The sequence below is a fragment of the Lissotriton helveticus genome, chromosome 9, assembly GCF_964261635.1.
Source record: "Lissotriton helveticus chromosome 9, aLisHel1.1, whole genome shotgun sequence".
NCBI classification, from domain to species: domain Eukaryota; kingdom Metazoa; phylum Chordata; class Amphibia; order Caudata; family Salamandridae; genus Lissotriton; species Lissotriton helveticus.
Window position 1 is genome coordinate 91,389,887 of NC_136070.1, and position 288,358 is coordinate 91,678,244.

Sequence of the window (288,358 nt, forward strand, 5' to 3'; positions counted from 1 at the left end):
AAATAAAACCTTCTTTACGAGCATTATTTCCGGACTCTGTCTCGGTTGTTACCACTCCCCCTGACCCTGACCCTTTACAAACACTTACCTTAGCGTTCTTCTGCTCCCTCGTCCTCATGTCGTGCAGCGCCTCGCTGCTCTTGGAACTACAATCCCCTGGAGCACAGGCTTCCAGATCCCACCCAATCTCAGCGCTTCTCTCAGGATGAGAGAAGTGCTGGGATTGGGCAGAGTGGGACAGTTAAATAGTCCATGGGGACTGGGAGCCTGTGCCTTGAGCACTGATTATATCTACGAGGCACAGCCTGGAGATATTAAAATGGCATATAGGTTTGGCCGGCCTTGGATGGCCTTGGATGGAGTGCTTACTACCACTCCCCCCACAGCTGATGTGGAGACATGGCCCCACCCTGCCCCATACTCGCATCTTGGACTAGAAGTAAAAAATTAAATGACAATAAAATGTTTATTGTCATTTTATTCTTCCTCTTTGTGCGCGCATTTCACTAGTGGGGCGATGCTCCCCAGCCATAGCGGAGGAGGCGCCCATGGTTCCTGCCCTCTCTTCCTCCTGATAAATATGCCACATTGCCACTTACTTTATAATTGCAATCTGGTATATCAGAGTATGGACAGTATTTTTTCAAATAAAGATGGCAACCCAGTGTAGTTATTAGGTCTCGCCTGCGATAGAGCATGCACTGCATGTGTTCTCGCTTGCGAGAGATAATTTATACAGCAAGGGACTTGCAGTTCACCCATTGTCCACCCATTGCTTAAAATGTTTGGGCTTCATTGTCGCTCTTATTTGTTGTCCTCTAATTGGCCAGGGTATTTCAACTTCACTTCCTCTTCTTACGACAGGAGCATGGACCAAATAATGATCGCCTAAGCTTGGTTGCTGGTCGGGCTGTGATTGAGGCACTACTTTTACTTTTTTCTTCTTCCCTGTCATACTTATTGAACCTCTTACCATTGTAGTGACGAAACAAGGTTTTGTATGTCTCAGTCTCTGGGTATAATCATTAAATAACCCACGCCAGTGGATGTATGAACCTTTGATTGTCGAGAAGAGAAATGAGGAACAATCATCTACATAAATAAGACATTGTTAAAATATATTATATGAATAAAGAGACTTAGTGTGACTTAAAGGGTTTCATTTTCAGAACTTTTAAGTTTCTATCTATTTATTTATTAGAAATTAATCTTTAGATTTCAGCATTAGAAGTTAATATAATCCATTGATCAATATTTGATTATAAAATAGAACAGAATGTTCGTCAAAATCACAGTCAAAATAGTTATAATCAACAAGCATTTCTAAATGATATTTGAGTTAAGAGAGGAAAGGTGTCAGTTCAGAAACCTATAAAGAGTGCTGATGAGAGAAAGATTATTGCGTGAGCATAAAGCCTTTGCATATAGCTGGAAAGTATTCTCAGCTCAAAATATTAGCTGGCAATTCATGGAATAATTTAAGTGAGCAGCCTCACATGAAGAAAGGCATTTGAGGTTCAAAAAGCCAGTCTCTGATCAGAGAGTCGGTGAAGGAGTCCATACGTTCTGCCCCTCGGGGTCTGAGGTCTATGCAGGGACAGCTCCTCCATTGGAGCAGAGGTGCGTCACCCCACTTAAGTGCTCTCCAAAGCCCCAGAGATGAAAAATAAAATGGTCATTTATTACCTTTTTAATTTTCATCGTCCCATCGTGAACCAAGTGTCAGGATGGGGTGGGGCCTGCTGAGCGACAGCAGGGAGGAGTGACGGGCGGAGGGCTGCCTTTGCACGTGTTCAAAGTGCCCATTTAAAAAGAAGATATGGGCTAAAACAAATTACATGACAGAAAACAGGCATTTCCCGAATTTATCCTGAGCCGGCCGCAGGCCAACACGAAGAATTATAGGACATGTACCTTGTATGCATGCCGATTGCCTACAATCTAGATAATGCGCTAGAGGGTGTGGGAGAACTAAATAATTAAGCACATAACAGTATAGAAACAATTACCAAGTAAACATGAAGGAGAAGAGTAGTGACTTATCTTGTGGCCTCCGAGCAGTACTGAAAGAGAGGAAGGACTATGGGATCAACACACCTTCAAGGATTCTCTGGGGCCTGATTGGTACATTATAATGTGATGTCATAAGATGTGTTCATGGGAAATTATGCTTTTTAGGGCTCGGCCTACATCCCACGAAGTGGGTGTGGCTTCAGAGTCCTTTAGAGAGGACTTCGAAAATCTAACCTACGAATTCCAGAGAAGCACGTGAATTCTGTTCGTTATTTATGGCAGCTGCATGGCAATTGGCCCTCGCATGGCTGTGTTTTTACAAGGCAGCACGCAATAGGCCATAGTCTGTAGAGTTTCTCCACTTCCTGCATATTCCGTGCGGAGACGCGCAGCAGAAGGCTATAATTCATCAATTACCAGCTGTCAGGGGCCGCGGTAATTGAAGCCAGATGCTGGGCGCGCGTGCACCATTCTTTGCTGTCTGCTCTCTGAAGCCTCGGAACTGTATTTGCCATTCCTGGAGTGTGTGCATTTAGTGTCAGGACTGGATGATGCTGGGCGCGCGTGCACTCCAGCCTCTCCTCCTGGGCCTCGGCTCGGCAGAGGTGCGTGCCTCGAAGGCTGCTCGGGAGTCTGCCGGGTCAGGCACAATATGTTTTTTGTTGAAATCTGCAAGTTATGCAACAGGTTGCGGTTTGCGTGCAAGTACATTAACGGAAAGCGCCACTGGCGCGTGAGCACAAAACAATGATGTGTCCATGAACATAAGTGAAAACAGAGCAGTAAATAATGAGGCAGTGACTTAGTTGCTAGAAAGCAAAATCACTTGTTAGCAGTGCTTAATTTGTGCCATAATAAGTGCCAGGGCCCAAGATGTTTCTGAGGAGGCCACTGCTGCTTGCCCTACTTCAGGCCACTGCCAGTGATGCCAAATACGAGAACCAACGGCACCTACTATCCAGTGTAGGACTTAAAAAAACAAGTGTGTATACCCAGTCATGCATCTGCTCATTGCTAGGCTTAGGAGAACTACTTTTCTGTTTCAAGGAACACTTTCACCAATGGGCTGCGGTTTCGCGAAACACGGATGAAAACTAAAAAACTGTCAACGGTATACCATGAAACGAGCCAACTAAAAAGAATGAAACGCAAAAATGATCACCAAACTTCCTCGATTTGACATACCACGAACGGGCCTCGATCGCGAAACGCCGCGGAAATCTGGTCCAAGCGCGAAATTTCCCACGATGGCTGATTTTGCGCGTTTCATGTCATAGTGGAATGCTTTGCCCACACAAGTCTTCACACTGGTTGACGTGATGATAGGCTGAGGTGCACTGCGTAGAGGTAGCGTGAGCACTAGTGATAGCTATGGCAGTGCATTGTCTCACTGCATGAAACTGCATTTCACACTGCATATCATATCCTAAGTATAGCGGACTTTTCGTAGAATTGAATGTTCCACTGTTGTGAATTTTTGCAGAGTGTGAGTGCAGAGTGTGAGTGCAGAGTAGTGAGTGCAGATTAGTGAGTGCAGAGTACTGAGTGCAGAGCAGTGAGTGCAGAGTGCAGAGTAGTGAGTGAAGAGTGCAGAGTAGTGAGTGCAGAGTAGTGAGTGCAGAGTAGTGAGTGCAGAGTAGTGAGAGCAGAGTGTGAGTGCAGAGTAGTGAGTGCAGAGTGCAGAGCAGTGAGTGCAGAGTAGTGAGTGCAGAGTAGTGAGTGCAGAGTAGTGAGTGCAGAGTAGTGCAGAGTACAGAGTAGTGAGTGCAGAGTAGTGAGTGCAGAGTAGTGAGTGCAGAGTGTGAGTGCAGAGTGTGAGTGCAGAGTGTGAGTGCAGAGTGCAGAGTAGAGTAGTGAGTGCAGAGTGTGAGTGCAGAGTGTGAGTGCAGAGTGTGAGTGCAGAGTGTAAGTGCAGAGTGTGAGTGCAGAGTGTGAGTGCAGAGTAGTGAGTGCAGAGTAGTGAGTGCAGAGTAGTGAATGCAGAGTGTGAGTGCAGAGTGTGAGTGCAGAGTAGTGAGTGCAGAGTGCAGAGTAGTGAGTGCAGAGTGTGAGTGCAGAGTACAGAGTAGTGAGTGCAGAGTGCAGAGTGTGAGTGCAGAGTGTGAGTGCAGAGTGTGAGTGCAGAGTGCAGAGTAGTGAGTGCAGAGTGTGAGTGCAGAGTGTGAGTGCAGAGTGTGAGTGCAGAGTGTGAGTGCAGAGTGTAAGTGCAGAGTGTGAGTGCAGAGTGTGAGTGCAGAGTAGTGAGTGCAGAGTAGTGAGTGCAGAGTAGTGAATGCAGAGTGTGAGTGCAGAGTGTGAGTGCAGAGTAGTGAGTGCAGAGTGCAGAGTAGTGAGTGCAGAGTGTGAGTGCAGAGTACAGAGTAGTGAGTGCAGAGTGTGAGTGCAGAGTGAGTGTGCAGAGTGCAGAGTTGTGAGTGCAGAGTGAGTGTGTAGAGTGAGTGTGCAGAGTGAGTGTGTAGAGTTGTGAGTGCAGAGTGCAGAGTGGTGAGTGCAGAGTTGTGAGTGCAGAGTGGTGAGTGCAGAGTGGTGAGTGCCGAGTGCCTGTTCCAGAGAGAGCAGGGTATGCTTGTGCGCTTACACGGTGCACTGACACACAGGAGCTAAAACAAAGAACAGTTGAACACGTGGGAGCTTCATTGAGGCAGCCGGCCCTCTGTGAAGGGAGCAGCAAGGAGGGGATGCCTCAACCAATCAAGGGCAGCTACTCACAACCTACTGTACGATTACAACACAGGCCAAAGGGCAGAGCTAGGTCTTTTCGCATTATGCAGGGTGAGCAGTGTGTGAGTGTGTAGGGTAAGCAGTGTGTGAGCGTGCAGGGTGCACCTCCACAAAACTCACGCTATATACGGCTGAAAAATAGCACTAGGCAAGGATAATGAAATTCAACAGTACTGCGAAAGCATGGCTTACATTACAAACAAAGTCTTGCAGTTGCCCATTGTAAATGACAATGCCATTTATTTAACGATTAAGCTATTGGCAATGTAAATGGCAATGCCATTTATTTATGATTTAAAGAAATGTCATGAGCAATGCCAATAGCTCTACCTTTAATGATGCCGAGACCATTGCATTGTAAATGCTTGTTCGTTATGAAATGGTTGTTTTTTATTGGCTTTTTTGTTTCACAGTAAAGGAAAAGAAAGCATAATCTGATTCCTCTGGTCCTGACACAGAACAGAAAGTGTTCTAGCATATGCAACAAGAAATTTAGGTTCTAATAAGAACACAAAGGTAAGGATTATGCTTTCTCCATCTTTACTACTCCAAATAGCAGCCAATCCAAAAACAGTAAGAACACACATGTAAACAACATATCCAAGGAGCTTTGAACCATGCCTCCTCAACAGTACATACATAAAGTACAAAACAGCGAGGCACCGTTCTGACTGACTTTGTCTTTGCGTTACTTAAAGTCCAACTCATAGCCAAAACAAGAAGTCCATAACAGGAACGAACCACAGCACCAAGAATCCATTGATCACAGATTTACAGAACTTCAGAAGAAAAACGGACACCCAGAGGGAAATGGAGCTCCAAATCGCCTCAGCATTGTTTCTGTTCGGAGCCTGAAAGAAAAGGGAGATATGAACCCAGATTCATAACACTGAGATAATCACAACAGTGGGCAAAAGAGAACATGGACATTCATGATACAGTACTTAGACATCAACAAAGTGTTATCACAACAGCTTATCTGTCCCACCAGCTGGGGTAATCAATGCCATCATGTCCTTGGTAGAATCTAAAATGTTTGTTGCATATGCAGGAAAATGTTTAATTCTATGGCGGGACCGGAGGCTCCGATTATGCTGGTTCAAAGCTGACATACCATAACAAAAGATGCAGGCACAATAGGTTTATAATAAAAGTTCTTAAACACAGAATCAGATGACCAAACATCTTCCAATATGGAAACGAGCACAAACTCTTTGGAGGCCATAGCTCCCTGAACAGAATGCACCTTATAAACAGACACATCAATGCCAGCCTCTGTATTGATCCAAAGGACCCGATGAGCCAACGTCATGGCAGATACCGGTTTAAAGGGTTTCCGAAGTGTCAACAACAAAGGGCCCAGGGGATCAGCCCTACAAGCAAATGTGCATTCCTCATATACTTTCAAACATTAAACCACACATAACTTTGCATTATGAGGAAAACCTGGGTAATCAATTGCCCGGGACATAGTCTTTGTCCTTTTCGAAATAATAAAGGAAACACCATCAGGCAAATGTAAATGTGGGATACTTGTAAAGCGCACTGTTACTCCACCCGAGTGTCCTGGCGCTGTAGACCGCTGTGGAACCCATCCTGGTTTTCCCTGTGAGATGGTCCCTTTCTGGGTATCTCCAGGGTGAAACCAGGCATCCCCGGCATCTGTGGGGGGCCGTTGTAGAGATGAGGCAAGCTTAATGCCCAGGGTTACCGAGTGTGTTCCCTGGTTAGAGTAGGCACTGAGGCGAGAATTATCAAGTCTGTTGACCCTGGTCCAAGACCCTGCCGCATCAGGAATTGAACCCTGGTCCCGGGCCGTTCTCTGGTTACAGGTCTGCCGCCTCTAACCAGTGAGCCACACCTCTCCACAGGCAAAAACAACCTACCTTCTAAGCCAAGAGCTCTGACATCAGACACCCTTCGACACAAAACCAAACAGAAAAGCATGGTCAGTTTAGCTGAAATCTGTCTCATAGACAAATCAGAATTATCGGGAGAGGATTCAAAAAGAAAGAAAACACTATTCACATACCACAATTGTATATATCTAGGCTTCAAATGGTTTGCCACCCTGATACCTTTCAGCAGTTTACACAGCGGAGGGTGCATACTCACCGGCTTGCCATCAATGAGATCAGGTCCAACAGATAAAGCTGACCTGGAATTATTACTAACCCAGATTCAGCACACTCAGAGAGAACCTCCTTTAGCTCGGATCCAGGGATCTACATCCTATTAAAGGCACCAACCCACCACTTCTTCCATGCAGACGAATATCGCTTGTGGGTGCAAGGAGTCCAAGCTTGTCGTATAAAAGCGGCAGCCACCTTTGAAATACCTCCAACTTGTCCATGTCTACTGATATTTTCCAGGCCATGAGAACTAACTGGCCTTGAAGGAGAAAACGGTGGAGAGAGCCCACCGGATCTAAGAGAAGATGTGGGAAGACAGGAAGAAGAATAGGAAGGGCCACAGACATCTCCAGAAGGGCAGGAAACCATGTGTCAGGATTCCTCCTACAGCTCACCTCTCTTGACTATCACGATATACTGGCATGATAATTCCTCCCAACACTTATGAATGAACAAACATCTTGTACCCTGACTTTCGATCATATTACTTGCTGTTGTTAGTAGCTAGCTGCAGCTGGTGTTCCCTGGTTTGTTTGAAAAGGCTTAATAGCTTTTACAAATGTTTTGCCATGCATATGCAAGGTCAGGTTTCAGGCGCCATGGAAACATCCAGAAAATCCACCAGAAGAAACATCAAACATATTATTTTTTTATTTTATGTCATTTGTAAAGCGCCTGAATCACCCCAAATGGGGTTCTCCGCGCTGAAGGCATAAAGAGATAGTACATGCAGTGTTTAGAAAAGCAGAGTTTTTAATTTTTCCTGAAGCCTAGGTAGTTATTGGAGAGGCGGATATCCAGGGGTAAATGGTTCCAGAGTTTGGGTGCAAGGTAAGAAAATGATTTACCTCCCAGTCTGGTTTGTCTGATACGAGGTGTGACAAAAAGGCCTTTCCCTTCTGAGCGAAGGGTGCGCGATGGTGTGTATTTGATCAATTTGTCGGCCAGATAGACAGGACCCATCTGGTTTAGGCCTTTGAATACTATGCAGCAGATTTTGAAGTGGATTCTTTTACGAATAGGTAGCCAGTGGAGTTTACGTAGGAGTGGAAGAGAGTGGGCACGGTAGGGAGCACTGGTTACCAATGGCAGAAGATCCGATTTCAGGTGTGTCTCCATTATGCAGTATCATTTATGCAAAGTCCTGTTCTTAAAAAATGTATTACATTTTCCAAGTTGCCTTCTTCCAGAAGTAATTCTCCAAGTAACGTAGATATAAACTGTGTACTGCACCACCTGTAGACTATGTAAGGCAGAGTCCTTGGCGGAGATCAGCAGAGCATTGCTGAAATCCAGGCGGCTGAGTACTAAGGCATGAATGGGTCTTGCGTGTTGAAGAGGGGAGAAAGTGGAAGACTTTACGGAGCAGGCTGAGGGCATGAAAGCAAGCGCGTTTGGTTGCTGCTATGTGCTCATCCAGATTCAAATTGTTATCGATAAGGACTCCTACATTTTTAACTACTGGCTTAGGAGATGGAGCCGAGCCAAGTTCCTCTGGCCACCAGCTGGGGGACCAGCCGGTGACTGCGTCTTTGAAAAGCATTATTTCTGTTTTTCCTGCGTTTAGCTGCAGGAAATTGCTGCTCATCCATGATGTTATTGCTTTCATGCCATCCGGGAATATTTTTTGAATGTTGGGGGTATCTTTATCATAGGAAAGAAGGAGTTGTGTGTTGTCTGCGTAGAAAATCGGGTTAAACCCGATGTTCCTGAGGAGTGCAGCAATAGGGGCAACGTACAGATTGAAAAGGGTGGGACTGAGACAGGAGCCCTGGGGTACCCCTTTGGTTACTGAGGTGGTCTTGGATTTAAAAGATCTGAGGTTCACTGTCTGGGTTCTGTCTTTGAGGAAGTCCCTCAACCATTCTAAGGCTGTGCCATGAATGCCTACTGAGTGCAGTCTGTCCAGCAGAATCTGGTGTGAGATGGTGTCGAATGTGGCGGACAAGTCGAGCAGTATGAGAATTACTGCTCGGCCAGCGTCCGCCTGCATTCGAATGTCATCTGTCACATTAACCAGGGCTAATTCGGTGCTATGCCGGGGACGGAATCCTGCCTGGGAGTGATCAAGACAGTTGGAGGACTTGACAAATGCCGAGAGATGTTTGTTAATGTGTTTTTCCAACAGTTTACTGTATAGGGGAAGCAGTGAGATGGGACGGTAGTTGGTTATGACATTGGGAGACAGTTTGAGGTTTTTCCTGATAGGCATGATCTGAGCATCTTTCCATTCTTTAGGGAGTTTATCTTGTTTAATTGAGCTGTTAAGAATGGAACAGAGGGGCTCGGCCAGTTCAGCTGTGCGTCTTTTGGCAGTTTCAGCAGGATTTAGGTCTTTGGGAGAGCCTGACTTGGCAGATTTTAATAAGGATTCTGTGTCCTGTGTGGTAAGCAAAGGAAATTTTTTCAGTGTGAACAGTCTAGGTGGGTGGGAAATGTCATTAGTCAGGTTGTGCCTGAAGTTGGCACTGAGAGTAGTTATCTTGTTGTAAATGTCCTCAATTTTATGTATGAAATGATCAGCTATGTTGTCGCATAGCAATTGGAATGGTTCTTCATCAGGATTACATGCTTTGGGATTAATAAGAGTGTTAAGAATGTGAAACAGAGTTTTAGAAGTGTTATCTGATTGCTCGAGTTGGATGGCTATGTGCTTTTTCCGAGCATTTCTTAGATTTTTGTGGTATATATCTAGGGCCGATTTATACTTTTCCTTGTCGATCGGGTCTTTGATTCGGCGCCATTGGCGTTGAAGCTTTTTGTATTTGCCTTTCTCTGATCTAAGATCCGACGAGTACCAGGTGGTCTGGGCACGGGTGGAGGCCACGGACGACTTTTTCACGGGGATCAGAGTATCTATGGTGTGTCTGATGGAGTCTTGGAAAGCCGTCAGGCATTCCTCAACTGTGTCCACAGGTGGCGGATAGAGAGGGATAAATGCTTCCCGAAAAAGTGTTGGTGTTAGTTTGTGCCATTGTCTGTAACTGCGAGTTACTGAAACTTTGTCAGATACGTGTTCGCCCGGGCCCACCAGGTCAAATGAGATTATCGAGCGGTCTGACCATGTCAGTGAGTTAGTAGATTCATAGATTGTATCAGAAGAGTTGAAGAGGACCTGGTCCAGAGTGTGACATGCAATGTGTGAGGGGGCATCATTCTTTTTTATGAGGCCTAAGGCTGACATTTCCTTCAGAAAAGTAGCGGCCTCCGGGTCCAGGGAGTCCTCACTATGGACATAGAAGTCACCCAGGAGAAGAAATGTGTTGGAAGAAATCACATGGGGAGCAATCATGTCCAGAAGATGTGTAATGGAATTGGAGAGAGGCGGGGTGGTAAACGAGGGCGCCCTTCCAACTCAGCTGTGAGTGGAGGTCTAACCTAAATATGAGAATTTCTATTTTATCACTAATATATTGGTCTAATATTGTGGCTTGTATATAACAGCCGTCCCACCGCCCGCCTTGCATGGGGTATCAAGTTTTAAAATGTTGTAGCCATCTGGTAGGGCTATAGCGATGGCTGGGGTGGAAGGGTTTTAGCAATGTTTCCGTCAGTAATCCAATATCAGGGAGAGATGAGGAGAGTAAATCCCAAATATCGATGGCATGTTTGGGGAGTGAACGAACATTGGCCAGGAAGCAGTCCCAACTGGCTTTGATTGAGTTATAGCTAGCCGCGTGGGAAATAGTGTAGGATCATTGATTTGTGGTGGAATACTTTGAAACCCACAATAGATACACGATAGAGGGCCTTCCAAAGTGAAAGGAAATTGGTAAGTGCATGAGTGAGTTCCAATGCCAGAGATAGGGGCGGGTGTGAGATCCCTAATAAGTAGCAGTTCCTGCTTGGAGTAAGTAGCCCTCATCTTAGGGTCTATGGCTTGACCAGTGGAGAAACCGGCAGAGTTTTTGGCTCCTGGCGACGGTCTGGCGCGGACTGGCGCAGACGGGCTTGCCTTTGGCGAGCCCGTTGCGCGTCTGGCAGGGCATGGGATTTCAACGTTCTCGGCAGAGGCCAGCTGATCTGGTCCCTGACGTCACTTCTGGTGGCGCGGCACTCCCTCCACACAAGAGGAACTTTCTGTGGTGGAACGGGGAGGCGCCTTACATTCAGCACATTCAGGTAAGTACAAAGAGTTAGCGACAAGTGTGCAATGTGTGATTCCTTAAAAACAAGTGCAATCTGTGATTAAAAATACAGAGGCTTTGTTACAAACAGCGCGGCCTCAATAGCGCTTAAAGTGGTGTGGCAATAGCGAGCGTGCAAGCATCAGAGGGGAAGAGTCAGGAGGGACCTGCATCAGTGATCCCTTTCTCAACACTGACAACTAACCTCTAGCGCGTCCGCTGCGCGTCGGCCAGGGCATGGGATTTTAACGTTCTCGGCAGAGGCCAGCTGATCTAGTCCCTGACGTCACTTCCGGTGGCGTGACACTCCCTCCACACAGGCGGAACTTTCCGTGGTGGAACGGGGAGGCGCCTTACATTCAGCACATTCAGGCAAGTACAAAGAGTTAGTGACGAGTGTGCAATGTGTGATTCCTTAAAAACATGCGCAATCTGTGATTAAAAATACAGAGGCTTTGTTACAAACAGCACAGTCTCAATAGCGCTTAAAGTGGTGTGGCAATAACGAGCGTGCGAGCATCAGAGGGGGAGAGTCAGGAGAGACCTACGTCAGAGTTCCCTTTCTCAACACTGACAACTAACCTCTAGCGCGTCCGCTGCGCGTCGCCCAGATCATGAGATTTTAACGTTCTTGGAAGAGGCCAGATGATCTGGTCGCTGACGTCACTTCCGGTGGCGCGACACTCCCTCCACACAAGAGGAACTTTCTGTGGTGGAACGGGGAGGCGCCTTACATTCAGCACATTCAGGTAAGTACAAAGAGTTAGCGACGAGTGTGCAATGTGTGATTCCTTAAAAACAAGTGCAATCTGTGATTAAAAATACAGCGGCTTTGTTACAAACAGCGCGGTCTCAATAGCGCTTAAAGTGGTATAGCAATAGCGAGCGTTCAAGCATCAGAGGGGAAGAGTCAGGAAGGACCTACGTCAGCGTTCCCTTTCTCAACACTGACAACTAACCTCTAGCGCGTCCACTGCGCGTCGGCCAGGGCATGAGATTTTCACGTTCTTGGAAGAGGCCAGCTGATCTGGTCCCTGACGTCACTTCCCGTGGCGCGACACTCCCTTCACACAAGCGGAACTTTCCGTGGTGGAACGGGGAGGCGCCTTACTTTCAGCACATTCAGGCAAGTACAAAGAGTTAGCGACGAGTGTGCAATGTGTGATTCTTTAAAAACATGTGCAATCTGTGATTAAAAATACAGAGGCTTTGTTACAAACAGCACAGTCTCAATAGCGCTTAAAGTGGTGTGGCAATAGTGAGCGTGCGAGCATCAGAGGGGGAGAGTCAGGAGAGACCTACGTCAGAGTTCCCTTTCTCAACACTGACAACTAACCTCTAGCGCGTCCGCTGCGCGTCGGCCAGATCATGAGATTTTAACGTTCTTGGAAGAGGCCAGCTGATCGGGTCCCTGACGTCACTTCCGGTGGAGCGACACTCCCTCCACACAAGCGGAACTTTCTGTGGTGGAACGGGGAGGCGCCTTATATTCAGCACATTCAAGTAAGTACAAAGAGTTAGCGACGAGTGTGCAATGTGTGATTCCTTAAAAACAAGTGCAATCTGTGATTAAAAATACAGAGGCTTTGTTACAAACAGTGCGGTCTCAATAGCGCTTAAAGTGGTGTGGCAATAGCGAGCGTGCAAGCATCAGAGGGGGAGAGTCAGGAGGGACCTACATCAGTCATCCCTTTCTCAACACTGACAACTAACCTCTAGCGCGTCCGCTGCGCGTCGGCCAGGGCATGGGATTTTAACGTTCTCGGCAGAGGTCAGCTGATCTGGTCCCTGACGTCACTTTCGGTGGCGCGACACTCCCTCCACACAGGCGGAACTTTCCGTGGTGGAACGGGGAGGCGCCTTACATTCAGCACATTCAGGCAAGTACAAAGAGTTAAAACAAGTGTGCAATGTCTGATTCCTTAAAAACAAGTACAATCTGTGATTAGAAATACAGAGGCTTTGTTACAAACAGCACGGTCTCAATAGCGCTTAAAGTGGTGTGGCAATAGCGAGCGTGCGAGCATCAGAGGGGGAGAGTCAGGAGGGACCTACGTCAGCGTTCCCTTTCTCAACACTGACAACTAACCTCTAGCGCGTCCGTGCAGAAAATCCACCAGAATAAGCATCAAGCAACCGGCAGAGATTACCTCAACGTGAATCATCCAGAAGCCACCCTCATCAAATGATTCCCCTGCGCCTGTTCCTTGCTATAAGCACTAAGAACTAACCTTAGGCTGTGAACTCTGCTCCGCTCGTAGAGTTTACGGAGTTTTCCGCTCTCTGCGTTACACGGAGCCCGCAGAGTTCTGAAAAACTGGGACGAAGTTTTTTGTGAGATTTTTCCTTGTTTGCGAAGATTTTTCCTTGTTCGCGATCATCAACGTCAATTTGGCGAGTGTGAGCGTGGATAATCAACCTCCCGGCGAGATGTCTCAACGTGAGCAGTCGGATTTCTCAATGTGAGTGGTCGCGTATGCTTGCGACCGCTCGCGTTGAGAAACCATCCATTCACATTGAGAAAGCTGCCGCTCAAGTAAAAAATTTACTCGAGTGGCAGAAAGGAAGCAGTGCTCGCTTGCGCTGTGCATGGTGCTGTTCACAAAAAATTGAACAGTACGGACAAACTCTTGATGCTGAAATTCAACGCTAGCAGCATTTATCTGATGCACTCCGCCACTTGAGGGGCTCCACGTAGCGGGCGGAGGTTTTTTTTGCACTTCGCACGGCGGAACTCCACCCAGGCTTAATTAGAACGCGACCTTTGAGAACATTCTAAAACACATTTTAGAAGACAGCCTCATCAAATTAATTATCTGCACCTGTTCCTTGCTATAAACAATTAGAACACGACCTTTGGGAACATTCTAAATCGCCTTCTAGAAGACAGCCTCATCAAATTAATCATCTGCATTTGTTCCTTGCTATAAGGAAAATTCTGAAGCACCTTCTAGAAGGCAGCCTCATCAAGTTAATTATCTGCATCTGTTCCTTGTTGCAAACAATTAGAATGTGACCTTTATGAATGTTCTAAAGCTGACCTATTTAAAGACTGTCTTGCCAGCTTCCTTGATCTTCCCGCTTTGACCTCAACACAAAGAATGTCACGTATTAGACTTGCACCTGGATGGAAAAAAGAACAAGAAGAAAAGGAGAGACACATTTACAGACTATATTTTTCTTGCACTGTGTTATTTGCAACATCGTGCTGCAAACAATGGTAACCAGTGTTTTTGTTCAAATAGTATATACTGTTTGCAGGGCTCTGCCAGAGAGGACTTGGGTAAATTTAGCCCTGTTCAAATGTGCTTGTGGGTTTGATGCTGAAATCATACTCACTACAGTTTTGAGAACTTTGATGAAGGAGCCTCTATGGACAATGTAACTCAAAACAACAACACTAAAGGTTGGCTGAGATTTGAAAAGCTTTTGTGAGGTGATACCTCAAGAGATGGAGTTAATACTATACTAAAGCCTTATTATGTGTTTGCTTATAGGTACCATATCTGCCAGTATCATTCATAAGACTGGTGTGAATGCCTGCTGCAGTATTGCTGCTGAGAAGATGAGCCACAGCATCTTTGATTCTGCACCCTCTTTCCATCTCAACCCCCTTCCCCCTGAGATTTTTCAACCGGAGCAGTGTCTTCTCCTGTAAACCGAGGGCAAGTCTCGGGACGATTCATGAACTAGTGTTGCTACCCCATTGAAATCCTCTGTGGGGGAGGAGCCAAGCTCGCGAGCGTAATGGTCGCCTTTTAGCTCGGCTCCCGCAGCTCTCCGGCCTGATCATGTATCCTGTATAATATCCTGTCCGGAGACGACACATTATCAAACAATCGGAAACGGAACACCTCGCTTGTACTCACCATTTGGCCTGGAGGTTTCGACGTGTAGCGGCTCCGAAGTTGTGCCCTCCGCAAGACCGGGGCCTCCGTGGAACCTAGACCGGGACCTAGCCTGTGGGGTCCGACGACTGTCGGCCCCGGTCGAGAGAGTGAACCAATGATGAGAGCCGTTGTGCGAAAATCCCGGCGATCCTGATCCGGGCCTGCCCTGGAGACCGCGCGGCTGATGTGGGTGAGATGCACCGGGGACTGATTCGGTGAAGGGGTCCTCCCCCCGCCGCTGCTTTGACCGGCGGCCCTGGACCTCTGCGCCCGGACTCTGCTTGTTGGGGGCGCCGGTGCTGGTGTAGGCGGAGACCCGCATTGGGCGGACATCCTTTCGGCACCAAGGCTGCCATTGCTGGGAACCCCCCGGAGCTCTGTGAAGTCCTACATTTTTGAACTGTTTTTTGGGGGTCGCGGAGGGCGGCGACTGGGCTGACTTCGCGAAATGGCGGCCGACCCTCTGAAACATGAATCGCCTTGTGGCGGCGGGCTTGGGTTGCCTAATTGCGCGGGGGTCCGGTCTGGTGAGCGTGAGCTTACGGTCAGAGATATCCTGGAAGCTCTGAGATCCCTGCGCGCATCCCTGGCCCCCGATGTCCCTGTGAGTCCGCCACGATCTGCCGCCATTTTGAGCAGCCGTTTCTTCTTGCCACCCTCTTGTTTCAGTGACTCCATTGCCTCGCCCCCCTCGATAGCTGCAAGTGCTGCTGCCGCTGATCGAAGATCATTTTGTGTGCCGGTGACTTTGGAGCTCCCTGTTTTTCGAGGTGCTGACCCCGGGGACTTGGACATTGTGCCGCGGCCCTGTTCGGCTCGGATGCCTAGAAATATTGGTGGACTGCCGCCTGCACCTGCTCCGATGGCTTCGCCTTTGTTTACTACAGAGACCCCCTCGCCTTCCCAAGCGGCGAAACTGAACTCCTGTTCTTCATCACCCGTGCTGCGATTGCTGATGCATTTAAACTCTCTGCTCGGACTTTTGCTCACTTGCGGACCGATTTACCCCCCATGTCTACATGGTAGTCAACATTTTTTTCGATTGTGTGCTGGTCTTGTATTGAATATCTCATTTTACACTGTCATGTGGTGGGTGGGATTTGTGGTTCGGAAGGGATGGGGGTGATATGCACGACTCCTGGTTGATTATTGGTATACGACTTAGTGGCGCATTTGTTTGTACCCATAGAGCGGTGGGTGGTCCCCTCCTCTGTAAGTTTTATGGCGCTTGATGGGGTGTCGTCCTGGTCTGTTTTTGCTGCGATTGTCTGATTGGGCGGAGGGTGGCGGCCGACCATATTGATTTCTGTTCTTATGCTCCTCCCTCCTGTTTTCTTTATTTCTGTTTCCGTTTCTTTTTGTCTCGTTCTTCTCTCTTTCTTTCTTGCTATATTTCGGGTTCTGGTTTAGGGTGACAGGCACGCTGTCTGAAGGGTAGGCCATAGCCTTCTACAGGGGTGCAGGGTGGGATGGGTGGGTTGGGTTCTATTTGTTGTTTGTTTTATGGTTCTATGGCCCTTTTGTATCTCTTTATAGTAATGCCGCGTCTGTCCCTGCCTCCCGTGGTGTGTTCGGGGTGGGGTGTGTGGCGTCGTTAACCCTCCTTTTATGGTTCGGTTGCATTTCTTCTCGATTGCTGTACCCTCACTGGTGCTGATACTCCTGTTTTCTCCTGTACTCCCGCCACGGGACGCCTGTGTCGGCGTGTCTTCTTTCTTTCGTTTTTGTATTTCATTTCTTTTTCTTATTGTTCCGTCTTGTCCTCCTCCCCTCCTCCTCTTTCCCCCCTCTTCCCCCTCTTTTCCTCGCCCCCGTCCCCCTCCCTCCATTTTCCTAGAGGTCACTATGACGGGTTAGTTTTGATGTAATGTTTCTCCGATCCCTCTGTTCTGGCTTAGCTGTGGTTTGGGTGGTGGGCATGTAACGATGATAATGTTCAAGTGTCGATTATGTCTAAATTATCCCGATCTTCCTGTGTGAATTGTGTTGCCTCTCCTGTATTGCGGCCCCATACCCCCTTATTGTCGCTGAGGCTGGTTCTGGGACTTCGGACGTCTCTGTATTGAAAGTGAGCCTGTCATACGCCTTATCCCCATATTATAAAATTAACCTTTTTTGCTCCTGTGTCTTGGCCCTCTGGTTCCTAGGTATATTCTCCCTTTTTACGATTGTATTGCCTCTGCTTCTTGCTGCTTGACTCTGTAATGTTTGCCTTGGAACTTCTGATTGCTTTACGTATTGAGGCCGGCCGATTTGGTTGTAGGTCTAGACTTGTATATCCTTTTGACGCTAATGAAGGTTTTAAAAAAAATTTAAAAAAAATTTAAAAAAAAGAAATCCTCTGTGATCCAGGTAGGTTGCTTATGACACCGTGGATGTGTCTTCCAAACAGGAGTTATCAGAATCAAGGACATCAACTGTCGTCGGGCCTGAGCTGCGACTCTTGGAATCATGGCAAAAGGCAGGAACATGTAGTTCAACTGGCCAGCCCAATTCTTAAGAAATGCATTTGTGGCAAGAGCCACCGATCCGGTCTCCAACTGTTAAAATCTTTCTATTGAGCGTTCAGTCTGGATGCAAAGAGATTCTTCTGACATGGAAGCAGGGAGCATAAACCTGTCTGGAAAATTCGGTGATGGAGCTTCTAGTTGCTGTAGTCCACCAGAAACCTGGAGTTCCAATCTGCTACATGGTTGTCTTTGCTAGGAAGACATTCCCTAGCACCATAACCTTCTACTGAGGCAGAAGGGCCAAAATTCCCTGGTGATGTTCGCTAGAAGGTAAGACCTGGTACCCTCCAATCAGTTGCTGTAGCGAATAGCTGACACATTATTCATCCGAAGGAGGATGCAGCAGTTGCTCTTCATGAGGTAGAGGGACTTTATAGCAAATTAACCCCCAGACGTAGTTTATATGAAGTCCGAGCTCTTCTGATAACCAGCGGCTGCAGGTTGAAAAATCCCCGCACCTTGCATCCCAGCCCCAACGGCTGGCGTTAGATTCTATGATGACATTGGGAACTGCCTTGAAAATTGCTCTTCCATTTCACCCCTCCATTTGAAGAAGTCACCACTGGAGTTCTTCTTGAGCCTTGGGAAATAATGGAACTTGACAATTGTAGGTCAAACTTTTTGGGAGGTAGTGGATTTTTAAGCTTTGAAGGGCTCTTTAGTGTAACTCACCAGGGAAAATCGCTCGAATAGAAAAAGCTTTCAGACCCACAATCCGAACTAGGGATATCAAAAACTCCAACTGTTTGGAGAGAGTCGTATTCTGCTCCTGTTTGATGGATTTCACCTTTGGAGGTGGAAGAAGTAATTGGGTTAGACTGAGTCTACCTGAAACATAAGAATTCTGTCTGTTGTGAAGGAACCATCGTGGATTTTTTTTATTGATTACAAACTCCAAGTCTCGCAGCAGGGACCTCTGTGTCATGAGCAGATCCTTGTTTTGTGCCATCAGAATCATGTCGTCTAGGTGGACGATCATGCAAACACCCATCTCTCTCAAACGTTTCACCACTGGTTTCATTGGTTTTTTCATTAGTTTCGTGAATGCCCAAGAGGCTGACTAGAGCCCGAAGGGGAGGGAGATGTACTTGTACCACTGATTTCGCCACTGGAATTGAAGATAATGCCTGTCTGGGGCGAAATTAGGAAGGGAGATTTAGGCATTTTTGAGATCGAGACACTATCCAATCCTGCTCCTGAAGCACTGAAGGGTTGAACTCTTTGGGATTGAGTACCAGGTTCTGACTGCCACCTTTTTTCTGAAACAGAAACACATTGCTGCAAAAACCCCTGGGGTGGGGAAATGCTGGTGCAATAGCCTGTTTCATCAAAATGTTCCTGATTCTCAGAGTCTAAGAAATGTATGTCTTGTTGGGAAAAGGGGAAGGGGGGAGGAGAGATCTGAACAGGTACCCGAGGAAGTTCTATATGGTAACAATCTGCCAAAATCTTGGCCCAAATGTATGCACACTGTATCAGTCAGTCCTCCCAAAGGAAAAATGTGAAAGAGGAGTAGGAGGAATCGTTACCTGTAGATTGATTGTTGGAGGCTTAATTACCTCTGATGAGGCCTTTATTTTAGCATCCTCGGAAGCCCTTGGATCTGGAGGGGAAGAAGCCCGTCTGGGAGGTGTCTGCCAGTAGTCTCTGTATCTATAGATGAGGCCTCATTGAGAAGCTTGAGAGTTAAAACGGACAGCCAAATGTTCTCTCCCACTGCTGGCCCAAAAAGTGGTTTAATACCTTCTTCAGAGAAGATTGGGCCTTGTCTAATGAGGTCCCAAACAGTTGCTCCTCAGTTAAGGGACCGGGTTCAGCTGTAGCCAATTAGACCAACTGGGGGTCAATCCTCATTAGTACAGATTTACATCTCTGAAAGGCCAGGGCACAGATGGCTTTGTCCATCAGACAGAGTGCACGCTGGGTCCACCATGCTTAAACATCCAGATTGATAGGTGCACATGTGTCATGTGTGTGGGGGGCCAAATCCAGAATGTTTGTTAAGGGGCCGGAAACATCTAGCAATTTATCCTGACACACCCTAATGGCTCTTTCTATACCTTTATGGGATCTCTGGCATACTTCTTCAGGAAAGTAAACATATTGGTGTCAATATCAGGAGTTTGCGCTGTCTTCTGAGGTAGGTCTGGCCTAGGGCACTATGCTGGAGTCTGCACCCAACCTTCTTTTAAAATCTCTTGCGGAGGTGATGTTGCATGTATTTCACAACTGCGGGCTGGAACCCAGACAGAGGACCTGGGGTGAATAATGTCAGATGGCTCAAAAGAAAACGGATTTGGGAAGGGAACTAGGACGGGAAGAGGAGGAAAGCTTATGTTTCTTGGGATGTTTGTTGGCTTGGGACCGGTGAGAGGCAGAAGCAGTATCAGGATCTGTGTCAGTGTCTGGGATGTCAGAGGGCAGGAGAGCTCAAGCATTTTTGGGTACTTTAGGTATGTACACCTAAAACCCCTTAGGACAACTTGTTATAGGCATCAGAATGTGGCCAAGTGGAAACTGAGCTAGGGTCAGAAGTGACCTTGGAAGATCCCAATGATGAGGTTATGGATGGGGCAGCAGAGCGGCTAGAGAGTTTGTCAATGTGCTTGGGAATGGGTTGAAGGGCTGAAGGAAGGGCTTTATCAAGTGAGCGTTGGACTGAATGATCAATCACTTCCACTAGCCCACTGTCATGGTAGTAGTCTTCATCTTCATTAGGCCCATAAACCTCAAGGTGCTGCTTAAATGGCTTGTAATTAGACATGGCCAAACGGTTGGCTAAGCCTCGCAATCTTAGGGTCCTGAGAGCGAAGCATGGGTCAAGAGTGTGTGAATAAGGGGGGAAAAGGAGATCCTCAAAATAATTATTACAGCCCTGGAAGACTCTGCTAAGCAGAGCATCAGTGGAGCAAGAAGCTGGTAGCTGGCCACAAACCAGAATTTAATTAGCAGTCCCAAAAATGATCATATAAAACCGAGGGAAAAAACACTCCAAATCGTAAATTCTCAGAATATTATGAGAAAATACCCAAAAGTCTATTCTCTGCTGCAGATCTTCACCCCTGTTATTGCATCCCAGGGAGTAGGCACCAGTGCGATGTTCCAGTGAAGTTGCCGAGTGTGAGAGAAAGATGTGTCTGCAAACTTGCCAGAGGAATGCATGTGTTCGCCAATTGGGCTACACACGCGTCCTCGCTACCAGGACGGGCTGCTGCCCAATTAGCGACTGCCCATAAGCTCACTTGGTGTCTAGGTCACAGGGCCAACTGGGGGCAAGAAACACCAAAAATAAGGCACAGACTGCAAACTAAGGCGCAGCACGCACCACAAGAGGGAAGGTAGAAGCGGATCGAGAAGTGGCCATGTAGTTAACGGCGAGTGTGGAGCGCTCAGGAAAACCTGTAACATACATGCCAACATTTCAGAAGAGCAAATAGGGAGATTTTTTTTAAAAAATCGGGAGAATGGGGCCTTGAATCGGGTTACTGTCATGTGTGGGCTTTGGAAGTGTGCTGCTGCAGGATTGGACATTTGAAACACAAATGCACGTTTTTCTTTACCTTTCCGAAGCATGCAGCGCAATGGCAGGCAGAGAGAGGGTGATGCAAGTGTTGTGCACTGGCCTGGCAGGTTGCTGGCAGTGCATGCTCCCCCCTCCCTCCCCGCCGCCGCCCCCCCTCACCGAGTGACAGCCCGGGCTGAAGCAGCTTCCTGTGCACACACACAGCCGCCCCCCCCCTACTTCACAGGTCTTTAAAAGACCATTCCCTTGCTAATGATGCTCTGTTGATTTTTCACCCCTTCTAGAGCCCCTGCATGGTCACTGACTATTGCTGGAAGAATTGGCACTTTACACAATACCAAGCGCTGTCAGCTGAAACTCAGAGGAATCGGGTTTTTGCTTGCAGAAATCGGGAGGCGGGAGACTAGCCCTGAAATCGTTAGTCTCACGCCTGAATCGGGAGTGTTGGCATGTCTACTGTAAAACAAAGGTTAAAGAGACAGCAATACAGCGAGCGCAACTAGTGCAGTAGTAAGTATAATACAAAGCCAAATGACCGTAAAACACATATACTGAAAGGAAAGGCAATTATCTTGACCTAAAACACATATACTGAAAGGAAAGGCAATTATCTTGACCGCAGAGTAGCAAAGAAAAAGGCAGGAAAGAGTGTGCCTTGCTGTTTTGTACAGTATGTCTATACACTATTGGTGGACTGTTGAGAAGGCGTGGTTCAAGCCTCTTGCAATATGTAGTTTACATGTGTATTTTTACTCTTTTTGATTGTCTGCTATTTGGAGTAGTAAATATGGAGAAAGCATAATCGGAGCCTCGGTCCTGCCATAGAATCCAGAGTCACCCACAGTTCTGTCACTTAGTAGGCAGCATCAGTACAACATGGCCGACACGTAAACACGACTAGCAAAGGGCGTGTTCCATTTTCGCCAAAAAGAAAGTAGCAAAGACGATTTTTAACGGGCTGTACGTTGGCATGCTGGCCATGTTGCAAAAGGAGTGCATCCTATCTTTTCACGAGAGTTTTATAACAAAGAATACTTTGTTTAATATATAAAAAGAATATAGTCATTCATCTACATGTTCAAAAATGTAAAGCTCCGCAATAGAGATCAATAATACAATTTTGACGAAATACACACTTTAAAGTTTTACAAATTAATGCTTATTTTTATGCATTAAAATATCTAAACACATTGGTGTACTTTCGTTGTATCTCCATCGCTGGGTTTGCTAAAAAACACCTAATCTTCAACAAAAACAAGCGCCTTGCACTATGCAAAGATGGCGCTTATAGTTTTTCGAGATACGCGCAACCTATTTTCTTTGTCTTTCTTTTCTGTCTACTCACATCTTGACACGTTTGACCCGCCGGCGTCTCGTGTGGTTGGTTTCGGTGGACGGCGGTGAAGGGTCGTCGCGCATGCGCAGTTCTTTCTCTTCCTTTGCACGCTGATGAAACAGAGGCCGGTGTGGTTTCTGAGAAGAGCTGCGATCAGCGCAGGAACACTGGCCTGACATTGTTAATTAACTCCTGAGCTAGCCCAGACTGCCGACGTTGAATCTAGGCCACATTAGGACCGCCGAGTCGCCAGGTGAGAGCCGATCTAGGAGACAGAAAAAGAGAACCTTGTACTGTGACAGATGGAGCTGTGGCAGGGGCTAGAGAGCTGTGCTCATCTCCAGGGATGCGTTGTGTGGGCTCTAGTGGATATGAAGCAAGAGGGAGATAATTTGAGTTGATATATAGGCATCATCAATACCTGCCATCCACTTGACTTAGAATGGGGGTGAAGTCAGTCTTTTAAGAGGGTGATTCTATCAAACTGATTGGGGAATTAACACTTTTTTGAGAGGGTGATAAAGTTTGAAAAGCAAGTGAATCCATTAAAGTATTTGACAGCTTTTTGAATGAAAAACGTGGATGACACTCTAAATGTGGGTGAATTGCGGTGTGTGCATGGTCCTGGTAAAGCTGGTAGGCAATTGTGGATCATAAGCTATCTTGTGATCCCATTTTGAGGCGGAGTCCTTTTGTCACTTCTTTGCATGCTAGGACATGTAGATCAATATCTGAAGGAGGAATAACCACATTTGCATTCCCCCAATGTCAAGTGCTGCGTCCTTGCACGTGTGTCGACTGTGTAGCTCATGCTGCTGTCTACTGCATGACAGAACTGTGGGAGACTTGATAACTTGTTACTAAGCCACTTTTCTGCCCAAGTGCTTACGTTTTACAAGTTATCATTGCTTTTTGCATCTGGACTTTGAAGTCTTGGTTTATCTTAACCTTAGCAAGTACAATAACTAGACATGGTGGCAATGAATTGTAAAAAGAAAGTATTGACAGAACAGTATCCTAATGACTCAACCCATCTACTTCTCTTAATGCGGATCCACTGATACTGGGCCAAATAGAAATTTCCTCTGAATGCAGCACTCTGCCGAAATGTTTAGGGTCACTGCTAGAAACTTTTTTTACACTAAAAACAAGGTCATGTGTGAGCTGAAGATATCACATCTGTACACACTGATTTGACCTGCAAAGAGGGCAGAGATTCTTTTTTAACATTGTGATCTGATGGGAGGCTGTGGCTAGGTGCAACCATCAAATACCAGCTCCGGGATTGCGCTTGGCCATGGAAACATGCCTAAACCCTGCCTCTACACCAGATATTGCCTCAACCATCCCTGCCGGCTACAAGATTGCAAGGCAAGGCTGTCCGCACAAGCCCGGAAGGGAAGTTGTATTAATTGTACTCCAAGACGCCATCAGATGCAATGGCACCAAGTATGGAGACCCACCACCTATATGGAACACCTCATGTTCAAGATAACCATCGCTGCCAACTTCTCCTTCGACGAAACCTTCGTATACAGACCACCAGGCCCTGTACCCACTTCACCAGCAACATCAGAGTTCCTTGCGCTCCTCTTCAATGCCAGCACCTTCATCTTCCTCAGATGTTATTGAACCCACCCTCACCGCCGGACACCTATTGGACACAATTTCCTCCTTCATTAGCAATCACACGGTTGTCAAGCCAGCAACAATAACTTGGACAGATCACACCATTGTCTGTTTTACATACCCACCAGCACCATCACAGACCTATTACTATTGGGACTTGCAGGTTGCAGCTGGAAAAGCATCACAGAAGACGACTGGGCTTCCGCTCTCTCTGCACACTTGCCTGAGCATACCAGCAACTTGCTAAAAAATATCCATATATCCTAAACAGCCGGATCTCTGCATTCACCGTCACCATGGTTCTATTCAAGTGCAACCGATCGGCAAAAGCCTTACCGGAGGCCAGGTTGGTACAGAGAGGTATTCAGGCTGATGAAACAGCACTCCAAGCAACTGGAGCGCAAATGGAAACCATATAAAAAACACCTCAAGTAAAGACCTCTTTAAATCTGCTCTAAGACACTACCACCAGTAGATATGGAAAACCAAATGCACATCTCTTAAAAACTGCGTTGACGCTGGCACAACAGCATCAAGGAAATCCTCATCAGCATCAATGATTTTACCACTTCTCTGGCCGCTTCCAGCAACATTACCCCCTTGCTAGACCATTGCAACACCTCTCTGAATTCTTCGGTTACAAAATCACCTACTTATACGTCAAATTTGATGCTTAACCGGACACGTCTCGTCTCAGCTTCCTATCATGGCCGAAAAACAAACCCTGACCTCATGGTCCGCCTTCACCACTGTCGAAACTGGCACTACCTTGAAATCTCATAAACTCCACTGTGGAGTGCCATAAGGTTCATCGCTTAGACCCACCCTTTTCAACACATGCATGATCCCTCTGGTCAGCATCATCTGTGCACACAATATCAACATCCTCTTCTACGCTGACCACGTGCAGCTTATACTCTCTCGGACAAGACCCTTTATACAAGAAACTAGTTCACCTCTTGCAAGACTGAATTCGCTAACTGGATGAAAGCCAGCTATCTCAGCACTTTTTTTTAACAGTGATTGGAAATGATGAGGCTACTGGACAGGATAGCTTGAGTTATTTGTTTGAAAAATGCAACCTCCAGAAATCTTAAGCTGATTCTGTGGTATAAACTCTGTTGCAGTTCTGTGTTACTTTTAAAGAATCCTATAGGGGCAAGACTTTAGCAAATTCATTTTTCGTCCTCTTCATGAGAGAAAGGAGTCTCATGGTCTCTCAAAAGCTTTTCTTTGAGGACATTTTAATAAGCTGTTGAACAGACCAGAAGCGCCATAGAAATCTGTAGGATGGTGTTTATATTTTCTTTAGGGGGCAGTCCATTTCAGCTTAAGTGATTTGCACATCCTATGTGAAGCAGGAACAAGTTGTATTTCATCAGCCTTCTGTTTTAGTATCTAGCTTAAACATGAATATTTCATATTCGGCTAAAAAGACACATGTTCATCTTCGTAGATCCATGGGCTGAAATGGTAAATTGAAAATTTATAATGAGTGGCTTGATGTTATACTGCCCTTCACGATTCCTGTTTTCCTGTGACAAAATTATGTTTTTGTAAATTTGGTTGGCGTGCTCTTACTTGCTGTTGTACTTCTGTATGCACAAAGGCAATAAAGGAAAGACTATCAAATGAGCCATAGACATCTTTAGCTATTGCATGCTGCCTAACCTGGATCCAGAATTAATAAAAGTGTAGTGGGTGGAATTCAGAAGCACCCAGAAGTGTCTGATTTTGTAGGCATGTCATGACGTTGCAGACCTGAAACTGGTTGGGTGTGGTGTTCTGGAGCCCTGAAGATAAATGCCCTTAATTAGCAGTGAAGGTTTTTCTCATGTGATACCTGAATGTGCAGGGCAGTGTGTGAAGCAGCAAGTTTGAGTATTTTGCTGTGGGCCAGGCAGGAGCATAGCCTGTGTGAGGGAAGCCAGTTGGTGTGCGTCTAATGTCTGTGTGGCCCTAGTGTTCTCGCAAGACAGTGGAATGTATCTCTTCTGCAGAGTTGTGGAATTAATGCACACTTTCCTCAAGCCATATCACCTTTATCCTGCTAATAAGTCCTACACATACAAGCGTGATACATAGATATTCATGGAGAATGCCTAGCATATTCTCTTATTAACTTGAGTCCTATTTCTGATCATCTAAGGTCCTTAACATACGATGCTGAGCCCACTCAGGACTGATACATTTTGCTCTTTGTCAATTGAATTTAACCCCACCCTTATTGCAATGGTCTTCAAACATTTTCATGCTGTACCCAATCTCAGTGGGGCCTCTTCGAAATGACCATTATGTTCTCAAAATTGTTTTATTAATTTGGCAGCACTGAGCACATTTAGCAATTCAAACTTTACACTTGTTTAGTTATCCCTTTTGAAAATGTGTCAAATATATAGTTTCTATTGTAACACAAGAAGGGTACAAAGTTCCCCAAATAAGATCAAGGTACGGAGAGGAATGCGTCTAGCGAAAAAGGAAGGTGGAAGGGAAAATTCCCTTTTTGGAACTAAAACCCTCACACACCTAGCAAGCTAGGTGTCATGCTTCATCATATGGGTTCTGCTCCTCGTCAGACTGGCGCTCCGGCTGCACCCAGTACTGACCCAACGCTGTGGGGGTAGGTGTCGACGGTGTTACAGCGCACGAAAGAGGTACCTAATCCTATGGTGCCGGTTCCACATGAGCAGCCTGTTGGGGCACCCTAGGGTCGCAACACTAAGAGCAGGACCAACTGGCCTCCAGAGACAAGGTTGAATATTGTCACTAATTGTGTGTAGTACAGTCCCACTTAGGTCCTGAAGAATTGCATAGAACACATGAAACATGTTGACCTGAATTGAAGGTAGTAGATTCTCTACTGTATCCTTGCACCAGTACGGATCTCCCCTCTCACTAATTTTAATCAAGGTAGTCAACCACTCGAATAAAGTCCACAGTGGATTGCCTAACCTTTTTTAATTCACTCACCTCACGACTACACCACCACTTGCAACCACTTCTACCCTCTCACCCGCATGCACAATATGGCTGGAACAAAAGATCTCTGTTAAAGAGCTCCTTCGCGGGTGCCCGTCAGACATTGCAGCGCCAGTCTGACAAGGAGCAGAACCCATATGATGAAGCATGACACCTAGCTTGCTAGGTGTGTGAGGGTTTTAGTTCCAAAAAGGGAATTTTCGCTTCCACCTTCCTTTTTCGCTAGACGCACTCCTCTCCGTACCTTGATCTTATTTGGGGAACTTTGTATGCTTCTTGTGTTACATTTCGTCTGGGCTTGTACACTGGACCTCGTTAAAAATAGCCCTATCACGGTTTCCCCTCTTTGTTGATAAATATATAGTTTCTAACATGATAGTGCCAGACTGGACTGCCAACAAGTGTAATAGTATGTAGTGTGGGATCCTTTGATCAAAAATTGAGATGTGTAGAAACTTTAAGGTTTATTTGAAGCCCCCCACCCTCAGTTTGACACCAATCTCTAGCCAGGACTGCAGTGGAAAAAGCCATTACTGATAACTCATTACAAAGTGGCTCACTGCCACTCTCCTTTATTTATTTAAAATATAGCACTGCTCCAAGTATGATTTTTTACTCTGTTTATTAGGATCATAATAAATGTCTCTTGTTCAGAACCTGCTCCTCCAACCTCCCCTTAGATCAACTTGACCCCCTCTCCTTTTGAAGTCCTCTGCTGCTTCCAGAGTCTCTGCTGTTATAATGGATCATTCAACACTGGAATCTACTGTAGCTCAGATTCCTGATGGTGTCAAGAATCTTTGACAGAACTTTGTCCTCAATGTTCAAAGGGCCGAAATCGTTGCTTCCCAAAATCCATTGAATCAAAAATCTCACCCTCCTGCAATATCACTGCGATCAAAGAGCTACATGGAAACACATAGGGCAAATGGTCTTACAATAATAATAATAATAATAATAGTGAAATAGACTTTCAGAGGTCACTGACATGACATGCAGCCTTTGAAGTTCGTCAAGCCCAGAACATGCAAACTCGTGACTGGGAAGTAATCCTGCTGTTTGAATGGTTACACAACTCGAAGATATATTGACAGAGGTCAGCAACATTTTAACAAAGGGTTTCCGTTCTCAAAAAGTAAACAGCATATAAACTCACCATAGTGTAGCAACCGTAGCTTCACAGCAATAACAGAACTGACGTCTTGTGATGGTTTGCAGATAGATAATTGAAATCTTCAACAGTGCAGCCTGGGGCAGTTAAGGGCCTCATATCATTCAAACTAACTGCAGGCAAATAATGATATTGAAGTTGTAAAAACTGAGCAAAAGAAAAAAGATTAGCTAAGGTCAGACTAGTTCACCAGCAACATCTACACAAAGTCTTGTGAACTGGAGGCAGGGGAGAATGCATCATGCAAACGGCAGTATATGAGAGATGATATAGAGCTGAATACTAAGCTGTTTTATTGTCCTTTGTCAAAGTTGAAAATACGATGATTGGGAATCTCAGATCGTAAAGCTTCACACAGGTATCTCAGTGAAGCAATTGCAGCTCATATTAATTGTTTATTTATCAGTTCTCTTCTAAAGTGCGAGCTCTACCCAAATGTTTCAGCACCATACATAGAGGATGTGAAACATGTTTTGACTGGTAGCATATGGTAGATTCTTGCATAATGACTATTTGTTTTCAATATGCAAAGAAGACTGATAGTGCTGAGAATGTAGGTGCAAGTGGTGAGAGAAATAAAATGCCAGCGCACTACAGTACAATTTCAGCAACAACAGTTAGTCTTTCGAATGCAGCAACTAAAGACACAATTGTAGCAGAGATCACACATTCAACTTGGGAACCAGCACTGATAGAGCAGGCAAGACTGCATGAAAGTTGGAAAAACTTGGGCTGCAGGCTGCACTGAGAAAGTGAAAGTAATAGATAAGTGTACTAGGTTCAGCCGCAGCATGTTGGTCTTGGAAGGCGAGTTCTAGAGTTAGTGAGGAGAAACTGTAGTCTACAAAAGAAACAAACAGTATGGATCATGGGCTTAGACTGTCTAGGTGCAGGTGTTTTTCTTAAGGGGCACATTCCTGAGAAGGGGCCATGCTCTGTTTTTAAATGTGAAAAGGAAGGGCATTTCGGGTTCTTGCAGGGTTGTTGGAAAATGATTTTCAGAGCAAATACAGAAAGCTCACTCTTAAGTCAAACTTAGGAGTGCAAATTTCTGGACACAAGACTGCTAGGCATTCCCAAAAGTTGACTTAACAATCGTAAATCCAGTTACTTTGTGTATTATTTCCTCATGACAGTGTGGCATTACACACGGAGTAACTCCCCTACAATATTTGGGGGGTGGGAGTGGCTCAAGACATATTTAACCTTGACAGTTTGTGGACATCCTCAAACACATCAGTTTGTGGCCCCCTCTGACAGTTTTCTGTCCTGGAAATGGTCACATTTACTAATAGTAAGGGCTAGCATAATATCCCTTTTCCCAACATGTGAAATCTTTAAACCACTTGCCTAAAGGACAGAAAGCTTCAGAAATCAACTTGTCCTGTGAAAAAAATGACTTGACTCTTCCAGTGCCATACATTGAAGAGGGCAATTCTGCAGCATTCTCGTTGAATCAGAGCTGTGATAATAGCCTTCCTGACTAAGCCACAGCACAAATAATATCATGGTTTGAATTCTAGAAAGGCTCTAATGTTGCCACCTACATGCAATGGCTGAAAGAAGACTGGTAGTAGTAGTTGCAGGATTGGAACACCCTACGAGTCGGTGTACACTCACAAACGTATTTGTTTAAGGGTACCCTCCTACTCCTCTCCAATCTCTTCCCACACTTAACGGTTGGAAATGTTCTCCTGATAAGAGGAGTGAAACTCTTTCCAGGAGAGGTTATGAGAGCGCAGGGAAAGTGAATTTGCATTTGCCCAGTAGATGGTAGCGTGAGCAGCTGTACCAGTGTATATTTGCTTACCTCAAAATGGAATTCAAAAAACATTGCTAGGAGTACTGCTTCCAGCTCTACGTCTGTAAACTCTTGTGAATTATTAAAAGAAAAAAATCTGCAGCAATGCAAGGACATGTACATGTGTGTGCACTTTTGTGCCATTGGTCAACAATTGGGCGCCTAACTTATTTTCGTGTTTCCCGTAACGGTTTTGCATATTCTCCATTATTATTTTATATGAATATTTACATGCATCATACGTTTTACTAAATGATGCCTCATTGAAATGGTATCTACAATTGCACTAAAGTTTTGAAGTTGCACGTTTTTGTGTGCATGTTTATATTGAAAGCAAATAATCACTGTTCTTGCTATTAAACTTGTGCATGTTTCTGCAAATAAACATGAAGCACTTTAGAAGCTTTATAAAGTAGCCTGAAATTGTTACATTTTGCAAGCATACATGCTTTTATACTGTAACCACTGTCACTAATGCAAGCTGAGATTACAGGGAGTGTGCATTTCTTTATAGCACTCCCTCTAATAATAAAGACTTCGTGTGAATGAACCTCATGTTTTTGAACAATTTATAAATATCGATACATTCTTGCCTTAGTGACGGACAGTCCTCCCTCATAAATCCGTACTGTGGTACTGAACTTGGCAGCCAAAGGGTTTGTGCTGCACTGGGTTACATGTCCAGTAGACTAGATAAACCTAAAAACTTGTCCTTGACCCCTGGTAATTAATATATCCGGGGCATTCAGCAAAAGGAATTCAGCACCCTTGTTTTTCAGGGTTGGTACTGAAAATGAACACTCCCAAACCATGTGGGATTTAGGCAAAAGGACTTCTCCACAAGGAAAGGATTTTCTCGTTGCAAAAACAGTCCCTTGGGATTACTACTTTACCCAAGCGCTGCAGGTATGGGAATGTAATAAAGGGGTGCTCTGGGAGCATTAGCAATTTCCACGTGCATGCAACATTGAGCATCTTGTACGTTTGGTTGAGATCTTGCTTTAGCGCAAGAGGATAAATTTTTGTCGAAACCAAATCGTGGCACTGTTACCTAGTAGCCAATGGGCTGCATAAGGGTAGAGCAGGCTTCTCCAAAGAGTAGCTTTAAGTTACTGTAGCTCTCAATCTACCATATAAAGTAGCTCTCCTGCATGCAGCCGAGTTTACTAAATTAGACGTGTTGGTTAGCTAAATTAACTTATGATGCCAAAATTGAAAAACATACATTTGTGAATTTTCAGAACTCATAAGCTGATGTTTGCAGAAAAATGGTTGAATTTCCAAAATATATTTAAAGCAGATATTTGTGTGATACATCATGCAGTGTTGGGGAGACCTATCATTAATATTACCTTGGCGCCAGGGGCATTGCTGATATGACTTCTATATCACTTATTTACAGACCTTTTACATTGAGAAATCCATTTGTACATTACTGCTGGCACCCGTTCTTTATGAACAGAGGTGATTACTGTTGTAATGTTGCATATGGTGAGCATTAGTTTAATCTAGTCTGATGTGGTCATTATTATAACCCTACTCCACAAGGGTAGAGTGTACTTGTCCAATTAACAAACTAGACACTAAGTCTAAAATTCTCAATGAAAGAATTGGTTTGGCAGGTGCTACAATTCAAAACTTGTAAACGCGTATTATGCCTACTCGAATGGTTTTTCACAAAATCCATATCATTTCATGACAGTCAAGAAAAGGGCTAGTGACAGAGAGTAGGGGCACCAATGTTCCTACCGTAGAAGAAGCAATTTTGTTAAGGGCAGCTGGTGAGTTCAAGTGACGACCAGCAAAGTGTACCTGTTGGTGTAATGTAGAGCAAGTTCCTGCATTAAGGACTGGCATAAGGGACTAGGTAGTAATGGATGTAGGTAATATAATCTTTCAAGAAAGAACACTATATCCACACCTTAAAGTCTCATTTTGATGACTACAAGTGGAGCTCAGATGAGTAGAAACCAAACAATGAAGATTCCCGGAAGACACTTTTTCAATTCTGTCATCTTAACTGCTGCAAAAATGTAGGTTGAATGAAGTATTTATAAGTGCTGCCCAAGTCAGTTTGCTGGCACTGATTTTCAATGACCAACAATAGCAATAGGTTTGAGTGGTATTCAGTTAAAATAATAACTAAAACATACAGTTTGTGAACGGTGAGGTAAATAGATGGTGTTCCATAGAATACGACGTTCTTAAATTAAAAAATTCCATTAATTGCATGGTGCAAAGAAACCTTAATTAATTGCTCTTGCTCTTTGTTGCAGTATTGTATTGACTTTCGTTTTTCAGCTTAAACTACTGAGTTTATATATGAGAGTCAGCATTTCTTAAAACTCTTAAAGCATATTTTCTGTAGCTTCATGAGGTGAGAGATTTTTGCCAAACTGATTTTTGGTTGTCTTCTAGCTGTTTGAATTGTGGATCTATTGTAGAAATATACAAGTACGTTAAGAGGGATTCTATATTGTTCTAATGACAATAGTACATTTTTTGAGGATTATTGTGGGTTCACTTGCGGGAGCGATGCTCATTTGTCCATAATAGTGGAGTATGCATGTTCTTTGGTGTGCATACACTGATATTGCACTTTGAATGGCACCAGATACAGTTTAAATCTGAGTCTTTTTGATGGATAGTCTCTGATGTAGACTGATCGTTACCTGCATGTTCGTTGGCTTAAATAGCGCGTATTCTCGGCCTGCTTATGGAGTTGTCTTAGGTGCAGGGCCTGCATGTTCACAAGTCTTTGGCACAGTCTAAGCTAAGCCCATATCAACTGTTGTTCTTAAGACCAAGATGAACCTGCACATTCAGTTGTCTCGGGTGTGCATAACACTGTGCCAGTATGTTCAGTGTGCTAGAGTACAGTTAGTGGATGGACTGTGCTTTTGCCTTATTCCCGTACACTTTTAGAGTAATATGGCTGTAGCATGTAAAATTTGGGGTCATGGTCCAAAGTTATGCATGGTGTCAAAGTTAGATTCACATGAAAGGATGCAATTCAGTTCTACTAGAAGTGAAAATAATAAAACAATGAGAGAAGTTGGGGCACTAGTTTCCAGCAATTTATTTTTCTGGATTTTTGGCACAAAACATACACATCCCTAAAGAGCAAACAGCTTTGCGCCCTCACACTTATGATGCCCATGAATGTTGCTTTAAAAGTTGAATTCAGGCATTTTTAACAACATTTTTATTAAGATTTACATGTGCATAAGAAAAAGAACATATATAACCTTCAAAGGAAGGGCATAGGCATATATTAGCACAGAAATGTTAGTACCTGTCAACGTGCATCAACAGTAGTTGAGACTTGGTCATAATTTCCTAGAATTGTGGTGAAGAAGAATATGAAAAATATCAAACATGCAGAGTCAAGTCCTTAAAACAATTAGGCCATATCCCACAAGCAAGCATCTCTAGCTAAGGGAGCAACCATGTATGTCAGGGTCCCAAATTACATTTTGGCATCTTCACAATAAGAATGTAGTGGTAGGTATACCCAATAAGGCACCTACATATTTCAAGGCCTAGATTTAGGTGGTGTCCCAGGTCAAGGGAACCCTCCAAGGTAGCGTCGAGTATGGCGGTACTAACTGAGGGCGCCGAAGGAACGATAGAGCCAGAGTCTTTAAGTAATGATTTTAGGGAAGGTTTTATTTTAGTGTAACAACGTCTTTGTCTACTCGTTATCCGCTCTCTTGCGAAGGCGGCGGGGTCAAAGGGCAGTCTCCGCGGTGGCTCCAGGTTGCCTCACCGGATCCACGGGACAGCTTGCGGCTCTTCTTTTCCAGTCGCTCCAGTTGCCCCAAAACAAAGTAGAAACGGGAGTCAGGCATCCATATATACAAAGCTTTGATAGGGCCGGGGGTGAGGGACACAACAGGTGAAGGTGCACTTTGCTACCCGCAGTGAGGGAGTGTTTGTGTCGGGAGGGTAAGGCTGAGGGTTATTTACACGGGTCTGTGCAAGCTAGGGAGGCGGAGATACGTGCTGAGCCACCCAACCCACTACCCGGCCCGTACCTGTTGCAGCCACGCCCCTCCCTTGGGTGCGTGGCAGGGCGACTCGTGGGTCCGTTGGCCTCCGGGCTTCGTCTCTGCTACTCCGCTCCAGTCCTCCCGTCTTCGGTCTTCGTTACTGATCTCTTCTCGGCTGTCGGCTCCGGATCCTCCTCGCTCCTCCAGGGATACGCCGTGCGTCTTCTCCAGGACTGCCCTTCCTTTTCCTGGTTCCGGCCCGGTGTGGGGCGGGGCGTCGTGAGCCCAGGCTGCGGAATTAAAGGGCCCGCCGTCCTCCTTCTCGATCGGCCATCCTGAATCTTGTTCGTCTGTCCAGGAGAGAGCCGGCAGCTGTTGGGAACCAAAGGCAGGAGGTGAAAGGGCGGTGGCGTCCCACCAATTATATAATAGTTCAGTGTTCGTTATGTCTTGCTCAGGGACCCCGTCACATACCTCCCCCCCTGGCTTCTCCCGTTCGGGGAGAGGAAAGACACGGGACAGAAAGTCAGCGTTACCGTTCTCACGTCCCTTCCGATGCTGGACGGTGAATGAGTAGGGTTGTAACGACAGGATCCATCTCAGGACCCTAGCGTTCTTGCTGCTGTTCTGGTACATCCATTTCAATGGGGCATGATCGGTATGCAAGATGAATGGTTTCCCCTCTAGATAATAGCGCAGTTTCTCCACCGCCCACTTAATCGCAAGGCCCTCCTTTTCTTTGGTGGAATATCGACATTCCCTAGGAAACAGCTTCCTCTTGAGGAACATAAGGGGATGTTCTTGCCCATCCTCTCCGGTTTGGGATAGTACAGCCCTGATGCCAACATTGGAGGCGTCGGTTGCCACTATGAAAGGTTTTCTGAAGTCGGGAGACATAAGAACGGGGGCTGTGGTCATGTTTTCCTTCAGCTGTTGGAATGCTTGTATAGCTGCGGGTGAGGGGTGTACTATCTCTCTGATTTTGGTTTCCTTCCCTAACAGATCAGTTAAAGGGGCTGCCTTTTCAGCGAAATTGGGGACGAAACGCCGGTAATAACCTATGAGCCCCAAGAAGGCTCTGAGGTCTCTTTTGGTTTTAGGGAAGGGAACCTCGGCTATGGCTTTCACCTTCTCACTTTGGGGAGCTATGGTGCCCTTTCCCAACAGGTACCCCAGATACCGGACGCTAGTGAACGCTGCTCTTGATTTTTTGGAGTTGATGTGCAATCCCGACTGTCGCAAGGCTTCAAAAATGAGTCGTAGGTGTTCCAGATGGGTATCCCAGTCTTTGCTGTGGACCACTATGTCGTCCAAATAGGCCGAGCTGAAAGCGGAATAAGGCTGCAGGATCGAGTTCATGAGTCTTTGGAACGTCGCCGGAGCTCCATGAAGGCCAAAGGGAAGCACGGTAAACTCATAAAGACCGCTGTCGGTGACGAAGGCCGTTTTCTTGCGGTCTTCCTCACGAAGCGGCACCTGCCAGTACCCCTTCGTGAGGTCGATGGTCGTGATGTACTGTGACTCACCGATTTTCTCAATCATCTCATCCACCCGGGGTATCGGATAGGTGTCGAAAGTAGAGATGGCGTTCAAGGCTCGGAAATCCATACAAAAAGGTTTGGATCCGTCCGGTTTGGGTATCATAACAATCGGGGAGGACCATGGACTTGTAGAAGGGCGTATCACCCCCAATCGTAGCATGTCCTGTACCTCTTTTTGCACTGCTTCTCTTCGAGCCGCTGGGATTCTGTAGGGTCTTTGTTTTATCGTTTTTCCTGCTGAAGTATCTATACAATGTTCTATTCTGGTGGTCCTTCCAGGGCGATCTGAGTAAGGCGTGAGGACCGCCTTTAGGTCTTTCTGCATCTCTGGTGTTAGTTCCGGATTTACTACCAGCTGATCCACCGTGGATGCGTCCTGCAGGAAAGCGGCTCCTATCCAATGGGATTCCCGGGGTATGGGCCCCAACCACTCTTTCAATAAATTGATGTGATAGTTCTGTGTTTTGTTGGCGGAAATCCGTAACCGGTAGGTGGTCTGGCCTATGCGGTCTATGATCTGGAAAGGTCCTTTCCATTCATTCTTTGCGTTGCTGCTGATGGAGGGGAGAAGTACCAGCGCCCACTTCCTTACGGCAATAGTTCTTAGTCTTTTTCCTTTGTCGTAATTTTTCTTGTGACGATTTTGGTGGTGTTCTAGACTGGTATGTGCCAGGTTCTGTAGTTTTCCCAGCCTGGACCGCAGCTGGGTGGTGTACTCCAGCATGTCTTTTTGTTCTTGGAGTTCTTCGTTTTCCCACAGATCTCTGGTCATTTCCAAGAGGGACCTGGGTAAACGTCCGTACAATAACTCGAAGGATGAACACCCCAGACTACTTTGTTTCTGTGATCTTATCACGTAAAGAGTCAGAGGTAGTAATCGGTCCCAGTTCGTGCCTTCAGAGGATAACATCTTTTTCAGCGTGTTTTTCAATGTTTGGTTATACCTCTCTACGAGCCCATCGGTCTGAGGGTGGTACACCGATGTCTTCAGATGTTTGATATCTAGGGACTTGCATACTTCCCTCATGAGTTTGGACGTAAAAGGGGTACCCTGGTCCGTCAAGACTTCCTTCGGGAAACCAACACGAGCAAACTGTTCCACGAATCTTTCGGCAATGGCAGCGGTGGTAGTGGTCTTCAAGGGGAACGCCTCCACAAACCTAGTGGCGTAATCCACAATGACCAGAGCGTACATATTTCCTTTCGTGGATCGGGGTAGGGGCCCTATGAGGTCCATGCCTACGCGCTCAAAAGGAACCCCTATTATAGGCAAGGGTTGTAGCGGGGCTGCTCCGGGTCGATGGGTGTTTTTCCTTTGGCACACCTCGCACCTGGCACAATAGTCTTGCACATCTTTATATACCCCAGGCCAGAAGAAATGGCGCGTTATGCTCTCGGTAGTTTTCTCTTTCCCAGCATGTCCTGCAGTGAGGTGGGTGTGGGCGAAAAACAACACTTGTTCCCTGAAAGAAGTAGGTACCAAGAGTTGGCAGCCGCTGGTTTCTGTGGCCTGTCTATAGAGCAGGTCTTTTTTAATCAGGAATCTGGGGTACGAGTGGGAGGGAGTGTCCTGAGTGTGGTGGGCACTGTCCCACGCATTCATGAGAGTTCTATCTTCGCCCTGCGCGAACCGAAAACTCCTGTCTATCACCCAAGGATCGGGAGTTAGCAATGCGGGGTACGGAGCTATCCCTTTTGGAGGTACTCCATTTTAATTTCTCTTTGAAAAAGGATAGGAACTCAGGGTTATCAGTACCCAATATCATCTCCTCTGGTAGGCTGTCCACCACTCCTACCCTTACCCTACTCCTTACCCCGTTTGGGAGTTCCACAGGGATGGAAGCCACGGGGTAGGGTTTCACATCTCCGTGGACACAACGGATGTACACCTGGGTTTCTTGTAGGTACTGGTCGGGCCGGACAAATCGCACCTGGACTACTGACTGCTTACACCCAGAATCAAGGAGGGCTTTAGTTCGGAAACCATTCATCCCCATACTCACGTGGAATGAGCTGCCCAACTCAGCAGAATACATCACGGTCTTTGGGAGGTATCCCACCTCCATCGGTTCCTCCATTGGTCTTTTGCGGGGACACATCCGGGCTATGTGTCCCCACTCTCCGCATTCGTAACACTGGGGTCCCTTAAACATGGGGGCGGGGGGGTAATCCGCCGGGCCGTGGTCTGGGCACTTCTATCGGCGGCCTTGATTTCTTTTCGTTCTTTGGTGGGGGGAGACCTTTGCTACATTTCTCTGCCTCTCCGATACCGAAGCGGGGCTGTTCCCGGGCATACTGCGCCGCCATCTCAATTGCTTGGTCTACCTCCAGTCCTACGTGTTGGCGTAACCACCTTTGAGTAGCATATGGCAAAGCGTCCATAAATTGTTCCAAATAAATTTTGTTGAGGATTTCCTCCTTAGTACAGGTCTCCGGTTTGAGCCATTTGTTGGCAGCCATCCGCAACCGGAAGAACAGCGTTTTAGGGTTTTCGCCGGGAAGGCTTCTTTCTTTCCTGAATTTCACTCGATAGGCTTCGGGGTCTAGACCTAGATGGTCGAGAATGACTTCCTTCACCACCGCATACGGAGTATTTCCAAGAGCATTCGCCGCTTGGTAGGCCGATTGTGCTTCCCCAGTGAGGAGGGGGGCAACAAAGAACGGCCATTTGTCCTCCGGCCATCCCAGGGCCCTTGCTGCGCGCTCGAAGTTCAACAGGAAAGCATCAGGGTCTTCCCCTGTAAGGTATTTTTGTAGGGAAATACCAGATGGATGCGGAGGGTGAGGGCGTGCATCTCCGGTGAACAATGTAGGAGGAGGTGGCACACTCTTTAGCCCTTCTATCTGGGCAGTTAATGATGATTTGAATAATTCTCGATCTGCCTGCGCGGCGGATAACTGCTGCTCCACTGCCCACTCTAGTTTTTGTTGGCCCTTGATGATGTGCTCGATTAGGGTATCCATCTTAGTTTCACAGATGGGGGATGTAACTGATCCCACTTCTGACACCACGTGTCCCAGGTCAAGGGAACCCTCCAAGGTAGCGTCGAGTATGGCGGTACTAACTGAGGGCGCCGAAGGAACGACAGAGCCAGAGTCTTTAAGTAATGATTTTAGGGAAGGTTTTATTTTAGTGTAACAACGTCTTTGTCTACTCGTTATCCGCTCTCTTGCGAAGGCAGCGGGGTCAAAGGGCGGTCTCCGCGGTGGCTCCAGGTTGCCTCACCGGATCCACGGGACAGCTTGCGGCTCTTCTTTTCCAGTCGCTCCAGTTGCCCCAAAACAAAGTAGAAACGGGAGTCAGGCATCCATATATACAAAGCTTTGATAGGGCCGGGGGTGAGGGACACAACAGGTGAAGGTGCACTTTGCTACCCGCAGTGAGGGAGTGTTTGTGTCGGGAGGGTAAGGCTGAGGGTTATTTACACGGGTCTGTGCAAGCTAGGGAGGCGGAGGCGGAGATACGTGCTGAGCCACCCAACCCGCTACCCGGCCCCGTACCTGTTGCAGCCACGCCCCTCCCTTGGGTGCGTGGCAGGGCGACTAGTGGGTCCGTTGGCCTCCGGGCTTCGTCTCTGCTACTCCACTCCAGTCCTCCCGTCTTCGTTACTGATCTCTTCTCGGCTGTCGGCTCCGGATCCTCCTCGCTCCTCCAGGGATACGCCGTGCGTGTTCTCCAGGACTGCCCTTCCTTTTCCTGGTTCCGGCCGGGTGTGGGGCGGGGCGTCGTGAGCCCAGGCTGCGGAATTAAAGGGCCCGCCGTCCTCCTTCTCGATCGGCCACCCTGAATCTTGTTCGTCTGTCCAGGAGAGAGCCGGCAGCTGTTGGGAACCAAAGGCAGGAGGTAAAAGGGCGGTGGCGTCCCACCAATTATATAATAGTTCAGTGTTCGTTATGTCTTGCTCAGGGACCCCGTCACAGGTGGCCACAAAGTTTTGATGCAGCATTACAGAACGTGAAGTTGTGTCGCAGAGGATTGGTTTGTTGTGTATGTGAAAAATAAGAATGAGTTCCAAGCATGCCTATTACATGTGAACGGTACTGAACTGTTTTGTGGTGAACTGTGTTCTACCCAGGAAATATGTACTTAAAGCTAAAAATCAACAGCACATAAATATTATGAACTCTGTTGTGAAAATCTATTAATTTAGAGTAGACTACCATTTACAGTGATTTGCTGTGATATTCTTGCACACTGTGCAGAGCAATGGCAAACAAATTCAAATGAAGTCCATGTGACCACTTTTTCAACGCAAAGCAGTCAGCATGATGTTGGCCAAATGACTAGATGGGCTAATGGACTCATTTAAGCAGTATGAGAAGTGGGTCAGGGATTGATAAACCACCACCCTTTTTAGGTCTCGCATAGCCACCGCATGTGCTGCTCTGCGAGACTTTTAGTTTGTGGCTCCAGAAAATGCTACCACACGCTTTTGCTTGTGGCAGCCGCCATCTGCTCGTCATGGCTCATTAACTCTCTCTCATCCACACACACAGCCCGCCGACCCGGTCTTATTAGATCACTTTCGCGGCCGCGTCACTTTCACGGCCACGCGGCCAAATGCTTGTTAAAATAGCATCATTGAATTTTACTGCACTAAAGCCACTAAGCTACTAATAAGTTTCTTTTAATTTACCTGCTCCCGCTGACTTTCTGGTCTGCCAGGGCTAGCCAACTGAGTTTAGAAAGTCACCGAAAACACCCTCCATTCCACTTGTAAGCCGTCAATGGGTGGTTAGTGGTATAGTTTCGGCGCACCTCTATTATAAAAACAGATAAAATGCCGGACGCGCAGCGATCAATCCAGGTAGGCTCCTGCACTGAAATGCTTTTTATGGAGTATTAGCAGGACTGTTTCACTTTTTAAAATAGCGTGATTTAATTTTACTGCACTAAAGGCCTTAATCTACTGTTTAATTTTTTTTTTACTTACCTGCTCCCACTGACTTCCTGGTCCGCCACGGGCTAGTCGATTGAGTGGAGGAAGTCGCTGCAAACACCCTCACTTCCGCCGCACCTCCACTATCAAAACGGCCGGACACTCAGCGGACGCGCACAGTGGGTGTGTTATGCTATGTTAAATTATTTTTGTATAGCGCAAATCACCAACCGGTCTCTAAGCGCTTCTAGAGAGAAGTGAGCAAGTCACTGGTAACAGAAATATCTGGCAGCAGCGGATGCAGAGGTTACGCATTTGTTCATGCCTCTCTAAATTGAAAAGTCTTTAAGAGCTTCCTGAAGATGAGCAAGGCCGATTCCTTCCGCAAGTACTCCGGCAGATCATTCCAGACCTGCGGGAGGAGGACTGAAAACGCTCTACCCCCTTTGGATTTAGAGGTGTACCTGGGTAGGGCTAGCCTACAAGCCTCAGATGATCGTAGAGCCCAACCGGGAACGTACTTCATCAGGCGATCTTTTATATATTTGGGTGCTTCACCATAAATTGCCTTGTGGGTGGACACTTAAACTGCACTCTCTGTTTAATAGGCAGTCTGTGCAATTTATGTAGCAGAGGGGTGGCTCGAGTCTCCCTGGGGAGTCTAAAAATGAGCCTAGCCGCATCGTTCCGTACAACTTGCAGTGTCCTGAGGAGCCTCTGGGGAAGGCCGAGGTAAAGTGCATTCCCATAGTCCAGCCTGGAGATGACAGTGGCGGAAACGACTGACTGCAGTGAGGATATTGATAGGAGAGGAACAAGTTTCTGTAGCTGCCTAAGTACACCAGTACAGGTTCCCACAACCGTGGGAACCTGACAAGACATGAAAAGCTCGGAATCGATTTTCAGCTGCAGGCTTTTTACCACCGGGACTGGTGCTGGGACTACTCCTAATTCTGGGGGCCAAGAAAGATCACACCATGGGTTATTACTTGTTGGAATGACAAGCACTTCTGTTTTATCTGGATTTATTTTCAAAGAATTGGCCGTCATCCAATTTACGGTGAACCTGAGCAGGTTTTTTACTGACTCCTGAGCCTGACAGGAATTATTAAGCCGGACAAGAAGTTGAGTGTCATCGGCATGATTAAAGACCTGACAATCCATATGGGTCAATGTCTCCACCAAGGGTTGCAAGTAGATGTTAAACAGGTGTGCCAGGTTAACCCACCTGTGCCAGTCTGCAGACGGATCAGGAATAGCTCTAGCCCTACTGTCCGTTTCTTGCCAGACCACACAAGTAGGATAGTGTATTCCAAGAACAAACTTATATTATTGCAGCCAGCCGATAAGTTTGAAATTAGCATCACTCTCAATCCAGGATTAGAGATATAAAGCACTGTATGTCTGACTTGCCTCTTTACCCCAAATCCCCACATGAATAAAAGCAGGTTACTATCTCCCACTGCTAATAATCAACTGATAGCACATCCCATTAAGTGTGCCCTCGTCAATTCAAGATCATTAGAAAAAATTGCTTTGAAATATGATATTTTATCGAGCAACACAAGATCGATGCTATACAGATACTTGGTCCAATGCTTCCTAGGAACCTGAACTAATTATAGCTACCCCTTCCCGGTTACACAACCTTCACCCACGACCGCATAGATCACATAGGAGGTGGGATTGCAATTATTTCAAGGGAAAATCTCAAAGTTTCCTGTGATCCACTTTCGCAAAATTCTGTTTTTAAAATAAATTTAGATGGAAAAAAAACTTTAATGGAATATTACTGTACCAACCTCCCATTACAAAGTCTCACTTCCTAGAAGTATTAGGCTCCTACTTCGAAACTCGATTTAAGACCACAAATTTCACTATTCTTGGTGACTTCAGTTATCACCTAAAAAATTCAAATGACTCAGTGGTCAATAATCTAGTAGATTACATGTCTTCTTTTGGGCTTAAGCAAATAGTTATATCTCACATGAGGCTGTACACACTCTTGACGGAATCTTTACAGATCAACTCTCCCTCTGTTTCCAGAAGGCTTTACCACTAATATGGTATGACCACCACGCCATACTATTCAATCTTCCCTCCAATAACCTGGCCAGCTCTACTACCTTTCCTTCACCGCCATGTACAACGTGGCCCTGGCACAAAAATGACTCTGCCAGGTTAATGAACTCTCCATCTGCTTTTGACTCCATTCGGATAACGGGCATTGAAATGATGGCAGAAAATTACCCCTCTTGACTATCTAAAGCCATAAATAATCTAGCCCCAGTGGCCACAACCTTTGGGATCTCACCTTTGTGACCTTATAACTGTTTAGTTATCCAGCACAATATCCTTGGTGCAACATCATCAACTGTTGCATGGCTAAACACTTCTAAGGTCCCAAAGGCAAAACCTATTGGCTATGCCAATGCTTGTTGATATGGGGAGCAGGGAAGAGGGTGCATCCTGCTGCTTTTCCTTGTTTTTAGTTCTGGCGTAGGCCAATACCTTTTTGATTTTTTTTAAAATGACATGCACAATATACTTATAGGGCTGCTGGAATTATGTTATTGTGTGGCCGCTGCAGTTTTTGCATGAATATTGATTTGTCCATTTGCCACATAATCATCTGTTGCATAAACTGCAGATTTTAACAAAAAATTGTTTGTTTCTACCTCAAATTGTTCAAAAGTTACTACAAATGCATCGATATGTGTTGCTGTGCTGTGTAAGGCCGTTTGTAATGGTTGACTGGTCACCTTTATGGTGCTTATTGCAATATGTGGGTGCTAAACCGGTACTAATGAGGCGCAGTCTATGGCCAGACAGTGTTAACAAGCATAAAAAGTGAGAAAATAACAACGTTTTACCAACACAGAATGTGCAGCATAACGCTGCATAATTTGCTTTTTCTTGCTGCGTAATTTATTTAACCATTCTGCACAATTTGGCCCTCACCTTCCATATAATTACAGTGGCTCTGCACATAGGAGCTTTCAGTCCGTGCTGGTCGTTCATGAGTCTGTTGGTTTGTCATTCACTTTTTTTCGACCCACTACAGCATTTAGCATGAGACAGCAGTGCATTGGCTAAATTCACTGTGAGTGATGGTGTTTTGCTCTTTCACAAGGAGAACTTTCTCACACAAAATAGCTCCCTTCAGTGCAAGAGACTATAATGGCAATGTGTGCTTTTTGAGACCAAAAGAATTTTGATTTTGGCCTATTTAAAAAAGTTTTTGACAAGGATCCAGCAGACCCCTCCTCCCAAAAAAGCAAGCATTGGCATAACCAATAGGTCTCGCTTTTGGGACCTTATATGTGTTTAGTTATGCGGCACAATATCCTTGGTGCAACATCAACTGTTGCATGGCTAAACACTTATACAGTCCCAAAGGCGAGACCAATTGGCTATGCCAATGCTTGTTCTAGGTGGCTTACGTGCCATAGCCTCTGTTAATATTTTTTGCTGTTTGTCATTCTTTGCAGGCATTTATTCGTTATAAAATGCCTACTTTTATGAGCATTTTCTCAACATTAGCTAGTTGCTGGAGGTTTGCAGACATGTTCTGATGTGTATTTGGTTCTGATGTGTATCCAAAGGTGGGGTACTTCATTTCAACTAAAACATTTAAAAACTACAGTGCATAATCAAATCCTAGCCTGAGCATAGCTTTCGCAACCCTGTTGACCGCATTTTGAGGAATGAATATATAAAATTGGACGTTCTCATTTTTTTTAACCACGCATTTTATTGATTTTTAACAATTCAGTGTACAGCGATCAGCGTATAGCATATTGTGAATTAAGGTTCTTTTTATTTCATACATGGTTTCTGTATAATTTATGACCCGTTCTGTGAGAATGATTCCACCATATACCCCACACTTGCTGATATTTTTGCAGGCATTCCCGTGACTTGTCCACAACTTCCTTCACCATGACACACCAGTCCAGTCCCAGAGTCTATTCCACTAGAGAGGGGGCTTCGATCACCGGCCAATATAAAAGTTTTGTAGCCTTATCCCCTAATTCATATATTTTATGTTGCTTTGTTGCATATGCCAGAGACGCTGCGCAGCTTCTTCCTAAGTGAGAGCCTTAACCATTCTAGATGATGATATATCAGCTCTTTGGGGGATCTATCTGTTCCATCCCTAGCTCTATGTTGGTATTCAGATTGCTAAAATCTCTATCCCTTCGCTTTTTGGCCTCTGTCTGATAAGAGATGGCCTATCTGTGCAGATCTGTTTTTAAATTCCTCACAAAATGTGGATGATGACACACTTTTACCCAATTTAATTAGAAGTAATCCACTATCTGTTGTCTGAAGTGTTCTCCAAAGTCAACATCACTGAGCCGTTAGATGCTCAAACTCCATAACCCACTCTGCCTTCTTCCGATCTGTCTAACAGTAATTAGCAGTGGCGTGTGATCAGTCAAGGTGCATGGTAATATGTGAGCCATAACTATACATTTTGTGTCAGCAGGTGGAAGTTGAAGCAAATCAATCAAGCAAGCAAGGCCCACAGTTGCTTCCCGTACCTCTGTGCAAGCCTGTAATGACACCAGCGGGAGAGAGAGTTAGAACAGTGCTCAGCAGTGATCCTCTATTTTAAGTTAGAGATGTACACCAAGTCTGCATGCTAGCGAATTGGCACTGTGTGATGAGGGGAAAGAGACCAGTGTTCCTGCACATGCCACCCCTTAATTACGGCTGGCCCTGCTTTTTTCCCCCCATCATACTGGCTCACATTTGTTCTTTTGGGTGTCCCTGTTCACCTTCTTTTGTTTTGGTGAGGCAACGTAAGCTAGGCTTGGGTTTCTCTACTACACCCTACCACTAGGGTCGCAGCAGCTCCAGCCCAGTGTTTAGAAAAGAAGATCCACTTCTCGGGTCAGTCTTTCTGCAGGCTTACAAGGAAGGGACATCTCTTTGCTTTCTGTGCTAACTGTGGTGTTGCACCAGTCATCAGTGCCCTCCTGCATTGGGGGTCTACTTTGACACTCCGGCTTTTGTACTGCCCTGGTGGGTTTAAGCAGATCCTTCCGACCACTTTTTCAATGTGGTTCCTCACCCCACAACTGCTCACGTGCCCTACCCCATCTGCGTGTCGGCTCTTCTGCGTTTGGTCCACCCTGCAACTCCGCCACCTCGGGTCGCTCCATTTGTCCTAAGGAGCCTACCAGAATAAGATGCGGCTGGTCCACTTTCCCCTCTTCATGGGCCTTGTGTCGGCTCTGGATGCCTTCGCCATGATAGCTCCTCACCCTGGTCTCTACTGGATCCTGTTTATAAATGCAGTGGCAATTGAAGGGGTTGAGTCCTGTCATAGGGAGGCTTTATTTCAAGTAATAATCGCACTCTGGGTTGGCGGGATCATTTAGAATGTCAAGCACGCCTTGCCACAACCTGGCACGTTTTGGACTCCCTTGTTTTTTAGTTTAAATCGTAATTCTTTTTTTTTTTCTTCAAATCTTTATTTGGTACTTGGTTGTGCACAGATTAATATTGTTTGAAACTGCTCACAAGGCTACATTCCATTTTTAGCAAACACTTTAGGGACATTAGGAAATACAACTGAAATCAGAACAATACAGCTTTGATACTTCATGCCTCCTCAAGGGCCAGGAGAATAAGTCTGTACCATGGTTTATCAAATAAGATTGCAGACAAAGTCATTCCTTGGAAGTTGATGCTCCTGGGAAGGAACTTGGCTTGCAAAGCCCTAATTTAGGCAACACGAAGAGGCATGTGGTCGGTCCTCCATGATTACACCTACCACTTCAATGTGTTCTAAACTAAACGCATGTTCTTTTCAAATGTATTTATTCTGTCCTGTATGGTCACTCTTAGCTTTTCCATTACACAGATGGACTACAACTTTGATGGCCATGTAGTCAATTGGGGGTAGTGAGAGCGTTCATTTCCAGGGGTGTGTAGTGGTGAGCCTAGCTGGCAATGGCATGTCTGTGTGGAGTCTACCCGTTAGGGAGGTAAGTGGATTCTCAGTCATCTCCAGTATCTTAAAATAGTAGAACCAGCGGATCAAGGTTTAATTTGGTGTTACATCCTGTGTTTGGGGCAGTATTTCGTTCATAGAAATGTGTACAGTGTTGCCTGGTAACCGCGTGCACCATAGTGCCCCTTTCCCCTCATCTCTGCCAACATTCTTTCGATGAACCAAACATTGCATGAAGACTCTTGGGCGTGAGATAAAACTACATCAAAGGTCTAAAACTATTTTTCTTTGTCCTGGGAACGTAGCCAGGTGGTAGCTTCCCTAGGCCAAATATTTAACCAGGAGTCGTCAGTGATTTTATTTGTCTAGATCAGTTTCCGAGCTCAATTCTATGAAGACTTGGCGGGTGTATTGCAAGCTACCCAGGACTCTATACAATTTGGCCAAAGAGCTGTTATCTATTCTCTGGCTATTCTTTATGAATACTGTTTGCACTGGGTGCATTCTTTTTTGCCACACATGTTCGAGGCATGTGATCTGTATTAGTGCATACATTTTGATGTAATTATAAAGAAATTCAATTGCCTTCTACAAGCCGTAGGCTTCAGCTTCTGTGTTTGTCATGGTTCCAAGAAATAAATTGGTGAGAACTGTTTTTTACATGTTGGATTTTCACCTATATCACCTACAACCTCCACAAAACGGGGTCTCTAAATAGAATGTGCTGTGTGTACCACTGGTAGGGTGAATGTGGTCTGACAGGTTGGAAGCTGATTTTACTAGAATTGACTAGTTGGATTTTCGGTTGGTGTATACAAGAAAAACATCTATCATCGATGAAGACCTGTATGCGTTAAAGTAAAATGCATGATATCTTGTATCTGGATATGAGCCTTTGTACACACCCACCGAGGCTAGGTGGTCAAACCCCATTTAGTTAAATGGGGACAGCAAAGAGGCCACGGAGGCCAGTCTATTCATTGAAGTCTCTGCCCACCATGAGATCGCCCCTTGTGAAGTTTACAGTCAAAGGCATTCGGGCCGCATTGTGCCCCAGTTAGCTTCCTTCCCAGTGGCACTGCCCATGTTTCAGGTGGTAGAAAGTTTTTTGAAGAACCCTTATCCCTGCAAACTGATCACGCGGCTATACACTGAAATGCAGTGTACAGCGCTGATATGCGTCCCTAAGGCACGTCAGGAATGGGACATCCAGATGGGTATATCTGTTTTGGAGAAAAAATGGGCATTCTGCTGTGCGCAGGCTCGAGAACTGTTCACTAACTGTAGGCTGTGTCTAATCAATGTAAAACTTTTTTGTGGATTATATTGGATACCAGAATGGTTACACACTGTAGGCCTTATTAAAGATGCGCGATGTCTGAGATGCCTTGCCCCTAGCCTGCCTTTCCTGCTCCGGTCCTGGGATTGCCCCAAACTTTAGTCACTATTGAGGGGATATCTTTGATGCAATGATAGATCTGCACCTAGAACGCTCCCCCTTGACTGCTTTGTAGGATATGTTGGAACGTCCCCGCAGACAACGGGAAATTAATTTCAATGCTTTTGCTGCTTGCTAAACGACACATAGTGATGTGCTGGGGTCACCGTCTGATTCCTTCGTGGAGGACTGGCTCCGAGGCGCAGCGTTTTGCCAAGGTCAGTTGTTAGCCTACTGGGACCATATGCCTGTCCAAACATGTCCCAGAGATATTTGGGACCCGTTACAGACTTACCTGAAGCAGAGTGCCTACGATGAGAGTGGGCCTCCTTCCTCTGCCCCTCTCGCTGCTGAACAGATCTGAGGAAAAGGGACCAGATTGATGGCAGTTTGGGAACGTAATGACTGCATGGCACAGCATGAGACGGTCCTCCCCCCTTTTTCCTTACCCTCTCTGATTTTTTTAGGGCTCGGCTGAAACGCGCGGAAGCGCGTCTCCGCCGAGAACTTATTGTGGCCGTGTCTCCTTCCCAGGAGACAATCCTGGCCGCGCGCATCGCCTTGGAGGCGATTCCAAACTGACACGCGCACGCGAACGAGCGCTGCGGCCAGGGGCTGTCTCCTGGGAAGGAGACACGCATGCGATAGCCTCACAGCCAGACATGCACATTGGGTAAACCCGCGGCTCGTGCTTTCATTAATTGGATCTGAGAGTTTCTCCTTACTCTGCCGAGTGAGGGGCGAGAATGGATTTCACCCACTAATCGGGTTCCCGAAATGCTTCTAATCGGTAAGAAAGGCGCACGCGGATTTTCATTTGAAGTTGGAGCTCACTCTACCCCCATTGCCATGTACAGTACTTTGAACCCCTCTTGCGAAGCGCTTTATAATAACATTACTATCATTATGTTTTCGCTTTCTGAACAAGTTAAATATACGTTGCGGATTCGGTATAAATTGCCCCATGATGTAAGGTGAATTGTATCAGGGTTGGACGATAATTATTGGTTGAAATCTGATGGCAAGAAAGAGTTAACAAAAACAGAATACATTGCCTTAAATCAGTGTCCTCAAGGTTAAGATCTTAGCCACGGAAAATGTCACTTTCTGTATTTATCTAGCGATTTGATGTTAGTGTTGCCATGCCATTGGACTACTATATTTTCTTTCAACACACTTACTTATTTTCGCTGCGGTTATTAATAATGCCATTATTTTTTATTTGTTTTTTTATTATTGTTTCTATGAATATTACAATTAATAACAAAATGCGTGACCATTGCAGCACGTTGCACTTGATGCTTAAAGAGGGCGCAAACGCATTTGCCATCCCCTAGTACGGGTCTCACCACCTATACTTTTTCAGTGGGGTCCGACTGCTCCCGACTTTCATGTAGCCACATAACAGAAGCAGCACTAATCTGAACTTGCGTTCTCTGTGGTCCAAGCGGAGGGGGAAAACGCCTAGTAGACTGGGGGAGGGACGTTTAGTATTTCAACATCCATTCATCTTCACCACAGCCCATAACCAACCGGCACCAACCATGTGCCCTTGGCCCAGACTGCGCGCACTGCCAACCTTCCGAGACAGCTGGCTGGCTCTAGCAAATGTATGTATGCGCCGTCTCCACAGAGCACGTGCATCGTCCCAGAGTGAGTACACTCTTCAGGAAGAGTTTGCACCCTCCTCACACCGACTGTGCACTTTCTGCCGCATGAGCATCCTCCCAATAATGAATGCGCCCTCTGAAGTTCGCTTGAGCAGTCAGTCTGCTGAACATGGAAACCCTAAAGTCAGCCAGTGTCACCTACTTTTCAAAAGCTTTAAGAACGTCTAGTGTAGAAAAAGACTGCTCCAGATTTCATCTGTTTTAGAATGATGAAATCCCAAGTAGGCCCTGCCGCAATCGGAACCTGTTTTCTTCCTTCAGACTGTCTGCTGATCTTAGCATCAGCCAGCGATTAATACTGCTTGCGTGGTTATTTAAAAGGGCGTTAGCCTTGCACGCAAGCACTTGAAAGAGCAAACATATAAAACCATTCAAACCAAGATCAAGGCACGTAACTGCGGGTGAAAAGGCACCCCCTGCTTGTGATGGAGCATTATCGGCAGGAGTCCTCGGGCACAGAAATAGCTTTCTGTACTATTTTAAACTACACTTCCTCAGATCCAGGCACAGAAGCCCTTTAGTGGTTTTTCTGACACCACTATCAGAAGAACACGCTCCACTTGTGAACAGCATCCTGGCTTGTATTTTCTGTCATGGATCCGTAGGCAATAGAAAGCTGCACTTTCAGTTCTCCCTACCCACTAAAACAGAGTTTACACGCACTACATGCTTGGTAGCCAGTTTCGGGGATCCCTGTTTGTGGGCTACGCTTTGCTCATGTTCTTAAAAACTGACTCTTCGACCTGCTACTGCGTTTGGAAGGGGAACTGTGGAACCCTTTTTGAGGAGAACGCATCATACATTCTATTAGAAAAAAACCAAATAATCAGTCAGTCAAACTTCCCCTATCGGTATCTCAGGCATAAGTAGGCAATCTGTTAGACACATGCAACTTCTGGGCTCACTCCTGCATAGAAGGTCAATTAATTCATTTTACTTTTAGGTATTTGAATTAGTACATACCTGCCTCAAGAGGCAGCAGAGAGGCTGTCAGAGAATAATCTTACTGCATAAACATCACAAATCTAAGGTGCGCTAAACGGAGCATGGGGGCAGATTTACAAGCCCCTTGCGCCACTTTTCCATCACTTTTTAGCGCTAGGGGCTTGTAAATAAGCCCCATGGTGTTTATAGATCTTGTAGAAGTGTTTTCAGAAACTCAGATAAATTGTATTTTGCTATTTTGGCACTCCCTTTCGCTTAGGAACGAGGCGATTTTTAAACCTTTAGTTGTAATCAGGGCCTTCCTTGTGCCCACCTTATCAACCATAACATTAATGCTGTAATGCTTATTTGTATGCCCATTATGCTGCAATAATCTACTAGTTATCCGTTTCTTAGCATTTTATATGTAGCTTTTCTGTGGTGAGCCCTATAGTTTGCTTTGTTAATAGCATTTTGACTATAAAGTTGCCTCACCCTTCAGTTTTCCCTCTTTTTAAATACATCGAGACAGTCAATGTGGCGCGTCCAGCTAGCGCCATATTGGTGATTTATTTCCCTTTACTAGCGCTTCAGTAACATTTGTATATAAAGTTGCCTTTAACCCTTTTGCTCTATATGTTAGGAGCATGTTGTGCTAAATTGCTAGCACAGCATACGTCTGGTATTAAAAAACACATGTGCGTAATGTGCACGCAGTTCATTTGCCGTTATCACACCATATTAAAAAACACGTGTGTAATGTGCACACAGTTCATTTGCCGTTACTAGTGCATTATAAAACTATGAAAATAAATGCCGTACTGCTTATTTGTATACCCAATATGACGCAATGATATACTAATCCAGCCCTGACGCTGAGCCACATTTCAAATTTGTTACCTTCGTGGTAACACGTCACGCACAATAATAGTTAGCCTGCGCCTATTGCTATAGAAGAAGTGCTTTTATGGCTCCACACCACCGCTCAACTCCACACCACCGCTCAACTCCACACCACCGCTCAACTCCACCCCCCCGCTCAACTCCACCCCCCCGCTCAACTCCACCCCCCCGCTCAACTCCACCCCCCCGCTCAACTCCACCCCCCCGCTCAACTCCACACCCCCGCTCAACTCCACACCCCCGCTCAACTCCACATCCCCGCTCCATCCATCCATCCATCCCCGCCCTACACTCCATCCCTCCCCGCCCCACACGCCATCCCTCGCCCACACGCCATCCCTCGCCCACACTCCATCCATCGCCCTTTTGCCCTGCCTCTATCTATCTTTCGCCCTCCCTCTATCTATCTATCTTTCGCCCTCCCTCTATCTATCTATCTTTCGCCCTCCCTCTATCTATCTATCTTTCGCCCTCCCTCTATCTTTCGCCCTCCCTCTATCTTTCGCCCTCCCTCTATCTATCTTTCGCCCTCCCTCTATCTATCTTTCGCCCTCCCTCTATCTATATTTCGCCCTCTATCTATCTTTCGCCCTCACTATCCATCGCATCACCACAGCATCACTCAGGGGCACCACAATATCACTATGCGCTACCAGAGCATCACTGAACGCCACAGCATCACTCAGAGCCACCACAGCATCAATCTGTGCAACCATTCAACAACAACTGATTCAAATATGTTCTCTCAATGTTTCAAACTTTATTACAAATGTCACAAACATTTTTTAATATTTCACTTCTGTTCTTGTATTTTCATCACAATAAAATAAACTAAACATAATCTTCCAAAAAGTTATTTGCGAAAGTTTAAGCTAATGCCATTATGAATTACAATAACTTTTATTTAAGTATTAAATATTGAAAAAAATACAACCCATTGTTATTTTTAATATTAATACATCTAAGTCATGTAAATACAACACATAGTGCATTACAAATGCTATAGGTGTCACGTTTGCAAAAGTTAACACTATTGGCATTGTAAATGACAAAGTTATTAATTTAGCTATTTTCAAAACAAAAACATAAATAAAAAACTTGTCATTTACAATACTAATACCTCTAACTTTACTAATGCGAGCCCTATTGCATTGCAAATGCTTGTTCTACTTGATGTTCTCTGAGGTATAAACCTGAAACTCTGACATGACGGTGATGGACTTCTGAACTAGAAGACGTTCTGAACAGGCTGTATGAAGCCCATGCTCCTCTCTTAATGTGAATTTGAGGATGCTCTGCTGTAATATCTTGATTGTTCCACAGATATTTTTGATAAACAGAATTGAAAAAAATGCAGTAGGGTAGCGAATAACTCTGTAATCAGAGAATATTTGTTAATCCGGGTCACCAGTCTATCCTTCATGCTTACTTATAGCCAAGATGTAGCCCTCTCAATCTTGGTGGGTGTCCTCCACACTCAGTCATAAAGACCCCATATGTTGTGGAGGCAGCCGTGGAGTGAAATTGTAAGGGGTTAAGTGGCGACCTTAACCTGCGATTGTCCTCTGCAGCAAATGAGTTCCTTGTAAGAAAATAATTGGCGTCTTTTCGAGTCTTGTCATTTCAGAAGTTGCTTTTGTTTTATTGGGGAATTCATTCACACGTATTAAGGGCAAGGAGTTTAATTAGAGCCATCATACACAACTGAGAGAACCTGCATCACCGTTCGCAGCGTAGAAAACAGATTTTTTTTGTAATAGGGCCCTGCGTAAACACCAGATTTTTCTCAACTGCATAAGTTATAGGGCAGCATTACCTCAAACAAGTGAAAGTAGCAGTAGCGCATGACAGATGATAATTCTAAGAAATTAGCCTCTACCACTGTAAGTGGAAACGAGGTTTACAAGTACAATATTTAAGAACTATCAAAGGGCTACAATAAAAACACATTTTAAAACAGTAGGGGCAACCACTTGGGATTCATATATGAAAACTGGAGAAGGAGGGAATTTGGCAAAGTGATATTAATTTGTATGCATATTGCCTATAAAACGACCAATGTAATTGGTGGAGGCACATAAAAGCATAGAGACAATGCCTGGGCGATATATACTGGACAAAGGTACCAAGTAGGTAGCAATTTTAATGCCCAGTAAAATTTAATGAGATGCACCAGTTAGTAGTCTCACAGTTGTTCAGCTTGTCTTGGTGCGATTGTTAATACTGTTCCAATAACTGTGTTCGAGAGAGTGTCATGGTCTGGAGCTATTAAGTCATTGCCTGCTGCTGGTAATCCACCTGGGTTTGCACTTTTTGAAGAGAGTGGTCCAGTTATGAAATTAAGTGTGCTACATCTCTGTGCAAGGAAGTTGTATCCTGTCTGAGCAACTGAATGTTAGCTTTTGTTGCAGGGGACTGCATGTCACAAGACATGATTGCCAAGACCGGTACATCACCAGGTGGGCTCGGAGCAGACTTAGTGCCTCTTTGGTTTGACCTGAGTGAGAAGAAGGCTTCCTTAAGTGAGGGTGTCTCTCGAGCTTTGGGGTTTGTTGGTAGGCATTAGAGATCGATTTTGATCGCTAGGTAAATAGCTCCCTGTCCAGCAGTAAGCAAGCAAATGGTGTGTGTGTATATATAGTACTTTCTATTTTGTTCTCAGGGGTATTTAGTCCAGTGCTACTGCAAAATGTGCAGAACGCCGTAAGATTGCAATGTGCAGGATCGGTTTGGTGAGGTAGAGGTGGGCTCTCCGCCATTCGTTGTTTTCACATTAAATAGCGAGTGAGCACTACTGCTAATTGTCGCATTCACTCCTTCAGCTCATCGTTCCCTCGTTAGATATTTTTTATGTTGTGGGGATGGTGGGAGGATAACTGTGGGATTTGTAGCACATTCCTCATTGCCTCAGTGCAGTTGGTAGTGTCTGTGCTTCATATCTCATGTGCCCGAGTGTAGGCTCTACTGGGTTTGGGAGTAGGGAGGCTATGTCCCCTCCTAACGCAAGATGTTGCCACTCTGAGTTCAGTTAAGGGGTGCTTCTGATTATCAACAATTACCCCTCTCTCCCACACAAAGCTCTCTGCAGCGTGGTCACCAACTCCTGCTGCTCCTTGTGCCCCTCCTTGTATTGAACAAGCACTGTTTGTAACCTTTACTCTGTTCTCATCTCTATTCTTACCAGAGCAACCAGTAGTTTTCTGCCACCCTTGGCATGCCCTGGGTGCGTGACCCAGACAGTCTCTAGCACCTGTAGCCCAACAACAGAGATTGCTTGTTTAATTTGCCAAGGCTCGCCCCTTGATGGTCACTGTGGCCCTCTGGATTTCCCCACTGTGAATGGGGAGGCATGCTTTACGTGGAAAATACCAGGTCAGACCACTATGTCTTCAGGTGTCATGTGTATAGCTTCAGGTGTTTACCACCACCACCACCCTACCATAAACACAACCATCCCCAACCTAAATACCACCACCCCCAACCCACTGCCTTAACCACCACCACGGCCCTAACAACCATCACCGTTCTAACCAGTACTACTACCCTACCCATCACCACTGTATGCATCACCTGCACCACTACAAACTTTGCCACTACCTTAACCACCATCAATCTAACCACCACTACCACCCTAACCTCCACAACCTCCCCTACCACCATGCCCTATTCTCATCCTAACCACCACCAGAACATAACATCCTTTACCACCAGACCCTAACCACCACCACCACCATTCCACCACGCTCCGCATCACCACAATCCTACCACCATCCCAATCCGTACTACTAATCTAACCACCACCCTATGCATCACCTTCACCACTACCACTTTCGCCACCACCTTAACCACTATCAACCTAACACCACTACCACCCTAGCCATCCCGCCTCCCCACTACCACCACCACCACCACCACCACCTTACTCAGCCCCACCACCTTACCCTATCCTGACACTAACCACCACCACCAGAACATACCCACCGCCACCACCACCACCACACTCCCCACACTCCCCACCATACCAGCACGCTAAGCATCACCACGACCCTACTCCCTCCCTAACCAGTCTACCACCATTCGACCCGAAAACCACCATCACTAACCTACCACCACATACTCTAACCACCACCCTAGCCTTCACCACCCTACAACCAACACACCTACCACATGTCCACCACCACCATAGCCACTACAACCCAACCATAACTACCACCAACCTATTCTCCATCACCTACGCAGCCTCCGTGCCCTGTAACCCCTACCACCACCCTAACCATCACCACCCTACCCTAAACATCACCACCCTATCCTAACCACTTCCACCTTAACCCCCACCACAATGCTGACCCCCCCCATTAAAATAAGTCATATCAAAGATTTTGAAACCTTTACACATAGGGGTCTCCAGCCAATAGATTGTGAGTCACTGTAGTTCACCAGCTACCTTTAAGTAGCTCACCTGTGTGTAGCCCAGCTTATTAAATTAGAAAGTTTTTGCTTGGTTGAATTAATATACATCTAATAAAATTGAAATTAACCAACACTAATAATAATAATAGCAGTTCTCAATGCGTTTGATTGAACATAAATAGCTCTCAGTACAGAAAACGTTGAAGACCGATATACTATCAACCTGTCGGCCTTGAATATGGAAATAAATATGTGAACGTTGAGAGGGAACTCTATGATAGTATGCTGCTGTGCACCCGAGGGCGAATGCTCACTGGGCAGATTCACATTTGCATAAACATCATGTTTGATTGCCTTGAACTTTTTAATTGATGTGCAGTGGGAATTCGAAACTTAGTGTTAATCGCCTTGCGTGGCATTCTTTTAACCCCTTGGCCGCGGCGGTAATTCCGCCGCGGCGCTAGGCGGGGCCACGCGGCGCTGCCATGCTTGTGACGGAACCTTCCGTCACGAGGCGTTGTGCTTGTGACGGAATGGTTCCGTCACGGCCCCGCCCGCCTAATAGAACGCTCAGTGCAGGCGCGGCGGCCGGGCCTTGACTGAACCATTCCGTCACCAGCACAGCACCACCGTGGCTCGTGACGGAATGGTTCCTTCATGAGCATGCAAGGGGTTAATAAACAACCTACAAATGCAGACAGTCCTGCTTCAAAAACTGATGGCCTTTCTTCTCTTCTTGTGTTTGTTCACTCTTGTAGCATGCCCTCATTACTTATGTCCTTCTAACTGCTTACTTTTCAGAAACTTTTTTCTTTTTGGTTAAGCACTCCATGAGAGTTCATTTGTTTTCCAGCGGTCTCCCTCGTGTTCTTATCTATGCCCTGCTACTGCAGACCATGTTACTTTCAACCTGTGTGCTTCTCTCCTACTCCCCACTGTGTTGTGCTTGTCCTGTGTGCTCCTCCTCATGCATTGCTAGCTTGCCCATCTGCTTTTCCCACATGCCATGCTGGACTCTCTTGCCATGTGATTTTGCCCTCCCGCACTTCACGTTGCTTTCTCTCGCCCGTGTTGTGCATTTCTTTTGCCCTATGTGTTTATTCCAACCCTGTCCTATGTCCTCGTTCCCCACCAACCTGACCCTGGGTGTTACTTCACCCTTGCTGTCCTTTTTGATTTAAAAAAAAAAATAAACCTATGACATTACTTAAAAAGATTATTTATTTACCAATCCAACCTGTATAAGTACATTAAAAGGAAAAAAGGGCCTCACACATTTTGTAGGCACATGCATACATCATACACATGCCTACAAAATGTCATGGCCACTGTGGCTGCATTATAGCAACGTTTTTGATCTGCTTTTTAGCCTTGCTGCATAGCGTAGCTTAAAAACCATTGGTAAAGCCAATCGTTCCCAAAAGTGAGACCTTATTGGCTTTGCCAATGCTTATTTGAAGGTATTATTAAGCTCTTGTGCAAAAAAACCTCACTAGGGAAACTTTTTCAGCTTAAATGCTATATTGTGTCTTCTAAGCATGTTTCCCTTCCCTTTCTCCTCCAGCATGCCTGCCCTTGGCTGTCGGTTCTACCAACACAAGTTTCCAGAGGTGGAGGATGTAGTCATGGTCAATGTCCGCTCCATTGCTGAGATGGGGGCGTACGTCAGCCTCCTGGAGTACAACAACATTGAGGGGATGATCCTGCTCAGCGAGCTGTCCAGGAGGCGCATCCGATCCATCAACAAGCTCATCCGAATCGGCAGGAATGAATGTGTTGTTGTCATCCGAGTCGACAAAGACAAAGGTAGAATCAAAAAGCTTTTTGGAAATAGCTTTTTATACAAAAGGATGAGTGCTTAATGAATGCATTAAATTGTGAAAATTAATTCTGTAGCCCCATTTCTTTTACTCATGGTTTTAATGAAGCAAAGTGCATTATCTTTTTTTTAAATAATGCCTTGCACATCTCCAAACGTGCTTCAACATTCTGGACCTGGGCCTAGTTCTCCATTGTGTTGAAGGATACTGTGTATGCATGATTATTGGTTAGACTGCAATGCGCTTGTACATTGGTAGAAAAACTGTGAAATCTCAGCAAGTCAGGGTCGCAGGTTTTATAGAGCATCTAGAGCTAATAAGGTGATCTGATGTTGCGTCTTTCACACTAGTTAATGAGCAAATTGTATCCTGTAGGGAACTCACACCTGAGACCAAAAATTAAAGGAGGCGCCAGGAAGCTGGATGGGTAGTGGTGCAGGCTAGGGATTGGTCCAAGGAGGCACCATTTTAGCAGCAGGCATCACTTTTAACCAGAACAATTCTTGAATACTTTGGTTGTGAACCCATTGTTCCTACCCTGCTGCTGTTTGCCTTTTCTAGAGCTCTTTTGTGCACTGGAGTTTCCAAGCGGATGTCTGTTGATTGGGAGAGTTGTTGGCATTCTTAGCTGAGGGGCCACAGACCAATGTTCGTGGAGACCAACTTTCACCCTTGTGATGTGTAATGTACATGCATTGTTTAAAGCACAGTGAAAGCTTGCTCTGCCATTGTAGTGGCTGTACTCGGTTATTAGTGAAATGGACATGTTCTCTTTAGACCAAAAAATATTATTTTGTTTTGTAAAAGTAAGGCACAACGTGGGGAGATGCTACATTTTGCTCCGTCATCATTGTATTGTATTGTAATTGCATTTATATAGCGCTTACTACCCCTGACGAGGCGTAGAAGTGCTTTTTCGGCGGGTAGCACACTACTCCAGGACCCATAGAGGATTAGTATTGAATTAGTATAGTGAAACATGAAAGTACATTTTGAGTGGTGGAAAGGTTAGTCAGTTATTTGGATTTCAAATGATAGCAGAAGGATAGAGGAGGGAAAAAAAGGTTTGTATTTATATAGCGCTTGTTACCCCTGATGGGGTGTTGAAACATGTTATTCAGGAAGCCCATAAAGGATTAGTGGTGAATTAATATGGTGAAATCTGAAAGTAATTTCAGTGGTGGATATTAGTCAGTTATTTGGAGTAAGAAGGATAGTGGAGGGATAAAAGGGGAAGAAAGGTTTGCATTCATATAACACTTGTTACCCCTGATGGATGTTGAAGCTCTTTTTTGGCGAGTAGCACGCCACTCCGGAACTCATAAAGGATTAGTGTTAAAAATTAGTATAGTAAAATATGAAGTAATTTGAGTAGTGGATATGTTATTCAGTTTTTTGGGTAGAGAAGGGTAGGTGGCGGGATAGTGAAGGGAAAGAGGTTTGTATTTCTATAGCGCTTGTTACATCTGATGGGGTTTTGAAGCGCAAGTAGTATGCTACTCTGGAACCCTTCAGGATTAGTGTTGAATTAGTATGGTGAAACATGAAAGTAATTTTAGTGGTTGATATGTTAGTCAGTTATTTGGATTGAGAAGGGTTGGGGAGGGGTAGAAAAGAGGGAAGAGTTTAGAAAGGTTTGTTTTGGGGGATCGGTATAGTAAAAGAGGTGTAAGATGAGGCAAGGAGGGGTAGAGTAGGAGAGGGTCTAGAAAGGGATATTTTGGGGATCATAGTAGTGGTATGGGGTTTAGGGTTAAATGAGAGAGTGGATGTAGAGGATATATTGAGCGAAATATAGGCTGAGAAATGGGGAAGTGTATTGGAAATGCTAAATTAGAAGAAAGTGATAAATATATAGATCCATAAGTATATTGAAAGTATATAGATGCATAATGGAGGTATGTATATTGGGCAGCATTTCTGGCCCTGGTCCTGACCAGTCTCGAACAGGCTCGAACAGGCAACTGCCCTTGTCCTCTCCGCCCTTAACAGGCTCAAACAGGCAACTGCCCTTGTCCTCTCCGCCCTTGTCCTCTCCACCTTCGTCCTCTCCGCCCAGGCTGAGACGCCCTTAGCCTGGCCTTTTATAGCCCTAGTAATCAGGTGACCCCGTCAGCCAATGGGAACCCTAGCCCTAACACTATCCAATAACAACAGTCCTAAAAATCTAGAACCAATAGGAGACCAGGACCTTAGAGCCAATCTTAGCCCTAGTCCAAGCACCCAATCAGTTCAAAAACCCTAATCTCTACGTACAATAGAGGCCATAGCCCTACCAGTAGTCCCACCCCAAGTCCAAGCAACCAATAGCACAGGAAGCCCTTGTCCCCACTTCCAATAGAAAGCCTAACCCTACTCTTAGTCCCACAACCAGTAAAGCAACCAATCACACCAGAAGCCCTAATCGCTACTTCCAATTAAAAGTCTGACCCTAGCCCCACCCTAGTCCCAACAACCAATAACACAGGAAACCCTAGTCCCTACTTCCAATATAAATCCTAACCCTAGCCCTAGTCCCAACCCTACATTGATTGAATCACAGACCCAGAAACCAATCAGAACACTCAAATACCCAACCAATGAGGACACTAACCCTTATCCAGTAGAAACATCAGATACAACCTCTAATCAGTGTACACATGTACCAAACAATATCAGAACATATGAGGTCCCAGCGACCTCAGACAAGGTTTGCTGGCCAGGGAGTTGGAAGCTTCTTTTCCTGTTCAGAATCTCCTAGGAGACAGACAGGCTCAATCCACACTTTGGACTTCTGCAGGTAAAGGCCTCACTAACTTGAAATCTAACAATACTGTTTGAATAAAACTTTACTCCCTCTACTGGCCAAAAAACAAAGTGCACAGTCCCTAATAAAGACAGTTTAAATAGCTCACAGAAGCACCCTCTGATGTAGAATATCCCAGTTACTGGGGAGGGGGAGGCAGGGAGGCTGGTTTCACTGGCTTGTGAACACAAAATGGTGGCTGGGGGTGCAGGTCTTCGCACAGAGCAAAGGAGAAATTTGGAGTGAAAACTGAAAGTCATCAGCAAAGTTAGGGAAAAACTACAGAGTTTGGACTGCAAATCCCACAATTCAACACGTTAAATGGAAGCAATCATGGGCAGGAAAAAACACAAAACAGGTGACAAAATATCCAATCAGAGGCAGGTTAAAACTACAATGTTTAAACTGTAACAACCACAGGCCAAGACAGAAATCACAGAAAGGGAAAATCGTTTTTTTAACTTTTGTTTTGGGGAGGAGACAGCACTAGTCTGCCTCCTTACCACTTCCTGGATTCTGCTCGCTGCAGTCTGGGGCACAGGGAGGCTGCAACTCGCAAGATGGAGGAGAATGATTTGGGGTGCACCCAGCAAGGCCTTAAGGAGCCTGGGCTAGTTTTAGTGGACGGCTCAGAGTTGCCTGGTAGTTGAATAGCCAATCCCCAGTCCTGGGTCTCCTGGCCTGGGGGGGGATCAGGGGGAGAGTGCTTAATTACTGCAGTTAACAATCGATCGTACTTGATTTAGTACCTTTGAATTGCTGAAATTTCGAGTTTGCCTGTGAGCATTCAATCCTGTGGCCTGCAGATCCCACCATATGCCACTAGAGAGCTCCCAATCTTTTCAGCATCCTGCCAGCTGAAAGTCTGTGGGTTTATTTAGCTGTGTGATGTTGCAGTGTCTTGTTTCGGATGACTGTGGTTTGAGACAGTGCAGCTGAACTGAACTTGCATGATACCCGGAGGCTGAACGTTTTTGCATTTTCTTCCCACTTCAGGTTACATTGATTTGTCAAAAAGAAGAGTTTCTCCCGAGGAGGCTCTCAAATGTGAAGACAAATTCACCAAATCGAAAACAGTAAGTGATTGTAAAATCTTTGTCAGCAGAAGCTGTGTAAGTGTAAGCTTTTTTGCATGGTTTGTCGAGTACTTAATGCACGTCTGAGCCGCCTTACAGCACTGGTAAAGCTTTCTCTAACATAATTACCTGTATTTTAGAGAATTTACTCACCCGAGAAAAATACTCTGATAAAATCCTGCATGTGCTTTTGTTTTTAGGTTTCGACCTGGCGATCTGCGCAAGCAGTTCGCGCAGGCGAAATCTATTGTTTACAATATTGGCTCTAGGAACGTCACCCGGCTCCCATTGGCTAGCTCCATAAATGGAGGCTAGCCATTGGAAGCCGGATCTGTCCATCAAGGCCGGACCAGATTCGGGGGCGTTCCCGCGATTTTTCCCCTCTCCGCCTCTGCGATGCCGTCATCGCGGCGGTGGGCGGAGTTTCGTTTTTTTTTTTTAGGGTTTGTTTTTGTCATTCCATGCCGACCACGGCCGCCGGAGGAAGCCCAGGTGAGTGCTTGTTTTTAAATCTTGCCTTCCCGCCCCCTCCTCCCGCTGTCCGTGTGTCTAATGACTCGATGTTAGAAGCAACTGCTTCCGCTCATTGAAGCCCCTCCCCAGGCCCCGACTGCCCGTTTTTTCTCGCCGGGAATTTCCCCAGTGGGCTCGAGTTGATGGAATCCTGTTTTTAGGGAAGGGTTCCTTTGTTGTCGCCTTTTTGACACTTTCTCCAGCAGACACAGCGGGGGAAAGAGCGATAAGGGAGGCAGGCGGAGCCGAGGCTGGTTTGAATTTTTTCCCTGGGTTACTTCTGGTTTCCAGTCCGGCTCCCCCGCCCTGCGAGAGCTTTTCACGGCCCGCCATTTTTGGAGACATCCCCGCTGACCCCTTTTAGTAAACTTGTATTTTCTGTGTGTGATTTTAAATATTATTTCGCCCAAACAGCCTTTCCTTAATGTGAAACTTGCTCGTCGCCTCGTGCCCTCTTTTCTTGCCCCCACGCCGCATCTCTCCTTACTCATCTCCACCTCTTTTGCGCTTCCCAACATCACGGCGCCTTAGTTACGAAAGGCAAAACCCTCCTGTTAACGACGTGGGAAATACATTTGATGTCAGCAACATGTCTTGTCCACCCTTGCTAGCTTTCTGTCATTACAATACCAGTAAATTATGTTTTCGTTAAAAAAAAACAAATCTGATACCCCCCCTCACACACAGCTTGCGTGTATGTACTTCACCGCCTCTGTGCAGCGCTTAGAATCCCCGGGTGGTGCATGAGTGAGGCGCACGCACGAGGGCGGGCTTACGTGTGTGTGCAGCGGGTGGGTGTGTGCGCTCTGGGCTGTGCCTGGGAGGGAGCTGTCAGGGAGCGACACGTTGAGCCTGTCTGTCTCCTCCCCGCTGCCTGTATTTATATCAGGGTCTCGGGTCACTGTGTGCCTGTGCTCTGCACACCTCACCGCTAAAGCATGTCTCGCTGCACGCGCCGGGCCCGGCCCCTGGAAGGGGGTGGGCGAATATGTATATTTAACATAGAGGGGGAGGGGGCGGGGGCGGGGCAGGTCCAGCTGGCGTTACAGGGGTGTGTCTGGCTAATCTATTTATATTGTTTTCTGTAGCGCAAACCCATTCTACACCACCCGTTTTATTTATATGTATGTTTTCTATAGCACAGACTCCACCACCAGATTGAGTGTGTCTGTGAAATAACAAGGGCGTCGAAGCGTGCGGTGATAGTTACAGAGCATGTTGACACCACTGTAATAACAGAAGGAGAAGCCATTGACCTGAGTCAGTGAGCGGGATAACATTAGCATAATCGGAAATAATAGTTGTTTTAGTCTGACCCAGCGGAGGTCTAATAGCAAGAGCAGCACGCACATCATTAAGCAGTTTCAGAGTGCTGTACAAAGCATCTCCAGATGTAAGCTCGCAAAGCACTGCGTGGAACAATTTTAGAGTGCCGGGAACGGGCTTTTGGAACAACTGGAGTAAACGATACATCAGTGGGACATTATCTTGAGGCGTGGAGTGCAGAGCGATTATAGTTTCTGCACGGTAGACACGGATCAAGGCACAGTTGTCACATAAGAAGCACTCAGATGTGCGACATTGTTTGCCACGCCCCCTTTAAAGCACTGACGCTACTGTTTAACTCCAGCCCGACTGATCGACCCCCCCGCCCCCGTGCTCCTCTCTGCTTCCTGTATGAATGGTTATACCGTTTCTCGCCTGACTTCGCTTCCCAGATGACCCCAGGCTGCCATGCCCAAGTTCTGGGCTCTCCGTTTACTGACCACTGTGATTTTGTAGCTTAGTCAAATTAGTTTCACTGATGGGCAACACGGTAATAAGCACCAGCATGTATTATGAAGTTGTACCTATGGATGGTTTCGTGGTATGTCTGTAGAACTAAACCAGGCAAAATGTAGGGGGGCAGTGTACAGGGTCAAACAAAGGAAAGATTAACAGTCAGAAGGTGCTAAGACAGGAGTCTGTGTTCTGATAGGTATGCCTGTGATATTTTTATATTGTGTAAATCTAGCCTAGAAGAAGCGGGGCTACTGGAATGTTGTATCCTTGGTAACCTAGATAGGAATGTTAACTTTAGTTTGGGAACTATTCCATCTATTTCCTGTCTAGGATTTCTGTGTTTCATCCAATCTACTTTCTGTCTGGGGTTCAATCCATCTACTTCTGTGTGAGGTTTTATCCTGCCTTTCTATCTCGCAGGCGGGCGTCATTCTATCTGCTTCTTATCTGGGATTCTTCCCATCTGTGGGCTCCCGCTGCATTGTCACTGGGATTTGGGCCTCTTAAGCCTCCCCAATGGGGTTCAGCCCCTTATGCGTCCTGCCCACCTGAGATCCGTCATTTCCTTGTCAAGTCTGAAATTCACCCCTTCCACTTTTTCCCCATTTGGGATTATTCTAATTTGTGGGCCCATCTGAAATTAGCCCTTTTTTTTTTTATTTTTATTTTTTAAAACCTTTATTGTACAAAGAAAGCTCACAAATACGGGCCTACAACCCACGAGGGCTGGCCACCACATGGTAGATAACGTAATAAACGAAAAAAACAAATTCTCAACAGGATATGTCACCAGGAGCACAGGAGAAACAACAAAAGGCATCGAGCAATCAGCAAGAACAGGACAATAAGAGGTTAATTTTCTAATGCGGGGCGGGGGAACAGAAGAACCATGGGCCGTGCAAAAAACAACCAGGGAGGGGCCGCGGCAAGCCGCCATCTTATGATCACAGAATGACAAAAGAGGCCACACAAACATAGCTATCAAAGAGTATAAACATAATCGGAATATAAAGAAACGACAATGGCATCAATCAAACCGCACCTACCCGTCGCCGCCCCCACCCAAATTGAGGAGACATGATCAAAAAGGCCCACATAATAAAAAACAATACGATACGCACCCCAACAAAGATAAAAGGACCCCCATAAAGGAGGAAAAAGGGGAGAGGGAAAAAAGGGAACGAAAGAAGGGACTCCCACCAAACCACGCACCCCCAGGAGTGAAAGCAGGATAATAGAGTCCGGCAAGCGACGTAGCAAAAAATCGATACCGAATTACCCAGCGAACCACAATCAGATACACACCGGATTACGAAAGTCACAGAAACTCCCCAGGGGGATACAGGAGGAGACGGAGTCCCGAAAAAAGTGAACACACAAGAGCCATAGAACAGAAAAAGAGGAAATAAGGGAGGAAAAAGACCCCCCAATACGGACAGACCCCCCCAACCCACCCCTAAAGCCCACCCTGCACCCCTGCAGAAGGCTACGGCCTACCCCCCCGCAGCGTGCCTGTCGCCCTAATTAGAACCCGAAATATAGCGGAGCAAAGTTAAGTCGGAAACAAAAGACAAAAATGGGAAGGGAAGAGAAGGAAACGAGGGATGGGAAACACACACAGACATACACGGGGGAGGGCCGGGAGACAGGAGTAAACGCACCCAGCCACCCGCCTGAGTCGAGGAGCCAAGTCCCCGGGAAGCCAAAGAACATCGGGTTAAAGTCCAGGGGCACCAGTCAGTCACACAGAACCATACCGGGACAGGTTGACCATCCAAACCAGTGCAAGACTACCGCACACAGATGCCAGTATACATCAGCCCTGTCCTTGTTTGTCCAAAGTGGAAACGGTCCGATCCAGCGAGGACCAGGCTACGAAGAACAGGAGACAGACAGCAGGAAGATCCAACGGCAGTCCGGAAAAGGCACGTAAAGTGGAACACGGAAGATCCAGGAAAGTCACGAAGTGTAGCAAACGATGCAGGCACAAGTCCAAGGATATGTCCAGAAAAACCGACCCATCTGGGCCAGCACAGGAGACATCGCCGGGCAGCAGCGACCGAAAGGAAGCGGGAGAGTCATGAAGGCCAGGCCAAGCAAAATCCAGCTCCCGGGCCTGAGAAAAAGAAGGTAGCGCAGGAGGAGGAGGCGCCATCAAGTTCCGTACATCAGCAGACACGGTCGGAGCCGGGGCCAATTCCGCCAGGATAATTCCAGCCGCACCCCGCGGCGGCACTATCACATCTGGCCGTGGGGGCCCCGGAGGCCCGCCGTGAGGAACCATCTCCGAAGCTAGGACAGGCGCGGTCACACAGAGCCGCCAGGAGAGCAGGGTGGTCCAGTACCTCCTTAAGTGTAGGAAAACCTTTACAGTATCCGGCACCCGGGCCATGCGGCGGGCCTCCAGCGCTCGCCCAGGCCCGGTCAAGACACCCGGGGTCGGTCGCCATTTTGAGAGTCCGACAAGGCAGCGCGGCTGTAAATCTCCGCCGGGGCGGCAGCAAGGCAAACAAAGTCCCGCCGACCGGCAACAGAGCACCCCGGGCAGGAAGGGGGGCCACCAGAAGAGAGGGACTCGCCGGCCACCCAATGCCGCCGGTCCCGTTCTCCGAGTCCGGGCGGCAAAATCAAAATGGCCGGACCGGAGAACAAAGGGAGAGCAAGCCGGACACACGAGGAGCTCCGACCACGGAAGGCAGCGCCTCCACCATAGGCCTCCTCCCCACGGGAATCGGCCAGGAAGGACCTCCGGCCCACACGAACAACGGCCTTCCGACCACCTCCTCCGCGCCCCGGAGGGTAGATCCGCTGGCTCCGTCCGGCCCGGGAGCCGGCAAGAAGATCCAGGCCAGTCCGCCTCCGACACCCCAATACAATCGGGGGCACTGCACCGGATCCACAGCAGCCAGGATAACCGGAACAAGAGGTAAGTGCCTGCAAGGCGTCGTAGCACTACCACACAGCAAACAGGGCTTCCCGGGGCAGGATTACAGCAGGATAAATGTGAAAACACAGGCGGGCGAACGGAGCCGAGCTAAAGCGCGGCCATCTCGGTCGCGAGCTAGGCTCCTCCCCCAAATTAGCCCTTTTTAAGTTTCGACCTGGCGATCTGCGCAAGCAGTTCGCGCAGGCGAAATCTATTGTTTACAATATTGGCTCTAGGAACGTCCCCCGGCTCCCATTGGCTAGCTCCATAAATGGAGGCTAGCCATTGGAAGCCGGATCTGTCCGTCAAGGCCGGACCAGATTCGGGGGCGTTCCCGCGAATTTTCCCCTCTCCGCCTCTGCGATGTCGTCATCGCGGCGGTGGGCAGAGTTTTTTTTTTTTTTTTTTTGGGTTTGTTTTTGTCATTCCATGCCGACCACGGCCGCCGGAGGAAGCCCAGGTGAGTGCTTGTTTTTAAATCTTGCCTTCCCGCCCCCTCCTCCCGCTGTCCGTGTGTCTGTTCCGCCCCCCTCCCCGTGTGTCCGTTCCGCCCCCCTCCCCGTGTGTCCGTTCCGCCCCCCTCCCCGTGTGCCCGTTCCCGCCCCCCCTCCCCTTTCACTCTCCGTTGCTTGTTTTTAGCATACCATAGTTACACAGACGTGTGCACAAACGTTTGTGAGTAGTGCATCGGTTAGTCGATTTTTGTACTATAGTATGCCCAGATGTGTGCCCAAACTGCTTGTATTACAGTTATTTAGATTGCACATCACCGATAATGTCTTATGTCTGGAATATCTTGTCTTCCCACTCACAAAAGATGCTGATTAGCAGACTTGGATGGGCTGCAAAATGGAGTGGCATGCCTCGAGAGGAGCGCCTTACATTTGAGCATCAGGGACAATTTCTTAATTCTTGCCTTCCCGCCCCCCCCCCCCCCCGCTGTCCGTGTGTCTGTTCCGCCCCCCTCCCCGTGTGTCCGTTCCGCCCCCCTCCCTGTGTGCCCGTTCCCGCCCCCCTCCCCTTTCACTCTCCGTTGCTTGTTTTTAGCATACCATAGTTACACAGACGTGTGCACAAATGTTTGTGAGTAGTGCATCGGTTAGTCGTTTTTTAGGTTTTGGCTGGCGATGCGCTTTGCGCATGCGCCAAAAAACCTCTTGAGTTGTGTGTGTGGGTCGGGATACGCCCCCTCCTCCGATTGGCTAGCTCCATAAATGGAGGCTAGCCATTGGGAGAGGGGTCCGTCCGTCAATCTCGGACCAGATTCGGGGGCGTTCCCGAGAATTTTTGGCTTTTGGCGACGTCACGCTACGTCAGCCAAAAGCCGAGAACGCCCCCGAATCTGGTCCGGCATGGTCACCCTGCCTGACGCTGATCCAGAAGCCCCCCGCTGTGGCTGAAGATAGTGGCCCTCCTCACACGGAGGGATCTGTTGTTGTTTACTGCATGACTGTTGCATGCTTTACTTGCTACAATTCAAACGAGATCCGCATGTGTGTCTCTGACATAAAGGGGAGAGAATGGCATTATTTTGAGCCGGCAGAACGTCCCCAGCGGGTGAGTTATGCTCTCTAAGTTTAGTCGCCTTTCGTTGCTTTTTCGCACTTTTTTTTTTTTTTTTTAAGAGGGGATAAGGGAAATAAGTTTCCCTTCAGAACCCACGTGCGTGTGGACGCCCTGCTTGTTGTGCTGCTTACAGGCTTTTGGTGATATTTGCATAAGTCTGGGCTGCCGGTATCTTGTACTCCGGGCTGCTCCTTCTCCGCCCGGCTCTCTGTCGGTCAGGTTCCTGTCTTGTGTCCGTCTGGCCTTTGGCGCGTTCTCGATTCGTGTCAGTGTGTCACGGGGAGGGGTAGGGGAGTGGCCAATGTAGAAGGAAACAAACGACCATGGGTGGGGGGGAAGAAGTGACTCGTGAAATCAATGCGTGATGAAGGCGACTGCCGGAAAGCCCCAGAGGGCAGCAGCGTGCCATTCCACGCAAAGCCGCGGAGAGCAGCCGAACGTGCGGACGTCACTCCCAAAGAGTGACAACTTTCAATAGGACTGCAGAGATTAACGTCTAAAACGGCCAACCTTGAAGCTGGGGAACCAGGTTCGAGTCTGGCGGGAGGCTCAGGCACCCTGTGATTCACTTAATATCCCTGTGCTAAAAAAAAAATCCAAAGAAAAAATAAAATACTAATGTGTCCGGCTGTGATGCAACTGGTGCTCTTGTAAAGCGCTCCGATACCTTCGGGTCGAGTTGGTGCTATATGAAAGTGCAACAACAAAAAACAAATCTGACTGTCTGGTTGAATGAATGCAGGAGCGTACAGCGCAGATACTTGGTTGCACTTCTCTAAATCCAATCTCCCTTTTCAAAACTTGCGAGCGCACAGATACGTGCACCCTATCCCTACTCACCCACATGATAAATAGTCGTCACTGACTCCTAATTGGAACTTACTTGACGGCGGCGAGTTCGAAAAAAAAACATTATGATCCAACATGTGTTACTCTACTATCTTCTTAACTGTTTTATTCATCACTGGCAAGCACGTTCTACCCCCCACCACAATGACCATCCTTCCCACTGCTTGTCGTCACCCTTGCTCCCCCAGCCACAAGTGCCAGCTATTGTTGACCCCAACAATTTAAACAACAAAATCTACAAGTTCCAGAATGCCTCGTGGTGCTGGATGTACATAGCACAGTCGGTAACTGCACCAAAAGGGGCAGATGGTGAGACAGGGAGGTGGGGGTAGGTAGATGGGGGTGGGTTGGGACAGATGGGTGGGGTGAGGGGGAGGGTAAGACGGGGGGGGATCTTCACCTTCTTGTGCTGGTCTGGGTTTGGAGGTCATGGATCTCTGCCAGAGTGGGGCTGGGAGGAGGAAGGCAGATTCATGCAAGCTAAAGGGGAACGTGGGAAGAGCACGCAGTCCTTTGTGCTGTCTCCAGTGCATGTAGTGCTTTCGCTCAGACTCCCACCATCTCCATACATAATCCCCTCCATACCATCTCCATATACAGTCCCCTCCATACCATTCTCCATATACATAGTCCTCTCCACACTGTCTTCATATAGATAGTCCCCTCCATATCTGTGAATAAAGCTGGATGGGGCAGCGCTCTGGAAGGTACACCGCGCACACAAAGTGGTGCATACCGCTGCACGGAGTGCTGTCGTACTCCAAAGTGCGTTGCAAATCAATAACCTATTCTAAAATATCACAAATCAACAAGCACGCAACAGGCTTACACACCAGTGATGAAACTTCGCTAGCTGGGACAAGGCAGCTGCTGAGAGATGACCAGATGTCAAACTGTGGGTGCCTGTGTATAGGAGGTGCCGAGCTGCTCTTCCTTTCATTCAGTGGGATTCCATTACTCATGCGCTGCTCATACGGGGTGCACTGTAAATGATAGCGGCGACTGCTGGAGCCTAGTCTCTCTCCGCTTCTTAGTCCAGCTCACAAAGTGCTTGCTCTTTTTGGGAATGCCCCGTCCCTCGGACGGAAGTACCCGGCGCTAGGACCCCGCGGCTCTCCCTCCCGGTCATCGGCCCGGGCTCAGCAGCTCTAGCGCAGCGCTGTCCCCAGCATTTCAGAGGCTCTGGTGTATTTTGCTATCTTTCTTCGTGCACAGACAAATCGATTTTAGGGAGACGTATGGCTGCACTTGCAGTTAGAAAACGTTTTTAACACGCAGAAAAAAGGTGAGGTTGATCTCATCTACACACATTATTCACGCCTTGCTATATTGTGTATTTTGGGGAGGGTTTGTGTGGTTCCTTCTGCTCACAGCACTTTTCACCTACCTTTACGTTGAAGTCAGCCGGGGGCTCAGTGGACTAAGGTGCGCACGAGTTTATCCTTTCCTCATAGATTTCTCTCGCAGCCGAGCGCAGCCTTTCATCTTCATGAGGTCGATCAAACCGCAACATTTGAAGCAAACATAGAATCTGTTATTAGTGCTGAAGGCCCACTTTAATAACTCTGCTGTGCAATAACTTGATGCTGTGGCTTGTAACTGTACGCATATATACAAGACCAATATTTGAACAGAGGTCTGTATCCTGTTACTGGGTGAGGAGGGACTTGAGGTGGTTGGAAGATGGAAGGGAATGGTTTTGGGAGGTGGGTGGTCAGAAACAAAGTCCATCCCAGGTGCGCCTTTGGATTTCATTAATTTCCCATCCTCCTGCCCGATTTTGAACCTGTAAATAGTTGCTATAAAAATCAAAACAAAATCTGTCCAATCTTGGGTTTTGAGTTACAGAGGCCTGCCATAAAGGTATCTGTACATGTGGACTCTCTGTGGGGCTCCCAGTGGACAGCAGCAAACTCAACAGGAGCGGCAAACGCTGGGAAAGGTATCTGCACTATAAAACAGCTCATGTGGTTCATGTGCTAGCTGCAGATGTGTGTGCAGGTTATGTGTTTGGAGTGACCAGAGTGCCTGCTGTAAAGGACTGTGTATGTTTTAGGAAGTGTGATCTATGTGTAAACTGCAAATTATAGTGTTAGGCACTGCAGCCTTAGGGTATTTGCTTTAATGTGTATACATCTTGCAGGGACCGAAGGGGTGCGACCATGGTGACAGAGCACAGACACTTAGTGAGCTTGTTGGAAAAACCTATGTGTAAACTACAAGTTACAGGTTTGATTACTTGCTGTTAATGGAGTGGCTTCATGTGCCATCTGTGAAGATCTGTGTATTTATCCCGCAGGACAAGAGATTGAACCGAGAAAGATAGCATGGTGGTTGGGGTGCCTGTTGTAATCATCTGAGTACACAGATTGGGGGTTCGCTCTGACTGCTTCCATGGCCAATGCAGCCTGGAACGCCTGTCGCCACTACACCTGGCTCTGGTGCTTTGCAGCAGTTTAAATATTTTAGAGTTTCTGGTTGCTCAAATGGGTGTATTTTCTGATATTTATATGTTCCTCTCGTATTTATTGCTTGATTTTGCTTGTGAGAAAGTGTCACTCATAGTCGTTGAATGTCACTCATAATTACACTGAGATTATGAAAATGTCACACAAAAGCAATCTGAAACATTGGCAGCTATGCCCAGCATCGGGGAGCCCTCCAGCGGGCAGAGGCAGACGGAGCTCCGGGGGGTCACTCCCACCCCCGCTGACACCAGGCACCTCAACATCATCTCCTACGCGGATGACACTCAACTGATCCTATCACTCACCAATGACCCTAGCACCGCCAAAACGAACCTACACGAAGGAATGAAAGAAGTAGCCGAATGGATGAAACACAGCCGTCTGAAACTGAACTCAGATAAAACAGAAGTCCTCATCTTAGGTACCTCCCCCTCCGCATGGGACGACTCTTGGTGGCCAGAAGCCCTTGGAAAAGCACCCATCCCGACAGACCATGCACGGAACCTGGGCGTCATCCTGGATTCCTCACTTTCAATGAACAGACAAGTCAACGCCGTCTCCTCATCCTGCTTCAACATTCTTCGCATGCTCAAAAAAACATTTCGTTGGATCCCCACCGAAACTAGGAAAACGGTCACCCACGCTCTGGTCACGAGCCGACTGGACTATGGAAACACCCTCTACGCCGGGACTACCGCTAAACTCCAGAAAAAACTCCAACGAATCCAAAACGCCTCAGCCAGGCTCATATTAGACATCCCGCGTAAAGAACATATCTCTGGTCACCTGAAAAACCTCCACTGGCTTCCCGTCAATAAGAGAATCACTTTCCGGCTCCTTACCCACGCACACAAAGCACTCTACGAAATCGGACCAGAATGCCTCAACACACGACTGTCCTTCTACGCCCCCTCCCGCCAGCTTCGATCTTCCAACCAAGCCCTTGCCAATGTACCTCGCATCAACAAGACCACCATGGGAGGTAGATCCTTCTCCTACCTGGCAGCTAAAACCTGGAACTCACTTCCCTCCTACCTTCGCCTTACCCAGAACCACCTAGCATTCAGAAAGCAACTTAAAACGTGGATATTTGACAAGTGATTCCCTACCCCTCCTTAAGCGCCTTGAGACCCTCTGGGTATGTAGTGCGCTATATAAATTCTCTGACTTGACTTGACCGCAGCCGGGCCGGCCGCTCGCACCCGCAGCCACATCCTGCTGGGGTGTCAGGGGATGCGCCGGGAGCAGCCCCACAAAGGGAGCGGCTGACACACGGAGAGGGTGGGACAGCCCCCAGGGGGCCGGCAGGATGGCTCTGACCAAGAAGCACATCTACACGCGGGTGAGTGGGGGCCGGGGGGCCGTGCACATACAATCTGTCTGCACATCTGGCTGTTTTAAATGTGTGTTATCAATGTACACGTATATGTGGGTTTGGGTTCATGATATGTGTTCACAGATGTGCATGTATCTATGTGCCTGTACATTGCACATGCGCATAAATATATATGTAGATATGTATACATACATACGTGTATCTTTTTAAAGGTCTTATAATGTCACGAGGCCTCCTGTGACAAGCCATGAAGCCGAGGGCCTCGTGGCTTGCGACGCCCCCACACCCACGAGATTGCTTTGTTGGACCATTACACACAGATTACCCTCTATGTGCTCCCATCCACCACCTTTTAGGTTGGAGCACAGATGGTGCCTGGAGCTCACTTCCCAGTGCCAGGTGGGCTCATTTTCCGAGTCAGCCTGTTCCCGAGTCCACCCCCGGGTGCTGGTCCTGTGAGTGGCAGGTCTGCGGGGGCCTCCGGGAAGTGACGCTGCCCTCCCCCCTGCCCTCCCCCTGCCCCTTCCCATTGTGTGTTTCCTTCATCTCTGCACTTCTCACCTCGTCGCTGGTAGCCCTGTGCGGGGTCAGTGGTGGGCGGTGGTGTGTGTCTGTGTGTCTGTCCCTTTCTATTGTGGATTACAGGTCGCCGGTTTCTTACGTCATTCTTTCTTTGGTGGATGAGAGATTCAGCGATACACATTGGCCTTGCTTGGTCCTTTCCTTGAAGGGGTAACATGTCTTGTCTTCATTCCGCTGAACAGATGGGCCGTACTCCCACAGGGGCTCCTAGAAAGTCCTGATGCTGCAGATGTTTCTACTGGAAACTATTTATACCAGGTCGTCCGAAAGTGCCACTGAAGTTGCCTTTCACGTCTTCTGGTGGCAAGGCCAAAGAACTCTGTGGTATACAGTGATATGTTTGTTGTTGTTGCAGTTTTATATAGCGCCAACTCGACCCGAAGGTATTGGAGCGCTTTACATGAGCATCAGTTACATTACACAAGGACACGTTCATTTTTGGTAGGCACGGGGAGATTACGCGATTTGCTCAGAATCACAGGATGTTGAGATGACGCAGAGACTCGAACCTGGTTCTCCAAATCCAGAGTCAGCAGCTCTGGCTGTTAAGCCAGTTTCAAGGCCTGTCTCCAGTATCTATAGAGAGACAGCCCACACAACGCATAGTCTGGCTCACACATCATGTGTACAGTCACTCACGTTCAACCCTAGGATTCAGCATCTTTGGAAAAGGTGGGAAACACACCAGCCCCAACCTGCCCCATCTTCAACAGAGAAGGCCGGTGCACTGCTGGTCAAAGAGTGCTCGAAAGGCCAGGGGGTGCCCAATATCCTCATATGCGGAAAGGCTCAGAGTGACCTAAGGCAAGTAAATGGTCCGGCACTTTTTAGGTTTTGCCTAGCCGATGCGTACGAAGTGCGCATGCGCTAGGAAAAACGTGATGATTTCTCTCTGTGGGGCATGGTTCGTCCCCACTCTCCCATTGGCTAGCTCCATAAATGGAGGCTAGCCATTGGGAGAGGGCTCTGTCCGTCAATGCCGGACCAGATTCGTGGGCGTTCCCGGGAATTTTTGGCTTTTGGGGACGTCACGCTACGTCAGCCAAAAGCCGGGAACGCCCCCGAATCTGGTCCGGCATTGCCGGCACTGGCACCCAATGGCTAACTTGGAAAGCTTATAGTTGTGAATGAAAGGATCGATTGCCCTTTAAAAATAACGGAACACTTTGCATTTTCTGTGCCACATTGCAGGTAAAACCATGTGTTACACACAGAAGCATTGCCCCGGTCACCCTTCCTGCCAGACGCTGCTCCCTCATTCCTCGCTCTGCTCACAGCCCTCCGTGCCCACGCCTCATTGCTGCAGGCTGGCGTAGCTCGGCTGTCGTCGTCTGCAGCCTCGCCCCGACTCAGGCCAGCTTCCAGTGGAGGCCCGGCTCTCAGGTGGATGGAGTGGCCTTCCGCACTGCTTTTACACTCCACTCGTTAAAGTGCCGGTGCTTGTGGCTTCGAAGGGGACCCCTTCCCGCCAGTCACCCGGAGGACGGCCCTCAGCAGGGCTCAGCCCATGGCTTGCTCCTGGGCCGCAACGCAGGACAGGCTGCTATGTATTCAGTATCACCTTGCAGCAGGTACATTGGGTGCGTCTGCACACGTTTGTGTTGTCCAGGGCTGCTTTACAGACATTTGCCGGCCCTCTGGTGAAACCGGAGTCTGTATAACTGTCTCACCCTCAGCTATAATCGAAGCCACGGGAGGGCACTGGCAGTGCTGGGTGTTGGTGTTAAGCATGCAGCGAGCTACGAGCGCACAATGACTCCTAGTGCAGGCTGACTTGTCTCCAAATGCTTACATAGATTAATGCCACCCACCTTCTCTTTGGTACCCATTTCGTGGACAGAAAGATGACAGTAAAGCTTTTGGGGTCCAAACCCTGTTGGTGGGACCAGTCCTGGTAGAGACGTGAAACGTGGCAACGGCAATGGTACATCTGTCAATTATAGGAAGCATTATAGTAGCAGGAAGATGATAAAATGATGCGTGCCTGTCTTTAATGATACGGCAGCCGGGATTGCTGCACTGGTATCACATATATCGACAGTTGTTTATCTGTGCAGCGCCAGAGATGCAGGGCGGTGGCTTGGCTGTGGCAATCTTCTGTGGGTATTGATGCAGCTCATGTTAGTGTGTGTAGAGTAGGGCTGTGTGCGGGGCATCCGACCCCGACACACAACGGATTGTGTAGTTTTAAGATGTATGTATGGTGCTGTGTGGATGTAAGTACTGGAATGACATGGAATGTTGAAGGGTGTTGCTCTATGTTGGAAATGGGATTTGCGCAGCTTGAAGCATTCATTGCTGGCTAAGATTATACACCTTGGGATTGCCTGTCTAACTACCGCTGAAGCAGGTTGTTGTGCCGGTCAAGATTGATGTTCTTGTTTCCCAACAGAGTGCACGACTGCTCTGTGGTTTGGTATGGTGGTGCGCCAGCAGAGAGCTGTTTCCAGCACAAAGAACTCCGCAAAGTGCTGTATGTATGAAGTGGGTACACGGGCAGAGTACCAGTACTGGAAGTTCAGGAGAATGCCACGCTTTGGTTGAGCACCACTATCAGACGAGTGTGCCTGTGGTGTTTTATAAAGGATGGACTGTGTTTTTACTCCATCAGCCACCACCTAGGTTTTCTGGCACAGTACTTATGAATCTGGATGGTCAGTTCAAAAAATCCCTTTCAGGTAAGGGAGAATACTGCCTTCTTTCCTATGGTCCATTAGAAGTATTCTAGGGGTCCTGGACTTCACAGAATACCCCCTTTCCTCGCCTGAGGTGGAGGTGAAACAGAGGTATTTTTAAGATCCAAGGGTTTGATGGTTGAGTTTTTTCTGTCCTGTATCGTGGACTTATGCCCGCCAAGGGCAAGCCAGGTGTTGAAGACTAGCCTGCAATCAGAATGATGTTGTTTGACATTCCAGACTGGTATTATATGAAACTTTCTTAAAGACTGACATAAAGTTGTGAATTGATCGCAGCGTCACCACTGGCTATGTGTTTTGATCAGAAATGTAGGACATGAATTGTTTTAAAGGTCAGAGGTTAAAAGCAGCTTATATAATCGAAGCAGCAAGTTGGACATTTTTATGTCAGAAAAAACTGCCCCCTACCTCTGTGAAGTACTCTGACTCTGCTCCTTACCCTCCCTTGGCGCCTAAAACTGTCCCCTGCCATGCACCCTACAAAGCCTCGACTTAGTAAACTGTCCCTTCTCTGTGTGCTTCGAGGCCGTAAAATGTAAGCCTAGGCACAAATGGATGGTTGGATTTGTGGGGTAAAGTTTTATTTAATGTGATTTTATGTAGCGCGAACTTTACCCGAAGGTGTCAGAGCGCATTACATAAGAACCAGTTGCCAAACCTAAGGACTTTGATTTACATGCGTTAAGTAAAAGATACAAACAGGAAAACAATTGAAATGTACTAGATGTAGTCACACAAAAAAGAGACTGTTGATTCTCGTTATATTTCCATATATATATGGAAGGGATATGAATAGATGTACTGCAAGAGTCGCATACGAATGTTAGAATAGAAAGGTCTACTGCATATACTAGTGAATACAGTCCTCTCTATATACAGAAAAAATGAGTTATATTTAGAGGGGTCGGAGTGGGACACAGTGGGTGGATAGATGCATGAATGATGAATGTATGCATGATGTATGGGTGGATGCATGGATGGGTTGTTGGTTGGATGGGTTGGTGGATTGCATACATTGTTGAGGGATTGGCTGTATATATGCATCTATCCATCCACCCATCCATGCATCTATCCATACACCCATCCATACACCCATCCATGCATGCACTCATCCATGCATCCACCAACTCATCCATGCAAGCATTACAACAAGAGCCCGCAGCTCTCCGTCTCTCCTCGCCCCCCTTTCCCAGAGCCCGCAGCTCTCCTTCGTCTCTCCTCGCCCCCCTTCCCTGTGCCCTGCTATTGTAAATGACAATGCCATTTATTTGTTACAAAAAAAAACATAAATAAAAATAATGTCAAGAGCAATGCCAATAGCTCTAACTTTAACAAAGGCAAAACCATTGCATTGTAAATGCTTGTTGTACTATAGTATGCCCAGATGTGTGCCCAAACTGCTTGTACTACAGTTATTTAGATTTCACATCACCGATATTGTCTTATGTCTGGAATATCTTGTCTTCCCACTCACAAAAGATGCTGATTAGCAGACTTGGATGGGCTGCAAAATGGAGTGGCATGCCTCGAGAGGAGCGCCTTACATTTGAGCATCAGGGACAATTTCTTAATAAGTGCAGAGGGCTTCTAGATGGGAGTAAGGAGTCACTTCTCTGCGACACGGCAGCCCATGAAAAAGTGCTCCCAGAATGAGAAGACGTGCACACATTGGCAGACTTGTCAACTCACCCGCATCTGACCTGTGGCAAGGTTTTTTCACCGCCTAACAAACAAAATGTTTCCAAAGACTTCACTAGAGTTGCCTGCTATTCAAGTCAATATCACCATTCAAAAAAGTGTCTATCCTCCGTCGACCTTAAAGGGAACACACATCACTCTCTGAACTGCCTGACTTCACCTGCATTTTTGAGGCAAGAGGTTGACAGGCGTGTGTGAAGCTCCCAAAATAACGTCGCATCTTTCTTCTGCACCACACCACCAGCCTGATCTGCCTGGTCGGCACGTGCTCGCGCAGCTTCCGGTGTGTTGTCAAGCACTGTCAATTCACACAAGTCTTCTGGAGTTCATGGCAGCACCTAAGAGGTTTTAAGAACCCAAAGCCACAGAGGGCGCTCAGCTTTGACTTGCTGCTACCTCGTACCCCGACCTTCAGCAAGCTCTGTCCTACTCAACCCTTTATTTCTGTCTGTTTCAGGGGAATTGCTTTCTTTCTCCGAGTTAATGTATATACTGTCAATTCTGCGATTAATGTTAGCAAGGTGTTGTCCTGTTTCTCAGTGAATGTGTTGGGGGGACGCCCCCCCCCCCCCCCCTGCTCCACATCACGAGGGAGCTCACGTTGCTTCTGGTATGCTGCAGCACATGCGGGTTCACACCGAAACCTTGCAGTGTTCGGTTCAAGGCACTCAGATAAGGCTGCAGGAGCACGCTGGTACTCAGGGACACCCTCTTTGACCTATTGCCTCCATCAGGACATGACTTTTGCCAAACTCTGTCCCTCTCACCTATGTATTTATTTCTCATTTATTTAATGGTTTCAAGTGAACTGTTTTGTTTTTATGGCTGTACAATGGTATCATTTGGTACACTCATACCTGTCAACTTATTTGACAGGTGCCGCACCTTTTTACTTCAATGCGCCCTCCTGACGAAGAAAATTTCTCCATAAAATATAATGGAGTCACCCGCTTTTCAAACCTATATCACCCTCCAAAAAAGTGTTAATTCCCCATTGAACAATGATTATCAGTCCATGCTAGATAAGTGCAGCATCTTTTTGGCAAGACTGGTACATCACAATGCCTTTTGTTTATATTATAACACAACCACAGACAGACAGCATGCTACTCCACTGGGACTTGGTGTTATTAGGGAAAGGTGTTTAGTAGTTAATGGTGTATTGCCTCAGTCAGTTTCACTGTTAGGGGGGAGTGATTAGTGTTTTGTTTTTGTTTAGTGATTAGTTTTGTTTGGTAGAAATTAGAAGAGCGAGCTGCTTACAGTCTTGGCTGTGCGCGGACTATTAGGTAGGCTAATATGTGTTTTTAGTTTGTTTGTTACACCTTTGCTTGAGTGAATGCGGCGCTTGTTTAGGATGCATGTTGGTGGTGGTGCCTCTGAAATAACCCGGACGTGGTTGGGGAAGGTTTGGTTGGTTGATCTTGTATGAGTTTATATCTGATTCTGGTGCTCTGTGGCGTGACTTGTACAGTCAGTTGATTCCAGAGAGTAAGAACCAGGTCTTTTCTGCCTTCCTGAATGTCAGGTGAGCTTCAACGCACCCTTCATCCACTGGGAGTGAGCACCATCGTTTTGCTGCTTGCACAGAGAAAGATGTGCAACCAATGGTTTTCTTTTTGTAAGTCAGAAAAAACAGTTTTGGTGTCAATCTACAGCGAGGTAATCTTTTCAGGTAGTGTGTGTTAATCTTTTGATGGAAGGTTGGTGCTGTTCTATTCATGGCTTTGTGTGGCATAAACAGGGTTTTGAAGGTGGCTCCCTTTGTAATGGGCAACCAGTGAAAGGCCTTCAAAGCAGCAAGATGTTCTCTTATAGATTTATGTGCAGAAGCTGTTGTAGGGGCTGACTCCTGGATTCTTTGTAAACACCTCAAGACACAGAATCTTTGGTTAGGCTGGTGGCATAGTTGTCATGGATGTGCTCTGCATTATGAAGTCAGGAGTATTGCTGACATGCCATATATTTTCAAAAGCTAATTTTGCTGGGGCAAAGTCAGACACTTATAGGAGTACTTCTGGGAAAGTTATGTTGGCTCTTAAAGGCCAGTGCTGCAGAGGGGGGGAGTTGACCCTCTTGTCAGGCAGCCTGGACAATTCCTTTATAAATGATAATTTGGTCATGATATTTCTGGCAAACACTATTGTTACTAATGACCACTGTCTATGAGGTTGCCCGAGTGGGCGAAGCAAAGGTATGCAGTCCCAGAGTGCTGCTGGAGAGTCATGGGGGCATTGCATCTACTTTGACTCTCATGGCGTCTGCTGACCAAGTTTTCCCCTGTCAGTTAAATACTAAACCCTCTCGCCCACCATAACAATGCAGGATGGGAGAGGAGTGGGGAGTGGCCAGAGCAGGTGGATTAATTTACAAATATATTCGAAATTCTCCCTTCTTTATTGATGTGAGCACAAACACGCATATACTCACAGCAATGCATATTGAAAAAGAACTACTACTCAACATATGAGCTCTTACACCTGTTTTTTCGATTATCAGCCCTCATGTCTAACAAGTAATGGGATCTTAGGTGAGAATGATGGCAGCACATTCCTGGGAGAGAATAAAAGTGACACGTGGAAATGCTTGATTTACTCAAAATCACTAGCAGTGCATTCCATGCTATCGTTTTAGCTCATCACTATCATTTCAGAAAGAACCAATCACTTGGGCCTTGGTTTTGCTCCTCGTCCCCCCCCCCCCCCCCCTATTTCTGTGTTTGTGCTCTGTGTGTGTGTGCAAATGCAATAGGTCTCGCATTTGTGAGAGATTAAGGTATTGGCATTGTAAATGACAATGCCATTTATTTATCTGTTTTCAAAACCAACACATAAATACAAAAGTTGTCATTTACAATGCCAATAGCTCTAACTTTTACAAAGGCGAAACCGCTGCATTGTAAATGCTTGTTTTATCAGTATTGTCCACATCCAGTGATGTGTATAATTATTTACATTTCACCACCCTAGTGTTGTGTTTATAGAAGACACTTAAGTTTCCTTCATATTACCCATTTGTGACATGCCGTGGTGAGGCTTTTGCAATTTATATCTGATCATCGAATTGATGGAAACTGTTAAACTATTGACAGGGAATGCCTTCATGTGCACTTCTGCATGTATAACAGATATGAATACACTTCAGAAGTAAATCCTGGAATTCTGCCTTATTCTCCGAGATCTTTGTGACCTCCGCCCTTTCTTGAGGAGCAAGTTCATGTCTCCATGAAACGCTTCTCTCGCATTGTATGATGCAATGGTTTCGCAAAGCCTCAATTATAGATTGTGTACGTTCACACACTGGAGGTGGAGGGTGCTGCATTTATTATGTAATTGTTTTTAAACTTCTTATCAAACAAGATTTCGCCAAAAAGTACCTTAGCCCTGTCACCCAGTGCCTGTTTCAGCCATCAAAAAAGCTATGCAAATTTTATGTATATTTTACATTTTCCTTTCAGATGCATTTGTTATATTTATCTTGGGTACACGCGAGTTAACCTACACTCTATTGCAGTGAAGTGCTTTAATAAGACAACTAGATCAACAGGTTTAGCACAGTCTTTTGCATATTTTTCCGGGCTGTTAAGATTTAAGATGGTACGGGGACTGTAAGTTCAAAATGAAAGGATGGAGGCCTTTTACAGTTTTTGAATTTGTCATCAGTATTGGGATTCTGATACTAATATTGCTTTTACTTTCTGTTCTTTACTTTTTTAATTTTTTAATTATGTTTGTTAACTATTTGCACCATAAATCTGTTTGTTTGTACGATGTTTTGATATGATATAATGGTTTTATATGTTCTTCTGTATTTGTGGCTTGGAACTGAACCAATAAAAAAAAAAAGTATTGGGATTTATAGCACTGGTTATGATGGCACAGCGAGAGAAAAATATAGCTCTCACAATCTAGAAGCTGGTTCTCTTCCTCCTTTGAAAAATGATTCAAAAGAATGTCAGATCTCTCTTCAAGCAAATCCTTCCTCTCCGCAACTGTCTTTGAGCCCTTTTTTTATTCCACAGCCTTCCACATCCTTCAATCAGCCTGTATTTTTTGTGAGGCATGTGAGCTTCTTCATTTTTACTCCTTTAAAGTTTACGCACTAGTCATGCATGAAGATGATGGTTGCACAAGGCAAGAACAATGTAGTCTTGTGTCAGGGCAACAAATTGGGACCGGCCTTCTGGGCAAGACACAAGGCTGGTATGGTCCTTGTGAGCTCGAAAAGACAGCAGAATGAATGCCAAGACTCATATTGCTGAAAAGTGCCGTGTTGGGCTTTATAGTGGAAGTATATCGATTTTGACAGTCCTGGTTGAACAACCTTCATGCTGGGATTTGATTAGCTTTGGAGCGGAGGTCAACTAGTTTAAGGTAGCCCGAGGAAGATTTCTGCACGTCCCCAAGATGTCTTTAGCAAACCAGACAGCTGCGCAGTCTGGTAGGCTTTTACCTAAAAGGTCAAGAAGGAACATTCTTTAATTATCCTGGTTACAGCAGTGAACATTAGGGTACTTATTTTGAGCTTTATTTAATTTGCAGGTGGGAGTTAGCAGCCCACACAAATGTTCTTGTACAGAATAATGGTCAGATATTTGACATCCATATCCATATCCATACTAATATTATAAAAGAGAGCCCAAACCTTTGAGGCGGGTAATCTCAGTAACCACAGCACCATTCACAACACCCGATACAGCGTTGGAAAGGGCAGTTGCAGCAGAAGGACATAGGCTATGCAGACAGCCACCATATATATATTTTTTTTGCAGAGTTTTATATAGCTCAAACTTGACCCGAACTGAATCAGGTATCAGAGCGCTTTACATAGCACCAGTTACGTTACATGAGGACACACATTCATTTTTGTTAGGCACGGGGAGATTAAGTGATTTGTCCAGAATCCCAGGATGTTTGGCGTCGTTACCAAGACTCGAACCCAGATCCCCAGGTCCGAGGTCGAGCGCCTTAGCCGTTAGGCCAACTCCTTTTAATTCATTCAAAAGGAAAAAGAACCGTGCCAGCAAAGTAGTCCCTTGTGGGCGTGTCTGCGTTGTGCTGTGGGCGTGACTAATGCTGGGGGCGTGTGGTACGGCCATCACATCGTGGGCTGTGGGCGTGTGCTGGGGGCGTGACAAACGCTGGGGGCGTGTGTCCGCCCTACATGCCATGTGAGTCGTACATACAAGCACTAATTACGTTGCTGCGCAGCATAAAGGGGCACGCTGGGGGCGGGACACGCTGGGGCATGAGAAACGCTGGCGGCGTGTGTCCGGCCTTCATGCCATGTGAACGCAATTGCGCCGCATCAAGGGGCATGCTGGGGGCATGAGAAACGCTGGGGGCGTGTGCTACGTTCCACCTTTCATGCCATGTGGGTCGTACATTAATCAGAAGATCGTCTGCTGTGGCCGTGTGCTGGGGGCGTGACAAACGCGTTCACCTGGAGGCCTGGTAAGTAACGTTACTGCAGCCTCTCCTGCGCGCTGTTACTGAACTCTCTCATTCAACGAAATTACACGCGCCTGCTACCATCAACCAGGGCTCTAGCCTGGCTCAGGCGGCGGATCAGTACACTAATTACACGCACCTGATAACATCAACCAGGGCTGCAGCTGGGCCTCAAGCGGGGGAACACGCGCCTGCTAACATCAAACAGGCATGCATCTGGGCCTCTAGCGGGGGAACACGCAAATGAGCGTGTCTGCGGGGACAATTACTGCAGCCTCTCCTACTCACTGTCACTCAACTCTCTCATTAAACGGATTTACCCGCGGCTGATAACTCTCTCATTCAACGACATTACACGCGCCTGCTAACATCAACCAGGGCTGTAGCCGGGTTCAGGCGGCAGATCACTACACCAATTACACGCGCCTGCTAACATCAACCAGGGCTGCAGCTGGGCCTTCTCCGTCCCTATTCTAATGAATCCAAAAATTTTGTCTACCGCGAGATTTTAAAATAAATTGCCCTTGCCAAATACACACATTACACACATTCTATTTCATATCCGGACAACGTCGGGACGGGCTGCTAGTTAGTTATAAAAAGATAAAGATCTGGCAGGTCACACACCTACACTTGAAATATAATTCCACTTTGACATTCATAGAAAAGAAAAAACGTTGGTAAGATTGTTCAGTGAGTTAAGCACACATTTGAAAATGAGCATCAAAACCTCTCAAAAGCCCAACCTGTGGATGTTTTTGGAACACTAGCAAGTATATTATTTACATTCTCTTGTCTAAAATGGAAAGATTTCTTTATCGCTCACCTGGCAACTCTTCTTGGAGGTGGGGGGTGAAAGTTTGTGTACAAACTAGAAGGCATGCCTAACTTGGCATAGCAATGTTAGCTAATATCTCAAGTTATTTGAATTAAATCTAGGAGTCACGACTGCAGCAAAGGCTATTATGTACTATACAGCCAAGAAAATACCTGATTCTTGATTTAAAGCGCTATTATCAATCATGTACTTACATTCCATCAAGTACCCTCATCCAAACAAATCTTCAATTCCTTGCGTGTTTATAGCGTGCAGAGAAGCGGTAGGTGCAAGCTCTGTTACAGCCCTCTCCATAAAGTGAGACAGCTATACGCCCTCTCCATAAAGTGAGACAGCTATACATCTTGTGAGAGCTCCTGGACATCTGTCTCCCTCCAGTGGCATAAATAGTTCAGGCCTACTGGCTTTGTTGGAACGTTTCATAATAAACCGATCAAACATATGAAGTCTGGCATGACTTTTTCCTAATGAACTGATGAAACCTATATCCTTTACCATTGGCTTTGCGCCTTACACAACACCAGCGTATTGAAGTGCAGATAAACTGGCAATCATCATGCATACAGGTATAGTATTAGAAATATGTAGAAATATACATTTTGCAGAACAATACACAATCCTTCTCAACGGGGCCTAACCAGAATCATCACTGTGAAAATCCCCAGGTTTTGTCGGAGTCTGTGGCCAACTCCAAAAGTCCTTTGTAATCTGTGAAATATCATGTAACAAAATGCCTGTCTGTAGCCCGTAATACAAGAAGAGAACCTACTGTTAAATGATTTCTGCTTTTCACACTAAATAAGCCAGACCCACTGCCTTTGGCATAGGGTTTTATAATAAGCAGAGCAGATATATGGCATCAGACATAATGGTATTTAGTGCACAAATCAGTCCAATTGCTTGTCACCACAAACCTAGCTCATGCCTACAGTACTGAGCATAACATTTTCCACAAGGGTATCCTCAAGCCCAGACTGAAATGGAGACACACATGTCACAGAAAATATGGATAGTATACAAAATAAATTACAGTTGACAAAAGCAAAATACAATCTCTTCTAAGGGGGTTTAACAATAATTCTCGCAGAGCTAACCTTTTGTATTCATGGTTTGCCACACTGGGGAATCAACACCCTTGCCTACCACAGTAATCTGTGAGATTTCATGTAACAAAATTCCTTTCTGAAAACTAAGATATTTTGTGACCACAATTCACACTAAAATGCCCATTGACATTTAACAATAAATGTCAGGCCTAGGGCCTTTATCATCGCAGTTCATAATAAACAGTTCGCCTATAGCTATGTCATTGGCTTGCCATCACTATCTCTGGTTGTGGCAGAGAAGCTATACACCAAGAGATGTATTAATGCTGAACAGGTTCAGCAATAACACATCTCTTGGTGTTTAGTATTGAGCTTCTTTGCCACAATCAGAGATATTGTCTTCGTTGCTGTTCTGACCATTCATCATCTTGTATATACTTGTATATAGCTTCACTCTTGTATATATGCACTGCACTATACCAGCACTGAGCACCTGTGTCAATTTAAAACACTGGTCACTTCACAATTGCGCCTCACTTTGACAGCCGTTGAAAAATGTGTTTTTAGAAATGGTTGTGAAAACTCTAAAAAAAAAAATAATAATAATAATAATAATGTTTTGCAAGCGAATTGGAGTTTCCTGTTGTATTGTTGTGTTCCAATATTCATGTTGTTGCGTGCTGTGATTTACCCCACTTGTACTCTCTGGCATATTGGTAACGCAGAAAGTTTTATAAAGAAATAACAAGAAGATTCATCTTTACCAACAATGTAATTGTTGTCTCCCCGACAGAACCTAGTTTCTGACCGCATAGTATGCCTCAGAGTGCCTTAAAACAGTTCAGGAGTCACTTTCCTACCCCTTCTTGACTCCGGGGAAACCTAAGAGTATGTATGGTTCAACTAGGCACACTCCTTAAACTTTCAGATTCAGCAGGTTTGGCAAAATCGTATTTCCACCTGTAGAGCACTCAGAAAGGTACTTCCTTTCATCACACACGAGAGTTGCACCTTGCATACATTCTAGGTTGACCTCACATACAGCCATCTAGGTTGACCTTGCCTATAAGCTCGAGGGAGTTCGGAACATTATGGTAAGACTCGTGTAAGGCCATTATAAATACGTCCATGTCTCAGAACTTCATAGATCACTCTGTTGGCTCACTGTTGCACAGAAGATTCATTTCACTGCATGTTGCTTTCTACACAGGTCTTTCTATCTGACTGGTCTGTGATTTCTTATTTGCTGCTGTTCTCCTTTTCCTGAAAGCAACTGTGGTGGCAGGTCCTTCAAAGAGCTGGGCTCACAAGTTTGGAACAAGCTTCCACTTTGTCTATTGCTGCTTGCTGGCTTTTCTTTTTTTAGAAAAGTCCCCTAAGACTATTGTATTTATTTTTATTTTGAAAGTTTTATATAGCGCGAACAAGATCTTTGCAGATATCAGAGCGCTTTACAAGGGCATGGGGATAAAAATACAAAGTAATAAAGCGTATATACAAAGTAATATATGAGGTAGTTAGGTACAAGGTGCTAGTTACATAGGTGGGTCAAAGAACATGAGGTAGGTCACAGGTGAGGTAGTGTTGGTACACAGTGTATAGACAAACAATTGCGTCAATAGTATAAAGTGCAATAATAAGGAGCATATACTTGCTTAAGCGTGTTTAGAATATTTAGAGTTTAAAGGTGGGCACAGTTGAGGTGGGTGTGAGCAGGGTGTATAGTCCCACAGGTGCGACAGTAGTAGGGAAGTAAGGAACGTTGAGGTGGAGAGGGTAAAGTGTGCACAGTCAACCAGGTGCGTCAACAATAAACAATATACATAAACAACCAGGTGCATCAAACATTATAACAAAATACAAAGAGTGAGCGTATACAGTTAAGTAATTCGATAATACGGGTGGCACAATAGACCAGGGTCGGGCAGGACTTACAGAGCAGATTCATGAGTGATACGGAATAATAGATCATGTGTATTTTGCCATGAGGATCGCTTTAACTTCCTTCTTAAAGATTGTGTTGGAGGAGATGAGCCTTGTTTCCAGAGGGAGTGAGTTCCAGATCCTGGGTGCCATTCCTGAAAAGGAGCGTTTATAAGTTTTTTCCTTCCGAAATCTTCTAGGTTTCAGCAAAAGATTGTTTGTGCTTCTAGTAGTTCGGGAGCCACCCGAAATTGTCAGCTTTTGAGTGAGGTAGGCGGGTGAATTCAGGTGCACAGCCTTGTGTGTCATGCATGCGATTTTCAGTTGTATTCTGGCTTCAAAAGGTAGCCAGTTCAGTGATTTAAGGTCCGGGGAGATATGCGAGTGTTTTTTTGAGCCTGTGACGAGTCTCGCTGCGGCGTTAAGGGACGCTCTTAGGGGTGCCGTTGTAGTTAGGGGGAGCCCGCAGAGGGCGGTGCTACCGTATTCTATGTGCGGGATGACTATAGATTGTACTGCAGTTTGGAAGTCTTTGGCAGGAAGGAAGGGTTTAAGTTTTCTCAGGGTATTGATTTGGAAGTTCGCTCCTTTGGTTGCCTTGCTGATGTGCTGCTGCATGTTGAGATTGGTGTCAAGTGTTGTGCCTAAAGATTTTGCTGAGTCTACTACGATGGGCTGTACATTTAGCGCCGTTAGGTGCTTAAGCCATGTTTGAGCCGTGGATATTTTAGCGGGAGGTGAGATCAGGAGGAACTCGGTCTTCAGAGCATTGAGTTTGAGGTGATTCTCAGCAAGCCAGGATTGGGTGTTTCTGATCGTGGTGTTCAGAAGCATGATGTCCTTGGGAGATTGTATTTTGAGATAAAGTTGGGTGTCGTCGGCATACATGTGAAAGTGCACATTAGATGCCTGTAGCAACGTGGTGAGAGGTTCCATAACTAGGTTGAACAGTGTTGGGGAGAGGGAGGATCCTTGAGGGACGCCTAGCGATACAGGTACCGGAGAGGACAGCAGGTTGTTGCTTTTGATTCTTTGTGTCCGGTTGTGTAGAAATGAGGTGAACCACTTTAGAACAGTCCCAGATATGCCCATTCTTGTGTTTAACAGTTCGAGTAAGTTCTCATGTTTAACTGTATCGAATGCTGAGGAGAGATCCAGAAGGATAAGGAGGCAGGTATCGTTTTGGTCTAGGATTTGGAGGGCATCGTACACTATGTGAGTCATGGCAGTTTCGGTACTGTGCCCTGCTCGGAAGCCTGACTGATGAGCGTTTAGGAGATCAAACTTATCTATGTGTTTAGTCAGTTGTAGTTGTATGCATTTTTCCAACAGTTTAGCGAGAGTGGGAATGTTTGTAATAGGGCGGTAGTTGTTTAGATCAGTGGGGTCTGCTGTTGGTTTTTTCAGTAGCGGTGTGACTTGCCCTACTTTGAGGGCGTTGGGGATGGATCCTTGTTGAAGAGAGCTATTGATAATCTTAGACCAGAGTGGGAGAAGCCAAGGGGAAAAGTCTTTTACAGCGTTAGCAGGAAGGGGGTCAGAGAGGTGATTGGAAGGTTTCAAGGTGTTGAGCAGTCTGCCAATTTCTTCTTCGGAGTAGGTGTCAAAGGCTGACCAAGTAGCCTTGTTCTTTGGTTGAGGCACTGCTGTGTGTCGGGGGTTGGAGTACAGGATAGCGTCATTGAGGAGATCGCTTCTTATTCTCTCAGTTTTTTGGATAAAGAAGGCAGAGAAGTCTTCGCAGGAAGGAGTAACGTCCATGGAGCTGAGTGTCTGGGGTTGCTCTTTGGATTGTGTTCTGACTAACTCAAACAGTTTTCTTGGACGGTTTTTAGCTTGGGCGAGTTGGAGGCTGAAGAAGTCTCTTTTTGAGCGTTTTATTTTCCTGAAGTAGGCGTTTCTCTGTTTCTTTAGACTTTTTAGGTGCACTGCAGAAGGGGCTGACCTCCAGGTGCGCTCTGCCATTCGCATGGCCCGTCTATCCTCATTCGGGCTACCGTCATACCATGGGTTGGAAGTCTTCTTGGACGAGATTCTTTTCAGTTGCATGGGCGCCGCCTCATTGATTATTGTGGACATAGTATTGAGATAGTAGTCAGTCAGAAGTTGAACGTCTGTAACGCCGGGAGGGGGAAGTAGGCGATTGCAGCTGTTAGGCGGTAGGGAGTTTGGATTGAGTTTCTTCAAGTCTCTTTTCCACACTTTGTGCTTAGGGGGTTGAACTGAGTTAAGTCTGATTTTTTCCTTGATGAGGAAGGAGACAATATAATGATCTGACCAGTCACAAGGTTGGATTGACTCCAGTTGAATAGCGCCCTCTTTGGAGATGATAAGGTCAAGGGTAGAACCTCTCTTATGGGTCGGGCTATTGCATATTTGGTTGAGATCAAGTGCGTTGAGAAAGCTTTTGAGGCTGTTTACCACTGTGTCACTGCTGTCATTCCAGTGGAGATTGTAGTCGCCAAGGAAAATTTGGGTGTGCTGCCGTCCTGAGTTGGCTGATATTGTATCCATGAGCTGTTGGACGAAGGAGAGATTGTCCCCAGGTGGGTGGTATATAATGTGTAGTGAGCATACCGGTTTGCTTTCGCTGATGATATCGAGGCAGAGGTATTCACAGGAAGTAAGAGAGGGGACGGCCACTTTGGAGACTGAGAGGTTGCTTCTGTAGATGCAGGCAATTCCACCGCCTATCTTTATGGCCCTGTCAAGTCTAATGATACAGTAGTTGGGTGGGACTAGGATATCCAGTATAGGTGTAGAGGAATCAGACAGCCATGTTTCAGTCAGAATGGCTAGGTCCAGTTCCAGGGACATGATGAGGTCGGCGACCTCCGTGGAATGTCTTTGGGCCGATCTGCAGTTGAGAAGTATGCATTTAAGGCTCGGGGTGCAAAGGGTGGAGGACGATTCCGTAATGAGGGGGATATTAGTGAAGTTGTTGGGGACAGCGCCTCTGTTGTTATCCTTTTGGTGCCTGAGGGGGTTGGATATAATCGTTGGGATGGACAAGTTGTTGGTAGCTAGTGGCTTTTGGGGAGCCGGGTCGTACGAGTGGAGAAGGGTGTGTACGTCATGGTCAGAGATCGTGTTGGAAGTGCGTCTGGGGCGATTGGTGGTATTGCAAGAGGGGGTAGAAGTCCAATGTGGGGAAAGATGTGTGATGAGGCGAGTAGGAGGAGAGGAGGAAGTGTTGTTAGGTGTAAAAGGGGGAGTATTGCGCTTGGTAGTGATGAGATTGCAATTGTTATTGCGATTGTTGGTATTGCGAGGGGGGATAGAGGTCCGGTGTGTGGAGTGTTGTGTGGTAGGGCGAGTAGGAGGTGAGAGGGACGTGGTGTTAGGTGCGGTAAGGGTGGTAATGGGGGGGGGTGTCTGGGGTGTGTGGAGAGCAACTCTTTAATGGAGTGTATTTCTTCTTTCAATTGGAGGAGGGTAGACATAATAGTGTCCAAGGTGATGATGGGCGCGGTGTTGGGGGGGGGGGGGTACTGGCGCTGAACCGGCGCATACGTTGACAGGGGGCAGTCCGGGTGGAGAGGCGGAACTTATGAGGGTGTTGGGGGCGTTAGCGAGAGGGTAGGTGTTGGGAAGCGCATCCGTGCTAGGGGGGGAGGGGAAAAAGGGGGCGATGTGAAGGCTGGCTGTTGTGGGGGAGGAGGAGGGATATTGAGGAGTGAGCGAGGGGGGTGGGAGGTTGAAAGAGGGGTGCAGGCTAGGCGTGGCGGGAGTGCTAAGTGTGGGGGGGGCGGAAGTCGGAGAGAGAGTCATGTTGTGTGGGGTGTCATTGGGGGAGGAGGGGTGCTCTGAGAAAAAATGTGCGGGGGAAGGTACGGGAGTGCAAAGTGTGGAGGGGGAGACAGGAGGATGAGCGGAGGTAAGAAGGTTAGTAGGGGGGCTGGGAAAGCGAGTGGTGTGTGGAGGGACCAGGTCTATGTCTGTGAACTATATATTCTACTAATTCCTTCCAGTCTCCCTTTCCTTTTTTCCTTTAATTTTTTGGGCTGTTCTCTTTTTTATTTCTCAGTACCATGATCCATATGGATGATAGTTATGCTGTATAAATGAATGAATAAATAATTTTAAAAAACTGCCCAAACCCGCACGAAATTCGTAAACGGAACAAGGCCATTTTCTGTCAGGCTTTCTGAAAACTGTAGATTTGAATTTGTAAATAGCTGTTACTCTCATCTCAAGAATACATTGTATTTACATGTATTTACACAACTTTAACATGCTTACAGAGCGTTGTCTCGTCATAGCCATTAGGAGATACGGCCATTTCTTGAAGGAGGGGAGGTTTTCAAGTCGATACGTGTCCCTAGATGCAAAGCACTGAATGTCTAGTATTTGCAATATGAAAACAATTGCACAAGCAGAACTTATCTGTGCAGTCTGTACCTTCCAATTCTACGTACAGTCAACAGAAATTGGCAGTTGCATAACTCGCCCCTCACTCTTCTGCCCTAAAACATCACAGTCTCCATCACTGGTGTAACTTTAACAGTCTGGGAATACAATATGAAACTCCTATGCTTTCCTTTGATGTAGTCAAGACATTATATTTAAAGGGCCTGTTAATTGGTTTGATACTAATGTTAATATAGAGTTGCAGGTAAAGCCTTCGGATGAAGTTCGAGATCTTTAGACCTTCTTACACAATTTTCCCATTGTATACTCCTTTTTTTACCTTGTGTGCTTGTCTTGTAGGTTTACAGCATCCTGCGCCATGTGGCTGAGGTCTTGGAGTACACCAAGGATGAGCAACTGGAGAGTCTGTTCCAGAGGACTGCCTGGGTTTTTGATGACAAGTTCAAGAAGCCGGGATATGGAGCCTATGATGCATTTAAGCATGCAGTTGGGTAAGGGTATGATGCTTGTTCTGTTGCGTGCCCCTCAGAAAGAAAATGGCTCTAATTTTAAACAAGCATTTGCAATGCAATAGGTCTCGCATTTACGCGAGTTTAAGCTATTGGTATTGTAATTAACAATGCCTTTTATTTATGTAAAACACAACCCTCCACATAGACGTGTCCTCCAGGCAGTTAAATACAGCGTTGTTATTGTGCCCATTCAAATAGTGGCCTTTCAGCTGATACTCCTATTCAGCGGGAGTCAAGCAGCACGGAATGGTCATCGACGTGGGCATCTGCCAAACAGGGAGCGGTGTAAGAGGAACAGCATATTGCTGCTGGGTGCTCAGAGTAAAGGCCTTGACGTGCATGGCATACATCACCCCGCTGGAGATGGAACACCGTCTACAGCAGAGTAGCCAATGTTCTGTTTGATCAGCCTGACTCACTTATCTCAGAACCTGACTCCCCAGTTATAGAGCATGAGAATAAGTGTTAGTGGAAAGTGAGGGGCAGAGGTATTAGCACAGAGTGTGGCGGAAGCGAAGGTAAACCATGCGCATAAGTTTAAGTGGCAGAGAGAGTGCGGGGCAGAGTGAAAGGCAGGGCAGGGAAAAATATCAGGATAGGTGGCAGGATAGAGTACAGGGAATAGGGAGAGGCATGGAGAGGCTAAAATATAAGGATAAGTTGCAGTATAGAACAGAATACGTTACTGTCGTATGTTGAAGCAAACGTAAGCGAAGAAAAGCAAAGTCAATACTATGTGGTACATAATAAAACAGGAGGGAGTTAATAAATACTAAAAGGGAGCAAGCATCTAGGCGCAAGCAAAGGTAGAGCACGTGCATATGTGTAAGTAGAAGGAGAGAGTGGGACAGAGGGACAAGCAGGGTGAGTTAAGTATATGAGAATAAGTGGCAGGATAGAGTGGGGGAGCAGAGGGAGAGGCATGGTGAGTTAAAATTATGAGGAAAATTGTTAGGAGAGAGTGCGTGGCAGAAGGAGAGGCACAATCAATTAAAATGATGAGGAAAATTGTTAGGAGAGAGTGCGTAGGCAGAGGGAGAGGCACAGTGAGTTAAAAATATGATGACAATTATTAGGAGAGAGTGTGGGGAAGAGGGAACATAATACGTCAGTGTTGTGCGGTAGGGCAACCAAAGCAAAGTAAATACTATGTGGCAGATAATAAAACACGAGGGACTTAATAAAGACAAAGAGGAAAGGAGCAACTAGGCGCAAGGAAAGGTAAAGCGTGTGCGTATGATTAAGTGGCAGGAGAGAGTGCAGGAGAGAATTAAGAGCAAGGCTAGGGAATAATAAAAGGATAGGTGGCAGGACAGAGTGTGGGGTACAGGAAGAGGCAGGGGAGGCAAAAATATAAGGATAAGGGGCAGAACAGAGTGCAGGACAAAGGGAACAAAATACGGAGTGTTGTGTGTTATGGCAAGAAAAGCGAAAAAAAAAGTTAATACCATGATGTACATAATAAAACACGAGGAATTTAACAAACATAAAAAGGGAGTAAGCAAACAGGTGGAAGTAAAGGTAGAGCGTGTGCATATGTTTAGGTGGTAGGACAGAGCGCGTGACAGAAGAACAATAAATCAAGCGCTCAGTGGGAGAGTGTGAAAGCTCCTATCTCTACAAAGGAGACACCAGAGAGGAGACGCCATGCGTGTGCCCATCGCCTGTCCGGGCGAGCACATGGTTTGTCTCACTTCGCAAGCGAAAGCGACAACAATAGAGGGTCGCCAAGCGAAGCTGCTGCGCTGCATTCGCTAGGCGAGACCTAAAAATGACCCTATCCACATGGCCGGTAGTAGTAGATGACTGCAGGGCTAATTTTCAATTTTACCCATCTGCTTCTCTCCATTAGCCTTCTGAAGTATGAAATCATTGTTATCTTCACTGACTGAATACAGGAAGTGACTACAATGTTTGTGTTTTCTCATCTTCACTTTGAGTCCCTCATCCAGCACAGGGAACTGTTGTTCTAATAGATGTATTGTGGGTTTTATGTCAGAGTATGTTAAAATATCATTAGTGGATTTGAGCAGGCGTTCTGTCTCTAAGCCCATCTAATGCTTCCACTGGTGGATTAGGCGCTCCTTTCGAATGAACCCTAATCAAATAATTTCTAAAACCCTACTCTATCTGGCCTCCTAGTCGTACTTTGATAATACACACAATGGTTGGCAGGCTATTGGCCTCGTGGAAAAAGACCAGTAGTGCCTGCCTTAAATCACCCTACTGTTCGTACACCTCAGAACAAGTACTAAACTTTTTTTTAGATCCCTTTAGCAGCCTAGCGTAGATTAGATGGACCCCTTTTCCCTTCATTAATCTTCCTCCCAGATCTCCGTTCCATTTTCAGTAGGGAATGACACTTCTAAAAGAGAAAACGTAATTAGTTTACACCTTTTGTGGCATCTCTGCTTCCATTGGTTTTGCTAGGGCACCAGTGTGGCATGGATTCAGTAAAAGACTAATTCGTTCAGACTTAACCGCAGCTGTTCTCGGAAAGATTTAAACTTATCGTACAGGAAATCTTGGTTCTAATCCTCACTTCGACATGGGACCAAAAGAGCTTGAGATTCTGAGCAAATTGCATTGTCTCCCCATGCCTTCTATCATTAATCTGTATTTGTTAGACTAGAAAAAAACAAATTGTACTCTCTGTCTCAGTTACATTTTGCCAATACCCATGGCAATATCACAGTGGTTCTTTTTTTCTTTCTTTCTTTCAACTAGTCTAGTACACGACCCTGCCGTGCAACATTGTTCTCTAGGCACCACATTGTGTTTGAGGTGCTCCTGTTGCAATCAGATCTTGTCTGAAGAACACTTCTCTGTTCAGAGAGTTAGAATCAGACTTTATCAAATACCCAAAATATAATGTATTCAACTGTATAAAATGTATCATTACTTTTTCATGTACGATTGAAATGATTGATGAATCCAGTCCTGTTTAGATTTATTTCTAAATATATTTACTCTTCTGTGGATTCTTTTTCTGATGTTTTATTACTTCCCTTACATAGGATCTCGAGCTCAGAGGTGATGAGTGACTTTTAATGTCAGTATTTTATGATGTTTGTCAATATTGAGCATTCTTTACCAAATGTAGAAGGCTGTAATGTGGTGAAACAAGTACCTAATATGTATTATTGGGTTACAGACTACAGTTCTGAGCTAAATTTTGTAAACCTGGCCAGACAATCGTTTATGCAATGTAGGTAAGTGAAAGTATGCATCGCCTGACTTTCATGTGACACTTAAAAAATGTAGGTTCAAAATGGAAATTCTTGGAAGATGAGGACCGCAGCTTAGAAGGCTAGTCTTTCCACTTTTATGTAAAGAATATTTCTTAAATGTTTTTATATCGCACTATTTTCCCTGCTTAATTTTGATCTTTTCTCAAATTGAGATCCAACAGGGAGTGTTTTGCCATCTGCTCACCAGGGCGCTTGTGAAGTTGTGATGACTGATTTAGAGGGATCGCACAACACCGTTTTGTCCTGTTCTTACCCTATGGGAATAAAGGAGTTTTGGTTTGATGTTTTAAAATGGAGGTCTGACTGAAATTGGTCATAAACAAGGTGGTCGCTGTAGCTAGCCACAATGTAGAATCAGTATTAAACATTTTCGCTTTTAAATGTATAGGTTTGCCATTTATAGGCACTATTGGGGTAATGGATGCTTCAGTGTTTGCCATTCAGGTAGGATGGAGAAGTACAGAGTGAACCTGTGTGAAAATCTTAAAAGGGTCACACTTTGGATATTGAATTTCCAAAACTGTCTCTTCTGAAAATGTAGTGTGGTCTGTGCAGACCCAATTGTACTTAAGGGCTTGGGTTTATCTTTTCCAGTGATGGAAAGTCAAAGATGCAGTGTGGGATTACATGTTCATGGATTCTACTTATGCTATTCTGTTTTGTGTTTTTATCCATTTCTGTTTGTAATAATTCTGCACTATGGAAGGATCCTTTGGGATGCACTAGTTCAGCAGAAAAAAGGGGTATAAGAATGTATCTTAACACCGACCCACTTATTGAATCCGTTATTGACGCCATAATGTAGTTCCAGTGTTATGGATACAACCATTCCTCTGGGCCTAGGATCTATATTATTTTACATCTACACCGTGTAGATATGAGTGTTGTTGTATCCTAGATTTATGTGGAAGGCATGTGACTATCTCTGAACACGGTTTGGTCCACTTTTGAGATATACTCTTCTACTGTTGCTTTCCAGTTTTCTTTCCAAATCAAATGATGAATGTCCAATAAAACAGATGTGCGCTGTGGCTTAGTTGTAAGCTCTGTGGTACCTAGATGGGAAGAATATCTACCCTGCCCCCTTATATAATGTGTTTTACTAACTTTATGACAGGGGACTAACTCCCCAAGTCCTGTAATTGCTGCCAGCAACATTTTTCTAATGTTTCTGGTAGGCAATCAAAGAGCTGCTTGTAGGGAAGGAGATGAAAGTATTGCTCTTGCACGCAGGTAGCTGCTTTTCCAGCATGTGAACGGGGTGTGGTTGGAAGAGCGCTATCTTGTTTTTTGTTTTTTAATGCTATGTGGAAAGTATTTCCACGTCTTGCTTATTTTATTTTATTCTCTGTGTTAAGTGTTTCCATGTCGTGGTTGATAACCACCAAGATGTGGTTATCTTGTCCTGGGACACAGTGCTTTTAAAGTGTGGTGGATGAAGAGGTGTTATAGATAGGTGGGTTTGAGCAGCTCTGCAAGTCAGTTTATGGTATTGATTATGATGCTCCATAAAGCTGGTTACTGCACTGGATTGTCCATTCTGAGTTAGTTAAAAGTTTATGGTCCTGAGTAGGCATAGGTTGTTTACCTAGACATCCAAAATAGCAATGATGCTCAAGTTATGCAGTTCGAATAGGGTACTAAAATCACCATCTACTAGCTTCCTTTTGAATGATGTATTAGCACCATCAGCAGAAAGGTAATGTTTACGATTCCAAGCTTCACTCAACTCAATGTGTCAGAGTTGGGAAAATCCACCACTCACAGCCATGGTCATCAAAGCACATACGTATGGTAGAGCCTCATAGGTATGTATGTAATAATGGAGGTGTGGTAATATGACAGTTTGACATTTAGTAAATCTCAAACAGATTCCATTGCAGTTGAGTCTTGGCCAAAGAATTCACTGCCATGATTCAATGTAGAAAAGCCAGGCACAAACATTTTTGGAAAAACCAATGTTGGTGAAAGTCTCTTTTTTGTCACAGTACTACCTGGAGCTCATGCAGACAGATCGGTATCCACATAGATTTAATGCGTGCATACTTGTTAAATAAGACTGGCACACAGGCCAGTGGTGTTCTCTCCTCTGTGTGGACTTAAAAGGTGCATATGCAATCATTTAGCTTCATCCCACAATCATGATGGGATCCAGCTGATGGGTGTGTCTGTGATACTGGGGGCGTGCAAGCTTAGGAGTTCAAGATGATCGATAATGTCAAAAGCGCGGATAGATGTTTATTTTCATTTGTTTGTTTGAAAGGTTTTATATAGCGCTGGCTAGACCCGGAGGTGGCTCAGTGGTTAGAGGCGGCAGACCCGGAAGCTGAGATCAGCCGTGGACCAGGGTTCGATTCCCCGCCTCGGCGGGTCTCGGGCTCAAAAATTCCACGGACTTGACAATTCTCGCTCCGGTGCCTACTCGACTCACGGGGTCACACTCTGCGACTCTGGGCAATAGCTTGCTTAATCTCCACTACGGCCCCTCGCGGCGGGATGCCTGGCTTTCACCTTGTGAATACCCTGCCGGGGTATCTCACAGGGGAATACCAGGACGGGTTCCCTAAGCAAGCGCCTTGAGACCCCTGGGTGATTCGTGCGCTATATAAATCGAAATACATTTACATTTACATTTACATGATTATCAGACCATAGTTACAGGTTACATCGTTACAAAGGTTACACAGTTATTAGAGCATAGCTACATAGTCACATATTAGGTCAAGACACGCAATAAGGACAATATGCGTAAGGGAAAAGCAGGCAAGGGGAGAGATTCATTGGAGAGGGGGTAGAAGCAGGGGAAGTAGACAGCGAATGAAGGAGGGAAAGAGGAGGGGGAGGATGAGAGACACCGCATGAACGAAGAGGGGTAGGGTGACGGGGGCATAAACCGGTGGACGAGTAATAGCTGCGTCCAAAGTCCAGTAAGCTGTGATCCCAGGGGAAGTGGTATCATTCCCCCAACCCCGTTGCGAGAGGCTCCCTTTACGCAATGGACTCTCTCAGAGGGGTCTCTGAGACTCCAAGGCCTACCTACAGGAACCTTCCTCAAAAAGGACAGAGGGAGTGCTTTGGCAAGGGGTGCATACCATGCCTCAACTGTGAGTGTCTCCCTTGGCTCTGTGGACTCTCTCAGAGGGATCACTGAGACTCCAGAGTATAAGTAATTGGATCTTTCCCCAACAAGGGGAGAAGGATGTGATCAAATCAACAAGTTTGTCCCAACATCTTCCTCATCTGCAGTTTTCCTGAAATCCAAGAATATCCACACAGATTCAGCTTCTCTCACATACCTAACCTGCTCAGTAAGAGCCAAGGCTGTACTTTGATTCACTGACGTATTGTAGCTTTCTACAGTAAACTCAAGGTGCGAAACTGGTCTAAAATTGGATACAACTGTGCTGTTGAGGCTTTTGCTTCTGTCACAGATCCTGTCACTGAAGAGTTTATATTTATAGACTATGGTTATTTAATGCTGCCCTCGTTAGAAAGCTTTGGCAGACAGATTTCATGGAAAAACAAGGAGAGGGCGAGGGAAAGAAAAGGGGGTACGTCCTGATCCCCAATGTAATGCTAGACTTAAACAATGTGGACAAACCCACCATGCGTATGTATTACAATCACTATGTGTGGTAAGTACATGGACCCATTAGGTGTACTTAAAAGACCCCTCACACACTAACCTAGTTGGTGTCATGCTTCATCATTGGGGTCCCAACCGAGTGGCCGAGTGCACCCCAGTTGTGCTACGATGCCTGATTACAGCGGAGCTGGTGTGATGCAGATATGTGTTGTGACGTGAATTGATTATATTAACAATCTCTCTGAGAATCCTTGCCTGTAGACTTTATTATTGGCGGCTCAGGATATGGTACCATATGGCTGCCACCTACATTAAAATTTAATTGACAACCATAATGGCTTTTTAAAACCACTCACTATTTCTATTTCACGGGCCCCCACTTAGTCTAGAAGTGCATCCCTGTTGTCAGGTGTATGCCTGCCCTCCATCAAACCAAGTTTTTGGTTTGACTGATCAGTGATGAAGCATGACACCAGGTGGTGTGGGAGACCAGTCCGTAACTTTTAGTGAGATGTCCTCACTTTTCTAACACTGTAAAAACCTTGATCACTTAACTGGGAGCGGCTCGTATGTGGCAGATTGCAGTGCCTGGCTTTCGGTTGGAAGTTGTGCTAAGTGCCTCAGCTGGCTCACCAGCTTCATTGATGTTCTAGAATCATCAATGGCCTCATTTGTTAGGTCATGAGCAATGCATGGGGACAGGTAGAGTTGTGGTACCCCCTCATAAATAGCACATTGGCAATGTAGAAGTATACCATTTCTAAAGATATAATCAACTGGCTTCAAATGTTCTTTTGGCTTCTGAAAGATGTATAGGATGGTTTCATTTTCTTGGATCTAGGGTAAATATATGCTATGCAAATGACAAGGCTTTAGTCTGGCAAGATTAGCAATGGTTGGGGTGTAGTTTGAAAGATCCTTTGTAAGAAGCTAACAAAACTTGTGACTGCTTCAAGGGAGAGTGTTGTCACCTTTGTTTGCCTAGGTTTTGCATTTTGTGAGGAAAAACTGCACACTTTGGTTTTCATTGGTGGCAGCCTAGCAAAAACAGCCAGATTGTTTACCCTTTAAGATGACATCAGCCCTGGGTTACTTAAATGTCCCAGAGAAACGTTCCTCATGCTACAAAATATAATAATTTAGTTTCCCTGCCATTGACACTCCACTATTGAACCAACGTGCTTTTGAATCCCCCTTCAATTGAGAAATATTTTTTGGTAAGTAGTATAGTACCATGTGAGCATTTGCTCTGCACTTATTGGTAGAGAAATCAGTTAAGTGGGAAAATATGCTTGCATTTATTTCTATTCCTTTTTTACTGCTTATTGCGCCCATTTTGATCAGAAAGTAGGTTACAATTGCCTCGTATTGTCTTAGAGTAGTTGAATTATATGACTTTTTGTTTACTTTGATTGAATAATACCCAAAGCGTAGAGAGAGTGATTGAGAGGATGGGTCAAGAAGAAAGTTAGATGTGACCCTGACACAAAGCTCCACAAGTTAAACGTTCAGAAAGTGATACAAAATATTTGTTAATATCTCCAGCCTCCTCAGCCGATACCTGTATGGCCTAAACCAATCCGTTACATTCTTCAGTTGGTACCACGCTCAGCACTGCATTAGTATCTATAGTTTGGTCTCCATGGCCCCTTTGTTAGGTTACTCCCTCACAGAGTACCGCAGAGCTGGCCGTTATGGTGAGTTCTCCCTACAGCTCCCAATGACACTGTGCGTGTGCCCTTGTTATGAAAAGTTGCCAATTGATGAGTTACCCACTTTCGGTTGTTTTTTCTTTTCCTCCCATTGCCTGATTTTCAGCCTCCATATTGGATTCTTCCCGATTTTACCTCTTTGCATTCTTGAACCTGTAAGCTTTCATTGTGTATGTAAGCACATCTAGTTTGGTAAACTGCCTGTCTAGCTTGTATCCACATCATAGTCCTCTGAAACTTTCCATTTAAAATACTACATTCTCCATTGGTGCAGAGAAGGAGTTTGACCAAGTCCACTGGCCGTTTCTGTACAGGGTACTAGCCAAGTTGATATGGGAACGCGGTTCCAGACATGGATAAGGAGTAGCAACCGTTAACCCAACGCCCGAGTCAGTCAGTGGCACTAACTCCGGCCTTTTACAATCCACCGGGGGAATGCGGCATGGTTGCCCCCATCCTCACTCCTCTTAGCCATGTATATGGAGCCGTTGGAAGAACACATCTGGGCAAACCAGCAAATTGCGGGCATCGCTATGGAGACCAGTCTCATAAACTGGCCTTGTATGTAGATGACTTTATGGTGACTCTCACCGATCCACACAATTTGAACCTGGTGCTCCTGCAGGAATTGACTGCCTTTGGACATGTGTCCGGTTTCAAAGTCCATGTACAAAAATCCCACATTCTTTATTTATTTTTTATTTATTTTTATTTTGAGAGTTTTATATAGCGCGAACAAGATCTTTGCAGATAACAGAGCGCTTTACACAGTCAGGTGGAAGGGTAAGGGAACAAGGGGGCATAGTAGGGAGGTAGATCATCAAGTTCATGTACATAGCAAAAAAAAAGAAAAATTACGTAAAGTACAGGTATGAGGTAGCACGGCCTAGTTGGAGCGTAGGCCATCAAAACGTTGTGAATAATACCGAAATCGATAAAAAACTGATATGAGGGAGCAAGGATCTAAGCACTTTAGACTAATGAGTCCAGACACACGTACATAGGCATATATAGGCTATATCATAACAGAACACAGATAATACTGTTCGCAATGTAAATCACACGAGTTGTTCAAGTGTATTTAGCCATAAGGATACTTTTGACTTCTTTCTTAAAAAGAAGGGAGGAAGAGATGAGCCTCGTTTCAGGAGGAAGTGCGTTCCAGATCCTGGGCGCCATTCCAGAGAAGGAGCGTTTGTACGTTTTTTTCTTCCGGAATCTTCGCGGTTTCAACAGAAGATTGTTTGTGCTCCTGGTAGCTCTGGACCCACCGGACATTGTCAACTTATGAGTGAGGTAGCTGGGTGATTTCAGGTGTATAGCCTTGTGCGTCATGCAGGCAATTTTCAGCTGTATTCTGGCTTCAAGAGGCAGCCAGTTCAAGGATTTCAAGTCAGGGGAGATATGCGAGTGCTTTTTTGATCCAGTGATGAGTCTTGCAGCCGCATTTAGTGACGCTCTGAGGGGTGCAGTTGTCGTTAGGGGGAGGCCACAGAGGGCCACGCTGCCGTAGTCTATGCGAGGGATGACTAGAGCTTGTACTGCTGTTTGGAAGTCTTTTGCTGGGAGGAAGGGTTTCAGTTTCCTCCAGGTGTTTATTTGGAAGTTCGCCCCCTTAGTAGCCTTGCTGATATGCTGCTGCATGTTGAGGTTGGTGTCGAGTGTTATGCCCAGGGATTTTGCTGAGTCCACGATGGTCGGTTGGACATTGAGTGCTGTTAGGTGCTTAAGCCATGTTTGTGCGGAAGATGTTTTCGTGGGAGGTGAGATTAGGAGGAACTCAGTCTTCATAGCATTGAGTTCGAGGTGGTTGTCAGCCAGCCAAGATTGGGTGCTTCTGATCGTTGAATTCAGACTCAGGATGTCTTTGGGGGATTGTACCTTGAGATATATTTGCGTGTCATCAGCGTACATGTGAAAGTGTACATTGGATGCTTGTAACAGCGTGGTGAGAGGTTCCATAACAAGGTTAAACAAAGTAGGGGATAGGCAGGAACCTTGCGGGACACCTAACGATACCAGTACTGGGGAAGACATCAGGTTTTTGCTCTTGAATTTTTGAGACCTGTTGTGTAGAAAGGAAGTGAACCAACGAAGCACAGACCCAGAGAAGCCCATTCTTGTCCTAAGGAGTTCGAGTAAGTTCTCATGTTTCACTGTGTCGAATGCTGAAGAGAGATCAAGAAGGATGAGGAGGCAGGTATCATTTTGATCTAAGATTTGGATGGCGTCGTCAATTATGTGAGTCATCGCGGTTTCAGTACTGTGCCCTGCTCGGAAGCCTGATTGGTGTGGGTTGAGGAGATCAAACTGTTCTATGTGCTTTGTCATTTGTAGTTGGACGCATTTTTCTAAAAGTTTGGCGAGAGTGGGAATGTTGGACGGTAGTTGTTTAGGTCCGTGGGGTCGGCAGTTGGTTTCTTCAATAAAGGTGAAACTTGTCCAACTTTGAGGGAGTCCGGGATGGTTCCTTGTTGTAGTGAGCTATTGATAATTTTAGTCCAGAGTGGGAGTAGCAAAGGGATGAAGTCTTTTACGGCGTTAGCAGGAAGAGGGGTCAGTAAGGTGATTGGATGGTTTTAGGGTGCTGAATATTCTGTCAATTTCTTCTTCAGAGTAGGTGTCAAAAGATGCCCATGACGCATTGTTTTTTAGTTTATTTGGTGTTGAGCAGTTGGGTATTGAGTAGATGCTTGCGTCAATGAGGAGGTCGCTCCTTATATTGTCAGTTTTTTTGTTAAAGAAAGCTGAGAAATCTTCACAGGAAGGAGTAGTGCTCATGATGTCGACAGCTGGGGGTTGTTCCTTAGATTGAGATCGGATTAGGTCGAACAATTTACTTGGACGGTTTTTCGCTTGGTCTAGCTGCATTCTGAAGAACTCTGACTTTGAGCGTTTTATTTTCCTGAAGTATGCATTTCTCTTTTTCCTCAGAGTTTTGAGATGCGATGTCGAGGGAACTGCTCTCCAGGTGCGCTCTGCCGTTCGCATAGCCCGTCTCTCTTCATTGAGACTCCCGTTGTACCAGGGGTTTGATATCTTAGTGGATACTCTTTTCAGTTGCAATGGAGCGGCCTCATTGATTATTGAGGCCATGGATTTGAGATAGTGGTCAGTTAGGTCCTGAATGTCAGTAGCGTCGGTGGGGGGGGGAGTAGGATATTGCAGCTGTTGGGGGGGTAGAGAGTTTGGATTGAGTTTCCTCATGTCTCTTTTCCAGACTTTGGGCCTGGCGTATTGTACCGGGATGAGTTTTACTTTTTCCTTGATGAGGAATATGATAATATGGTGGTCTGACCAGTCACAAGGTTGTATTGAGTCAAGTTGAGTGGTGCCTTCTTGGAAATGACCAGGTCGAGGATAGAGCCTTTGTCATGTGTCGGGGTGTTGCAAATTTGAGTGAGGTTCGAAGCGGTAAGGAAACTTTTGAGGCTATTAACTACTGCGTCACCAAAGTCATTCCAATGGAGATTGTAGTCACCAAGGTAAATTTGTGTGTTTTGCCGTCCTGCGTTGATTGATATTGTGTCCATGAGTTGTTGGGAGAAGACTATGTTGTCCCCCGGGGGGTGGTACATGATGTGTAGTGAACATACAGGTTTGTTCTCACTGGTGACATCAAGGCAGAAGTATTCACAGGAGGTAAGAGAAGGAGCGGTGACTTTGTTAATAGAGAGGTTGCTCTTGTAAATGCAGGCGATTCCGCCACCTGTCTTGTTGTTGGGCCTGTCAAGTCTAGAGATGCAGTAGTTGGGGGGACTAGGATATCCATGATAGGATTGGAGGCTTCAGTTAACCATGTTTCAGTTAGTATGGCCAGGTCAAGGTTCCTAGACAAGATGAGGTCAGCGACCTCCGTCGCGTGTTTTTGGGCCGATCTACAGTTGAGAAGTGTGCATTTGAGTCTGGGGGTGCAAGGGGAGGTGGAGGGTACCGTAGCGAGAGGGACTTTAGTGAGGTTGTTGGGAACAGAGCCTCTGTTGCTATGCGTGGGGTGCCTGCTAGGGTTGGAGAGAATCGTAGAAATGACATGTGCGTGGCGGTTAAGCTGTTTTGGGTTGCCGGGACATATGTGCTGAGTAGGGTGTGTATGTCGCGGTCCGAGAGAGTCTTGATTGCGCGCTGGGGGCGGTTGGCGGTATTGCGAGAGGGGATAGAGGTCCAATGTAAGGGGCGGTTAGGAAGTGTCTTGATAGTGCGCTTAGGCCTGTTGGAGGTATTGCGAGAGGGGATAGAAGTCCCATGTAAGGGGTGCCTAGGATGTGGGGGGGAGTTGTTCATTCGTTGAGAAGTGGTCGTGGGGGGGGTGCGGGAGGAGTAACTCTTTGAGCGAGTGGAGCTCTTCTTTCACTTGGAGGAGGGTGGTCATGATTATATCCAGCGTGACGTTGGGAGTGGGGTTAGAGTTATTGGAAGGGTAATCAGCGACAGGAGGGGTGAGGCAAATGCGGGACGAGTGGAGACTGGTCGTTGTGGGGGGGCAAGTGTAGTGATGGGGAGTGAGAGTGGGGGGGGGAGATGTTGAGGGGGGAGTGGGGACCAGGAGTGGAGGGGGGGCTAAGGGTGGGGAGTGAACTGTTGAGGGAAGAGTGGAGGCTTGGAGTGGCGGGGGGGGATATGTTGAGGGTGGGGTGTATGTCTGGCATGGGTTGAGTGCCGAGAATAAGGGGGGCGCTGATGAGGGCGGAGTGAAGGCTAGGAGTGGCGGGAGTGCAGGGAGTGGGGCGGAAGATGTCGAGGGGGGGTGCATGTCAGGATTTCTTTGAGTGGGGGTGGGGGGGAGATGTTGAGGGAGGGGGGAGATGTTGAGGGAGGGGTGTAGGTCTGGAGTGGGTTGAGTGCCGAGACTGGAGGGTGTGCCAATGAGTGAGGAGTGAAGGCTAGGAGTGGCGGGAGTGCAGGGAGTGAGTAGGGAGATGTTGAGGGAGGGGTGTATGACAGTTGTTTGAGTGCAAAGAGTAGGGTGGGGGGGTGTTGAGGGAGGAGTGGGGGCCAGGAGGGGGGGCGCAGGGAGTGGGGGGAGAGAGGACACGGCTGGGGGGAGAGCTAGGTGCGGCGCGGGTGTAGGGAGTGGCGGGGGTGGAGAGATTGGGGGGGTAATTGGGAAGGCATAGAGTCGCGTTGTGAGGGTCAGAGGCGGTGGGTCGTTCTGAGACGTTAGTTGGAAGTGAGGAGTTCTGGTTCAGTTGGATTGGGGTATGTGTGGAGGGCCGCCGATTGGAGAGGTGCTCTTTGAAAGTGGGGAACAGGTTGTCGAGTAGTTCCAGGTTCCTGTCTGTGGCTTGAATTAGAACAATCCCGTTATTGTAAATAGTAATGGCTGTACTGCCAGGGAAGCGTTTGGATGGAGCGATGGAGAGTGATAGTCCATGAGCGGATTTCCTGATGGTGGAGACGTTGAGTAAGGCCTGGAAGGTTTTTCTCCATTGAGCTCTGCGTGCGGTGTGGAAGATGATATCAGTGTTCAGGGATCCATTTACCGGAGAGAAGTAGGTGTCGGCAAAGGGTCTTTCAGGGTGGGACCTCAGGAGGTTGTGTTTAAAGCGTTTAGCGGCTTTTTTTGTGAGTGCGGGTGGGTAGATTATTTTAAATGTGTGCTTGCCGCAGTGATCCATGTTAGGAAGGTGAAAGGTGGGTGTGGGAGATTGAGCAGAAGAGATGTGCAGGATCGCAGATAGATGCAGACAAAATGTTACAAATGCCTGTAGACAGTATGTTACATAGGTCAAAAGAGACAACTGCAGACCATATGTTACATTCTGAATCTCACAATCATGGCCCACGACAGAGCCCAGCTGGAACTCTCCCACCCCCTCCCATGGTTTACGCAAGAAGTGCCATATCTCGGTCTAAAGATCTGTTCCTCCTTAAACAAGACCGTGTAGAGCAATTATGCATACTTGCTGAACACAGGCCTGGAGATCTGGGGGCATTTCCTGGATGGGGAGCATAGCAGCGGTAAGAAGAAGACTGTTACCCCCAAATCCTCTACATTGCGCACTGCATACACTCCAGCAACTTATCAATAGCTTCATATAGGAAAGATAAGCGGCCGCGAATGGCAAGGATAAGAGCATATACGACAATCTCGGATGGTGGCCTCAGGATTCCGAAATTGACTCTCTACCACCCTGCACAACTTTCCTACATGTTTGAGTTGGCCCGGCCCCTTACGGAGATGCAATGTTGCTTTCTGGACCAGGCAGTTGCTGCCATCCACAGACCATCTGGGGTATATTTCTCCCCGGTGGTACGAGCCACCGTGACAACCTGGGTTACAGTGTACGTCAAGAAGGAACTCTTCTCAACATACGTACCTCACATGCCTTATTGGCAACCTGAGTTTCCTTCAGCTAAATCTGGCAATGACTACCGGCCTGGCAGGAGGCAGGCTGCAAGAGATTGGGAGACTTGTTTGACCCTACCAGCCTCCAGACCATTCCCCAACTGCAAGATTATTAGGGCCTTCCAGCTCAGGAAGAATGGCGGTACATAGCAGTCTGACACTGGGTCAGACAACGCCCAGGTCGATCCTAGTCGCAAACTGACTCTTCTAAAAATGGATGGTCCCCCGTTATAGTGATAACAACTGCTCTCTCACATCCATTACTTTCCAAAACCTCTTAAGCCGTCCAAATCGTCTGCTCAGACCAGATGGGAAGCTGAGCTGGAGTGCACTTTCACAGTCAAGAAATGGGCAGAAATCCTTTCAGAACTGATCCCCTGCTCGCTCCTGAGTGAAGCAGGAAACTATGCTCAAAATTACCCATTGCTGGTACCACATCCCGGCCAGATTGGCAGCATGGAGACAGGGTGCAAAGGACTAATGTTGGTGCTCCTGCGGAAAGTCTAGCACACTCACCCGTCTTCTATGTCACTGTCCCAAGCTACACCGGTATTGGGACGAGGTCCTATGCGACATTAATGAAATGTTTGACACAGAGCTCCCTCGCTTCCAAGTTACATTCTGCTGTGCCTACCCAATTTCCAGACTTACCCCCTGCAATCCCGAAAAGGGAGGGACATTCCGCTCGCCCTCTGTCCGGCAAAACAAGCGATCCTGACTCACTGTAGCACAGATAATACACCGACCCAGGCAGACTGGATACTCAAACTGTGGGATCTACTGGGAATGGAAAAGCTCACCACCGCCACAGAGTTCACCCTGCTGCAGTTTGACAAAATTTGGGCACCCTGTGTGCTCTTCTTAGCGCAGGACTTAAAGACTTGCCCCTGCTACCTACAGGTCCTTCGACTCACGTCTGATTCCCCCCCTCTGACTGGTGACCTCAGAGGAACTCTCTCCTACCTGTGAACGACTCCCTCCCACTATCCTCAAGAACTTGTCCCCTTTAGAGACATTTGCAGATTGTCCTTTACCTGCCCCCCTCCCCTTCTTCATGCTCCCTCCTGACCCCCTCCCCCTTTTCTCCTTCTCCTTTCCCGCTGAATCCCTCCTTAGTTGATTCCCTTCCTCAAAGTGTCCCCCTCACCGCCGTCTTGGATGTAGGTGAGGTATATGTATGTTATAAAACTTTAATAAAGTTTGGAACCTTAAAATACTAGATCCTTTAATGGTCTTCTGCACTGGTTCTTTCCCCTGGGGCATTGATCTCTTTTTTCCTATTTATCTCCTGCTTAGTGCTTAATATTGTCACGGAATTATGGCCAGCTATTGTCAACTTTTTAAATGGCTACCCTCAGGGATGTATGCTTTCATACACTATGCTTTCATTGAACATCGAAAGCTATAGGGAATAATTCCCGCTAGAACCCTCTGTTGCTTTTTCCGCTATTCACAGCTTCTTCACAATTCTCTGATCTGCCTGTGGTTCTGGGTTTACCACTGTATTACACAATCTTCTATGCTTATCGATTTGCCTCCTTTAGTCTGTGGCGAACTGATGGGGTTCCACTTCTTCTCTGGATGCCGCATGGAGCGATTGGTAGAAGTTCTTAGTTGCCATCTTAGCACTCGGGGAAGGAGGAAAGGCATGGGAATAAAGGAATTAACATAAGAATCAGTCACCAAGTCCTTCCCACACACCAGAACTCCAAATTACGACGCTGAGCAACGCACTTGTGTTTTAGCTTCTCAGAGCAGTGAATGGCCCCTTTCCACCTGGGAGCTCTGTGGCCAATTAGGAAACTCTGTGGATTGGTTCTGGGGCATGGACAGAGTACAGTTTTTCACAATCCTCAATAGGAAGTTTGTTTTTAATTAATGTAGTTTAAAGTAATGCTGAGTTTAGTTACAATCTCACCTACTCTGTACACTAATTGAACATTTATCAAACTTGTTTATCTTTCCAATGTGAATAGTTATTTATTTGCAAATAGTTCTTTTCTAGCTATACACTGGTATCCTGGAAATGAGTCTGCCTATGTGAAAAAATCCCAGACAGTGTGCATTTCCAAGCATGGTACAGATGCATGGAACTTGGCAACATTTAAATGCTTTAAATGTTTAAGGTTCCTGGAAAACCTACGTACAACATTCTTCATGGTTGCACAATGCGTCTCATTCCTGCCCTGATTAAATGTCACCTTTTCAGAAGCTGTGTACTTTGTGTTCTGGAATGTGAACCAATGTGAATGAATCACAGTATGGTCAGAAGTGCACTTATTCTGGCATTAAACGTTTAAGATGTAATGTTTTGTTGCCATAAATTAATGTAATTTAAATCTAGAATATTTCCCTCCCATCCTGTTGAATATGTAGACTTGCATATGGGACTGTATTTGAATTCTCCTGTGGTAATGAGGTCTTCTTGCCAAGAAGCATTGCTTACTTGCTGTGCAACATACTGATCTCAGCAGATTGTAAAGAAGTAGTGTAGTAGAGCAACTTTTCTTAATTGACTTCCTTTCTCTTTGTTTTTATTCAGTGACCCATCAATTTTGGATGAACTTGATTTGATAGAAGAGGAAAGGCGTGTGCTTATTGACAACATAAATCGTCGTCTCACCCCACAGGCAGTCAAAATCCGTGCAGGTAGGTTACAAAGTTACCTTTAGCGTTGCTCTTATATTTTTATTGTTGACTTAACAAAAGATAAAGTAGCCACGTTATTATCATCTCTTCGTATGTGTAATTGGATCCCCTATGTCAATATATCACACTTATAACTTTCTAACATCTACTTTATATAATGACCACAACCCCAGTTCCACCTTCAGCTGGAAGGTTAGAGTGAAGGGGGACAAAGGGGTGGCTCGAACAGAGTGGAAAAAACATTTAAGTAAAATATTTTCCTTTAGTGTTCTAAGTTTAAAAATTCTGCCTCCGCCCGACCCTGCACCCTCACCTGGGTGGCATGACTCAGACCCTCATTGGGTATCCATGTTACGAAGCATATAGTCTCAAGTGCAGACCTCCAATCCCCTCCCTAGCCTAAGCAAATTCCTTTTCAGATTTCTGCACAAATGACTCTGAGGGAAATTTTCATATAAAGTGGCTTGCAATTTAACATTGCACCAGACAAATGCTTCAGTTTTCAGTTAAACTCCTAAGGAAAATCTCCACAAATTTGAAAGGAAAAAAAATGGGAATGACGGTCACAGTTGAAAATGTGAAGCAGAAGAGAGCAGTTTTAGTCCAAAGTCTATGGCAGATATGGGAGTGCTAAGAATGTTCATTAGAATTAGACAAATGATCTTGAGGAAAACGCAGAGAGGTAGAAAATGACAGTTTTAGGGAAACAGTGATACTTCTGATGGATACTACTAGCTGCAGATTCCTCACCTTAGAAAACTCCACATGTTCCAGAGTGGTTCTATAAAATTGTACTCTAGCAATGCTCCATGTGCTGCTAGGTGAGGCAGTTCGGCTCGGAGTTAACTCCATACAGCCCTGGATGTTACTAAGCAGAGCTGCATTTAAGCACCACACCTGTGCATTGATGTTAGTTTTTTTTCTTTCTGTACCTTCCAACGCTGATTCAGAGCTTTGCTCCTAATTTCTTCTGCTTTTAAATGACTCCTGAAAACCCCAAAAAATCCACTACACTATGAAACGATGTCTGTTTAAGATTACAGGTTTCAAACCATGCCGCTAATGTAGAAACAGATATTGGTCACAGACATGCGCAAGGTGTTTCTGGTACTTGGGACACGACAAAGTCGAGCAACAAGTGTGCCTGAAAGCGATCTGGGACCATGAAACAAAAATGTACGTTGCCAAACACAAAAAGTAATTGTGGGCCTCTAGCGCCTGCTTCCACTCCAAGTCGAGAATGCGGACTCACTCCCACTCTAGAGGCTACTCTTGCGAAAGGTCAACTTCACTGTTGAAGTCCTCTGATAATTCTAAATCGAAAGTCCAAATGCACAAACAAGAAAGCGAACCAGGACTCAACCCACATTCCACCAGTTCCCATCCAAAGTGAAGGTGCTAGGCCATCACGATGTTAGCCTGTCTCATCCAGAGCTCTGGTTGCAGAAGAGATTTCCCACTTGATCCCAGGGTGCCTCAGATTTTCCAGGCGAAAGGTGATGCTGGAGCAATTTAACATCTTTAATGAGGCCATGCTGCAGATATTTGATGTGCTTCCTGCTCCCTCTGGTCCACATTCAGGCCCCAAGGATCTACAAGGGCCCACAGTCAGTTTACCACTGTTTGACCCATTTGCCCACATTATGGGCCCAGTGCTGACTGCGGTTCAGACTTCCGCCGAGGCTTCATGACCTATGCCAGTTTCTCCCTTGTTGACACCAGTCATATGCCACAAATTCCAGAAGAGGACCTGGTGCTGATTCCAATGTCTGTCTAATCCCAACAAATGTTACTCTACGAAATTACTAAACCTCAACCATCCAAAAAACAGCTTGACTGATCCAGTGCCTCCACTATGGCTGATGTGCCATCAGATGTTCTGCAAATTTTTTTTTTTGCTCCAAATTTGATCAAAGCTTACCACCCACCAGAGATGATGATGGTGGGGAAGGAGATGATCTACCTCCTCTTTGTGATGACAATTTGAACATGGACGTACAAGAGGCCAGTGGGCTTGATACTTACCCTGATACAGGATTAAACTCACCATTTGGACCGCCATCGGAAAAGAGTGCATCATATGCAGTGGTAGCCCTATCAACAGCTTAGTACTTGGAAATACAACTAACCTCTATTGAGGTTGAGACAAACGTCCTTATGGAAATCTGACAGCTTGGGCGAGCCACATCGGAGTCCCTGCTCCCTTTTAGTGAGGCCCGCCCTGATACCTTAATGAAACCCTGGTCAAAGCCCTGTTTGAGCCCACCGGTGTCTAAGCAGGTGGCCTGACATCAGATTGGTGTCTGTTGTGATTTCCTGTCTAACATCCTACTCCAGAGTCTGGTTGTTCAGGCTTCAGCCACTGTGGTGAACTCCAGTTAACTGCCCACCACTTTACTGGATGGCGAGTGCAAGAGTAATTTACATTTTGAAAACAAATGTTCTCCTGGACTAGCCTGGCATCAAAATTGGTCAATGCAGTCTGCGTAGTGGCACCATATACTCATGCCAGTGAGATCTTGATGGCAGTCCTAGGAGACCTTGGGGCCTCAATGGCTCAAATATGATGGTAAAAATGCAACAAAATACCCGATTTGTGCTGGCCTTGATATTACTGAATGTCTGGGAAGGGTGGTTGGTAGCATTGTGGTGCTCTGCCTACGCGTGGATGAGCTCCCTAGGATTGTCTGGTAATGTAAAGGCCTCTCACGTTTATGCCCTCTGATGGTTCATGCCTGTTTGACGATGAAACTGATTCTGCCTTGGAACGCTTCAAAGAAAGTAGAGCCACGGCAGGTTTCCTGGGTCTTTTGACACCTGGCAAACCGTTTCCTCACTAGTTTAGGAAATTCAGAGGCCACGTTAGGGGTCTGTTGTATCAGCACAGTCGGTCTCCCCAACTACTACTACAATGACCCCTGTCCTTTCAAGGCTGGGTACTTGTATCTGGTAGTCAAACAAGGGCATCAGCTCTCTAGTCCCCTTCTGCTTCGGTAACCGCCACCAAGCCGCTTTAGCTTGCAGTTAGTGGCGTACATGCACCCTGTGTGATGTAGTGTGCATCACTTCCTTCCAGGGTCTGATAAATGAGTCCTTCGTTCAGCATCACTGTGCCCTTCCCTTTCTTTCTGTCGTGTCAAATCCACCCCCCACTTATCCAGTATTATGGGTGTCTTTCATAGATTCACATGCCTGAATCATTCCCCGTCGTCGAGACGGGAGCCTCCGGTACATAGAAAAGTAATGTCTTATAGACATACATAGAGAATAGTAGGCCTAAAGGCCTCACCTTAGTAACATATCCATGTCCTTTTGTAAAAAGGACCAAACTCTAGAGAAGAGCCAATCAGCTATCACCTCCCTCTAGAACCTTCCTGGCAGGAGCCTCAGTCCCTCAGATTTTCTACCGCACGTTGTGCTAAGGGAGTCTCCTCTGAGCTCTGCTCAGATTCTGTGTTTTTTCACTTCATTAAATGACTTTGTTGTCAAGGATTCTTTTCTACTATGGATTATCTTCAAATACATTCTTTAAAGAAGGTCTGGTAAGGAGAAGAAAAGATTTTTTAAGAGCCTGTGCAACTTGTTTCTAGAGGTTGCTCTGCTTTGATCCTCACACGGACCGCATTTACTTTCTATACCGCAGGTGAAAGACTGCAAGGTATGTCTCACTTTCTCAAGTAAGTTTTTGAGAGGTCGTGAAGGGCGATTTTTAATATGGTGTCAAACACTAAGACCAGAAAGGAGGTTTTTTATTTTCTCCAGTGTCCGTGATGAGGCGTTATCCTCAACGTCTAGGAGACCTCAAAAGAGAAGAGAATCTCCTCAGACTCATTCCTCAGGGGAAAATCCTGAGAAGGCCCTCAAAAAGATCACCCATGGGTCTTCTGGGCGCAGTTCTTAAAAATCTCCTCACTCTGTGGTAAAGGAGAGTAAAGGACTTGATTTTGGGAGAAAAATCATGTAAAAAAAGACGACTTCTGAGCCGTCAAAATCACCTCCTCTGGTCATAAGACCCTTCAGGAAGGCGTCTTCTATACCTCCTGAGGTAAAGACTAAGAAGCCAACATCGTCAACGAAAAAATCATCATCATTGCCTATTACAGCCTCTTCGTCTACGATGGCCTCGTCTACGATGGCCTCGTCTACGATGGCCTCGTCTACGATGGCCTCGTCTACGATGGCCTCGTCTACGATGGCTCGTCTACGATGGCTCGTCTACGACGGCTCGTCTACGACGGCTCGTCTACGACGGCTCGTCTACGACGGCTCGTCTACGATGGCTCGTCTACGACGGCTCGTCGACGACGGCTCGTCGACGACGGCTCGTCTACGACGGCTCGTCGACGACGGCCTCATCTACGACGGCCTCATCTACGATGGACTCTTCTGCGCCTCATCTACGATGGCCTCGTCTACGATGGCCTCGTCTACGATGGCCTCGTCTGCGATGGCTCGTCTGCGATGGCTCATCTACAATGGCTCATCTACAATGGCTCATCTACAATGGCTCATCTACAATGGCTCATCTACAATGGCTCATCTACAATGGCTCGTCTACGGCGGCTCGTCTACGGCGGCTCGTCGACGACGGCTCGTCGACGACGGCTCGTCGACGATGGCTCGTCTACGACGGCTCATCTACAATGGCTCATCTATGACGGCCTGTTTACGGCGTCGACGATGACCTCGTCTACGATGGCCTCGTCTATGATGGCCTCGTCTACGATGGCCTCGTCTATGATGGCCTCATCTACGATGGCTTGTCTACGATTGCTCGTCTACGACTGCGTCGTCGACGACTGCCTCGTCTATGGCTGCTCGTCTACGAAGGCCTGTCTATGGCGCCGACGATGGCCTCGTCTATGACGCTCGTCTACGACGGCCTGTCCATGGCTACGATGGCCTCGTCTACGATGGCCTGTCCATGGCTACGATGGCCTCGTCTACGATGGCCTCATCTACGACGGCTCGTCTTCGATGGCTCATCTACGACGGCATCGTCATTGACGGCCTTGTCTATGACTGCTCGTCTACGACGGCCTGTCTACGGCGTCGACGATGGCCTAGTCTACCATGGCCTAGTCTACCATGGCCTCGTCTACCATGGCCTCGTCTACGATGGCCTCGTCTACGATGGCCTCGTCTACGATGGCCTCGTCTACGATGGCCTCATCTACGATGGCCTCATCTAAGATTGCTCCTCTGCGATGGCTCGTCGTCGACGGCCTCGTCTACAACGGATCGTCTATGGCGTCGCCTACGGCGGCCTCGTCTATGACTGCTCGTCTACGACGGCATAGTCTATGACGCCGATCTCGTCGACGGACTCGTCGACGAGGGAAATTCTGATAATTCTGGAATCTTATAATGTGGTAGAGAGGGCTGCTCAACCTTTTAAGATCTCAATGGTCTCTCAAGAACAGGTCTGCTTCTTGTATGACTTCACAGAACCTCTCAAGAAGGCAGTAAGGTCAATACCGATTATCGATTACTTATAGTCAGAGGGGTAAGGGTCATGCAGAACCCCTCCTCTGTATCACCAGTGATCCCTCAGTTGGATAAGAAGTATAGGGCGCCAGATACAGCACCGGCATGTTTAACAGGACATACTAAGCCGGACTCCGTGGTGACACAGGCGGCCCAGAAGACCTCCAGGAATCCTTCGGCCCCTTTGTCGCTTCCTCCTGATAAGGAGGTAAGAAGAGTGGACAACATTGGGAACAGGTTTTCCTCAATATCGACAATGACGGTAAAGGCCGCGAACGCCCTAGCACTCTTGGGACGTTATAATAAGCAATTGTGGGCACACATAGCCCCATAGCTGTCGGAATTGCCAGGTTCATCCACAGAGGAAGTAAAGAGGATTCTGCTAGATGGTGAAGCATCGGCGTCAGAAACTATAGACTGCGCGATGGATATCGCTATGACAGGGTTCTGCCAGTTGGCTGGAGCAGCAGTCTTGCGGCTCCAAGGATGGCTAAAGGCAACCTCTTTCCGTCCTGAGGTGCAAACAAAGATTTTGGACATGCCATATGTTAGCCAGTTACTATTTGGAACAAAAAATTGACGAAGCAGACCCTGCAAGAGCTTTGGGCACTCTTCAGTATAAGGATCAGTCCTTTAGTAGAATAGAGGAAGAGGACAGTCTTCCTACAGAGGAAATTATTAATACAAGTCTTCCTGCCGTTCGGGCCAGAGTAGACCGCAATACCAACGGCGCCAACAACAGCAAAACAAGCAATCCTCTTTTGGGAGGTCTTCCTTTCAAGGTAAAGGACAGCGGACATAACAAAAATCTACGGCTGCTTCTATGAGAAATCTCAAATATGCTGCAGAAAGGAGCAATAGAGAGAGTACCTCCATCTCAGAAGGGAAAATGGTTTTATTCCTGCTTCTTTTGATCCAGAAAAAAGACAAGAAGTGGAAACCAATCTTGGACCTTAGGGCCCTCAACAAATTCCTAAGAAGCAGTTGTTTCGCTTGGTAAAGATCCAGGAGGTCTTGCGACTACTGTAACAGCAGGATTTTAGGGCGTCCCTAGACATACAGGACGCTTACTTCCATATCCCAATTCACAGGAATCACAAAAAGGTACTTGCGATTTGCAGTAGCGGGCAGACACTTGCAGTTTCGCGTTCTGCCCTTCGGGCTCAAGTCTGCACCGCGCATATTCACGAAATGTCGTACCCCGGTGGCGGCATATCTCAGACAGTGCCCTCACCACGTCTTTCCGTATCTGAATGACTGGCAGGTCAGGGCTCCATCCTTAGAAGACACGTCCAGGTCTTCCAACGCCTGTTTAAAGCTTTTCGATTGCTTGGGTCTCACCCTCAATCAGGAAAAATCGGTCCTACAACCTTCTCAGTGCATCAGTTTCCTAGGTGCAACCCTGGACACACGGTCAGCAAAAGCTTTCCCATCCAGAGAGAGGATGAACAAGCCCCTTGCACTAGCTGCTATAGTAGCCTCGAAGAAAGTCTTGACAGTCCGTCTCTTCAAATCCCTCCTGGGGATGATGTCAGCGTGTATCCTCCTGATTCCTCACTGTCGACTACGAATGAGGAATCTACAGGAGGTGCTCTCGAAGCAGTGGGTCCAATGCACAGGGTCATTCGACGACCACATAAAAGTGAATCCTCAAATGGTCGGAGACCTGCAATGGTGGATGTCATCTCAAAACCTGTCCCAAGGCTTGTCATTCCTGCTTCCGGCTGCTCCTCATGTTGTCACAACAGGCGCCTCCTTGGAAGGCTGGGGAGTTTTTCTGCAAGAGCTACAGATAAGCGGGTACTGGTCTCCTATGGAGAAGAAAATACATATCAATCTGCTTGAACTGCGGGCGGTCTTCCTGGCCCTTCAAGCTTTCCTGCCAAGAATAAAACATTCCCTGGTGCTCATCCGGCCAGACAACACCACGACTAAGCACTACCTCAACAAAGAGGGAGAGACACGCTCTCTGACACACTCTCGCGAGTTGCAAAAAATAATCTGTAATTGGCTCACACTCCACAATATAACCCTAAGAGCGGACTATGTCCCAGGCATGGACAATGTGCTCACCGACGTGTTGAGCAGGCAGAAAACATCGTCACACGAGTTCGAATTAGATCAACAAATTATCGACCAGATCTTCTCCAGATGGGGCACGCCGCAAATCGATCTATTTTTGACGACAATGAACGCCAAATGCCCACACTTCGCAAGTTGGCATTCCCAGTCAGGGTCTCTAGGGAATGTATCTTCCATCTCATGGCGCAACGTCGTTGCGTACGCCTTTCCGCCATTCCCCATGCTTCCCAGAGTCCTCAGGAAAATTTAGGTGGAGCCTTGTACTCTAATTTTAATAGCCCCAACTTGGCCGAGGCGACATTGGTTCACGGAGCTCCACCGTCTATCCCTGGAGCCGCCGGTCCACCTGTGGCAGTATCTATCTCTGCTTACAATGAACAACAATAAAGTGCAACATCCGGATCTGAAGTCTCTCCGGTTAGTCGCCTGGCTCCTGAGTTCAGAGAGTTCCACAATCTGAATATTCCACAAGACTGCAGACATTCTTGCCAGAGCAAGGGCGGATAGCACGACCAAGACGTATTCCCTGAAATGGAAGCACTTTTGTGTTTGGTGTGCAGATCACGGAATTCGGCCTTTCTCCACATCACCGGAGCAAATATTACCTTATCTATTACATCTGGCACAGTCGGGCCTAGCCCACTCCTCCATTAAAGTACACTTAGCAGCAATATCTCGTTATAAAGAACTTCAACGAGTCCATCGCTCTGGTCAAGCGGGTTGATTAAGCAATTTCTAAAACGATTATACAGATCTTTCCCGCCAGTAAGGATGTTGCCACCTACCTGGCATCTCAATGTGGTTCTTAACCAGCTCATGAAACATCCGTTCAAACCAGTACACAGAGCTGACCTAAAGTATGCCTCGTGGAAATCAGCACTCCTCCTGACGCTCACATCTGCAAGGGGGGTCAGTGAGATACAGGTGTTTTCAATCCAGCATCTTTTTCTACTATTTAATAACGACAGAGTAATCCTGAGAACCAATCCTAGGTTTATCTCAAAAGTCCCGTCGGACTTCCACCTAAATGAACCTGTGGTTCTGCGTTCCTTCTTTCCAAACCCAAGCACGGCAGCTGAGAGATCGCTGCTTTCTTTGGATCTCAAGCAATGCTTGAAGTTTACACTGACAAAACGAAAACATTCAGGAAATCTAACCAGCTATTCGTAGCTTACAGCAGACCTAGGAAAGGTCTACCGCTTGCCAAGCAGAACATCTCCAGATGGATTTCTGCAGCCATTGCTTTCTGTCATGTCCAAGCCGGACAGCCATTGCATTCCAAAGTGAGAGCGCACTCCACGAGAGCTATGTCCACTTCTATAGCTCTCTTTGCAGGGGTGCCGGTCATTGACATTTGCAGGGCGGCAACATGGAAGTCGCCGCACTACTGCCTGGATACGGAGCTGATGAATGATGCAGCAGTGAGACAATCAGTGTTAAGCCATCTTTTCAGTAAGGGGAGCCTTCCTCCGTCCCTCCATCCTACTCTGGTGTGCACATTTCTTTAGTAATACTTATTGTGGAGTTCTAATGATGGTTCATGCTCGCATGATGTTTCTTGTCTAAGAACTTGTATATGCTGTTCCATCAGAAATGTGCACTCTGCATTGCTTGCTACTCTGATTCAGGCATGTGAATCTATGAAAGACACCCATAATACTGGATAAGAAATGAGTTACTTACCTGTAACTGCAGTTATCCAGTATTGGTGTCTTTCATAGATTCACATGCAACCCTCCCGCCTCCCCTCGAAGGACTCACCTAACTCTCTCAGTGTCACGCCTACTTAGCTTAGTGCGTACGAAAATCTGAGGGACTGAGGCTCCTGCCAGGAAGGTTCTAGAGGGAGGTGATAGCTGATTGGCTCTTCTCTAGAGTTTGGTCCTTTTTACAAAAGGACATGGATATGTTACTAAGGTGAGGCCTTTAGGCCTACTATTCTCTATGTATGTCTATAAGACATTACTTTTCTATGTACCGGAGGCTCCCGTCTCGACGACGGGGAATGATTCAGGCATGTGAATCTATGAAAGACACCAATACTGGATAACTGCAGTTACAGGTAAGTAACTCATTTCTTCCAAGTGAATTGCAGAGAAGCACCTATCCTACCTTCTGCCCATTTTAAGCCTACACTTCTCAATGCCTTCCTGTGCGAAGGCTAATTCAAAATGTTCATGCTTGCCGAGACCCTGTCTGCCCTTGACCCAAGCTACTGGATGGTGTCCTTGGACCTGCAGAACATGTTTTTTATACATCTATCCTGCAGGCACACAGATGTTTCCTGCGGTTCACGGTAGGCAGAAGCATTTTCAGACTGTGGTGTTCACAGAAGGGATGGCAATGGTTGCTACTCCTCCACGGAATTTGGGATACAGGTTTTCCCTTACCTACCAAGACGAGTAGCTGTGGAATGCAGGCTTGTCACAGGTAGTCCTAGACAACCTCCAGATGACGGCATACCTCCTCACATTTTTGGTGATCACAATCAAGAAGCCGAAATCTCATATGACTTTTTTTAGTGCCTTCCTTTTATTGGAGCATTCCTGGATACTGTATAGTTCATACATTCCCTCCTTGCAACACCTCCAGGACATTCAACTATGATCCCAATATTGCAGCCTCAATCCTGGTTCTCAGTGAGAGCATCTTTGAGTCTTCTTGGATTTTTGGCCTCCTGCATCCTCTTTATTGATTGTCAGGTGGCATATGCGGGCTCTGAAGTAAAATCTGAAGTTCCAGTGGGCCCAGCACCAAGTATCTAATACCTTTCAAATATTGAAGAGGACTGCACATGATCTGCAATGGTGATCACTCAACCAAACTGGACTGGAAGCAGGCCCTTCTCCCTTTCCCACCAGAGCTGACGATGATGATAGATGTGTCACTGCTGGATTGGAGAGGTCATCTGAGGGAGGTGGATGTCAGAGAACTCTGGTCTCCAATGGAAGCCTGACTCCATATGAACTTGCTGGAGTTATGAGCTGTTTCCATCGAAGGGAGGTTAGTCCAGATTCTCACAGATAACACTACAGCCATGCATCGAGCAAATAGTGTGGAGTTGGATCCTTGGCATTGTGCAGGAGGCTCTGCATCTTTGAAGGTGATTGTAACGTCAGGTCATATTCCTGGTTGTGAACAACATGGCAGGGTCCTTAAACGCCAGAGTGAACGAGCTCAACAGACAGAGTCTGGCAAACCACAAACGGCGACTGTGTCCTGGGGTTGTTTTTGGCATCTTCCTGTAGTAGTGAGAAACCTTATTAGATCTTTTTACCATCAAGTAGAACTTAGTGTCAAACGTTTTGTGCATTGGAGTTTCCGCCAGAACAGTTTCTAGAATATGCATTCCGGCTTGATTGAAACTCTGGACTCCTGTATGCCTCTGCCTCTCTTGCTGAGATTTGAAGAACACCAGGAACAACTGGTATGGCTATGGCAGTTGAATGTCTTTGATTTGCCGTTGGAAGTGGTTTACACAGGGCAATGGGACAAGTTTGATGTGGTAACTGCAAGATTGACTCTTTACAAGCTGTTAAATGTTCTTTTTGTTGTTTTTTCCCCTCTGGGTCACCAAGGTCGTTAAGTGGGCACTGTTAAAGGTTATTCATCTGCCTTTCTACGGTTGTCAGACCAGACATTCTTGTTTAAATCACCTGTTGTGATTAGGCTTTTTTAAGGCTTGACATACTTGTTTCCCCCAAAACGTTCATGATGCCTTAGGAAGAACCTTAATTTGGTCTTAACGTTTCTCATTTGCACACTCTTAAAGCCAATGCATAGGTGCTCACTGTGACTCTCAAAACTATCTTCCTTATCACAATAACTACAGCTAGTCACACAAGTAAGCATCGGGCACTATCGGTGCATCCACCCTACACCACCTTTTTTCAAACAAATTGGTGTATTTGGCGTCAGGCGGCCTTCTTGCCTGAAGTTGTGACTCTTTTCCATTTTAGGGAATCTGTTACACTGCCTGTATTCTTTGCCCCACCTCACCTCTCAAAAGAAGTTTCATCGGGTGGACCCCAAAAGGGCATTAAGATTTTATATTGATTGTACCAAGGAACATTGTGTAGTTGATCAACTTTTTGGTGAGTTCTATGGAATGAAGAAAAAGAAAGCTGTGCAGAAGAGGATCCTGTTGTGGTAGATAATACTTTAAATTAAGTACTACACACTGACAAAGAAGTAGCAACTTGGTCTGGCTGTAAGGAAATGTGATCTGTGTCCACCTGGAGAGGTACTGTTTTGGTATCTATTCCAAGATGAGGAATCTGTGGTTAGAAGTATCCATCAGAAGAACAAAAACCACCAATGGTAACGCCTTTCCTGGTGGATAGTCTATGTAACTTCAGATTCCTCACTGCACTCCCAGCTCACCATTCTGTAATTGGCCTCTCTTTAACATCTAACCAAGTTAGGAATCTGCACACTGGTGCTCCAAAGTGACATTACACATAGAAGGATGTAAAAAAGACCAGCAAGAAACTGACATCAGTATGCAGGGGTGGCACATGTATGTGGCTCCCTTCCATCACTTCTTGGGCAGTACATAGTCCATGAAAAGCCACATGGTGTCACCTAGCGGCATGTGGGAGCATTGCTAAAGAAGTGTTGTCTGGTCTCTGCTGGGTATTTGAAGGTGAGGAATCTGTAGTTAATGTATTTGCCAGAAAGAGCGTTACCAAAGATTAGGAACTTGTTATTTTGGTACCTGGTAGCAAATCTGGCACTTGCCCAGATTTAGCTATGTGCATCATACAACTGGTGTTGTCAGCAGCTGACTGTTGAAACCTGAGTCTCCTGTTAGGGAAACTGACTTACTGTGCATACCATGCTTTGTTTGCTGCATTTGTCGCAATAACCCTTTGGATGTTTCTTGTGTATGTGCAAAACATTGGCGAACGTCTGCCACAGAAAAGTCTGGGGTTTATCATCAAAGGGTAGTCTGAGTAAATACAAAGAGTCTGAAAGAGGGTTGTGTTATTGCAACATCTTCTTTTCTGGAACTATTGAGGCATTTCATCCAGCCAGTTTTGTGACTGCAGACTCCATACCAGTCCCCTTAGCATTCCTATCTATGTGCTTTCTGCTTCTCCTGCTGAGGACGGGGGCTAAGAGTTTGATAGAGTTTGAGGACAGCTGTGCCACTGAAAACACCCAGCCAGTAACGGGATGTGTTGCACTGTTGTACGGCTCCAGAGTGCTGCTGGGCAGGGAGAAGGGTGCCACTGGACCAGTCAGCGGTCCATCCGTGTGGCCTGTCCATGCAGGGCCCAGCTCCCACTTACCTTGGACTGGTCTGGTTTGGATCTGACCGTCTGCCTCGAGTCTCCGTCTCTCCTCTCTTCCCCTCTCGCCCCGCCCCCTGTGCTGTAGCTTTTGTGCCAGTTTGTCCCCTGTGCTTTGGTATTTGTGCTTTTTTTGCTTTGGTATTTGTGCTTATTTTGCTTTGGTATTTGTGCCTGTTTTGAAGTTTTGTCCACTCTTTCGTGCCAGAGTCTGTGCCCTTTTTAGGTCGAGCTGGTGTACGTCCAGCAAAGCATCTTTTGTCAGCCACTTCCTGGGAATGTGAGACGGGATAGGCAGGCGCAGGGGATTCTCCCATGTGATAACACATACACACAGACACGCGCACGCGCGCACAAACAGACACACGCGCACACACACACAGAGACACACACGCACGCACACACACACAGACACACACAAACACAGACACACTCACCGGGCTCTTTCAGCGTGTCCCTCTCTCCCTCGGCAGCCAGCGGGTCAGTCTCTGCAACAGGCGGGGCTCTCCACGAGCATGCGAGCCTCGTTATCTCACACTCAAATCTTCCGACTGGCTTCACGGGCACAGGAGCGCGGGGTAGGCTCCCATCTGCTTCATGTTTGCGGCCCCGCCCCCGTCCCCGTCCCAACACAGGTAGCCTGGCTTCCTGTCCAAGCCGGGCTGCGGCTGTGAATTTTTCAATACCTGACTTGTTGTTCTTTGCTCTTGTAACCAGCTTTTTTATGATCATACAGGGAAACTGGCATCTGTGCGTCGATATCTTAGAGCTTGATATCTTGGAGCTTTGTTCTTCTGTTAGTGCGTTTTGCCATGATAATACTTCACTTATTTGATTGGGCCCCTTTACAGTGTTGATCTTTTCGCTGCGCTTCCTTTCCTGTTAGATCTCTTGGAGCTTTGTTCCCTGGTTAGTGCGTAGCTTTTCACACACAAGCATATGTTTTTGTGCATATTTTTTAAAGTTTTTTTTACATTGCTTTGGTGCCACTGTATGGTGCGCACAAGGACACTGGCATCTGTGCGGCGATATCTTAGAGATTTCTTCTCCGGTGTGTGCGTAGCTTTTGGTGGTGCAGCGAAAATACTTCACTTTAGCACAAAGAAAGTTAGAGCGTGCGGAAAACAACCACTTTCCCCTATAGGCATTGCATTTTTTTAAGCTGCACCAGTTATTGCCCCATCCCCACACACCTTAGTATAACAAAAAACACACTTGCAAGAACAAGTTATAATGTAAAGATGTAAGGCGCAAGGCACAGACTCATATTCGTGCGCGCCCACTGGGTTGGTCATCCTTCAAATGTTACTAAAATGATGGGGATTTATGAAATACAGCAGTTTGTGCCACTCTTTCACTTCTCTTTCGTTCTGTCTTTCCTTATGCTACACATACAGTGTATCTTGATTTAATTATTGAGATATCGCTTATCACTTTCCCTTGACATATAGATCTGTCGTACCTTTGTTTTCCGATTAATGCGTATTTCACTGGACACTGCTATGCTTTTTGCGGCCCCTTCTTTTCAGCTTTAATTTGTTTTACGCGCATATGCAAGTGTCTCTTGATTTAATTACTCTTGCAAGCACAAGTTGTAATGTAAACATGTAAGGTGCAAGGCACAGGCTCATATACAAGCGTGCCCACTGGGTTGTTCATCCTTCAAATGTTGGTAAAATGATGGGGATTTATAAAATACGGCAGCTTGTTTTTTTATGGTGCTGTTTTACTATGTGCAGCATACCAACACCTCTCATGGATTAGCATCTGGCAATCCTTCTCTATTACTATCTACAAATTGCCCACATTGCTTATACTCCCAACTGCATACCCACAATAAACAAAATTGTAATTACGCTCCCACGAATAATGACTTCATAACTGGACCTGCGGTTCTAAACCTTTTGACTGTTCTGGACCTCCACTGAATCTTTAATAGTATCCAGAGCCTTTACTGAAAACCGGAGACCCTGACTGTCTCAATTGTGATGATTTCAACCACAAAACAACGTGCACAAATAAAGAAACGAGCATTAATCAAGCAAAAAACAAATGGTAAAATATTTAATTAAATTTCCATCCGGATTTATAAATTTAAAGTTGAGCTTAAGAGTACTCACCCTACCTGCAAATGCCTTGCATTAATGGCTGACTGACTCGCACTAACTATCACACTCTCACAGACTCTCCCTCTCTAACACTCTCACTGCCACTCTCACAGACTCTCACTCTCTCACTGACACTCTCACTCACACTCACACTAACTCTCTCACTCACACTAACTCTCTCACTCACACTGATTCTCTCACTCTCCGACTCTCCCACTCTCTCACTCACTGTCACTGGCCAGACTCTCACTGACCGACTCACCCACTCTCTCTCACTCACTAACTGACTCTCTCACTCACTCACTGACTGACTCGCCCCCTCATTCTCACTCACTGACTCACTCATTCACTCTCAACACATATTGCATTACAAATGCAATAGGTGTCACATTTGCGAAAGTTTAAGCTATTGACATTGTAAATGACAATGCTATTAATGTATCTATTTCCAAAACCAACACATAAATAAAACAAGCATTTACAATGCAATAGGTTTCGCATTGACGTGAGTTTGAGCTGACATTGCAAATAACAATTCCTTTTATTTTTCTTTTTTTTAAAAAACATAAATAAAAGGCATTGTTATTTACAATGTCAATAGCTCACTTGTGTCAATGCGAGACCTATTGCATTGCAAATGCTTGTTTTAATTGGAGTCTAAATGAGCATCTTAATCTGTAGCTGCACAATTATTCTGACCTAATTAGCTTGAGTGGGGGTGGGGCAGGTGGTGGTCTGCTCTCTGGGCGAACCACAACCAGGTGTTTTCTGTGCTGGAACAGAGACACGTCAGCCGCTGCCCCGATAATTCACAGGGACATAGTTATCCGTGTAGCAGGTGCAGTGAAGACTGTAGAAAGAGCCACGGTCACCGTAAAAAGGAAGCTGTTGCAAGAAGTGGAGTGAGGCGCTGCTTCCAACTTCCGGTCACGTATTTCTCCGGCCCCTGTACGCCCACCCGCCCCCCACCCTGGGGCACCCAAGGGCCGTGCGGGGTGTTATGGTGCCCTTTGAAAGGTTGTTTTATATCCTACAAATATGCCTGTTTTTTGTTTTTTTTACATAACCGCGTTATTGTAAATATAAAAACACTAATCCGAGGAGCCCTCGCATCAAAATCTTCCAGAACCATTTGTGGAAAAATAGATGCCCGTGATGCCTTCACCTGTGGTATTCTCCTTTGAATGGCTAAACTCGCCCCATTTAACGTAAAAGAAATACGGGAGCACAAACCTCTATCAAAACAGGGGGGGGAGGTCAGATTGACATGGTGTTTATCTAACAATGTGTCCACTGTATGGTCAGGTGAAGTGTAATAAATGAGTAAAATGACAATTCAACGGGCGCCGAAAAAGTCTGCATTCTTTCAAACCCAAGAAGGCAGCACCTGGCTCTAAGCCAAGAAAAAATGGAAAACAAACCGATTAAAAAAAAAAAAAAAAAATGTGAGGGGAGGCGCTGAAACTGAGCGCACAATACCGGTGTCATGGAGGGGCAGAGATTAGGCCGGTTGGTTTCGGACTGTAATTTTGGCGTCCCACGGAGATGAGGTTGGCACAGGGGATAGCGGGCGAGGCCCGGCTGCTGCCAAGCACCCTGATGTAGAAAGGAGCCCGGGCACCGGGAGAGATGAGGCCATGGGTCGTGCCAAGGGCACCCAGTGTCTGCGGGGAAGAAGCGTGAACTTATTTTGCGGCCTCTGACTGTTGCAGTGCTCCTGATTTACTACCGGATTTCTAGAGTATGGCAGGAGTTCAGGAGTGCAACTAAAGCAAAGCACTATATGTGCATTGGGTTCGGGGGGGGGGGGATTTCTGCATACACGACTTATATGTAACACCGAATCACTTGCCCCACATTAGACTCACGCCCCACCAAGCAATATGTCCCTAAGTGACCTGTGTGCTATACTGCTCGCTCGGGGAACTCTTCAAGAAGCAGGGACAAAGCTGCGTAATTGCTCTGCAGCTAATTAAGTGCCGGTTGGTGGCAGTACAGCCAATGGCAAGGTTAGGCCGCGAAACCGAAACCACGGTTGTAGCGCAGGAGACGCCGTCGCCGTGCGCGTGCACTTTGGCTGTCCCTGCGCAAGCTGTGATGAGAAGACACGCCGAGCCGAGGTAGGGGGATGTGTGTGTGTAAGCGCCCGGGGACTGGGGGGTTCTGTATGTATGTGTGTGTGTGTGTGCATGCGTGTGTGTATGCGTGGCTGCGGGGGGGTTCTCTGTGTGTGTGTGTGTGTGTGTGTGTGTGTGTGTGTGTGTGTGTGTGTGTGTGTGTGTGTGTGCGCGGCAGCGGGGGGGCGTTCTCTGTATGTGTGTGTGTGTGTGCGTTCGTCTGTGTATGCGCGGCGGCGGGGTTGGGGGGGTTCTCTATGTGTGTGTGTGACTGTGTGTATGCGCGGCGGCGGGGGGGGTCTGTATGTATGTGTGTGTGTGTGTGTGTGTGTGCGTGTGAGTCTGCTTCCAAGGAGCCATGGGAGACAGGAAGCGCGCGTGACCTGATCCGTTTACGCGCGCGTGCACATCACTTGTCTCCTGTCTCCCTTGACTCCTTGAAAGCAGAAATGATTACAATAGAGTCTCGCAGCGACGATCGCTTCGCGATCGGTTCGCAGTGCGAAACCTTAAAAAGGATGCCTGACGAGTGCATTGCTTATGACATCGTAAAGTGCCATATTATTAATATGGCTTTGACTACTTTATCTTTATCATCATGCTCTAATTTGCAAAAACAGCATCTTTGTATTTAAAGTAACCCAAGTCTTCACTCTGCCCTCGTTCATCCTCTATGATAAATAATAATAAACTACTTGATATAAAACAATATTGGTGGATCGATCTAAGATTGCAAACCCACCTCCAGCAAGGCATATTTCAAGGACATTTGTTTCTCTGTTTTGTATATTCTTTTACATGTCTCTACTTATGTGCAAGGCTGCAAATAAACCGAGAAACAGAAGGCATCAAACAGGCTGAAGCTAAGACAAGAGTGACTATACAATAGAAAACCTTTCTTCCCAAAGCCTTGCTACACATCATGGAAATCTCAAATTTAGCCATCACAATGGAGTCCTGTCTACAGGCAGAGCTGACTTTTCTTTATCGCCACTTAAAATCTAATTAATCCATATTGAAGCACAATGATTTCTGTTGTGTTTTAAGACGCAGGGTCATAGAGCCCTCTTTGTTCGACCACAGGGTTGTAATCATCAGCCATTGGGATATAATTTTACTGGGCAAATTGAAAGGCAACAACTCTAGTCCTTATCACTGCCTCCGCTCGCCGTGCCAGCAGAGTGCTCCGGTCTCTGAATAAAACCCTATATTCTTGGTGAACACACATCATGTTCAGAGCATGCAGAGGGTTAATATGCGGTAGGTTCATATTCTGAGCAGCACAGGCAGACTCTCATCACAGTACCATCAGCCACTACAGCATACCTGACCCTGCTGCGATCCAGCTGAACAGAAGACCCAGGTCTGCTCAGAGACACTTCCTAGCCATGGCTATGGCCAGACGGACATTGGCACAGTTGGCAGGAGTTGTGCTTGCACTGATCGGATGGTGTTAGAAAGGCGACCCCGGGGGAGGCAGAAGAGGTCTGACTGACCACCCCTAGGTCCACCTCTCCGTTAAGAAGTAGCCGAGCGTTACTGAGAGGCCTCCTGGGTGAGGGCCCTCTCCTAGGATCGCACAGCCGAGTAACCACACACTACAAATGGACACCACACCAGAGGTCGAGTTCGTAAGCTTTTTCAGGAAATAAAGGTTGCTGGTTCTCAGCGATATGTACAAGCAGACCGAGGGGTCTGTAAAGTCTCGCAAGAGGGGATCAGGGTAGCGGGACAGTCTCGGTTGGGGAGTAGGAAGGGATACCTTGCGCACAGCTCTCAATCCTCGAGCCGGAGGTTCCGAGAGGGTGAGCCGCGGCAGCGCCAGCAGGCTCTTAGGATGGTTCGGCAAAGGTGGGCCGCGGCAGCGCCCGCAGGCTCTCAAGATGGTTCGGCAACGGTGGGCCGCGGCAGCGCCAGCAGGCTCGCAAGATGGTTCGGCAAAGGTGGGCCGCGGCAGCGCCAGCAGGCTCTCAAGATGGTTCGGCAAAGGTGGGCCGCGGCAGCGCCAGCAGGCTCTCAAGATGGTTCGGCAAAGGTGGGCCGCGGCAGCGCCAGCAGGCTCTCAAGATGGTTCGGCAAAGGTGGGCCGCGGCAGCGCCAGCAGGCTCTCAAGATGGTTCGGCAAAGGGGGGCCGCGGCAGCGCCAGCAGGCTCTCAAGATGGTTCGGCAAAGGTGGGCCGCGGCAGCGCCAGCAGGCTCTCAAGCGTGACCGCGTCAGCAGGGCTTTCCAGTCCAGGATACAACTGCCGTCCTACTCCGGGGCTGGCCCAGATATAGGACTGGAGTCCTTTGATGTCCGGACCCTCGCGCCTGGGGGTCAGAGGGGCCGGGATGATGGTGTCCAGACACCCAGCAGGGGGGTGGAGCCAGCGCCCAGGGAGGCCAGAGGGCGATCGAAACCAGGCGTCCGGGGACGGCTGGAGGGCCATCGAAACACCCTTCTCTCCGGGATCTGTCGAGTGGCCACTCGACCACCTGGGTGGATCTTGGTGCCTTGATGTCTGGGCTGTGCTGAGGCCTGGGCCGGGGACGAGGCCACGTGGTCGTGACGTGGTGGGCCCAAGATGGAGTCGGGCGCAGCCTCGGGCTTAGGTCGTGAGGGGCCCACCCTGGAGCCAGGTCGGTAGTGGGGGTCCGGGATGGTGGTCGGACCAGCAAGGTTGGGGCGTGCAGTGTCGGGCAAAAGGGCTGCCCGATGCTGGGTGGAGGGCCGATGTCGTCCTGGGCCCGCCATGCGGGAGGGGTAGGGCCACGCCTTGAGGCCGGGTCCAACACGCGTCCCCCCCCAGCTGAAGGCAGGGGAGAGTCACCCATCTTCTTGGGGATTCTCCTCGCCGAGGCGGAAGAATCTGGAGAGGCCGTCAGCATTGTCGTGGTAGTTGCCGGGGCGATGCTCCACAGTGAAGTCCATCCCTTGCAGGGAGATGGACCATCGCAACAGTTTCGGGTTCTCGCCCCGCATCTGCATCAACCACCGCAGGGGCCGGTGGTCGGTCTGGACCCGGAAGTGGGTGCCGAAGAGGTAGGGCCGGAGCTTCTTTAGGGCCCACACGACGGCGAAGGCTTCCCTCTCGATGGTGCTCAAGCGCTGTTCTCTGGCTAGCAGCCGCCGGCTGATGAAGGCAACGGGAAGGTCGATTCCCTCAGGGTTCACTTGTGAGAGGACCGCCCCAATGCCGTGCTCCGAGGCGTCGGTTTGGACCACAAACTCTCGGCTGTAGTCTGGGGCCTGGAGCACAGGGGCGGTGCACATGGCAGTCTTGAGAGTCTCGAAGGCTGCTTGGCACTCTGGGGTCCAGCACACCTTCTGGGGTAGCTTCTTGGAGGTCAGTTCTGTGAGGGGCCCCACAATGCTTCCATAGTCTTTGATGAAGCGCCGATAGTATCCTGTGAGCCCCAGGAAGGCTCGGACGGCGGTGTGGGTGATTGGGGGCTCCCAGGCCCGGATGGCGTCAATCTTTGGCTGGAGGGGAGCCACCCGGCCGCTTCCCACCTGGTGTCCCAGATACGTCACGGACCCTTGGCCGATCTGGCACTTGCTGGCCTTTATTGTTAGTCCGGCCCGTCGGAGGGCCGTCAGGACCTCCCGGAGGTGGGTCAGGTGTGCATCCCAGCGGAGGCTGTACACTGCAATGTCGTCTAGGTAGGCGGCGCTGAACTCTTCTAGCCCGGCCAGCACTCTATTCACGAGTCTCTGGAAGGTGGCCGGGGCGTTTTTCATGCCGAAGGGCATCACCTTGAAATGGTAGTGGCCATCCGGGGTCGAGAAGGCTGATCGCTCTTGCGCTCCAGGGGTGAGGCCGATCTGCCAATACCCGGCCGTGAGATCGAAGGTGCTGAGATACTTCGCAGCCCCCAGGCGATCGATCAGTTTATCCGCCCGGGGGATGGGATGGGCGTCGCTCCTGGTGACGGCATTCAGCCCCCGGTAGTCAACACAGAACCGGAACTCCGGGGGCGTCGGCTTTAGGGACCAGGACAACTGGGCTGGCCCACGGACTGTCGGAGGGTTCGACTTCCCCCAGCTCTAGCATCTTGGCCACCTCGGACTGGATGCAGGCCCGAACTCGATCGGGCACTCGGAAAGCTCGGTGTCTTACAGGCGGGCTGTCTCCGTTGTCTACATCGTGGACACACCACCGGGTGACTCCAGGGGTGAGGGAAAACAGATCTGCAAACTGCCCCAGCAGCTGCCGGCAGTCATGGTGCTGCTCCGGGGTCAGGGTGGAGGAGAGCATGACCCCTTTGATGGAGCCGTCCTTCTCAGTGGTGCTCATGAGATCCGGCAGTGGTTCGGAGTCGTCTTCAGCTCCTTCATCGGTCGCTAACAGCAGGCTTAGTTCAGTGCGGGCGAAGTGCGGCTTGAGCCGGTTAGCGTGTAGGACCCGGAGGGGGTTCCTAGGGGACTCCATGTCCAACAAGTAAGTGACGGGGCTCTTGCGCTCCACCACTTTGAAGGGCCCCGTCCACTTATCCTGGAGGGCGCAAGGTTCAACCGGGGACATGACCCAGACCTGCTGGCCCGGTTCGAATTCGATGGACGAGGCGTTCTGGTCATACCAGCGTTTCATCTCCTCCTGACTGGCTTCAAGGTTGGCTTCGGCAAGTTCCTGGAATTTCCGCGTCTGGTTGCGGAGGGTCAGGAGGTACTGGTAGACATCTGGTGGGGCACCTCGGACAGCCGTCTCCCAGCCTTCTTTGACCAGGCTGAGGGGGCCCCGGACCGGGTGCCCATACAATAGTTCGAAGGGGCTGAACCCCAGGGACTTCTGTGGTACCTCGCGGTACGCAAAAAGGAGGCAAGGCAGCAGAACATCCCATTTGCGTCGTAGTGGCTCCTCGAGGCCCTTGATCATTCCCTTCAGTGTTCGGTTAAACCGCTCCACAAGTCCGTTTCCTTGGGGGTGATACGGGGTGGTGAACTTGTATGTGACCCCGCACTGTTGCCACAGGGATCGTATATACTTGGAAATAAAGTTTGTGTCCCGATCACTCACGACTTCCCGGGGGAAGCCGACTCTGGAGAAGATCCCCATTAGGGCTCGGCCTACTACTGGGGCCGTGATGGTTCGGAGGGGGATGGCTTCCGGATATCGGGTGGCATGGTCCACCAGCACGAGGATGAAGCGGTGTCCTTGAGGGGTGCGGGGGTCCAGGGGCCCCACGATGTCTATCCCCACTCGCTCGAAGGGGGTGGTGACCACGGGAAACGGCTGGAGCGGGGCTTTGACTTTCCCCCCGCTCTTCCCGCTGGCTTGACAGGTCGGGCAGGATCGGCAGTGATTGTGCACATCGTTGCGCATTTTCGGCCAGTAGAAATAAGTCACCAGGCGGCTGTAAGTTTTGTCCTGCCCCAGGTGCCCGGCGAGGGGCACATCATGTGCTAAGTTCAAGAGGAAGTCTCGAAATCGGAGGGGAACGACCAGCACGCGGCTGGCCCCTAGTTCAGCAATCTTCTGTTCACTGTAGAGAAGGTCGTTGTCCCAATAGACCCAGTGGGACCCCGCAGGGTCTCCAGCGGCTTGAGTGGCGGCTTGTCGTCGAAGTCCCTCGAGGGAGGGACAGGTGCTCTGTTCTTGTCGGAATTGTTCGCGGGTGGGGCCACCTTCTTGGCGCCACTGAGCTAGTTCCGGCAGGTGGCCGAGCTCGGTGATTTCCTCATGGCTGGGCCCCGGGGGGCCGGGTTCAGGGTCGGTATCCTCAGGGATGGCGGGCGGTGGAGGTGCGGGCCACTCCGGCTCCTCGATCGGGGCTTCCTCCGTTGGGGGGGAGGCCCGGGCGGACATGGAGCAGGTGGTCGCACAAACCCACTCGGGAAGGCCTAGCATCCCCAGATGCTCTTTCCGCTCTACGCCGGCCCAGAGGGAACTTTCCAGGTCGTTCCCGAGGAGGCTCTCCACGGGGGCATCGTCTCGGACAGTCACCTTCAGCATGCCCGACACCCCTCCCCACTCGAAGGGGATGCGGGCCATCTGGCACCAACTTTCAGAGTTGTCAGCCGACCGCACTGGGCACAAGACGTTGGGGAGGATTTGTTCTGGGGTTACCAAGTGGCAGCGGACCGCCGTCACGCTGGCTCCAGTGTCCCGGAGGGCTTCGGCCCGGCGTCCATTGATGGTGACCCATTGGCGGTATTTCTGGGTGTTACCTGGGATCGGGTCTCGGGGGATCATGTCTCGATCACCCAGGCATGCTAAGATCATGGCTGCGGGCTCCCACTCGGCCTGCTCTGGGTCGTCGCCCTCTTCTTCGCCTCCCTCTGCACTCAGGGCGGCGGCCGCGATCTGGCGGCTCGGGGGACCGGTGGTGCCGGGTCGCTGGTTCATCGGGCAGAGAGGGTCGTTCGCATAATGGCCCTGTCGCTGGCATCTGTGGCACGTAACATTCGGGCGGGGCCCGGGCCTGGCTGGGGGGCCTCCCCTCCAACCCAGGGATGGCGACAGGGAGGTAGGGGATGACCCCGCGGGGGTGTCTCGGCCCCTGCTCTGGCCTCCTCCTCGGGGTCGGTGGTTCCCCGGGGAACCCCGGCCGTAGTCTCCCATCGGACTCCGGGGAACTCGGTTGCTCACCCATCTATCCGCCTCGACAGCGCGTTTTCGTGGCTCTGTCAATTTGCTGTCGAGGAGGTGCTGCCGGAGTTCGACGAAGCAGTTATTGGAAAGATGCTCCCATAGGATGAGGTCGACCAACTGCTGGTAGGTGGTGACCTGGCAGCCTCTGATCCACCCTTCGAAGGCTCTGCTGTAAAAGTTCACGTACTCCACCCAAGTGGTACCGGGGATTTTTTTACAGTCTCGAAATCGCTGCCGGTACCTTTCGGGGGTGAGTCCGTAGCGAATGAGGAGGGCGGTCTTCATGTGTTCGTGCGAGGTCATCTCGGCGTCGGGGAGCTCTAGCAGGGCGTCTCTCCCCTCGTTGATGAACTTCCCCCATAAGCCGGCGCCCCAGTCTTTGAGGGGTACTCGATGGGCGGTCATGGCGACCTCGTAGGCTTTGAACCACTGTTGGATGTCGTCGTTCTTATAGTATTCTTTGACGACCTCCTTGGGTATGTGCACCTTCGTGTCCCCCGGCGGGGGGGAGGTCTTACCCCCGGCGGTGCCGGTTTCTGTTGTTTTGGCCTTGATTTACAGTTCTTTGAGGCCGCGCTCATGCTCGAGCACGAGTTTCTTTTCTTCGAGGTCTCGTTGTCTTCTCCTTTCCTCTAGGTCTCCTTCCAGCCGTAGTTGCTCGAGGGCTAATTTCCTTTCTGCCAGCTGTATCTCTCCTTCTTGTCGGAGTCGGGCGAGCTCCAACTCGTGGAGCCGGTTCCTCTCTCGTTCTCGGGCGTCTCCGTGGGGGAGGCCCGTGTCTAGGTCTGCGGGTCCTTCCCCCGCTGGGTTCGCGTCGGTCTCCGGGCGTCCATTCGGGCCCGGGTTATCTTCATTCTGGGGCGGCGCGTTATCGGCGTCTGCCCAGGCTTGCAGGGCTGATTTAAAGTCCTCTTTGGTGTTGAGGCCCGTGGTAGCGATGCCTAGGTCCTTGCAAAATTGCTTTAACTCCTTGTGGCTGTAATCTTCCATCTTTTCTTTCTGGAATTCCGTTGTCTGTCTGGTTTCCTGAGTAGTCATGGTCGCGGTGTGTTTTTCTCAGTAGTGAGTGAATTACTCTCTGTACGATCTGCGTCGGCTCGGATCCCGTCGCTTGCCACCAATGTTAGAAAGGCGACCCCGGGGGAGGCAGAAGAGGTCTGACTGACCACCCCTAGGTCCACCTCTCCGTTAAGAAGTAGCCGAGCGTTACTGAGAGGCCTCCTGGGTGAGGGCCCTCTCCTAGGATCGCACAGCCGAGTAACCACACACTACAAATGGACACCACACCAGAGGTCGAGTTTGTAAGCTTTATCAGGAAATAAAGGTTGCTGGTTCTCAGCGATATGTACAAGCAGACCGAGGGGTCTGTAAAGTCTCGCAAGAGGGGATCAGGGTAGCGGGACAGTCTCGGTTGGGGAGTAGGAAGGGATACCTTGCGCACAGCTCTCAATCCTCGAGCCGGGGGTTCCGAGAGGGTGAGCCGCGGCAGCGCCAGAAGGCTCTTAGGATGGTTCGGCAAAGGTGGGCCGCGGCAGCGCCAGCAGGCTCTCAAGATGGTTCGGCAACGGTGGGCTGCGGCAGCGCCAGCAGGCTCGCAAGATGGGTCTGCAAAGGTGGGCCGCGGCAGCGCCAGCAGGCTCTCAAGATGGTTCGGCAAAGGTGGGCCGCGGCAGCGCCAGCAGGCTCTCAAGATGGTTCGGCAAAGGTGGGCCGCGGCAGCGCCAGCAGGCTCTCAAGATGGTTCGGCAAAGGTGGGCCGCGGCAGCGCCAGCAGGCTCTCAAGATGGTTCGGCAAAGGGGGGCCACGGCAGCGCCAGCAGGCTCTCAAGATGGTTCGGCAAAGGTGGGCCGCGGCAGCGCCAGCAGGCTCTCAAGCGTGACCGCGTCAGCAGGTCTTTCCAGTCCAGGATACAACTGCTGTCCTACTCCGGGGCTGGCCCAGATATAGGACTGGAGTCCTTTGATGTCCGGACCCTCGCGCCTGGGGGTCAGAGGGGCCGGGATGATGGTGTCCAGACACCCAGCAGGGGGGTGGAGCCAGCGCCCAGGGAGGCCGGAGGGCGATCGAAACCAGGCGTCCGGGGACGGCTGGAGGGCCATCGAAACACCCTTCTCTCCGGGATCTGTCGAGTGGCCACTTGACCACCTGGGTGGATCTTGGTGCCTTGATGTCTGGGCTGTGCTGAGGCCTGGGCCGGGGACGAGGCCACGTGGTCGTGACGTGGTGGGCCCAAGATGGAGTCGGGCGCAGCCTCGGGCTTAGGTCGTGAGGGGCCCACGCTGGAGCCAGGTCGGTAGTGGGGGTCCGGGATGGTGGCCGGACCAGCAAGGTTGGGGCGTGCAGTGTCGGGCAAAAGGGCTGCCCGATGCTGGGTGGAGGGCCGATGTCGTCCTGGGCCCGCCATGCGGGAGGGGTAGGGCCACGCCATGAGGCCGGGTCCAACAGATGGGTAATAACCTGTGCCACCACTTACGTGCCCCTGTGGAAGAACCTTAACCTGGAACTAAATGAGCTCGAGTTCTTGCACCCAGTCCATAGACGGTGCCACCGAGAGGCCAACAACAACAAAGACGCCGGACTGGAATTCCACTCAAAGGCTCAAGCATTCAAGTATGACTTGCCAACAAGTCACGACATGCATTCATCATACAGCGGCCACGACCGGGCTCCCACCTGCAAGAGTATCGCGACAGAGACACTCCCTGGTTCATGGGCTTCAGACACACGTGCTGCCAATGCTAGGGACCCGGTTAATGGGCTTCAACACACAACATTCAAAAATGCAAATTTAGTTACTAAACGGAATGTGTCCATATCTAATTTTAGCCTAATGTTAAGACGCGTTCGAAACATTGTTGGCGTCGCAGACCCATTAAACAGCCGCAGGGCCGAGGGAGCAATGCTCTTTGAAGCTCTTTTTTCAGACCCTGATCGGAGACCAGGTGTGCTGGTCATTACCTGGTACGCCTCAAGGAATCCACATATGGATTTGCCAAAAACTCCGGGGTAATCTGGGTGTGCCGCCTCGACATCTGGCTGGACGCTGTAAAATAACAAGATGGTAAGGTCAATTCACCAGAAAGATGCACAGCCTCCGGACGGTTACCCCCGACCTGCTCACACCGTTAACTCTCAGCTGCAAACTTTGCAAAATGACAGCAGGCACCATAATACCTCAGCGCCTTGGAGTACGGGTTACAGATCTAGGCTCCTTGCATTTCAAAACCACGATGCACATTTTGTACAGTGCTCATTGAAGCAGTTATAAACGAGCATTGGCCGTGAAAGAGACACGGCCGTGAGACGCGCTCCTTGGTGGGGGAGGGGCAGGGGCCGTTGTGAGAGGCGCGACACGTTTTTTCATGCACATTTAACGAGGCGCTTCTTTGCAGAAAGTGCAGAGAAAACAAGCAGCACTTTAAGCATTAATCCTAAACCTTTTATAATCACGGAAAGAATGTTACTCCCAGAAAAGGAAAGCCCTCCTTTTTTCTTCCGTGCTCACTTCATTTTCACAGCAACAGTGTGCAAAGTGCATTTTAAATCTATATTAAGCGAGGAAAGAATGCGAGAGGATAAGGCAACCTAGCCAGCGGGCACATGGGGATTTCTCAGCACTTCTCCTGCTGTGCAAGCTGTTCTCTCAGCAAAACCACGTCAATAGTACCAATAAGGAAGACAAGCATTGAAGAAAGCTGTTAAGACGTGAGCGAAACCGAAACCTAATGTGGGGCGGGACTTCCGTCTTCTGAAGCCCGCGCCCACGGAGTAGCTGCCCAGAGGAGAAGTGGTGACGCGGGGCTCCCATACCCGAGGGAGAGCCCTGCGGAGGCTGCAGAAGTCCGGAGTGCCGGTGAGTGGGACTTAGTTGCAGGGGGGAGGGGGTGCGGCGGGGGGTCTTGGTGCGCTTGTGTGTGTGTGTGTGCGTGTGTGTATGCGCGGCGGCGGCGGGGTTGTGGGGGGGTTGTGTGTGTGTGTGTGTGTGTGTGTGTGTGTGTGTGTGTGTGTGTGTGTGTGCGCGGCAGCGGCGGTTCTGTATGTGTGTGTGCGCGGTGGCGGGGGGGGTTCTGTGTGTGTGTGTGCGCGGTGGCGGGGGGGTCTGTATGTGTGTGTGCGTGCGTGTGAGTCGGCTTCCAAGGACCCATGGGAGACCGGAAGCGCGCGTGACCTGATCCGTTTAAGCGCGCGTGCACATCACTTGTCTCCTGTCTCCCTTGGCTCCTTGAAAGCAGAAACGATCACAATTGAGTTTCGCAGCGACGATCGCTTCGCAGTGCGAAACCTAAAAACTGTAATTTACAATACCAATAGCTCAAACTTTCCTAATGCGAGACCTATTGCATTGCAAATGCTTGTTGTAGTCTGTGCTTTCTCCTCTTTTTGTGTCTGTTTTGTTTAAATGAAATTAAGTATTTGTAAAGAGCTACATGTACCCGAGGGTGTCTAGGCGCTGGTTCAGATTAATGGATTTTGAATATTACGATGGAGTCCCCATTACAAAAGCCAGGTTTTCAATTCTTTCCTAAATTTAACCAGATCGGTTTCTTTTTTCAAGGTTCTAGGGATGGGGTCCAGAGCTTGGTGGTTGTATGGATAAAGCTTTTTTCTCCTCATTTCACTTTCCACACCCTGGGAACGATAATCTTTCCACAATCTGAAGACCTAAGTTGTCTAGTCGCAATATAGGGTTTGAAATATTGTGACAGCTGCTACAGACCAAGGCCATGCCACGCTTTGAAGGCTATGCATAGGTCTTTAAATTGAATATGCTTAGCTATGCGCAGCCAGTGTAGTTGTGTGAGAGCCTTGGAGAGCCTGAGTCATAGCGTGTGAGCCCAAACAGGACTCTAGCTGCTGTATTCTGAGCAGTCTGAAGTTTATAAATGCTGCACTTGCTCGCACTAGTGAATAGGGCGTTACAGTAGTTAAGCCTAGATGCAATAAGTGCCATGACTACTGTTTTCCTTAAGTCAAAAGGTATAAAAGAAAGCACTTTCTTCAGTATTTTAAGAATAAATAAGCAGGCGGACGTGATGTGATTAATATGGGTTTCTAATGATAGGTTGGTATCAAAAAGGACACTGAGACTTTTCACTTTGTTTGAGGGTACTGGAAAAGGACCCATGTCATCAGGCCACCAACTGTCTGCTAATACCGAAGATGAGTTCCCAAAGAGCATCACTTAAGTTTTTGACGAGCTTAATTTTAGACAGTTGTCTTGCATCTACTATCCAATATGGCTCATACAGTCTTGAAATCGAGCCGCAGTATCAGCAGATAGACTGTTAATTGACACGATAATCTGCTTGTCATCTGCGTATGACACCAAGGTGAAGCCATAGCTTTTGATTAATTTGGCCAGAGGGATGACATACATATTAAACAATGTAGGGCTAAAAGGTGAACCCTGGGGGACTCCACTGGAAAGGGTGAAAGTGGGGGAAATTAATTCACCATGAGCCACCACTTGAGATCTATTTGATAAAAAATAACTTAGAAGGCAGAGCTCTTTGTCCATGATCCCCAGGGATGAGAGATGGTCAACCAACACTTCGTGGTTGACCGTGTCAAAAGCAGCTGACGGATCTAGAAGGATCAGGGCTGTGCTCTGCCCGCAGTCTAGGGTTTGTTAAAGTACTTCTGTGGCATGATTAGGGTCAATTCGGTGATGTGATGAGCCCGAAATCCATATTGTGAGGATCAAGAAAGCTGCCTTCAGTAATTAAGGTGATAGTTCTTGATTCAGAAACCTTTCTATTATTTTTGCAGGGGACGGCAGCCGTGAAATTGGTCTGTAGTTCAGGGGGTTATTGGGATCCAAGTTAGATTTCTTTAAAAGTGTAAGAGGGATGCTTTCATCCAATCGATGGGTAAATACCCTGAAGTAATCATGAGATTAAAGATGAGCAACAGAGATATAGCAACGATCTCGGGAACTAGGTGGAGAATTCTCTGTGGGCTTGGGTCCAAGGGGGATCCTGATTTCACTAAAGCGATTATTTTAATAATCTGATCCAAAGTGATGTTAGAGAAGGAAGAGCAGGTGGACATGGAAGAACGTTTTAGATTAAAATGCGACAAAAGACTATGGTCTGAACCAGGGGAAGACTCGACTGAGTGATTGACCTGAGGCTGAAAGGCATCAAAGACCTGTTTACCATTTTGCTGAAAGCTAAGGCGTTACAAAATTGTTGACTCTCTTCATGAACTTTCGCCCGTCTAGAGCAGCACCATTTCTTGGACTCTACCCACTCAGGGATCCGCAGCAACCGGAGCACAGAAATTGCCCTCGTGGCAGGAACAGACAACCTCTGCACCATCACGGATAGAGGGGAAACCGCTGTGCTCATCCTGAGTAACCTCTCAGCGGCCATCGACCGTCTCCCATGGCACCCTCATAGCTAGACGCCATGGCTCAAGAATTCAAGGACTCACCCGGAGTTGGATCGCCTCCTTCCTCTCTAACAGAACTCAATGTGTCAGACTCTTCCCCCTTAGACTCCTTGCCCACTTCATAAGAGCCCATGTAATCAACATTATCTCATAAGCCAATAACATTCAACTCATCCTCTCCCTCACTGACACCAACAACACTGCCTGGACCAATTGCTCCTCCTACATGTCCTAAGTGGCCAACTGGATGAGAGAGAGCTGCCGTAAACTCTTCACGGACAAAACCGAGATTCTTGATCTTTGGAAACAACAGCTTCCCATGGGACACCTCCTGGGGGCAACCCGAATTAAGTCTCACACCCACGGGACCACACCAGAAACCTTGGCATCATCCTAGATTACAAATTCACGATTCATAAACAGGTCAACGTTGTGATGGCATCTTGCTGCCTCATCATCAGAATGCTTTGCAAGCTCTTCAACTGGCTCCCCACACAAAAGATGCAAAATCACCCAAGTCCTTATAACCAGTAGACTCGACTACGGCAATGCACCCTACGTCTGCATCTCCAACCAGCTCACGCAAATCCACCTGACCATCTACAACACTGCCACCAGACTCATCCCAGACTTCCCCAGGAGTGTTCACATCACCTCACTGAACTACACTGGTTACCCATCCAGAAACGTTGTCAATTCAAGCTGCTCATTCACGCCTACAATGTTCTCCACATCAAGCCAGCTTACCTCAATAACTGACTTAAACTACCAGCCATCCAGACAGCTATGCTCTACCTCTTGCTCCCTCTCACAAGTCCCACGCAGCTGCAGAAGCAAGTCAGTTGGGCGTGCCTTCTCCTTCATCACTGCCAAGAATTCAAATGAACTGCCTTAACCCGCCAGGAGAGCTACCTCCCATCTCAATTTCCACAAGAAACTGAAAGACCTGGCCATTCAACTAGGATCGCTACCTGGCCTATGTACATTTTCCAGCACCTAGATACCTTTATGGGTGATAAACTGCAGCTTGCAAATCGATATAACACACATGTAGGAAGGTAGATCCCTGACTATGGGTTCCCCCAACTTTTTGCCTGGTGTTTTGCTGGTTTTCTGACTTAGTTGACCTGGGGCCCTGCTATTCAGGACCCCAGGCCCACTGCTCTCTCTGTAAAATGGATTCCATGTACCTTAGGTACATATCCAATTGGATACTGAGTCACCTTATCAGTCCCTGTACAGTGTACCTTAGGTACCCAGGGCATAGGTGTTCCCAGGGCCAACCAGGGGCTGCAGCATGTATTATGCCACCCCTGGCTGGCCATCCAAATCTGACACAACTGGCTGCTTGACAGCTGGGGCAAGGTGGTGTAATCACCCTTTGCTTTAGATATAGTATACCTATATCTAACCCTAAAAATGGACACACAGATCTCCTATCAGTCACTCCTATGGCAGGCCTTGACAATCCTGAAGGCAGAGTGCTTGGAATCGTGTGAGATAGTGCTATGGCATGAGCTGAGCCTGTCTGCGGCTTTCGGGATCTATCCCTTAGCCGTTTCCATGATATCGCATACCATATACTCTTAAGTGCATTATAATCCTCGCGGTTATATGCCAACTCTGGTATCGCTTTATCAAAACATGTCGAGTAAGGTGTCATACGAATTGGAATACTAACCCCTCGCCAATTCTGGCGACGGGGTTAGCATTCCACCCTTCTAGAGGGACACGACATGTATGTAACCTGTAACCCCGGTTAAAGTCAGACAGAGCCTTAGCATCCACAAAATGGATGCTGCCACCGAGACACAAGTCTTCCCTCCTGCTGCTGGGAGTCCTCCCAGAGCAGGGGGCAAGGACAAAGGGTTTCCTGCCAGGGGCGGTGCCAGCACCGTCCCAGACAGGGTTTTGTGTATTCCAGGTAGGCAGGGCTACAGAGGAAGGTGACTGCAAGTGGCACCCCGGTGCTCACTGTGCATAGGCCGGCTGAAACCAGTTCCAGGGGCTCTCCAGCCCCTGGCCTGGGGAAAGCCCGCCAAAGGAGAGGGGTGTAACCACCCCCCTCCTGGTCCCACCCATAGGGCAGGACTTAGTTGCGTGCCAGCCCCCTTTTCCCAGATAAAGGTAGGAACTGGCCCCCTTCCAAATTAGATCATCTTTGGAATCAAGACACGACTTTCTACGAAAGGACATCAAGATTTCTTCTTCAAGATTCTCCCTTGTGGCTAAGGAGTAGTCACCCTGCATCCGCAGACAGCATCTTAAGAACACTGCGGTCTGCTGTAAGTCCTTCCTCCGGAATCCGACTGCCCAGCTCGACGAGAACCGGCTTCCCTGGCACCTCTGACCTCTACCCACCTCTACAGCCAAGCTGAGAACCGTGGGTGCGACGAGACCTCGAGGGACCGGCCATCTTCAAGACTGCACGACTTCTTTCCAGCACGACCGCCGAGGGATCCTCTGGTGAGTGCTTTGGGGACCGAGAAGCCCCGACCCTGAGCAGCTCCAGCACCGAAGTCCAGCCTCCCAGCATCTCCACGATCTGCGTGGGGCCCTTCTGCTTGTTGCTGCTCACCGCGTTGTTTGGCTACTAGCCCGCTGGCTTGTGGCCTTCCTGACGACGCCCGACGACATCACTACTGCTGGTCTGGTTGCTCCAGACTGGCCCTTGCTCCCTTCCAAAAGAGGAGCACCCCGGACCCTCCTGGTCCACTCCAGACGCCATTTTAGGTCCACCGCGTGGGCTTGAATTTGCCAAGACTTGTTGCCCCAATCCTGGGTCCAGCGACGTCGAGAGCATCATCCATCGTGGGACAGCTCGTACCTCCATCCTGGTCGCCGACAACGCCTCCTGGTCCGTGAGACTACAGAGCCCAGCAGCGCCCACTCACCTGACTGCGGTGACTTCGCCCGGTGCCATCCTGGTGCCCACTTAATCACTGGCTAGTGATTCAAGAACTTGGTCCCCTCTGCTTTCAGGTTTCTTCTTCCCTGATCCAGGCTTGGATCTCTTCGAACTTTTCTTCACTGGCCGCCTGCCAGCAACTTCTTCTTCAGGCTCCTGGTTCGTCAACGAGGAATCCCGACGTCTTTTCAGACCTATGCAGCCGCAGCCCCTGGGCTAGGTAACTTCGGCATTTCGGTGCCCCAGCATAGCCTCACTATCCAAGGGTCCAGATCCACTGTCGTTTTCGACCTACCTAGTCGGGTTCGCCCGAGAACAGTAACTTTGTGAGTTCTAGCTTCCATAGGCTTTTTCCCGCCTTACGCGTGAGAGTTCCCACTCTGCACGTGGTGTCCCTAGGCCTCCTGCTCCTAACCTGAGTGTTTAGTATTGTAGGCCTAGCGTTTCTAAAGCCTCTGAGAATTGTTACTTACCTGCTAGTAATTCGCATTCCACTTTTAGAGTATATGGTTTTTTGTGCCCCTCGGGCATTTGTGTAAATTGTGCGACTTACAGTATTTTTATAAGAGTTTTGTTGTGTGCTTAGCTCCCTGTCTCATAAAGAGCCAGGGTAGTCTTGTTATAAATAAATACACTGTTTATTTTCATAACAACTTGTGTGGTGTCCTTTCACTGGGTGTTCAAGGGGTAATGTGATGGTAAAACAGCTGGCTTAACACGCCCTCTAGAGTCTTAGCCTTAGACTGCTCGTATCCATGCTACTAGGATAGCTGGTCTATAAGGTTGACTTACAACCAATCATCAATAAGGGTTGTTTGGACTGATATATAGTGATCACTAGAATAGTGAGCACTGGACATCAGGCCAACTTCTCACATTGGTGAGCAGCGGTTGGGATTTGAGCTTGCTGTTGTTTTACCACACATATCCTAAGAATATCTTGTGAAAGATCACATAAGTACTAAAGGTACATATAACTTAGCTTAGAATACTCTGAGTTCTACTGAACCAGCTGTTGTAGCTCCTAGGGCCTAGCACACCCTAAACTACAACTCTAGCAAGGGATCAGTAGGCAAACATATAGTGTAGGTAAGTGCACCACTTACACCTCACTAGAAAGAGCATGTCTACCCAAGGAGAATCTACTGAGACTCCCCTTGTGGATGTTGACCCTCCACAGGTCAAATCAAGATATGCAGCTCTCAGTTTTCAGGAGATGAGACAAGTGTGTACCTCCAGAAAACTGAAACAGGGGTCTAACCCCACCATTCCCTTTTTAATAGGTCTCTTAGAGACTTATGATGCGAGAAAGCTTTCTCAGCTAGATGGGAATATGCCAACCTTAGAGGGTACCACTGGGGATCCAGACCTCCACAACACTGTAAATGCAGTTGGGGAGGAGGATCCTGAGGAACTCTCTGGGGATGAGGTAGACAAAGGTCTTGAGGTAGTCAGAAGGCTAACTAGGGCCAACATAGACTTACTTGGGCTAGGATCTGGGGGACCCCCAGTACTGACCCTAAGTAGGCCTAACCTTGGAGTTAGGAGAGATAGATCTCTTTCTAGGGACTCCAATAGATCTCTGCACTCTAATGCCTCTTCTCAGAGGAGAAGGAACTCTCCCCAGAGGAGATTGACTTCCCCTCAGAGAATGGAGCATGAAGCTAGGATGAGACAGGCTACTCTGAGGATTGAAAGGGAAGAAATTGCCCTGGCCAAAGAGAAGCTTGCCTTGGCTAGAGAGCAGCAGATGAGTGGGTTAGCTCCCACTGGTGGCAGCAATCTCCCAAGAGATAGAGAGAAGGGTTTAGATACTAAACACCTGACAAAGATAGTGCCCCCCTTTAAGCAAGGGGATGACATCCAGAAATGGATGGCTGCTCTGGAGAGGGCCTGCACTGTGCAGTGCATTCCCCAGAGTCAGTGGGCAGCTATACTGTGGCTCTCCTTTGATGGCAAAGGTAGAGATAAGCTCCTCACTACTAGAGTTGAGGATGCTAACAATTACCAGGTCCTGAAAAATGCACTGGTTGATGGGTTTGGCTTAACCACTGAGCAGTACAGGTTGCTGTTCAGAGACACCCAGAAAACTCAGTCTCAGGACTGGTCTGACTTTGTTGATTGTGCCACTAAGGCTTTGGAAGGCTGGCTACTGGGTAGCAAGGTTACTGACTTCACAGGATTGTATAATCTTATTATGAGAGAGCAAGTCTTAAATAATTGTCAGAACCAGTTATTACACCAGCACCTGGTAGACTCTGATCTGACCTCTCCACAGGAATTGGGTAAGAGGGCAGACAAATGGGTCAGAACCAGGATTAGGCCCAAGAACCAAGGTGGTGACCAGAAAAAGGAATCAACCAAGCCTCAAGAGAAGGGTGGGAATAAATCTCCAGATCAAACCACATCAGGGCCCCAAAAATCCTCTGAGGGGGTGGGTCCCAGAATCCTTCTAATAACCAGAAGAAACCTTATTGTTATCCCTGTAAACAGGTGGGTCATTTGAAAACTGACAGCAGTTGCCCAAAGAATAACAATAAGGAAACATACCCCCAAGTAACATTCCCAAACCTCCTGTTACTACTAGTAGTAATCCCCCAGGTGGTGGGAGTGCCCCCAAGAATTTGGGTGCATTTACTTTGGGAGTTCCTGGGGACTCTGGCCTAACCAGGTCCCCAAACTTAGATACTCTTGTCTGTGAGACTGGCATGGGGTTTGCCAACTTCACAACTTGTCCCAACACTTTGGGCAAGTACAGACAGGAGCCCCTCATCAATGGTATAAAAGTTGAGACCTATAGAGACACAGGGGCTAGCATCACTATGGTGACTGAGAGTCTAGTCCCCTCAAGGCAACTTTTACCTGGTGCCACATACCAGGTGACCAATATTGATGGAGTACAGAGAGATCATCCCATGGCAGTGGTCAATCTCAGCTGGGGAGGTGTCACTGGCCACAAGAGAGTGGCAGTGTCACCAAACTTGCCTGTAGATTGCCTACTGGGGAATGATTTAGAGCTCTCAGCCTGGGCTGAAGTAGAGCAAGAAACCCATTCTAAAATGGTAAACTTCCATGGTAAGGTTAGTGGGGCAGTGGTAGCCACAGCCCCAGTCCAAGATGTCCTCCCTGAACAGGTCAGGAGGGCTGTGCCAGTCACAGCCCAATCTCAGACTACTTCCTTCCCAGAACAGGTTGTAAAGGCTGTGATGGTCACAGCCCACACCCAAACTGAGCCCCCTCCTGAAAAGGTTGGGAGAGTTGTGATGGCCACAGCTCAAACTCAGACAGATGATAGTGTTGTGAAGCCTGAAACTATGGATCACTCCACTCAGACAGAGAGCATTGAGGAGGAAGAGAAATCTCCCTCCCACCAGACTTTAGGAAAGGATCAGCCTCCTCAGGGAACTGATCTGACCCCTTGTGAAGGAACTGCCCCAGAGGTAGTCAGGCCTAGCCTGGCAGAGCCCCTGATGTCAGTGGACCCTTCCCAGGTGGGACCCAGTCTGGAGCAGGTAACCTGCCCCTCTCTACCCTGCCTCAGTCAGCCCAGGGCTGTAGAGGTCAGGGAGGCCAGTGTTGGACCCCAAAGGGCCCCCTGTCCAAAAGAACTTCCCAATCAACAGATTAAGGGCACTGAAGCTAGTAATCCTAGCCAAGTGAAAATAAAACAGACTCCTGAGGGATCCCCCTTAAATTTAGTTAGGGACCTCCCACAGATGGACACTGTTGGGCACAGCCAAACCTGGGACCTGAGGGCCCCAAACCTGACCTGTCTCTCCAGTAAGCCAAACAGAGGGACCCAACCTCCAGCTGTAGGTAGCCAGAGGTTGACCCTGAGAGCCCAAAACAACTCAGTCTTGGAAAGAAAGGCCTCTATGGTGGAAAAGGATTGGAGGAAGCTGAGCCCAAAATTAGTGGAGCCTCACTTCAGTACTCCATTTCAGCACCAGCCGTTTCCTTTGCCAAAACACACCACAGGTAGAGATTCCCTATGGTGGAGACCCTCAGATACCCTTAGGGTGAGGGATTGCTTAGTGGACCATGAGATAGGGGGTAACCATGCCAGTGCTGGTACTTCCTTATATGGCCACTCAGGCAATATAGGCTTACCTGGCAAGGATAGCCTTATCTCCTTTCGTTTGGGGGTGGGGGGTTATGTAGGAAGGTAGATCCCTGACTATGGTTGCCCCCAACTTTTTGCCTGGTGTTTTGCTGGTTTTCTGACTTAGTTGACCTGGGGCCCTGCTATTCAGGACCCCAGGCCCACTGCTCTCTCTGTAAAATGGATTCCATGTACGTTAGGTACATATCCAATTGGATACTGAGTCACCTTATCAGTCCCTGTACAGTGTACCTTAGGTAACCAGGGCATAGGTGTTCCCAGGGCCAACCAGGGGCTGCAGCATGTATTATGCCACCCCTGGCTGGCCATCCAAATCTGACACAACTGGCTGCTTGACAGCTGGGGCAAGGTGGTGTAATCACCCTTTGCTTTAGATATAGTATACCTATATCTAACCCTAAAAATGGACACACAGATCTCCTATCAGTCACTCCTATGGCAGGCCTTGACAATCCTGAAGGCAGAGTGCTTGGAATCGTGTGAGATAGTGCTATGGCATGAGCTGAGCCTGTCTGCGGCTTTCGGGATCTATCCCTTAGCCGTTTCCATGATATCGCATACCATATACTCTTAAGTGCATTATAATCCTCGCGGTTATATGCCAACTCTGGTATCGCTTTATCAAAACATGTCGAGTAAGGTGTCATACGAATTGGAATACTAACCCCTCGCCAATTCTGGCGACGGGGTTAGCATTCCACCCTTCTAGAGGGACACGACATGTATGTAACCTGTAACCCCGGTTAAAGTCAGACAGAGCCTTAGCATCCACAAAATGGATGCTGCCACCGAGACACAAGTCTTCCCTCCTGCTGCTGGGAGTCCTCCCAGAGCAGGGGGCAAGGACAAAGGGTTTCCTGCCAGGGGCGGTGCCAGCACCGTCCCAGACAGGGTTTTGTGTATTCCAGGTAGGCAGGGCTACAGAGGAAGGTGACTGCAAGTGGCACCCCGGTGCTCACTGTGCATAGGCCGGCTGAAACCAGTTCCAGGGGCACTCCAGCCCCTGGCCTGGGGAAAGCCCGCCAAAGGAGAGGGGTGTAACCACCCCCCTCCTGGTCCCACCCATAGGGCAGGACTTAGTCGCGTGCCAGCCCCCTTTTCCCAGATAAAGGTAGGAACTGGCCCCCTTCCAAATTAGATCATCTTTGGAATCAAGACACGACTTTCTACGAAAGGACATCAAGATTTCTTCTTCAAGATTCTCCCTTGTGGCTAAGGAGTAGTCACCCTGCATCCGCAGACACCATCTTAAGAACACTGCGGTCTGCTGTAAGTCCTTCCTCCGGAATCCGACTGCCCAGCTCGACGAGAACCGGCTTCCCTGGCACCTCTGACCTCTACCCACCTCTACAGCCAAGCTGAGAACCGTGGGTGCGACGAGACCTCGAGGGACCGGCCATCTTCAAGACTGCACGACTTCTTTCCAGCACGACCGCCGAGGGATCCTCTGGTGAGTGCTTTGGGGACCGAGAAGCCCCGACCCTGAGCAGCTCCAGCACCGAAGTCCAGCCTCCCAGCATCTCCACGATCTGCGTGGGGCCCTTCTGCTTGTTGCTGCTCACCGCGTTGTTTGGCTACTAGCCCGCTGGCTTGTGGCCTTCCTGACGACGCCCGACGACATCACTACTGCTGGTCTGGTTGCTCCAGACTGGCCCTTGCTCCCTTCCAAAAGAGGAGCACCCCGGACCCTCCTGGTCCACTCCAGACGCCATTTTAGGTCCACCGCGTGGGCTTAAATTTGCCAAGACTTGTTGCCCCAATCCTGGGTCCAGCGACGTCGAGAGCATCATCCATTGTGGGACAGCTCGTACCTCCATCCTGGTCGCCGACAACGCCTCCTGGTCCGTGAGACTACAGAGCCCAGCAGCGCCCACTCACCTGACTGCGGTGACTTCGCCCGGTGCCATCCTGGTGCCCACTTAATCACTGGCTAGTGATTCAAGAACTTGGTCCCCTCTGCTTTCAGGTTTCTTCTTCCCTGATCCAGGCTTGGATCTCTTCGAACTTTTCTTCACTGGCCGCCTGCCAGCAACTTCTTCTTCAGGCTCCTGGTTCGTCAACGAGGAATCCCGACGTCTTTTCAGACCTATGCAGCCGCAGCCCCTGGGCTAGGTAACTTCGGCATTTCGGTGCCCCAGCATAGCCTCACTATCCAAGGGTCCAGATCCACTGTCGTTTTCGACCTACCTAGTCGGGTTCGCCCGAGAACAGTAACTTTGTGAGTTCTAGCTTCCATAGGCTTTTTCCCGCCTTACGCGTGAGAGTTCCCACTCTGCACGTGGTGTCCCTAGGCCTCCTGCTCCTAACCTGAGTGTTTAGTATTGTAGGCCTAGCGTTTCTAAAGCCTCTGAGAATTGTTACTTACCTGCTAGTAATTCGCATTCCACTTTTAGAGTATATGGTTTTTTGTGCCCCTCGGGCATTTGTGTAAATTGTGCGACTTACAGTATTTTTATAAGAGTTTTGTTGTGTGCTTAGCTCCCTGTCTCATAAAGAGCCAGGGTAGTCTTGTTATAAATAAATACACTGTTTATTTTCATAACAACTTGTGTGGTGTCCTTTCACTGGGTGTTCAAGGGGTAATGTGATGGTAAAACAGCTGGCTTAACACGCCCTCTAGAGTCTTAGCCTTAGACTGCTCGTATCCATGCTACTAGGATAGCTGGTCTATAAGGTTGACTTACAACCAATCATCAATAAGGGTTGTTTGGACTGATATATAGTGATCACTAGAATAGTGAGCACTGGACATCAGGCCAACTTCTCACATTGGTGAGCAGCGGTTGGGATTTGAGCTTGCTGTTGTTTTACCACACATATCCTAAGAATATCTTGTGAAAGATCACATAAGTACTAAAGGTACATATAACTTAGCTTAGAATACTCTGAGTTCTACTGAACCAGCTGTTGTAGCTCCTAGGGCCTAGCACACCCTAAACTACAACTCTAGCAAGGGATCAGTAGGCAAACATATAGTGTAGGTAAGTGCACCACTTACACCTCACTAGAAAGAGCATGTCTACCCAAGGAGAATCTACTGAGACTCCCCTTGTGGATGTTGACCCTCCACAGGTCAAATCAAGATATGCAGCTCTCAGTTTTCAGGAGATGAGACAAGTGTGTACCTCCAGAAAACTGAAACAGGGGTCTAACCCCACCATTCCCTTTTTAATAGGTCTCTTAGAGACTTATGATGCGAGAAAGCTTTCTCAGCTAGATGGGAATATGCCAACCTTAGAGGGTACCACTGGGGATCCAGACCTCCACAACACTGTAAATGCAGTTGGGGAGGAGGATCCTGAGGAACTCTCTGGGGATGAGGTAGACAAAGGTCTTGAGGTAGTCAGAAGGCTAACTAGGGCCAACATAGACTTACTTGGGCTAGGATCTGGGGGACCCCCAGTACTGACCCTAAGTAGGCCTAACCTTGGAGTTAGGAGAGATAGATCTCTTTCTAGGGACTCCAATAGATCTCTGCACTCTAATGCCTCTTCTCAGAGGAGAAGGAACTCTCCCCAGAGGAGATTGACTTCCCCTCAGAGAATGGAGCATGAAGCTAGGATGAGACAGGCTACTCTGAGGATTGAAAGGGAAGAAATTGCCCTGGCCAAAGAGAAGCTTGCCTTGGCTAGAGAGCAGCAGATGAGTGGGTTAGCTCCCACTGGTGGCAGCAATCTCCCAAGAGATAGAGAGAAGGGTTTAGATACTAAACACCTGACAAAGATAGTGCCCCCCTTTAAGCAAGGGGATGACATCCAGAAATGGATGGCTGCTCTGGAGAGGGCCTTCACTGTGCAGTGCATTCCCCAGAGTCAGTGGGCAGCTATACTGTGGCTCTCCTTTGATGGCAAAGGTAGAGATAAGCTCCTCACTACTAGAGTTGAGGATGCTAACAATTACCAGGTCCTGAAAAATGCACTGGTTGATGGGTTTGGCTTAACCACTGAGCAGTACAGGTTGCTGTTCAGAGACACCCAGAAAACTCAGTCTCAGGACTGGTCTGACTTTGTTGATTGTGCCACTAAGGCTTTGGAAGGCTGGGTACTGGGTAGCAAGGTTACTGACTTCACAGGATTGTATAATCTTATTATGAGAGAGCAAGTCTTAAATAATTGTCAGAACCAGTTATTACACCAGCACCTGGTAGACTCTGATCTGACCTCTCCACAGGAATTGGGTAAGAGGGCAGACAAATGGGTCAGAACCAGGATTAGGCCCAAGAACCAAGGTGGTGACCAGAAAAAGGAATCAACCAAGCCTCAAGAGAAGGGTGGGAATAAATCTCCAGATCAAACCACATCAGGGCCCCAAAAATCCTCTGAGGGGGGTGGGTCCCAGAATCCTTCTAATAACCAGAAGAAACCTTATTGTTATCCCTGTAAACAGGTGGGTCATTTGAAAACTGACAGCAGTTGCCCAAAGAATAACAATAAGGAAACATACCCCCAAGTAACATTCCCAAACCTCCTGTTACTACTAGTAGTAATCCCCCAGGTGGTGGGAGTGCCCCCAAGAATTTGGGTGCATTTACTTTGGGAGTTCCTGGGGACTCTGGCCTAACCAGGTCCCCAAACTTAGATACTCTTGTCTGTGAGACTGGCATGGGGTTTGCCAACTTCACAACTTGTCCCAACACTTTGGGCAAGTACAGACAGGAGCCCCTCATCAATGGTATAAAAGTTGAGACCTATAGAGACACAGGGGCTAGCATCACTATGGTGACTGAGAGTCTAGTCCCCTCAAGGCAACTTTTACCTGGTGCCACATACCAGGTGACCAATATTGATGGAGTACAGAGAGATCATCCCATGGCAGTGGTCAATCTCAGCTGGGGAGGTGTCACTGGCCACAAGAGAGTGGCAGTGTCACCAAACTTGCCTGTAGATTGCCTACTGGGGAATGATTTAGAGCTCTCAGCCTGGGCTGAAGTAGAGCAAGAAACCCATTCTAAAATGGTAAACTTCCATGGTAAGGTTAGTGGGGCAGTGGTAGCCACAGCCCCAGTCCAAGATGTCCTCCCTGAACAGGTCAGGAGGGCTGTGCCAGTCACAGCCCAATCTCAGACTACTTCCTTCCCAGAACAGGTTGTAAAGGCTGTGATGGTCACAGCCCACACCCAAACTGAGCCCCCTCCTGAAAAGGTTGGGAGAGTTGTGATGGCCACAGCTCAAACTCAGACAGATGATAGTGTTGTGAAGCCTGAAACTATGGATCACTCCACTCAGACAGAGAGCATTGAGGAGGAAGAGAAATCTCCCTCCCACCAGACTTTAGGAAAGGATCAGCCTCCTCAGGGAACTGATCTGACCCCTTGTGAAGGAACTGCCCCAGAGGTAGTCAGGCCTAGCCTGGCAGAGCCCCTGATGTCAGTGGACCCTTCCCAGGTGGGACCCAGTCTGGAGCAGGTAACCTGCCCCTCTCTACCCTGCCTCAGTCAGCCCAGGGCTGTAGAGGTCAGGGAGGCCAGTGTTGGACCCCAAAGGGCCCCCTGTCCAAAAGAACTTCCCAATCAACAGATTAAGGGCACTGAAGCTAGTAATCCTAGCCAAGTGAAAATAAAACAGACTCCTGAGGGATCCCCCTTAAATTTAGTTAGGGACCTCCCACAGATGGACACTGTTGGGCACAGCCAAACCTGGGACCTGAGGGCCCCAAACCTGACCTGTCCCTACAGTAAGCCAAACAGAGGGACCCAACCTCCAGCTGTAGGTAGCCAGAGGTTGACCCTGAGAGCCCAAAACAACTCAGTCTTGGAAAGAAAGGCCTCTATGGTGGAAAAGGATTGGAGGAAGCTGAGCCCAAAATTAGTGGAGCCTCACTTCAGTACTCCATTTCAGCACCAGCCGTTTCCTTTGCCAAAACACACCACAGGTAGAGATTCCCTATGGTGGAGACCCTCAGATACCCTTAGGGTGAGGGATTGCTTAGTGGACCATGAGATAGGGGGTAACCATGCCAGTGCTGGTACTTCCTTATATGGCCACTCAGGCAATATAGGCTTACCTGGCAAGGATAGCCTTATCTCCTTTCGTTTGGGGGTGGGGGGTTATGTAGGAAGGTAGATCCCTGACTATGGTTGCCCCCAACTTTTTGCCTGGTGTTTTGCTGGTTTTCTGACTTAGTTGACCTGGGGCCCTGCTATTCAGGACCCCAGGCCCACTGCTCTCTCTGTAAAATGGATTCCATGTACCTTAGGTACATATCCAATTGGATACTGAGTCACCTTATCAGTCCCTGTACAGTGTACCTTAGGTAACCAGGGCATAGGTGTTCCCAGGGCCAACCAGGGGCTGCAGCATGTATTATGCCACCCCTGGCTGGCCATCCAAATCTGACACAACTGGCTGCTTGACAGCTGGGGCAAGGTGGTGTAATCACCCTTCGCTTTAGATATAGTATACCTATATCTAACCCTAAAAATGGACACACAGATCTCCTATCAGTCACTCCTATGGCAGGCCTTGACAATCCTGAAGGCAGAGTGCTTGGAATCGTGTGAGATAGTGCTATGGCATGAGCTGAGCCTGTCTGCGGCTTTCGGGATCTATCCCTTAGCCGTTTCCATGATATCGCATACCATATACTCTTAAGTGCATTATAATCCTCGCGGTTATATGCCAACTCTGGTATCGCTTTATCAAAACATGTCGAGTAAGGTGTCATACGAATTGGAATACTAACCCCTCGCCAATTCTGGCGACGGGGTTAGCATTCCACCCTTCTAGAGGGACACGACATGTATGTAACCTGTAACCCCGGTTAAAGTCAGACAGAGCCTTAGCATCCACAAAATGGATGCTGCCACCGAGACACAAGTCTTCCCTCCTGCTGCTGGGAGTCCTCCCAGAGCAGGGGGCAAGGACAAAGGGTTTCCTGCCAGGGGCGGTGCCAGCACCGTCCCAGACAGGGTTTTGTGTATTCCAGGTAGGCAGGGCTACAGAGGAAGGTGACTGCAAGTGGCACCCCGGTGCTCACTGTGCATAGGCCGGCTGAAACCAGTTCCAGGGGCACTCCAGCCCCTGGCCTGGGGAAAGCCCGCCAAAGGAGAGGGGTGTAACCACCCCCCTCCTGGTCCCACCCATAGGGCAGGACTTAGTCGCGTGCCAGCCCCCTTTTCCCAGATAAAGGTAGGAACTGGCCCCCTTCCAAATTAGATCATCTTTGGAATCAAGACACGACTTTCTACGAAAGGACATCAAGATTTCTTCTTCAAGATTCTCCCTTGTGGCTAAGGAGTAGTCACCCTGCATCCGCAGACACCATCTTAAGAACACTGCGGTCTGCTGTAAGTCCTTCCTCCGGAATCCGACTGCCCAGCTCGACGAGAACCGGCTTCCCTGGCACCTCTGACCTCTACCCACCTCTACAGCCAAGCTGAGAACCGTGGGTGCGACGAGACCTCGAGGGACCGGCCATCTTCAAGACTGCACGACTTCTTTCCAGCACGACCGCCGAGGGATCCTCTGGTGAGTGCTTTGGGGACCGAGAAGCCCCGACCCTGAGCAGCTCCAGCACCGAAGTCCAGCCTCCCAGCATCTCCACGATCTGCGTGGGGCCCTTCTGCTTGTTGCTGCTCACCGCGTTGTTTGGCTACTAGCCCGCTGGCTTGTGGCCTTCCTGACGACGCCCGACGACATCACTACTGCTGGTCTGGTTGCTCCAGACTGGCCCTTGCTCCCTTCCAAAAGAGGAGCACCCCGGACCCTCCTGGTCCACTCCAGACGCCATTTTAGGTCCACCGCGTGGGCTTAAATTTGCCAAGACTTGTTGCCCCAATCCTGGGTCCAGCGACGTCGAGAGCATCATCCATCGTGGGACAGCTCGTACCTCCATCCTGGTCGCCGACAACGCCTCCTGGTCCGTGAGACTACAGAGCCCAGCAGCGCCCACTCACCTGACTGCGGTGACTTCGCCCGGTGCCATCCTGGTGCCCACTTAATCACTGGCTAGTGATTCAAGAACTTGGTCCCCTCTGCTTTCAGGTTTCTTCTTCCCTGATCCAGGCTTGGATCTCTTCGAACTTTTCTTCACTGGCCGCCTGCCAGCAACTTCTTCTTCAGGCTCCTGGTTCGTCAACGAGGAATCCCGACGTCTTTTCAGACCTATGCAGCCGCAGCCCCTGGGCTAGGTAACTTCGGCATTTCGGTGCCCCAGCATAGCCTCACTATCCAAGGGTCCAGATCCACTGTCGTTTTCGACCTACCTAGTCGGGTTCGCCCGAGAACAGTAACTTTGTGAGTTCTAGCTTCCATAGGCTTTTTCCCGCCTTACGCGTGAGAGTTCCCACTCTGCACGTGGTGTCCCTAGGCCTCCTGCTCCTAACCTGAGTGTTTAGTATTGTAGGCCTAGCGTTTCTAAAGCCTCTGAGAATTGTTACTTACCTGCTAGTAATTCGCATTCCACTTTTAGAGTATATGGTTTTTCGTGCCCCTCGGGCATTTGTGTAAATTGTGCGACTTACAGTATTTTTATAAGAGTTTTGTTGTGTGCTTAGCTCCCTGTCTCATAAAGAGCCAGGGTAGTCTTGTTATAAATAAATACACTGTTTATTTTCATAACAACTTGTGTGGTGTCCTTTCACTGGGTGTTCAAGGGGTAATGTGATGGTAAAACAGCTGGCTTAACACGCCCTCTAGAGTCTTAGCCTTAGACTGCTCGTATCCATGCTACTAGGATAGCTGGTCTATAAGGTTGACTTACAACCAATCATCAATAAGGGTTGTTTGGACTGATATATAGTGATCACTAGAATAGTGAGCACTGGACATCAGGCCAACTTCTCACATTGGTGAGCAGCGGTTGGGATTTGAGCTTGCTGTTGTTTTACCACACATATCCTAAGAATATCTTGTGAAAGATCACATAAGTACTAAAGGTACATATAACTTAGCTTAGAATACTCTGAGTTCTACTGAACCAGCTGTTGTAGCTCCTAGGGCCTAGCACACCCTAAACTACAACTCTAGCAAGGGATCAGTAGGCAAACATATAGTGTAGGTAAGTGCACCACTTACACCTCACTAGAAAGAGCATGTCTACCCAAGGAGAATCTACTGAGACTCCCCTTGTGGATGTTGACCCTCCACAGGTCAAATCAAGATATGCAGCTCTCAGTTTTCAGGAGATGAGACAAGTGTGTACCTCCAGAAAACTGAAACAGGGGTCTAACCCCACCATTCCCTTTTTAATAGGTCTCTTAGAGACTTATGATGCGAGAAAGCTTTCTCAGCTAGATGGGAATATGCCAACCTTAGAGGGTACCACTGGGGATCCAGACCTCCACAACACTGTAAATGCAGTTGGGGAGGAGGATCCTGAGGAACTCTCTGGGGATGAGGTAGACAAAGGTCTTGAGGTAGTCAGAAGGCTAACTAGGGCCAACATAGACTTACTTGGGCTAGGATCTGGGGGACCCCCAGTACTGACCCTAAGTAGGCCTAACCTTGGAGTTAGGAGAGATAGATCTCTTTCTAGGGACTCCAATAGATCTCTGCACTCTAATGCCTCTTCTCAGAGGAGAAGGAACTCTCCCCAGAGGAGATTGACTTCCCCTCAGAGAATGGAGCATGAAGCTAGGATGAGACAGGCTACTCTGAGGATTGAAAGGGAAGAAATTGCCCTGGCCAAAGAGAAGCTTGCCTTGGCTAGAGAGCAGCAGATGAGTGGGTTAGCTCCCACTGGTGGCAGCAATCTCCCAAGAGATAGAGAGAAGGGTTTAGATACTAAACACCTGACAAAGATAGTGCCCCCCTTTAAGCAAGGGGATGACATCCAGAAATGGATGGCTGCTCTGGAGAGGGCCTGCACTGTGCAGTGCATTCCCCAGAGTCAGTGGGCAGCTATACTGTGGCTCTCCTTTGATGGCAAAGGTAGAGATAAGCTCCTCACTACTAGAGTTGAGGATGCTAACAATTACCAGGTCCTGAAAAATGCACTGGTTGATGGGTTTGGCTTAACCACTGAGCAGTACAGGTTGCTGTTCAGAGACACCCAGAAAACTCAGTCTCAGGACTGGTCTGACTTTGTTGATTGTGCCACTAAGGCTTTGGAAGGCTGGCTACTGGGTAGCAAGGTTACTGACTTCACAGGATTGTATAATCTTATTATGAGAGAGCAAGTCTTAAATAATTGTCAGAACCAGTTATTACACCAGCACCTGGTAGACTCTGATCTGACCTCTCCACAGGAATTGGGTAAGAGGGCAGACAAATGGGTCAGAACCAGGATTAGGCCCAAGAACCAAGGTGGTGACCAGAAAAAGGAATCAACCAAGCCTCAAGAGAAGGGTGGGAATAAATCTCCAGATCAAACCACATCAGGGCCCCAAAAATCCTCTGAGGGGGGTGGGTCCCAGAATCCTTCTAATAACCAGAAGAAACCTTATTGTTATCCCTGTAAACAGGTGGGTCATTTGAAAACTGACAGCAGTTGCCCAAAGAATAACAATAAGGAGAACATACCCCCAAGTAACATTCCCAAACCTCCTGTTACTACTAGTAGTAATCCCCCAGGTGGTGGGAGTGCCCCCAAGAATTTGGGTGCATTTACTTTGGGAGTTCCTGGGGACTCTGGCCTAACCAGGTCCCCAAACTTAGATACTCTTGTCTGTGAGACTGGCATGGGGTTTGCCAACTTCACAACTTGTCCCAACACTTTGGGCAAGTACAGACAGGAGCCCCTCATCAATGGTATAAAAGTTGAGACCTATAGAGACACAGGGGCTAGCATCACTATGGTGACTGAGAGTCTAGTCCCCTCAAGGCAACTTTTACCTGGTGCCACATACCAGGTGACCAATATTGATGGAGTACAGAGAGATCATCCCATGGCAGTGGTCAATCTCAGCTGGGGAGGTGTCACTGGCCACAAGAGAGTGGCAGTGTCACCAAACTTGCCTGTAGATTGCCTACTGGGGAATGATTTAGAGCTCTCAGTCTGGGCTGAAGTAGAGCAAGAAACCCATTCTAAAATGGTAAACTTCCATGGTAAGGTTAGTGGGGCAGTGGTAGCCACAGCCCCAGTCCAAGATGTCCTCCCTGAACAGGTCAGGAGGGCTGTGCCAGTCACAGCCCAATCTCAGACTACTTCCTTCCCAGAACAGGTTGTAAAGGCTGTGATGGTCACAGCCCACACCCAAACTGAGCCCCCTCCTGAAAAGGTTGGGAGAGTTGTGATGGCCACAGCTCAAACTCAGACAGATGATAGTGTTGTGAAGCCTGAAACTGTGGATCACTCCACTCAGACAGAGAGCATTGAGGAGGAAGAGAAATCTCCCTCCCACCAGACTTTAGGAAAGGATCAGCCTCCTCAGGGAACTGATCTGACCCCTTGTGAAGGAACTGCCCCAGAGGTAGTCAGGCCTAGCCTGGCAGAGCCCCTGATGTCAGTGGACCCTTCCCAGGTGGGACCCAGTCTGGAGCAGGTAACCTGCCCCTCTCTACCCTGCCTCAGTCAGCCCAGGGCTGTAGAGGTCAGGGAGGCCAGTGTTGGACCCCAAAGGGCCCCCTGTCCAAAAGAACTTCCCAATCAACAGATTAAGGGCACTGAAGCTAGTAATCCTAGCCAAGTGAAAATAAAACAGACTCCTGAGGGATCCCCCTTAAATTTAGTTAGGGACCTCCCACAGATGGACACTGTTGGGCACAGCCAAACCTGGGACCTGAGGGCCCCAAACCTGACCTGTCCCTCCAGTAAGCCAAACAGAGGGACCCAACCTCCAGCTGTAGGTAGCCAGAGGTTGACCCTGAGAGCCCAAAACAACTCAGTCTTGGAAAGAAAGGCCTCTATGGTGGAAAATGATTGGAGGAAGCTGAGCCCAAAATTAGTGGAGCCTCACTTCAGTACTCCATTTCAGCACCAGCCGTTTCCTTTGCCAAAACACACCACAGGTAGAGATTCCCTATGGTGGAGACCCTCAGATACCCTTAGGGTGAGGGATTGCTTAGTGGACCATGAGATAGGGGGTAACCATGCCAGTGCTGGTACTTCCTTATATGGCCACTCAGGCAATATAGGCTTACCTGGCAAGGATAGCCTTATCTCCTTTCGTTTGGGGGGGGGGGTTATGTAGGAAGGTAGATCCCTGACTATGGTTGCCCCCAACTTTTTGCCTGGTGTTTTGCTGGTTTTCTGACTTAGTTGACCTGGGGCCCTGCTATTCAGGACCCCAGGCCCACTGCTCTCTCTGTAAAATGGATTCCATGTACCTTAGGTACATATCCAATTGGATACTGAGTCACCTTATCAGTCCCTGTACAGTGTACCTTAGGTAACCAGGGCATAGGTGTTCCCAGGGCCAACCAGGGGCTGCAGCATGTATTATGCCACCCCTGGCTGGCCATCCAAATCTGACACAACTGGCTGCTTGACAGCTGGGGCAAGGTGGTGTAATCACCCTTTGCTTTAGATATAGTATACCTATATCTAACCCTAAAAATGGACACACAGATCTCCTATCAGTCACTCCTATGGCAGGCCTTGACAATCCTGAAGGCAGAGTGCTTGGAATCGTGTGAGATAGTGCTATGGCATGAGCTGAGCCTGTCTGCGGCTTTCGGGATCTATCCCTTAGCCGTTTCCATGATATCGCATACCATATACTCTTAAGTGCATTATAATCCTCGCGGTTATATGCCAACTCTGGTATCGCTTTATCAAAACATGTCGAGTAAGGTGTCATACGAATTGGAATACTAACCCCTCGCCAATTCTGGCGACGGGGTTAGCATTCCACCCTTCTAGAGGGACACGACATGTATGTAACCTGTAACCCCGGTTAAAGTCAGACAGAGCCTTAGCATCCACAAAATGGATGCTGCCACCGAGACACAAGTCTTCCCTCCTGCTGCTGGGAGTCCTCCCAGAGCAGGGGGCAAGGACAAAGGGTTTCCTGCCAGGGGCGGTGCCAGCACCGTCCCAGACAGGGTTTTGTGTATTCCAGGTAGGCAGGGCTACAGAGGAAGGTGACTGCAAGTGGCACCCCGGTGCTCACTGTGCATAGGCCGGCTGAAACCAGTTCCAGGGGCACTCCAGCCCCTGGCCTGGGGAAAGCCCGCCAAAGGAGAGGGGTGTAACCACCCCCCTCCTGGTCCCACCCATAGGGCAGGACTTAGTCGCGTGCCAGCCCCCTTTTCCCAGATAAAGGTAGGAACTGGCCCCCTTCCAAATTAGATCATCTTTGGAATCAAGACACGACTTTCTACGAAAGGACATCAAGATTTCTTCTTCAAGATTCTCCCTTGTGGCTAAGGAGTAGTCACCCTGCATCCGCAGACACCATCTTAAGAACACTGCGGTCTGCTGTAAGTCCTTCCTCCGGAATCCGACTGCCCAGCTCGACGAGAACCGGCTTCCCTGGCACCTCTGACCTCTACCCACCTCTACAGCCAAGCTGAGAACCGTGGGTGCGACGAGACCTCGAGGGACCGGCCATCTTCAAGACTGCACGACTTCTTTCCAGCACGACCGCCGAGGGATCCTCTGGTGAGTGCTTTGGGGACCGAGAAGCCCCGACCCTGAGCAGCTCCAGCACCGAAGTCCAGCCTCCCAGCATCTCCACGATCTGCGTGGGGCCCTTCTGCTTGTTGCTGCTCACCGCGTTGTTTGGCTACTAGCCCGCTGGCTTGTGGCCTTCCTGACGATGCCCGACGACATCACTACTGCTGGTCTGGTTGCTCCAGACTGGCCCTTGCTCCCTTCCAAAAGAGGAGCACCCCGGACCCTCCTGGTCCACTCCAGACGCCATTTTAGGTCCACCGCGTGGGCTTGAATTTGCCAAGACTTGTTGCCCCAATCCTGGGTCCAGCGACGTCGAGAGCATCATCCATCGTGGGACAGCTCGTACCTCCATCCTGGTCGCCGACAACGCCTCCTGGTCCGTGAGACTACAGAGCCCAGCAGCGCCCACTCACCTGACTGCGGTGACTTCGCCCGGTGCCATCCTGGTGCCCACTTAATCACTGGCTAGTGATTCAAGAACTTGGTCCCCTCTGCTTTCAGGTTTCTTCTTCCCTGATCCAGGCTTGGATCTCTTCGAACTTTTCTTCACTGGCCGCCTGCCAGCAACTTCTTCTTCAGGCTCCTGGTTCGTCAACGAGGAATCCCGACGTCTTTTCAGACCTATGCAGCCGCAGCCCCTGGGCTAGGTAACTTCGGCATTTCGGTGCCCCAGCATAGCCTCACTATCCAAGGGTCCAGATCCACTGTCGTTTTCGACCTACCTAGTCGGGTTCGCCCGAGAACAGTAACTTTGTGAGTTCTAGCTTCCTTAGGCTTTTTCCCGCCTTACGCGTGAGAGTTCCCACTCTGCACGTGGTGTCCCTAGGCCTCCTGCTCCTAACCTGAGTGTTTAGTATTGTAGGCCTAGCGTTTCTAAAGCCTCTGAGAATTGTTACTTACCTGCTAGTAATTCGCATTCCACTTTTAGAGTATATGGTTTTTCGTGCCCCTCGGGCATTTGTGTAAATTGTGCGACTTACAGTATTTTTATAAGAGTTTTGTTGTGTGCTTAGCTCCCTGTCTCATAAAGAGCTAGGGTAGTCTTGTTATAAATAAATACACTGTTTATTTTCATAACAACTTGTGTGGTGTCCTTTCACTGGGTGTTCAAGGGGTAATGTGATGGTAAAACAGCTGGCTTAACACGCCCTCTAGAGTCTTAGACTTAGACTGCTCGTATCCATGCTACTAGGATAACTGGTCTATAAGGTTGACTTACAACCAATCATCAATAAGGGTTGTTTGGACTGATATATAGTGATCACTAGAATAGTGAGCACTGCACATCAGGCCAACTTCTCACAACACATAACGTAACCGGGGCTTGCACTGTTGGATGGCTCCAGAGAGCTGTCTGGCATGGTGGAGGGTCCTACTTAACCAGTCAGTAGTCCTACCCTGGGGCCTCTCCAAGCAGGGGCGTGCTGCATTGGACGGCTCCAGAGAGCTGCCTGGTAGGATGGAGGATGCCACTGAACCAGTCAGCAGTTCCACCCCGGGGCCTCTCCAAAGAAGGGATGCAGCGTTGGACGGCTCCAGAGAGCTGCCGGGCAGGGTGGAGCGTGCTACTGAACCAGTCTGTAGTCCCACCCCGGCCTCTCCAAGAAGGGGCTTGCCGTGTTGGACAACTCCAGAGAGCTGCCGGGCACGGTGGAGCGTGCTACTGAACCCGTCTGTAGTCTCACCCCGGGCCTCTCCAAGAAGGGGCTTGCTGTGTTGGACAACTCCAGAGAGATGCCGGGCAGGGTGGAGCGTGCTACTGAACCCGTCTGTAGTCTCACCCCGGGCCTCTCCAAGAAGGGGCTTGCTGTGTTGGACAACTCCAGAGAGATGCCGGGCAGGGTGGAGCGTGCTACTGAACCCGTCTGTAGTCTCACCCGGGGCCTCTCCAAGAAGGGGCTTGCAGTGTTGGACAGCACCAGAGAGCTGCTGGGCAGGGTGGAGGGTGCCACTGAACTAATCCGTAGTCTCACCCTGGGGTCTTTTCAAGCAGGGGCTTGCAGCGTTGGACAGCTTCAGAGAGCTTCCTGGTAGGATGGAAGGATGCCACTGAACCAGTCAGTAGTCCACCCCGGGGCCTCTCCAAAGAAGGGTTGCAGTGTTGGACGGCTCCAGAGAGCTGCCTGGTAGGATGGAGGGTGCCACTGATCCAGTCAGTAGTCCTGCCAACCCCTCCCCCGGCCCCCTCACCCCCGGGGCCTCTCTAAATAGGGGCTTGCAGCATTGGGCAACTCCAGAGAGCTTCCGGGCAAGGTGGAGGCTGCCACTGAACCAGTCAGTATTCCCACCCGGGACCTCTCCAAGCAGGGGCTTACAGGGTGGAGGGTGCCACTGATCTAGTCAGTAGTCCTACCCTGGGGCCTCTCCAAGCAGGGGCGTGCTGAGTTGGACGGCTCCAGAGAGCTGCCTGGTAGGATGGAGGATGCCACTGAACCAGTCAGCAGTTCCACCCCGGGGCCTCTCCAAAGAAGGGATGCAGCGTTGGACGGCTCCATAGAGCTGCCGGGCAGGGTGGAGTGTGCCACTGAACCAGTCAGCAGTTCCACCCCGGGGCCTCTCCAAGCAGCGTTGGACGGCTCGGAGAGCTGCCGGGATGGGTGGAGGGTGCCACTGAACCAGTCAGTAGTCCCACCCCTTGGTCCTTGCTCTGTTGTGGGCTTCTATGACTATGACAGAGACTTAGCTGCCTGGACGATATTGTACATGGGCATATTTGCCAACAGGTTCTAACCAAACAGAGGCAGGAAATTAGGGTGTAATACCATTAATTGCTATTGTTATGGCACTACAAATGAAATCGTAGAGCCTCTGACTTGGTGCCTTCGCCATTCCATTCAACATGGCGGGATCGCAGGAAAGTGCCACGGCACGTGGCTTCTGACCGAGACGAGCTCATGAGAAGTAAACATGTTGACGTGAAGGAGACCTGTGCATTGTCGCTAGTTACTGCAGGAGAGGGCTGGCAGCTCGGAACCTGCACGGCTTTCACAGGTTAGGTGGGAGTTCTCTTCCCGCGCCGGAAGTCGGATTTCTCGCTGAAGGAGTTCATTTCCACAGAAACAGGCGGAAGACTCGCAGAACCGTGCACGCCGGATATTTGCTGAGGGTGGTAACCTGCCTCCTAAATCTGTCGAGTTAGCAATCATGCAGGCAGCCGAAAAGGATTTGGTTAACTGGTTCAGCTTTCCATGGGTGTTTTACAGGCAGACGCTCGAGGCGGACATCCTCCCTGTGACTCATTTCCTGTTTTGTGACTGCCAGGAGATGAGGCCGAACCTGCAGCGAAAGACGTAGGCAGACTGTTAGAATCAAAACAGAACTGAAAATAAAAACAAAAAAGTTTCTTTCCTCATTTCACTTTTTTTTACCCTTCGCCGTGTCAGTTCACGTGCATTCCAAAACGAGCATTGACAACGCCAATAATTCTAACATTGGCTGTCACTGTTTTGGTTTTCTGACTGCTCGTTTTGAGATTTTTTTTGCCGGGGATAAATTGTTTTATTGGGGATCACTGGTCCCTGTGTAATACTTAGAAGAAAAAAACGATTGGCTAAAAGCAAAAGTGTTTTATAATCGGAGATGGAACAGTAGTCCCTGGCACTAAAGGGAGCCACTTTGTGTGCGATGTACTCTGTGTGAAAGAGCCGGATGTTGTCACTCAGTGAATTTAAGGATGGAGTAGGCTGACCCTTTCTCCCCCATGATGTATGCTAAAATGGACAGAAGAACAATGCGAATAACACAACAGACCACTGGACGAAGAGACCTGGGTGAAAACCCTTTAAAGTATATTTTATTTATAATTTGAGTAAAAACAAAAGGTCTTTCTAATGCCAGACCGAAAAATGACTACTGCTGGTTTGAGACAAAGTACTTATTCAACAAAAAAACAATGCCATAGAAATGACTAAGAACTAAAATTCCAATACCCATTTAACGCTTCTTCTTACATGTTCTGCCTATTTTGCATATATTCTGACACAACATCATCCCATATGTGCACTTTCTTCCTCCAGGGATGTCGCTTATGGACATAATGCCTCCTTGTTAAAATAGAAAACGTACTTCAACCTATCTTCTGTAGTGAGGAAAACTAAGATCCCTGATCACTTAGGTTTTTTACTGTGTATTTTCAAGCTGCGACAGGTGAAATCAAACAAGACACTAACATACAAGCCCATCTCTTAAGACCGTCAGGATAGATCACGTGTGGAGTTTTTAGTTTGGTGTTCTGTTTTGAAAGGTGCGTGTGCAATAATCAATCAATCAATCAAGCATTTATATAGCGCACTACTCACCCGGAGGGTCTCAAGGCGCTTAAAAGGGGAACTATTCCGTTACTATTTTAATCACTTGTTTGTACCAAGGAGTGGAAGTTTTTATGTGAGACTTTCAAAAAGAACAACATTACTACTGCACTTTTTCTGGGTAAAGGGCTGTGTGTCGGTGTCATGTTACCATGGCAAATATTTTAATCTAGTTCAGTCCATGTTCTTTACATTTTTGTGTCCTTGAGTCACTTGGAAGTTTGGGTGTTTTTTTCCTTTTGGAACAACATTCATTAAAGACTGTCTTATTTATGGGGTATTTCCAGAGATTCTTAAAATGGGGATTTCCAGTTACAAGCACCTTGTGTGGGTTGGTGTCCTGTGTCTACAACTACCTACAGGTGAACAATCAACTCACTGATGCACTTTGTTGCACAGATTGCTGATTCCAGAGACCTGAGTGTGATGACTAATAGTTATATAAATCGGAACAGAGGCTCCTTTGTTGTAGTACTGTGAGTCAGGGTTGTGTCTGTTGTTAAAAAACATGCGTTTGTAATACTCCCAAAAAACAGTGTTAGGAGCTCTTTTGCGAAGCTCTCTCCAATTTACAGTAGATCAACCTTGCAAGAAAATTCCACAGCCTGTGATACCTCTGCATGCAAACATAATCATTGTACTTCAGAATTAGCTTCCTTTTGTGAAATTCAGAATTAAAGATTTTAGTGTTTGTCTAGAAACAAAATAACCTTACTCGTCAATTTGAACAATGACTCCTTTAAACTGCATCAGATGCATAAACTGCATCTGATGGCAATGCCGTCAATATTTTAGCTTCATCCATCCGTTTAAAATATTTCTTGCTACATCGCTTAGCTAAACGGGAGATATCTGGCTTTTTCCTATAAATTGGTAGCTAGATTCTGATGGCATCCATGTTGTTTTGGTCTTTGAAACAAGACCCTGGATTTTGATGGATTATTATTTTACTGCACCAAATGGTCCTCTTGATATTGTGCAGATTGTTATAACAATCTTCTGGCAGGGGCCACACTAGAACTCTGAGAGCTCTAAGGTTGATGGCCTTAATGTTTTAATCCATTGCCCTTGTAGGGAGTTGCTGATATACGATGAATATTGTCCCATTTAGATTGTGGCAATGTGCACGTGGGACTGAAAATGGCACGGAATTAAGCTTGGAAGGTATGATCCTAAACTATGTTAAAGTGAATATAATTTGGATCTCTTCCTTGATATGTGGAGGCTTTATGATATAAGTGAGTCATCCCATACTGACAAAACTTACTTTACAATTAGGCGTCTGTGGGTACAGTCTTGTGTGAGATAACCTGATTCAATGGCAATGCATGGTTTTAGTTTGGACAGGCACCTATATTTTCCTGACGATTGTAGGGTTTTGACGAAGTAGACGTATGTTTGAAGAGGTAGTCACGTTATTAAATATACTTTTTGATTCTCAGGAAAGTGTGTCAATGTTTGGCAATTTGTCTTTAAGTTTTATGTGTTTTATTTTTGCAGTTTCAAGTCTTAACCAACAGTACGTCCAATGCTGTGTACTGTTCCTTTTTATTGGCCTCTCGAATTTCTGCACATAGTGTTTTTCTGTCTGCGGTGTTTGAAGTACTGCTGCGACAAAATGCATCTGAACCATTTATATTTATTCATATTTTATTTTAGTGTATAATATTTGTTATCCTACAATTCAAATTAAATGTCATATTCTCCTGCAATTCAAATGTAATGTCATGGTCAGAATTTAACTTGACATTTACTGCAATAATTGCAACATATGGAATCTCAATTTATATTTCTAGACATTGAAGTTGCCTGCTATGGCTATGAAGGAATAGATGCCGTAAAAGAAGCACTGAAAGCAGGCTTGAGCTGTTCCACAGAAAACATGCCCATAAAGGTAAGAAAAGCCAAAATTCTGCTGTTTCTGTTTTAGATTACACCTCAGCAGCCCTGACCATAACCTATGTTCCTCCGACACAGAAACACAAATGCAGAAATGTTTCCCCATGAAATGCAAACCCATTAGTTTTTGTTTTATCCTTATCCTTGGACATATACCTATTTGCACCTGCTTTATTGAGATGTACACACACTCAATTAACTTTATATTCGTAGCATGTGTTGGCTGCAGATACCCATGCTATGCATACTCTTGCCACTTAGTGTTGGGCCTGGACTCTGCAAGTTGTTTTTCCCTGAGGAAGTTTTATGATCAGCAGCTTCTCTCCTCTCCCTCGAGGCTTTGTTCTTGTCGAACGCTTTTTTTGTTAGGTCTCGCCTGTCGATGCGCATGCGCATCGAGCTTGCGAGCCTATTGCGGCTTAAACAACCTTTAACTAAGAAGCAAGGAATCCTGGCGATTCCTTGCAGTGCCCGTGACTTTTAAGCTGAATGCGCATGTGCATTGAGCTTAAAAGCGCGTGCACATCAGTTCCCTCAGCCGCAATCGCCGTCTGTTCCCTCAGCCGCATTCCTCCGACACCTTTTGAAGTGAAGCTTAGCTTCACTTCAAAGGCCCCGGCTTCTTCACACCCACATGCCGCTCTCCCCGCTCCGCCCCCTCCCCTGCCCGCCATGTGCATTTCTCCTACACCCCCTCCCCACAGCAATGCCCTCCGTCTGTTTTACAATTTGAAGAGGTGCCTCCTCACATTTCACTTCACTGCCTTCCAACCTCATGGTTGAAACTTTAGTCACCATCTCCTGTTTGTCGTACCCCAAGCAGCGGTGCACGCACTACCAATCCTTCTGTTATTCCACATCTCGCAGCTTACATTCCTTCTCTCTTTCTATTCCTCTCCACGTTTCTGCCTCTTTCACTTTCTCTTCCAACTCTCTCCCTCCCTCTCCATTTACTTACACAAATCTCGCATATACCCCAAGCAGCTGTGCCCGCACTACCAATCCTTCTGTTATGCCACATCTCGCAGCTTAGATTCATTCCCTCTTTCTTTTCTTTTCCTATCAACGTTTCTGCCTCTTTCACTCTCTCTTCCAACTCTCTCCCCCTCTACATTTACTTACACAAATCTCGCAGATACCCCGAGCAGCTGTGCCCGCACTACCAATCCTTCTGTTATGCCACATCTCGCAGCTTAGATTCCTTCGCTCTTTCTTTTACTCTCCACGTTTTTGCCTCTTTCACTCTCTCTTCCAACTCTCTCCCCCCTCTCCATTTACTTACACAAATCTCGCATATACCCCAAGCAGCTGTGCCCGCACTACCAATCCTTCTGTTATGCCACATCTCGCAGCTTAGATTCCTTCGCTCTTTCTTTTAACTCTCCACGTTTCTGCCTGTTTCACTCTCTCTTCCAACTCTCACCCCCCTCTCCATTTACTTACACAAATCTCGCAGATACCCCAAGCAGCGGTGCACGCACTACCAATCCTTCTGTTATGCCACATCTCGCAGCTTAGATTCCTTCCCTCTTTCTTTTAACTCTCCACGTTTCTGCCTGTTTCACTCTCTCTTCCAACTCTCACCCCCCTCTCCATTTACTTACACAAATCTCGCAGATACCCCAAGCAGCGGTGCACGCACTACCAATCCTTCTGTTATGCCACATCTCGCAGCTTAGATTCATTCCCTCTTTCTTTTCTTTTCCTATCAAAGTTTCTGCCTCTTTCACTCTCTCTTCCAACTCTCTCCCCCCTCTCCATTTACTTACACAAATCTCGCATATACCCCAAGCAGCTGTGCCCGCACTACCAATCCTTCTGTTATGCCACATCTCGCAGCTTAGATTCCTTCGCTCTTTCTTTTAACTCTCCACGTTTCTGCCTGTTTCACTCTCTCTTCCAACTCTCACCCCCCTCTCCATTTACTTACACAAATCTCGCAGATACCCCAAGCAGCGGTGCACGCACTACCAATCCTTCTGTTATGCCACATCTCGCAGCTTAGATTCATTCCCTCTTTCTTTTAACTCTCCACGTTTCTGCCTGTTTCACTCTCTCTTCCAACTCTCACCCCCCTCTCCATTTACTTACACAAATCTCGCAGATACCCCAAGCAGCGGTGCACGCACTACCAATCCTTCTGTTATGCCACATCTCGCAATCTTCCATCACACACGGAGCTAGGAACAGCACAGGCAACGGCAATGCAAGCTTCACTCAAACACGGAGCAGGTCCAGCACAGGCAACAGCAGTGCAAGCTTCCCTTACACATGGAACAGGTACAGCACCGACAGCAGCAGTGCAATCTTCCCTCACACATAGATCAGGTACAGCACAGGCGGCAGCAGTGCAAGCTTCCCTCACACACAGAGCAGGTACAGCACAGGCAGCAGCAGTGCAAGCTTCCCTCACACATAGATCAGGTACAGCACAGGCGGCAGCAGTGCAAGCTTCCCTTACACATGGAACAGGTACAGCACCGACAGCAGCAGTGCAAGCTTCCATCACACACGGAGCAGGTATAGCACAGGCAACGGCAATGCAAGCTTCACTCAAACACGGAGCAGGTACAGCACAGGCAACAGCAGTGCAAGCTTCCCTTACACATGGAACAGGTACAGCACCGACAGCAGCAGTGCAAGCTTCCCTCACACATAGATCAGGTACAGCACAGGCGGCAGCAGTGCAAGCTTCCATCACACACGGAGCAGGTACAGCATAGGCAACGGCAATGCAAGCTTCACTCAAACACGGAGCAGGTACAGCACAGCCAACAGCAGTGCAAGCTTCCCTTACACATGGAACAGGTACAGCACCGACAGCAGCAGTGCAAGCTTCCCTCACACATAGATCAGGTACAGCACAGGCGGCAGCAGTGCAAGCTTCCCTCACACACGGAGCAGGTACAGCACAGCCAACAGCAGTGCAAGCTTCCCTTACACATGGAACAGGTACAGCACCGACAGCAGCAGTGCAAGCTTCCCTCACACATAGATCAGGTACAGCACAGGCGGCAGCAGTGCAAGCTTCCCTCACACATAGATCAGGTACAGCACAGGCGGCAGCAGTGCAAGCTTCCCTCACACATAGATCAGGTACAGCACAGGCGGCAGCAGTGCAAGCTTCCATCACACACGGAGCAGGTACAGCACAGGCAACGGCAATGCAAGCTTCACTCAAACACGGAGCAGGTACAGCACAGCCAACAGCAGTGCAAGCTTCCCTTACACATGGAACAGGTACAGCACCGACAGCAGCAGTGCAAGCTTCCCTTACACACAGAGCAGGTACAGCACAGGCAGCAACAGTGCAAGCTTCCATCACACACGGAGCAGGTACAGCACAGGCAACAGCAGTGCAAGCTTCCCTTACACATGGAACAGGTACAGCACCGACAGCAGCAGTGCAAGCTTCCCTCACACATAGATCAGGTACAGCACAGGCGGCAGCAGTGCAAGCTTCCCTTACACATGCAACAGGTACAGCACAGGCAACAGCAATGCAAGCTTCCCTCACACACGGAGCAGGTACAGCACAGGCAACAGCAGTGCAAGCTTCCCTTACACATGGAACAGGTACAGCACCGACAGCAGCAGTGCAAGCTTCCCTCACACACAGAGCAGGTACAGCACAGGCAGCAGCAGTGCACGCTTCCCTCACACACAGAGCAGGAACAGCACAGGCAGCAACAGTGCAAGCTTCCCTCACACACAGAGCAGGTACAGCACAGGCAGCAACAGTGCAAGCTTCCCTCACACACAGAGCAGGTACAGCACAGGCAGCAACAGTGCAAGCTTCCATCACACACGGAGCAGGTACAGCACAGGCAACAGCAGTGCAAGCTTCCCTTACACATGGAACAGGTACAGCACCGACAGCAGCAGTGCAAGCTTCCCTCACACACGGAGCAGGTACAGCACAGGCAGCTATGAACAATGTGCCTGACCTTATTGCAAGGTGAACTATCCCTTTCTTTCTATAAATTGAGATAAGCCTAGTAGTGGATGTGTTAGCTCCTACTACTAGTTTCAGTGTCTATTGTCACATTTAGTTTGAACTATACATTCCTAAAGCCATATGTGTGTGTGCCCATTAATCCCTGGTGCTGTACTTCACCGTCCCTCAAAACTTTTCGAGTGCACAAAAGGGGGAGGGGTATTGGCAACGCCTCACGGGAGCAACCAACATGGAGGATGTGTCAAACTGGTACTCGCTTTACTCCCCACTGTATCATCATCAGCAGTTGCCAACAGTAAAAGTAAAGGGGATCAAAACATTGTGCTAAAGAAAAAAAACCTCCGTGTAGTGATGTGAATGACCCAACTACGTGATAGGGGCTACCCTCCCGCAGATACATCAAGCAGCATCTCGCAGCTTAGATTCATTCGCTCTTTCTTTTACTCTCCACATTTTTGCCTCTTTCACTCTCTCTTCCAACTCTCTCCCCCCTCTCCATTTACTTACACAAATCTCGCAGATACCCCAAGCAGCGTTGCACGCACTACCAATCCTTCTGTTATGCCACATCTCGCAGCTTACATTCCTTCGCTCTTTCTTTTACTCTCCACTTTTCTGCCTATTTCACTCTCTTCAAACTCTCTCCCCCCTCTCCATTTACTTACACAAATCTCGCAGATACCCCAAGCAGCTGTGCCCGCACTACCAATCCTTCTGTTATGCCACATCTCGCAGCTTAGATTCCTTCGCTATTTCTTTTCTTTTCATATCAACGTTTCTGCCTCTTTCACTCTCTCTTCCAACTCTCTCCCCCCTCTCTATTTACTTACACAGATCTCGCATATACCCCAAGCAGCTATGCCCGCACTACCAATCCTTCTGTTATGCCACATCTCTCCGTTTACAGATTCCTTAGCACTTTCATTTACTCTCCACGTTTCTGCCTCTTTCACTCTCTCTTCCAACTCTCTCCCCCTCTCCATTTACTTACACAAATCTCGCACATACCCCAAGCAGCTGTGCCCGCACTACCAATCCTTCTGTTATGCCACATCTCGCAGCTTAGATTCCTTCGCTCTTTCTTTTACTCTCCACGTTTCTGCCTCTTTCACTCTCTCTTCCAACTCTCTCCCCCCTCTCCATTTACTTACACAAATGTCGCAGATACCCCAAGCAGCAGTACCCGCACTACCAATCCTTCTGTTATGCCACATCTCTCAGCTTACAGATTGCTTCGGTCTTTCTTTTACTCTCCACGTTTCTGCCTCTTTCGCTCTCTCTTCCAACTCTCTCCCCCCTCTCCATTTACTTACACTAATCTCGCAGATACCCCAAGCAGCAGTGCCCGCACTACCAATCCTTTTGTTATGCCACATCTCTCATCTTACATATTCCTTCGCTCTTTCTTTTACTTTCCACGTTTCGGCCTCTTTCACTCTCTCTTCCAACTCTCTCCCCCTCTCCATTTACTTACACAAATCGCGCAGAAACCCTAAGCAGCAGTGCCCGCACTACCAATCCTTCTGTTATGCCACATCTCTCAGCTTACATATTCCTTCGCTCTTTCTTTTACTCTCCACGTTTCTGCCTCTTTCACTCTCTCTTCCAACTCTCTCCCTCCTCTCCATTTACTTACACAGAGCAGGTACACCACAGGCATCAACAGTGCAAGCTTCCCTCACACACAGAGCAGGTACAGCACAGGCAGCAACAGTGCAAGCTTCCATCACACACGGAGCAGGTACAGCACAGGCAACAGCAATGTAAGCTTCCCTCAAACACGGAGCAGGTACAGCACAGGCAACAGCAGTGCAAGCTTCCCTTACACATGGAACAGGTACAGCACCGACAGCAGCAGTGCAAGCTTCCCTCACACACAGACCAGGTACAGCACAGGCAGCAGCAGTGCAAGCTTCCCTCACACATAGATCAGGTACAGCACAGGCGGCAGCAGTGCAAGCTTCCCTCACACATACATCAGGTACAGCACAGGCGGCAGCAGTGCAAGCTTCCCTTACACATGGAACAGGTACAGCACCGACAGCAGCAGTGCAAGCTTCCCTCACACATAGATCAGGTACAGCACAGGCGGCAGCAGTGCAAGCTTCCCTCACACATAGATCAGGTACAGCACAGGCGGCAGCAGTGCAAGCTTCCCTCACACATACATCAGGTACAGCACAGGCGGCAGCAGTGCAAGCTTCCCTTACACATGGAACAGGTACAGCACCGACAGCAGCAGTGCAAGCTTCCCTCAGACATAGATCAGGTACAGCACAGGCGGCAGCAGTGCAAGCTTCCCTCACACATAGATCAGGTACAGCACAGGCGGCAGCAGTGCAAGCTTCCCTCACACATAGATCAGGTACAGCACAGGCGGCAGCAGTGCAAGCTTCCCTCACACACGGAGCAGGTACAGCACAGGCAACAGCAGTGCAAGCTTCCCTTACACATGGAACAGGTACAGCACCGACAGCAGCAGTGCAAGCTTCCCTCACACACCGTCACACACCCTCAGCTTCACACACCCTCACTCACCCTCACACACACACACATACAACAACAAAAGGAATAATAGAAATAAACTATCCTAATCCACACTCTAACTCCAAGATAGAAATCCTGAGTCCTAATTCACCCTAATAAACTAACAGCCTAATTCACCCTACAAATACACACTCAAGATACGCAACAGAAAGACATCCTAGAAAATAACAACCAAAGTAAAAATACGCGCAATGATGTTTATCAAGCTTCAGGTCACCAAACCAACAATTATTAGGACAAAATAACACCAACAAAAGAACGAAGAAATATCAGTCAGGATGCGAGGACTAGGATGTACAAACACAAAAGTAAAACAGCCTATTTTTAACTTGGGTAATAAACAAGCACTATTCATCCCGTAAATCGGACGGATTAAACACAATTGTCATGAGTTACACAAAAAGCCGTAGGCATATAACAATAGCAGTTCATCACACGGAATTACATCAAATATTAAAAACATATTACGCAACTTGGATTCAGCGCAAACATCATCAATAAACATTACATATGTCTCTTAGCTTCACAAAATAACTCGTAATACAATTAATACATTTTAAGTGTACAATATTCATGGCGAAAAGAGTACTTAGAAACTCAATGAACAGCTCTTGTACGTCAAATAACAAACAACTGCTAATAATACATTACATAACACTTTAAGAAAATAAATACATTACATATCGAATAATAAAAACAAGACTTTAATTACACGACATAATAATCATTTCGAAATATTACAAACAAAAAAATACAATGTCAACATTATTAAAAATACACTCCTATTCATTCGTTAACTTAAATATACTATATGTAGTAAATAAAATACTTAATTACATATAAATTACATAAATAACTAAAATAATTACAATCGCTAACAAAATATGTCACTATTTATATAAATACACTCGTAATTATTAACTATTTTATGCATACTATCAATACTACTTTACATTATATTAAAAAAACACGTCGAGGGAATCTCTTACCTATCATACGACGCACCAACAGCACACGTACAGGAACACGCCTTCCGCATCCGGCTATTCTCCATGTTCTGGAGAATTCCACCGATTACGTATGCAAATCGGAACGCGACGTCAAAAACGTCGCGCTCCGATTGGCTAAAAAAAATGTCCATCAAAAAAAATACGTAACAGTAGGGAAAAGAAAAAAATAAACTAGAACGCTAACCTGGTAAATGTAGGTAGCGTTAAGGTGGCGATTTGCGTCAGACATTTTAATAACAAAAAATGTTTTCAACATCAACCCCTCACCCTCTATAACTCTCTATCACCCTCAACACATCACCATCACTCACCCTCACTCACCCTCAATCACCCTCACTCACCCTCACTTACCCTCAATCACCCTCACTCACCCTCACTCACCCTCATTCACACTCACTCACCCTCACCCTCACTCACCCTCAAGCCCTCACCCTCACTCACCCTCACTCACTCTCACTCACCCTCAACACCTCACCCTCAATCACCCTCACCCTCAATCACCCTCACCCTCACTCACACTCAACCCCTCACCCTCACCCCCTTACCCTCAATCACCCTCACCCTCACTCAGCCTCAACCCCTCACTCACCCTCAAATCCTCATCCTCAATCACTTTCAACCCTTCACCCTCACTCACCCTCAACCCCTCACCCTCACTCACCCTCACTCACCCTCACTCACCCTCACTCACCCTCACTCACCCTCACTCACCCTCACTCACCCTCAACGCCTCACCCTCACTCACAACCCCTCACCCACCCTCAACACTTCACCCTCACCCTCACTCACCCTCAACCGTTCACCCTCAACCCCTCACTCACCCTCACTCTCACTCACCCTCACTTACCCTCACCCCCTCTGCCTCACCACCACTCACCCTCACTTACCCTCAACCTCTCAGCCTCACCCTCACCCTCACTCACCCTCAACCCCTCACCCTCACTCACCCTCACCCACACTCACACTCAACCCCTCACACTCACTAACCCTCACCCTCAACTCCTCACCCTCACTCACCCTCAACACCTCACCCTCACCCTCCCTCAACACCTCACACTCAATCACCCTCACCCTCACTCACACTCAACTCCTCACCCTCACCCTCACTCACCCTCAACACCTCACCCTCACCCTCCCTCAACACCTCACACTCAATCACCCTCACCCTCACTCACACTCAACTCCTCACCCTCACCCTCACTCACCCTCACTCACCCTCACTCACCCTCACCCACCCTCACTCACCCTCACCCACACTCACCCTCACTCACCCTCAACGCCTCACCCTCACTCACTCTCAACCCCTCACCCTCACTCACCCTCAACACTTCACCCTCACCCTCACTCACCCTCAACCGTTCACCCTCAACGCCTCACTCACCCTCACTCTCACTCACCCTCACTTACCCTCACCCCCTCTGCCTCACCATCACTCACCCTCACTTACCCTCAACCTCTCAGCCTCACCCTCACTCACCCTCAACCCCTCACCCTCACTCACCCTCACCCACACTCACACTCAACCCCTCACACTCACTAACCCTCACCCTCAACTCCTCACCCTCACTCACCCTCAACACCTCACCCTCACTCACCCTCACCCTCCCTCAACACCTCACACTCAATCACCCTCACCCTCACTCACACTCAACTCCTCACCCTCACTCACCCTCTCACCCTCAACCCCTCACCCACCCTCAACCCCTCTCCCTCACTCACCCTCCCTCACACTCACTCACCCTCACTCACCCCCACTCAACACCTCACCCTCACTCACCCTAAACCCCTCACCCTCACCCCCTTACCCTCAATCACCCTCACCCCCTTACCCTCAATCACCCTCACCCTCACCAATAACTACAACTTTTCTAATGCGATACTTATTGCATTCCAACCCCACTCATCCACGCAACGCCACTCATCCACGCAACGCCACTCACACACGCAACGCCACTCACACACGCAACGCCACTCACACACGCTATGCCACTCACACACGCTATGCCACTCACACACGCTACGCCACTCACACACGCCACTCATCCACGCAACGCCACTCATCCACGCAACGCCACTCATCCACGCAACGCCACTCATCCACGCAATGCCACTCATCCACGCAATGCCACTCATCCACGCAACGCCACTCATTCACGCAACGCCACTCTTCCATTTGCAAAAAGAAAAATGTCTAACTATTCTATTGCGAGACCTATTGCATTTCCAATGCTTGTTAGAAAGTTTTTTCCCACCATCTGGCTTAGACAGACTGTGCCAGGGTTCTGCAGCATGCGGCCTACAGAAAAGAAAACGAAGACCGGAAGATGGACTACAAACCCAGACAGACTTTCCGGCTTCCAAGTAACAAATGCCCGCCGAGACTGACCGTCTCCAGGTGAGGATGACAAAGAAATAACTATTCCTACAGTCCCCTCAGTGCGGAGCCAAGTACGCCCGTTCTGAAACACACGACGTGTGCAATTTATGCCTGTCTCCAGAGTACAAAGAAGAACAAAGCGCCGCCTTCACATTGTTCAAGAACAAGAAAACTCTTTGGACATGACAGAATCAATGCCTCGTCATGGAACAGACAGCCACGGTAGAATTCAGCCACGACAACAACGCGAACAGCGAGGCAAGTGCTCCAACAGTAGGCAGGCTGGTCATAGCCAGCCCACACTACACCGTGTCTGACTCATCGCCATGGGCCAAATATGGTCCGCGCAGCCCACGTCAGTGATGTGGACAACCGTCTCCTGGCTGAAGAACAAGACCACGCTACTTATTGTGAGTACTGTTAACCAGAAAATACTACACTCTCCACCACCACCACTACCCCGCCATGGTTCGCCACAACCTGCAGGTTCAGGTCGACACCATGAGCATGCCTCTGAGCAGAGACGGGACAAGAATATTCTCAATCCCGAACAGGCATCCAGCCCACAACAAGGGGTTGGCTCCGGCACCTAAACGCAAATCGGAACCAACCGTGCCTATGACACAGAGGCTTCACTAGCAACCGCCAAGCACATCAGCACCGAAGTTTGCCAAGCAAACCCTCAAACAGGCATTGGAACCGGACATACTCTCGGCCTCGAGCAGGACAGAACCGAAACAGACTATGGAACACAGTTCCCCATGCCATGTTACACATGCATTGGTTGCAAGAATGCAACAGTGATCTCAAGCGGAGGGTCTTGTTATGTGATTTTCCAATTATTACAAAGCACAACTGCTCAAACTTGCAGGTGCATCTCAGCTCTTAGCCTTCACAGAAGAACCACAACAAACTAAAAACGCCAGGTCTTCAGAAGGTTTTTTAACTTCAGTAAATCAAGACAGCCGTAGAGATGGTAAAGGAGTTGATGCCAGTTCCAGAGACTGTAAAGGAAAAAGGTCAGCCTCCAAATCTGGAAGTGTGGATACGGGCATAGGTCAGTTGCGTGTTATTGCTGGATTTGAGCGTTCTGGTGGGACATTAGTAGTGCAATTCGTCCTTTAGGTAAGTTGGTGTGTATCCATCAGAGTCTTGTGGGTAAGGCAATAGAGCTTGAAAACAGTGTGATAGCTAACCGGAAGCCAGTGTGGGGCTCTCTGTGTAGGAGCTGAGGGAGAGCCTGCTGACTGATTACAGATCAGGTATGCAGCAGTATTTTGCACCACCTGAAGTTTGGGCAATAAAGCGTTATTAGCAGCCACAAGCAGTGCAGTGCCGTAGAACAGCCGACTTATGACTAGAGCTTGGATTAGAGTTTTCCTTGCAGAGGATAATAGCTACGGAAATACTTTCCTGAGTAGCCGCATGGTGGCAAAGCAAGCCCCACAAATTGTAGAGACATGGTCTTTAACAGATAGGGCCTGATCTAGTTTGAGGCCTACATTTTTCATATCTTGCCTGGAAGACGGGACTGTACCGAGTTCACTGGGCTACCGGTCAGGTAGGTGACCAGAGAGGCTGGGCTTTACCAAACAGCAGTATCTCCGTTTTGTCACTGTTCATTTGGAGACAATTTCCCGACATCCCGGCAGCAATCTTTATCATACAATTTATGAAGCAATATTTTCCCCCTAACAGGTCCTGGCCAACGAGCTGACTAGTTTGATATAATCTGCGTATGATATAACTTCAAAGCCACAGGATTTCATTGGGACAATCTAGTTTTGATCGTTCCTCACATTTGTCACTCTGCAGTGGTGAAACACAAACAACCTGTTGCAGGGGTGGCCTTTCCATGACTCTGTTCCCCAGAGGGCCATCGCAACGGATGCCTCACTTACGGGATGGGAGGGGGGTAACATCTGCAGGATCCGACTGTTCAAGGTCAATGGGAGCCCACACAACCGGGTGGCCATATCAGCTATTTGAAACTTCTAGCCATCCATCTAGCGTTGTTTCTTTCCTACAGCACCTGATAGGCAAGGTTGTTCTTGTCCGTACGGACAATATGACATCCATGTATTACCTTCAGAAATAGGGGGCACATGTTCTTCTCTTGCAGTTATCCCAGGGCATTTGGTGATGGCCTCTGTCACAAAATTAATTTGCTGGCCGAGTCCCTTTGAGGGATAGACAACGACTTTGCCTGCCTCCTCAGCAGGATGTAGCAACAGATCCATGAGTGGGAACTCCACCCGCAAGTCCTCCTTTCCTACTTCCACAGGTGGAGCTTTCCAGAAATAGACCTTTTTGCAACCGCAGAAAACACCGAATGCCCAAACTTCGAACCAGATTCCCACAGTTCATTACCAATGGATTGTGGATGAACTGGTCAGGAATAGTTGTCTGCACTTTTCTGCCTTTCCCTCACCATTTGTTTGTATTCTGGAGACTTTCGGCAGATGTCCCTCATACTCATTCTGTTGGCTGTCACATGGGCTCGCCAGCCATGGTTCACAGCTCTGCTCAAACTTTCTCTGGTTCCACATGTGAGGCTCTCCAACAGGCTGGACTTTCTCACGCAGAACCATAGAGGAATCAGGCACGCAGATCCTGGGTCGCTCAACCTTGCGATTTGGCTCCTGTGGTCTTAGAATTTGGATGCCTCAACCTTGCCTTTAAGAATACATGAGCATTCTTGAAGAAGCGCGCAGACCTACCCACCCGGACTTTCTATATGTCAAAGTGGAAAATATTTGTGTAGCACTGTCACTGGAAACACATTGATCCTTTTAAAGTCACAGTGCAGGACATTGTTACCTACTAAATCTGCAGCTTTCTGAACTAGCCTTTACCTCCATACATCTACACTTGGCTGCTGTATCCGCCTACCTTCAGAATAGACAACACATCTCTCTGTTCAAGATTCCAGCCATTGAAGTTTTCATGGAAGGTCTTGAGGGTCATTCTACCTCCATTTTCCCCCCAGTCCTGCATGGAATCTCAACATTGTACATTGGGCCCTCTGTTTGAGCCCCTCCATTCCTGCTCCCTTCAATTCCTCTCTTGGAGTGTGCCATTCCTTGTTGCTATCACTTCACTCAGATGTGTCGGTGAGCTACAGACATTAACCCTGGAAAAACCCGTCTTCCAAGTCCATAGGGATAGAGTTTTCCTACGTACCAAATTTCTCCCTGAGGTGGTCCCTCCCTTCCATCTTAACAAATCTATTTAACTTCCTGTATTTTTCCCTCAACCTGATTCTGTTGTAGAACGGGATCTCCATACTTTGAACATAAAGTGAGCCCATATGTACTACATTGACAGAACTAAGCCATTTAGAAAGACACCAGTAATCTTTTTACATTCTCCAAACCCCATAAATGGAAGGCTCTATCCAAGTCAGGTATTGTTAATGAATCATCAAATGCATTCAGACATGCTACGCCAAACCTAAAAGGACTCTACCCACTCTTCCTGGAGCCCACTCTACTCTGAAGAAAGCAGTCTCTGTGGCTTCTTGGGGAACACCCCAATAGCTGACATTTGCAAAGCAGTTACTTGGTCCACACCACACACTTTCACAAAGCATTACTGTGTGGATGTACTAGCACGCCAACAAGCTAATGTTGGTCAAGCTATACTTCGTACACTCTTTTAATCTACTGCAACACCCACAGGCTAGCCACTGCTTAATGGGAGGACTGCTTTACAGTTGATGCTGAATGTGTGTATCTACAGTAACATATGCCTTGAATGGGCATATGTGACTCCCCAGAAGCCTGTGGCTGTTGCAGTCTCTTTTGATATAATCTTTTCCTCTTTTACATGGACATCTCTCTATGCTTCGCTTCACATCACATCGCATCCTCACCCACCATACAGGAAAACAATGTAACAATGGAGCGGAAGACCATGCGCATTCCAATCGAGAGGAGGAGTCACATTGGCTCCTGACTCTAAATACTTTTTTGAAGACCAACTTGTACACCTCTAGTCCCAACTCTAGGTGGCAGAAGTATGCTCAGCATGTGAATCTACAGCACTGCATGGTACGAAAAGATGCTTATAGAGTACGTAACATTTTCCTTCCCTTGCTGACATTGGTAGGGTAGCAACATGGGCCCCTCCACAAGCTTTTTTGCAAGCATTACTGTAAAAAACATAACCGCTTTTGGTGGCAATGTTCTGCATGCTCATTGGCTTGAAGACTGTTTGGACATGTGCTGCCTTCCCTTTCCCAGCATTGAAAGTTGTGAAATCAGATTCTCAACCAGTTGGCAATGAGGGGTAGTAGGAGGACTAGAGAAATTTCACTGCTTGCTATTCTGGTATTCTTTTCTCTTACTCCCTTTCCTTCATAACATATACCCAAACACTCCCTCAGTTCATGTGACGTGCTGCAACCTTGCATGCTAGAAGTGTGGCTTTTGGTGACCAATCAATATGAGGTTGGTCATATGGGTATAGTCTGATGTTCATGCATGAAGGACTTAAACATTTAAGGTAACAACATTCTTTTTAGAGCAGCCTTTTCTGGTGCAGTGTGCCAATGCAGGCAATCCCCACCCATTTTTTAAGAACAGCAAAAACTAAGTACTGGAGTCCTAATGAATGTAGATTTTTATTTTTGGATGATTTGTCAGATTTGTAGTCTACGGTTTTATCGATATCTTGTGAGGCTTCTACGATCGACATTCTCCTAAAAATAAGTGAATGAGAAAGTCTAGGTTTGTCAAATTGATGCAACATTGTGAATTGCATGTATGTTTAGCTTTGTTTAGCTATGTTTAGCTTTTGAACCCCTAACTGCGCTACAGTCTATTTCCCCACATGTCTCCTTGTGGCATTTTGCTTCACAAAACGACTGAAAAGTAATGAAGGTCTCCATAGGTCGATGCATGCTTTCAAATGTGGTTTAGTGTGTGTGTCGAACAGATATGTGAAATGAGGCCACTCACTGTACCTTACTATGAATCTCAATTGGTGGTTACAAATAACGTTTGCTCATAAGTTTAGCTTAGTTTGTTAAGGAATTGCACTATTTACTGAACAATGTATAACCTCCTTTTAAATTTGTTTGATGTTTTAAAGTAACCTTTTGGGTGAAGACTTACAATTATGCCATTCAGGGAATTAAAAGATGCATGCTCCTTCTCAGTTGGATGGTTTCCCCAACACTGTTTGCGCCTCGTAATGTCCCTGTCTTTCCCTTACTGGGTCACCAATAACATGGGCTTATGCTCTTAAACTGCTTTAAGACTATGCTGGAGACAGTAGAGTTTGACCGAACATATGTATCTTGCGCCTTAGATCTTTCATAGATCCACCTGCCTGAATTAATCCCCAGTGTCAGTCTGTGAATGCCCTTTAGAAGGGCTAAACCGCGGTATCTGTGAGCCCAGTTTAACAATGGATTCAATTACACCTCATTACAGGACCCAAACTGGCACAATCTAATAATACTCAATCCGCAGAAAGTGTAAACCCCAGCAAACAAAATGAGTTAGTGTCATCTTGCACTGCTCCTGGATGTAGTGGACATTATAGGGCGGTCTGAGAACCATCTGTAATCATTTCCAAAGTCTGTCTGCCTACCACTAAGGCGTTCTCGCTCTGGGCAGGAAATCAGTAATTTTGTGTAATACTTTTTCATAATTGGTAAACGTTATTAAGAGCCATGTACTATTGAGAATTATTTCCTGGTTTTTGATTTTCAACTCTTGCATTAAAAGTACTTTAATATGTTGTGACACTTGTAAAATTTTTGATTTTCTTTGTGAATGCCACAGATTAATCTGATTGCTCCTCCTCGTTATGTGATGACTACAACAACGTTGGAAAGAACAGAAGGCCTTTCCGTCCTAAACCAAGCAATGTCTGTCATCAAAGAAAGGATTGAAGAAAAGCGAGGCGTTTTTAATGTTCAGATGGAGGTGAGTGTTCTCTGCAGAATATGAGGATAATAACCAAATGAATGCACAGGGTAGGATTGTGGGCTGTATTTTGTATTTTTTATCTTTTTTGTAAATAAGTGTTATTTTTTTTTTTAACCTTTATTTATTAGTTTTTAATCAACAATACAATCAGATAGGTTACATTAATACAAGATACAACCTCTTTACAATCTTATAGGTACATCTGTATGAGCATGTGATCTGAGCGAATATAAAATACACTTGGGCCCCCCTGTCACCACAATAGCATTCCTTCTGTACAGGTCCATATGCAGACATCGCAGGGGCTACCCAACAGTTATTACAGGCGAAGTACCTTAGCACACCCCTAAGGAACTTTCCTGACATTCTGTATAGTACTGGACCATATGCTGTAAAAAAAGGTTCAGTGACGTACCCACTGTGGCACCATGAGCTATATCCATTTGTGTGTTCTATCTATTCCCTAACACCTAACACTTTGGCTGTCATCATTTGACTCTTCCTGTGGTGTTGCAATTGTCAGTAAATAGGCCTGTAGCGGACCCCAGATGTCTTTCGGCCTGCTGCGCACAGGCAGCAGATAAGCATATATGTTGTGTTGATCCTGGCAGTAAAGTATGTCTTCTAGCCATTCCTTAAACTTCGGGGCCCTCCCCCTGCCCTACCGACAGGCAACCCTCCTTTTCGCAAGCAGCAAGGCAATGTCTATAAACCTCCGAATGGGCCTAGGCACCTCCAATGTATATCCCAGCAGCATGACTAGTGGGTCCCTGTTGATTGCCCCCCTCCGACATGACCTGCAATGCATCGTGCACCTGTGACCAGTAGTCGTACACCCCAGGATACTCCCATGCCAGATGGATAAATCCCGCCCCCTCCGCATGGCATCGGTCACATCTATCTGTATCCGCCAACTGAAACCTCAACTTCCGAACTGGCGTGTAATAAAATCGTTGTAGAAACTTATAATGGATGATTTTAAGCCTACAGCTAGAAGATATGTTGGCTGTGATGGCGCAACAATATTTCCATTGGTCCTCAGTGACCTCACTGCCTATATCCGAACTCCATGATGTGCGTGCCGGACTCTCCAGCCTGTTGCGCTGTAGTCTGATATTATTGTACAATCGGGAAACCAGATGGCGGCCATCCGACAACAGCATGGCATGCAACGGCAAGACCACCTCCGGTTCGCCCGGGAAGTGCAGCAATACGTCCCTCATCCCCTGTCTCAGTCTGATGTAATAAAATACCTCTAGGGGGTATCGAAATAGTTGTTCCAGAGTACAAAACTGCCCGTCGAGGAACAGGTCACCCCATGTGACAACCTTAATACGCTTGCACATCAGTTGGAAACCAGTCTCCTGCAACAGCGATAGGCGAGGGTGATATGTGAGTGGCATTGCGGGAGAGTACAACGATTGAGTTTGAAGGACTTTCGCCACTCTGCCCCACGCATGTCACCCTGTTGGGCGGCGTATCTATAACCTCCACGGTTCCCTGTATCATCCCGCTGAGTGGGAGAGGACGCACTATCCAGTCTTCCGCCGCTATTTGTGGCATAAATTGTGTAGGTTTCATCCATTGATACGCATATTGCGCCTGGGCACTTATATAATAGACCTCGAAGTCTGGCACATTAAAGCCACCCTTCTCGTACGGCTGCGTCAGAATGGCCCATCGCAACCTCGGCTGCTTACCCCCCCAAAACAGCCGAAGGAGTGCCGATCTCAACCGCTTGAAAAAATAGGCGCCGGGGTAATAAGGAATATTTTGAAATAAATATAAAAACCAAGGCAGCACCACCATCTTTATGAGTGACGCTCTGCCCGCCATAGATAGTGGTAACGACATCCAGCGTGTGACGTTGTCAGTCAGTTTAGTGATAGCCACGCCATAATTAAGTCTAAGTGTCTCCTCCTTGTTTAGTGACATCACAATACCCAGGTAGCGAAGATCAGTGTCACACCATTCAAGTGGGTAATCTAGCTGGAATTTTGTTAGAATTTGGGAGAATTGCGATTTTTTTCTCCAATTTATGTGTACTCCCGATAACCTCCCGAAGACTATAAATTCACGCAGGATAGGATTAAGGTTGAGCTGCGGGTCTTTCACGTATAGTGTAATGTCATCCGCGTATAACGACACTCCTATCTGACGCTGGAGACAGTTGAAAGCACTAACCTTATGCAACTGGCGAATCCGGCATGCCAGCGGTTCTATTGCTATAGCAAACAATAATGGGGAGAGAGAGCATCTCTGCCTGGTGCCTCTCGTTATAGGCATCTGGGGCGATAGCACTCCATTGATAATCACTCTAGCCACTGGTCTGGTATAAAGTAGCTCTATCCATGCAACAAATATTTTGGGAAATCCCATCCTATGTAAAATAGCAAAAAGGCACTCCCATTCAACGGAGTCAAACGCTTTCGTTGCGTCAAGAAATATGGCAGCAACTGGGAGCTCCAGGGCTATAGTCGGAATCTGAGAGAACAGCGTACGAAGATTATGGGTGGTAGCACGCCCTGGCACAAAACCAGCCTGGTCTGGCAGCACTATCTTAGTCATAATCAGCGATAATCTTGTTGCAAGTACTTTAGCTAGTATTTTTGCATCACAATTAATTAAAGATAGTGGCCTATAGGAGTCAGTGTCCGTCAGATCCTTACCTGGCTTCAACAAAGAAGTTATCGCTACCTCCCTCGTGGATCCCGGCAATTCCCCCACTTCTAAGGACTCCTCAAAAACTTCCTTTAGAACGGGTGCCATAATATCTATGTAACATTTATAGAACTCGGCGGGAAGCCCATCGAGGCCCGCCGCCTTGCCGTTACTCAGTGACATAATTGCATCCCTTATCTCATCCACTTCTAGCAGTGCTCCGAGAAACGACCTGTGTACATCACTTCACCAACATAGCGCAATGTCATCTAAAAAACTCCCGAAGTCCACTCCCTCTGTTTTTTGTGAAGTATAAAGCTGTCTGTAGTGAGTCAGAAACTCGTCCTGAATTTTCTGCATATCCTGACACCGTGTACCCTCTGGCGTAACAATCTCCAGTATATTTGTACTAAAACGTGCTGCCTCGTGATTGCTGCAAGTACTTTACCCAGCCGCTCCCCTTCGCAGTACCGCCTCGCAGTCCAGTATTTTCCCCTGTACTTAACTTCTCTCCCTGCCTCTTCTTCATACTCTGAAAGCTTGTCCCTGAATGTCTTGTGTATCTCTGGATCTCCACCCCTTGCCATCTTAATTTCCAGCTCCCTCAATTCTCTGTCTAATTTCCCTATCGTCCTCTGGATGTCTCTCAACACTCCGCAGCTCTTAGATGTACTAAACCCACGAATCGTTACCTTGCAAGCTTCCCATACCATTTCCACACTGTTTACCGAGCCCTTGTTTCTGGGAAAAAAAGCCTCTATTTCTTCTCCCAACTCTGTCTTGAATACCGTGTCTAGTAACACTGAGGGAAACAGTCGCCATGGGGGTCTCGCTTTATCATGTCCCGGCATATCCAATTACACCAACACCGGGCAATGATCTGAGTACGTTCTGGGCAAATGTGTCACCTTTCCAATCAATCAATCAATCAATCATAGCATTTGTATAGCGCGCTACTCACCCGGAAGGGTCTCAAGGCACCAGTCCTGTGCTTGGGCCCCGTGATACAAAGCAGTAGTCAAGCCTAGCCCATGTGTTCGCATGTGTTGTAAAATGTGTTCCCTCCCTATGTTCGGGGTGAGTAAACCGCCAACTATCGACTAATCGAGCTTCCTCTATTATGCCCCGCAGTACATCCCTCGCTTGTCTATTGTACTGACCACAACCATCAGATCTATCCGCTCCAGACACTAGTGCAACATTAAAATCCCCTCCCCAGATGATATATGTAGCATCTGTTCCCAGCACATGTCCCCAAAGTGTTGTGAAGAATTCCGGTGTATCCACATTAGGAGCATAACAATTCACTATAACTACAGTATCGGTGCCCAATCTGCCCCACAGTATCACATAGCGTCCATCAGGATCCAGAATTTCCCCCAACATGTGCATTTTGAGTGATTTCTTGATTAGCACTGCAGTCCCTCTGGCATATGAGGAATACGATGAAAATTTCCGAATTGTAGCCCACTTGCTAGCAAACTTTGGTTCGGAGCGCGGGTGTATATGCGTCTCCTGCAATAAGGCTATTTGCACATTGTGCCTGTCTAAATATGCAATCACATTTCTGCCCTTTCTGGCGTCATTGAGGCCTCTCACATTCCAGGATAACACCGATATTCTACTCTCTACGTTGTCCGCCATTATCCTTATGAAATACATCTGCTCCTACTCGCCCAGACCACCGCCCTTCCGTACCATAACACGATTTCCATTGCATATGAAATCTCGCTCGTAACCTTATGTCACTGCAGTCACACCCCGTGTCCCATCCCCCCGCCCACTGACATCCCCCAACCATGTCAGCCATGCCCCCCTCCCCTCCTTCCCCCAACATGAACAGCAACCCATTCCCACATCAACTTGCATTCCTCCAATACCAAGGCCATGACAAACTGCGTGCAGTTACATCCCCGTTGACAGATCGCAGCTGTGGCTGTCCACCCCTTGTCATCCATCATCCACACACTCCAATAAGGTCAAAAAAAGCCAGCCCGCACCGTCACCCACCAACAACCACTCACACTCAATGCAGCCATAGCTCCACCGTTCCCAAGCCCTTCCACGTAGATCATGAACCACATCTTCAAGCCGATTCCCACCCCTCCTCCCTCCCACTGAAGCATCCCCAACTCGCCAGCATCCATGCCCCTCCCCCAACCCTTCACCGCCAGCAAACAACCCAACAGCTGCAGTGTAATAAACATTGTAGGTGGGGTACTCCCTATTAGGGTCGATTGAGGTACACACAATGCCACCCCCTACTCCTCGCCCTTCGACCTGAACCACCCTTCTAGGGCATTATGAGGGAAGGGGATGGTGCCTGGCATGCGTTACCACCCATTATCCAACACCCGTCCACGGTGTTCACTTCCAGTCGTGGTGTCAGCATGCCTTCCTGACCCCTCCACAGAGTTCGTAAAGGACCACTGCCGCTTCAAAGCAGCGGCTTAATCGTCAAAAATCAGTTTCATTGTTCGTCGGGTATATGTTGGTCCTCCTCATCCCCCTCATCACCATCTCCATGGCGGCCCCTTCGATCGCGTCTCAATGTTTTCAAGAAATCCTCCACTTGCTGTGGGTTCAAGAAAAAATGTTGTTTCGCCTGATGAGTCACCCTGAGCTTCGCTCGGTACAACAACGCATAGTCAATGTGCAAATTACGTAGCTTCTTTTTAACATCTAGAAACTTCCGCCGTTGTTCCTGCACCATAGGTGTGAAGTCCGGATATATGGAAAAACTGATCCCTTCACACAAGTTCTGGATATTCTGTGCCGCGCGGAGTGCAGTGTCCCTGTCTCGATAGTTTAGGAGCCTTGCAATTATCGGCCGAGGTGGAGCCCCAGGTTTAGGCCTCGGACCCAATGAGCGATGCTCCCGCTCGACATGAACTGCTTGGAGAAGGCTTCCGCTCCTATCGCCGCCTGAAGGATCCTTTCCACATATTCCTTCATTCGTCCCGTGTTGGTAGATTCCGGCACGCCTACCACACGGATATTGTTGCGTCTGCTGCGCGCCTCCAACTCCTCATTCTTCGCAGATATTACCCTGAGGATGTTGTCCATTCTCGAAAGCCGGGTAGAGTGGGACGCTACTGTGTCATCATTTTCCAAAATCCTTCTCTCCGCCTCAGTTATGCGTTCTTCGTGAACGTCCATTTTTTGCGCGATAGCATCCATTCTGGAAGATATGCGGTCCACTTTGTCTACCACTGTTGCAAACCGTTGTTTCATTTCTTGGAGTATCAGCTGCATGTCCGGGGCACTTACACTTGAACTCGTCCCCGCCGCTGATGGACTCTGAGTCCCCCCAGTGTCCGGTGTGGTACGCATGCTCTTCTTTGACGCAGGTGCAGAGTCAAATGAGAGTTTGGGCTGCCGATTGTCCTGCCGCCCCATGATAGAGCGCCTACAGGGATTCAAAGTCGTCGGAGACCTCGCCTTACCACTACTTCTTCGGGCCGCACAGGAGCCCCTGTACATGTGTAGGGCAAGCGCTGTGTGCCGAATCCACCCGAGCGTCTCAGAATCTTCAAGTCCTCACACCACCAATGGTAGCCTGCCTCGTGACCCTAGGGTCCCCACCAGGGAAGGTGCGCTCCGCTCCTGTTTATGCCAAACGACTGCGACGTAATAAACGCCAGGCAGATTCTTATGCAGGAACACTCAAGATCCAGGGCAGTAGGCGACTCTGATGCCGCTACGTGAGTCGCCGAACCCCAGAAGCCGTTCACAGCAGGCTCTGCACACTTCAGATCACAGCAGGGCGCCAATGATCAGCCAGTAACGCCGAGCCCCACGCCAAGCAAATCCATAGTCAACAAGTCCGTACTCCGCAGCGCTGGGTATCGCCCGATCTCCTGTACCAGCTAGATGTAGGGTGTATCTAGAGCATCCAAGACCAGTAGCAGAACGGGTAGTTAATAAACCAAGGTTCTTGTAGGCTAGATCTGCAGCACTGGCAGGCGGGTTCTGTCCGGTGAGGTGCCACCTCTTCACAAACGCTTAGTAATGAATCGCAGACAGCCTTACAGTGATTGTAACCAACACTATCCCCACTTAGCGCTCTATTGTGTTCCACTATAACATGAGACAGTCCCAAAATCTTAGCGCTGACATCCCGGCAGCAGGTGTGTCACGTGTGATACCTCCCAAGCACTACCTTGCCACGTTGCCACTTACTTGGTCAGGTCCATCTGCCAGACACCAGCACCAGCTGCAACACTGCTGGGTCAATGGCAAGTACTATGCTGCAGTGCTCAGAGTGTAGCCCAGCTCCAGATATCCGGGCAATCGCAGCTTGCCAATAGAAAGCCCCTCACTATCTCTCAAGTCTCCCCAATGATCGGGCCGCTAACGCCTCCGGGTATGACCTCCTCCACCTGCGCCTCTGATGTCCTTTAGTCAACCAACGTCCATCAATTCAGGCCAAGGGTTCCCCTTCATTAGCCTCTCGTCAGGGCTGTTCCGCGTGTGTCCGGTATCATGATAGGCTTGTGCACTAGTGCCCACCGGGATCACTCGTTGCTGCACCACGCCTCACACGGCCTTCCAGTCGCTCACCTGAGGCCTCCTCTGCTTCCTCGGTGTAAGTAAGTCCCTCCGCCGGCTCCACCATGCACCGGGGGACCCGCTGCCGCAATCGCTCACGTCAGAGGCAGCTCCACAATCCCAGACACCGGACCCCGGTCAGCTCCCACAGGTCGTACCTTGCTGCCGCATCCACTGAGGCGCCCACCGGTCAGTAGCTGGCACTCGTCGCTACCGCAGCCCAGTGCCCTACCGCGTCTTCAGACAATCAGTCTGCCGTACCTCCGCTGCACTCGTCTCAGTGCGGGCGCTCCCGCTCCGCTACAGTCCCCTCCGGCCGTCTGTATTTAGGCTAGCACCTGCCCTCCACTCGTGCCTGATGATGGTACCAACCGCTGCGGGCACTCCAGATCCACACCGCAGGGCCGCCCGCCTCCGCAGCCGCGTCACTCCGGGGTGCAGTTATCTATCCATCGCAGCCTGGTCGCCTCGTGGCACGCCGCGGCCTCTCTTACGGCACTGCTCCCGGGCGCGCTCACCACAATGCTCCGGCGCCTTTTCCGGCAGAAGCCTCTCCGCTCGTAACTTCGGCAAATCAAGTCGCAGGGCAGACGGACTTCCCAAGACCGCTCCTCAGGGCTCCCACAGCATTTCGCACGCTTTTTGGACGGGTAACAGGCAGTGAAGTGAGGATAAATAACGGATTAGAATGCCAGGCAGCAGGAGCCTCACAGCAGTGCGGCCATTCTGCGTGTGCACCCAAATAAGTGTTATTTATAAAGCACATGATCTAGCAACGTGGCCACTCCATTTGAAATGTGGTATTCTTGCAAATTGACAATTACTTTTCACTTCTACAAAGCTAATGCTGACTGTTCTTTTAAATAGTTGGGTGTGTGGGAAGGGGTCTCCTGATCCACAGGAAACAATTTCTCTTGAAAGGTTTACAATTCATCAGCAACGCACTCAACAGTCTATTCTATAGCCCGTCAGATGTAAGCAGGTCACCTCAAAACTTGCTGCTATACAAAGTAAAGAACGCATTGTCTTGAGCTTTTATTTCTTCCCCACTTTAGAAGCCATAACTTGAAATGTCCAAGCTAGCAGACCTCCACCACTTTAATAGAAAAGCAGTCTTTTAGCATCCATTGACTAAATATTGTCTCTTCAGAGTCTCTTTGCACTTGTTCTCAATGTCTCTGCCTAAAAGTTGCACGTCGGTGGCTCCTGGGAATAATTAGTCTCCTGCCAGAGACCAATACAGAAGATCAAATATGAATCTGGTCAGGAAGAATCTATACAGCATGACTATCAGGACTATAGTCCGATAAGGCTCAATCGAGGGGCTTGGTTTTAACATAATGCGGACCGAACTGTAAGTTTGGAGAGTTCCTGCACCTCCCTTTCTGAGTCCATCATGCGAATAAAGTGTTTAGTCGCCCAGAAAAAATCTCTTTTTGTAATGCCATGTGGATCTTCAAGTTAGTCAGGGTGGCCAAATTTAAGAGTGACATCCTTGATGTATTTAATCCATGGGAAGTGAAGCGCCCTGTCTAACGTCATACAGTCCTCTATAATTGAACGATTGAAATCAAGCACCTGACTACTCCATACCCCGATCCATCTAAGAAGGGGCTGGACTGCTAGTTGGTCACATATATACCCTAGCCCAAACTTTTCATGTATAATTTATGTGGGAACTGACTGAGAAACTACCAACATATTTCTTAAGAATGTATTTTCCACAGTCTGAAGGACCCTCATATCCTGACCATAGCAGGCAATTGAGGTGCATTTACCCTGATATACTTTGAGTGCCTGCATAGTTTTGTCACCTAGTCTCTTAGCAAAATCAAGGGTCGCAACTACAGCTCCCGAGAATACGTTCCTTTTACCCTCTATTGTGGCGCCCAAGAGCCTCTTTCATCAAAGTGGACCCTAAATATGAAAAGGTAGGGAACCGGAAACCCCCAGGAATTTTGGGTGATTCCTGACTCCCACAACCATGGTGTGTGATTTGGAGTAGTTAATACTCTGATCTAATCGAACTCCAGGAGAATGTGATCAATAAACTGGCTCCTCTTAATCTCAAAATGTTTAGCCATATGATTCTCAGAAATTAAAATGTAATCGATTGTTGAATTACAACCCGCCCAATAAAAGAAGGAATGGGACCACTGCCTGTTAATTTGTGAGGCACTGCAAATTACAATCTGCCAAAATAGTCTCTAATGGCTCGCCTTGTGGCGTGTGTTCAAAGTGAGTGGTCTCCAAGTCCTCAGCAAATAAGCCATCATTATTTAGACACCCCAGCGGGCACTTATGCACGTTAAAATCACCAAGGATAAGCACCGAGTATGGGGAGTGCTGCCCTTCCGCAAAGGAATCCCGAAAGTTTTTACGGCTCTTTTGTGTGAGCCCGCACAAAGGAGTTGTAAAAATTGATAAAAAGTAGGCTCTGCACTCTGTTTAAGTCTAGCTTGACAACTAACAAGTTGTCAGAGCCAGAATCTATTAAAGAAGAGGAGCAAGAGCTATCCAATGAAAGAAGTTTAAGTACCCCCCCTTCTCCCCCCCCAAGCTCTTACATGGTTCGTAGGTATAGCAGCTGTAAAAAAAGATGCGTACCAATCCATTAAAGACCAATTGCCCACAATCCCAAGTTTCCTGTAGGGCTATGATCTGGTGGCCTCCCACAAAATGTGGTCACCTCATAATTTATTTATTTTTTATTGTTAAGGTCAGCTATATTCCAACAGACTACTTTTCCCAAAGTACGTACCTTATTCACACTTTTAGTCAAAGTGTAATCCACCCCCTACTTCTCGGGATCGAGGATACCGGTAATAAAGACCTATGGCAACACAAGTACTGCTATGTTCTTGTTTATTAAGCACAAGTACACATGGATTAGGTAAAACAATAGTAAGGCGACTCAATGCTCGCACACAAGGTCTCTCATACGTTACCCATCAGCCGTTAGCACCTAGTTCAGTAGTGCCGTGGTCCAACCGTCCTCTGCATGGACACCGGTCCCGGTGTCCGGCCAACAGAGGACACCGTCCAGAGAAACAGCCGAAAATGCCGTTCGATACGACTGATGGGGAGTTCACGTTGAGGCGTCCTCTTTACTATGCCACTCGCCTCGGGAACACCTTGCCTGGCGCTCCACCGAGGGGTCGAAAACAATGTTAAATAATAACTCAAAACAGAGACGCTGCAACCACCTCCCTTGGTGGGTGTCTCTGTTCCTGTCCGTCCCGGGAGCTTAAAACCCAAAGCTCGACCAGGACTCCAAGGCTGCAGAATGAAACGAAACTCCGCTCGTTTCCGTGCAAGAACACCGTAGTTCCGAACTGCGGTACTTACTCCCGACGCCGGTCTTCTCCCAATTCCTAGTTCCGTGCACCAAGGGAAAGCGGGACACAACGAACAACCGGCCAGGGATCAAAATATTCGACAGCGTCCCTTGAGCCAATGCGCATTAAGTACGCATTTCCGGGTGCGTGATGCTCGCGCTTGGCATGCCGGTTCTTGTGGTTTCTGAGCCTTCCGTGACGTGGTCTGTTTCCTTTGCGGCTGTGTGTTCCGGATTCCCAACGCGCCCCAAAGATCCTGACAGTACATCCCCCCTCAACCGCCCCTCCGAACAGGACCCGCACAAGCAGGGTGTTTTCTGTGAAATGCAGCGATCAACCGTGGCGCATTGATGCCCGCCTCGGGTTCCCACGAGTGTTCCTCGGGGCCGTAACCCCTCCAAGCCACCAAATACCAAAGCTTGCCTCCCCGCCACTTGGAGTCCCGAATCCCCTCCACTTCATACTCCACATCGGCGTCAACCGACACCGGCACCGAGGGCACCCGACCGCCCTTCGTGGCCGGCTTCAGGAGAGACACGTGGAACACTGGATGGATCCTCATATGGCCAGGTAAGCACAGGCGCACGTTCACAGGACTGAGGCACTTGGTGATGCGATACGGACCAATGAATTTAGGCTGAAACACGCTGTGCTTCCGGAACCGTAGATTCCTGGTGGACACCCATACGAACTCCCCCACCGTATATAGAGGCCCAGGTCATCGTTTCTTGTCCGCCGCGGCCTTGTACGATCTCTTGGCCGCCTCCAGGCACGCACGCGACCGAAGAAGCGTGTCCTTGATGCGCGCCACTCTCCTGGCGGCTTCCGGCACTTGTAGGACCCTTGCTGGGTGGACGAAAGGCAGGAACCTGGGGTGGTGACCATAGGAGGTGAAAAACGGGGACGATTTGGTGGAGCTGTGGGTAGCGTTGTTGTAGGCGATTTCTGCCAGCCATAGGTGATCCACCCACTCCTCCTTACCCTGATCAACAAAACACCGCAGATACTGCTTGAGCGACTGGTTGAGGCGTTCCGTCTGCCCGTCCGTCTGCGGGTGATAGCTAGTCGACAAAGCCGACTTGACGTGTAACGCCGAACACCACTTCCTCCAGAACTGGGCAGTAAACTGCGAGCCTCTGTCCGATACGATAGTGGAGGGCAAGCCATGCAACCGCACCACATTCTTCAATAGGAGCAAGGCCAGCTGACCCGCCGAGGGAACCTGCTTGCAGGCCACGAAGTGCCCCATCTTTGTGAGATAGTCCACGACCACCATCACTGCCGTACAGCCCTGGTCCTTCGGCAGCCCCACTATAAAGTCCACGGAAATGCTCTCCCATGGTCTGCAGGGCGACGGAAGTGGCTGTAGCAGGCCCTGTGGTCTGCGATGGTCCGGTTTCGCCGCTGCACACACGGAGCACTCCTTCCCCCATCTGCGGACATCCGACCGTATCGATGGCCACCAGAAGTGTCTTCCCAAACTGGACAGGGTCTTCTCAAATCCCAGATGGCCCTCACAAGGCGACGTGTGGCACCAATCAAACGCCTGCTTCCTCAAGCGGGGAGTGGGTACCAGCAGACGGTTACCGTGCACAGGCATGCCGTCTACCATCCTCCATTCCTTATGGCATGATAACCAGCTTTTCCATGCAAACGTTTGTATCCCTTCCTGGACTCCCTTTAGGAACCGGTCAGGCTGTACAGCCCCGATCACCGCGCCCGGCGGGATGATGGAGTGCACCGGTGCAGGAGGCGGTTCCAGAGCCGACGATTGACGAGACAGTGCGTCCGCTTTCCTGTTTTCCGAGCCGGGTCTGTAAGTGATGTGGAAGCGAAAGCCGGAAAAAAACGCATCCACCTCATTTGCCGGGGCGACAGGTGTTTTGCCGCCCTTCATAAACTGCAAGTTACGATGGTCCGTGTACACCGTCACCTCATGTCTGGCCCCCATCAGCCAGTGCCTCCACTCTGCAAAAGCATCCCTTATGGCTAGGAGCTCCTTCTCCGCAATGTGATAGTTTCTTTCTGCAGGGTTCAGCTTTCGGGACATGAACGCCACAGGGTGTAGCACCCCGGAGTGCTGGTGTCGTTGCGACAGAATGGCTCCTATGGCCACCTCGGATGCGTCCGCCTCCACCACGTAAGGCAATTCAGAGTTCGGATGAGCCAGGATGGGCGCTGTGATAAAGGCCTTCTTCAGCGCAACAAAGGCGTCCTGCGCATCTGCGGTCCATCTGAAGGGCTGTGATTTCCGCAGAAGCTGTGTAATAGGGGCAACCAACCTTGAAAACCCATCGATGAAGCGGCGATAAAAATTGGCGAACCCAATGAAGCATTGCACGTCTTTCACCCCCTGTGGCGTTGGCCATTCTTCCACGGCCTTGACCTTACGTTCCGCCATTTCCTGTCCTGCAGGACTCAGCATTACTCCCAAGAATTCCACTGAATTGACGTGGAAGTCACATTTGCTGAGTTTGCAAAATAGATGGTAATCTCTGAGCCTCTGGAGTACTGTGGCCACGTGGCTTACATGTTCCTCATCTGTGTTGGAATAGATGAGGATATCGTCTATATACACCACTACGTACTCATCCATGATATCTCTGAACACCTCATTTAAGAAGTACTGAAAGGCCGCAGGGGCGTTGCAGAGCCCGAACGGCATGATGAGGTACTCGAAGAGGCCGAAGCGAGTCTTAAACGCCGTCTTCCACTCGTCGCCGTCGTGCATCCGCACCAGATGGTAAGCCCCTTTGAGATCCAATTTCGTGTACACCCGGGCCTGTTTCACTTGCTCCAGTAATACACTTATGAGCGGCAGTGGATACCTATTCTTCACAGTGATTGCGTTCAACTCCCTGAAGTCCACGCAGGCCCTTAACTCCCCATTGGCCTTCGGGATGAAGAAAAGGGGTGAAGCGGCGGGAGACTTGGAGGGTCGGATGAAACCCAGATTCAGGAGTTTGTCTAGATACGAACGCAGATGGAGATTTTCCGGTTCAGTAAGCGCATATAATCTACCGCTGGGGATGCTGGCACCCGGAACTAGATCTATCTGGCAATCATATATCCGATGCGGGGGCAGGACCTCAGCCCGAGCCTCATCGAAAACGTCCTGGAAGGCAAGGTACACTTCGGGCAACACGACATCCTTCTCAGCCGCTGTGGCCACCATGTATTCCGACGCTGCACCGGGTGCACATCCCGCCTGTACTCCGCAGTGATGGCTGCAATGCGGGGAGGTCATCCTGATCTGGTGGGTTGCCCAATCCACCGTCGGATTGTGTTTCTCTAGCCAAGGCAGGCCCAGGATAATCTTGTACTTCGGGGCCCTAATGATGCTGAAATCGATGCCCTCCTCATGTTCTTCGCCGTATCTCACCGGTAGCACGCCGGTGTGATGCCCAATTGGGCCAGTGACCAGTCGACGTTCGTCTATGGCATACACGTTCTCAGGGCGATCCTTGGGCACCAGGGTGATTCCCAACCGACATGCCTCTTCATGGTCCATGAACACGCCAGTGGCCCCGGAGTCCACCATGGCCTCCACCGCTCTCCACCTCGCGTCTACGGATACATGTACTGTGATGTAAAGGTGCTGTGGTTGTGACCGAGAAGGACTACACAAAGAAGGGATGGCAGAGCGACTCCGAGAGGTCCCTTCCTCTCTCAGGGAGTCATGTAGTTTTCCGACGGGGCGTCCACTGCAGCGGTTACGGGTCTACCGGTCCTATTGCGGATGGTCTTGGGTTTGGCAGGGCATTCACGGACGTAGTGTCCCTTTTTTCCGCAATATAGACATAGGCCCTGTTTGCGGTGAGGCTGGCCCTAACGGCTCCAATGTCCATGGGTTCGGCCTTGTTGGAGACTCTGCTTTCTGAAGCCCCAGTCGTCCCTGGAGATGGCAAAGTTTTCCCTCTCTTTTTGGGGTCTCCTCGGCGTTCGCTCAACCGATGATCCAAACGTAGGACCAAAGCTATTAGCCCTTCACAAGTCTTGGGCTGGGGATCGATCTGTGCCACGACATCCTTGAGCTCTTCGCTCAGCCCTTGGTGGAACACGGCTATTTGTTTTGACACAGGCCATTTGGTTTCCGCAACCAATCGACGGAAGGTGTTCAAGTACTGCACCACGTCGTGGTTGCCTTGCCTTAGTTCCAACAGTTCACGGTCAGCGGTGTAGGTATCCGCACGACGATCGAACACCTTCATGAATTCCTCACGAAACACACCCCAATCGCAGAGGATGGGGTCATCCCTGCTCACAAGAGGTACCGCCCATTGCGCCACGTTTCCAGCGAGATATGAAATGAGAAAGGCCACTCTGGCCTGACTCGTGGGGAACGCCTTGGGTTTGCAAGATAAATGTAATGCCACCTGAGTCATGAATACCTGCACCGTCTCGGGGTCTCCACTGTACCGTTCTGGAGTGGCCAGGGGAACAGCCACAGGCATTTCCACCACCACCGCAGGGGCGGATTGCACGGTTGCACTGCCGGCGTCAAAGGGATTCCTCTGCGTTGCCTCGAACCTGGCTTTAAGATCTGCGGTTTCCTGCCTGGAAGCCGCCAGCTCTACTTGGACTGCTGCCAATGCTGCCACCACATCGTCTAATGAGGCCATGGTCTTCTTGCCTCGATCGGGAGACGATTAGAAGATACGGTTGAATATTATGTAATCCACCCCCTACTTCTCGGGATCGAGGATACCGGTAATAAAGACCTATGGCAACACAAGTACTGCTATGTTCTTGTTTATTAAGCACAAGTACACATGGATTAGGTAAAACAATAGTAAGGCGACTCAATGCTCGCACACAAGGTCTCTCATACGTTACCCATCAGCTGTTAGCACCTAGTTCAGTAGTGCCGTGGTCCAACCGTCCTCTGCATGGACACCGGTCCCGGTGTCCGGCCAACAGAGGACACCGTGCTGAGAAACGGCCGAAAATGCCGTTCGATACGACTGATGGGGGGTTCACGTTGAGGCGTCCTCTTTACTATGCCACTCGCCTCGGGAACACCTAGGCTGGCGCTCCACCGAGGGGTCAAACAATGTTAAATAATAACCCAAAACAGAGACGCTGCAACCACCTCCCTTGGTGGGTGTCTCTGTTCCTGTCCGTCCCGGGAGCTTAAAACCCAAAGCTCGACCAGGATTCCAAGGCTGCAGAATGAAACGAAACTCCGCTCGTTTCCGTGCAAGAACACCGTAGTTCCGAACTGCGGTACTTACTCCCGACGCCGGTCTTCTCCCAATTCCTAGTTCCGTGCACCAAGGGAAAGCGGGACACAACGAACAACCGGCCAGGGATCAAAATATTCGACAGCGTCCCTTGAGCCAATGCGCATTAAGTACGCATTTCCGGGTGCGTGATGCTCGCGCTTGGCATGCCGGTTCTTGTGGTTCCTGAGCCTTCCGTGACGTGGTCTGTTTCCTTTGCGGCTGTGTGTTCCGGATTCCCAACGCGCCCCGAAGATCCTGACACAAAGCCACATTGCTTTTCTCTACCTTACTCAATCCCATAATTCACCAAGGGCCATCTGTATGAAAGTTTGGTTTTGCGATTCTCAAAGAGCGATTTTTAGAGAATTGCTATTTGAGAATCGCAAAACGCTATGTATGTAGGATTTGCAAATAATTTTGCGAATCCTACATATTTCTTAATTGTGAATCGCAAATTGCAATTCCCAATTAAGGAATACCTCCCCATTCATTCCTATGGACCTAGAGGCCATTTATTTATTTATGCAATTTATGCAATTTATAAAGCGCACAAATACCCGAAGGTGTCTCGGCGCTGCAGAACAACAAAGCAGAGTGGATAAGATAGATCATTGGTTAAAGAGCCAGGTCTTTAAGTGTTTCCTGAAAACAAGCAGGGAAGGGCTAGTCTTGATGTCGGAAGGCAGCCTGTTCCAAAGTTTGGTGGTGGCATGTAGGAATGATCTGTCAACCCATGAAGCCTTTTTTGTCCGTGGAACGGTAAGAAGATTAGTGCTGGATGATCGGAGTTGTCTGGAAGGGATATAGGGGCAGAGAGACTGCCTGAGAAAATTGGGACCCGTTGAGTGGATAGATTTATAGGCAATGCAGAGCGCCTTGAACTTGGCCCTGCTTCTGATCGGGAGCCAATGGAGCTGGCGAACTACTTTGGAGATCATAGCAAATTTGGGGGTGCCTGTCAGGAGTCTCGCTGCCGCATTTTGAATTAGCTGAAGTTTGTTAATAGGAATGAATGGAAGACATTCTCAATTTGCGAGTCTCAATTAGAGAATCGCAAATTGAGAAAGCAATTTCAAGGGTGCCAGGGTGTCAAAAGGTTACCCTTTTGCACTCCTGAAATGTACATGTTTGCATATGTGGCGCACACACATGCCCGACGGGTATGTATGTGTGCCACATGGCACTTTGAAAAATGCAAAAAAGTGCATTTTTCAAAGAAATCGCAAATTACCACCAACTTAAAGTTGGTGGTAATTTGCGATTCCTTAAGGCAAAATTGCACTTTTTCTGTGCTTCTTACATTGCATTTAAGGAATAGCAATTTGCGATTCCTTAAATGCAATTGCAAATTAAGGAATCGCAAAATTAGCGATTCCTTAATAATGCAATGCGAAAATGTCTCGTACATCGCGTTTATCGATTTTGTATTCAAAACGCTGTTTTTTTGCGAATCGCAGCGTTTGCGACTACAAAATCATTTCATACATATTCCCCTTAATGTCTTGGGTCATTGCCTATTGGATAACACTTTTTGTTCCCTGCAACTAAGACATAAGAGGTTCTTCCTTACGGGAGCACAAATCTTTACTACCTTGAGTGGACCTGTCTTCATATGAGGCGGATAAAAATACACTGGGGAATCCTATAGCTCCTAGGACAGTAAAGGGATAAGTTTGTATACCTGTGTTGCTGGCAATGAATCTCCATACTCAGATTTATTTACTATTCTTTTCTAGTAGAAATGTAGGAGTAAGTTGGACAGAATTAGAAATGTTGTATTTTGCAATGCAAACCTGAATTTGTTATGTGTATTTATATTGCGCACAACTAATTTCGGAGAGTATTCTTACCCTGAAGCAGCAGCAGGATCAGAGCTAGGTTAACAGCCAGGTCTTCAGTCACTTGCAGAATGCAGTAACTGAGGAGGAAGCTCTGATGTGTACGTTCCAGGTAGGAGAAGGCACGACTGCCGGATTTGGTTCAGCATATGCGGGAGGTGAGTAGGAGTCCAGCTGAATATGTGTATCTGGTAAGTTTGTGAAAGTTTACGTGATTGTTGAGGGATGTGGGGCCAATGTTTCTTAAAAATTTGTATGTGTGCTTTAGGGGTTTAAAGATTGCTCATTTATGGATTGGGAACCATAGTCCAGCTTGCTGGTGATGATGAATCTGGTGACGGTTCTGCAACTGTTGGTCGAGAGCCATTTGAAGGTCTTCTAGAGTGTGTGGAAGCAGGAGACGAAGACTGCATTGACTTGGTCAGTGATGGCGAGTTGCTTGCTGATTGCTATGCCAAGGTTTTTTGTCTGGATTGGAAGGCGGGCGTGGGTGCAAGTTCAGCAGGCCACCAGGTAGAGTCCCAGAGCAAGGTGTTTTGCTGAAGATAACTACTTCCGTCTTGCCTGTGTTGATCTTGACAGAGAAATTAGTCTGGGTGTTTGGTGTCTTGTCAGAGAGGGAGACTATGAGCTGGGTATCATCAGCGTAGATATGATGTTGACTCCGTGTACACAGGTGATACTGGCAAGTGGGTTCATGTAGGAGTGCAACTGAGTGAGGAGCCTTGTGGAACTCTGCAGATGAGGTTGAATAAGTCTGAGGTGTTCGGGGCCAGGCTGACTGACTGCATGCGACCGTATGGAAGGAATCTGTTCTCAAATATAGTGCATACAGATAGAAATGCTCAAAACAATTGTGAAGTTAGTACAGAAAAAATTCTTCAGTTTAGTCTGGTGAGGGAAAACAACCGTGCATCTCAAAAAAGTGAATCTAAAGATGTGCTTTCCAAGTTGCTTTCCAAGTCCAGGTCCAACAAGCAACTGGCAGTCCCAGATATTGAAAGATACTAGTATTCATCCCAGCTTAAATCGTCATAGGGAGTAAATATTGGAATGCCAGTGAAGGCACAGTTGTGGTTTGTACCGCACTTTCATCCTCTTTACCATTGGGGGAACAGGAGTGCCTTAAGAGTGCTGGAAGTGACCTATAAGTTGGCTTGAGAACAGCTTTACATGTAACCGATTGCCAGGCTAAAGTGGGGGTGGAGGTGGAATTTTTAAAGACCACTTGGCTTGAGCAATGAATATATATGTTCTAGGCATGTGGGCTGCTGAATTCATATCTATAGCATAGATCGCCACCTAGTGTTGGGTCCGGATGATTGCACATTGTTGTCCTGGAAGAGTCTTCGAAGTATCACGAGATAGGGGGCTCCTCCCCTGGACTACAGTGTGCATGGGCATCGACTCCATCCCCAGATTGTTTTTTTCTGCCATTGGGTTCGGATGTATATTCGTTATCTCCAGTTCGGAATCAATATAAACTTTTCTTAAGGCCTTTTCCTATACCGGCGGTTTTGTTTTGCGCTCGGTGCCCAGCTCTGCTCCGGCTCAGTTCCCGAGTCGGACATCCCGAGGAGTCGCGTGGCTCTTCGGTGCTCGAGGCCCAGTCGACGCAACAAGACTTTCGACGACACATCATGGAACGGAGCCCGTTCAAGAAATGTCCCGTGTGTGGATCGAAGTATCCCCACATTGACGTCCACCCGGTGTGCAACAAGTGCCTGTCGCCGGACCACGATGAAGCCAACTGTATGGCTTGTTCCCGGTTTCGATCGAAGAAGACGATTCGACTTCGGCGCGTGGCGCGCCTGGAGGCCCAGAAGTCGGCCCCGGCACCGGTGGACATCTTCGAGAGAGAAGAAGCAGACGAACAAGAAGTTCATATACAGATTTCACCTCCAGCGGAGGAGATAGACTACAACTACGACGCGGACGTCGAAGCGCTCGATGCAGAAGAAGCCGTCGACGAGGTAGGAGACGACAATGAGGCCTATGGGGCCATGGAAGATAGCTCAGGCGAAGAGCTATGCCCCGTTCGAACAATCACTAAGGCTCAGGTCGCGGGATCGCCCCACGGCCTTACCCAAGACCTTACACCCAGATCCACGGCCTCGCCTGCGGGCCCGGCTACGGACACTTCTGCGGAGCCGCCGTTGGTCAAAACGAAACCGAAAGTGAAACCTTCGGTGTCGACAAAAACTAAAGTGATGGAGACGCCGTCGAAACAGAAGACGTCTGTCCCTCTGGCCGCCTCCTCGTCTTTCGATATGTCGGGGCAGCCGAAGAAGGCTGTCGACCCGGTGAAGTCGAACAAAGGCTTCGAGCCAAAGTCGGTCAAGGCCGTCGATCCGAAATCGATCAAGGGCGTCGAGCCGAAGACTGGGGCCCCAAACCCGGGAGTCAAGGCCGCCGACCCGAAGTCGTCGGCGCAGAAGGCCGTCGACGCGGAAGGAGGACATGGAGCACCTAAGAGGGCTGACCCTGTACCTCGGCCGGAGAAGACCAAGACATCGACGCTCGAGTCTTCACACGCTGGTGGACCGAGGACGTCTGTCGGGTCGACGAAACCGTCCGCTTCCTTTACGAAGCAGGTGTCGGACTCACTGCAACGCATCAAGAACAAGGCTTCCGCGGTCGATCCGAAGGATGCTTCCACCCCGAAGCAGGCTGCCAAAACGCCGAAGTCTTCGACGCCACTCCTGTTTACGTTGTGGCCGAAGGTGGCACCGAAGGCCTTCGCACCAAGGTCGGACGCCAAAGCGCCCGTGCAAGGGTCTGCAGGGTCGAAGCCTTCTCAGCAGCTTGGGAGATTGAAGCATCGACAACCTTTGATGGAGGAGCAGTCGGAACACTTTATCGATGCCGACACCGGTAAACTTACCCTCTACAAGAGAAAGATCACGGCGACACAGCCTTTGGAGTCCTACACGATTCCTTTGAAGCGCAAGAAGCCTTCTGCGGATTCCCCGGTTCTGGTTGAGCCACTTGCTCCACGGACTCCAAGAGTTGCTACACCCTCACCCACTTATTCAGATGTGGAGGCTGGGGAAGGTGATGACGAGGAGTATAACTTTCCTGCCAACACTGATCCTGAGGATCACCAGGACTCTTGGGCAGATGCAGGGGACCCAGGAGATCCGTAAACTGCCCCGGACAATCAGGTGTACAATGTCAAAACCTCTCCTACTGAGGATTCTGCGGCATTTAATGCTCTAATTGTGAGGGCGGCTAAAAACCACGACGTCCAGCTGCACGCTGACCCTATTGACGTGGACTTCCTCTTTGATACCTTTTCCACGGCAGAAAAGACTGTCAAAACTCTCCCAATGTTGAAAGGGGTTCTGAAACATGCTGCGGACATTTTTAAAGACCCCACACGTGCCAGGGTGATCAACCCTAGAATTGAAAAGAAATATAAGCCGGCACCTGGCGACCCTACCTACATCAAGGGCCAGTTGCCATTGGACTCTCTGGTCGTTTCTAATGCCCGGAAGAGGGCGAATTCGCAAACCACTGGTGATGCTCCTCCCCCTGACAAGGAATCTAAAGTGCTGGAGGCATCAGGGAAGAGGGTGGCGGCTCAAGCAGCCAATATCTGGCGTATCTCAAACACTCAGGCACTCTTGGCCAGATATGACAGGGCGCACTATGACACACTAGAGACCCTGTTACAACATCTACCAGATCAGTATAAAGAGGCGGCGGAGATGCTCATTCAGGAAGGGAAGCTCATCTCCAACGCTTCTATTAAATGTGCACTGGACGTGGCGGACACCGCGGCCAGGGCCATTACCACCAGTGTGATGTTGAGACGTCAGGCATGGCTCAGAATCTCCGGTTTCAAGCCAGAGATACAAATCACCATCCTCAATCGGCCGGTAAACCCTGATAGATTATTTGGTCCTGAGGTGGATACCACCCTGGAAAAAATAAAGAAGGATACCGAGACTGCTAAGTCCATGGGGGCTCTCCAGTCCCAACAGTTTCGGGGCAGTACTTTTCGTCGCTCAGGCAATAGAGGTGTTTCCAGAGGCCAGATGTCCCAGCAAACGCAATACACTAAAGGTGGGGCGCAGTCCTCTTACACCAAGCAGAGTAGAGGCAGCGATCGGGGCAACAGTACCAAGGGCAGAGGCTGTGGAAACAACAACTCCCGTTCCTCCGCCACCAACAAACAGTGACGCCCTGTCACTGCCCCCCGACCATACCACGCCTGTCGGGGGGAGACTCCAGCAGTTCCTGCCAGTCTGGAAATCCATCACCACAGACAGGTGGGTCAGGAAACTTATCCAGTTCTGTTATTGTCTGGAGGTAACATCCACTCCACCCAACATGCCACCAAAACACCGTCCTATGTCCACAGAGCATTTGCACTTATTGCAGCAGGAGGTACTTGTCATGCTGCAAAAAGGGGCAATCGAGCTCGTGCCGGTGGAGGAAGAAGGCACAAGAGTGTATTCCCTGTACTTCTTAATCCCAAAGAAGGACGGGTCGCTCAGACCCATACTGGACCTCAGACCCCTAAACCAGTATATTCTTTCAGAACACTTTCACATGCTGACGCTGCAGCAAGTTCTTCCGTTGCTCAACCAGGGAGACTTCCTCGCAACCTTGGATCTCAAGGATGCATATTTTCACATTCCACTACATCCATCACACCGAAAATACCTCAGATTCACCATTCAGGGTCGGCATTATCAGTTCAAGGTCCTACCTTTCGGGGTGACCACAGCGCCCAGGGTGTTCACAAAATGCCTGGCGACAGTGGCTGCGCACCTCAGGAGGCAGAACGTTCACGTTTACCCATATCTGGACGACTGGCTTGTCCAAGCAAAGTCGGCCCAGCAGTGCGCCGCCAACATGTCCCACACCATTCACCTTCTTCACGATCTGGGTTTCTCACTAAATTATCCAAAGTCGCACCTTCAGCCAGCCCATGTGCGGCAGTATCTGGGCGCGACAATAGATACTCTGGCAGCCACGGCTCAGCCGAATTCTGTGAGGATCGACAGCATTCAGTCGCTGATCCAGAAGTTCAGACCGCAACACTCGCTTCCAGCAAGAGTGTTCATGCAGTTGATAGGCATGATGGCCTCCTGCATCTTCATAGTCCCGCACGCGAGGCTACATATGCGTCCGCTCCAAGAATGCTTGGCTCGTCAGTGGACTCAGGCTCAAGGACAGTTGAACGACCTAGTGTTGGTGACCGGTCGGGCATACAGCTCTCTGCATTGGTGGAATCCACACAACCTTTGCAAGGGCCGACCATTCCAGGAGCCTGTGCCACAGATTATCCTGACGACGGACGCATCTCTCCAGGGTTGGGGAGCTCATGTACTCCACTACACGGTGCAGGGACTATGGACAACGCAGCAAAAGAAGATGCACATCAACTACCTAGAACTGATGGCAATCTTCATGGCAATGAAGGCATTCAAAGTACATCTGTGCAACAAGGTCGTGTTGATCCGGACGGACAACATGACAGCCATGTACTACATTCAAAAGCAGGGAGGTACACACTCTCCACAGTTGTCTCATCTGGCTCAGAGCATGTGGAAGTGGGCCATTCAAAAGAACATGTTCCTCATGGCGGAACACCTCCCGGGCAAGGACAATCAGATGGCGGATCTGCTCAGCAGGTACAGCCACCAAATGCACGAGTGGGAGATACATCCCTCAGTACTCCACCCGTACTTCCAGCAGTGGGGTCATCCAGAGATAGACCTGTTTGCCACACGGGTAAACGCAAAATGCCAAAACTTTGCCGCCAGGTTCCCTCACCCACAGTCGCAGGGCAATGCGATATGGATGAACTGGTCAGGCAGATTTGCGTACGCTTTTCCCCCAGCACCTCTCATACCGCTGGTGGCACGAAAGCTAAAGCAACACTCGATGACACTCATCCTGGTTGCTCCAACGTGGGCACGCCAACCATGGTACACCACGTTTCTAGAACTCTCCGTGGTACCGCATCAAAGGCTGCACCTCACACCAAGACTTTTGACGCAGAGACATGGCGACATTCAGCACCCAGATCCGCAACAGCTCAACCTGGCGATCTGGCTCCTGAAGTCTTAGAATTTGGCTACCTTAACTTGCCTCCTGACTGCATGGATATCATACGGGAGGCAAGAATGCCCAACACCAGAGCTTGCTATGCAGCAAAATGGAAGCGGTTTGTCATTTACTGTACAGAACACAACATCAACCCGCTAGATGCATCCACTCACAACATCACCTGCTATTTGTTACATCTTTACAAATGCAATCTAGCATATGCTTCCATTCGGATACACTTATCCGCCATAGCGGCTTATCTCCAAAACAGGCAGCATCTCTCCGTTTTCAGAGGGCCTGCCATTAAAGGCTTCCTCGAAGGACTGAACGGGTCATCCCTCCCAGGACCCCGCCAGCTCCTGTATGGAACCTTAATGTGGTCCTCACCAGGCTGATGGGCCCACCTTTTGAGTCTCTGCATTCATGCGAGGTTCAGTTTTTAACATGGAAAGTGGCTTTTCTAATAGCCATTACATCTCTGCGACGTGTTAGTGAGCTCCAGGCGCTCACTGCACAAGAGCCATTCATACAAATTCACTCGAACAGGGTGGTGCTGCGCACTAACCCTAAATTTCTTCCTAAGGTGGTTTCACAGTTCCATGTCAATCAGACCATTGAACTGCCCGCGTTCTTTCAAAACCCAGAGACAGTGGCCGAAAGAATACTCCACACTCTTGACGTCAAACGAGCTTTGATGTACTACATCGATAGGACAAAGGATTTTAGGAAGACACAACAACTCTTTGTTGCCTTTTCGGCCCAGCACAAAGGCAACCCCGTTTCCAAAGCAGATCTAGCCAGGTGGATCGTTAAGTGTATTCAAATTTGCTATCACAAGGCTAAGCGCACTTTAACGGTCCCCCCCCAGAGCCCACTCCACCCGCAAGTTGGGGGCCTCCATGGCTTTCCTTGGTAATATCCCTTTGGAAGACATTTGTAGAGCAGCCACATGGTCTACACTACACACATTTACTAAACACTACTGTGTAGATGTGCACTCCAAGCAGCTGTAGGGCAGGCTGTTCTTACTTTTTCAAACGTCTGCAGCTGGCACAGGCGGCCGCCGTTAATGGAGGGACTGCTATATATTCTATGCTATAGATATGAATTCAGCAGCCCACATGCCTCAAACTGAATATGCTACTTACCAGTATGCATCTGTTCTTGGCATGTAGGGCTGCTGACATTCATATCGCCCGCCCTCCTCCCCGGCGCCTGTAGCGGCTGCAGAATTCAAACTTACTCTTAGCATGGTCATCGCTCACACTGTTACACTCCATCTTCGCCACAATGGCTAAAAACAATCTGGGGATGGAGTTGATGCCCATGCGCACTGTAGTCCAGGGGAGGAGCCACCTATCTCGTGATACTTCGAAGACTCTTCCAGGACAACAATGTGCAATCATCCGGACCCAACACTAGGCGGCGATCTATGCTATAGATATGAATGTCAGCAACCCTACATGCCAAGAACAGATGCATACTGGTAAGTAGCATATTCAATTTTTTCACAAACTTGTACTACATTTCTCATAAATAGTTTGATTAGAAAATACCATACAAGTATGAATGTGTGTTCCTATAATTGTGGTAGCACCAACACACTTCAGTGATTACATTATTTACATGGTTCAAACCAAGGGAGTTACAGGGCGTCCTAGTGAAGATTTCATAGGGCGCCTCTTGTCATGTTGTGCTACAAAGGTGGAGAGAAAGGGAGACTCATTGTGGTAGCCAAAGAGAGTTAAAATAGGAAGGCCTTGAGTTGTTTTCTGAAAGCCAGATAAGAAGTAGATTTACGCAAAGTCTCAGGTAGAGAATTCCAGTATTTGGGGGCAATATATGAAAAAGCTTTGCCCCCTGTACAATTACGCCGAATGCGAGGGATCTTCAGCAGCGCCAGCGAGTTTGATCTCAGGTTGCGGCTAGAAGTCTGCTTACAAAGTTTATTTTGCAAATAGCTAGGAACCGCTCCATTAATGGCTTGAGGCAGCAGATCTTAAAGAATGATCTCTTTTTCACTGAAAGCCAGTGAAGCTCTCTGAGCAAGGGAAGTGATGGAGGACCTGGGGGGTGGTTTAGGATCATCCTTGCTGCAGTATTTTGGATGACTTGAAGCATGGCTACCCAGGTTTCACCCATTTCAGCTAGTAGGGCGTTCCCGTAGTCCAGGCGGCTCACCACCATCGCCTGGACCACCGTTCTGCGATGTTTCACTGGCCGATTTGGAAGAGTTCTACATAGTAGACGCAGACTGTAATAGCAGGAACCAATAATGTTTTTGACATTGTCCTTCATAGTCAGTTTGTCATCGGTTGTATTCCCAGGCTCTTTACTGAGGATGAGGGGTTGGGGGCCCTCCCCAACTGGGCAAGCCATCAGTTGTCCATACTGAAGTTATTGGTTCTTCCCAGCAACATAAGCTGTTTTCTCTGGATTAAGTTGTAGGCAACATTCTGACATCCAATTTGAAATGGCCAGCATACCTGCAGAGAAACGCTGTCTCTCCTCATTTAGGTTAGATCCAATTGGAAAAATCAGCTGAGTATCGTCTGCATACGATATAATCTCAAACCCAAAAGGTCGAACAATCTTGGCCAATGGCGCCATATACACATTGAAGAGAGTAGGGCTCAAGCAGGAGCCCTGGGGTACTCCTTTATCTAGCAAACATTTTTAGCTACTTGTGCTACTGGATGTTTAGAGAACTAACTAAGGTGTAGGATATTTAATGCAAATGTGACTACTTACTAACCATGCTGTTCACAATACGGGCAGTCAATCTAACATCTGAGGGATGGAGTGGGAAGTATTCAAGCAAATCAACATCCAAAGCAATAAAGATCATCCCAGTCTTCTCGCGTTTTTTATTTTTTTATTTGAGAGATTTGCGGTAATTATCTAGATAGAAAAAGTCTGACCTCCATGCATCTTTCCTTCATGCCTGTTCATGCCCCTATCTGCAGAACCTTTCCTATTTTTCTACTTGTAATATACCCATTTATTTTTGCCTCTTGTGCTGTTTTTTACCAGTTTACTCACCCTCACACTTCCGTCCCTACATCAATTTTCTCATCCTCGGACCCTCTGTGAAGCTTCCTACACTTGTGATGATCACACTGTTCATCAGAAGGCATGTTTCAGAGAATTAACATCAAACCTTCTTAAAAGTTAACGTAGCTCTGAAACTATGACTCTTGATGCTAGGATTTGTCCTTCAGCCCAGGTGGAGATGGTCTGTAGTCTGGATAGGAGCTGTCTCAATTTCCATTCCACTCACAAGCTATCTCTGTCAGTGAGTACAGCCTTAGCGAAGGGCGGTCCTCCATGAAGATGCAAGCACATTGGAGTTCTAGGACTGAACGATCCCAGACTGTCCACACCAAGGTGAAATAAAAGTGATATTTCACATGAGTAATGTAAGGAATACGGGGAGTACTGGTTCAGGTAATCCAGCTGTTGTAATGTCGAACTCCAATATTTCAGCTCCTGGATAGCTTTCGGGTATGGTACCTTTTGTAAGTGGACTGTAACTAACGGGACAGGAAGTTTCTGTCTTATCACACATATTCACCAGATGTCATTAGCACGCCCTGAATGTTCCATGTACAATCTCAGCCAAATGGTGGATTTTTCTGAGACTATACATACCCGTATGAGGTCAGTTACCTGGGCGTGGCAGACTGCCTCTCCATTTGGACTTAGGGGCTGCAATGGTAAGAAGTAAACACACACCCTTTAAATGTCTGTATGCAGGTAAAAACTGAGCATAGAACGTGGGCATATAGTAATGTTTTCATAAGGGTGAGACGCATACCTATGCATTGATTGTTGGAGAAACCCAGATGTGGAGTGTAAAAATTCATGTCTTGTCTAACATGTTTTCATCCTTCTGCAGCCCAAGGTGGTCACAGACACAGATGAGACCGAGCTGGCAAGACAACTTGAGAGGCTGGAGCGGGAAAATGCCGAGGTGGATGGTGACGACGATGCTGAGGAGATGGAGGCCAAAGCTGAAGACTAAACTGCCTTGGAAATAAGTACATCTTGCTTGGGAGTAAGCCACCCAGTTGCAAAAACCAGAGGACGGAAAGATTGCCACACTTGAAGACTTGAACACACAAAAATACTTGTTTAAAAGTACTTCAATGGTAAATGGACAGGTCGCGAAATTTTGATATTGGCTACCCTATGCAGCAGCTTTGAGAATAATTTTCTTCCTTGGTGTGGATGATGTCCTTTGCTGTTTTACACAAGACTTCAGTCACTTATGGTTCAGCTTCAAGATTGCCATTTCCATATCCCAATTGCTCCAAAATGGTGGACTTCCATTTGTGAATTCGTCGCTTTGAAATGAAGCTTTAGCAGGAACATCTTAACAAGAGACTAACATTTCTATGCCGAATGTATTCACGTGGGATCTTCAATAAATTTCTGAAATAATAGTACTGTGTTCTTTTCTTATTCAGATTATTTTCTGAATGTGGGTATTTAGAGTGCTAATAATTTGTAAACTTTTCTTAACTCTCTAGTCCAAGTAGAATGAGAGGAGAAGAAGCTGCAGATTCTGGAAGGTGGAAAGTGTCAGGTCTTAAGTGTCTTGAAATTTTAAATGATGTTCTTATAGGCTCAGGCTTTTTAGAAGCGATATTCAAAGCATTTGTGCCTGTTTTTTCAAAGTGCAGCCTGCAGTTCTTGCGGTTTGATCTTTAGTGCCTATGACATCCTTGTGTTTTCTGGAAAATTGATTGATTACCCTTTTCATCCGTCCTTAGTTCGCCATTCCTAAGGCATATTTCATCTCTGCCTCCAATCTTCCAGTCTTATCAATCAGTTTGCCAGATTTCTTTATACTGCTAAGATTTTTGGGTGTGGCCACATAGGAGTTTCTTTCTTGGCCTCTCGCAACTTTTTCACCAGCAAATTTAATTTTCTCTAAGCCCTTGTCTCCTTTTGAGCTAAAATTCGTTATCTATTATTGCTCAATATAAACATACCTCATTCTACCAGCAAACGACTTCAATATTGCATTGCCTTGTCCCAGTTTAATCCCTTGGTTTGGCTTTTCAACTTTGCCTCTGACGTTGGTTAATAGGCAAAGCATACCTTAACATGCTCACCGAAATTATCACTCATCGAGTCACGGACTGGGATTTCAAGATTTAAAGGACAAAAAGGACTCCTACATTCACACCATGGTTGCAAAGAACGTAGTGAATGCTGTGTTTTTCTACATTAGTCTTTAACAAAGGCAAGATATCATGTTTCCGAGGTCATGTAGTGGCTACAACCCTTACAATGAAACCACGATGAATCCAATGAGAAACATAGACTCAGCATGGAATTTTGGCTTCAAGCATGGGGAATACTGAAGAGACGCGGAAACGGTGCAGTTATGATTTTAACTTTACATTCACGCTCCTTCCCCCCCATGCTTTAGAGTTGCCGGAACTATGTTGCATGGGACCTAGAAGTGGACACGAGACCAGTTTGATATGTAACCGATAACAGGACAGAACAGGAGAGACTTCTGAGGAAAGGGAGAATAATAATAAAGGCACAAATGAACCACCGCCCCAATATATGAAGGCTGCATAAACGAAAGTTAAGATGGGCTGCATCAGTGGGAGGGTTGAGGAGGTATAATTGTGTAAATACTGAGGAAAGGTGGGCACTGACACAAGTGAAGAAGAGCGAGCAGAGTACTAGAAGAAGGGTGAAGAGAAAGGACAAATGGTGTGTCAATAGAGTGTCCAATGTTTAGCTTGGTGTTGATGGTTACCGGAGGAGCAGCATTTGCAAATTAAAATATATATTGAAGGCAACATTTGCCACATGCTTTACGTCTTCCTATACGTGTTTAGAATCAATCCAATGATTAGTGGTAAACCAGAAAAGACCTAGCTGATCTTTGACTGCAGCACTTTTCACACTTGTCACTCTTCTGTGACTTCAGCCGAGCCCCACTACACTGCCAGAACTGGTCCTCTGTAGTGACTTGATCTACAGGAAAGAGGGAGCTGTGATTGCAGTAATGTTGTTTTGTTGAACCATTTATAGGTGTGATATAAACACATAATGCGTATGTAATTTCAACACCGTTCAAGAAAAATTGGCTTTTTAGATGGAGAGGGACCCTTTATGAGTTTTGTCCTGAATACTATTGTAATTATGTAATCGAAGGCAAGCGCACAGATTAAGAAGTGAATTATTAATAGGGGTGGTTGGTAATCCAGCACAAGAAATAAAGTAATTAACCTGTTCGATCGAGTGAAAGGTTTTAGTATTTAAAATACTCACGCCACCCCTGGTTGCTATGGCACGTAGCAGACCGGTATTCCTCAAAGAAAATCTGTAAAGGATTTAGAAGTGCACAAATAGTTCAAACCCAGAGACAACACAACACAAATTCAATACGAGGAACCGGAAATATGAATTTTTTAAAGGTCTAAGTGAAATTAGCACCAACAAGCACAAAGCACAAATAATTGTCTATAGAAGCAGTAGTCCTGGACCTAGTTGTGATTTGAGGCTGACCACGATGGCGCCTTGGTCGAATACAACAAGTAAATTGGTCCCAGGGAAAGTCTGGAAGTCAAAGTCCCAATGCAGAAAGCCTCACAGAGCAGGCCTCTAATGCATTTGTAGCATGGCCTCGTTTTAGTGCCAGCCTGACTAAGGGAACAAAGGCTGGGTCCTTTCCAGGTGTCACCTAGCATTTGCTTGTCAGGATAGGCCCCTTTGAAGTCCTTTGAAGTAAATTAGGTTCCTTGGCCCTCCCCAGCTGGTCTTCCGTTCAGGGGAGGGAAGAAAAACCTCCCCACTCCCAGGCTATTATCCCTGTTGTGGAAACGGTTTTCACACCTCATTCAGGCCAGTGGCTTGAGAGCTCATTGGCCTCCAGCACCTTCAGGCAGGTAAAAGGTAACTCTCTAAAGTCACAATTCCCCTATATTTAATAAATATGTTACTTCGCCATTGGATTGGATTTTTATTAAGTATAAAAATAAGTCTTTGAAGGGGGTTTGTAGCTTTGGAAAGGTCAAAAGTTACAGATTAAAGTGTATGATAAATACTTTCTTATCCTATCTGCCAGCTACAGCCTGACCAGTGACGATATCATTTTGGGTCTAGTGACCGGGGAAACGTGCCATTTCTAATGACACACATGCTCCTCTCTTGGATATTAGGAGCCCTACTTTGTGGGCATCAAGGTGTGCTAAGGGGTGACTTATTTAATATTTATCAGGTGTTCCTACCTGTCAAATGGGTGAGCTTGACAGGCCTAGGCAGCACGGTTAAAGTTGCTGCTGTCTGGCTACATAGAGTAGGCAGGAAGCCATAGTTTTCTTATCACACTAGAGATTGACACAATACGTGCTGTAGTCCACTGGTGACATTTTAACTTGCTATGCCATATGCTTATCTTATACACTGTATAGTGTGGCCTTATGAGAAAGTTAAATTGGCCATTCAGAAATTAGCCTGATGTTTACATGATTTGGGGGTCAGGGAACATACACATGGCACTGGACAGTAGTGCAACAGTTTGCAGAGTCTAATAAGCAGCAATAAAATTCTGTACAAAAATAGGGGTGACCATACAAAAATGGGCATTTTCTCACACAGATTGTTCAATATTGTATGGCCCTTGTCGGAGCTATGCTGAAGCAGTGAGCTGTGACACTCTGGAGCCAAAGAGCAGTCCCAGGAATTGGAATTTGTGGTCCTAAATTGTGTGTAGATGGTTAAAGGCCTGCATTTCCAGAGACGAGGCTTATTTCCTAAAAGAAATTCACTTCAGAGACCGTATTCGCTCAAATTGTTTTTCTCTTTGTGCAGCAATGAAAGGGGGTCTCATGAAATCATCAGGTGTCAATATCTTTTTTTCAACTTTTATTAATGTTTATATTTTAATTATGTTTTTATTTTAATTTTTATTGGGGGATATTTATGTAGCGAGAACACAGCTGAGCACTGCATAGCAACAGGGATCCTGTTGGTTTAAGTGACACATGCTGTCATTTAGCAGCAGAAATGACATCCAGCTTGTTCTAAGCCTTATAGGCCTTAGAGGTGCAGCAGAACAGATGTGTGGCAGAGGTAAAATCCTACCTTGCGGTAAAATTACACCTGACAAAAGTCTGCAATTGGAGCTCTGATGCCAGGAGACACCGTCCATCAGAGCGTTCTGTAATGGGTGATCTAATGAACATCATATTCACTTCACCGCACAACATGTCTATCAGAAGTCATGCAGCAGAAGGTCTATCAGAAGTCCCTTCACTGTAGAAGGCAACCTGAACCTGTACAGTTGTAGACTCAGAGGACCTTCACCTGTCCATGCCCAGGCCCGAGTTGCTGTGCCACAGTATACCCTTTCTTCCCTCAAGGGCGCAAGTCCTATAAAAAGATGTGGGGAGACTAACCAGGTTAGGCAGTATGCAAGTGAAATCATGACGCATGCCATCACAGCGCATGATGTCATGACGCGTGACACTGCACGTGACATCACAGGATGTGTTCTCCCTGGAAGTGACATCACATATGAAGACCTCACACATGTTTATCAGGTGTATCATGATTACATTTAAGTGCATTATGAGATTTAAAAAATGAGATTTGGGGGGGCGTGGCTTGGACGACAAAGAAGATGGTCGTCTAGGTCCGTAGCTCCGCAAAACCTGAGGGAACAAAGGCGATTAAACCAACCAAAACTCGAGGTATAAACCTGGAAAAAGGAACCAACGAACTATGAAGATGAGGGCTGCAAGATAGTAGAAGCCAGAGACTCCAAACAGGCTTCAACAACTAGCCCAGCTCCGAAGGAGACTACAAGGCGAGAGGAAGGCAAGATGGCGACTGGTCAGAGATAGAACCAGCCAAGCGGAGGGGTCACTATCAACGAAGCGGCAAGCCAGGAGTCGCGCTTGCAACCTGTGCTGAAGTTCGCAGAGAGCGAGGAAGAAAGGGGAGAGGAGAGAAGAAGTTAAAGAGCGTGGCGACGGGGGAAGAACGGGGGGCGAAAAAGAGGAAGACAACGATCGAAAAAGGAACGTAACCAGACGCACCTAACGAGTACGTCCCAGCATTGTGTGGCGGCAGCCCGGTGAGACCGGAAGTACCGGGGGCGGTAACGAGTGCAGGGACGGAAGCGGAGGAGCGGAAGCGGAAGCCCCAAGCACAGAAAGAGGAAGAGGAAGCGGAAACGGGCTGCGAGGTCAGGCGGAAGAAGGAAGACGGCCCCTCCCCCGAGACAACACGCGAGCGCCTACACGAGAGGGCTGAGGAGGCAGCGAGACCCCGAAGGAAGCGCTGAAGCGCACAGAAGGCACAGAAGGCAAGCGCTGCACGAGGGCGGAGAAGGGAGGAGGAGCCCAAGAGCCCCAAGAGACTGCTGAAAAACGCACAAACTGCAACCCTCCACACGAGGGGGGGGAGGAGTCTGCGCGAACCCCGAGGCAGCGGAGGAGTGCGCTAACTGCGGTAAACACACAGAGACGACGCGAGCCCCCCCGCAGCCAGCGCCAGAGCTGGAGCCGAAGCTCACAAGGAACAGCGCCGGAGCCCTAGAGAAAGGCATAAACACACGAGGCAACGCCTTCCAACCCACGGAGGCTCTCCCAACGCCCAAATGCTGCAGCTCACATCAGCACATCACGCAACAAGGGGATAAATAGGCAATAGGTAAGGCCTGCACAAGGAAGCACGATCAGACGCTCCCAACCAACTCAGGCTAAGGGCGGCAATACTAAAAGCCCCAATCAAGAAACAGCAAGAGGCGCCAGGAGAGTCAGAGCAAAGGCAAAAAGCCGAAAACAACAACCAATAGAGGGCAAGGCGCAAGGCAAGACAAGAGCTGGAGGGGCATGCACAAAAGCAAGTCCAGGCACATCAAAACAACGAAACCTATAAATAAAGGAAGGCAAGGCATCGTGTGCACCGTGTGCGGCGCAACAATTCACAACAACGCGCCAAAAAGGAGAGCTGGTGGGAGAATTGGCAACTAACCCGGCACACCAGGCGAACGAGACAAAGCAAACGCTGGAGGGAGCCAGGGCAAAAACAAAGACCCGGTGTATCAAAATACCAAGTCGCTTCTGCTACAACTGCGCAGTGCAAGCCGCAGAACTGACACAAACGAGGCTGCTAGCTACCGCCAGGAAGGCAGGTGAATCACGCAGCCCGAGAAAACCACAGCCGCAGAAGATGGCAGACATGAAAAACGCAAATGACCTGAAGAAACTAAGGAAAGACAATCTGGAGTCCCCGGCTAAACTAAAGACAGAGACAGCGACACTAGAAATTGTACTGAAAAGAATCAATGAAGTCAAGGATGTTGCAAGAGAGACTAAAAAGACAATAGACAATATGCAGCTGGAACTGACAGCAATCCGTGCTGACCAGCACAGCACAAACACCAGACTAGAAACGACAGAAAGCAGAATAAGTGAAGTTGAAGAGGTAACAAGCAAAAATATCAAGATCACGGAAGAGCACACAAGGATAACCAAATCACTACAAAAGCAGCTAGCGGAGCAAGACGACAGAGCCAGAAGAGGCAACATCAGAATCCTGGGAGTCCCAGAAGGTCTGGAGGATAAAGACAAGTCCTGCGCAGCAATGCTAGAAGACATGATCCCTAAACTCACTAGCCTAAACTTTGAGAGGCAGTTTGAGGTCAACAAGGCATACAGGGTGCCGGCAGGGAAACCAGCCACCGGGAAACCGCCAAGAGCGATAATCTGCACCCCACTAAGAGCGGATCACACCGACGCGATCTTCGCCTTTGCCAGGAAGAATCAGAACCTCACATGGGCAAGCAGCAGGATTGTACTCACACAGGACTACTCGAAAACTACAGTAGAGGCAAGGAAAGGCTTCCTAGCCATGAGAGAAGCTCTGCGAAAAAGGAACCTAAACTACTCCTTCACTGGCCCGACTCGCTTTAAAGTCACGGACAACTTTAGATCTATTGTTTTCGAGGACCCAGAGGAACTGAGAAGATACATAAGAGGACCGCCGACCGAGGAGATGGAGGCGAGAGACCAAAGCCAGGGCCAGAGCGCCCCGAAAAGAAGTGCGTCACCAAGCAATGAGGGTAAAACAGACTGAGGAAACCTCACAGCTCCTGCAGGAGAACTATGCAGAGCAAGCCCGGAGAGAGGCACACAACCATAGAACGTGGCCTAACCATCCCTGGCTAATGAAGTTAAACATCACCAACTACCTCAGGAACGCCGGGCCACGCCCTAACAACCAACGCCTACCTCAATATTTTACACTGACTTTTAAGGGACAAAGAGACTTAAAGGCTGGAAGCTAAAGGCCAAAGAACAGACAAGCAGACGAACGCTGATCTAGGAGGCACGGAAGGAAATAAGAAACGAGCCAGCTACCTCAGGGAAGATGCGGAGCAAAGGAACTTTGTTGTCGCACACCCACTATGCAAGTAAGGGGGGGTGGGGGGAGGGCAGGGAGGAGGGCATGGAGGGGGGAGGGGGGTGCGAGGAGAACACACATGGGCTGATACTACTCTTTTCTCTTTTTCTATCTTATCACATCTATCACCTATCCCTAGAGAGCGCACAGAGAAAGACTAAACACGATACCATGGTAGGCACACGATCAGAAGCTAACCAGACGAACGGCCAATCCAGGCAAAACGAAAGATGACACACAACTCAGACCACAACCTCACGACCGACATCAAGATAGTGTCTATGAACGTGAAGGGGCTCAACCACCCAGTAAAGAGAAGGAAGGTCCTGGACCACCTGGCCAAGCTTAAGAGCGACATCTATGTCCTGCAGGAGACAAGACTAGAGGAGGGAGACATAGACCGACTGAAGGCCAGATGGATAGGTCAAGTAATAGGGTCACCTGCAAAGAACAAGAAAAACGGGGTGATAACAATACTAAGCAAAAAGTCGAAACTTACACTAGCTAAGTCAAAAGGGGACACAGAGGGGAGATTACTAGTCACCAGCCTGCTCAGAGGAGAGGAATCCATACATGTGGCAAACATCTATGGCCCCAACACGGAGGATAAGACATTCTGGGAGCAGACTAGCAAGGAACTGGATACACTGCCATTAGGAGAGCTGCTAATAGTGGCCGGAGACATGAACCAGGTCCTAGACCCAGCCATAGACAGGCACCCACAGAGACGCAGCCAGGGCACACAGAAGGGCAACACACTGCGGAACCTATGTACAAAACTAAGGCTCGGAGACCCATGGAGACTGCAAAACCCAGACCAGAGAGAGTACACCTTTTACTCAACCCCACACAACTCCTACAGTAGAATTGACTACATCCTCATATCAGACACGCACACGCATCTCATAGACCATACGGAAATAGGCCCAAGAGCCATCTCAGACCACTCGCACATCTGCCTAACACTGACAGGTAAACACAACGAACGGCCAACGAGGAGATGGAGATTTGATGATGGCCTACTGAAAAATACAAACAGCAGCACTGAAATAGAACTAGCCATAAAGGATTACCTCTCAAACAATGACAAAACAGACATAGATAGGGAGACCCTATGGGACGCGCTCAAAGCCACGGTGAGAGGAACGATAATGAGCATCAAAGGTAGACAGAACAGGGAAAGAGGCAGGAAGATAACAGACCTGGAGAAAGAAATCAAGACACTAGAATCAGGACACATAGCTAACTTAGAGGACAGGAACACCCTCACGACCCTAACAAAGAAAAAATACGAACTGAACAAGATCCTGAGTGAGAGCGCAGGGACCTGGGTCAACAAATACAAAGCAATAAACCTATGCTCAGCCAATAGGGCAGGGAAGGCTCTGGCGTCATACCTCAAAGGTAAGCAGAGACAACACACCATAGCAGCGGTAAAAGACGGGGCAAACAAATCACATACGACGAATAAAGGGATACTTGACACCTTCAAAGACTTCTATGCGCAGCTATACAAGGAGGACGAAACACTAGGGGGGCGTGGTTTCGGCGCCGACCGAGATGGCTGCGTGAGCGAGTTGCTCCGCGCTGCGTCCCGTCCTTTATCCTGCCAAACGTTGCCCCGGGTCGCCTGGTGGCTGGGAATGAGGACCGGAGGGGCCGCTGCCCTACTGGAGAACGTTTGAACCCGAGCGGAGCCCTGGCTGCTGTGTGCGGGAGGACGTAGTGCTCGGCTCCCTCCGGCGAGCGGACAAAGGCAAGATGGCGGCACAAACTGTGAGATAGCTCCGAAGGCGGAGCGGTGAGGGACACAGGAGCAGCGGCGGGCGCCTGCGGCACCCCCGAGCAGCGGTGGATGGTTCGGTGACCCGTCGGAGCGGGCCCCGGATTGCGGAGAAGATCAGAGGAGTTGCCGGTAGGAAGGGCCCCCCCTCCCCCCACCCGGGCCCTCGATCGAAGCGAGAGCGGCGCCTGGGAGTGCGCTGTGCCGGCGGAGGCACTGCTGAGCTGTGTGGCCGCTCGCCAGCCGGCCGGCCCGCAGTGGGGACCGACAGCGCATAGACGTGCAGCAGGCGGCTGGGGCGCTGTGAGAGGGACCGCCCAGGGCGCCCGCGCATCCCGGATCAAGAGGGACACGGCCGTGGGTCTGGACCTTGCTGGGGGTCCTGCCCGGTGGAGGGCACAGAGGCGCCGACTTAACAACGAGGTGCTGGGCTGTGCATGGTGTGTTGCGGTGACCAGTGTTGCCGGGGGCAGTGTGCTCGGTGTGCCCTGGGACCCACTTCATTGACTGGCGGCCTCTTCGGCGGAATCTGCTCCCCCTGGCCCTGGTGAGCTTGGCAGACGCTCTATGGGAGGCTGAGGCGGCATGGGATGCTCCTTTGAATTGGATATTGTCGACTGACCAGGTGTGGGGGCAGTTGGCGCCGCGCATTCTCGCTTGCCTGGGGATTGGTGGACCGCGCTGGCTGGGAAACTCCGCTGAGCGTTTCTGGTGCGCATAGCCGTTCTCCGAGGGGGCGGCTTGAGAGGCTGAATCCCTGCACGCAAGATGGCCGCGAAGGGGAATGGCGCCGCCGAATCGCCTGGAAAGGGAAGCCGGGGGTCGGAGGATGCGAGTGGCGACTTCCCCATGGAGGCCTCAACACAGGAACAGAGGCTAAACCTCCGCCTTGATACTATCCTGGCCGCGATCACTGCTACGAAGGATGAGCTGCGCCAAGACATTGCGCAGGTGGCGTCTGGCCTCGGCCTGCTGAGGGCGGACCACTCCAAGCTATCTGACCGTGTGAAATCCAATGAACTACTGCTCCAGGAGCTGAAACCGGCGGTGGTTACGGCGGAGCATAAAATCGATGACGTTATCCGTCGACTAACGAATCTGGAGCGCCGCACGGAGGACGCGGAAAGCCGCAACCGCCGGAACAACGTGCGGGTGGTGGGGCTACCAGAGAAAATTGAGAAAGGCGATGCGATAGCCTACTTGGAGGACTGGTTCCGCACAGTGGTGGCGCCGGAGGGCCTCTCCCCCTTCTTCTCCCTGGAAAGAGCGCACAGGGTGCCCGCGAGGCCTCCTCTGGAGGGCCGACCACCTCGGCCGATGGTGGCCAGACTGCTGCACTATAAAGACCGAGATCTGCTGATCCAAAGGGCGAGAGATCGTGGGCCCTTCCAGGTGGACAACAGTAAGGTGACGATCTTTCCGGACTATACGCAGGAGGTACAGAGGAGCAGGGCCTCTTTTCTGCCGGTGAAAAAGGAACTGAGAGAGGAAGGGGTTCAATACTCCTTGCTTTTCCCGGCCAAGCTGCGGATCATCGTTGATGAGAGGACGCACTTTTTTCAAACACCTGACGAAGCGTGGTCCTGGCTGGAACTATATCGTGCAGGAACGGATCGGGCTCATAGGCCCGCCAGGGAACGAGAGCAGCCGGTCAGGGTCAGGAAGTCGCAACGCATCCGCTCCAGGAATAGGCGCCAACGGGCCGAGCGCGAGGCGCAAATACTTGCAGATCGAAAGAGTGCGTTGGAGGCCACGGCGACCATCACGGGCTCACAACGAGATGACTCCTCCAGGGGCTCGGCTTCGGGGGACGACGGTGAGGGTGAGAAGACCAGCGAGGAAGATTTGGAGGGGGGGGGAGCGCAGGGGCCAGAGGTTACCCCGCAGACATCGGATGGTATCTTTAATGGGTGAAGTTCGTGGTTGCTGAACTTTTATCGGGTCTGGACGCTCCTGACTTCTTTTGGACTGCCAGGTATGGGGCTGCATTAGCAGCATGGGGCTGTAGGCGCGGGGTGGTTGCTCTGTCGTCCTGGCTCGGGGCTCCATAGCCCTCTTTAGACCCTTAAGGTCTTCTGTGGTGTCGACCACAGATTAGTGTGATGTGTTGGGTGTTTGAGGTTTGGAACGGGGCTGAAGCTGGGTTACTAGGCCCTGTCCTGGGGAGGGGGGGAGCGGGAGTTATGGGGTGTGTTTCAAAGGGGTTGTTCAATTGCTGCAATGCGGGTCACAGTTCTTGGAGGGCGCCACTGTTGGGATTGTTGCTCTATGGGGACGTTACCTAATTTGAAATGTGTCACATGGAATGTCCGGGGAATTCGAACTATGGTTAAGCGCCATAAGGTACATGCCTACTTGGTGAGGCGGGGAGTTCAGATAGCGATGCTTCAAGAGACTCACCTGACGCAGCAGGAGTGTGGGGCGTTGCAGAGGAGGTGGCGGGGTCAGGTGTTCGGCACGACTTACTCGGCGTTCGCCAGAGGGGTGTTAATATGGATCAGAGCGGGCACGCCATTCCAGGTCACAAGTCAGAAGATTGATCCGGAGGGTCGTTATGTGGTGGTGGAGGGGAGGCTGTGTGGTAGGGAAGTGGTGCTGTGTAACATCTATGCCCCCAATGCTGATCAAGCCCATTTCTTTGAGGGATTGTCGCGCTCACTGGCGTATTATTTGGCGGGCCCGCTATTGCTGGCGGGGGATTTTAACTCTATTTCGGATGTGCTGTTGGACAGGTCGCACCCGCCCTTAGCTGACTCACCAGTGCGCAGACTTGCAACTCATAGGCGGGACTGGCAGGAGAGGTGGGGCTTGGTGGATGTATGGCGGGCGCAGCACCCCGAAACTCGAGATTACTCCTATCACCCTGCCCTGCATGATCTGCATGTTCGACTGGATTCAGTGCTGTGTTGTGAGTCTCTGGCTCTGATGGTGACTCACTCTGAATATTTGGCTAGAACCATCTCGGACCATAATCCACTGCTGATTTCTGTACAATGGCAGCTGGCGAGATCGGCGGTCCCTTCACGGAGACTTCGCCCGGAGACGCTGGAGGATCCGGCGTTCTGTGACACGGTCCGACAGGGTATAGACGAATACTTCACGGTTAATGCTGGGTCGACAGAGACTAGAGCGAATGAATGGGACGCGATGAAAGTGGTGGTGAGGGGGGTGTGTATGGGTCGGTTTCTGACTGTGAGAGGTACAGTGCTGAATGACCTCGCGAAGGCGGAGGCAGTGCTGAGAGGGGTGGAACGGCGGCGGCCCGAGCGGCCGGAGCTGCAGGATAGCCTGTTGCGTGCTAAGGAGGCGGTGGCGACAGAGACAGAGAGACTGCGGTGCTATGATTATAAGTTGTATGCGGTGAAAGTGCATGACGAGCGAGATAAAGTGGGCACGCTCCTTGCGAAGTTGGCTGATCCGAACCCTAGAGGATGTCCGGTTATGAGTGTGCGCCAGGAGGATGGGGAGGTGGTTTATTCGCAATCGGTGGTCCTGGGGCGCTTTCAATCCTACTACGCGAGCCTATACACCAGCCACCTCGAAGTGGATGCCGCGGACATAGGCGATTATTTGGCTCAGATCCCTCTACCGGTACTAGATGGGGAGGACGCGCGGGATCTGGGGGGCCCTGTAACTCTAGCGGAAATCAGAGGGGCGATTAGTCATATGGCGCGGAACAAAACTCCTGGGGTGGATGGGTTGCCGATCGAGTTCTACGCCACATTTATGGAAGTGTTGGCTCCCAGACTGCAGGTTGTGTATGCGGAGGCGGAACAACTGGGGCGGTTGCCTGACTCTATGACGGAGGCGCTGGTTGTGCCCCTGCTGAAGCCGGGCAGGGATGCATTGGATGTTTCTTCCTTTCGTCCGTTGTCTATGCTGACTGTAGATTATAAGATCTTGAGCCGCATCCTGGCCACCCGGCTCCTCCCACTGATGACCTCTTTGGTGCATAGGGATCAGGCGGGATTCATTCCCTCGAGGAGCACCTCGATGAACATCCGCCGGCTGATTGGGGTTATTGATAGTGCTGCCCTGGCAGATCCAGGCCCGGTAGTGCTGACGGTTGATATTGAAAAGGCGTTTGATAGTTTGGAATGGGATTTTTTGGATGGTGTGCTGTTGAAGTTCGGAGTTGGGGAGGGGTTCCGGGGCTGGACGAAAGTGCTCTATTCTTCGGCTAAGGCGAGGGTGCGGTTAGGGACCTTGGTGTCCTCGGTTTATCCGGTCTGCAGGGGCACGAGGCAGGGCTGCTCGCTGTCCCCATTGCTCTTTGCTCTAGCGATGGAACCGCTGGCGGCGCAGGCGAGGCAGGGAATTGTTTTTGAAGGGATTGCGCTGGGGCTCGACTCGCATTATATTTCGTTGTATGCCGACGACTTGTTATTGTATCTGGCAGACTCGGGGAGGGCTCTTGAGGGTGCGGTGGACATGCTGGACAGGTTCGGGAGGCTCTCAGGCCTCAGGGTGAACTGGACTAAGACTTGTGTGTTTCCGCTGCGGAAGACCACGCTCTGCCCACAGCTCACGAGGCCGGTAGTGTGGGAGCCCTCTTGTTTTGTTTATTTAGGAGTGCGTATATACCATGACACGGCGGACCTCCTTGAGGGGAATGTGGGGCGCTGCATTAGGGCGCTACGAGGCAGTATGGACTTTTGGGCCTCTCTCCCGCTATCTGTACTGGGCCGTGTGGCGCTGCTGAAAATGGTGGCACTCCTGAGGCTCCTCTATTATTTTAGAACACTGCCGGTGTGGATCCCGCAGGGTGTCTTTCGGGAGTTGAGGACGTTGGTGACCGGCTTTCTATGGGGCCACGGCCGCAGACGGGTGGCATTGACCACCCTGATGAGACCCAAGTGTGAGGGAGGGGTGGCAGTCCCCGACTATGAGCTATACTATCTGGCAGCGCAGCTCCAGGTCCTGACGCAGAACGTGGCCAGAGAGTTCAGGGGGCCTGAGGATGGCCGGGAGGTTGGCATTCGGAGGTACGTCTTGTCATCTATCGTGATGCAACAGAGACTGGCCAGTAGGGACCTCACGATGGAGGAATGGACGCTCAGGTTATGTTGGAACAGGCACCTGAAGAGGGTTGGGAAGCGCGACCGTACGCGCCGGAGATCCCGCTGGGAATGCTCACTGCCTTACCGCATGGGGGTGATTGGTCCCAATTGTTAGAGTGGGAGGACCTGGGATTGCAGATGGTAGGTGACCTTTATGTGGACGGGGCGCTGGCCCCGTTCCAAACCTTGCAGGAGCAATTCGGCCTGCCGAGTGGTACCTTCCTGTTGCACGCGGCGGTTATTGCGGCCCTGCAGAGGCATTGGGGGGGCGGATTGACGGAGCCGGAGGTGACGACGGTGTGCCAATATGTAGTGATGGCCGCGGGCACCGTTAAGGCGATGACCTGCCTCCACAATAGGATGTTAAATGAAGGCCTGGCCCCGTTGGCTGAACTGAAGTAGCGTTGGGAGACCAGCGTCGGCAGGCAAATCCCGGACTCGGTATGGGGTCAGGTGCTCCACAGGACCTGGAAGGGGACGAGGAATGCGAGATTCCAACAGGTGCATTATTTTGTGCTCCATAGGGCATATTTGACCCCGGAGAGGTTGCGGCGACATTTCCAGGTGCTTGATGCCATGTGCCCGCGATGTCTAGAACCTGAGGTGGATCTTGACCATATGCTGTGGGGTTGCCCGAAATTGGGGGACTACTGGTCTGAGATAGGGGACCTCTTGAATGCAGTCACAGATCGGGAGGTAGATTTTGACATGGCCGCATGCCTACTTCTTTGGTTCCCGCATACTAAAAAGACCAAGGTTACGAGCAAATTCATTGGGTTGGGACTGATACTGGCACAGCGTGAGATCACGTGGCATTGGAAGTCTAAGGAGGGGCCGTCTGTACGGAGGTGGAGGAATGAATTAGTGAGGTGGTCGAGCTGTGAGAGTGTGTTACGAATGCGCCAGGCGACTAGGGCTGGCAACGAGAAATGCTTGGAACTGGCGCGGTCCTGGGAGCTGGTGGTGCAGGCATCGAGGGACTATCTCACCGAAAGCGAGGACACTGCTTAGTTATAACCAAGGGTTCCGTGTGGCTGCTTGCTTATCGAAGCTTTCTGATAGTTGTCACCCGGGAGCAGTAAGGGGATGGTGGATCCCGCATTAGCAGCAGTTGGGGGGGGAGGGCACTGGGAGGGAGTTGTGTGGAGGAGTGGTTTGCCGACTAGCGGCAACCTCCTAGAAAGGACTGGCCCAGGATAGTACTTATGATGCTTTAGTGACATGACATTAGAGTGGCCTGGGCTCTGATGGAGAATGTGGGTTGGTTGTTGTGGGATAAAAGCGGATACGAAGTGTTATACTTGACCTGTGTCCCGAATAGGGCATGCACCGAGGTACCTCCAGTGTACTGACTTATTGATGCGCCGCCCAGCCTCCGGGATATGGGCCGATCGGCTGTGTACTGTATTATTATTGCACTGTGTGATGGGGACTGTTGGTGTACGGGTTGGTTTGTTGGATGTTTTTCTTCCTGATTCTGCAATAAAAATATATTTAAAAAAAAAAAAAAAGGAGGACGAAACACTAAGTGCAGATGGAGGGAAGGACCTGCTAGATCGCATCACGACACCAGAGCTGACGGTAACACAAAGAGAGAGGCTAGACACTGATATAAACAAGCGAGGAGATAGAAGCGGCAGCCAAAAGCTTAAAGGATAACAAGGCCCCAGGCCCAGACGGCTTCACAGCCAAGTTCTACAAACACTTTATCGCCACACTAGGGCCAACAATGACATCGGTATTCACAAGCTGTGTACTCAAGGGGCGGATGACTCAGTCGATGGCAGAGGCCAACATCATTGTAATCCCTAAAGAAGGCAAGGACACACAACACCCCAAAAATTACAGGCCAATCTCACTCATAAATGTAGATTGTAAGATATACGCGAAGATACTAGCAACCAGACTCAACGCATACCTACCGTCCCTCATACATTGCGCGCAAGTGGGGTATCTGAAGAACAGGATGTCACACGATAACACAAGGCTACTCTGCCACATAATCAACCACGCAGCAAAAGGCAGCAACGCGGCGGTCATGATCGCCCTAGACGCCGAAAAGGCTTTCGACAGGGTATAATGGCGGTACCTAGACGAATGCATGAAAAAATTTGGCTTAGGCCACAACTTTAGGAAGATGGTAATGGCCCTATATAATGAACCCAAAGCGCGCGTAGTAGTGAACGGAGGCACGTCAGAACGCTTAAACCTCGAACGGGGAACAAGGCAGGGATGCCCGCTCTCACCAGCCCTCTTCCTACTGGCCATAGAGCCCCTTCTGAGCATGATACGAGCGAACCCAGACATAAAAGGGATACCTATAGAGGGAGAGACCTTCAAATTAGCAGCATATGCTGACGACGTCCTCATCGTAACAGAGGACCCAGAAAGATCCATCGCGGCCCTAATGGATACTATAGATCAATACGCCCAGGCATCAGGATACAAATTGAACAGGGAAAAATCGGAGTGCAAACCACTAAATATCCACACCAACAAGACGATGCTGGGGTCCTCTGGACTGACCTGGCAACGGAAAGCCATCAAATACTTAGGCCTGCTCTTCGAGAGGGACCTGCACACCACATTGAACCAGAACGAACAAGCCATACTAAACAAAATAAAGGAGAAACTAGAGGGGTGGTCTCCAAAATTTACTACATGGTGGGGGAGGATAGAAACTATCAAAATGATGGTCACCCCAATGGTCAACTACCTGCTCAGCATGCTACCACTAACTAATACAACAGACTTCCTCAAAAAACTAGACGAGCTAATCAACACATTCCTCTGGAGAGGGAAGAAACCCAGAATCAGCCTTCAAAAGCTCAGACTGCCCAAGACACTAGGAGGCCTTAACCTAACTAACTTTCAGCTCTTCCAAACAGCATGCATAGCAAAACAGGGCCTGGACTGGCTAACGCCAAAGAAGGACTACACCCCGGCCTGGCTCTCTCTGGAAAAGAGAATTCTAGGAGGGATGGAACCTATGGCCCTACTCACAGCAACAAAACACCCCGCAATAGAACAAAACCCAGTACTAAGGAACACAAGGCGAGCCCTGCTAAGAATAGATAAGCTACTAGACACCAGCATCAGGCAGACGCAACTAGAATCCCTCTGGCACAACCCTAAAATAAAATACAGGAACAACACACTAGACATGCCCACTTGGTACAGACACGGCATAACCACAGTAAGCCAGCTGCAGCATAAGGGGACCCAAGCTACCTTCGACACACTCAAGGAACAACACAAGTTGGAAAGCGCAGAGCTTTATAACTTCCTGAAGATAAGAGTAGCAATTACCAAGGCAAACTTAACTGATCACACACCCTCAATACTGCAATATGCCACAAGCCTAAACATAACAGGACACCAAGTAGCACACATGTACAAAGCCCTGAGCCCCACTACCTCTAAACTCAATAACAGAACGACCGCTCATTGGGGAACAGTGGCAGGGAGGGAACTAACTGACAAGGAGAACGCCGACCTCTGGGCATCCACATCAAGAAGGAAGGTGACAACAACACTAGATCAGACAAAATTCTGGCTGCTGCACAAGGCCTACTGGACCCCAGCCAGACTAGCGGCCATGGGTATTAGGGAGAACGACTCCTGCTGGAACTGCAACAATCAGAAAGGGGACCTAGCACACCTCCTTTTCCACTGCACCAAGGTCAGGAAATTTTGGGAATCGGTCAACACACTGGTAAACGATGTCACAGGGGCCGCCCTAGCACTTGACTTCCACCATCTAGCACTGGGATACACTGACCCCTCCATAAGATCCGAAACGGACAGAGACCTGATTGACCTCCTGCTCACAGCCGCGGTCAAGACGGTTTTAACAAACTGGAAAGACACAGCGAAAGCCACCTTCAAAGCCTGGTATAACTGGGTCATTTTCCTGCGGGGGGCCGACAACATGTCATCCAACAATCTACAGAGCGCAGGGAAGAAAAGCGAAATGTGGCTCTCGCTGGACAACTACCTGTCCTCACACAAGCCACCCTGAACGCCAGACAGACAACAGGGAAACAAGCCCCAAACAAGATAAGACACCACTGAATAGACTACTATGATCGCCTACTCTGCCAACTAGCCGGGCCTCTCTACTCTATGCTCTCTACTCTCTCTGCTCTTCTTCTCTATACCTCTCTCTCCACGCCACCGGGGGAACAAAAGACAATTGGACAATTCAGCAAGGAGGAAGGGGGTTTGCCAAGAGGAACTGAAGAAGCAGTGAGAATAAAGTGGACAAATGGCGGCAAATCACTACCTAACGGTCCCCCCCCGCCCCCCGGGGCCCCTCTTCCCTCTTCCTTGTCTCAGTTATCTCCCATGTATATCCTGTATATCCTCTGTACCATGTAAATATAATTTTCAATAAAATTCTACTGAAATAAAAATTTAAAAAAATGAGATTTGGGGTTGTGCCAAAAAAGTGGCGCAATCCCGATGCAAAATGTGGGCCTCAACTAATACATATATTTTTTTAAACCTTCCACAAAGAACCTGGCAACAAGGAGAAGCATGGTAGAGATAACTCTGGTAGTCAATGCACTTGCTGGAAAGATCTGTGTTTTGTCAAGTCCCAGATTTCAAGTAATAGAGAAGGTAAATGTGTCTCCTGCAAAGCACATAATCTAACACGCACATGACAGATTTTTATTTTATGTAGATAGAAAAGTGGTTTTACGGCTTTTAACACAGAGGTCCTTTTGTTACCTGCAGTTTATAAGTTGTAATCCTACCAAAAGACCACAGTGAAGTACAAGCATTTACAATGCAATAGGTCTCGGGTTAATTAAGTTTGAGCTATTGGCATTGCTAAATATTGCAACACCAACTGTAATATTCCATGCAGCACAAGACCAGTGATGAATGTGTGAACAGGTGGCCGTGTTTGCCCGTGGATGTGTGTGTGACACATTGTGCACGGATCCATGTGTGCGTGTTTGGATGTGTGTGTTGGCTTGAGAGTGTGTATGCCTCGTGTGTGCATGGATCCACGTGGCATATCTAAACAAACTTTTACGTGTTTCTGTGTGGCATTGAGTGTGCGTTTTTATGTAGCCGAATGGAACCATGTGCAATTGTGTCGGCTGCGTGAGTGCCTATATATGTGTGTATGCATCTGTGGGCTTATATTTGTGTTTGCTTGTGTACTTGCATGGCAATATAGAAATGTGTTATTGTGTAGGTGCTTGCAGGTGTGTGCTGTCTTATATGTGCCCTGGTGTATTTGCATGTCTGTGCTTTTATGTGCGTGTGTTTCGATGTGCGTGCTTATATGTGCCCTGGTGTATTTGTGTGCATGTATGTGCTTGTGCTTCGATGTGTGCGTGCTTATATGTGCCCTGGTGTATTTGCGTGTCTGTGCTTTTATGTGCGTGTGTTTCGATGTGCGTGCTTATATGTGCCCTGGTGTATTTGTGTGCATGTATGTGCTTGTGCTTCGATGTGTGCGTGCTTATATGTGCGCTGGTGTATTTGCGTGTCTGTGCTTCTATGTGCGTGTGTTTCGATGTGCGTGCTTATATGTGCCCTGGTGTATTTGTGTGCATGTATGTGCTTGTGCTTCGATGTGTGCGTGCTTATATGTGCCCTGGTGTATTTGCGTGTCTGTGCTTTTATGTGCTTGTGTTTCGATGTGTGCATGTGTCTTCATGCTTATATGTGCCCTGGTGTATTTGCGTGTCTGTGCTTTTATGTGCTTGTGTTTCGATGTGTGCATGTGTGTTCATGCTTATATGTGCCCTGGTGTATTTGCGTGTCTGTGTCTCTACTGGCCATCCAAAGTGAGAACTCAGAGCACACACGCTTCCTGGGAACTCATTGCTCAACACACACGGACCCGACCGTCATCCTTCACCGAGGCAGAGGGGCTGCCACTTACAATCCCTACCCGGCCTGCTAAGGCGAGGGCTGCAGGAAGTAAACCCTGTATGTTGCAGTATTTGTAGGTGGCGCACTCGGTGAACAGAAGAAAGTGCTTCGACAACAAAGGAGTTTGGGAAGCACAATTGCATTTCCTACTTCCTGTACACTTCAGCAGGGAACCATCAGGCCACGACAAAGGCCAAGTAAACAATTACTATTAACCTCCCAGTCAAGCAGTACAACATACCGGTCCCACTTCAAAGCCATTTAAATGGAGTCTTTCTCCGCGCCCTAGACGTCTCGCAACCAGCCCACGTGATCAATGACACTAATGGCCTTACACGTGTGCATTTTCTCCTTTAATTTCCTTTAAATCAATAGCCTGTGGGGTCTCTAGTGATTACAGAACGGTCGGAGACCACTATGAATGCCAAGACCGCCTTGCGTCTGCAAAGCAAGGCGCCGATTGCATGTTAGATTATAGCCAACGGAGGTACAGGTGCCAAGAATACTTTCTGCACGCGGTGCAGTTTGCAGCCGCCGCCAGCAACATGCCTATGTGAGGGGGTGGCCCCCACGCTGCCCTGCCCATCAGGTTACCAAAGCAGGCTTGCTTTCTGCTTGCGAGCACAACACGGCATGCGCGCGCGCAGAAGGGGCCCGGCTGACCGGAAACTCTCGGGCGCGTGACAGCTCTTAAATCGTGCAGTTCACAAAGCATCTACCCATGCCGGGCAAAGCAGCCCGCTGAAGACAGACTTAGGTGGAACATCACAGTAACATTAGTTTTAAGACCCAGAGACTGGTCACTAAGAATGGCTGTACAGCCCAAGACTTTAGTGCTCCTGGCCATACAGGTGCTCTCCCAACCCCGACACCGTATATCAATGACGCAAACGTCTCTAGAAGGGTGCCCGCGGGTTTTACAACTCAGTGACTTACAAAAGAATCACTCCTGTTGTAAACTGTGCCCTATCGAGTGCACGGCCACCTCAAGTCTCATTTCCTCTGGGAGAATGCAATAACGCTGACCTCGCTAAAAAGTCTCTGGATGGCCGTCACCTTCCGACCCTACATAGAATCCCATAGACCCGTAATGCTCACAAGTTACAACTTGGCATCCAAAACCATTAACCTAGAGCATTCATTTCGCCAGGTGAACTTCCACTACAGGCGCCTCGTTCACCAGTTCATTCATTGCATTGTATGGCCGTGCACTTTGGGCAATTAAGATTCAGGGACTCACTGTAAAGAATGGAAGAGAAAGTTTAGTGTTTAGCTCTTCTGGTCTTGGGAGGCAGCAGAGGGTTAGCAGGGACCAAACATTCAACTTGCATTACTCTCCTCCAAAGTAAGGCACTCGCTGTGAAATATACAGGTAGGCAGTGCAATGTACTGAAAACTCAATGCGTCCACTTGCAAAAAGTAACAATGGTATTCAGCACCTGTGCTTCCAACATCTCTTACTACCTGAACCGCATCCACAACTGTGTGAATCCTCAATATAGACTGCAAAATATATTTATATATTATTGATAGACTATCGTGCAACAAAACATCAAAGGTTAAGTGTATATATAGTTTTTCTATACCCAACTGAACGTTAGTGTTCCTTGACAATATATGTTTAAACTTGAGGTAGGTTTATTTACACCGAGGCGGGATATGAAGTTTTTAAATTTAAAAGTGCTCGCATTTACATTGCGAGAACCGGACCTGATGCCATTAAAGCGTTTTCTCAGTGCCTGCCTGTTTATCACCGCCGCGCGCCTCTATGCAGACTCCCCCTGCATTCCAGAGAGGCACGCGACGCGATCCGGTCAGACCTGGAATGCTGTGGAGACAAGACCTGGCCGCGCGCACAACGTTATCCTATGGGGAAACGCGCGCGGCCAGGTCTTGTCTCACTTCGGTGTTCTCAGACTGCTGAGACGCCGACAATAGTTCTCTGGCGAGAACGCGCTTTTCAGCGCGTTATAGCCGAGACCTAATAAAGGACATGTGACTCCTACAAAGTGGAGTAACGAAACTTGAGTGGGCCCCCCCACACACTCCAAACCCAGTCCAGGCTCTATGGCCTGAGCCCTGCCAGTGCTGGAGCGGGCCCCTGGAGCTCGGGCGCCGCCCGCACCGCGGAGGTTGCAGGGGCTTTTGTTACACCACTGCTCCTACACCTTGTAACTCTCACCGTCTCATGTAACTCATCTTGTACATTGATTTACCCATGTACATGATTTATTGTTAATGTGTACGTTACGTAAAGGGCTCGGACACCCTGCATTAGGTTACATAGCGCTATAAAAGAAATTAAATAGTGCTATTGAAATTGTTATTTGTGTAAATACCGGGACAGACAAACACACCTTACATTCTTACAGTGCATGCATCTATTATATACATGGACTGAACAAAGGCAAAAGCTGCATCTCAAGTATCTGTGACGAGATAAGAAGCTGTGTGTCTTTGTTTCCCTTTGTGGCATTTACATTTAAATGTAAGGTTCCAGGCGGCCCCCAGTCAGCATATACAAACAAAAGGAGGGCTGATGGCCCCTTAACTTCGGCCCAGCTGTGGGTGAAAAAAGCTCCTTCCCCGTTTGCGCGTTGCTGCTGGGAATCGAAAGCAGACAATGTGCAGGCGCTGCTGAACGTGTCCGGTGTCTAAAAATTACACCAGGAGATGTTTGGCATATTTCTGTGGTGCCCAACTTCTTGGCAGGGGGGACGGCCTTATTTGCAAGATTTTTACGCACAACAAGCTTTCCTGCTGTGTCAAACTGAAAGGGCAGGAATGCGACGTATATACAAGATACAGTGCATTCCTGTCCTCCCCTGTGCGGCACGCCTACAGCAGCTGTGCGCCAGCACAGACACCCTTGTGTCATTTTGAAAGTGTACCTGCGCAGAGGGGATGATTGTTTTTGTGCAGGAGGGTGTTCCTTCCTGCACAAAAACAATCATTAAAGGCATTTTTTCTTTTTCTATGCGGAATGCCTCACACAGAGGAAAAAACGAGGAGAAATACAAGTATTTCTCCTTGTTGCGCCTCCTTACGCCTCACTTGGGTATGTGTAGGATTCTGGCGCATTCCCAGGTTACAAAATGTTGTAAATTTGGGAATGCATCACGTTTCCTGGTTGTTGCATGGGAACACCCACAGCAACACTCATGGCACGCCCCTTTCATGCAGAGCTATACGTGAACGTTAAGCATATTTGCAAGGCCATGAAAATTCATGCATTGTGACTTTACATGGCATTGTAAATATGAGAAAGCCCATTGCGCTGCCGGTGTCTTAATAAAAGTGATGCACTGGCGGCGCAATTGGCTCGTAAATAAGCCCCAGAGTTTTTACATAGTGTTGTTGAAGCTGATGACGTGTCGGAAGCTGGGTTGGGAGAGTATAGGTGAAATGGGAGGAATGCAGTGCAGGTATGTCATTTCTCTGTAGAGGCTAAAGGTAGGGTGCACTGTCACACAAACTGTCATTAGTAATGAAGTGTATCCTTCAACACGGATATTGCCATAGGTACCCAGAGAAGTAGCTAAAGAGAGAAGAGCTTTTGGTCCTCAACTAAGGTACTGGCATGGGCTGCAGGTCATACAAATACCTACATACAAGTTCAGAGTGAAACAGGTGTGCTTTATTGCTCTTTTAGTTCCACAAGTGCAGGGTTAATCTCCAGGATTGGGCACAGGGCTAGAAGAAATACGATCGCACCACCCCCATCCTGATAGAGCTCAAGTGGTTCCCCTTGCCGGCTGTCACCTTCTCTAAAACCAACTGCATCAATTACAAAGCCAACACGACCAGCACCTCTTATCTTGCAGACAACTCTCACCAGCTCTGTTGGTTCTTTGCACATTTGCAGCCAGAGAACCAGAATGGAGAGTGAAAAAGAAAGTGACCAAGCCTTTTACACCTGTGCACCCAAGATCAGGAACATCTGTAAGGGATGGCCCCAAAGCTGGCCCAGTTTAGGAAAGAGTTAAAGACTCGCCTCTTTAAGAAACACTACATCACAATGCAATGCATTTTACAAATTTAGGTGAAAAATCGATCAGTTGGAGCCTTTAGTGCGTAGGTGTTCACAACAGAAAGGCAGGCTTCATACTGGGTGACTGGAAGACCCTGATGACCCTGTGAGTAGAGTGGACGAGTTGTCTGGTGCCTGATGAGCAATGTTAAATAAACAGCAAAGAATTTGTTTAAAAGTTAATTGAAGTTAAAAAAAAGTAACAAGGTTGTCCTCCACTGGTTGCAGCAAAGGTTTAAAAATATAATGAAGTCAAAATTCTAAAAATGTATTTCTTTAGAATGCAGAACCTTTTTGCTTTAGTACATCAGAATATATCTGTGCAGTCAAAAGCATTTGTTTAAAAAGTGATAGTTTCATACATTAATTTAGAAACATTTATTACCCACCCTGACAACAATGCCAGTTCTGAACTAAGAGGCAAGTAAATTGCTGGTGCACTCTTTGGGTGGACTCTGTTCCTATTGTACATAAACAACATTATATTTTATTAAATCAAACACAGAAGAAGATTTTGTACAGCACATATTCTGAAGTCATGTATGTTGCTGTCCTCTTCCATGTGATGATGAAGGAAAAAGAGAGAAAGTAAAATTCAGCTATTCCCTAGGATCACACAGTTTGGTTAACTAGGAAAGCTGAGATTATTCCCCAATTTTCTGGTTTCATGTTCAATTCAGCCACTAGATGTTCATGCTTTGCTTTCAATGCACCCACATTACTGCCATCACCCTCACTACCCACCGCAACCCAGCTGGCATCAATACGGCCCTCGGTAACATCACAGACCAAACTTTTTGGCCCTTGGGAAAATGTTTGCGAGTACCCATGCCTTACTTAGAGTATTACTGAAGCTTGAGAAAACCTTATCCATACTAATATTATAAAGAGAGAGCCCAAACCTTTGAGGCGGGTAATCTCAGTAACCACAGCACCAATCACAACACCCAATACAGCGTTGGAAAGGGCAGTTGCAGCAGAAGGACATAGGCTATGCAGACGGCCACCATATACATTTTTTGTTTTTGTTTTTATTAACTTTTCAAGAAACAGTGGTGTTCATCACAATCATACAGTGCAAGACATACAATTGTACCGTAGGACACCATATACATTTAAAAGGTAAAAGAACCGTGCCAGCAAAGTAGTCCCTTGTGGGCGTGTCTACGTTGTGCTGTGGGCGTGGGCTGGGGGCGTGACTAACGCTGGGGGCGTGTGGTACGGCCATCACACCCTAAGCTGTGGGCGCGTGCTGGGGGTGTGACAAACACTGGGGGCGTGTGTCCGCCCTTCATGCCATGTGAGTCGTGCATACAAGCGCCAATTACGTTGCTGTGCAGCATCAAGGGGCACGCTGGGGGCGTGTGTCCGGCCTTCATGCCATGTGAACGCAATTGCGCCGCATCAAGGGGCACGCTTTGGGCGTGAGAAACGCTGGGGGCGTGTGCTACGTTCCGCTCTTCATGCCATGTGGGTCGTACATTAATCAGAAGATCGTCTGCTGTGGCCGTGTGCTGGGGGCATGACAAACTCGTTTAGCTGGAGGCCTGGTAAGTAACATTACTGCAGCCTCTCCTGCACGCTGTTACTGAACTCTCTAATTCAACGAAATTAGACGCGCCTGCTACCATCAACCAAGGCTCTAGCCGGGCTCAGGCGGCGGATCAGTACACTAATTACACGGGCCTGATAACATCAACCAGGGCTGCAGCTGGGCCTCAAGCGGGGGAACACGCGCCTGCTAACATCAAACAGGCCTGCATCTGGGCCTCAAGTGGGGGAGCACGCAAATGAGCGTGTCTGCGGGGACAATTACTACAGCCTCTCCTACTCGCTGTCACTGACCTCTCTCATTAAACGGATTTACCCGCGGCTGATAACTCTCTCATTCAACGACATTACACGCGCCTGCTAACATCAACCAGGGCTCTAGCCGGGCTCAGGCGGCGGATCACTACACCAATTACACACGCCTGCTAACATCAACCAGGGCTGCAGCTGGCCCTTCTCCGTCCCTATTCTAATGAAACAAAAAATGTTGTCTACCGCGAGATTTTAAAATAAATTGCCCTTGCCAAATACACACATTACACACATTCTATTTCATACCCGGACAACGTCGGGACGGGCTGCTAGTCATTATATATGTGCCAAAGTCACTGATGACGTCCTGGTTAGTGCTTGTATTGTGTTGCCTAGTCTCATCAGGGCTATTGGGGGCCACAATGCAAATTTATCAGATTGGGGAGAGAGATCTTCAGAAGGCAAAGGCAATGGAAGTGCTTGGGCTTTGAAAAGAATCAGCAAAGAGGTTCTCAGTAACAACTTGAAGATCTGAGTAGGCAGACCACAGTTGTCTAAATATTTGGTGTCAAAATTGGATTGCTTTACTTGCTGTGCTGTGAATGAGATACTGTAGCCTCCCAGCTGTCTGCTTGCATTTGATCTGGATATCTCCTGAAGACCTTCCTCTGTTTGTAGCTTTATTGCTGCATGTGCCAGCGAATGCTTTGGTAATAGTGCATACCACTGTCGTGCTGCTGCATTGTGAGAAATCACGACTGTTGCACCACACAGATATGCAGCTTGGAAGGACCATATTAGAAATTGTAGTCGACCTACAAGAGTGACCAGATGGGAGTCTACAGCATGAAGACCTCTTGAAAAAGATGTGTGCAGGGCTGCAGATATAGGAACCATTTTAGAGTTTTCTGAACATAATTAAGCAACTGAGAATCCTTTTTTTTGACCTAGGAATTGTTTCTTGCAGCGAAGGCCTAGTCTGGCTACCCACTACCCTAAGGCTTGAATCCAGCATTAGATATGAGGGTTGTGATGCACTATGATTTAATTCTGATATCATGTCCCAGAACAGAGCATGTGAATGTCTTTAGAAGCAAATCCCCACATGTGAAGGAGAATAATTAATGTAAACTGTTGAGATGTATACTGTTGGAAATGCTCTTCTCAATGCAAAGGGCAATACTTCTTCTGTTATGGTTATCTGATATCACAGAACCACCAGATTGTTATTTGCCTTATACTAGCATCAATGATATAACTTAGCCACAGAGGACACATGGTACGTCAGCGCTCTTGCAGACACATCATGGCTCTAGCAGGAAAGGGCGTCTAATTTGACTTTACTACAAAGATTTGTCCAAAAAAGGACCCTCTGAGAAAAGGAAAAGTCAGTAAGGTCTGGTGTGTGGTCATGTTGACGCTCAGGGCAGTTAATTGAGCCATACTTCTGACCAGACATTATTAAGGTGGCTGCAGAAAATTAATGAAATGTATTTATTTTATTTTTGTAAACTGTATGTATCTTGGTGCTTGAGTCCAAATCGAGAGACAGCCTGTAACAGACAAGTTACAACAGCCAGAAGAAAGAGCCTGGTCTTTGAAAGTTTCCTATGTTTTCAGGGACTACGCAGAATGAGGAGATCCTTCCACCTTTAGCGGCAGCCACTAAAAAGGCACTTCTGCCCAGTGAGGCTCTGCGGAACCTAAAAAGTGTTACGCAAGCAGTTCCTTTAGAAAAGGTTTTCAAGCCTCAACATAACTGAGGGCATCTTCTCAAAGGCGTGCTCTTATGGAGAGACCCGGTACACACATTATGTCTTTTTTGTTTATATTTGTTTATTGGGTTTTTGTTTGCATTTTACAACCAACATAGCAGTGATTATACGGTACAGTAATACATGACCATAGGTACATTGTTCCAAAGAAAGCGCTCAGTGTTCTGCCCCCTTCGGTGGTCTTGTGTCTATCAACCACACCTAACCGTGTAATCTATTAGCGTTTACCTCATGATCCCCTACAGGGTCGGTTGTTCACCCCTGAGCAGAGCGAAGACTGTCCGTGGGGAGTGGTCTGCTATTCTCGGCATGGTAGTGACCTCGTGGTGTAGCAACTGGTATGTGGTCGTCACAGGGGGTGCCGACAGAGTCGGCGCGATCCACAGCTTCATGTGTTGTCGTGACATCGTCATCTACAGGTCTTCCCAATGTATCTGTGGTGGGGGGGATACTCCCTCCACACTGAACTTTCTAACTCTTTCAAAAAACTTTAGGGGCAAACTTGGTGGGGTGAGGGGGGGAAGGCTGGGAGGGAGCGGATGGCGAGTCGCTGCGCTGGAGCGTAGTGTCAGCGCTCCTGGGGGCGCATTATATAATATCGCGTGTGGAGTGAGTGTCGCGAGTCAAGTCGCAAGGGTTGCGGTGTCTGGCGATGTTCGGGTAGTGTCCGTGGCTGCATCATTGAGGTGCGGAGGCTGGTGTGGCTCTTCGTGTCTGGGTCTGCGAGGCCGTAGGTGACTGGGGGGCGTGTTGCCTGTGTAAATTTGTACATTAACTGGGTCCAGTCTAGGGATATGGGGTGTTTGCGGTGACCCCTCACTTCCTCCTCCCGGGGTATCTCCTCCTCTGCCTTGCCCCACTTGTGTACCGCGCCTATCCACGCTGCTTCTGGTGGTGCCGGGGACCTCCAATGCATAGCTATTCTCCGTTTTGCCAAAAGAATGGCTAATGAGAGGAAACGATACTGTACTTTCTCCGTCTTCCGCCTGCGGAAAATCCCGAGCGCGAATGCTTCCCACGTGGACATGGTTGTGATGGCAGTAACCTCTTCAAGGACTCGATGGACTGTGCTCCAGAATCCTTGGAGTGTGGGGCAATCCCAGAACATATGTCTGAAGTCCGCTCCCGGGATGTGACATCGGGGGCACTCAAAGTATGTATCTGGAAAGAAGCGCTGTAGTCGGTGTGGCGTGAGGTAGGCTCTATGGAGGACGTTGAATTGTATGTTACGGAATCTGGCATTTCTGGATACTTTTTTTGGGTATTCCAGGGCATTGCTCCATTCTTTGTTGTGGACCACCCTGCCGGTGTCCGTCTCCCACCTCTGGCATAAGGGTTGGAGGGACGGGAGGAGCAGTGTACGTATCGCCTTATAGAGCCAAGTTATGAGGTGTCGTCCCACTCCCATGTATAAGATCGCGTGTATCACTTTGTGTGTCGCGGGCTCCCCTGTGTCCGGATTCCAGTGCCTACGACTGCTATCAATTAATTGCCTATGGAGTAAGAATTACCCGGGGGGGAGATCATATTGCTCCATCATCTGATCGAATGTTTTGAGCTGTCCCTCTTCAAACAATGCTTCCACCTCTGTGACTGACAATTCTGTCCAAACTCGAAGTGTTCCCTGTGTGTAATATGTGTCTCCTCATGGGAAGCCTACCAGTGGGAGCAGGGGCGAGTATGGCGGTTGTGTTTTGGACATACGGTGGATGCGCATCATGCAGGTGCGGGCGATGGACATCTGCAGGGGGCGAGTCCGTATAGGTTTGGTGCCCGGCAGCAGCATTCGATGGAGCGCTGGTTATGACATAAGACCGTCGGCACTGAGGGTTTCTCCCATGTGACGCCCGCCGTCCAGTAGGAGAGCCATTGGAGTTGGGCCGCCAGGAAGTACGCCTCGAAGGCTGGTGCTCCCAGTCCCCCTCAATGGTGGGAAGGTAAAGGGTAGGTAATGCTACTCGCCGCCGTGCTCCGCCCCACACCAGCTCCGTGAGGAGGCTGTTCAGTTCTTTAAAGAACGATCGTGGTGGAACCACTGGGAGATTCGCGAAATGGTATAGTAGTCTGGAGACCATAACCATTTTTGCTAGGGCCACTCGGCCGATAGGTGCCAGCGGTAGCGTTTCCCAAAAGTTCACTGCGGACCGTAGTCCGGCTAGGACTTTACAATGATTTTCCTCGTATAAGTCCTCAGGGGTGTGGTACAGTCGCACTCCCAAATAGCGGGGAGCCTCTGCGTTCCATGCAAGTGACCGGTCGCCTATCTGGGCTTCGAATGGGGCCATACGGGAGCTCAGCGGGTACAGTGAGGACTCCCCCCCCCCCCAGTTGACCCTAAGGCCCGAAATGTCTGCGAATTCCTCCAGCGTTGTCCAGATGCAGGTCAGGTCGCTTGTAGCATCCCTAACGTATATTAGGAGGTTGTCTGCGTATAGGGACACGCAGTGCCACGTGTGCGCCAGGGGAATTCCCCAGTCCGATCCCTCCTGTCACAGGCGAACTGCTAGGGGTTCAACCGCAACGGCGAACAGGAGGGGTGACAGCGGGCACCCCTGACTGGTCCCTCTCTCTACCGCGAACTCCGAGGAAATGTAACTTCCCAATCGGACCCTAGATGTGAGTTGCATATGCAGGAGCCTTGTGTATGCTGTCAGGCGCTGGCCAAAGTTGTTCTTCCTGAGGACCTCGAACAAATATGGCCATAGGAGGGTGTCAAATGCCTTTTCGAGGTCTAATATGAGGTAGGCCACGTTCGGAAACCGATCGTGTGTCGTGTCCTGGACATGGAATAGTCTGCGAAGGTTGTGAGACGTGTTGCGGTTTGGCACAAACCCACTCTGGTCGGGATGGACCAGTTGGGGTGTGACCTGGGCATATCTGTCCGCTAGCATTTTACCTAAGATTTTGCAGTCCGTGTTGAGTAGCGTGATCTGTCTGTAGGACGACGGGAGCTTGGGGTCCCTGTGTGGTTTCAGAAATGTGACTATTAATGACTCCCTGAGGGATCTTGGCAAGATCCCCGTCTTGAGCGCGTCCTCAAACATAATGGCCAATCGTGGGGTTAGGTGAGTCGAGAATGTACGATAGTATTCGAGGGGGAAGCCGTCAATTCTAGGGGCCTTGTTCCTGGCTAGTGTTCCTATCGCTGTTTTAATATCGGCAGGGCTTATTTTGTGGTCCAGGTCCTTCTGAACATCTGGCGAGATCTGGGGGAGTGGCAGGGTGAGGAAGAAACTGTCTATCGCGTGGAGGTCTTCCTGCCTCGATGCTTGATATATGTGAGAGTAGTATGTGTGGAATACTTGCATGATTGCGAGTTGGGAGGTTTGGAGCGGACCAGACTGATCCTTGATTTCTGTGATGGGTTTTAGGTCGGGGTCATGCCAAGCTAACCATGCTAGAATTGTTCCCCCTCCTGTTGCCCTTGTGACCGCCCGGACTCGTTCCTGACCGGTTGCTCCCTCCTCGCTCCTCTCCCATTGCTGCTGCCTGCCCTTGGTGAACTTCGCACCCCTAACTGGACACTACGGTATCGCCTGCGCTTTGTAATATTAGCGTATTGATATTTTAGAAGCTGATAAACATAACGTAGGCTCCGCATTGTAATTGTATTATTATCATAGCGCATGGAATTGTAGCGCCGCCCGCCCTGCTTTGTGCACAGTGCATTGTGTACGCGACTTTGTGTGTTTACTTTTACCAGCAACTGCAAGTAGTTCGATTGCACTCTCGGTGCCACAGGCGATTTGCTGCCCCTACCTCGCCTCCCCTTTGACCTCCATTTTGTTCTGTCTTGTTGTTCCCAGGCACGCCCCTCCTCCCCGCTACCGCCTCCCAGCTGCTGACCCTCCCACGCTCCGCCCCCTCCACCATCCATTAAATGCCAGATGTCCCAACGCGCAGCGTCCACGCGCTGCGGCCGCGCCGAAGGTGCGCCAAAAGTAAGCCCGTCTACGCCCGTCCGCGCCTGGACCGCGCCCAGCGCCCGCCCCCCTGCTCTATGCCGCCCCCAACCCACCAGAGTAACTTATGATGCCGCTACTCTCCTCGCCCTCAACCCCGGACGCACCCCACTGTGCTGCGAAGCTACCCCAGGACGTACCCACGGCCCATTCGCCTGCCTCTCCTGCAAGTTCAACTGCCTCAGGACCCTCACCAAACACACTTCCTCCACGCACAGCTCCGAACCCAACGACTTGAAATGCATCCTACTGAACATCCGCTCGGTCCACAGACATGCAACCGAACTCTGGGACCTAATCGGCACTGCGTCACCTGACATAGCCTTCCTTACTGAAACATGGATGAATGCTTCTTCTGCCCCCGACATCGCCATAGCCATACCGGACACTTACAAGATCATTCGAAAAGACCGCACCGATCAAACTGGAGGAGGCATCGCCATCGTCCATAGAAACACCATCAAAATTACATCCAGCTCTGACGACAATCTTGCAACCGCCGAACACCTCCACTTTCAGATCCACACCGACCCCAGGACCACACTTAGAGGAACCCTCATTTACAGGCCCCCAGGCACCCGATCTCAATTCAGCGACGACATCACTGACTTCGTCAGCCCGCACGCCCTCGCCTCCGAGAACTACATTCTTCTAGGAGACCTCAACTACCACCTTGACAACATTCTCGACAACAACACCACCACCCTTCTGGACAACCTGTCCAATCTCGGACTCAAACAACTTGTTGACACCCCCACTCACATAGCCGGACACACGCTCGACCCTATCTTCACCTCCAGCAAGCACATCTCCTTCGATCACACTACAGCTCTCCACTGGACGGATCACAGCTGTGTTCACTTCAGCTACAAAACAACCCTGACCCACAACCGTCCACAACCCATTCCCTGAAGAAAATGGAACAAAATCACCACCGACCAACTCCTCACATCACTCAGCCAAAACACTCCCACCCTAGCAACGGACCCAGACCTAGCGGCCACCAACCTCAGGCATTGGATTACCCACAGTGCGGACGAACTAGCACCCCTGAAAAAACACCAGTCGAAATCATCCAGCAAAAAAGCTCCCTGGTTCAATGACGACCTTAAAAAATCCAAGAAGACATGCCGCACCCTGGAGAAGAATTGGAGAAAAGAACCAACCTCAGACAACATGGCCTCCCTCAAAACAGCAACCCGCAAACACCACCAACTGATTCAATCCGCCAAGAAATCAGCATTAAAGGACCGTCTCGACAACAATTCTCATAACAGCAAGGAACTCTTCAACATCGTCAAAGAATTCACCAACCCCCCCGCAGCATCCAACGACATCACTAACTCCCAAGACCTCTGCGATGCGCTATCCTCCTTCTTCCACAACAAAATTGCCGACATCCACAACAGCTTCAAGAATACTCCCAATGACCAACTCACCCCACCCCCTTCAGATCCCACCCCTCCAACTAACTACCTCAACTCCTGGAACCCTATCACCATTGAAGACACCATTCGCCTCATGAACTCAATCCACTCTGGCTCACCTTCCGACCCCTGTCCCCACTACATCTTCAACAAAGCTGACTCCATCATCGCTCCCCAACTCCGCGATGTCATCAACTGCTCCTTCAACTCCGCCACCTTTCCAGAAATATGGAAACACGCCGAACTCAGCGCCCTTCTGAAAAAACCAACAGCAGACCCCTCAGAACTTAAAAACTACCGACCCATTTCCCTCCTCCCTTTCCCGGCCAAAGTCATCGAGAAAGCCGTCAATAGCCAACTCGCAGCCTTCCTTGAATACAACAACTCCCTAGATCCCTCACAGAACGGCTTTCGAGCCAAACACAGCACCGAAACCGCCCTCATTGCGGGGACCGACGACATCCGAACACTCCTGGACAACGGTGAAACAGTGGCCCTCATTCTACTCGACCTCTCCGCCGCCTTCGACACGGTCTGTCACAACACCCTCATACAACGCCTCAACAACATCGGCATACAAGGAAAAGCCTTGGACTGGATCATCTCGTTCCTAGCCGGGAGAACCCAGAGAGTCCGACTCCCCCCTTTCTACTCAGAGCCCACCGAAGTCATCTGCGGCGTACCTCAAGGCTCCTCACTCAGTCCCACCCTCTTCAACGTCTACATGAGTCCCCTCGCCTCCATCGCACGTCAACACAATCTCAACATCATCTCCTACGCCGACGACACCCAGCTAATCCTTTCCCTCACCAAAGACCCCAACACCGCCAAAAACAACCTTCACGAAGGTATGAAAGAAGTAGCCGAATGGATGAAACAGAGCCGCTTAAAACTCAACTCTGACAAAACGGAGGTGCTCATCCTAGGATCCTCCCCCCAGCTTGGGGCGACTCCTGGTGGCCTCCCGCTTTGGGATCTGCGCCCACACCCACAGACCATGCACGTAACCTTGGCTTCATTCTAGACTCCTCCCTCTCAATGTCCAGACAAGTCAACGCCGTATCGTCGTCCTGCTTCAACGTCCTCCGCATTCTCAAAAAGATCTTCCGCTGGATCCCCCTCGAAACAAGAAAGACTGTTACCCATGCACTGGTCACGAGTCGACTGGACTATGGCAACACACTCTACGCCGGAATTACAACAAAATTGCAGAAAAAGCTCCAGCGCATCCAAAACGCATCAGAGAGACTCATATTAGACATCCCGCGCCGAGAGCACATCTCCGGTCACTTAAAAAACCTCCACTGGCTTCCCGTCAACAAAAGAATTACCTTTCGCCTTCTTACCCACGCACACAAGGCCCTCTATAAGCTAGGACCCGAATGCCTCAACACCCGACTGTCCTTCTACAATCCCATCCGCCAACTAAGATCATCCAATCAAGCCCTCGCCGCAGTCCCGCGCATCTGAAAAACCCCCATGGGTGGCAGATCCTCCTCCTTCCTGGCTGCCAAGACCTGGAACTCACTCCCCACCCACCTCCGCCTTACTCAGAATCACATCTCCTTCAGAAAAGAACTGAAAACATGGCTATTCGATAAACAGTAAACCCCTCCCTCCAGCGCCTTGAGACCCTCTGGGTGAGTAGTGCGCTTTATAAATGCATGAACTTGAACTTGAACTTGCCCTCTCGGTGTACTCTGGCTGCATAGGTCCTGAAGTTATATTTGCGTAAATCCCGCAGTGTTTCCGCGTACTTTGTTTTGGCCTCGGCCACTCGCTCCTGGGCCGCCTCGCCGCGGTCGTTCGCTTTTAGCAGGGTTGCTAACGCGCATTCTGCGTCTTGTAGCGCGCGCTCTAGGATCTTACGCACTCCCACCACCTGTTGTATACAGTGGCCCCTCGCCGTCACTTTATATGTGTCCCATTCTATGAGCCTGGAGGATGCCGTCCCTGCGTTTAGGGTGAAATGTTCCTGCAGGTGTGCCCTGTGATCGTGTGTGAATGCCTGGTCCGTGAGGCATTCCCGAGGGAGTTTCCATGTTGGCACTGGGGGGGTGGGGTGGTTTCCACCTAAGTGTCAGTACGTGGGTGTCATGGTTGGAAAGTACCCTCCCAAGATTGTCTGTGTGTTGTGCTTTAGTATGCAGAGTTGCCGAGCAAAAGAATCTATCCAGACATACTCGGAGGTCATGTGGAATGGAATGAATACAGTTTCGTGTTAGGGTGTAGTGCTCTCCATGTGTCAGTCAATGCCCAGTGTTTCACCCAGGTATTAAAAAATTCCGTTTGTTTGTAACGCGGTGAGTGTGCCGGCAGGGGCCCTTACCTTTGCGTTCTGAAATGTGCTTCTTGACTTTCCGTAAAGGAATCAAGACTTGGCTCTTTAATATGTAGTCTGCTGGTCTGATGCTCCTCTCATCTTGTATGCCTTCTGTCTGCCTTAGCGCCGGGAAACCTCCGGGTAGCTGCGCGCTTAACAAGTGTAATTATAATAATAATAATAATCGAGGGTCGTGTCCAGGACACAGTTGTAATCCCCTCCTAATATCCAGGGGGCATGGGTGTGGTGTGCCAGTATTGTCGTGAGGCGGTTCCAAAATACATTCTGTTCTGCATTAGGGGCGTAGATGCTGCCTATCAGAACTGATTGTCCGTCCAACAGCCCCTCCAGTAGCACATAGCGCCCCTCCTTATCCACCACCCTGGTCTGCTCTCTGAACGGGACGCCCGGCCTAACCCATATCAATGTCCCTCTAGCAAATGCAGAAAACCCTGTGGCGCATACTATGCCCCTCCACTTTTTTTTGTAGGCGTCCAACCTCCGTAGTCGTCAAGTGGGTCTCTTGCAAGAGGGCTATATGTGCCTTCTGTCTTTTTAGGTAAGCATAGACAGCGTAGCGCTTACTCGCCGTGTGCAGACCTCTGACATTTACCGTGATTAATGTGATGTCTGTATTAGGGATTTTCGTCATGTGCGGTAGCAAGTCGTGTAGGTCGGTGCTTCCCTACCTCGCGGTCTATGATCAGAGCCATTCCCGCCCACACACTCCCTCCACGTAGTTGTATTCGGAGATTCGTTGTCCACTCCCGCTGAGGTATTAGGGGTGAATGGAAGAGGGGGTAAAGGAAGAACAATGTTCGGGAAACAGTCCCAACTAAGGGGACCTATTGCTTGGCACAATAAGTCCAAACCATACATCTCGTACTGTCTCTAGTTCGTTTGGTTTGGGATGTGGGGTGGCGTTGCTGTCGTAGGCTCGGAGTCGGGCTGCCCGCAGCGTTATGTCTCTGTGAGTGTGCTCGCAGCTGCCATTACCTTCATTGGAGAGTCGCGATGTACTCCATTGGCCATCCTGTTGGAGTGCCTTGGTCTTACCGCCTTCTGTGTTGATCGCCGTTCAGATGAGCGTGTCCGCCATCTGCGGAGTCACCAGTGGCGGGGAAGCTGATCCCTCTCTGGAGGTGCGGATGTCGCTCTGATCCTCGTCGTCAGATGTGAAGATGTGGGGGCCACAGCCCTCCTCCAGATCGACGTCTGTCTGCCGGACTTCTGTCGCCGCCTGCACGGCCTTCCGTCGATCCGCTATAATCTGTTTCAGGTCTGGGGAATGTCTGGTGGTGGGAGTCCCTGGGCGGTTCAGCTGCTTGAGGGTGACTTTCTTGGAACGCAGCCTTCGCCTGTTGGATGAGGAGCGCGATGGAGTAGCTCCCCTCTCTGGCAGGTCCCGGCCGTGGAGGTCTAGCCATTGTCTCGCCTCCGCTGGATCCGAAAAGAAGTGTGTTGAGCCTCCATGAATGATTTTGAGGTGGGCCGGGAATAGGAGGGCGTGCTGTCGCAGGGTTTGTTTTACCGCCTGGAAGGTGGCGCGCTGGCGTTGCACTACTTGGGAGCAGTCCGGGAACACCATCACGCGTTTGTCTTCCACCCTGAGTGTCTTTGCTTGTCTGGCCACCCGCAGGATTGTGTCTCTGTCTCTAAACAGTTTTAGTAGGAACGGCCTGGGTGGGGAGCCCGCAGGTGGTCGTCGGGCCGGAACTCTATGCGCTCTCTCCACTGAGAAGAACGGCGTGAGGTCTTGGGTTCGAGTGAACGTTTTTATCCATGTTTCGATGTGTTGGATGGGGTATGTCCCCTCCACTCCTTCCGGTAAGTTGAGTAAGCGTATGTTGCTCCGGCGGGAGCGACCTTCCAAATAGTCTGCCTTACGTTCTAGGTAGTTGACTTTGTCCTGCAGTTCTTTAATGGCTTTCTGGTTTGAGTGGACCTGCGGTTTCAATTCCTGCAACGTTTTACCCTCTTGATGCACCCTATCTGCCAGCTTCCTGTGGTCATCTCGTAGGAGGGTGATGTCCGAGGGGAGTTCCCCGAATTTGCTCTCCATGGACATCCAGGAGTGTTCAATGGCGGCCAACACTTTGTCCAACTAGGTTGACATGTCTATCTCCTGTGGCGGCCCCCCGGTGCTCGGCTTACCCGAGGGGCCCCGGGAGGGCGAACGCCTCTGGGCCGGGGCCGGTGTCGTGGTCACTGTCCGCTGAGGTCTCCCCATTGGTGACTCGGGTGGCCTGGTGGCTCAGTGGGGTCTTCCAGAGATGTCGCGACCTGTCTTTGCTCCCCTCGTGGGTCGTGCCTGTTGTGGCAGTGTCGCCAGTGGACTCACCCGGCTCCGGACGCGTGTCTCCGTTCAGCGGAATCCTCCCCGTCGGACCCCCCCACAGGACTGTCTGGATGTCACCAACTCGGATGAGCCAGAGGGCTAGTCACCGCGCTCTTTCGTGGGCCTGTGTCAGCGGAGCTCCAACGCTGGAGGTCGCGGGGGGGCTCTTAAGTTCCCAGTACTGGGTCAGAGTTCTCCTCGCGTGGGATGCCTGGTGTTCTCTGGATGGGTCAGGAGGGGTCGTCTCCGTCCGATGTGCACCCCCTCAGTGACGCACCCTCTGCGGCTCCGTGATTCTCCGGGGGGGACGACACCGATGGTCCTCTGTCTCCCCTATCTCCAATGGGGGGTGCCGGGGGCCGTAGTGTCGGCGGCAGTGTGCGGGGCTGTTTAGACCGGCTGTGGGCAGTCAGGGACCACCAGTACTGAAGGCGTGGGTGAGTCCCTGCGCCAGTGCTTCTGCTGGTGGCTGTGGTGCTCTCGGGGTGTCTCCTGTGGTCATTGAGAGCGTCTCCCCAGTGCCCCGGCTGTCAAATGCCTCATCTTCTGGCTCCCCGACAGGGCAAGCTGGATGGCGCCATTTTGGGAGGTCTTGCGCGCCCGTTAGCGCGGGTCCCCATTTGCAGTTCCGCGACCTCTGGGGCAGCAGGGGCGCGTTCAGGGATGCTCGCGGGGGTGTATTCAGGAGCCCCACTCCTGGGGACCAGTCCTCCCGCCACCGTCGGTGCCGCGAGTTTCTCAATTCCCTTTGCCCGCCCTGGTGGGCCGGGGTAGGGAAGGCTCGCTCTTGTCCGGATCTCGCCCCTCAAGGTCGCGCAGCTCCCGCCGCCGGGGCGGCAGCACTCACCGAGCTCTAGGGGCAGCTCTCGGAGCGTAGCAGGAACCATGGGCAGCAACACCGGGAGGCAGGCATCGGGAACACGGGTCCTCCGGCCTCAGGTGCTGGGCGCCGCCATTTTAGGTGGACCCCAGCGGCGGCTGCCGCCTGTCATCCCGGGCCCGCACCAGGAGCGTGGTCGCATTCCGAGGCACCGGAGGTGTCCTCGGGGGTCTCTCACCAGAACCGTATGTATTTTATGGCATTATTAGCGATGGTATATATTCGTGTTGCGGGCAGCCGACCGGGGCACTAGAGAAGTGCGTCCGCCATCTTGGCTGGCTCGGCCACGCCCCCACACCCCCACACCCATCATGTCTTGGAATCGCACAGCTCCCATCCCTCCCTGCTCTGCAGCTACCTCTGTAAATGATCTCATAATACCTGATCTTTGACTGTAAGCAGGGTACAGACGCTCTTGGGCATGATGGCCTCATCAATGATATTGGTGCCATGAACATGTTTGAGGATGTACTCCATGAAAGTATGAGAAGGTGACCAGTGGCCGGATGATGGGTTGATAGAGTTATGGCCCAGCAAGTCACCGTATCCCTCAAATGGTGTTAACAGGGTATCTTCAGGAGAGTTGAGACTGAAAGACTGCTCAGATCCCTCCTCACGTGAAAGGCATAACTTGCAGCAAAAGTGGAGTTGGGCAGCAGACTAAGTCTGTATAACTTCTAGCAATTGGCCCTTTTGGCTTTTGAGCCAACAAAGACGGTTCTGGTTCTGACCGACAAGTTCAGCACAATATAGTTCCTGAAACTAAGAAACCAAAGAGGATTCCAACATTGTTACACCAACCTTGAAGCCGTAAACATTTCTTGAGCAGAATCCTATCTTATAGGCTGCCATTTCAAACACGAATACCAGTGGGAGTAAATCAATAATTTATGACTTTGCTAATATTTTGTCTGGAGGCGTCCACCCCTGTGTCCAACGGAGAAGGGCTCTTCCTGTCTGGTAAGAGATGCTGCCTCATACATTTTCAGCAGTAGCAATCTTCTGTCAGGTGGTTCACCTGCATAGGCGCAGAGTGCAATGATCCTCTTTGTCCCTACCTGAGTGAGACAGCCTTGTTTCTCCCATTTCGCAAAGATGTGTCTATGCCTACACAGCAAAACACTACTGTACTGAGTTCTTATCAGTGACGAGGCCAGCTTTCTTTCCTGCAGCTGATGTAGGAAGAACTGACCAGCATGGCTACTGAGGTCAAAGGTTGTGTGGCCATTTAAACCTGGCATGCACATACTCAAAGGGACCAGGAGAACCATGACCAGAAAGGGTGTGGAATGCTGTAAGTTCATGTTGTGACGTAGAGCAAATGAACTCAGCCACAATATTATCTTTCTCAGCACACGATGGGTCTATGTATTCATCTAATTAAATCATTTAGAAGCCTTTGGTGTCATTAGAAACTGACCAAAGGGAGCCCACTACAAATTCATCACCATAGTAAGGGGGAAACAACTGTTACAACGCCTGCATTACCAGGCATGCTTTTACCCTGCATGCCATTGCAACGAAAATGGCTTGCTGTAGGGGTATAAGGTGTTGGATTTAACTCCAACACCTTCCCTACTGTTGCACTGACTGGAGTTGGAATTGTAAATTATACTATTACAAACTCCAGCGCAACCCCGACAGCAAGTCGGGGTAAAAAAATTGTGTTGCAACAGCATGCGGGGTAAAAGCATGCGTTGTAACGTCATACAACCATAGCAAGGACTTGAGAATGTTTTTCCTCCCGTATGATGAACAGCAGTCCTGAGGTCAGGCTGCTACCACCTGTAGGGTAAACGGGACCCACAACGGTCCCTATGTGCATGGCTGCGTTGATCAGCCTTTTGTTTTTCTTGCAGATCATCAGCATGAAGATGGAAACCCATGCCAGTATGTGGAAATAAAATATATATTTTTGCAGTTTTTATCGCCCGATGCTGGCCCGAGGGCATTCAAGTGCTTACAAGAGAACCAGATGTTGCACATTTTTTATCACTACATCCACATTTCTAGTATAGACATTTCAAACTTTCACATAAAGTTGACGTTTACCTTAGTTGAATTAATTGCTAAGCCAAAAAAAAACTGCAAAAAAAAAAAGAATCCTACATACCTTAAATGCCAGGCCGCCTCGGGGAAGATACACTGTCAATCAAACAAGCACTTAAGAGCAATTTTATCACCAAACATGCCTTCAAGTGGATTGTGAAAAGCCCTAAAATGTACTGCCAGTTGGCAGATGGAATTGTGCTCCCAAACACAACAGAGCACCTCAGAAACACACTGGAGGTACAGAAGCAACATATAAGTGGCATAATCTTACAGGAGACATAAAGAAGAGATGACGTAGCACTCTGATGCTATTTTTTTCACGGTTTTTAATCCACCTGCCTACAAGAATACTATATGTACCTCCTGCACATTTTTAACAGATTAGCAAGACAAAATAGCAAGGCAAAATACATGTTTTACCTCTTGGTAACAATGGTACTCCTAGTTCTGTCAATCCAATTTCCAACCCGTCCGTCCATCTAGCGGCAGGGCCATAACCTGTTTCTCAAAGCGGTTAGTTCTGAGTTTACGCAGTTCCCTTCTCCAGCACAGATGTGTCCCAGTTCCTTTTTAAGTTAGTCAGTGTGAACAAGAACCTGCTTCTCTTAGGGGTCAACAATTCCATATCGCAGGACATAACCTTACCTTTTTATACATTTTTTGCTCAGTGCCAAGTTTTCACCAGATGACCAACACTGCTTCTGCGTGTTGATCTTGGAGAGCAAAAAAATATGTGTATTGTGGCACTCCTGGGTACACTTTTAAAGTGTATGGTAAACCAGTTTTGCAAGTGTAGGGTGCATGTGGGTGCCGCCCTCTGATCCAGGACGTTGAACAATGTCAACTAAAGATGGGTTGTCTCCAGTGAGATCAATGTCCCCACTCTGCACTCCTTTTAGAACAACTTCTCATTCAGTTCTGTAATATATATTCAATCATCCAGTCTTCATGAACTGTATAATCAGAAATCATTTATTTCGATTGATTTCCAATGTTTGTCATTGTCGTGTTAAACATCACACGTATCCAATTCTATTATTTCAATGTATACACAGATCCCAAGCCATTTCGGAACTAAGCCCTTTGTCATGGGAATGTTTTCTTTAAATGTTGTGCCTCTCAAATGGAGGAAAACCATCTGATGCAGGCTTATTAGCTTGTGAGTTTTGAAAAAGCCTTCTAAATATGCATGCTTTTCAAGAGAAACCTTTTACTTCAGGAGATGTTTGATTTATTTATGAAAGAGATTAGCATGGGGACTTGGAAAGTCCAGTACTGAGCACCTCTTCAGACACTGAGGAACCAGGTGGAGGTCACTCTCTTCCTAAATGCAACATCTCCTAGTAATCCCTGGAGATGGTTAAAATACCCAGTTGAAAAACCATTGCTATTTCTCTCCAGATACCAGGTCACTACTTCCGGCCAGATGTAGTGGTCAAAGACCTCTGAAGCAGCATCTTCTACCGAGGAAATCTGTGCCCCTCTTGGAGCAAACCGAAGCTTGATCCTGTCATTCATAAGTTGAGTTTAACTCCATCTGGTTGTCTGAGCTCCACTCAGTGTTGTCAAGTCTCCCTCTCCTCTTTGGCATAGAATGGTGCTTGACCATAGACCGAAGTAGCCACTCTTCCCAACCTGGAAGGATTTGTAGAGATCCCGTCTTTCCATCAGTTTGACTCTATAGCACCTGCATGAGAAGCGTGCCTCCCAGTCGATGGCCAGTTGTGTCCAGACTCCACCTCTTCCCCTTTGGTCGAAAAGACTGCAAATGTGAAGAGAAATGGATTTCCTTCCAAGAGAGAGCAAAAGTCACTCTTCCAGGTTTCTGGTAGTCCCTCTAAATTTCTTGTACCCTGGTGCCACTGGATGTTCTGCAGGCGCTAAGAGGGGCAATCTGTCAGTGCAGTGGGGTCTTCACAACATTACGCCTCACGTGAAGCCACTTCCTATGGGACCGCTTCTGACGGATCACTCCCAGCAACTTCATTTGGGTACAAGTTTATGCCTGAAGCGTGAACCCCTCTTGTGACATTTTCATCTCTGTCGGCAAAACCAAAAAAAAAAACAATGTGTAAGGTCAGTGAGATGGAGGATGTTAGGCAGATAATATGAAAAGGTACTCCTACATTCTGAAATCACTCAGAAAAGCGAAGATATCTCATAGGAAATTGCAATAAATTGAACTGATTGTGTGAACCAGAGCTCCTTATTAGATCTTGCAATGCATGTGCTGTCTGTTGCCAGACATATTGTTATCTTTCAGTGGGATTAGAACCCTCACATTGCTTACCACTGGTTGGCTTCAATGTCACTTTAATTTGTTTGCTAGATGTGGTCGTCTTTCCTTCCTCTTCTTGTGTTTGTCTCGACTCTGGAGCATGTATGCATTGCTATGTACTTACAATGCTCCCTTTTTCATGTGCTGTTTTTTTTAAGGGCTCTACGAGATTGCAGATTTTTTATTGCAGTGTCTCACTCGAGTGCTTCCCCGCCCCCTTCATTGCACTCCATGTTCCTTCGCTCACCCGTGTCCTTCCTCAAATCTGCTTTAGGGCTCCCTGTTTTGTGGTTTTATTGATTTTTACAGATCAACACAGCCAGAAACATTGTGTTTCCTGTCTGTATTTATTTTTTAAAACAGAAAAACACAGATAATTTGGCTTCATTTGTGTAATCGTCCATGCTGAGATTATGGCTTTCAGGCAAATAGCTGTACATATTAGCAGCATGGTAAGTTACAAAGCTCAATGAAATTTCCTTAAATCACTGCATATCTCAACATGCATTTGGGCTACTATGATAATTTTTTTCATGTGGGTTTATTCTTTCTTTTTGGCTGTGTAATGTGCTAAAACCTGACATGCATTAAAGCATGACTGCACGTTTATCAACTCATCTGTTCACAAAATAAATATAGATAAATACCAATAAGATGGCCAAAAAACGGAATATGGATAAATACAGAAGGAAATGTTAAAAATAATATATATATACCAAAAAACTGGAAGCCCCCCTAATTCTCTTTGAGTTGCCTTCTCGCTGGCGTGCTTTCTCACTGTCAGCTCTTGGCTCTCTTTCGCCCCTTTTGAGCCTTGTGTCACTTTTCCCCGCCCCTGTATTTCTTCCTCCCCTCCTCGTAGTGCTGCTTCTGCCCCCATGTTGCTTCCCCCACCCGGCCCCTTGTAACTTCCCTGCCACCCTCTTTAAAAATAAAATAAAGGTGTCAATCTTTTTTCCCCCCACCCGGATCGTAACTAAAAAGAAAACAAGCATTGGCATAGCCAATAGGTCTCGCCTTTGGGACCTTGTAAGTGCTTAGCTATGCAGCATATAATCCTGGGTGGTGTGCCGCCAGGGATTGAATAGCTATACAATTACTATTTTTGCCATTCACAAAGTGCATGAGAAGCAGCTCGCTCCCAAGGACATATACTTACTGGTACAACCCGGTGTGAGGGCCTGCAGCAGCCACATTGGCGTGCAGAAATAATGAAAGGGGCACATCCTTTTTGAAGTGGCCATCATGCCATGCCCAGAAGGCATTAGCATTGTCCCAATGCTCATCAAGTTGAAGACAGGGGAGGGGTCTCTTTTGAGGAAGTGGGAGGGAAAGAAATAAGAAGCACAAAAATTGCACACACATTATTTTCACTAAATACTGAGAAAAAAATAAACAACGGCTGCAAATTTAAGTTGGAAACAAATCTTTTCATGTATGTCCACAAACACATCAAGTGTTAAATGAGGTTGTTCAAGTGGTGAGAAGGGTTGTTGGGGGGGGGGGGGGGGGATTTTAGTTTGTTCTAAACAGGACTGTTAAGCTGTGGCGTCTCATGTCATTCATTGGCTGTGACACATATAATGGGCATGCCCAAGTCCAAAGTTGGTACTCTTGGAACCAGCTGTGAGGCTCCGCCACATCCTATACAAACAGCTTCAAGTCCGCGGATCCTCGGAGAGTACATCAGAGACCACAGCGAGTTACCTGGCACAAACCGCGGGTGAAGAACTGAGAAACAGTCCTCGAGCAGGGGAACGGCTTCCCTCAGCAAGATGGAAAAATAACTGATGGAAAGGGAACAAGACCAGGGGACGCAACGGAGAGATTTAATACAACTGGCATAAGTGTAGAGAAAGAGAAATGGGGTTGTTGTTAGACTAGTGAACTGAACGAAAAGATATCGGGAGAGAGGGGGGAAGGAAATCCATAACTGTAGAGATAAGGCAAGTGCAGGAGGGTTGCTATAAAGCTGAATGTGGGGATACATGGGAGGGATGGAATAGAGACTAGAGGGTGAACGAGGTAGGAAAAGAAGAAACAAAGTGGATAATGAAACAAAAGTGGAACAAGACAATGACTTATTGGGAAGGAGTAGATTGAAAATGTAGATCAAGGGATAAATGAGTTAAAGACTAAAAGAAACAGCAAGAGGAAATAATGAAAAAAGCCGAATATAGTGAAAAAAAAGAGTGAATAGTGAAACCAAGAGAGACCGGAACGAAGGAGAGAGGGCGTTATTTGTTAAAAGGAAGACAGAGTAGAGAAAAGGAGCTCTCAAAAAGAGGGAGGGACGATTAAAAAAGGTGCGAAGAGGAGACATACAGAAAAGAGGAGGAGGGAGCGCAAAGAAAAGAAGAGGAGAGCAGGCGCAAAGAAAAGAGGCGAGGAGAAATAAAGGAGTGGTCAAAAGTCAGAAAGGGGACACATAAAAGAGGGCAAGGGGAATGAAAACAGGAGGAGCGGAAACAAAAAGAAAAGAGGAGAAGAAATAGAAATAGAAATGAAAATGGAGAAAAGGGCAAGGAAAGGGGACCCAGAGATGGCAAACTAAAGGCGAGAGTGCAGTTACACACGAAAAGGCGCTTTCACCTCTGTTTAGAGAGCAGAGAGAAAACAGAATGTGAGCCAGAAGAAAAGAAGCCGGGGGGTGTCTCCGCCCGGTAGGACAATGTCAGAGAGACTAGAAAAACATACAATAGAGAAGGCAGAGGGAGGAATGAAGAGAGAGCAGCCACCCGCGCCGCCCACCATGCACGCGCGTGCGCTCTAAGCAGCAGCTGTTTGCTCTTTTTCAAAGTACACACTCGTGCTTGTGGTGCGCCGCTGCGCACTCCCGCAAGCTGTATGCCGCCACAAGCACGAGTATGTGCTTGGAAAAAGAGCTGTACGACAGCTAAAGGTCTCGTATGCAAAGTATGCGCGCTGCGTAGGCGAGACCTAAAAAAACATCTGTGTCATTTTGTAAGAATGCGCCTACAAAATGAGGCGACGGGCCACTTTTAAAGCTTTTTTTTAAATCTCTTTATTTTGAAATACTTATGCCATGCAGAATGCTGTGCCACATAACTAAAACCATTTGCAAATACAATAGATTACACAGGCGTGACCTATTGGCCCTGGTCAGAGACTAGGGAACGGGAAGCGATATAATACTGTTCTAGGGGAAGGGAAGCGCTATAATCCTGTTCTATAAATCGTTCATCAACAAAACCAGGGCGACCGAGGTCCTTGGTCAACATTGTGAAATGCTTTGGTCTAAAAGTGGATTGATACGAATCTAAAGTGCTCTGATGCTGAGCTGGAAATAAACTGGAGCTCGTGTCCTTACAATCCAGTGTTTACTGCAACGTCACAATGTCGCCCGAGTGAGGAAATCCCACTCTCCTCCTCCTTGGCGAACCCTCGTGCAATGCTGCATTACTGTCTCCTAATACGATTTTGTCCTGATCAGAAGAAAAATACAAACAATTATGGTTTAAAATAAAGTATGTATGCAAGGACCTAGTCAGTACGTACTTTTTGTTTTGTCTGTAATTGGTGCATTTTTAGGGGATTTCTTAGAGGAGTTTAACGTGTTTACAACTTTATCTGTATTTATTTACATCGATTTTTTTCAGGGGAAAACCAAACTGTAGCTTGTATTTATTTTTGCAAGTTTATTAAAAAAAGGAAAATGTACACATACGTGCCCTGGGTGTTTATTTGTCCATAAATGCGCAATCACCCATATACAAAATACGACTCACCTATAAACACACCCGCTTACAAATCGGGCCTCGGACAGCAACATCTGGCTCTCAAATGGCAAGATTTTAAATAGCAGAGCTATCACTGCGGAAACAGAGTGCTTAGAATTAGATGCTTCATTCTCAGAGAGCAGAACTATATTTTACGTGAATGAAATCTTAAACTACATCTAACTTTATCTATTCAAATCTTACTCTCCAAGGCCTTAGAATTCACGGCTTCCTTTCTGGAAACCCAAACCTTAAAAGCTAAAAAAAAACTACAGCTGAGCTTTATCTTATATTACGCAAGGGGCTTGAAGGGCCCCTGGGCTTTGGCTGAGACAGCCGTGATATCTCTCCGGGCACATAGTGACAGCACGGCAACATCCAACTTAATCTTGTTCTCATCGACAAATCTCTTCCAAGAACAAAGCAAGAAGTTAGAGTGTGTAAACAATCAAACTGATTACTATTTGGCATTTAACCAATAGTTAATATGTAAAAACAAATAAACAACGGGGGAAGGTGGCAAGGTTGTTCTTAGAAACTCTGCTCTGCACAATCCCTGGGTCGCACAATCCCTGGGTTGCAGATTCACTGGGCTGCAGATTCCTATGGTTCCAGATTCCATGGGTTGCAGATTCCCTGGGTTCTAGAATTCCTAAGTTGCAGAATCCATGGGGTGCAGATTCCTTGGGTTGCAGATTCCCTGGTTTTCACAATCCTTGGGTTCCAGAATTCCCGGGTTGCAGATTCCCTGGGTTGCAGATTTCCTGGGTTGCAGAATCCCTGGGTTGCAGATTCCCTGGGGTGAGGATTCCCTGGGTTCCAGATTCCCTGGGGTGAGGATTCCCTGCGTTCCAGATTCCCTGGATTGCAGATTCCCTAGGTTCTAGATTCCATGGGTTCAAGATTACCTGGGTTCTAAAATCCATATGTTGCAGAATCCATGGGTCCCAGCATCCCTGGGTTGCAAAACCCCTGGGTTCCAGAATCCCAGGGCTCCAGCTTTCCTGGGTTACAGATTCCCTAGGTTCCAGATTCCCTGGGTTAAAGAATCCCTGGTTTACAGATTCTCTGGGTTGTAGATTCCCTGGGTTCCAGGTTCTATGGGTTGCAGCAGCCTTTGTTGCAGATTCCATGGTTTACAGATTATTGGGTTCCAGAATCCTTAGGTTGCAGAGTCCCTGGGTTGCACAATCCTTGGATTGCAGATTCGTTGGGCTCCAGAATGCCTGGGTTGCAGATTCCCTGGGTTCCAGATTCTCTGGGTTGCAGAGTCCCTTGGTTGCAGATTCCATGGATTGCAGATTCCCTGGGTCGCAGATTCCCTAGATTCTAGATTCCATGGGTTGCAGATTCCCTGGGTTCCAGATTCTCTGGGTTGCAGAGTCCCCTGGTTCCAGATTCCCTGTGTTCCAGATTCCCTGGGTTGCAGAATCCTTGGGTTGCAAATTCCATGGGTTCCAGATTCTCTGGGTTGTAGAGTCCCCTGGTTGCAGATTCCATGGATTGCAGATTCCCTGGGTCACAGATTCCCTAGATTCTAGATTCCATGGGTTGCAGATTCCCTGGGTTGCAGAATCCTTGGGTTGCAAATTCCATGGGTTCCAGATTCTCTGGGTTGTAGAATCCCCTGGTTGCGTAGCAGAATCCTTGGGTTGCAAATTCACTGGGTTCCAGATTCTCTGGTTTGTAGAGTCCCCTGGTTGCAGATTCCATGGGTTGCAGATTCCCTGGGTTCCAGATTCTCTGGGTTGCAGAGTCCCCTGGTTCCAGATTCACTGGGTTCCAGATTCCCTAGGTTGCAGATTCCATGGGTTGAAGATTCCACGGATTCTAGAATCCCTGGGTTGCACAATCCTTGGGTTACAGAATCCCTGGGTTGCAGATTCCATGGGTTGAAGATTCCATGGGTTTTAGATCCCTGGGTTGCACAATCCTTGGGTTGCAGAATCCCTGGGTTGCACATTCACTGGGTTGCACATTTACTGGGTTGCACAGCCCCTGGTTTCCAGAATCCCTGGGTTGCAGATTCACTGCGTTGCAAAATCCATGGGTTGATGATTCCTGGGGCTATAGAAACCTGGGTTGCAGAATCCTTGGGTTGCAGATTCCCTGGCTCGCAGATTCCCTGGGTTCTAGATTCCCTGGGTTGCAGAATCCTTGGATTGCAGATTCCATGGGTTCCAGAATCCCTGGGTTGCACAATCCTTGCGTTGCAGAATCCTTTGGTTGCACAATCCTTGCGTTGCAGAATCCCTGGGTTGCACATTCACTGGGCTGCACAATCCCTGGGTTCCCCAGGTTGCTGAATCCCTGGGTTGCTGAATCCTTGGGTTGCAGATGCACTGGGTTGGCAATCTATGGTTTGTATAATCTTTGGGTTGACGAATCCCTGGGTTACAGAATCTTTGAGTTGCAGATTCCCTGGGTTACAGAATCCCTGGTGTGCAGAATCCTTGCGTTGCAGAATCCCAGGGTTGCACAATCCTTGTGTTGCAGAATCGCTGGGTTGCACATTCACTGGGCTGCACAATCCCTGGGTTCCCCAGGTTGCTGAATCCCTGGGTTGCTGAATCCTTGGGTTGCAGATGCACTGGGTTGGCAATCTATGGTTTGTATAATCTTTGGGTTGACGAATCCCAGGGTTACAGAATCTTTGAGTTGCAGATTCCCTGGGTTACAGAATCCCTGGGGTGCAGAATCCCTGGGTTGCTGATTCACTGGGTTGCACAATCCATGGGTTGTAGATTCACTGGGTTGCACAATCCTTGCGTTGTAGAATCCCTGGGTTGCAGGATCCCTGGGTTGCTGATTCACTGGGTTGCTGATTCACTGGGTTGCACAATCCATGGGTTGTAGATTCACTGGGTTGCACAATCCTTGCGTTGTAGAATCCCTGGGTTGCAGGATCCCTGGGTTGCTGATTCACTGGGTTGCTGATTCACTGGGTTTCACAATCCATGGGTTGTAGATTCACTGGGTTGCACAATCCTTGCGTTGTAGAATCCCTGGGTTGCAGGATCCCTGGGTTGCTGATTCACTGGGTTGCTGATTCACTGGGTTTCACAATCCATGGGTTGTAGATTCACTGGGTTGCACAATCCTTGCGTTGTAGAATCCCTGGGTTGCAGGATCCCTGGGTTGCCCTCCAGTATTTCTTGCACCACATGCATCTTTCTTCCACCATCCTACACTTCCTTTGTCTTTAAATCACTGGTGCGTTTTTTTTTAAATCCCTTCTTTTTAGGTGTGTGCATCTAGAGACAGCATTATGTATTTCAACAGGCTCAAGTAAATCAAATATTTCTCTATATACATCCATCCATATATTATATACAATTTGCTTCTGAGTGATGGTATTTTAAATTATTAAGTAGGCACATCCAGGGCACGAGTCGGGGGTCCACGCGGGTAGACGGCGTCCCCCCAATTCTTTCACAGGGTGGACGCCGTCCATCCTGTCAAGAAGTAGGGCCCCGCTGCAAAATAGGCTAAATTCTTCCCGGTGTAATTTGCAAACATCGGGACACATTCAGCAGCGCCTGCACAGTTGTCTGCTTCTGATCACAACAACGTGCTGGCGGGGACGGGGCTCTCTTATTTCTGACTCCTGCTGGGCCCTTAACAAAGGCTGAGTCTGAGGGGTCATCAGGTCATCAGGCCTCCTTTTGTTGGAGTTTCCTGTCTGGCAGCAGTCAGGATCCTCACACCTGATGCAAATGCAGCAGAAGGGAAACAAAGGCTCACACCTTGTTAGCACTTCACACATACTTAAGAGAGGCAGCTGTTCACTTTGTTCAAACTCTGTTTACTAGATATGCATGCACTGTAAGAATGTCAGATGTTTTGTTCTTTCTCAGTATTTGCACAAAATAAATAGCATTTATATACGCTTACTACCCTTGAGGAGGCATTGTAATAATTTAAAATATCACTATTTCTTTTAAAGCACTATGGCTATAGAAAGCTTAACGCTGACAAAAGGTAACATTGCTTTTATGTGAAGCTTACAAAAGTGTGAAACTTCTGCCTAAATCAGGAGGGTTTGCAAGTAAGTAAACTTGAAATGTGCTCAAATGTACTCCTGATACACCTGCTAAACAATATATGTGAGGGCTTAAGATGTGATATCACTTCTTGTGATGCCAGTTCCTGTGATGTCACACGCTGTAATGTTACGCGCCGGGATGTCACGCACCGTGATGTCACACGCTGTGATGCCACGCGCTGCGATGCTACTTGCTTACTGATTAACTAGGTTAGTCCCCCCACTTCTTTTTTCAGGACTTGTGCCCTGCACATCAACCTAAAAAGAATTGTGCTTCAGTGCCAGAGCTGCTGGACCAATACCTCAGTGTGCTTTTTTTCTCTCCATTCTGTATTCATTTGCTTTTAGCCATCCTTGGGTGTTCAAACCATCCTTAAGTTACAGTTATTTGGACCCACGTTGTTCCAGCGAGAATCCGATTTTAGTGTGACATACATTTAATCTAAAACTGTTCCCATTCCTGTTCCAAGTACAACTGCTTGCAAAGAAGCAACCATACTGTTCAAACTAAAAAAGTCGCAGTTCCTAAATAAGAGTGCCTGTTCCCCCCCACCTACAAGCACCGGCTCAAATTAAGTATGTGACTTGACCTAAAAGGCTCACTGGACCTTCCTTCACTTTCCAAAGATTTGTGGGGATGCACACGTTGAAAAAGCAGTGTTTGATGCAATACTTCTTGAAGATACAATTTGCTGATGCGATAAACTGGAGAACAAGGGCTCAAATTAGAACTGGGTGTTAATGTCCAGAGTTTGTGGACCCGATCATTCTGGACAAAACAGAAACGACCAAGAGCGCTATCTATCTAACCCCTCCACCAGGGCTTTAAGTGGGGGGGGGGGGTCTGTGGGGGTCTGAGACACCCAGTTTTTGCAGGTGCCTCGAATGCGGGATCTAGGACGCTCTATTTTCGGGCCTCAAAGATCAAAGTTAGGTTGACCAGACGTCCCGGTTTTTGTTTGGGGTTACTAGTGTGGGTAACATGTCTTGATAGTGAAATACTGCCAGTTTCGTTTTTCACTATTGAAAGACTATCTTGCCCATAGGATAACATGGGGAATGGTGTGTAACATGTTTACCTGCATATCTTCCCATAACGGCAAGATAGACATATGGAATCTGGTATCCCTGAACTCAGAATTTAATAACACATCTGTAGTAAAGAACCACTACATTTAAGGGTTTCCAAGTACAACTTTATTCAGTCATAGGTAACAGGTGCTTCCAGCTTGGCGGCAGTAGCTCACTTCAACATTCTAACCCACACTCCAGGATGTGGGGTGGGTCATACCAAGGGGTCGGGTGAAGGAGGGGTGGACAGGGAGATGGAGACGCGGGGAGCAAGATTGCAACACACCTCCCTCCCATAGAAAAGTGGAGAGAGGATGAACAGGGAGAAGGGGCGCAAGGAAGGCTGGGAAGGGGAAAAAATATGAGTAAGGTCCCAAAACACGATACGTATCAATGGGGTAGGGGTCCCTGCTCTCATATGCAAATGCAGGGATGTGGTAAGACTATATGAAACATTAATCAGGAAATAGGAAGCGTTAACAGGTGCAATTCTTATATTAATCAACTGTAACTGTAAGAGAATCTAAAACGGTTGCGAGGTTGCATTTCCAGCGATAAACAACTGTGATAAGTCTGGTGCCTATAAAAGTTCAGGACAGGAGAGAAGAGGCTATGTGGTTACTTTGTCAAACATTAAGCAACTGAAGCAGTCTGGAATCAACAGGGAGTGCCACACATGACAATAGAAGAAGATAAACCATGTGTGTGTTACGTAACATTACGGGCCTCCTCATGTTGGTGAAATAAGGCATAACAACCTTTTCCCATTCAGCTCTCCCATGTCCCAGCTACTACTCCGTCTATTTCTCCCTGGGATTCCGAACTAACTGCTGGAATCCCATCTCTTACCAGAAGATTTAGCATGGCTGTACTATCCTTTTCTCTGGGTGATAGCTATGCCAGGACGCACCCCTGAGGTTACCACTGATGACACCAACTTCCATTTCCATGTACTTATCAATACCGGGACGGGGCCTCCTTCTGCTCCCCTGTCCTTGGTCATGACTATAGTTGCCATTTTTGTCGCATTTAGTTTTAGGCGCCCCCCCCCGATCATTTGCATGAGTATCTTCAAGCTTGAATGTGTCCTGCTGTTCCCTCTTGGGTTTGCCATACACGAAATCCTGCGTGTCTACTGAGACCTTGCACTTCGGCTTCTTCCACATACCTTATAATGGACACCATTATCATAGGGTGGACCATATTTCCCCAACAAAACCTTTAATGGGAAATCTTTTCGTACTTTCTACATTTCCATACTCTCACTTTCCAACTTGTCACTATTGTTCATTTGGAAAGGTTTTCCTTTTTTCTCACTCTTGGATTCAATCAAACTATACTCCATTTCTCCTTCCTGTTCACATTTGTCTTCATACTCCTCCATCGCCTTAGACCAGGACTTGTCCAGTGTGGCTCTTTGCCACGTTTCCTTACAATCAAATTGATTACTCATACTTTTTATCTTTTGCCGCTCATTGGCTGTTGTACTTATGCATGCTCCCTTACTATCGAATGCTTCTTTTCTTCCAACTCTACCTTTACTGCCTTCTCTCTCCTGTTTCTTGCGTACTTCTCTTTCATCCACCCAACCTTGGACAGTCTCTCGTTTTCTCTTTAGTTTGTCCTTATCTATTTCCTTTACACTAACATCGTTTGTTGCTACTCCTTTCAAAACTACAGAACCCCTTGTATGCGGCTCACGAGCCTTCTGTGCTTTACTCTTAGTTCTCTGCATGCTTCTGATCCGTGCCTGCATACTCATGTTTTCTTTTCTTCTACCTTTACGTGAAACTCTCTATTTCTTTTGATCCTTTTCCCCTTGCATGGTGAGTCCACATTCCGTTGTATGTATAGTACACCAAGTATTGTTTCTCTTGTGCATTGACTCCATAACTTCGTACCCTTTTACACCGATGTCCTTCCCTGTATATGTTTTTAGGGACGTATTAGCCTCTTTAAATTTTTCTACATATTTTTTAGTTGCTTCTCTATTCCCTATACGCTTGCTTGCCGTACTGTGCCGTGATCCTGAGTCTGAGATCATATCTGTCTTTACTCCACCTTGGAAGATGGTGCCCACTGGGTTTATTCTATTAGCATTATCTTCCTCTTTGCTCACTTTTCTTTCCTTGATCTCGTCTTTCCTTTGTTCCTTTTTTAACGAGACTTGTTTTTTGTATTCATCCACCACATTCAAAATGTCCTCATAAAAATCTCTGTCTGACCCTTCCGTCAATATTTTTTCCCTTTCGTGGTACCTTTTCTTTCCTCCAGTTCCTAAACTGTGGAGCCATTTTTCTGCCTTTTTCTCAAGTAGCAGAGATACTTTCTCTTCCTCAAATACAGTTATGTACTTCTCAACATTTTCCTTCCGCACACCCCATTCTGCGGTGATCTTCATATTCTGGCCCCACTCCATGTCATGCGCGCAGCTATAAACTAGAGATTCACGTGAAGATGTAATCACAGCCTGCAGATAGATAAATGGCAGTACGAGTGCACTTTGTAGGATTCGCTTGCGCCCCAAGCTGGTTAAACGAAATGCGCAGTCTGTTGCTACTAAGATTCTTTCTTTAAAGGTCACGTCACCTTCTGCGCTTACAATTACTCTGCAGAATACTACTACTATTACTCTGAAATCACTGAATATGCCTTGCTCCCTTCGTCTGTGGATTTGTGACTCTCATTAATTCACAAACAATAATGGACCGAGAAAAATCTCTCTCAAGAGTGCTGCCCCCACTCTGTGTTAACTCCGTCACAAGGATTCCTTGCACTCTCTGCCCCTCTGAGGGTTTCCTCGATCTGCAACAACTTGCTGCTGCGATGCAGTTTTCTTACACTGAACCCTGAGATTTACCACACTCCTGACATATCCACACAACAGCTCCAAGCGCCGCCTCAGTTCCGAAACTTCCTCACACTGCTTCACCGCGCTGACGCGGTTTCATTTACCACGCTCCCTCCGTTCTTTTGGAATCTCCACACGTCGCTTCCCAATACTCTGCCTCAGTACTGATATTTCCTTACGCTGCTTCTACGAGCTGTTTCAGTTTAGTTTACTACATAGAACTCTGAGGTTTTTCTTTGCAATCTCCACACGCAGCTTCAAATCGCTGCCTCAGTGCCTGTAACCTCAGAGGTTCACCATTTTTCTGATCCTCTAAGACGTTTCAAATCCTCTTAAGACACTACTTCAGTGAATTTATTTATTTATTTACCACGTTATGACTCACTGCCTAGATCGGTTTCAGCGGTTTTGTGTTTACCATGTTCCCCGCACCACTCTTCACATTTTTTCCACAGGCTCACTATAATTGAGAGTTATCAAAATTGGGTCCCCTTCAGTTAATCTTCCTGACCTTTGTCTAAACAAAACTCCCGAATAATGGTAAACTATTACTCACTCGACTCAGACCATTCGTCGAGTTTGGAGAGTCCCGCTTCACGATGCTGCCACTCTCTCTTACCTCGAGCGCCAGACACGCCGCCTCAGTTCAGTTTCTTGTGCAGGGACAGAAGCGGCTCTTTTCCCCGCTCCACTCCTTTCTCCTCACGCAGTGTCATGCGCTCCCCTCATAGACTGGTGAGAATCCCTCATAATCCTTCAAGGGTAATGTTTTCCTGCACCCAAAACAATTTAAAGGGGACACTATACGTAGCCTGAGTAAGCCTTAACCTTCCTTCCTTTTCATCAATATTCATACAGGAAAATAATGTTGACCGCGAAGTCCTCTTTCTTTTTCCACGGTTGAAGCACTGGAACTTCCCGTCGACAACTCTGCAGTTACTTGGAGCAAGACCCGCTACGTCTTCTCCCTCATGAGTTTCGACTGTCTCTCACGTCCCGCTTGCCAGTCCACACAAACTTTGGAGGGGACTTGAAACACTCACCCTCGGCTTCTTCTCCTGCTGAGATAACCGATCACTGCCACGGGCGGAACAGCTCTCACACCGTCACGCTGTGCTCACTCCGCCGACGCTGCCTACTGCCGTCTCACTTCACTGAAACCTTCAATTACCGCTGGACTCACACAAAGATGCCAGCTGGAGGATCCACCAACTCCTGTCAAACTTGACACGGAAGAACGAAATTCCTCTGTTTCACACGGCACGAGCTCACCTTCATCGAGACCACACACCTTGCTTCAGATGTGCGTACTTCACGTTTTACAACCTCGATGAGTTCAGCTTTCATCACTACATCCGCTGTTCCTGTGATCTTCCTTCTTTCACTGGGTAAGCCTTCATTTCAAATGGTAATATCCGCTCAAGCATCAAGTTGCTCCAGGGGAAAACACTACGCTGACCCTGGCTCAGATACTCTGCTCAGCCTTGGCTCCCGAACGGTAACCAGTCTGGGTGAAGCCTGCCCCCTTTAGTCACCGGGAAGGCTTAGTCAAAGAGCGCTGCTACAGTCGAAATCCGTTTTCGACCACTCAGACATCGCAGACAAAGTATGCCTGCACAGCGCTGCCCCCAGCAGTCCCGCTTCCAACCAACAGCAACCGAGCCTCCTCACTTGCTCTCCTCCAGAGTCGGCTTTCACTGTTGTGGGAAATCCGTGTTCCGCTGCCTGACCATTAATTCACCTTCACTTCACAACCAGCTGTTTCTACTCTTGTTGCGCTGGTTACCACTATGCCGCTTCCTCCTCCACGGAATGCTCCCAGGGAGCTCTGGTTACCAGATCCACAGACATAAGTCAGACCTCAGTCAGTCAGTCAGAGCGTTTCTCTGCTCAACACGGTACCCTCTCACCCTCACCGAGGCTTCACACCCGACTTCCTTTCCTTTACTTAGTCGAGAGATATCACGTCCCCCCACGGGAACACCTCGATGACACAGCCTGGGTTACCAGTTAGCTCCACACGGTACCCTTTCACCCTCAACGAGGCTTCACATCCGACTCCCTTTTCCTCACTTAGTCGGGAAATTTCACGTCCCGCCACGGGAACACCTTGATGACTCAGCCTGGGTTACCGGTTTGTCTGTTGTCCTGTGATCCGCAAATCCACTGGTGAGTACTTCATCAATATTCAAAATTCCGCACAAGCATCAACTTTTCCAGGGAGGAAAGCACCCAACTGACCCTGGCTCAGCTCCTCGCCCTCGTCGCCAAGAAATGTAGTAAAGAACCACTACATTTAAGGGTTTCCAAGTACAACTTTATTCAGTCATAGGTAACAGGTGCTTCCAGCTTGGCGGCAGTAGCTCACTTCAACATTCTAACCCACACTCCAGGATGTGGGGTGGGTCATACCAAGGGGTCGGGTGAAGGAGGGGTGGACAGGGAGATGGAGACGCGGGGAGCAAGATTGCAACAACATCCTTTAGTGAAGATGGTTTTTAAATTCTAAGTTTGGGTATAGCACTTTTAGAAAGTGGCTATTTTCCTGTTCAATCTTTCTGTGTGCCTCTGCCTGGTTGTGTATTGACTGTCTGGTTTGTGAGTGACAGGGGCTGGTGCGGCTCCAGGAGGCTGGCTGAGTCAGCACAAGGCTGAATAGACCCATCTGCATGTAGAGTGGTGGGAGGAGTAGCACCTGGGTCTCAATAGGGCTGTGCCTGCCTGCCACAATGCTGGCTCCACCTCCTGCAGTGCGTCTAATTGCCCTGGCCCACACTCACAAAGGCAGAAAAGGTGCACTGGCAGAGTGCACCCAGAACTGGTTTAGATTGGGTCCAGGACCCCTCACGCAAAACATATGGAGAGCACATGCAGGGTATTTGACACTGCCTACTACTTGGCAAAAAAAGATCGCCCTTTCACTGACCACCCTGATCTAATTCGCCTTCAGGCAAAGAATGGCATTACAATGGGCCGTGTTTTGCCCAGCAATGTGACTACAACTGAAATAATAAAACACATTGCACTGTAAATGCAACAAAGATTGGTCTATTATATCAGACAACACAAACCAAAGATCACAGTATTAATTGATGAAAGCACTTCTATTAGCAATGCTTCTACCTTAATCATCTGCCTCCGTGCCATTTTTGGAAATGAAAGTACCCCATTGGCCATCTATTTCGGCCTGCTCGAGCTGGCAGAAACAAATGCCTTTGGCGTAAAGACAGCTTTCCTAAGCTACTTCGAAAAAGTTGGACTCAAAAAAAGTTTGCTACATGGTATCTTGATTGCAGTATGTTCAGATGGAGCAGCAGTAATGTTTGATAAAAAAGGAGTAGTAGTAGCATTGCTGAAATCAGAATTTCCAAATCTTGTACTGACATGGCACTGTTTGGCTCACAGACTAGAACTTGCTGTGGCAGATACAGTACTCTGTTGCCCTTAATCCAAATCAGTTTTACCAAAGTCTGTCTGTAAATATCAATAAAGTATGTGCCCCGGATTCTGAGAAAGAACTTATAGCCAGCTTCAGTGTGCTATATGCAGGCAACTTGCCTTCTGGTGATGAATGCATTCTTTATGGTGAAATGTAAATGTAAATGTAAATGTAAATGTCGGAATTTGTAAAGCGCACAGCTACCTCCACCGGAGGTGTCCCGGCGCTGTCCGTATACCGCTTAGGAACCTTTCCTGGCTTTCCTGGGAAATGTCCACTCCTGGGCACCCCCCAGATGCAGCCAGGCATCCCAGCGCTTTTGGGGCCGTTGTGGAGACTAAGCAAGCTATTGCCCAGAGTTGCAGCGTGGGACCCATGATCAGAACAGGCACTGAGGCGAGAATATCCAGTCAGGCGAATTAATGAGCCGTAGACCCGCTGAGGCAGGATTCGAACCCTGGTCCCTGGCCAGAGCTCTGCATCAAGGTCTGCCTGCTCTAACCATTGAGCCACACTTCTCCTGAAACAGAGATCCAGAAACTGTGTTCAGCGTTTCAGCTGCCAGCAAGAGATACTATCCAAGTTTTTAGACTTCTCAAAGATTTTGGTAGAAAGAAAACCCCTAAAGCATTAAAAAAGTTAGTAGTTTGCATGGAAACCCTGCCAGCAAGTAATGCGGATTGCTAGAGAGGTTTCAGCGCAATGAACTTAATTGCTAATCCAACAAGGGCCACTCTTCTTTTAGAGACCATTTCTTCATGCTTATGGGTAAAACTCAATGGTCCTCCATTTGAAACATTTGATGCAAAGCTGTATGTAAAGAGTTGGCTGGCAAAAGGTAGAAGGTCTGCTGAAGAAAATTGTTGTGAGAAACCCCAGCAAAATAGACACAGTGAATATCTTCAAGGGTTTTGGGAAATCCTGCAATAGATTTCTAAGTAATGTAAATCATTTTTACATGGTTTTTTAAAGTTTTTGGTATTATATGGCTTATACTTAATAAATATACTTTGCTGGATGCTACTTCATGATTTTCTTAAGCACACAATGCTAGTTATCTTGATTCAGACCACGCCCCTACTCGGATAGGCCACACCCCTTTAGGACATTTGCCATGCCCATTTTAGAGCACCACTGTTTTTTTCCACTTAAAGCCCTGCCCTCGACCCATGAGTAGTGGGGCTCCTAGTGGGCACCCCAGGTGTGGAGAGTATGACGCTTCTCGCAGAATTTATCCTGAAAGTTAGCAAGCCTTCAGAAGAAAGTGCTCCCTCTCCCAAACGTTAGGCCTCCTCAACACACAGTCAATCACTCAATCAGATGTCTTGTAAAGCGCGACTACTCACCCGTAGGGGTCTCAAGGCACTGGATGGGGTGGGAGGGGCAGCTGCTGGTCCAACGGGGCACAGTGATGGTGAAGAGTGGGCTGGACCTTCCACTAACAAGCCGGCTGAAGGAAGGGTGAAGGGGGGTGGTCTGTCGATGCACAGGATGGTGGTGAGCCAGTCTGTGGTTCAGGATTCTCTACCGAGTCCTAAGTAACAACCTGAGAAGCTGACCTTCCAGTGCCAGAAGGAAGCAGAAATAAGAACTAGAGGAAGGCCTGAAGGATAAGATGAAGTGCTGGGGGGCAAGGATGCTGCAAGCAGTGGAAATTTAAGAAGAGTCCTTCAGACATGCTTCCTTGTGTCCAGGGCTTTAAGTGGGATGAAAGAACTGAGGGGTCTCTCAAAGGGGCGTGGCCAATGTAATTTACGGCAAGGCTTAAAAGCATGCACGCTAAAAATCCTTGCTTAGCATAGTGTCCAGCCTGACTGGTATTTTGCTGCTCTGTCATTGCATCCATATATATAATACAACAAGTATCATTACACCTACAAAAAGCTAGGGCTATTGGCTTTGTCAATGGTTGTTGGTTGCCTAAGATAAATAAGCAACAACTATGGCTTCGTTGTGAGAATATTGAAAATGCTCCAGTTATGAAATGAGACTGTGAAAGAAATATAACGAGTCTCTTTGAAGTTACATCAGAGACAGTCAAGGGTGGTACTGCTGAGTTAAGAATGATTTTTCACCCTACGGGTGAGGGCAGAAACGGAGAGCCCGACAGGGACCTGTCTCAGCACCTGCTTTTTAGAACTGCCAGTCTGAACACCGGCAGAACCCAGCCCACTTCAAGCACTGATTATGTCAGAGTTGTTCCTCCATGAACCACCACAGGTAAACAGTTGCCTGCTTTTAAACCAACAGATGAAAAGTATTTGACTTAGAAATACTACACCCAGAGTTATTCCTGCCAATCTCCAAAACCTGATCTTTCTTCTCACAGGACAGGTGACTTTATCCTCTGTCTGACGCCCCAACCAAGGTTTAAAACTGCTCTCCGGGGAACTTCCAAACCAGGGCAAACATAATCTACCGCCTCAGCGGGCAGCTGCCACAGCAGACATGTGAAATCCGAATATGCGGCCAGAACATGCGACGCATGCGGGGCCTCATTTATGAGAAATGACGCATCGCTGCGTGAAAGCAGCGATGCGTCACTTCTCAGTGCGCACTCCTTGCTACATACCTGATACGTCATATTTAATGTATGACGCATCATGTCGCAAGGAGTTACAGATACGTCAGTATTTCTGACGTATCTGTAAGCGCAAAAGTGACGCATTGCTGGAGTGTGTCACAAAAGTGACGCAACTCCAGCAATGCTTCCTTTCACATGGGGCAAGCCCCATGTGAAAGGGCCTGCGTCAGTCTTACGCCTGCTGTGAGGCAGGCGCAAGATTTTGACGCAACAGTGTCCTAGAAGTGACGCAGTGAAATCTCATAGATTTCACTGCGTCACTTCTAAAAAGCTTTTTGCGGGGAAACGCCCCCCCCTGCATACATTATACCTGACGCAGGTATAATGTAGCGCAGGGGTTTACAAAGTGACGCATCTGCTTAGATGCGTCACTTTGTAAATAGAGCGCAACATGAGGCATGTTTTACGCCACCGATGCGTCACAAAAAGTGACGCTTCGGAAGCGCAAAACTGACGCAAGGCCTCATAAATGAGGCCCGCGGAGTCTGTCGGCTGCACACACGGCCGTGTTCTGTGGCACCCGTGCATCGTTTGCAGCCTTAAAATCCTGATGTTTGCACAGGACCTGCAAACTGCAGGCCACGCTTTAGTTCTCTCCAAACGGGATGATGGTTCAGCCCTACTCACTGGCCCTCTTAACCACTTCCGGGCTCATGACGAGCTGAGCTCGTCATGAGTTGCGCCGCTCGCACGCTCATGACGAGCTCAGCTCGTCATGTAACGCGGTATTTTAAAAAAGTCAGCGCACAGCGGGCAAACCGCTAGCGCTGATGCGGTTAAATCAAGCCTAAGGGAGAAGTAACTCTAAGGGAAGATCCGACAAGAAGTCAGAAGTGCACGTCCCCCCCGTCCTGAGATATATTCGATTCTCGGAATGGTGACAAATAACATATAAAGTCCTACCCTACAATATACCAAGGAACTGGGCACAGAAAGTACATATTTTTGGGGAGAACAGAAGCTCCAGAAACAAAGAAAGATTAGTGCTTGAAATCCAGAAACTCAGAAAGCAAAACACTCTTTTCAGTTCTTTTGAGAGCTGCATCTAGGATCTGGGGTTACTTGAAGTAACAGGTATTGTGTAATGTAAGTGCATCTACATGTGTACAGTGTCTTGATGCACTGCTTTTAAGGTTTGTCTACATTACAATTATCTCTTAAGTGGATCGTAAAATCTACATTACTATTCCACTGTGTGAAAATGTGTATTTGAATGGTATGTTGATCATAAATCTCGTTTTCTACCAACTGCTCAGTGTTATGACATTGACTTGACGTGGTCCACTCCATAAAAAATCTTAAATAAATTAATAAGACTGTCTCCAAATCAAAACATGCATTGGCAAAGCCAATAGGTCTTGCTATTGGGACCTATTGGCGTCGCCAATGGTGTTTGCCATGCCATAGAGCATAACTGACGCTGTGCGGCATGGTTAAAAAAAAGGCAAGTTATTTTCTAGGTATTTGCACCACGCATGCGCACACCTACAAAATGACCCAAGCTATTTTTTTCTTTTTGTTTACTAATTCAAGCTGGATTGGTAAACAAACATTAAGGGGCAGATTTACTACTTCTGGCGCATCTCTGCTAATCAGCAGGGATGCGCCAGAAGAGCTGCGACGCATCTGCCCACCCATGCGCCACCACTGATGCGCCGCATTTACAATGCAAAAACAACAGGTGATGGACATAATGCAGAACAATGTCATACATTCACCCCAGTACAGGGATCTGGGCCTAAATCCATCGTTTTTTTGCTCACCATGCCGTTCCAGTATGAACTCAGCCATATGCAAATCAGTCCTGACCCTGTGCCCCATGGGAACAGTCCAGCCCGAATTGCCAAGCCAGGTCCTCCCTGGACTGGAAACAAGCATCCAAGGACCGGTGTCGGGCTTTCAGCCCTCATCAGCCTGGATAGCTTGATTCCAGTGGCATGGAGATCATGGGACTCACGTTTGAGCATACCCGTCCCACTCGGGGTGACAAATGCAAAAACAACAGGTGTTGGACAGAATGCAGAACAATGTCATACATTCACCCCAGTACAGAGATCTGGGCCTAAATCCATCGTTTTTTTGTGCACCATGCCATTCCAGTTTGAACCCAACCATATGCAAATCAGTCCTGACCCTGTGCCCCATGGGAACAGTCCAGCCCGAATTGCCAAGCCAGGTCCTCCCTGGACTGGAAACAAGCATCCAAGCACCGGTTACAATGCGGCGCACAGTGGCGCACGGATGGGCAGATGCGTGTCGCATCCCCCGACGGAAAGGCAGCGCATTGCTGGAGTTGCGTCGCGGCTCCTGCAAGGCTTGGGTGCCCCTATGGCTAACATGCTGCGTCAATCCTTACGCCTGCTTGAAGCAGGCGCAGGGTTTTGACGCAGCATGGCCGTAAAAGTGACTGAGTGAAATCTTGTAGATTTCACTCAGCCACTTTTGTGAAGCGTTCCTGCGCCGGAACGTCCCCCCCTGTGCTGGCACGCCCACAAGTGGCGCAGGGCTTTACAATGTGACCTATCTCCCTAGATGCGTCACGTTGTAAATACCCCGCAGCATGGTGCTGGTTTTGCACTGGGGCTGCGTCACAAAAGTGACGCAACGGCGGCGCAAATGTGCCGTAAGGGGATTGTAAATCTGCCCCGTAGAGAAAAAGTAGTGCAAGCAAGTAGGGGAGAGCAACGCAGGGGTGTTGTAATCACTGAGGGTGACGTGAGGGGAGCAACAAGAGGGTGGGAAAACAACACAAAGGGAAAGGTGGAAGCAACACGGAGGGCTGGGGGTCGAGTGGCACATGAGCGCGAGTAAGAGAAGCAACACAGAGGGGCAGGGGAAAGCACATGGATGAGGGAGAGCACAACGGAGAGGTGGGGGTAGCAGCACACAGTCGAAAATGCATCATGGTGAGAAGCACAAGGGCAAGCATATCACACAGGACTGTGGGGGGACATACACGGGCAGAGAAAGAGTAAAAAAGAGACAGGCTGACGGGGAGAGTACACAAAAATGAAAGCTTGAAAATACATGCACTATCGTGGAGTGCTTAAACAAAAAGCAAAATGGAGCACCTGAAAGGTGAGCAGCGGTAGCGCACAAGTTATGCATCCTGGTGGTAAGAAGGAAAAGGTATGGTGTAACCTGGCACAGGCAGCTTGAAAAACCATGAAGTGTGTAACATCGAGAACCCCCCCCCCCATTCCATTTCAATCTAAAAAATCCAATTTTTCCTCACTGAAAAATAAGTTAACACGAAACCAAGTCGGCATGTACTCGATTGCCTGGGAATTACCTTCTCAGAAATATCTACGGACAAGGAAAAGCCGTCTTGGTCATGTTGATGTATTAAAAGAAAACAAAGGAACTATTCGGGCTTAGTATCCTTGTATCGAGAAAAGAACGAAAGACAAATAACTCTCGTCCTTGAAGAGCACTTAAAATAACAGAGAACTGGAGAGCAGCCACATGTAAACAGGTCATAAAAGAATAGAGCCATTCAAGACACAGTTCTGTGCTTTATAGTTCCTCGTCTCCTTCAGTCTCTGATACTTCAACCTCATCAAGGTCAGGACAAGGCCACAGCAGGCAGAAGTATCAGCCATCCCAAACAAAAAGAGATGAGTTTAGGGTCTGCATCCAGCCTTCTGTCCACCAGGCGGGTGGAGTGTTAGGACCTTGACTCTTCAACCTTCTTTTTGATGTCAATTAAGTGTCAGAAGAAACCTCCTCCTGGACATGGCTACCCTGCCAAGGAGGTGGACGTGCCCTGTTAATACTTCCTTCCAAGAATCCCCATAATCCGTAAACTACCTCTTTTGCATTAACCACGCACCCACCAAGTCCTGGAGTGTCTCGGAGCTGGAGCAAGAGTCGAAACATGCCCACCAAGGATCCTTTCAAAGGAGACGCTACTGCGTCAAAAGCACCCGAGCAATATTGCGCTCACAACATACAAGTCTCACCGCCACCACCACAACCCCACACTGCAAACAAATAAGCACCCCCCCATGCTCAGAAGCAACAACAAGCTAGAGTCAGATTCCCTTTGCGTTACCAAATCAATACAGAGCTATGTACCACAATTGATATGAAGGCTGTGGTATATAAAAGATGTTCTTGAGTCAGGAATATATTCATGTAGTTTTATTCAAGATGGTTACAGGTTCAGTTCTTAAGATAATTAATAAGAGACCCCACCAGGAGTGACCGCCTTGTCACTCAGCCTGCCTCCAACTGTCTGTAGGCTGAGGCAAAACCCCCAACATTCTATGATGTCACTGGGTAAACTCACAGTGACATCAAGTGATTAACAAGGAAGTACAAACCTGGGAAAGGAGACAAAGTCCATGTACAACAAAGGCATTACACAAAATTAATTTTTTTTAGATATTGCAACATACAGCAATAATTCAGTAATGGTAAAAGAGCTCAATATTCAAGATCCAAATTCCATACTTTACATGCACCTGACATTGGTAGCATTGTAGACAGAAAATGTCCTTTTCACATCAACCACAGGGTCAGGGATATGAAGGCAACAATGTACCTTCCCCACTCAAGGGGTTATTAGCAAATAACACCTTTAGCATTCATACCAGCTTCCCAGTTGAAATACTCTAATTGGGTTACAAGAGCAACCTTTAAACCCATGAGAACCCTAGTAAGTAACATCTTAAGGCAACAATGGTTCTTAATGGTATCATTTAACAAAATGATATTTGGATAAAAAGGACTGAATAGCTATGTGCATTACAATATGTACATTCAATCACACAACAACTCCTTGCTTAAGATTCATAGTTATTTATGTGTGCAAATATAAAGCAACATAAATGAGAAGCCACCATTATAGATTATTGTAATGTGTCTCCAGTGTCAAAGCCAAACAGACACAACAATAAAATATGAAAAGAAGGCTAATATATAAATAATAAACATCTTAAAAGTTTCTCTAGATATACCTTATTATAGGTGGGAAACTTCCTTGTTTGCCTGTGTTGACAACGTTTCGACCCTCTGGCTAAGATACTAGGGTCTCATCAGGACCCAGGTAATAGGGGGACATCCTGATAGTCCCTGGAAACCGCAATGAAATTCGTTTTATTTATTTAAATGTTTACTTACCTCCCTTCATCCATATTACGGTGTTTACTACCACCCACCCTGCCCCTCCCCGGGCACGCCTCACCACCCCACGGAACTCCCTCCACGGGCCGCTACTGGGTGTGGTCCCCTGAGTGTAAGGGCCTTTGCGCGAGTCGCGCCACAGTCGGTTAGGAAGAAGATCGCTGTGTGCTGAACCACTATGAATGTGTGTAGCGCGGCAGAACCGTCACTTAGTGGTATCAATTTGCACACAGAAATTAAAAGGCTAGATACAATCAGCAGATTACCTTGTGAATACAAGGAGCCAGGAGGATAGAATACACGGATACCGCGATAGAAGGCCACTGTCACTGTTTGTTACTCATACATTAACCTTCTTTTAACCTTTGATTGTTGTATCTCTTTGGCTTTGTCACTGGCGACACTTTGCACTGTGTTGTAAACTATAATTGTACCAATGGGAACCATTTTTGCCTTAAGAAGTCACAGTTAAAATAGCAAGTGATGGAGTAAATGAAATACAATTAATATGAAAAATCCCAAATCACCAGGGAGCATAATGCACAGACCCTGCCTGGGCACCAGTGGCCTCACCAGCCACCCAGAACAGGGGTGTAACATCAACCCCCGCTGCCCCTGTGGTGCGGGGGGAGGGGAGGGGAGGCCCTTAGCAAAAGTGGTAGGTGATGGGCTTGGGAGGGGGGCCCCCTCCATTTACTTTGCAGGGGGCCCCCCTCAAGTTTTGTTACACCACTGACTCAGAAATGTCTGCTGTTAATCAACCCAAGGAAACCCAGATATAGGGCTAAAAAGGTCCAGGATCCCCAGCAGGTCAGCAGGTCCATTCCTTACCCGATGAAGGGAATAAACCCTCAAAGTAGAAAAATATCTCGGGTGGCCTTGTTATTTTCTCAGAAATGTATTGCCGCATAAGGTCAGAGTGGGTGGGTGTTTTGCCACATGACCCTATCCTTCGAAGTCGAGTTATTAGTAGCCCAGATGGGAAGCCTGGCCGAAAAACAAAGTTCTCTTGCCTTCCCAATGCTTTATAGCCCAATGACGGTACAAAAGGGGATGGTGGTGGACGGAGCATCTGAATCAATCAAACACTCACACCCAGTCAAAAGATCTGGGTTTAATCCATCACCATTCTTTAGCCCACTCTGCCACCCCAGTTCAGACATGGCTATATGCAAATCAGTCTGACCCTGTGCCTCATGGGAACAGTCCAGCCCGAACTGACAAGCCATGTCTTCCCTTGACCGGAAACAAGCTTCCGAGGACCGGTTTCTGGCATTCCAGCCGTCTTTAGCCCGGCTTGCTTGAATCCAGTGGCAAAGTGAGCAAGGCCCAATGAGGCACCAGTGAAGGATGGGTGGAGAGTGGTGGTACCAGAATGCAGCCAAGAAAGGGATCATCACTAGGAAGTGGGCCTTCTTCTGTCTAGATTCGTGCATATGAAGGGTGATCCTTTGTATGGATACTGAACAATGACGGTGGGAGGGGGGGGCAAGTGCTCCATGGTTGCCCCTGCTGTGAGCCATATCTTATCTAGGAGTGCAGAAATGCTGTAAGGGACTGAAACAAACCAGGCTCCCTACTCCCATCTTTCGGCTGCAAAGTGTCCCATGTGCACAGTGGGAGGTGGCTTCACTCTGGGGTCGAGCTGCAGGGACGCTTGTCTCAGGATGTAAGTGGCTTCTCCAGCTTGGAAGGTCTGTGACAATTCTCATGGTTGCAAGTCTGGGTATCATTAAATACCCCTGCACCAGACTCTGTGACTGACCAGACAACCCTCATCGGTCTGAGATGTGAAGCTGAGCCCCTTCTCTTGGCTAGGACAATGGCACTTCAGGCAGGAAGGCTGACTGTGATGGCTCTGCGGGGGGGACTTGTACTGGGGGGATCGGCTATCACCTCTCCAGATGAAGGTCGGCAATGACTGACCAGTTGGGCCGGTGCATTTCGAGGCACAGGGCCTACAAGGACAAAAACACAGAAGAGGCCACCTCTCCTGCTAAGGTAGATTTGGCAAATTCTCTTAATCCACTTTACTATCTGGTGGCCCCTCCAAACTTGGCACAGAGGAGGTGAATGGGAGACCTAAACTTGCAGCTTCATTGCTCTCCTCTGACGTCATACTACAGGCTATAAAGTCCACTAGGATTGCACTGAAAGCTAACTTTGGTGATGTTCATAAGAACATCATCATGTAGCACCAGGATACAGCTGATCCTGCCAGATTTTAAAGGGAGAAAAATGCCCTGTAGTTACCACGTGTGGATTTTGGTGCAGTAAGCATAAAAATCCGCATGTTATCTCCGATTTTATGGAACAAACTTGTAATTTATCGCACTCAATAAATTAAGTATCCTGTGGTATTGTTATTTAACAGGTGCAATAAATATCACACCTAACAACGGGCCAACCGTAACGAGGACATAGGTTGAGTGGAGAATCACAAATATGTCTTCCATCTTAATCCAGCAATTACTACTTCATCAGATCATGCTATAAACAGAGAAACTATTTTATGAGGAAGTGACGCAGTGCAACACAGCAAAACATCTTGCTGTGCTGCACTGCGTGGCAGGGAAAGGGCGGGAATGGTTTTTATTTAAGGCAATATGTTGCATTCCTGTCCCTTCCCCTGTGCTGGCGCCCTTTTGGCAGTCTAGCGCCACTGCAGGCACCCTTGCCTGTCTTGCATGCAGGGTTGTTTATGTGCAGGAAGAAGCACCTTCCCTCACAAAAAGAATCTTTGGATGCTTATACCTCTTTCAATGTGTGCTGCAGATGGCAGCACTCAGAAAGAGAAAGAAACGAGGGGCCTCATTTATGAAAAGTGACGTATCGCTGCGAGAAAACAGCGATGTGTCACTTTTCATTGTGCCCTACTTGCGACACCAATGATGCATCATATTTACAGTATGACGCATCATGTCGCAAGGAGTTACAGATACGTCAGTATTTCTGACGTATCTGTAGGTGCAAAATTTACGCATTGTTGGAGTGTGTCACAAAAGTAACGCAACTCCACCAATGGGTCATTACATGTGGGCAAGTCTCATGTTAAACGTGCCTGCGTCAGTCTTATGCCTGCCATGAGGCAGGAGTAAGATATTGACGCATTTGCGTCCTAGAAGTGGCACAGTAAAATCTTATAGATTTCACTGCGTCACTTCTACGACTTTTTCTTGAGCTGGAACAACCCCTCCATTAAACCTGATGCAGGTATAATGTGGCGCAGGGGTTTACAAAGTGACGCATCTGCTTAGATGCGTCACTTCATAAAAATGATGCAACAAGGCACATTTTTTACGCCGCTGGTGCATCACAAAAAGTGACGCACCGGCGGCGAAAAAGTGACGCAAGGGCTCAGGAGAGATAGAGATATTTCTCCTTGTCATGCCTCCCCTGGGAAGGCATAACTTTTTGGTTCATTCCCAGGTTTATCAGTACTAGGTTTACCAGATTTCTGGGAATGCATCAAAAACCATGGGAGTTTTGTGGGTACACCCACACAATGCCCATGGAATGCCTTGTCAAGGCAAAGTAACGCAACACAGCTATTTGCACTGCGTTGCGTTACTCTAAATTTATGCAGTCACTGAGAGACATGCAAAGTGGCTTTGGGTGGCTTATAAAATCTGACTTAGAGGTTTGCATCATATATGTACCATGTTGCATGGTGCAAACGCGACGCAAGCCTCTCATAAATATGCTCCAGAGTCTCAAAGACGACGGTGTAAACCAAAAGGAAGTAAAAAAGGCTGTCATAGTCTCTGCATACCATACCAGGAGTAACCGAAGATATCAAATCCGTGTCTCACATATTTATTTCTTTAGTGGTTTTTATTGTATTGTATTGTATTGTAATTGCATTTATATAGCGCTTACTACCCCTGACGAGGCGTCGAAGCGCTTTTTCGGCGGGTAGCACGCTACTCCGGGACCCACAGAGGATTAGTGTTGAATTAGTATAGTGAAACATGCAAGTACATTTTAAGTGGTGGATAGGTTAGTCAGTTATTTGGATTTGGAATTATAGCAGAAGGATAGATGAAATATGAGGTAATTTCAGTGGTGTATATTAGTCTGTTACTTGGAGTGAGAAGGATAGCGGATGGATAAAAGGAAAAGAAAGATTAACATTCATATAGCACTTGTTACCCCTGATGGGTGTTGAAGCGCTTTTTGGCGAGTAGCACGCCACTCCGGAACCCATAAAGGATTAGTGTTGAAAATTAGTATAGTATAAATATGAAGTAATTTGAGTAGAGGATATGTTATTCAGTTATTTGGGCAGTATATTAGTATAGTTGAATATGGAACATGGAATTTGAGAAGTGAACATGTTAGTCTGTTAATTTTTATAGAAAAAAAGGATAGTGGAGGGATAAAAGAGTGAAGTTTTTTTTTTTTTTTATGAGAATAAGGGCAGCATTTCTGGCCCTAGTCCCGACCAGGCTCGAACAGGCCCAAACAGGCAACTACCCTTGTCCTCTCTGCCCTTAGCCTCGACGCCCGGGCTGAGACGCCCTAAGCCTGGCCTTTTTTGTAGCCCTAGTAATCAGGTGACCCCTTCAGTCAATGGGAACCCTAGCCCTAACACTATCCAATCACAACACTAGCCCTAGCATCTAGAACCAATAGGAGACCAGGACCTTGCAGCCAATCTTAACCCTAGTCCAAGTATCCATTCATTTCAAAAACCCTGATCTCTACGTCCAATAAAGGCCCTAGCCCCATCATTAGTCCCAACCCAAGTCAAAGCAGCCACTGGTACAGGTAGCCCTAGTCCCTACTTCCAATAGAAAGCCTAACCCTACTCTTAGTCCCACAACTGGTCCAACAACCAATCACACCAGAAACCCTAATCACTACTTCCAATTAAAGCTCTAACCCTAGCCCTAGTCCCAACCCTGCAATGATTGAATCACAGACCGAGAAACCAATCAGAACCCTCAAATACCCAACCAATGAGGACATTAACCCTAACCCAATAGAAATACCTGGTACAACCACCAATCAGTGTACACATGTGCCAACCACTAGCACACCATATAAGGTCCCAGCAACCTCAGACAAGGTTTGCTGGCCAGGGAGTTGGAAGCTGTTTGCTCCTGTTCAGAATCTCCTAGGAGACAGACAGGCTCAATCCACAAAGTTGGACTTCAGCAGGTAAAGGCTTCACTAACTCGAAATCTAACAATACTGATTGAATAAAGCTTTACTCCCCCTGCTGGCCAAAAAACGAAGTGCACAGGCCCCAGTAAATATAGTAAATTATAGTGCTGTGGCATCATAATACCCTTTAACTAGAAAACGTTCTAATAAAACAGAAGAATATTATGAAAAAACTGAGTTTCAGACAGCCACAAGAAGGGAGGAAGTAACATTAGAGGTTACAGAGGAGAGTTAAATATAGTGATTACTATCCAGTGGCTTTGCATAGACCACATTCTTGTAATACAGGAGAACACATTCTCGAGATGCAGAAATAGAATAATGGGTTCCCATAAAAATGGGAGGGGGTAACATTATAGGCTAGAGAGCAGAGTTAAAAATAGTGGATTCTGCTGGGGTTGGGTGTCCAGATTATTTCAAGAACATCCTGAAGAGGTGAGTAGTTAAACGTTTCCTGAAGGCGAGGGGAGAGGACCGGGTTCTTAAATGAGAGAGAGTTGTAGAGGGATGTATGTACTTCTTTAAAAGACTAGTTTTGTATTTGGGAGTATTTAAAAGTGTGACATAGGGATCAGGTTTGTTAAGAAGGGAGGATTATTTAAGTTGAATTGCTTTGCTCCCCGTTAGAGCTGGATTTGTGCCAGTGGGTGCAGGTGGTTGGCACTGGCTCTCATGTTTGGGAACCAAGACTTATTTGTAATCCTCAGTCTTTGATCCAGAGCAAGACAGAACAAGCATTGGTAATGCATCGGTTTCGCCTATGAAATGAATAAAGAGCTGTTTTCGTCAATCATCGTCTGGGAGAAGGAAAGAGCTCCCTGACAGATAACACAGGTGTGGAGAGGATGTGGCACTGTGGCCAGAGCTGCTGACTCAAGAGCTGGGGATCCGGGTTCGAGTCACGGCACCGCCGCACAACATCTTGTCATTCTATGCTAACCACGTAAACGCTCTGGGCGATAAATTGTTATATAAATATGCTGCAAGAGTAAAAGACAAAAGTTTATGAAAATATAGTTCCACCAAAGCAGTTGTTAACAGTATTTTGGTGGCAGGAAACTGATGAGAGACGCAGACGAGGAACAAGCATTGGTAATTGCAGGAAAATATACTAGAGCCAATAGAAATGGAGGAAAGGTAAGTGGCATTCACAGAAACCAATGAGAAGCTGGGAATAAGAGTAGGCAGGATGTAAGTCCCCTTTAAGTTTATATTAAAAACAATAGATTTCTCAAGCACTACGCAAGTGGTGTGCTGGTGAAACGGAAAAAGGAGAAAGGGGAAAGGGAAAGTAAAACAGTGACAAAGGGAACAAGACAGTGATGACAAGGGACCTGCAAGAGTGGGATAAAGAGAGAAGTGTACGAAGATGGCAGAAAGAGGCTCAAGGTGGCATCAAGACTAGGCAGACTTGATAATTGATAACATCTGCATCCAGTAACACCCACCATTGGCGGGATTGCAAGAAAAACATGGGCCTCTGCGCTTATTCATTTACAGCATAAGCATTGACTCGGATCCATAACAGAGCCCCTGCTCACTCAAAGGGGGTGATGTGGGGATCACTTAGAGTTCACAGAGTAGAAAACTTCCAGTTTGTGGTGGAAGTAGTAAATCCTATGTTGGAGAATTGCAGCCGTGGGAGAACCATCTGGTGGGATTACGCAGGCCATAGGGAAGTGCAGCCCTGGCAATTCTGATGGATTGTATACTATTGTAACAAAGAGTTTACGACTTCATACACAAAAATTAGGAATTTCTGTGACCACCAGCTCTACAGCTGCTCCTTTGTGCTTCACTTTCATTTATTAACACAAATGTCCATTTAAACTACTCAATCACATAAATATGCAACTTAAAAAACATTGAAAACCACATGTACAATGTCAATTTAGACAGTGGGAAATGCTTACAGCACAAAGTTCTTTAGGAAACAGCCCACTGTAGAAATGATCAGAGGAGAATAAATCCCAGATATCTGTTTAATGCTGCAAAACAGTCCTAACACTGAGATTCCTTATGTGGGACCTCAAGGGCAGTCTCCTTACTCTGGGAGAATATAGGGAAGGTGGCCAACAGATGGCATAATTCATTTAGGATCTTCCTGCTGCTTCAGCAGACATTTATAAATTCCAGGCTGTGGCCCTTATGTATCAACACATTTCCCCACAGACATAGAATGGGTAAAGCACTTTGAGACATCAGACCCTGTGTGTTGAATCACCCCTTGTTCTATATTCCTTGTTACATACTCGGAGAACCCAATTACAGCCCAAGGTGCATAGAGGTCTCAATTTCAGGGGCCCCGGGCAAATGTAGGAAGGGGCCACATCATGTTGCATCCTGTCATTAACCCCTTCCCTGCGGGGCACATTCCCCCGCTGTGCTGGGGGGAGGTGGGGCACGCACAGCGCCCCCATGCTCATGACGAGCTCAGCTCGTCATGCAGCACGGTGGTCGTGTGCTCATGACGAGCTGAGCTCGTCATGACCACACACGTTTCTTTAGAACGCTCGCGCAGCAGGGGAATTAGCCCAGCGTACGAACGTTCTAACGGTCATGACGAGCTCAGCTCGTCATGAGCACATGAGCACCGTAGCTCATGACGAGCTGAGCTCGTCATGAGCATCGAAGGAGTTAAGAGTAGTACACAGGAGGCACGTTATCCCATGGACCACAACCTTGCCTTCTACAAACACTCACACAATAGCATTTTACGGACTGCATTGTGTGTGGCCACCATGAAGGTCTGACATACAGCGAAGATACAATGGACAGCTGTCTGTGTTTAGCTTTAAAATGCAATTAAATGGTAAACAGAGAATGGCTTATTTACAAGTGCCTTGCACCACTGGTGCATTCTATGTGCTGCGTAAAGGTGGGTGGAGTGTGTTTGAGAAGGCAGACCTTGCTATGTCATTCAGAACTGATGAAAAATATGCTCCATGAATAAGTACAGCCACCAACAACCACCCATGATCTCCAATACTAACTGGTAGTGACATACACACTGAGGTTTGTGAACTTTAATAATTTATAGTAAACCTCTGCTGCGTTTTGTTGCTCCAGGTGAGCAGAACATTTTTACTGAGAAAAGCACAGGCTGGTGGTGGGTAATCTGTGTTGCCTTCCACCTTCCACCTTGCAGTGGTCTTTTTATTCAATGGCGTTTCATGGAGGTCCACCAGGCGTAGGCGGGGCGGGCTTGTGCTTCACACCCATGGCTTGCCCTTGTACCACCTGGACTCAGAAGGTATGAAGACAGCTACCATTACAGAAAGGGTTTACTTCTGTAGTTTCTAATTAGTGCTCTTCCAGCTGCACCTCAGAAGCAAGAGACAATTTGAGACAAGTTCATTTCCATACGGTTACACTACAAACAAATCACGCTGAATAATATGGCGGATTAGGGCTGCGGCTTGCGGCAGAGAGAGGAAGGCATGCAGGCCTATGTCAGCAAGCACACAATCCTCAGTGTTGTAGGTGAGGCAAGGATAAGGTACTGAAATAGAACCATGATCAGGCACACGGTAGCCAGCCTCCTACACAAAGTCAGGCCCGGCTCCTCCGAAAGCAGTGTGTGCTACACAAATGAAAATAAACATTGGCCATCTGTGAAATGGGCTTTGGTGACTGCCACATGGACGCCAGCCTGGAGCATCTCAGACACATGTGTGTCTTTTTTAATTGTACAATTGTTTTGTTTTTATATGTAGGACTAGATGGACAACATCACGCAGACCATGGGGCCTTTTATAGTGTTGTCATAAAATGTAACCATAGAATATACTATGCATTGGATTTGGACACCCTCACAAAATGATACAAAGAGCAGGGTTAGGAGCTCAGAGAGAGAGAGGCTCACAATAGCAAGTTCATAGCACAAACCAGCACAATCCACTCAAAGAAAAGACAAGACAGCAAGGAAAGAGAGACCTCAAAAGACAGAATGCCAGGACATCTAAAAGATGACGCGTTGTTCTCAGGAGCTAGCCAATTGAGTCACTTCAATCAATCAATCAATCATATCACTTGTAAAGCACACTACTCACCAGTGAGGATCTCAAGGCTGGGGGTTGAGGGGGTGCAGTTACTGCTCGAAAAGCCAGGTCTTGAGGAGTTTTCTGAATGTCAGTAGGTTTTGGGTCTGCCGTAGGTGGGAGGGGGAGGGCGTTCCAGGTCTTGGCGGTGAGGTGGGAGAAGGATCTGCCACCGGAGGTCACTCTTCGGATGCGGGGGACAGCAGCGAGGGTGAGGCTGGTGGAGCTGAGATTGCGGGTGGGGGTGTAGAAGCTGAGTCGTCTGTTGAGGTATGCTGGTCAGGTGTTGTGGAGTGCTTTGTGTGTGTGGGTGAGGAGCTTGAAGGTTATCCTCTTGTTGACAGGGAGCCAGTGCAGGTCTCTCAGGTGGGGTGTGATGTGGCTGCTTCGGGGGATGTTGAGGATCAGGCATGCAGAGGCGTTCTGGATGCGTTGCAGCCGTCTCAAGAGTTTGGCCGAGGTTCCGGCGTAGAAGGTGTTTCCGTAGCCCAGCCTGCTGCTGACGAGGGCCTGGGTGACCGTTTCTCTCGTTTCGGTGGGGATCCATTTGTAGATCCTGCAGAGCATGCAGAGAGTGTTGAAGCAGGAGTCGGAGACGGTGTTGACCTGCTTAGTCATGGAGAGGGTAGAGTCGAGGATGACCCCTAGGTTGCGTGCGTGATCGGTGCGTGTTGGGGCTGTTCCCAGTGTGGTTGGCCACCAGGAGTCTCCCATGCCGAAGAGGTGGATCCGAGGATGAGGACCTCCTTCATGTTCCTCATCCATTCGGCGACAGCCTTCATTCCTTCGTGGAGGTTGGTTTTGTCGGTGTGAGGGTCTTTGGTGAGGGAGAGAAGCAGCTGGGTATCATCGGCGTAGGAGATGATGTTGAGGTCGTGCTGTCGGGCGATGAGGCGAGAGGTGCCATGTAGATGTTGAACAGCGTTGGGCTGAGGAATGAGCCCTGGGGTATGCCGCAGATGATCTCATTGGCATTGGAGCAGAAGAGGGGGAGGCGGACGCTCTGGGTACTGCCGGAGAGGAAGGATGTGGTCCAGTCCAGGGCCTTCTCTTGGATCCAGGCGTTGTGTAGGCGTGTTCGTAGTGTGCAGTGGCAGACCGTGTCGAAGGCGGCTGACAGGTCCAGGAGGATGAGGGCCGCTGTTTCTCTGTTGTCTAGCTGGGTCCTGATGTCATCGGTGGTGGTGATGAGGGCGGTTTCGGTGCTGTGGTTGCTGCTGAACCCGGACTGGGACGGGTCCAGGATGCTGTTCTCCATCGAGGTAGCGGGTCAGTTGTTTATTGAGGGTTTTTACGATGACCTTCGCCTGGTATGGGAGCAAGGTGATGGTCCAGAAGTTCTTAAGGTCCTTGGGGTCCGCCTTGGGTTTCTTGAGTAATGCGTTGATCTCGGCGTGCTTCCAGCTTCCCGGGAAGGTAGCTTTCTCGAAGGAGATGTTTATTAATTTGCGGAGCTGGGGTGCGGTGGCTGTGCTGGCTTTGTTGAAGACGTGGTGTGTGCAAGGGTCTAGCAGGGATCCGGAGTGGATGGTGTTCATGATTTTGCTGGTGTCCTCGTTGTTGATGGTGGTCCAGGAGAGCAGGCAGTTGGAGCGAGTGGTGGTCGTGAAGGCGGAGGTATCGGTGGTTGTCGGGCGGTTGAGGTGTCGAAGCTGTCGTGGATGTCGGCTATCTTGCGGTGAAAGAAGGTGGCCAGCGAGTCGCACAGGTCATGTGAGGGTGGGATGTCGTTGGTGTTGGAGCTGGGGTTGGAGAGTTCATAAACGATGTTGAAGAGTTATTTACTGTTGTGTGCAATTTTATCTAGGCGGTCTTTGAATGAGGCCCTTTTGGCGGACAATGAGGTGATGGTGCCTGCGGGTGGTGTCCTTATGGGCTGCATAGCTGTCCAGTGTCCATTTAAACTACTCAATCACATAAATATGCAACTTAAAAAACAATGAAAACCACATTTACAATGTCAATTTAGACAGTGGGAAATGCTTACAGCACAATGTTCTTTAGGAAACAGACCACTGCAGAAATTATCAGAGGAGAATAAATCCCAGATATCTGTTTAATGCTGCAAAACAGTCCTAACACTGAGATTCCTTATGAGGGGCTTCAAGGGCAGTCACCTTACTCTGGGAGAATATAGGGCAGGTGGCCAACAGATGGCATAATTCATTGCGGATCTTCCTGCTGCTTCAGCAGACATTTATAAAGTCCAGGCTGTGGCCATTATGTATCAACACATTTCCCCACAGACACAGAATGGGTAAAGCACTTTGAGACATCAGACCCTGTGTTTTTGAATCACCCCTTGTTCTATATGGCTTGTTACATACTCGGAGAACCCAATTACAGCCCAAGGTGCATAGAGGTCTCAATTTCAGTGGGCCCGGGCACATGTAGGAAGGGGCCACATCATGTTGCATCCTGTCATTAACCCCTTCCCTGCGGGGCACATTCCCCCGCTGTGCTGGGGCGAGGGGGGGGGGTGAGCACAGCGCCCCCGTGCTCATGACGAGCTCAGCTCGTCATGCAGCACGGTGGTCGTGTGCTCATGACGAGCTCAGCGCATCTGACCACACCTGTTTCTTTAGAATGCTCGCACAGCAGGGGAATTAGCCCAGCGTACGAGCGTTCTAACGGTCATGACGAGCTCAGCTCGTCATGAGCACACGAGCACCGTGGCTCATGACGAGCTGAGCTCGTCATGAGCGTCGAAGGAGTTAAGAGAAGTACACAGGAGGCACGTTATCCCATGGACCACAACCTTGCCTTTTACAAACACACACACAATAGCATTTAAGGACTGCATTGTGTGTGGCCACCACAAAGGTCTGACATACAGAGAAGATACAATGGACAGCTGTCTGTGTTTAGCTTTGAAATGCAATTAAACGGTAAACAGAGAATGGCTTATTTACAAGTGCCTTGTACCACTGGTGCATTCTATGCGCTGCGTATAGGTGGGTGGAGTCTGTTTGAGAAGGCAGAGCTTGCTATGTCATTCAGAACTGATGAAGTCTGTGACAAAATATGCTCCATAAATAAGTACAGCCACCAACAACCACCCATGATCTCCAATACTAACTGGTAGTGACATACACACTGAGGTTTGTGAACTTTAATAATTTATAGTAAACCTCTGCTGGTTTTGTTGCTCCAGGTGAGCAGAACAGTTTTTACTGAGAAAAGCACAGGCTGGTGGTGGGTCATCTGTGTTGCCTTCCACCTACCACCTTGCAGTGGTCTTTTTATTCAAGGGCGTTTCATGGAGGTCCACCAGGCGTAGGCGGGGCGAGCTTGCGCTTCACACCCCTGGCTTGCCCTTGTACCACCTGGACTCAGAAGGTATGAAGACAGCTACCATAACAGAAAGGGTTTACTTCTGCAGTTTCCAATTAGTGCTCTTCCAGGTGCACCTCAGAAGCAAGAGACAAGTTGAGACAAGTTCATTTCCATACAGTTACACTACAAACAAATCACGCTGAATAATATGGCGGATTAGGGCTGCGGCTTGCGGCAGAGAGAGGAAGGCATGCAGGCCTATGTCAGCAAGCACACACAATCCTCAGTGTTGTAGGTGAGGCAAGGATAAGGTACTGAAATAGAACCATGATCAGG

At 48.1% G+C, this 288,358-nt stretch overlaps 1 protein-coding gene across 1 annotated transcript; it reads left to right on the forward strand.

The window, feature by feature from the left end:
* The first annotated feature begins 22,337 nt into the window (after nt 1-22,337).
* On the forward strand, nt 22,338-210,077 carry EIF2S1 (eukaryotic translation initiation factor 2 subunit alpha). The gene is made up of 8 exons (XM_078659540.1): nt 22,338-22,505; nt 57,120-57,361; nt 61,157-61,236; nt 91,620-91,771; nt 109,230-109,336; nt 166,023-166,120; nt 181,810-181,953; nt 209,531-210,077. The coding sequence occupies exons 2-8, from the start codon at nt 57,121-57,123 to the stop codon at nt 209,654-209,656; spliced, it is 948 nt and encodes a 315-aa protein (XP_078515666.1). The 5' UTR covers nt 22,338-22,505; nt 57,120; the 3' UTR covers nt 209,657-210,077.
* Nucleotides 210,078-288,358: the final 78,281 nt, after the last annotated feature.

Excerpts from the sequence above, each read along its gene's own strand:
- EIF2S1 (XM_078659540.1), top strand. The coding sequence starts at position 57,121 with ATGCCTGCCCTTGGCTGTCGGTTCTACCAACACAAGTTTCCAGAGGTG. Across the intron at positions 61,237-91,619 it reads AATTCACCAAATCGAAAACA|GTTTACAGCATCCTGCGCCA; the intron begins GTAAGTGATTGT and ends CTTGTCTTGTAG. Across the intron at positions 181,954-209,530 it reads TTTTTAATGTTCAGATGGAG|CCCAAGGTGGTCACAGACAC; the intron begins GTGAGTGTTCTC and ends ATCCTTCTGCAG.